At 37.6% G+C, this 288,358-nt stretch overlaps 1 protein-coding gene across 1 annotated transcript; it reads right to left on the bottom strand.

Moving 5' to 3' along the window:
• Nucleotides 1–53,855: 53,855 nt before the first annotated feature.
• LOC111179752 (doublecortin domain-containing protein 1) lies at nt 53,856–278,320 on the bottom strand. Its single transcript, XM_089915854.1, has 27 exons — nt 278,306–278,320; nt 277,162–277,254; nt 268,864–269,034; nt 252,015–252,116; nt 248,698–248,861; nt 245,538–245,663; nt 243,004–243,109; nt 200,265–200,396; nt 199,712–199,869; nt 130,140–130,263; nt 118,755–118,936; nt 112,771–112,870; nt 109,833–109,968; nt 108,111–108,264; nt 104,543–104,701; nt 103,212–103,412; nt 97,565–97,658; nt 89,843–90,013; nt 85,442–85,627; nt 83,834–84,037; nt 82,460–82,652; nt 79,229–79,381; nt 78,406–78,507; nt 68,073–68,209; nt 66,611–66,790; nt 56,510–56,660; nt 53,856–54,004 (listed from the first exon to the last, which is right to left on the bottom strand). Exons 1-27 carry the CDS (start codon nt 278,318–278,320, stop codon nt 53,856–53,858), a joined length of 3,843 nt encoding a protein of 1,280 aa, XP_089771980.1.
• Between the last annotated feature and the right edge of the window lie 10,038 nt (nt 278,321–288,358).

Raw genomic sequence — 288,358 nt, 5'->3', positions numbered from 1 at the left:
CTCAAAACTGAGCTAATTTCAACAGCTTTCTGAAGGGAGATCGGCTTTAACAGGGCTGTGTTTTTGGAAATGAATGGTTGATATAAATCAGAGGTAGTGGAAAGGTAACATTTACCTGATTTGATCTAGCAGCAATCTGGTCCAGATGGCAACGCAGAATTTAAAGATATTGAAATATACGGTTGCAGCTGGAGACTGTATAAAACTCAATATAAATAATTCAGATGTGCTTATGCATTTAACAATGTCGGTTTTAAATATAGATAAGAGCCAAGCCTTTAGGCTAGCATTTGAAAACGGGAAGATGGCTAAATGCAGGTGCTCTTATGTATGTGGCCATATTTCAATGCCTAATTTAGCTCCGATCTGAAAATGCAGGTAGAATTCACCAGATGTACCTGTCTGGCCTAAGGGAATGAAGCCCAAATTAGTATAAGGTTAAATCTGGTATATCAGAAGCGAGAGGTCTGATGAAAAACAAAAGTCTGTAGGATGAACACCTGATTTAATGACTCAGAAATATACAACCTTTCTACCCATGCCAGGATCACAGACCTATCTTTTTAAAAAGGAAAAAAAGAAGGATGGGACTATGTCAGTGTGAGTCAACAAAGGTTTGACAACCTCCTTAAAGCAGATTGGAAAAAATCCCACGATGCCAGAATGTGGAGAAGACTTTCCAGTGTTTGTCATGCCGCTCATCTACCTGTCACAAAGAACCCTGAGCTTAAAGACCTGAATTCTTGCCTGTCACTCAAGAGCTCTATGGCTGTGGGCCAAGTACATAAAGAAGATACTAATCCACGTCTCCACATCAGAAGGACCCCTGTCGGTAAACGTTACTATATACGAGCGCCTCTGTGCTGTGCTGTGTGGAATGGAATAGGCTGGCTTCTGGACACACAAGTCTAACCAGTGGGACTATTTTTTGTTTGGAAAGACGTAATGGGTCCACCCCCAATGGCACCCAACATAACATGGGGTGGCAGACCTGTACTGTGGCTGCTGACTCCTGGCTAGGCCACCAGAATGTTTCTTTTAGAGCCGAGGCCCACCCCTCCCCTTGGGGGTGGCTCTGAGTGTTTGTGGTATCTGGTTGCAGTGCCCCCTGCATGCCTGACCCCAGGGGTATTGAGGAAGAGGGGCGGACCAAGATTGGGAGGGTCATGCAGGGTACGTAGAGGTGGAGCGTGTGGTCAGGCCACTCAAGATGGCTGTTCTCTTGCCCTTGGTACATCCTGTGCCCGACCAGGGCCCTACTCACGGGACTGACCTTCCTGCTTACTTGCCCCAAGCCCCAGCTAATGATTGTTCTTATCAAAGGGGTGGTGGGGGGCTTGCCTCTGCTGGTTTCCCTGGTAACTAAGCCAACTTGAGGTCAATTCCCCTATAACTGGCAACCTCCCCTTCCCCCAGGGAGTGAAGACTGCCACCATGTCCTCCTGCTGTGCACAGCACATGGTGGGGTGTATCTCCAGGACCTTGCTTCAGTAGTGTAAGATCCCCCACCCATTAAACCATTGATGTCTCTGTAAAAATAAACAAACAAACAAACAAATAAAATCCACCTCTCCTAGGAGGCTGTGAGGTCTTAATTGAATCAAGGAGTATGAAACCGTGACCCGGGAATACTTGCAAGTTTCTTTCCCTGCTTTGGTCTTTCCTTTTCTCTCTTCTTCGCTTTCTTTCTTTCAGTATATTACCCCTCTGGGCCAGGGTTAGACTAAGACTTGTTTGAATTTGGGCTCTCCTGAGATTCAGAGACATGGCAATCTTTGCCAATTGTGCCGACCTCAGATGCTCTTTGCTCTCAGATCAATCCTACACACCTACACTTCTTCAAGGGCAATCTTTTGTACGTTGCTTTGGACTCTGAATCTTCATTTCTTTCCCTTAACCGAGGGCCTACTGAGAGGATCCTCAAAATGATGGACTGATACTTGTAAAATCTTAAACTAAAGTTGGAGATAGAAAAAAAGCAATGACTGCAGAAAACATTGTAAATGAAAAATTAACAAGATTTTTATAGGGTATCTGTGGAAGGGGAATGGTGATGATTAGGAAATGAGAACTTAAAGACGACTGTAGGCCTCACACTATCTTATAACCACACTTAAAATCAAAAACCCTGCTTGAATATGAAAAATCTTCTTGGGATATTAAGTGACTTGTGGAAGGTCACAGAGCTAATTATAATTTGGCTTAGAGAATAGGTTCCCTGGCTCTCAATACAGAGTCTGTTCATTCCATCTCCACAGAAAAATTGGGTAAAGAAACTCACTCGAGTCATGGAGAAAGCAAGATTGATCTAGAAGATTTTCATAATTGAAAACATGTCTTTGGAAGGATGCTGGAACCTTGGCATTCTTTCTAAAGTAGATCAATGTCATCATTTTTCCTGGAGTCTATTTTAGAAGGAGGAACGGGAAGAGGAAAACTTTTATGGGAGGCGAGGAAGGTTGGGAGGGTTGGGCAGGAGGCATTTTCATCTTGACACACCTAACATTGTCTCAGCTGCTTAAAATCATTTTACGATGTTTTTGGTATCACATATCGTAAGGCAGTGCCAACAAGTCATAGCTTTACATCATGCATGTCTCACAGTACATTCTGAAGGCTCACGGCCTCTGGTCTGTACTTCTCTTGTGGTCCACTGAGCTGCACTCTGTGGAAACTCTTCGCTTATACCTCAGACTTTCCTACTTGACTGTGAGTGGGAAGGAGAAGAAAGATTTTTGTCTGTCCATCCTTGTATCCCCAGCCCCTAATACAGAATCTGGAACAAGGGAGTCAAACTCTAAATGTCAGTTGAACAATATTATAATAAAGTATTTACATCCGCATAGCAATTTAGTCATTCACTCACTCATCCATTCATTCAAATATGCATCCTCAGACTGTTCTCGTTCTGGAATTGCTACAGGAATTATGATATAATCCCACCCTTAAGGAACTAAGGTAAACTTGTCATTAAGACTGTGAATTAAAAGGCAATTCCAAAAGAGCATTAGGATAATGAGAATACAGGGGGCTTTATGTAGAAGGACCTGGAAACAGCACCCAGTTCAACCTTAGGGACAGAGAAGTCTTCTCTAAAGACGCAATAACTAACTTGAGAGTCAAAAGACTGAAGGAAAGGAGGGAAGGAAGGAAAGAAGGGAGAAAGGAAGAAAGAACATAAAAATGTATGGAGATTAACAGGTGATGACATGGTAGAAAGGAGTTACTGGGGTAAATCTGGGGGGGCAAGAGCACATTCAGGTGCTGCGTGGTCTCCCATTCTCACGAGGACTTTCAATCCCGTTATCTCATTCGATCCCTATTGCCACTCTGGGATAGACAGCGCATTCGGGATGGGGCTGGGTTAACCATTATAGCTACTTTACAGGTAAGGAGAGGGAGACCCAGACTCAGAGAGTTGAAATGACTAGTTCAGGTCACATTTGCCAGGGGCTCCTGGTCCCAACTTCAGGGCTCACTCTCCCATATCACGGTGAAAATCATCTTGGCCTTGCTTGATTCCTGAGTTTCATGCCTAAGTGATCCAGGCCAGGCTTGCCCCTGGGCCAGAAGGGCATGCTGTCCCCATGCTTGAGATAGCATTGACCTTGCTCAGCCCAGTGGCCTCTGGCCTCCGCCTAAGTGCACAGATGCCCAGAGGTTTTAACTTCAAAGACATGCCAGTCCCAGAGGCTCCAGTTCTCCGTGGCTTCTCCTGGAATCCACACTCCCTGTGCCAGGAAGTCCAGCTGCCATAAGAGGAACAGCTTGCTCTGGAGCCCGTCCAAAGGCACCTTTGGGAAAGGCCCTAGGAACCCAGGATGATGGAAGAGCTCATCTAGGCTGAGCTGACCTCTTGGTCTACCACAAACTGACACCATGTTGCACCAAAGTCATAACCCTTCTAGGGTGGGGATGGTCACCAGGGTGAATTTCAGTTCTTCCTCTCTTCCCTTCAGTATCCAATCAGCACCCCCCTTTAAGGAACTGTTTCTTAAATTTCAGTAGAATGTTTACCCTGCTGTTCATGACTGTTGCACGTTCAAAACATGCCAGATTCCAGGAGAACCTTTACAGAGCCCTCACTGTGCGGCAGGCACTGTTTTAATTGCTCTACATGGATTAACTTGCTTAATTTGTACAACAACTTGCAAAGTCAATAATAATATCCTCATTTTACGGATGAGGAAACTAAGCCAGAGAAAGTTTAGGTAACCTTCTCAAGGCTGAATAGCCTGCTACATGGCACTGCCAGGTTATGATTCCCAGCAGCCTGGCTCTGCAGGGCACACTGAACTGATATTACATCAGCTGTGTCACAGACTGAGGGTGGAAAGAAGGGACCATGGGGCTGCACATGGACTTTCCCACCTCCCTGTGCACACTCATACCTTCCCTTTCCCCCAATGCCTTGCTCTCTTTACCTTCTTCTCCATTCTCTCCCTTCTGTTCGTAAAACTAAATTCCACTCATTTACTCAGTAATGAGTAAATGCAATCTCCCTTCGGCTTCTCCTACCTCCCAACGCCCACCAAAATCGGGCTGAATTTATTACTCCTAACTCAGTGTGTTCATGGGTATGCAGTACGATGTTACTATGAGCCTGACCTCCTATACCCCCCCAAAAGGCAGTTCTTTCTTCAAGGATAAGGGCTTATTCATTTTGCAAACCTACTACACAGCACAGAGCCTGACATACACTGGCAACCGCACAAATGTTGAGTTGAGAAAACAGGAAAACGTGCAAAGGCTGCCACTGAAAGAGCGTTTACATTTGTTCCTCAGCCCAAGCAGTGAGAAAAACAACAGATGGAAGCTGCCCCAAGCCATAGTTATCTTAATAGAAGTAAAATCCAAAGGTGGAGCAAGCCGGGCTTCCCTGGTGGCGCAGTGGTTGAGAGTCCGCCTGCCGATGCAGGGGACATGGGTTCGTATCCCGGTCCGGGAAGATCCCACATGCCGCGGAGCGGCTGGGCCCGTGAGCCATGGCCGCGCCGCTGAGCCTGCGTGTCCGGAGCCTGTTGCTCCGCAACGGGAGAGGCCACAACAGTGAGAGGCCCGCGTACTGCAAAAAAACAAAACAAAACAAAGGTGGAGCAAGCCGACAGCAGGTCCTGGGTCTCTTGTCACCTGCAGTCTTCAAGCAGGTCTGGGCAGCGACATTAAGGAGAGTGTTATGAGGGGGTCCCAGGTTCAGCTGGGGACACAGATAAGATTCTGAAGAGAGACTCTGATTTCCACTGCCAAGGCCCCCGTGAGTCTTACCTGGGCTAGCACAACAGCCTGCGTGAAGGTTAAATTTTTGTGTGCATTTGACTGGGCTAAGAGATGCCCAGCTACCTGGTAAAACATTTCTGGGTGTGTCTGTGTGGCTGTTTCTGGAAGAGATCAGCATTTACATTTGTAGACTGAGTATAGAAGATCTCCTTCACCAAGGTGGGTGACACCATCTGGTCCATTGAGGCCCAGAACAGAGCAAAAAAGCAGAGGAAGGGAAATTCTCTCTCTGCTTGCCTGGGACACACATCTTCTGCTCTCAGACATTGGCATTCTTAGCTCTCAGGTTTTTGGACTTGGACTAAATTATACCATTCACTTTCCTGGTTCTAGAGCTTGCAAATGGCACATCTTGAGACTTTTCAACCTCCATGTGAGCCAAATCCTATAATAAATCTCATTTATATATTATGTAGTGTATATTAATATATTCTATATTACTGCATTCTAACTGGTTTCACTTTCACAGCTATCCCCGTGCTAATGCCAGTTACTTCTCCTCCCCTCTCCCTGTCTCTGTCTCTCTGTCTCTGTCTCTGTCTCTCTCTCTCTGTCTCTCTCTCTCTCTGTCTCTCTCTCTCTCTCTCTCTCTCTCTCACACACACACACACACACACACACACACATGGTAATTTCACTTTCCTACATAAAAACCTCCAAAGCTTCCCACTGTGCATAGCAGTTGTTCTTAAATTCTGTTCTGGCATAATTCCGTGGCTTCCTGTGGAGTAGAAGGATGGAGGTAGGGAGACTCAGCCAAAAGGGTGCTGAAAACCCTCTCCTGCTTGACAGCAAAAGTAGCCTCACTTCTTACCTTTGCCCCCAAATTCCCCTGGGGTCCCTATCTCTATGTTTTTGGACAGGCTGGAGGTGGTGGGGATCCTGTCAATCACTTTCTCATTTTCGTGAAATATTCTTCTCTTTAAAGGTTCAACTCATTTATTGTCTCCTTGGTGAAGTCTCCTATTAGCCTTCCACTTCTTTGGCACTTATCACAGGCTTAGCACCTACTACTTAGATATCTATCCCACTAAACCATGACTCCATGTCTTCAATGCCTTTCACACCTGCTGACACACAGTGGGTGCTTAGTAAATGCTTATTAAAATAAAGTGATGGTGATACCCAAAGAAGAGTGATGCTTACCAAACAAAGGTTGTAAGAAAATCTCAGATCAAGTCTTCAGCAGCAAGATAAAATAGTAACATAAAATGAAAATGCATGCCCAGAGCCTACAGTCCAACTCAATGTTTTGCTTTAAATGTTGATGGTCTTGAACTTTCTTGCCTGAGATTCATGACTGACCCTATAGGAGGGGAGAGAAGATGAGCAGGACTTGAGGTATAGTTAGGGATGGGGCAGCTTTCCAGAGCCTACAGAGCTGCCCTATTCATGCATGTCAATTAATCTAAATCATACATCGCCCCCAGCTCTGTATAGATTCAAGGAAGCAAGAAAATAATAGTCTGATGAGTAAAGGCAGAAGGCCAGAGAAATGCTCAAAGATTCCAACCTGAGCCTTTTCTAATTTAATGAGATCAGACATGGTGTCCAAGCGCTGTCATGACTGGGAACAAAGGAGTTTGCACCAGGTGTCACCAGGTGGAAATACCCACAGGGTAGAAGAAGAAAATGATGACAGTTCTGCCAACTTTCCCAGGAGAAAACTGGACCCCTTGAGCTATACTTACTCTTGTGGAATGTGCACTTGTTGTAAGTATATATGTATATTAGATTATGAAAGCTGTGAGATTACCCAGCAAAGATTAATTTCACTTCATCTCAGGAAGAATGTTTCCATTGTGAAATTCTGACAGGCAACAAAGGAATTGTGACAGTGTGTGTGTTTCTAGAGTCCAAGGAAAAAGTTTCAGCTGCATCTTCTGAAAACTGCTCTTTCATATCTGAATTTCTAGCAACCAGTATTTTTATGGTATAGCACCACGGTTTCTAAGAGTCATTCATACCAGGAACTTTAATTTACGAAGGCCAAGTCTGAAGCAACTTGAAAGAGCTCACCTTCTCCTACAGTGTTCCAAAGATGAGAAAAATGAAGGGAGCTTTGATTCATTAAAGGCTGTGGTCACCAGATTCCAAGATAGCCCCGCCTGATCTTCACCTCTTGGTATTCACACCTCTGAGTAGTTTCCTATTATTATTCATTGTAAAGAGTATGCTATGTATCTGTTATATCAGTAAAATTTATAAGAAATGATGTATGTATATGTGTGCATAAATTTCCTGCCCCTCCACCCCCAGAGCACTGGTCATTAAACATTTACCAGGATACTACAGAATAAAGGAGTAAATATGCAGCCTTATGTCAGGCTAATAATTTGAGACTATTCTTCAGGCGATGGGAGCCATCAGGGGGTTTTGAGGAGACGCATGACATGATTCGATTTGCATTTCAGGAATTTCATTCTGGCAGGGCTGTGAAGGATAGATTGGGGATGGGGGAGATGAGAGGAAGAGATCGCTTAGAGAGTCTATTCAAATTCAAAAGCGCTGTGTAACACAGGGAACTCTTCTCAATTCTCTGTAATGGCCTATGTGGGAAAAGAATCTAAAAAAGAGTGGATATATGTATATGTATCACTGTTTCACTTTGCTGTACGGCAGAAACTAACATCTTTTTAAATCAACTATACTCCAATAAGAATTTTAAAAATATATGTATATATATATAACTTTTGAAAATTCTATAGCACAACAGAATTTAAAGAATCTTTCATTCATTAAAAAAATATACTCTGTGTTCAAGCTGATATTTATAATCATGGATTAAATCCTGGCTCCTTAAAAAAGCATAAATAAAATTATTATTGCATAAAAAATATATAGTTGTAAAAAAAAACCCCAATTCAGAAGCAGTTAATAATATCCTTCGGCCAAATGCTAGACATTATGCTAAGCAACTTCTTATGTTGTTTCTTGTGCTCCTTATAGCTGCCCTACTGAGGTAGACCTTAACACAACAGAGGCAGTGGGGCTAGACAAAAAGGTAGAGACTTAAGAAGGAAATAGAATGAGTAGGGCTGCTGACGCTAGCACAGATGTGGACGTACAGGGCTGTCTGGCAACCAGTCCTTCTAGTGAACGGCACCTCTGGTATCCTCTGAAGAATTACCTCTCCCATCCATCGTACATACGAGCCCTTGCTACCAAAGCGTAACCGCGTCACCCGAACCGGGCCCTTGGGCCTCTCTCTCCTTGCATAAAAATTCAAGGATGGGAGAAGGATGAGAAAATCAGTAGAGGACGTTTATTTCAGAAGTAGTGTTTAGTGTAGCTGGCTAAATGGTTAGTTCTGCCTGTACCTAGAGCCCACTGGTTTCTGTCCTATTTCTAAAGCTAAATTCTGGCCTCCAAACAAATTCTTTTTTCACTTAAGTTTTCCAGAATTGGCATCTATTGTTCACAACCAAAAAACTCTCACCGATACAATGACTGATGAGAAGAGAGAATATAGGACTGAGCGATGTTTAAGGAGAATAGTTGTAATTTTGAAATGCCACTGACACAAGTGACCATAATTTGTTCTATGGGTCTTTTTTTCTCTGGAGAACTATCTCCATTTTAGCACATGTGTACGGTGAGTTTCCTGAGCTCACATAAAAGGGAACCTCGGCTCCTTTATTTCTCTCACTTTCCCGACCAGCTTCACTGAGGTGCATATTAATGATGGTGTGGTAGACCCCTGCCCACGAGGCTCCGGAGCATGAAAGACACACCTATGTGTGTGTGATCTGTGCTATCAAAGGCCACGGGAACATCAGTGAGAAGGAAAATTGACACAGCGACAAGAATCCACCCCTCATCAAACAGAAGGTCTTGACAAATCCTCATTAGAGAGGGCTCTGTGCTTTGGCCTGATTGAAATGTTCAGTCTGCAAGGATCCCGAAGCAAAGGTCAAAGTGGCCTCGCAATCGAGTCTTTTAGGTTCCCTTTCTGTGGAGGGGATGAAGGGAGACCTTAACATCAGCCAGGATCAGACCCTGGGCTAGCAGCAGTGCTTAATCAACTGCCCTAGGTCCCAGGCAGGAAAATTCTGCCTGCTGCTGAAGAGGTATTAATGACGGAGACCATAAAAGGCAGTGACCTCATATCTCTCAACTTTTCTGTCCAACTTTTTTTTTTTTTTTTTGCGGTACGCGGGCCTCTCACTGCTGTGGCCTCTCCCGTTGCGGAGCACAGGCTCCGGACGCGCAGGCTCAGCGACCATGGCTCACGGGCCCAGCTGCTCCGCGGCACGTGGGATCTACCCGAACTGGGGCACGAACCCGTGTTCCCTGCATCGGCAGGCGGACTCTCAACTACTGCGCCACCAGGGAAGCCCTGTCCAACCTCTTTTTGGCCACAGAACAAGAAGGCAGGTTGCCAGGCTGGTCACATCTGGCTGTGTCTATAACAAAGATCAAAGTGACAGACCTGTGAGTATGAGAGAGGCCCACTTGTCAGTTTCCATCTCCGCAGCCCACCGCCTGGCACCTGGAGGATGCTCAGAAAAGTGCATGTGGGTAAAAGAATGAGCAGTAGAAGAAGGAATGGACCATCCAGAAGCTGGGAGAAAGGTCTTCTCTTTCTCATCATTGCCTTTTGTCCAGAGGAAGAATTTCCACCTGTTCCACTCCTGCCTCCTCATTCCCAGCCTCCTGAATAAGGTACAACAGGTTCTAGCGAATAAGGTACAGGTGCTTATCGAGGCAGGTCTGGGACTCTGCTGACAATACTTCCCATCATTTATCCTGGGGACCACTTGAAAAATAAGTATAGGTAGAGCTCCAGCCTGGAACTGCTGCTACTTTAGATATCCCAGCTTTGCCTATAACAGTAGCTCCTTCAGGCATCTGTCTCTTCATCTGTTAAAAGAAAGGATGAACCAAGTAATTCTAGGGGTCCTGCTCAACAATAACCTTCCCTGTGTTGGGCTGAACAGATCTGTGTCTCTCACTGTCACCCTGTATGACAGAATGGGTCTTTACTTAATACGCAGATTCCCTAAACAGTGTAGAATGCTCTCCCTTCTTGACACCATCTTTCATGTCATTATTATTATACCCTTTCTCTGACATTATCAATGTCCAGAAAGCAAAAGCTCGATGCCAGGGATAATAGAGCAAAGGTACCTGCCACAAAAAGCCCAAGTCATGGTCCTCTACTAACAGCCAACACAGCCACCACGGCTGGGGGATGCAATCTCCCAGTTAAACCATTTCCTGGAGTAAAAACCCACATTTCTTGACAGAGCCAACCATTCAAAGCTGCCCTCTCTGCCCTTTCAAATTTAATTTGTTTCAAATCTTGTAGGAGCCACAGAATTATTTCAGGATTGGAGTCAAGTGAAAACAGGTGTGTTGCTCTTTTATCCCTTCTCCTCCTCTTCAAAGGGGATTGATTAGGCGCCAGATTAATCAGACTGGCCAATGAGGATGGAGGAACCTCTTTGCTCTCCTGGGCACCAGTCACCAGGATGCTGACCCATATTCCTGGAGGCCCCAGTATAGGACCCCTGGCCCAACTGACCTTCTCATGCCCCATCCAAGGGCCCAGGCAGTGGTAGGACCTGGCTATGGCATCGTCCATCCTGTCAATAGCCTTCTTTGCTTTTGTGCAGGTCGGTCTGGCCTTGAAAGCCAAGGCCTGGTGGTCCTGCCTTCCAAGATAAACCAGAGTTCTGTTCTTGGCTATCTCAGCATTTGCTTTGGCAGTTCAATTTAGGCTGACCTTCCTGATGTGTCAATATTTAGGGGGCTAAGCATGGAAAACATTCACAATGTTTAAAATGGTATAGAAAAGTCTTATTCAAATAGGAAAATTGGAGTTCAGCAAAAAGTCAAACTAATGGTAAAAATGATTCTAGCTGTGCAGTCCTGGGAAGGGGAGCTGTTAGCACTCAGAGACACTACTGATGGAGATTTTTTCTTTTTTTGCTGCAGTTCTTGCTGTGGAGGGCTGCAGGGCTCAGGCTGGGCTGTGTTCTCTTATCTGTCTATACAACCTCCTTGATTTTCATACTTCTTCTCATGGCTTTAAATACCATCCTGATGCTGACACTCCCAAGCTTAAATCTCCATCCCATACGTCTCTCTTTAACCTAAGTCTTGTATATCAGTGATTGACTTGATATCTATTAACATCCAAAATATACAAATCCACTCCATCCTAAGCCTTACTCTTCCCTCAGTCTTCCCTATGGAAGCATCGTCCCATCCTTTGCTCAGGCCACAAACCTTGGCATCATCCCTGCGTCCTCTCTTTCCACATCCCCACATCCAATCTGTCAGCCTATATCATCTGTCCTGCCTTCAAAATGTTTCCCAGTTTCAACCTTTTGTTCTTACCATTTATATCACTACCATCCTGGCACAAGCTACCACAGTTCTCTGTCTAAAAATTGCAGTAGGTTCCTAGCTGGTCACCCTGCTCCCACTTTACCCCTTCCACCCCTACCCTGGTTGCACAGAGAAATGAAAAGGATTCTTTTAAGATATAAATTAGGTTATAACACCATCTGCTCAATGCCCTCCAATGGCTTCCCATCTCACTCACAGTAAAAACCAAAGATTTCACAATGGCCTTAAAGACCCCCCAAAGGCACCCCTTTCCCACCATTTAGCTTCTAACCTCGTCATCTACCTCTCTTCACCTTGCACCCTTTGTTCCAGCCATATTGCTTTCCTAGATGGTCCTCAGACTCTCTGTGTATGCTCCCGCCTCAGCGAATCTGCTCTACCTGTTCCCTCTGTGTGGAATGCTCTTCGGACAGGTGTCTGTGTCTAGTTTTCTCCCTCATTTTCTTTTCTTTCTTTTTTTTTTTTTTTTTCAGTACGCGGGCCTCTCACTGTTGTGGCCTCTCCCGTTGCGGAGCAACAGGCTCCGGACGCGCAGGCTCAGCGGCCACGGCTCACGGGCCCAGCCGCTCCGCGGCATGTGGGATCTTCCCAGACCGGGGCACGAACCCGTGTCCCCTGCATCGGCAGGCGGACTCAACCACTGCGCCACCAGGGAAGCCCTCTCCCTCATTTTCAAGTGTCACCTTAACAGAGGTGAGAATAAGCTCCAGGTGAAATTTCATTTTGTTCACTGCTGTATCCCTAGAACTTAGACTGATGTCTCTTACATGGGATCTGAATACATCACTTCTTAGATAATTAACACTCAGCACCCTTTAAGTCTTCTGGCACTCTCAGCTTTCCTTTGCACGATTATGCCAGTTTTTAGGGTGGAGCATGAGACTCAGGCCTGACCAATGATGTCATTTCATATCACTCCCTCCACCCTCCCCCAAAAAACACACAAATTGGATTGGATCAAGGATGATCATGTGACTCAGTCAGAGCAGATGAAATGCAATGAAATTTCTCTGGCTTGTGGGAAAACAACACTATTGCTCTTTGCCATTAAACTGGAAGCTAACAAAACATAGAAGAGACCAGACCTGCTACAGCCATTTGGTCACTGTGAGGAGAGTCTGTGAAGCCTTTGAGATGTACTGGTGGGAGGCAGCCACCCATCTTGAGGACAATGATTCTAGTGACTGTGACCTACTTGTCCCACATAGAGAGGCTTTCTTCTTTGCCCCTGTCCTCTTGCTGAGCCTTTCCATTTCCACCATCTAGAAGTGCGAAGGTGTTCCTATCTGGAATAGGGACAGCAGACAGGTTGCATGTCATATCCAACTCCAGTTGACATGTGGTGGTAAATGGGAGCTTAATTTGGAGAAAGATACAGAAGCTGTAAACAGCTCAGTGGGAAAATGTGCCCTGATTGACTAGTAATGTCTGTTATGAGCATAAGAGTGGGGAATGGTGTATGTTAGTGTAGAATTTCTCTGAAAATAAAACATGAAAATGACACAAAGCAGGGATATGCTTTCATGGGTAAAGCATGAAAACAGAGCTAATTTCAGGAACAAAATCCTTATTCAATATGTATATGATGAGGGAACACAGAAAATAAAAAGTGTAATTAGACTGAGGGGAAATTCAGGGATGGTGTCTGGCAGGTGAAACAGGAATGGAAGCCAGAAGTACAAACGACTTGCAGACTGGTTTATCTGGAGCAGAGGGGACATGTCAAGGAGAAATGTGAGATAAGGCTGGCCGTGTTCCACCAGGGACAGCATAATTGACGAGGGCCTTGAATGCTAGGCTGAAGTGGGGGGGGATTGGATGCAGGCAGCAGTAGGGAGGCTCTGTAGGGTCTTGGGCAGGTGAGGTTGTAATAAGATTGATGTTTGAGGCAGATTATTCTGTCAGTTGAATCCAGGATGAATTGAAGCCGTGGGAATTGGCGGTGGGGAGGCTGGTTAGCATCCTGCTGCAGTGAGTCAAGGAAACGTGTTCTGGAAAATGTCTTAAGCAGACCTGTCATGAGTATGACCACAGACTCCTTAGCTGTGTCCAAACCTGTGTCGTGGATATATTTAGAGAAGTTTCAGAACCTCCTTAGAGCCATCAAAGGAAACGACCTGAGCGATTGTGGAGGGTCCTTCAATTCGGTTTACTTGGCAGTGGCCAGGGCAAGGAGCGAGGCAAGCCTGGAGCAGCTGTTAAAGATTCTGGTATGGAAGGAATTTGGTGCATTTTTTAATTGTGGCACACAGAGTTGGCTCAATAAGATCTCCTGAAGTTTCCACTGAATCATGTGAAGGGAAGATTTGTTAATTATGCAGTTTAACTCATATAAACGTAGGATGTATACTTAGGTCAGCCACGGTAAGGGCATGGAGTCAAATTCAATGTCGGCACAGTCCAAGCTGGTAAAATAACAAAGCAAAGCATGGTGGAGACTGTGGATTTACTGTGGAGAGAGGGAGGCCATATTCCAGAAAAGCAGCAGTTACTTAGCTTTTACTGACTGTTTCCTTCCCTAAATGTAGGCTAACTGCTTCAAAATTTTAAAGAGAAGTCCTCTGTCTAGAGTTGTATGTAAAATTTCCAAATGTTTAAATGGTCATGTCTAATTTATTTTTCAAAATTAGTTGAATCCGGGCTTCCCTGGTGGCGCAGTGGTTGAGAGTCCACCTGCCGATGCAGGGGACACGGGTTCGTGCCCTGGTCCGGGAAGATCCCACATGCCGCGGAGCGGCTGGGCCTGTGAGCCGTGACCGCTGAGCCTGTGCATCCGGAGCCTGCGCATCCGGAGCCTGTGCTCTGCAACGGGAGAGGCCACAACCCTGAGAGGCCTGCATACTGCAAAAAAAAAAAATTAGTTGAATCCTCCATTCAGATCCCTCAACTCAGAAACTGCACACGTGGGTTTAGTGCCTAATATTGGGTCTAGCCCTTGATTCAAGGGAAGCAGAAGATGAGATCTGAAACAGACAGACTAGGATAAAACCTGGCCTTTCCCTCCGTAATCATGAGCAGGAGATCCAACAGCAAGCAGCTGCCATTTCATTACCTGATGAAACGGAGATAATAAGGATAGCACATTAATTTAGCACTTACTCAATGCCGGGCACTGTTTTAATGGCTGTACTTGTATTGTTTACATTATTTCATTCTCACAATAATCCAGTGGGGTAGTTGCTATTATTTTCTTCATTTTTTCAGGTGAGAAGACTGAGACACAGAAAGTGTAAGTAATATTTCCCTGGACCATGATAATAATAGATGTGAAGCAGTTGTGATGTTTGCAAAGCACATTTATAGATATCAGTTATTTTTCACCCTTTTTCCTAGTTTTATTGAGATATAAGTGACACATTGTGTTAATTTATCTTTGCAAAATGATTTGATATGTGTATATATTAGAAAATTGTTACCACAGTAAGTTTAGTTAACATCCATCACCTCACAGTTACAATTCTTTTTCTTGTAATGAGAACTTTTAAGATCTGCTACACTCTTCACAACTTTCAAATATACAAAATGATGTTCTTAATTATGGTCTCCATGCTGTACATTACATCCCCAGAACTTATTTGTCTTATAACTGGAAGTTTGTACCTTTGGCCACCTTCATCCGTTATTATTGATATGTTTATTAGTAGTATGATGGAGAGAAAAAGTGGCCTTTAAAAATCACAACTACTGGCAGTGGCTTCCGCTCCTAAGGGTGTGGCATGCTTCCCTTCTTGAAAGGGCTCTTTATTTAGGAAGATGCTGGGAAGTCTTAGGGTCTAAATGCTGAAGCTTCTGAGGTTTGACTTGAAAGATGCACCCAGGCAAAGAGTGATGCTGAACCGTTCTGCAAAATAGTGGGAAGGTTTGGAGGGTCCAGAGGAGCCTGAGTGGAGGGAATTAGGGGCCAGGAAGAAGGAAGGAGGAGGACGGAGAGAGGAGGACACAGAAGAAGAGGAGCTCAAGCCCCCTGGCCCGAGATGGGAAGACTGAGGAGACAGCCAGTGAGCTTGCTCTCAGCAGGACAGGTGGGGGACCTGCAATCCCTGGAAAATCAGACCAGGAACACGTTCACCTCTGTGACTGCTGAGACTTGAATCAAACACTTGCACTTGCAAAAGCTGCTTCAGGGAAGCAGAGGGAAATGGGCTGTGTCCCTTTGGGTAGGTAAGGAGCAGGGAGAGTAATAACTAACACTTACAAGTGCTTTCTGTGCATTTAATGCCAACAAGAACCTCTGAGGAGGTGTCCTATTGGCCCATTTTTACAGATGGGAAAACTGAGGCAGAGTGGATAAGTGGATTGCCCAAAGTTACCCAGCTACAAGTGACTCCAGAGTCTATGATCTTAACCTCTATATTATCCTGAAAGAAGAGCCCAACAGCAGGAGAGGAGATGCTTGTGAAATGAGGATTAAAAAGCAAGGAGACAGCAAGAGTAAAAGTGGATAAGAGACATGTAACCCCCCCTGAGAATCTCCAGGGACATTGGGAGGATCAGGAAGTGGGTCACTTCTTACTGGTTTTCCACTGATCTGTGAGGTGGGGGCTTGAACCATTTTAATAAAAACATTAAAACAAAGTGACCCAGCTTGGGCTCATCTTTGGGTGACACCCTCTTTATTTTCAAGACTCAAAATATGCAAGTGACTAAAGTTCATCATTCTAAGTGAGTTCAGATGTAAACCTGTCCTCGACCACTTGCCCTGTGCTGATGGGTCATTAATATATCCAGGTAGCACACTCAAGTAGTGATAACTGCTTCCCCAAGTGTGAGGAGAAGGTACTAACACCAGAGACACCTCCTACACATCAGAGGAGACTTAGTTTAGAGGATGTTCTGAATGCGGAGGGGAAGAGATCATGTTGTTAAGCAGAGGCCTAGCAATTGCTTTCAAAGACACAACTAATACCTAGATCTCAAAGGAGAAAATGGTGGAGCCATCATTAGGGAGGCTTTGATTTTATCTGGTCATGGGGGAAAAGAGAGACAAAACTATTACATTGTTTTGAACTTTGTTAATTTGTGTAAAACATACGACTTACGTTCGAAGATCTGCATGATGGACACTTCTTTTCCTTATTGATTTGCTAAGCATGGGGCATTGCAATTACCTTTAAGAAACGATTTAACTTACAATGGAAAAAAATCTTGGAATGAAAATGCTATCCATCAAAGGTAAAATAGTTGAGGCTTGTCACAGAGGAAAAGGAGACAGGCACGATCAAAATGCAAAGCATTTAATCCTTAAAGAGATCAGGCGATCCCAGGATGTGTCATCTCTAACATTCTTCCCTTTTTTTTGCTAATAATCCACCAAGCAAGTGTCAAAAGCTTATATTTTACTGATGACCCCTTATCAAGGTTACCGGCATAGAAACAGTGTCCTTTTTTCTCTCCTGCTTCTGCTTTTTTTTTTTTTTTTTTCTCAGATATGACAGTGGAAAGTGGAGGGGAAAGAACGCTCACCCATGAATGATGACTTCCTTGTAATATCCCCACGCCGAGCATCAAGAATTACTTTCCAAATCCCTTTTTCTTTTATCAGGAGTGCATTGCTTTTGCACTTAGCATACACTTTGCATCCACATTTTCTTTCTTGGAAATTATACACGTGAAGCAACTACAAGGGGCGACTGTCCTGAGTGACTGGCATATGTAGGGAGTATTTAAAGAGAATCACATCATGTGACCTCAAAAAAGACGAGCTTCTTTTAGGTGGTATTTTGTTAGACTGATTGTGAGGGGCTAAACTCCAGGCAGAAGGGAGGCAAGGTACTCAAAGTGAGAAAAAGGCACTTCTGGAAGCTCAGAATTAACAAAGAAGTCTTTTTGAGTATTAAGAAACAAAAACAATGGATCCAGAGCCATGGAATGGTGCCCAGTGGCCCCAAATGCTCATTTGCTTTTAAGGTTGTTTGGGCTTTAATTAGTGAAGCCTTGCCCAGAGGGATTAAAAATCTTGAACTTTGAGAAAGAACAATTTTGCAGGCCAAATGGGAGGAAGGCTGAGTGGATACAAACGGCAGTGCAGAGCTCTCAGCTTGTTTAGCCAAGGACTAGAACTCTAAACTCTAAGGCGGGGCGGTAGTTTTATTTAAAAGAAAAGTTCAGACCACTTCCTTCTGCTTTAGGCACGAGATCGAATTTACCACGAAGAAACTTATAGGAATGATGTTTCTCTTTGTGTCGTTTTAATCCTTTTGCATTTATCAAGAATCAATAGCACACTTTTCCCCCACGCTCGGTGTCCCGAAGCATATTGAATGTCATATAATTCTTCCAAAGCTCAAGCTATTGGTATTTTATGTGTCTGAACCCTCTGCATAAAATGTCCCTCTCTGCTTCTACCTGGTAATCTCCTGTGTCCCCTCATATCCTTTTCTCTCTGAAATGTCTCTGAATTTTGTGTCACTTACTTAAATCTACCTCTGCGGTTACACTTATCACATTGTGTTGCAATTATTTGATAACAAAAGAATGCATGTAGCATATATGTACATTTTTAATAATAATAACTTAAAAAACACATATGTACTAACCAAACAGCTTAAGAAAGAGAATATTGCTGATAACTTAAAACTTCTTTCATGACTCACCCATCCCTCTGCCAACTTACACTGCAGAGGTAATTACTAAAGAAATTTTATATTTGTCCTAACTTTGCTTTTCTTTCTAATTTTATCACATATGTATACATCCTTAAACAACATATTGTTGAGCATTGCCTGTTCTGAAACTAATATAAGGAGAATTATATATGTTTTTAGGATTCATCAAGTTTGATGAATGAATCTTGCATTCTTAATGGGGTGAAAATTCGTTCTTGGAGTACAGAAAACTCTTACTCTTTTAATGTATAAAGCAAATATATACATAGAGTATATAAATACAGTTTGTCTGTGGTATTAAAATGTTATGGGGCTATTACGAAAAAAAGTCTAAAAACACTTCTTAGGGGTGTGATAATGAAAAACATTGAGAAACAGTCTGTGAGTCATATATTTTCATTGCTGTTAGCATTACATTAGACGATTAGACCACAATTTATCTACCTATTTTAATGTTGATGGATATATATGGGTTGTTTCCATTTTTAAAAATTAAGTGTTGTGCCCACAAATTTGATAACCTAGATGAAATGGCCCGATTCCTTAAAAGACACAATCTGCTAAAACTCACACAAGATGAAATAGACAATCTGAATAGGCCTATATCTATTAAATAAATTGAATCAATTATTAATAATCTTTCAAAACAGAAGACACCAGGCCCAGATGGGTTCACTGATGAATTATACCAAACATTCAAGGAAGAAATTATACCAATTATCTATAATCTCTTCCAGAAGATAGAAGCAGGGGGAATACTTCCTAACTTATTCTATGAGGCCAGCACTACCAGCATTTGGTAATTCTCAACAAAATTAAAAAGTCAGATCCAACAATGTGTAAAAGAATCACGCACCACAGCCAAGTGTGATTTATCCCAGCTATGTAAGACTGGTTGAACATTAGAAAATCAGTTAATGCAATTCATGACATCAACAGACTAAAGAAGAAAAAAATCACATGATCATATCAATAGATAAAGAAAAAGCATTTGACAAAACCCCACATGCATTCATGAAAAATACTTTCAGCAAACTAGAAATAGAGGGGGAACTGCCTCAACTTTTGTAGCCATAAAGAACATCTATAAAAAACCTACCGCTAAAATTTTCTTAATGATGAGAAACTTGAAGATTTCCCACTAAGATCAGAAACAAAGCAAGGATCTCTCTTCTCACCACCGCTTTTCAACTACATACTGGAAGTACTAGCTAATGCAATAAGGTAAAGGATGAGTATTCAAAATGTACAAGAACTCTTAAAACTCAACAATGAGATACTACTACACACCTATTAGAATGGCCAAAATCCAGAACACTGGTAACACCAAAGGCTGGAGAGGATGTGGGAAAGAAAGTCCTCTGCTACGTTGCTTGTGGAAATACCAAACGGTGTGGTCATCTTGAAAGACAGTTTGGCAGTTTATTACAAAACTAAAGGTACTCTTACCATACGCCCCAGCAATCACCAATCACTTGGTATTTATCCAAATAAGTTGAAAACTTATGTCCAAACAAACCAGCCCACAGATGTTTATATCAACCTTATTCATAATTGCCAAAACTTGGAAGCAACCAAGATATGCTTCAGTAGGTGAATAGATAAATAAACTGTGATACATCAGTGGAATATTATTCAAGACTGAAAGGATGTTATGAGAATATTATGCCATGAAAAGACATGGAGAAACTTAAATGCATATTACTAAGTGAAATAAGTCAATCTAAAGAAGTTATATTCTATACGATTCAACCTATATGGCATTTTGGAAAAAGCAAAACTATGGAAACAGTAGAAAGATCAGTGGTTGCTAGGGGAGGGATGGATAATTAGGCAGAGCACAGGGGAATTTTAGGGCAGAGAAAATATTCCATGTAATACTACAGTGGTGGATACAGGACATTGTACATGGGTCCAAACCCAGAGGATGTACACCAAAAGTGAGCCCTACTGTAAGCAATGGACTTTGGGTGATAATGATGTGTTAATGTAAGTTCATGGATTGAAACAAATGTTGCAGGATGTTGATAGCAGGGGAGGTTGTGCGTGTGTCTGTATGTGGGCAAAGAGCATATGGGACCTCTACACCTTCCACTCAGTTTTATTGTGAACCTCAAACTACTCTCAAAAGTAAAGTCTATTAAAGAACAACAACAGTTGTTTAGGAAAATTTAGGAAAAGCCTAGAAAATGAATTGATTTGTTGTATGGTACTTGCATGTCCACGTTTATTAAGCAATGCCAAGTTATTCACCAAAATAATTGTCTCATTGTACACTGCCAGCAGCTGTGTGTGAGTTCCCATCGCTCTACATCCTCATCCTTCTGTCATATGTTGAAAGTTTCCCATTCTTCTGGGTGTCATATGGCAATTTATTGTGGATTTAATTCACCATTAGTTGACTATTAATAAAATGGAGCATCTTTTCATACGTTTATGCAAATGCAAGTTCCTCATCTGTAAAAAGTTTATTTCTTTTGCCTATTTTTAGTTGAGTAGTTTGTCTTAATGGTTGGGAGGGATTCTTTGTGTTCTGAATACTAGTCTTCTGTGGCTAATACCTGCTACAAATGCCATTTCCAGCATGTGTTTGTTTTTTCACTGTACGGTATTTTTTGTTTGTTTGTTTGTTTTTTCAGTACGCAGGCCTCTCACTGTTGTGGCCTCTCCCGTTGCAGAGCACAGGCTCCGGACGTGCAGGCTCAGCGGCCATGGCTCACGGGCACAGCTGCTCCGCGGCATGTGGGATCCTCCTGGACCGGGGCACGAACCCATGTCCCCTGCATCAGCAGGCGGACTCTCAACCACTGCGCCACCAGGGAAGCCCTGTATGGTATGTTTTGATGAACAGAATTTCTTAATTTTAATGTAATTGAATTTGTCAATCTTTTCCTTTATTTTTAATATCTGCTCTTATTTTTAACATTTTTCCTCCACTTTCTTGGTTTTTTTCCTGTTCTAATTCAAAGGTTTTAATTTTCAGCCTTCCTTCTTTTCTTATATAGACATTTATAAGGTATTAAATTTCCCTCTATGTACTATTTTACTTTTCCCTTATTTTTCAGTTATAAGTATTTTTTAATTCCCATTGTAATTTCTTTTGCCATTGTGCATTCCCCCAATGCATAAGATTATTTTAATTATCTGTTTGTTATTTATTTCTAGTGTATTGTGTTATTGTTAGGAATGTGGTCTGTATGATACTCTTTGAAATTTGCTAAGCCCTCCGTTATGGCCTAAAATGTAATCTGGGCCCCATGTGTGCTTGGGAAAAAAATGTGTGTTCTCTAGTTATTGGTGTGGTGTTCCATAATGTCTGCTAGATCAAATTTCTTAATTGTATTGTACAAATCTTCCATATTTTATTCCTTGACCGTGTGAGCTATCAATTACTGAGAGAGATGTGCTAAATGTCTCCTAGTCTGATGGTGATTTGTCCATTTCTCTTTTCTGTTTTGTTGATATTTACTACATACATCTGATAGGTTATTAGGTGCATACAATTTAGAATTATGTTATATTCCCATCTCACTGTTGCTTTTGCCTTAAAGTCTATTCTGTATAATGTTAATATAATGACACCATCTTTCTTTTTGCCAGTATTTGCCTGGAGTATCAGTCAGTGTTTGATTAGGAAGACAGAAACCTTCTTAAATATCTAAACAGAGGGAATTTAGTTCAGGAAATGGGTTATACACATAGTAGAAAATCTGAAAAACCCAACAGAGATGATGAGACAACTTGGAGATTAGCAACAACAAGAAGCTGCTACCACACATGGGGTGGGGAAGCCAAGGGGGGATACAGTGATATCAGAGCCCAGAGCTCATGGCCACTGAGCAGAAGTGGAACCGCGGTGACCAAGACGGTGCTGTAGCAGCAGAGGAGAGCTCCCCCAGTGCTGGAGGCTGTCTTAAGGACAGAGTAGGGAAGAAGCCCCTGGCCACTGACTTTCACTGTCAGTCCAAACTCAGCTTCTCGTCGACCAAACACAGACAGAAACCAGCCAGCCTTGGGAAAGCAGTTACTGGGCATCAGTATCACTTTGATTTGACCAGTGGGAGCACCTTTACACTGGCTTCTGTGTCTTCTTGACATGCTCCGAGTGTTCTTTGAGCACTGCCTTGCTTTATGACACAAAAGATATTCCAGGCTCATCTTGTTCTTTCCCTGCTGCCCTCCAGGGAGATCTTCCTCAGCCTGCTCTGGCTCCGACACATTATGCATGGCGCCCATCCTGAGAAGAGCTCTCCTTACCCGCTTGGACCCGGTATCTCTTGCTTCCCCAGAGCAGGACAGTGAGGCCATGAGACTGAGGGAAACAGCTTGGGACCTTTTCAAACTTCATCCCAACCTTCTAGGTCTGGCGCCTGTGAACTGAGTAGGTGGATTCTGTTTTTGAGTCCGATCTGATCATTTATATCTTTTAACTGGAAAGTTTAGTTCTTTTTTATTGATTTTGATCATTAATACATTTAGATTAAATTCTACCAACTTAGTACTTTCTATTTGTCCCCCCACCCCCCATTTTTTTAAGTTTGTTTCTTATTTGTTTTGTTCCTTTCTTGCCTTTTCTTACATTGAACTGGTGTTTCCTCCTTTCCCTTATTCCATTTTTTTTCCCTTTCTGCTAGTTTGGATGTTAAATATTATATTTCTATCCTTTTAGGGATTACCCTCGAATGTTTAACACATGGTTTTGGCTTAACAAAATTTAAAAATAAAATTCTTCCTTTTCCACTTCTTTTTCCATTTTCCCTCCTCTTCTCTCTCCTTCTCTCCTCTTCACTTCCTGCTTCCTCTCTTTTCCTGCCTTTCCTTTCCCTTCCCTTCTCAAGCAATTTGTTTCTAAATGTATAAGGTGGCCCTAACAAGGTAGGTGTTCCACTGGGGTGGAGGTGGAAGAGCTCAAGGGGATAAAGGCAGCATCTCCATGGGTGTGCAGGGGTGGCGCCATGTGCTGTGACAGCCCATGTGGGGGGAGGGTGTCCCTGTAGGAGGGGTTCCTGAAACAAGTCTTACAGCCTGCTCAGAATGAGTAGGATAACCCCATGGAAAGGAAGTTTGTCGAGGGCTATTGGAGCTTGAGTGGGTGGGTTGGCTATACCCTCCAGAAGGAGACCTAAGCAGGGAAAAGAGGTATCCATGTAGGGGGCAGAGGTGGTGGCGGGTAAAGAGGGTATTCATTTATGTGGGAAGGCAGCCTGCCGGGGTGTCAAAATCCTAGCTGTTAAAGAGGGCTTCCCGCCAGGATGGGGGCTCTGCATAAGGTGTCAGGGACTGAGCCGGGGTGGGGGGGGCATGAGGGGGGGTGGAGGGTGGAAGATCTTGTAGGGGCTGCAGAAAAAGAAAAAGATGAACCTGGAACGTCTTTTTGTGCCATAAAGTAAGGAAGTGTTCAGGAATGCTAGGGACATTTCAAAACAACACAGAAGTCGGCTTCAAGGGTTTCTCATTGATAAAATTGAGGATAATTTGAGCAACAAAATGAATAATAAAAATCATGGATTATCAGCCATTTAATAAAATAAGAAAGCATGGGTCCATAGGACATAAATAAAAAAATGATTACATTGAAAATTTGATGAGGAATGGGTTATTTAATAATTTTATTACACCTTCCATCAGGTACTTATTAACCACCAAGGGAAACAAACACTCACTGTGGAAAAGCTTGGCAGATATCACTTTAATCCAGTGATCAGATTTAGCATCTCCAGAAAAGGACAGCCACAGGACAGAGTGCAGAGAGAGCACAGCATCCTTCTATGCTATTTCTGCCAAAGATGCATTAACTTAAATCGGATCATGAGGAACCATCAGACAATTCCAAATGAGAGATATTCTTTAAAATAACTTGTCTGTAATTTTTAAGTGTCAAGGTCATGAAAGTCAAGGGGGAAAATGATTGAATTAGACCAAAGCGACATAACCACTAAAGGCAACCCATGATTCTGAACAGAATCCTTTCACTATAAAGGATATTAGGACAGTTGGCAAGATCTGAATAGGTTTGAGGATTCGATGTTACTTTACTGATTCTGATGGGTAATTGTGGCTATGTAGGAGCATGTTCTTGTTCGTACGAATCACACACTTAATTCAGGGTTAGTGGGGTATCTGGCCTGCTACTTACTCAGGGGAAAATGTTATTTGTAGTGCCCTTACAACTCTTCTGTAAATTTGAACATAAAATTTTGTTTAAAGATAATTGATATTTTTACCCTTCCTTGAATCATTTAGAGAGAGCTTAAATCGCTAACTCCATTCATCTCCTTTTTGATTTAAATACTACTGTGCAGGCTTCTCATTATATTTTTTTAGTCCAATGGATTAAACATTATCATTACTTTATACATCAAGGTATCTTTAGATTTTCTCAAATGGTTATATTTTCTATGCTACCAATTACTTCTGACACCACAGACCTTCCTTCTGAGATTATTTTCATTCTCTCAGAACAAAGTCCTTCAGGCCCTTTTTTAGTGAGAGACCATCTGTTGGTAGCATACATATCTTTTTGTTTATCTGAAAATATTTGTACACAATCCTCATTCTTGAAATGTAGCTTTGCAGGTTATATAATTTTAGAGGGACAATGATTTTCTTTCAGCATGTTGAAGATATTATTTCTCTGTCTTCCGGTGTCTACTGTTGCTTTAAAGAAGATGTTGTCATTCTGATTGTTGTGTCTTTGTACTTAGGCTGTCTTTTCTTTCTGGATAGCTTTAAGGTTTTCACTTTGTCTTTGTTATTCTACAGTTTCACTACAAAGTCCATTGGCCTTTCTGAATCTGATGATTGGAATCTTTCATAAATTTTACAAAACTGTCTCTCCCCATCTCTGTTAGCAGCTGTGGAACTCCAATAGGTGTTTATCTTTCACAGTTTTCAAATTTTGCATTACTCAAAATTCCAATACTGTTTTTATTTTTAAACATATTAAATAATATCATGTTATAGTCTATGTCAGATATGTCAGATAACTCCAACATCTGTAGTCTTTGTAGGTCAGATTCTACAGTATGTCATTTCTCTTGACTTTCAATCATGGTGGCTTATTCAGTCATATATTTAGGCATTTTTCATCATTGACACACATTCCTTAGAACAATTTATCTATGGTAATTCTTTTGAATTCTTTAAAGTCTAGTCTTCCGAACTGTATCTCCATTGTTTCTGCCAGACCCCTGAGGGTACTGTTATCTAAGACCTTTTAAACTACATTTCACCTTGTGGTTTTTCAGGCCCAAATCTGGTAGAGTGTGGGTTTATGGTTATAGATCCTTAGGAGAGACATTTCTCCCACTTCTACCCAGAGCCAAGATCCAGAAATGTATATACTCCTACAATATCTCTTTATTAATTATTATTTTTATTTTATTTTTCAAGTTCACATCCTGGGGGTATTATCCTACAGGGTTTCTGTTGGATTCGTATAAGAGTCAGAAGTCCTTCAAACACTTCTCCTCCCATTCTCCTCCCATTTTCCCGACCAGGAGGCCTCCCATATATAATAGGATATTACTTTGAGAAGGAAAAGGAGCCCGGTAAACACCAAGCCCAAATTTTTCACTACTCTAGCATGGTAGGATCTGGAAATCAGACCTGATTTGATTTAAAGCAAACAAAATACTGCCCTAGGCACTAATCAAGAAAACTGTGAGTTTCCTCACTTTCAGCATGAGGTGGTTTCCTTTGCTTTGATCTTCTATAGCAAATGCGAATCAAGGAATCTAAAGAGAACAACAACCACCACAGAATAATAAACTGGGGAGACAAGACACCTAGTATAAGAGAGCAGGTGATGACAGAGTATTTCCCCCAAATCCATCAGTGGCTATTATATTCCCTTCTGCAATTTCCCCCAAATTCCAAGTGTGTTGATGATTTATTTACGCAAAGAAGACTTAAACAAAAGTTGTTGCCAAGTAGATTGTAAGTTCTTTGAGAGCAAGAATAATACCTCCTGGTTCTAGAGAGAAAAACAAAAAATATAGGTTACTTGATTGATTGATAAAGTATATCATATAACTTTCCATTGAGGGGAGACAATATAACACAGAGAGAAAGCACACTGACTATGAGTCAGGTCTCCTGGTTTCAAATCCAAACTCAGTTAGTTGCAAGAAATATGATCTTAGGCGAACCCTATCTAAGCTCCATTTTTAATCTATAAAACAGAAAAAATAGCAATGGCTTTGCTATGAGGAGTTCCTAAGCTAATTTGGGTGAAGTGATTACTATAGAAAGGAGTATGGAGGTTCAGAGAATCTTTCAAGGAAGCAGTTGTAGAGAAGTGGGCTCTGACCAGAGCCTTGAAAAATGGTGAATATTTGGAAATATTCAGGAAAAAAACCTAAGAAACTTCTCACATACATGCATTCAGCTTCTTGATTCCAGAGGGGTTAGCAAAGCTCCTAAAGCCACTTTGGATTTCAACTTTTATCCTAATTCATGGAAGAAACACCAAGCAGTACTTATATTCTCAGACTCTGGATACATTGCCTGGGATCAGATCATAGCATCATAGGTCTACCTGGCTAATTGCCTATGTAAAAAATAAATACATAAATAAAGATGAAACCTCAGATTTTTTTAATCTGAAAATCAGGAGAGTACTTACTTTACAGTGTTCTTGAGAGGAGTAAATGAAACAACCAATTCAAAGGGATAATATACAGTAACTATTCAATAAATATTAACTTTAAACTCTTATTAACATTATCATTTCCCCCTAATGTTTCCTTCTCAAGTCCTCACTCTCCGGAGTATTGCTACACTTGCCTGCTCTACCTTCCTCATCCCCCCTTTGCCCTAGGTGGAAGGACACATTCCTTGATTAAAGGGGGCATCCCGCAAAGACTGACTATGAAGGCAAGTCCACAGTAGACGGAGAGACGATGCAGTCTTGTTCAGAGCAACCACCAACAGTGATGACAACAGCCATCAACAGGCTGGGGTCAAAGATCAGCCGTCCCTCTGTCACTCCATTCTTTTTCTGGCTCCCAATGGAGTTCACAGGAACTCAAGCTCAAATCTCAAATCCAATCAAAGCCCATCCATACAAGCCCAAACTAAGACACAAAATGAACTAATTCACAAGGCAAAACAAAGCTCTCAGCCTTCTGAAAAGTAAGTTCACCATCCCTTTGGTGGTTGTGGAAACACGGTGCAGCCAGCAGCCAGGTGGGAGACATTGGGGGAAATTGGTGATTCAAACCTTGGAGGTGGGGACTACAGTTTAGCAGGAAAGCTAGATGGAAACCCTGGACACCCTCAGGAAATACCAGAATGACAGCGGCCATGTATCTCTAGGTAGGCATCTGAGGAAGCTTAAAACACTGTGCCAGTTGTGAGCACAGAGGGTGTTTCTGACAAAGTTCCTTTCTTGTCTCTGCCTCATGGAAAATAGGAATATCAGCTCCCTTGGAAGCCATTAGTGTAGTTGATGCCCTTCCTACACTCCTCAGGGCACATGCATGACATTTGTCCTGGATGCAGCTGGAATCCATCCTTTATGGTGCATTTTATCCCTTGATGCCATTGTCTGCTGGGAGACTGCCCGGATACTGAAAGTGTGTAAGCAATACTTTTCAATTACTGTACATACGTTCTGACACTCTGTGAGGCCTTCACCAATTTGCAGCACAATCTGTCTTGCTAGCATCCACAAAGCAGGCATCTTGGGAGTGTGGACAAAGTAATTTCTCTCTTTTGTTGCCTAGGAATCCTTTTACAGGCTCAATTCTCTAAATGAGCTATGCAGATGAGCACGTGGGAGAAGCTTGAGTGGTCTCTACTAAAAGAGGACGGGAGTGGAAATGGAGAGATGTGGACAGGGCCCCTGTAATGAGTTTTGGCTAGCAGATACTCTGCTCCAGGGAAGGATGTGTCCATATCAGGGAAACCCAGCAATCACATCAGTATGAATGACTCTGCTGGGTGTACTCGGTACCCTGCCCCCCTTTAATGTGGTTGGTTAATTTGTCTTGGGGAATAATCACATTGCGAAAGCAACAATTGCCAAGCATTGTGCTCAATATTTTAAATATATGACTTCATTTAATGCTCGCAGTAACCATATGAGGTTGATATAGTTGTGTCTATTTTGCAGATGAGAAAATTGACACTTAGGCTTAAGGAATTTTGGTAGAAGCTGGAATTCAAACACAGGCTTGGGAGAGTCCAAATCCCATGCTTCCAACCACATTGCTATCAATCTCGGTTTCTCGAAATATAAAATCTGTCCTCTTCTCTCTGCGACAGCTTGGAGTGGTTTTTCAGCAGCTGAGGCTGCACAAAGAGTCTTAGAAGAACAGAGGCAAAGGATTTGGTCACTTTTTATAGTTCTTTGGATAATAACGATACATAATTCTCTTGTTAAAGTTCTATAAACGTATACTGTTTCAAGACAAAGTTATTTCTCCCTGTTCTGGCCTTTCCCCTATATCATCACCAGAGGAGTCTGGTCTAGTCATTTCTCTGCTTGGAAACCTCCCAATGCCTCCTGATTATCCCCAGGCTCATGGCCACGCTTGGGTGTCCAAAGCTGGCCACACCTTGCCTTCCCAGGCTGACTTCCTACTGCTCTAGTCGCCAGCCCTGTGGTTTCAACTCTGCTCTGTGAATCTCTAGAGCCACCAGGATTTTAGACCAGATCAGCTCTGCTTTTAACATTTTGTGGGTCTCCATAGAGTCTCACTTCAAGAAGGATTCAGAAGTTTTACAAAGTTTGAAAAGTACTTCTCTAACCCCACTACACCCCAGATCATTCACCTGGATGAATGAATCTCCGTACTGTACATCTCTGCTCAAGTTCACCCTTCTCTTGAACCGCTCTCCCTCCCAACACTGCCTTTCAATATCTTACAAGTCCTTCAGGGTTTGGTTGGGGTATCACTGTCTCCATGTCTTTGATGTACGTCCATAGCTCCGTGACTACACTACTCCTGTGGAGCTCGCCACATCAAACCTTGTGGCGCGATAGCACAGGGAGACCAGCTCGGTGCTTTGTGTCCACCTAGAGGGGTAGGATAGGGAGGGTGGGAGGGAGACGCAAGAGGGAGGGAATATGGGGATATATGTATAGCTGATTCACTTTGTTATACAGCAGAAACTAACACACCATTGAAAAGCAATTATACTCCAATAAAGATGGTTAAAAAAAAAAAAACCCTTCTGGCGCGGCTATTTGTGCTCTTCTCGTCTCGTCTCTCCCACTCGACTCTGATGGTCTATCTTAAGGTTGGGCAGAGAGAGATCATGTCCATATTTCCATAACATCTGTGCATTACCTCAGCATCTACTATTTATGTTCCGATCATGCCAGGCACTTGATAAATATGTGCTGATTTGAACTTAGCTGATACTGATAATTGGGTATCACTTTCAGCAACGAGTTTGGTAACCTGATTCGTAAACACCATCTTTAGTTCTTGAAAACTTTCATGGTTTAATTATGTCCCCCTCAAAAGAGATATGTGGCAGTTCTAACCCCCAGTACCTCAGAATCTGACCTTATTTGGAGCTAGGGTCTTTACAGAGGTAACCAAGTTAAAATGAGGTCATTAGGATGAGCCTTAATCCAATATGACTGATGTCCCTGTAAGAAGGTGATATTTGGATACACACATAGAAGAAAGATGATGTGAAGACATAGGGAGAAGATGGCCATCTACAAGCCAAGCAGAGAGACCTGGAACAGATCTTTCCTTCATAGCCCTCAGAAGGAACTTGATTTGGGACTTCTGGCATCTAGATCTGTGAGACAAATTTCTGTTGCTTAAGCAGCCCACTGTGTGGTACTTTGTTATGGCAGCCCTAGCAAGCCAATATAGAAGTCAAGTGTTACAGGGACCAACAAAAGCGTCCTTGCCTTTATAAGCCTTTCCAGCTCTCAGCCGTAAGGCAGTATGAGCTATTTTCACTTTCTTCCTTCAAAGGATCTTTATCCACGCATGGAGGTATGTGTGCGTGTGTGTGTGTGTGTGTGTGTGTGTTTACAGATATCCTTCCAGATATTTCTTTCTTCAGCTGGAGGTCTGCTGAGGGCCAGGCACGGTGCTGATGCTGGGATACAGCCCGAACTCATTCATGGCTTTAGTTTTGTCTCTCTCCAAGTTTCCAGATTCCTTAAGCACAAGAATGGTGACTTTCACTTTTCTTGTATCCTCACTAGCGACCCTCTATCTATATGGACATAGTGCGAGTGCCAAAATAGCTGTGATTCTATACTTCCTCTGAATTCCGCTGTGCGATATCTATCCCTTCTGACCCTCATCACTTTCTAAGTCTACTTACAGTTATGTGTACGTGCTTATTTCATCTTTCCTTCTAAACTGTAAACTTTCTGAGGTAGAATCCATGGATGAACAATACCTAGTACTCCGTTATAAATGCATATTAAATGATGAATAGATGGGGGGGAGGGAGCAGTGGCTAGACACCTAATCTTGGAAATAATAGAGAGGAAATCTTAGTCAAGAAGAAAAAAAGGGGGGTGGATCATCATTCTTTGGCTCTTGATTTAAATACATGATGTTAAGTTACGCCTGGGGCTCATTTATAATTATTTACAGCCACAATGTCACAATCTAATGGACAGAACCTAAAGATGTATGAGGGAATCTATGGAATATTCATTTTGGCTGTCACTGACTACAAAGGACTTCTAAGAAAAGCCATTCATATTAATAATAATAACAATAATGATTATAATAATAGGTAATGTTTATTGATCTTTTGCTCTGGGCCAGCCACTATACTAAGAGTTTATACACATCATTTAATTTAATCCTCCCCAAAACCCTGTAAGATAGATGACATCTTTAAAATATAGCTTCATGAGATGTTAAGTAAAATATTGACGGTCTCAAGACAGGAGCTGGTGGAGGTAGAGTTCCAACCCAGTTGGTACAGCGCCAGAGCCTAAGCTCGTGACCTCTGCTACAAAGACTCATTCGTAAAATTTCCTTGCCAGAAACAGCCACAAGCTCTAGTCCTGCTTGCAAGGTTGTCTTTTGTGACAAAAATTATGAAAAAGTTTTGTTATGCAATGTATACTGTTTTGTTTTACAGTGTATTGTTTCATGTATATCCATCTCTATCTAATTAAAGAAAGATGAGCAGAGATTTTAATGGGGACACCTTGGTGAGGGTAGAATACCAAATATTTCATGTAAAATTTGGTTTTTCATATCTACTGGTGGTCAGTGAATGTTAATTTAATTGAATGCACTCGATTTTCTTGAACAGCCAAGAGTTATTTCTGGATGGCAGCCCTTGGATGCCATTTGCTCCTCATAATGATTTAAAGCAAAAGGCCTGAACCATCATCATAATAGAGATTGGAATCGGTTTGAGAACAGGGAAAGAAGGAATAACTCTGAACTGTGTCTTATAGAGTGGCCCTTGAAAACATTTCAAGGCTTTTAGTTTAGAAGTCAATGCATTCTTTTATTCTTGCCTAGAATTTCATTTTATTCAGCAAATATTTTGTGAGTACCAGGCACTGTTATGCACCCCCTGGGGACACAGTGGTGAGCAATACAGTCAGGTTCTCTGTCCTCACTGAGCTTACAGTCTAGAGGGGGAGACGAGTATTAAAAAACAGACGGTTGTAGTCCTGTGTAACAGGGGCAATGATGGCAGAAATAGGGTGCAATGGGAACACGTGGGGGTAACTTACCCAGGCCTAGGAAGCCAAGGAAGACTTCATAAATTCTAGGATCTTCCAGTAAATTTTTTGAAGAACTGAAATTTTTTAGATGAAAATGAAATATTACTTCATAAAACATATGACTATTAAATTAAAGATACCTCTGTTAAGTTTGAAAGATGGCAGAATGTCTTTAAAATGTTATCCAGGCTAGTTATCCAGGTAGGATAAAGGTCACCTCTTGGAGGGTCACATCTATAGAAGGGTCACCACTTGAGGAGGGACTGCACCAGAGCATTCTCTTCCTCCTCCAAAGGGATGTTTCCTGAGTTCAGAAATGCCGAATGCTGGAAGAGGGCCTTATTGTCTTTCTAAATCTGGCCTAAATGACAACAGGTAGCCTGTTAATTGCTTATTTAAATGCCTTTTTTGTCACATTTTCTGCTGGTGTATATAGCTTTTAATCACACATCACAGCAACTGGAGTTACCTGATCGTAGTGCCTCCATACCAACCTTTCCATCCTTGGATGCAATTTCAGAACAGCACTCCATCAGAAAGAGCAGCTGGATTCTATCAGAACATCTCCTATCTAATACAGAAACATAGTTCCTTCACCGCGGAATCTTTCAGTTCACAAACGCTGAGTGTTTCAATGATATTACAACCATATAGCTCAGTGCAATTTAAAACGTATTTGTAAAACAGTAGAGTGGATTCGCCTCCAGTGCATAGATCAAGCTTTCTGTGTGTTGAGATGCCACCTAGTGGACTGTATTACATACAAAAAGTAAAACTAATCCTGTATGAATTGCAGCTAGCATTTTCTTCCTAAAATTTGAGGTCCGAGTGACAAATCTTCTTAGCTAGTGAAAGCTCTAAATTTTAAAATGTAACATCATATATTCAGCATAGGTTCAGCTTGAAAGAGACCAAATTTGGAATTCCCTTTAAACATTCTACCAAGGAAGACTGAAAAGGAGAGTATCAGAAAATATCTGCATCAAAGGGATTGGTTTTGAGTTATCATTAGTGGTAGTGGGAAGAGAGGCTGATGCAAAATAAAAGTAGCCTGTTTTATCTAAGGTGATTAAGATTTGGAGCAGATAGAAAAACCAGGCTTCAGAATTTGAAGTAGATAACAAATTTAAAGATATATAACGATTCACAACTTCTTACAGGATTAGGCATCTTTAATGCATCTCTGTATTCAGTGAGGGCTGATGTTCAAAGAACGTTTATTGACTATCTACTATGTGCTGAGCACAAAGATAGGGACTGAGAATAATGAGCAAAACTGAAGAGGAAGCAAAGAGTTACTACTTCAGAACATTCTGGATTTTGCCACTTAATTTACAGCCTTATGTCACTCTTTCACCCATGTTTTCTTTGGTGCCATCCTAAGGGAATTGATAGGTCTGTTACTAAAGGCCAAAGAGCCTTTATCTGCTAAGATGACATGAGCTCAACGACTTTCCAGAATTCCAGGAGTCTTTGGAGGATTGTAGCATCTACAGCAGGAAGCTTGTTGAAGCAGTTTGATCTTTCCTTTGACTTAAGATCAATCTTACCGTTTGCTACCACGGGCTTTGGGAGAATTCTTCGTACTCACCTGGGGTTGGCTGCAAGTTGCTCACCTTTCATGGAGTGCTCAAACCACTTCCATAAGGACTGGGCATCAAGCAGTTAAAAGGGCTTGGGACAATGGAAAAGACCAATGTCCACCAAACTGAAAATTCAGTGCATACCTTAATTCAGGTCATTCCCCAGGATTACGTGAGTGAAGGGGGAGAAGTTAAGGGGCTGAGCTGAATGTCTGTCTTGCTTTTCTATCACCTTGGTGGAAGCAGTAATTGTTTTCAACTCCCCTTTGGCTCCCCAAACCACTGTACGGAAAACAACATCAAAACTCCCAAGAAATCTAAATCTAAAGAGCAATCTGATGCTTAAAAGAGTCAAAAAGAGTTAATGAAAGTGTAGGCAAGATACTTCCTACTCTCCGACAACCTTCCCCTACTTTTGATATACTTTTAGTCCTAGGATCCAGCAGTACAATCTCTATTAAAGATGTATCATGCAAGCAAAATGTACCAGTAATGAGAGCCCTAGCTCTGCAGGTCAGCAGACAGGTTGTTAAAGGTTGGTGAAATCTTGGTGAGAACAGGTCAGGAAGAATGGAAAAAAAGCTAACGGAGTTTCAGTGATATTAAGAGAAGTACAGTGAAGTGGATAGTGTGTGAGCTCTGGTCTCAGGGACACACAGATTTGAATCTCATTACTACCACTTACTAGTGGTGGGAATTTGGGGTGAGCGACTTAACTTCTCAGAACCTCAGTTTCCTCATCTGTAAAAGGGGATAATAACAGAATCTCTGAAAGAGTTGTATGGATTAAATTAAGTATCGTAAGTAAAGTGCCCATCACAGTGCCTGGTATATGGTGAATGTAAATTTAGCTCAGCTAGTTATTATTATTATGACTTATGATCATTAATACTTAGCGCTATCATGGGCTTTATTTGGATGATGCTTGGCTACTGCATTCAATTCTAGATGACGCATTGTAAGAGGGCTACAGTGAAAAATGAGAGAGAATTCAAAGAGCTTTTGACTAGCTATATCATGAAATTCTGTTGCCCAAAGTCTACATGAGAAAGTTATGCTGCAAAAGCATCACTTTAGACTTTAACTACTGAAAGGCCTCTCATATGGAAGAAGGGTTAGGTTTGTTTCTTGTAGCCCCAGACATAGAATTAATCAGAGTGACTAGAAGTCAGAAGCATATGTACTTCAGGTAGATAAGGAAGAATTCTTAGAATGGGCTGTCTGGGAAGGTGGTAAATTTCCTGTCCATGGAGGTGCTTAAATCGGAATGACTAGTTGTCATAGATACTATGTGGTGGGGGAGGGAGAGAAGGCTGCATTTCAAGCACTGGATAGTAGCTGGCTTAGGAAATTGTCCAGATCTCATTCAATCCTGAGGTTCTCTCATTCTAGGATAATGAAGAAGAAGAAAAAGATGAGAAAGAAGTGATAGAGGCAAGAGATGGAGGAAGGCAGCCATCCCTGGTTCCTTTTCTCCTTTACTCCTGGGTGGTGTGGGATTTAGCGACAGCCGCCGCTAGCCCCTAAAACACTTTGGTCCCAAATAGAAAATGGTATCTGCTCTGGGCTGATGCAACACCACAGTTGCCGGGGTCAGCGAGATGGCAGTGTCTTCATGAAAATTACAAGAAGGAGCCTCTTCCTCTGGGCAGACGTGTGATGAGAGGAATGAAGATGAATTTCAGCCCCACTTGCCTTCTCAGCTGGGCACTCCTGTGCAGTGGACAACCTGCACCACTGTGCACAGCCATCTGAGCTCTAACCTGGTCCTTTCACTCAAGGCAAACTGGCAGTTGCCTTCAAGTCTTCTTCAGCCCTGAGAACCTAGGAATGCGACTCCAGCAACACGATCATTATACCCAAGAGCACACGGCTTACAGTAAGAATTCTGTGGAATGTATTGTAGAAGGTTAGATCAGTAATGATGGGCGTTTATGGGTTTTAGCTGCCAGAGTACATTTTCCTTTCTTATAATTCTAATTTCCCCTGTGTCCGTGATTGAGGTAGGAGTATAATTTCAGGGCCGGATCTTCTACAGATTTTCTTTTTCCCGCCCCCCTTGCCTAGCCAGGGATTGGGCATGTAAACTGAGCTTAGCCAAACAAGTACCATCTCCCCTCTTGAGACTTAGTGACCTGGGAATGACAGGAAGTCATTCACATGCCTGGCTGTCCTGGATGCCGGAGGGTTTCTGTGTCCCCTGCTCTGCTTCCTGCTTTCTGCCTCTTGGGCTTCCTGTCTGTTTCCAAGGCTGGCATCCTTCCATCCTGTAAGCCTCCCGTTAACCTTCCAGTGATATCCTGGTTGCTTATGTTGTCAATAGTAAATTTCTGTAGCTTGCAGCCAAGAACGCTAACTAAAATACCGATACTAAAGTTGAAAATAGCAGGCAACTACTAATAATATGAAAGTCTTGCGAGTCAAAATCTCCACTGCTAAAGATTAAACTCTTTCCATGCTGGAATTATGTATCACCTACTAGTCCAAACTCCATTCCTAGAATAACAATAATTATCGTGTTAACTTTACATTGATTGAGCATTGATTGAGTGTTAGGTTAAGGGTGTTATATACATCGCCTCATTTAATTCTCACCACAACTCTTTTAAAATAAATACCAATATTATACTCATTTTAAAGATAAGGAAACTGTGGCTTTGAATAATTTACTCAATATCGAGTTAAGAAGTGGCAGAGTCAATATTTAAACCCAAGTCCAGGTCATTTCAAGACCTGTGCTTATAATCACTCTAATATTCTTCTGCCTCTTCTTTCCCCTTACTGACATATATAGTGAACACATTCATTATTTCCTCATATAGTGAAAGTCTCAATAAATCAAATAATAGGAAGTTGGAAAAAAAAAACATGTATTTACAAATTATGAACTAGCTTTAGGAAAAGACTTACATTCAGCTCATTTACATTTCAGCTTTTGCTTTCAACATGTTCCGGTCAGGAGTCCACGCTCCCCCATTCTTGGTGCATGGGGGCAGCCCAGCTATCTCAGCTGGGTCTTTCCTGCCTGTAAAATACCCACTGGACTGAGTGCTCTTCAAGCTCCCAGCAAGTTCATTAGTTACCTGAAAATACCTACCTCATCTGTCATCAACACTCAAATGGCCTGCGGGATTTTTCATTTCCACTCCATTATCCAAACCCTTGCTAGCATTTGCCTCCCACATCTGGAATCAATCCTGACCAGAAGCAAAGTGCTGAACGGTTGGGCTCCTCCTGGGGCAGCCTTTCTCCAGAGGAGTGACAAGAATATGTTGCGGATGAATTAGCCATTCGCTTCTAGAGGAAGCTGCTGCGGCAGAGGCAGCTTTCATGCATTTTAATTTGCTCATTTACCCCCTTCGTCTTTACTTGTTTAAGCAAAATATTTAGTTTAACATTTTCAATCATTACAGCCTAAAAACACACGTACTTTAAAACTAGATTTATTTGAGTTGCAAATTGTGGGAATCCTTTAAAAATACCCCAGCTCATTATCCTTTTATCTGTCTCTGTAGAAAAGATTTTAGATAGTCTCAGAAAACATCGCTGACTTTCAAGCCTCCTACCGCTGCCCACACCACTGTCTCTGTCTGTCTGATACTCACTCAAGAGAGAAAAGAGAGTACCAGTTTGCCAATTACAATGAAGTCAATTACAGGATTTTGATTTTATGCTATTTTTTTTTTTCCTTTTCTAAGCAGCTTGGAGGCCAACATCATAGACTTCTAGAATTGCTTTCAGGTGATAATTTTCAGATCCTTGTGAAGAAAAGAATTTAATTAGAATTTTTCTTTTTTCCTTCCTTCCTTCTTTCCTTCCTTCCTTTCTTCCTTCCTTCCTTCCTTCCTTCCTTCCTTCCTTCCTTCCTTTCTCCCTCCCTCCCTCCCTCCCTCCTTTCTTTCTTCCTTCCCTTCGTCCTTCCTCCCTCCCTCTCTCCCTCCCTCCCTTCCTTCCTTACTTGGTGGGGACTGGATAGGAAAAGGCGACCTCAGGATGCTAAACCTCCAGACGTCTTTCTTTGGAAATATCTTCACGGAAAAAAAAAAAAAAACCCCAAAACAAATGGTGATGAAAACTGCTTTCTGACAGCCCCGAGGAAAATATGTGTATGCATATGGAAAAAGTCAATCTCTTGATTAGATAAACTGCATTATTTTAGTAATACATCACATCCTGTCTTTAATTTTAAATAACTGAAATATTTTTCTTTTTTGTAGTTCTAGAGGAAACAGCAATAAGAAACATCCAAGATATCCAATATATATCAAGATACAGCTCTTGGCACCTGCAGGGAGATTATCTATGCTGATGAAGTGAAATATTACTGTGGATAATAGAAAGTTACAGAACACAAGAGAAAAAAAATAATAAGAGGCAATCAGGAAGCTAGAAAAGCAGTTTTCTATGAAAGAAATCCTGATTTAAGATAGTGAGTCTGGGCATTTTTGTTCTGCTTTCTTTAAGGTCAATAACTGAGGCAGGAAGAGGTTTTGAAGCAGAGTTAGCTGTAAGCAATTGTGAAGGGTCTAGGCTGTGCCAGTCATCATGCTAAGTGCCTCGTCGACCGTGATGGCACCCACCATGCAGCCTCACACGTGTGCTGGGCACGGTGAGGAATGCAAACCAGCGACCGTGACCAGGCCCCACTCTGTCCTTTTCTTACCCACTGGGCAATGCAATGGGGAAACCGCTGAGAAAGCAAATCCAACCTCCAGATTGAAGGAACAAAAACAATGTGAACAGTGAGCTCTTTGAAAAGAAAACTGCTTCCCTATGGTAGAAAATAGGGGCAGGGGGCCCATGCAGGGAGCCCAGCAAGCAGGGAAGGTGGGCCCTGAGGAGTGTGATATTACACAGGAACATAATGGGGTTGACTGCATGCTTGTCTAATTACTGGAGCTATTAAAATCGCTATAATTTAGATTCAGGCAAAAAAAAAAAAAAGCCTATATAAATGCACACACATGCTCCTGATTGGATTTTATGAATCTACTCCTCTCGATTCTAAAAGGACACCACCCTGCTGTGTACATGTGGCAGCTAAATCTGCGTGACCTTCTCCTCCGCCACCCCCCGGCCCTGCCCCTGCCCCCCAGACTAGTGTACTCTGTTACTATAACAAGCAGTTAGGTTAGATAAGGCGACGGGTGATGGGATCATCTGTGTTGAAGCTGAATTATAATGCCTCGGTCAACGGATTTAATCTAAACCAAATGCTTTGCGATTCTGAAGGCTCCGGGAACAGAGAAAATGTAAGTTTTATATTTGCCCAAGTTCAAACAGAGAGCAGTCAGAGAGATTCCAGAAGCTCAGAGAGTGGTAGCAAAAAAAATGTTATTTCTCCTGAGTTCAATCAAAGGAACAAGTAGAGTATACATTGTATTCACCTCTTCCTTTCCTTTCTCCTCTGTGCACTTTTTTTTCTCGACACAAAGGAGGGTTATCACTTGATGCCGAACTGAACTTGATCAAAGAAGTACTTAGCACATAATAGGTGCTCAAAAAATTAATACTTCTCGGGCTTCCCTGGCGGCGCAGTGGTTGAGAGTCCGCCTGCCGATGCAGGGGACGCGGGTTCGTGCCCTGGTCCAGGAAGATCCCACATGCCGCGGAGCGGCTAGGCCCGTGAGCCATGGCCGCTGAGCCTGCGCGTCCGGAGCCTGTGCTCCGCAACGGGAGAGGCCACAACAGTGAGAGGCCCGTGTACCGCAAAAAAAAAAAAAAGTCGTAAAATTTTTATAATGATATTTTTATATCTTTCTATCCCTTTATCCAATGTTCATTCCTTCATAGCTTTTATCATTGGTTGTTTTCTTACCTCTTAATTTGCTTACTTTTTCTTTTTTTTCTTGCGGTACGCGGGCCTCTCACTGTTGTGGCCTCTCCCGTTGCGGAACACAGGCTCCGGACGCGCAGGCTCAGCGGCCATGGCTCACGGGCCCAGCCGCTCCGCGGCATGTGGGATCTTCGCGGACCGGGGCACGAACCAGCGTCCCCTGCATTGGCAGGCGGACTCTCAACCACTGCGCCACCAGGGAAGCCCTGCTTCCTTTTTTTTTATTGGCTGTGTGCTTTCACTAGGCCAGTAGGGTCCACGAGAAAGTAGACTCTGTCCTGTTCAGCACTGTAGCCCAGCCCCCAGAGCAGGGCTAGCATATCACAGGAATTCCATAAATATATGTTACGTGAATAAACAATGCCAATTTCCTGAGTTTAGGGTATTCCTTGCTGCTCAGATACTTGAGTAAACCAGAATCCTATAAATATATGTCATCGATACCCCTTTAAAATAAATTTTGCTAACTTTCAACTACAGCATTTGCCCCCCACCTCCCCTACTGAGGATCAGAAGTTCCCTTCTCCCAACTTACATGAGTGTCACGTAATCCTTCCCCTACTGGCCACAGGGCAGCTCTGAGATGTCTTAGGTTGTACCCATAAATGAAAGAAAGCCCATAATTTTGATGCCTTAAATCCTGGGGTGCGGTGGTCCTTCACTTCTGGTGACAGAGCAGTCCCCCTTCTTCGTTTCAGCATTAAAATTCTATAAAATAAAAATTATACTATTTTGGATTATTAGTCTGTGATCTCTTTCTTTCCCCTACAATAATACAATGGTGTTTACTTCTTTTATATCTGTATGAGATGTATGCCTAATTTTGAAGACTATTCCTTTCTTCAGGTCAAAAGGAAAAATGCTTTTCCATGCTTTATCTCATTGGACGCTAAAAACAACTTTTAGAGGGTAGAAGGAAATGTTATTATTCTCATTTCACAGATGAGAAAATAGATATGTCCCATGGTAGTAAGAAGCACAGGTAGAGTTGAAACTCAGGTGCTCATTTGATACTTAACAAAGATTTAATGAGCACCTCCTGTGTTGCAGGCTCTGTGCTGGGCTCTGGCAACAAAGCAGAGAGCAGACAGAGCAGCTCTGCAGGGCATCTTCGGCTCCAGGCCCAGTGTCCTTTTCTAATCTGAGAACTCCAGCCAAGGACAGTAAAGTTAAATCATAATCCAATATATTTTCATATAAAGATTTAACAGTTTTAAGGAGGTTTCTAAACAAAACCTTAAAGGGAGTTAAACAGCATTTTAACATCGCTTCTGACTGACTGCACAGAATACTTTGACTAAATTAAGTGAAGTAGAGTTGAAACATGACTTGGAATAAAATAATCCAAGTATCTAAACGTTTGGAAATGTCACCATCTTATAAAAAAGGTAAGTGCACGACCAGAACAGCATTGGAGAGAGCTGGGTGTTCTCAAGATATTCTGTTTCTCTTTGGCCAGGTAGCAGTGAATTCCGGGCAGGTTCTGGACACCTGCGGCCTCTCTTCTGCTGAGTTTCAGCTCCCAACTGCCAGGGTTGTCAGTGTTCCCTATTATTCTCCTGACAGACAAAAGGGAAACAGCAAGTATTCCCTTCTGTCTGAAAGAGTAGCAAGTAAAAATGGCTTTGTGATTGTAAGAAATGTCGACTTAATTAGCTTTTTTCTTCCAGGTAATAAGTGTTTTCTCCAAGGAATGCCCCAAATTAACAACACTCTATGAAGAAGTTTTTATTTCCTTATCTCTTCCCACTTAAGATCCATAGATGCAAAAAATCACACTCAAAGATGATAAGAAATCTTCATGGTTTATCGTTTTTGTAGATAACGTTACCACAGTGAAAGTTAGAGTCTGCATCCGCTGACATTTTGAAATCTTCCTTTGAGAGGTATGGCTCCTGTGTCCTCCCAAACCTTAAAGATTATGGAAATCAGAAGTATCTTCTCTTATATCAAGAGTTCTTTGTTTGGAAGTTCACTAATGTTTTTCAGGTAGGCCTGTGAACCCCATGAAACGGTATGAGAAAAATATTTTTGTATGTCATTTTGTAAGTTTATGGCTTTTCAGAAGATTTTCAAAGGAGTATATGAAACAAAACAGTATGAGAACTCCTTTACAATAGTCTATTGAGGCTTTGAATGTTGTCAATACATTCATAAGTAATTTCACATAATTTTTGGATGTTTCTTCAGACTCGGCATTTGAGAACAAAATATATAATCATCATAGATAGATTTTAAGAATATGTGATGCCTAGTTTACACCATGACATTTACTCCATTTGCCCAATTTTGAGAAGTGTTTCTTGCCTCTGAAAAGTAGAAAGGACTATCCAGCTATAACTCGATTTAATTTGACTCTGAGGACTGTAGTTCCTGAACAGCTGACTGAAATAAAATTCTATAAAGCAGACCCTCTATTCCCATTGAACTGCTGTAATTTTGGTTTGTGGTTTAGCGCAACAGTGGAAGATGGCTGAACCTTGTCTTCCCGTCACGTTGCTCTGGCAGTGGGACTGCTGGGCATTATCGCTGAGTGATAATGTCCCGAGTAAATAAAAATAAGGGTCTCTGCCCTCTAAGCAATTACTATCTAGCTGGGGAGACAGAACATGTGCTCAATACCTATGCAATTTTTTTCCCAACAGGCCATGCTATAGAATGGAAAAAATAGAGAATGTATGTAGGTTTTCACTAAAATACAAAATCCCTGTGGCTAACGCTGCCCTTGATTGTAATATGTCTTATTACGAATTTATAGATAATCTATCAGTGTTGCTAATTCTTCAAAATCTGCCCATGTAAAACTCCAGTTATTTTGAAGGACAAATTCTAGGACTAAATTTTTAAATAATCTACACAGATTTCTTTCGTATTTTCCTAAGTTCAGAGTCTTCAGCAATCTAAATTGGACTTTCTGTCACAGTCTTATGTTTCCAAGTAGGTGAAGAAAGTTTTCTTTCCTGTATGGGAGAGAGAGAGAGAGAAAGAGAAAGAGAGAGAGGGGAAATAAATATATCATAGACACACATATATACAGTTTCTTATATATATACATACATATATATGAAGTTCAGTAGAAGTTGCTACTTTAAAAATGTTTATCAGAATAGGTGCATTAAAACTTGATAAGGTTTGTGAAATTTATAAAGGCATCTCCTTCAAGGCCTGATGTGAGTTATGAAATCTAATTTTGTTTTCATAGCTCTGTGATAAAATTTTATCAGTGTTATAAAAGGGGTCTTTACTAAGACTGACCGGAAATCTGAACTATCTGTCCAGGCAATAAAAACACATTCCTTAGCTGCAAAGTGTCAGACAAGCAAGGTTTAACTGAAATTGATCGATAAGTCTTCCTTTGACAGTTGAGTGCATTCACTTTACCTCATAGGATAATAGTTTTTTTATTCATGGTTTTTCCATTAATATCAGACTTCAGTGTTGGTAAGAAACAAGAAAGACATAAAAGGGAGAGAGACATGCCGTCACGAGAGAATGTTGTGATCTTTAATGGTAGAGCACTTGTGCTCAGATGAAGTGCTTGTGTGAGTGAGGGTTCAGACTTTCATTACTGACGGTTATGGGTTGAACTGTGTTCCCCACACCAAAAATTCACATGTCAAAGTCCTAACCCCCAGCATCTTAGAATGTGCTCTTATTTGGAAATAGGGTCGTTGCAGATGTAATTAGTTAAGATGAGGTCATACTAGAGTGGGTTGTCCCCTAATCCAAAATGACTAGAAAATTTGGACACAGACAGGTACATGGGGAGAATGTCCCCCATGAAGATGAGGCAGAGATTGGGGTGATGATTCAACAAGACAAGGAATGCTAGATTGTCTACAAACCACCGGAAGCTAGGGCAGAGGCATGGGACAAATTCTTCCCTCACACCCTTTAGAAGGAACCTGTTCTCCTGGCATTTTGATCTTGGAATTCTGCCTCCAGAGCTGTGAGAAAATAAATTTCGGTTGTTTAAGCCACCCAGCCTATGGTACTAGGCCTAACAACTAATACATGGGTGAATACAGCCATTCGGGCAGAGAAGTGAGACCCCTTGGTTGCTTGCTACGTCCTGATGAGCCAGTGAGGCTCCCCTCTGACGCATGTGGCAGTGCTCTCCCGCCCACCACCTTGGGCTGGGCATCCAAATGTAGCTCACTTTGCCTAACTCGGCTGTCATCAGAGAAATTTTCCAAGCAGGCAGTGAGTAGGCCATAAAATTATTCCTTGAAGGCATCCAACGAAGGCATCCCATTCAGTTTTAGAATTGCCGATAACCATACCTGAAATTTCCACAGGCTTTGAGGTTAGACAGATCTGGGTACAAATATCAGCTCTGTCACTTATCAGCTGATGGCTTTGGCAAGATGTTTCGCCTCTCAGAAACTCAACTTCCCCATTTCTTTTTTTTAAAGTTTATTATTTATTTATTTATTTTTGGCTACGTTGGGTCTTCGTTTCTGTGCGAGGGCTTTCTCCAGTTGCGGCAAGCGGGAGCCACTCTTCATCGCGGTGCGTGGGCCTCTCACTATCGTGGCCTCTCTTGTTGCAGAGCACAGGCTCCAGACGCACAGGCTCAGTAGTTGTGGCTCACGGGCCTAGTTGTGCCGCAGCATGTGGGATCTTCCCAGACCAGGGCTCAAACCCGTGTCCCCTGCATCGGCAGGCAGATTCTCAACCACTGCGCCACCAGGGAAGCCCCCCCATTTTTAAAAAGTAAAAGGAGAAGTAGGAAAAACCCATCTATTTCCAAGGGTGGTCAAGAGTATGGAATGAAACAGACAACAACAGTGTAAAAGCCCAACAGGGTGCCTGGCATGTGTACACACTCTGACAGCATTAGTGCCCTTCTCTGTCCATGTTTATAACCGATCTTATTTGATCCTTATACCAATGGACTTGCCCAACAGTGCAGGAGGCAAGACACCACTTAGGCCTTTGACAACAGGTCCAGAGATCTTTCCATAGGAGGAACCACTTCCAGTCCTTGGCCACCCCTAAGCTGTGTGCTGGCCTCCCTCTGTCACTCTGGTGAAATTTGGATTGGAATTCTGAGGCTGAAGATGATCTGCATGCAGGTCCTAGTAAACACCTATAGAAAGGCTCTACCAAGCAGAAGGATAGGCTCCCGGAATTCTGGCTGTCACAACTCTTGTTGCCCAATTGCATCTCGCTACTGAATCAGAATCAGACCTTTAAAGTTGGGTGGGACTTTAGAGATGGAAGAGTCTACTTTCCTTATTTTTAAGAAGAGGAAGCGGCAGCTCAGATGGGTCCTCAGCCAGCTGACATCTAGTTAAATGGTCTTATGAACCACAGGCTAATGTTCCTCCAATTTTATTGTGTCCCCAGTAGTCACAAAGTCAGCCCAGAAATGGAAGAACCAAAATAGATCCAAAGGTATGTAAAGTATTCTCAGAATAAACCTTTGCCTGAAGAGCAATACGGCTTTAGTGAAATCAAGGTCCTTCCTAGCTCTATGATGCTTAGACCAAGTTAAGGTGAAAGCGGACTTCAAAATGGTGCTGGGACTGTAAAAGGGGTGGGGGCATCAGTGAGTGCTCTTTCACACCTGCTCTCTGGCGGGGGTGATGCTTGCTCATCTTAGCCCCCGGCACCTCACGTCTCCTGGAGGGGCTCATGGCAGTTTCAGAGCAGGCAGAGGGGCCGAAGAGCAGTGACTCTTGTTTGGAAATCTCCTGAATTGGCTGACTCCCATTTACATGCTGTTTCTGGCAACAGAGATCAGTCTGGGTCACCTCTCTGCCACTGAGTAAATATGTTGAAAATTATTACTATTTCAGACAAATGTTTAACTATTCTCAGATTATCTATGACACCACAGGCCAAGGTCACTACAGTCTAACCTGGGAGTGAGTTTACTTTGTGATTTATGGAATGAGAATTCTGGGCGCTCTGTGGGACTAATTTAATACGAAACATTCAGATGTCTGTCTTATAATGCCATTCATCTTTCCTTAGCCTGCCTGCACCAGGGGGCATGTGGTTCAGAGAGCAGGCTCTCCCTTCTCAGCCACAAATCATCACACTTGTGCAAGGGGGTGACACGTCTTCTCTTCCAAGCCAGGCTGCCTGCAGCAGTCAGGCAACCAGTTAAGGGTCCATCTGGGCACTGATGGGAGAACAGTGTTTTCCACTCTATCGAGCCTTAGGAGTGTTTTGAAAGTTACAATGGGCAAAGAAGGGATCATAATCAACATTGCTTTGGTTTGCCTTCTGATAAAGGAAACATAATCAGTCTATACTGTCTTGTCAAGTACAAGACTCGTTTTATAAGAAGGTTATGTGATATTCTATGGGTTGATGTGACAATGTGTGTCTTCACTCAGATTGCTGTAGCAAAGTACCATAGGCTTATAAACAACAGAAATTTATTTCTCACAGGTCTGCATCCTGGAAGTCTGAGATCAGAGTGCCACTGTGGTCCAGTTCTGGTAAGAGCCGTCTTCTGTGCTGCAGACTGCTGACTTCTCATTGTATCCTCCCATGGCAGAGAGCAGAGGAAAGAAGGAAGCTCTCTCATGACTCTTATAAGGGCACTAATTCCATTCCTGAGGGCTCCATCCTTAGGATCTCATCTATTTCTAATCACCCCCCAAAGACCCCACCTCCTAATACCATCACATTGGGGCACAGGGTTTCAACATACAAATTTGCTGGGGACACATATTCAGTCCATAACAGTGCATGTGAGGAGAAGAAAGTTCTACAAGAAAATCAAACTCTGATTCAATGCTTATATTAAAAAGCAGGTACCGTTTTTAGCCAACTAGTTACTCCAAAACTTACATTCATTCAACAAATATCCATTAATGCCTACTACACAGTAAGAAATATTCAGGCACTGGAAATACAGGTGTGAAAAAGCCTGGCCTTACTTTCAAGGAGTTTATAGATCAGTGGGAGAAAGAATATGTCAACAGTGGTAAGTTCTACAGTTAAGATAAGCAAAGGGGGCAGTGGGGGGAGCATATGGAAGGCAGTTCCCAACAGAGTTGGTTTGGGGAGGGGTCAGGGACAATCCCCCAGAAAGCTGTAGGAGGAGAATGTGCAAAGGTAAGGAAGTTCGAGAGAACACACGATTTGGGGGAACTTAGAGAACTTTTAGAACAAGTGGAGTGCAGATCTCTGGGAGCAAAGGGGTGAGAAAACCGAGACTGCAGGGTGAGGGGAGCACAGTCTTCCCAAGGGTGTGGGGTACCACGGGGAGGAGCGTGTCCTTCATTTAGATGACAGTCAGGGGCCACTGAAGGTTTTTAAGCAAGAGAGTAACACGATTTGATTTTCATTCTAGAAAGATCATTCTGGCTACTACTTGGATAAAGAATTGGAGAGGAGTGAGGCTGGGGGTGTACCATGACTAGTTAGAAAACCATCAGTATTATCCACGGGAGCAATGACAGTGGCCTGAAGTAAGATAGTGTAAATAAACACCTTTGAAGTACTTAAAAATCCCACAGATAAATCGCGTTTTTTTCATAATTACTGTTGTAAGCTGCTGAAATGAAAAGTGGCTTTTTTTTTTTTTTTTGCGGTACGCGGGCCTCTCACTGCTGTGGCCTCTCCCGCTGCGGAGCACAGGCTCCGGACGCGCAGGCTCCGCGGCCATGGCTCACGGGCCCAGCTGCTCCGCGGCATGTGGGATCTTCCCGGACCGGGGCACGAACCCACGTCCCCTGCATCAGCAGGCGGACTCTCAACCACTGCGCCATCAGCAGGCGGACTCTCAACCACTGCGCCACCAGGGAAGCCCAAAAGTGGCTTTTGTTGTCATTTCCTGAATGAGCCGGAGGATAGGGGTGCAGAGTGCTGCTCACGCTGTCTCGCGCTGTTGCTGCAGTCTGCCCCCACTGCTGTTGAGAACTCCTCCCTAGGAAGCCTCTTAAACACACAGCTTTAGTTCAATACATCGCTGTGGCCCACATCAACTTTTTCATGGGAACTGGACATTATGTAATAGAGAATACTACTCCTTGGGTGTCCTGGAACATAACAAGGATTGAAAGCTCAAACACAGTTGACGATGGTCAAGTCCAAAGAGTAGAACACACGTTTCAACATTGGGAAAGTTGGTAGGCAGGCTGGCCTCGCAGAGTGCCGGGAGAGAGAGAGATGGTAACAAAAATCAAAATCCACAATGGAATTCAGCCTATCAAAATGACTGCATTAAACAAGAGACAAGGGAAAGTCTGATAAAAAGGGTTTGACATTCTGAATTGATTTGGAAAAATTCCCTGGATGCCAGAGTGTCTTCAGTTTTGCCAGGATGTCTCTGCAAGATCCACTTCCTCAAACAGACTTACTTGTATTCGGAAGTGTAACTTAAGAGTCCAACTGGTATCCATCCTGATATTGTAAGCAAAGTCCTGATATTGTAACAGATTGCATCCTCAAGGTCATGCTGCTCATATAGCAAGGACCATCAAGGTTACTCCATTAAAGTGAGTTTGGAGGATACACCCAAGGACAAGCCTCTTACTGACCGAAGAGGACTAGAGATAGGCTAGCTGATTCCATTGCTAATGTCATCCCTCAGTGGTGAAGGGAGAAAATAATCATAACAACAGCAGAATTATGGGTTTATACTGAAAATGCCATGGAGCCCCTAATGCCAGCCAGATCCACAGCTTCCTAAGGAAGGAACAACCCACACCAACGTTGCCTACACAGGCAAGCTGTACTTTGTATCATGTGATCCCTGACATCCTAATGTAAAGGGATGAGTAAAAGGCAGCTATTGGCTGGCTTGCAGCCATTCAGTTGTCCGTCAGAAGACACAAAGAAAGTAATTCAGATGGTAGAGTGGCCCTAGAGAAATACAAAGAAATACAAAGGGAAGGCAGCAAACAGAAGCCATGAAGCAGCAGAAGCCATGAGAAGGCAAGTGAGCATTTTAGCCTAAAGCAGGAGAGCTCATGAAAAAGTAGGAAATTCACAGAAGCAAGAAGCACAGAGAAACAGGGAAGTCACGAGCAGGAAGGGCAGACTACTGGGTAATCATTTGGACAGTCAGGCTGTGCGCCTGGAACAGAGACCACTGTGAAGCCTGTGTGCTGGGCTCTCCTTTGCTTTCCCCCTTCTTTGTTAACCCTAACAAACCTCCACCTCCGGAGGTAAGTCGAGTGTATCTCTGTAACTTGAAGCCTGAGCGAGCTTAATATACGATGTCTAGTCCAGCTTTCATATTAGTTCCCTTTAACCACTTCTCACTACACTTAAAAAAGAAAAACCCAGGGCTTCCCTGGTGGCGCAGTGGTTGAGAGTCCGCCTGCCGATGCAGGGGACAAGGGTTCGTGCCCCGGTCCGGGAAGATCCCACATGCGACGGAGCCTGCGTGTCCAGAGCCTGTGCTCCGCAACGGGAGACACCACAACAGTGAGATGCCGACGTACCGCAAAAAAAAAAAAAAAAAATTAAAAAGAAAACCCAGACGCCTCAGCATGACCTACAAGGCCCTCCAGTCTGGCTGGTGGCCACCTCTCCCACCTTACTTCATGCCTGTTACCCCAACATTCCGGCCTCTGTACTCTCCAAGTAGCCACACATCTACTGCATTCACCTTTGCATGCCCAGTACCCAGAACAGTAAGTGCCTGGAGATGCATACATATGAATTAGTTCTTTGAAAAGCTAATTTTCTTTATAGTTTCTGTCTTCTAAGGAACGTGGCTGTCTCCCAACCTATATGGATTTCATTTATGGGACGAGAGAACTACCTTGAAAATTAATTTTTCTGAGAGCACTTGTTAGTGAACCGAAATAATATCCTGTGGAATTTCACACTGTTAGATGAGCCTGCCAGGGATGCGGGTGGCTCAGGCTTCTGTATTAACTAGACTTAGAGCCTACATGGAACAGAGAGGCTCAGCCTTCCCCCTAGCAAGCAGCTCCTTCACTGGAGAAAGGGTTACTTTACAAAAAAGACCCCTGTCCCTGTTCCAAAACCCTCTCTCTCTCGGTACATACAAAAATGCATAAGAAAACTCCAGGAAGTAGGCTATTTCCTCCCCCTCAAAATTACTCTGCTCCTTGATGTATGTACCATAGCCCTGACCTTATTCCTGTGACCTTTAAAATAGCAAGATGTTATCAGCACTGAAGGCAGCTTAATTAACGCGGGAAGCTTCAGCACCTCAAACTTCCTTGTTTTGCCTCCAGTGTCCTGGTTACAATCTCTGGGTGGTCAGTCCCTACTCAAGAACATTTCCATTCTTTCTCAAGGAAATAGTGAGGAGAAAACATGAGGACATTTAGACTCAAGCCCTCAGATAGGCAGCAAGTGCTTCGCTGCTTTCGTAGCCCTTAACACAAAGGTAAAAGGGACCACAGTGCTCTTAGAACTGGTAGTTAGCGCTTGAGCCACACCCAGGTGACAGGAACAGAACCTCAGCTGAGTTTCCCAGCGTGTGGTCAGCTACCACCCTCCGTGGCTGGGGCCTGTTCCTGCACACTCCCTGACCCACCTCAGGTGTACAGAAGAAGAATCTCTGCCATTAAGCCTGGGACTCGGTATTTTATCAAGCTCCCCGGCGACTCCTGTGCACAGGAAACTTTGAGAATCATATTAAGAAATCATCCCTTGCCGATCCACAGACTGCTCCAGGGAGGACAGCTTTTAAAATGAAAGACAGAATTTAAAGGCCCTTCGAAGACAAAAAGCAAGGAAGACAGAGGAGCTACGACCAAAAGGCAAGGAGAGAGAAGAACAGAAGGAAAAGGAAAAAGGGTGGTGGAAATGAAGACAGAATCAAATCTTGTGCTTTGGGGGGACTAACACTAGCAGTTGTGGGAGGTGCCCTCCTCTCCTCCGTTCCTGTCCAGCACAGTTTGCAGAGCCATTTAAGGAGGGCTGCTGGTGGTGGCATCTAGACATTCACTGCCCCCCCCCCCACCCCGCAACTGTCTTAGCTGGTCTGCCAGAACTGACATTCTTGGGCAACCGCACCTGGAGTTAAAACCCCAAGTTCAAAACTTCTAGAAATGATAAGTCAGGACCTAATGGATCCATTGGTTGACTGAACGCTCTATCTACCCCTAAACCAGCACAGGAATACAGCAGACAATGAATGATAGCACATCCAATTCAGAATCACCACTGTACTTGCCATATAAATATAATTTCCTGTCTCCTTCTTCCTCCCTCCCCCAACCCAGTTGCACCATGGGCATAAGCACTTCCTCTCCCCTCATATATTTCTATTTGCACATACGGCACAGGGCGACAGCCTACTGATAGTAGCTTCATATTACAGACTTGCAGAATTAGGAAACGCTACAGCTGGCAGCAGGCACCCACTGAATGTCTGCCATTACTCGGGTTGGTCCATTTACTTTCATCAGCACTCGCCTGAGTGGTCTTTGTTGATCCTGCTTTGCATTTGCTTATGGCCAAGCAGCCCCAAACCATGCCTTTTACTTAGAATTCTAGCTTATTGTGTTAAGAACAAAAAACTGCTGCTCTTTCTTTCTGCTTAACCTAGCCTTAGGAGGGGTTGAGATCTTTTCAGAGGCAGGAGGTAACTGATTTAATAAAAGCAACTGAGGATCACCACTGGGTCCAAATTCCATTTACCTGAGGACGTTTGCATCTCATTTTGCGACAATCTAGAATAACACAGACCTGTGGGTTTTGATCGCTCCCTTCCAAATGATGTCAGACAAAGAACTGCTGTCTTGGTGAATCACAAGTCTCAACAACGCTCAGCGCACACCTGGGCTATTAATAAAGGTTGGCTCACAAATGCTGCAACAGCCAGTGGCCACAATTTCTAAGCGATTCTCTTGCAAAGGAGAACAAATTTATCTTTACCTTTCTGTTATTATTTGCTCGCTTGTTTGTTGCTTTGTTTTCTTGATCCGCAAAAAAATATTTAGTCATTATGAACAATCAAGAACAAAACGGAAATTCAGGGTTATCACGCCACAAAGCTACATTTGGATTTTGAATCATTTCTAATGTGTCCTGTTTTATAAACCTGACATAAGCACCCAGATAAAGTGCTTCTTATGTATAAATGCTGTCATAATCTCAAAATGCTTGTCAAACTTTCAGACAGTTTGTCAGTTTGCTTAGAAACATGCAACTTCATCCCAACACTTAATCAGGCAACAAAAGCTAGAGGTGAGGCAGAAACATCCAGAAACTCCTTTCTCCTGAGGACAATCACAAATGCTGGTACACTGTTGATTAACATCTGGATCAGCTTAAGGGTGTTTGTGAACCAGCAGGAAATAAATTTCTGGAGAAGGCCATGGACTTGAGGATGGTTGCTTTAGTATTTAATAATAAATGATTTCCAGTTGATAGAAAAATATTGAAATGTGACTTACATATATGAGGCTGATTCAAATTTGATAAACATATCCCCAAAGGAAATTACTGGGTTTATTAAAATCCTTGGAGGGCTGAAAAGAATTGCCAACATTCTTATCCTATAGTCCTTGCTGAAGGTGGAGTAACTGCTCCCCAGTCCACCTTCCAGCCAACCACAGAGGAAGGTCAATAATAAGGAAAGAGCAGGGCTGTTCTTAGTCTTAAGTTAAAAGTGGCTATGAACTGCCAAGATATCCCCAGCAAGCCGTCGTCGACAAAGTAAGTGCCGCTGCCTTGCTGGTAAAATGTGATGTGTTGATGACTGTTATATTACATCTAAAATCCCATTTACTAGTAATAAAAAAGTTCAGTTAAGAGTTTTGCCTTACGTCTCCCGGTGCTTGATACAATGTTGTGTGATATTACCAATTTTCACTTCAGGCGTGTTCACACGCAACAGTGAAGACTTCACAAGAATCTGCACATTTGATCTATGGTGAAATTATGCCATTTTCATAGCAAATCAACTTTTCCTTGGCAGCAGAATGATAGGTACTTTTGCACCTAGAGAAATGCCTTTGTTTTCAAGGAATTTTGAAAAGAAATAACAAGTTCCGTGTCTCTGGGGATTGTAATCCAGTTATTGTAAGAAGAGGCCCAACAGGTAAGAATCTTACTGGCGCACTTTCTGACCGGAGCATGTTCCTTAACACTTCTCGTAAAACAAAAGGAAAAGCAAGGTAGGGACACGTGCAATTTTTCTCTCATACGTATCACAAAGGTGTTGTGGAATGACTTCACATCTCTAACAGTGCACAACACATAGAGAAGATGTCTGCGAAAGGGCAAATTGTTGTGTATGTAATGTGAAATTTTGCCTCAGCGGTCTCTGCTTTTAGTGGTGTGGGAAGCAGCAGGAATTTATTCATGCGGCCTTACTGATTTGCAGACTGGGAGTAAATACTAGGCCTTTTGCAGCGATTACCAAGAGCCCCCTTCAGTAGAAATGATCTACTGCCTTCCTACATCACATTAAAGTGGTGGATGGAAGAGTGAGCCCAGCTGAGCCATTCTGTACACACCTAGCCAGGCTGCAATTTATATTCAGACAGAGGTGTGAATGGCTCTCAGAGACAGAGAGAGAAGAGCATTTCTCTGGAAAATTTTCACCAGAACCAGAAGCCAAACTCTGATTTGTCACCGTTATTAAAAAAAAAAAAAAATTCTCTCTTCATCACAGAAAGAAATTAAAAGGTAAGTTCTTCTTTCCCTGTAAGGTTGATACTTAAGATTGCTAAGGATCTCCCTTGGCCCCTTAAGAAAAATCCTTACATAACTTTTCTTACAAGTAGTGCATATATCCTTTCCCTACGTTTCTGTATTGAGGACACAGTCTACGACTTTTGGTTACTGAGCTTATGTCAGGAATTATCCAGCTTCACTCTTGTGAACAACATCTAGCTGTGCCCCATCAGGAGTCCTGTGCTGTAACCACAAGCCAAACTGAAGGAAAGTGGGAGGAGGAAAGATCAATTCATGTGGTGTTTGGTGGCCACCAGCCATTCCATTTAGTAAATGTAGGATTTTAACATGCAAGTTTGAAAAATATAGTGGCTGAGCCAGAAAACTGTCAGTTTGAGTCAAATTTAGTAATAGATAGTCAAAGAGTCTTTTTTATTGTCAAATTATATATGTATATATAACTCATATATATATAAAATAAATAATATAAAGTTATTTATATATAGAACATATATACTACTTGACCCCACTAAATTTAAGTATATAACTATATATATACACTCAAATTGTCAGTCTATTTATTATCAAATTATATATATTATATAAATATATATATTATATAATTTTAAAAGTATATATAATAATATATACTACTTGACCCCACTAAATTATTTTTCAATAATAGCTAGTATTTTCCTTTTTCTTTTCCTGGAAGAAAATACACCTAAGATAGTTATTTTACTGACATTGCTTTGTCTAGTTTTGTTGTCTTTCTAAGAACAGATTTGAGACATCAAATGCCACCCTGTGTAAAAGGTAGAGGGTATAACTTTTAAAAGAGACTGCATGGAATTATGAAAACGATGACTAATCATCATAGAACATCCTGGCAAGCATATGAGTATGTCCGCACAGGCTACCCCAGCGAAGCACAGCACGAACTATGATGGGTCTGACAGGAATTCACTGTGTAGAGGTACCAGAGATTGAAGCTTTGTGGATGGTGACAACACAGCGTCTGTGGCTTGAGGGCCCTGCTGCCTTCGGATTCGGGCATAATTTGCTCTGACCTCCACCAGTTGCTTTAACTCTGTTAAAAAAAAATTATTTTGAGAGACAAGTCAATGTATTTATAGAAAATAATTAAAAGTTCAGGATGATGAAAATCTTGAAGATCCTTCAGAAATCCTCTACTCCCACGTCGGCCTCTCTCATTACACACTTGACTTGCTTATCACATCAGATATAACATCCTTTGGATTTCTACAGAATGGCAGTTGCTAGAGAGGGCTTCCTTCCAAGCTTTTTATAAAGCCTGAATTGGAAGCTAACCTAGGAGTGGTCTAAAAACTGAACCCACTGAAAAGATGGTAAACACAGCATTGAGAACAGTGTTCAGATTTGATGACAAACAGCATAAAGCACCCTTTTGATTTTGCTGGGGGTTCGTGTGAAAGAAACTATTCTAACAGCATCTGATTTGTTTTGCCAAAACAAATCCATTTTTCAAAGACCCAGTGTGATTCTTTGATGGCTAACTTTCACATGCTAAATGTTTTTACATTATAGCACATAAAATAAGTTTTTATAAGGTGTTTAGTTTTGAAATTCCCAGGCTGCCTTATTTTCTACTACATAGTTAAGCCAGTAGGTCACAGAAAAATTATGAGTAGAATGATTAATTAAATGTCCCTTCACAAGTATATATATGTTATATATATATGTATATATAATATATATAAATGCTAGTAGCATTTCTCTCTTGTTTTAAAGCATTCTGAGTATTTAGATTTCTACTAAATGATTATTTCTCAATTATTTCAGGAAAAATAATAAAATGACAGCTCATACAATAAAAGAACTTTCTAAAGAGCAACTAAATTAGACTCTCTGCTATCAATCAGATTTTCTAGAACATATATCACCCACCGAAAAGAACTGAGACAACTGGGGAAACCACCAACACTTTCACCATTAAGGTAATATGGGGACCCATTTTCAGAGGAGAAGAAACAACTCTTTCACGCCATAGTAATTCATGTGGTTAAAGAATTGAAGACGCAGAAATGAATGTTTGTCTACATAGCCTTGTCAAAGATCCACGGAGCTAACAAGGAGGAAAATGGTAAGGAGAGTAATATTTGCGTTTCTAGTTTTCTTTTTTCCTCTTTGCAGTTCTTCTTGGTAACAAGCTTGCTTCTGGGAAGGCAGCCTACATATCTCTTCGTGTTTTGGATACCCTTTTGGCTAGGTTGCCTGAAGCATACTTAGCTTTATTTATCAGAAAGGCCTAATGAATACAGTGAGGCCAGGAGGGTGGGGTCCAGGTAACAGAAAGTCATCCCAAGAGTACGAAAGATTAAGCATAAATAATGAAGGGACTGGGCAAGTACCTTCTACTGCACCACTTGTTTGCTTACTATTCAATTACTTCAAGTGTGTTCATATACTCAACTAGATCGAAAACTCTTTCAGCGAAGGAGCCCTGGCTTATATTTCTTTTATAGGCTATGTACTTTAGGAACACAGAAAGCTGTCAACTACTACTTATTCATGATAGGAACCCCATCATTGGTGTGTTCTTCTAAGTAATCACATAGTGAGGATCACCAAGAGCTGGAGTGAGGGGTACTGGTGAATGATGGGACAACAGAATACAAAGAATACAAAGATTGGCGCCTCTTCCTTGATGTAAGATGGTGCTGGGGGAATATGTGTGGCATCCTCAGAACAGTGCTAGGTATCCCAGTAAATCCTTGTCTTCCTACTTTTTAGTTTCCGTTCCTATACTTTTATCCCTTCTGGGCTAAGTGTAAAGATATGATTGCAACTTTTAAAAATGTTTTTGGTTTATATACCTTATATACAACATAGTAATAATAATCTTATGGTGACTTTTAAAAGAGATAATCTAGCATTAGTTATTTTAAGGACCCCAGGTAATTCACTTCTGAATCTTTTAATTTCCTTTAAAATGATATCAGTGTTCTTCAGAATATCCTGAAAATTATGTCATTGCTAATGTATACCTACTCCGGAAAAGGGTTTTAAATTCCTCAAAATAAATAGGATAAAGGACAAGAGTTAGTTTAATAACAAACGTATGTTCTTTTCCATTTCTAACATTTATCAAAGAAAATACTCAAAGGATAGACAAGATAATAAAACAAGCATATATTTACTTATTACTAAAGAAAAAAATCTTTAAACTGTATATTTGCTATTAATGAAACATTAAGTTTTAAATAACTTGCAGAGTGGGAAGTCAAGGAAGCCTCACTTTCCTCAGGGTTCATGCTAAAGAATGAATACCTTCAAAGGAGGCCCTTTAGAATTTATACAAATAAAGCCCCTTGGATAAAATTCAAGACTAACAGAACTTGAATTCTTTAGATCAAACAGTGTCAAAAGTGAGGTTCCAACAAATAAATACTGGAATTTAACTTTAGTAACATGGAGTAGAAAAGCGTGGAGGAGGATAATTATTAAAAATCATCATGATGGGATGTAAAATTCAGTAAACAAGCCCTTTGAAGAAACAAGTGAATGCTTTAATTCTTCAAACACTTGATGGAAAAGAAAACGTCACCCATACCTCTTTGGGTTCTAAAGCCATGCCCTGTGGACACACAGATGACCATGTCTCGCTCTATGTCGTCCCACGAGTGAATTGGCTCTCCGTCAGGGGTGTACAGTGTTCTGGCTGGGTGGGCCAGTTTGAGACGAGAGGAGCAGTCACTCAGCAGCTGAAACACAAAGGGACACACATACTGGGATGTGGAATGTCACACCATAATTACATATTAAAGAATCAACTCCTTTAAGAGAACTATTATCATGATATAAATATTCATTTTACTTATAATTGTTAGAAAGAGGTACACTGTATAGCACAGGGAACTCTACTCAATACTCTGTAATGACCTATATGGAAAAGAATCTAAAGAAAGAGTGGATATATGCATATGTATAACTGATTCACTTTGCTGTATAGCAGAAAGTAACACAACTTGTAAATCAACTAAACTCCAATGAAAGTTAAACAAAAAAAAGGAAGAGGTATAGAAGGAGATGAGAAGAAGGGCTTACAAATGTTCCCTAATGTGTTAAATGGTAAGGAACTTCAGTGCTTGTCAGTGGATTTGTCCTTGTAGGTCTCTATTTTTCTATGTAGAAGAGGCCTCTTGCTGTTTAAGAAATGACTAAATATGAAGGACCTTGGCTTGAAGAATCTAGACTTGTCAGAATAGCTCATTTTTTTTTCAATGAGCAAGAAGCTAGAAGGACAAAAGCACTGACCTGGCTCTGGCCTCTGTATGACTCAGACAAGTCAGGCAACTTCCCTATGAAAGAATCTCTTTCACTATAAAATCAAATTTTTGGTCTAACACCTCTTTGACTCTATGATTCTATTATCAAAAGTCTTTTTCTTTTCAATTGGTAAATTAAAAAACTATGTTTAGGGGCCTAATTCAATTTCTCTCAATTTTCCTTGAAATATTCATAAAAACACATGTACAGATACGAAGTGTCAAGAGTACTAAAAAGATTGGCTAACCTGTCACCAGACCCCTAAGGGTGGTTCCATTAGTCTGAATAAGACTTTAAGACAAAACAACGCAAGCAAGCAGGAGGAAAGTAAGAGGTTTCCACACACCTGCCTGTATGGCTTTTACCTATCATGCAGGTCAAACACCTGCTCTCCCAAAATGAAGGAGCCAGGTCCACATGTGTTCCAACTCACCTTCTATACTTTTAAAAAAAAATTTTAACAGCTTTATTGAGGTTTAATTTACATGCCATAAAATTCATTAATTTCAAGTACGAAACAATCAATGATTTGTAGTAAACTGATAAAGTTGTGCAACCATCCCACAATACACTTTTAGAACATTCCCATCACCCCAAGAATCTCTCTCATGGCCACTGCAGTCACTTCTGTGACTTCTGCGACTGCAGTACTTCTTTTTATATATCGAATTAGGGGCTACAACTCACAGCAATGCAGGGTGGCAGTGGGCAGAGCTGGGCAAGTAATGGCATCTTGCATTTGGAAAATGAATCAGTAATATGAAGGAAGACATGAAAGAAGTGGTGAGATAATGCAATTCAGAGAGTGAAGTTTTCACTCACTATTGTGAGCAAGAGATGAATGCACTGAATTGAACAGTAATGGAAATTATCCCAGAATACACTCCCATCTGTAGAGTGGGATAGTTAGAGAAGAGCAGTGGGAGAACGGACTTAAATGCAGTCCTACACCTCTTGCTAAATGACAGCCAGTCAGCAGCCATTTGATTCTGATTCAGGATCTAGGGCTGGATCCTAACAGCTCCCAAGTCAAAATTTAGGAGAACAAAGGAGAACTAATGTCTCCTGTCAAGAGATCTCTCCTTGAACGAGGAGACATAAATAGAAAAATGAACATCAGCAACTATATGAGGCTTATGAAAATATTCTACGACATAAAAATGGTATCTGTACACAAGGTGAAGATTTAACAAAAAGATTTAGAGCACAAATACATTTTAGAGAGTACCTATATTGTGCTCCCCCCAAATTTAGTAAAATATGACTTCCATAAACACACACACACACTCCCACACACACACACTCCCACACACACACAGAAATGAGATGACAACAGCTCAAAGGAAAGGAGCATTGCTGAGATGCAGGCAGAGATAATGATGGTGATAATGACGATGGTAACAATAATAGCAGTTAAAATTTACTAGCACATTTCTGTGGGCTAGAAACTTTTCTAAAAGTTTCTAAGGACAATCTAATTTTTTTCTGTGGAAACAATTATTATCCTCCTTTTGTTGATGAGAAAAATGGAGAACAAAGACATTAATATCATAACCAAGGTCACACAGCTGGTAAGAGAAGAAACAGAGGTTTAAATTGGGATGAATAGACAGCCGAATGAGAGGTAAGGAAATAAAAGACTCAATAGCAGAATTAAACTCTGTCTTAAAAGCAGGAAAAAGCAGACTCAATTTTGTAGAAAATCAAATCAGTATTAGGGAGGGCTAAGTTGAGAAAATCTCATAGGATACAGAGAAAGGATAAGACAAAATTTATGAGAAAAATGTAAAACATTTGGAATGTCAAGACATCAGATATTAAACCTATACATTATTGGTGTTACTGGAGAAGAATCCAGAATAAATTAAACTTAAGCAATTATTCAAAAAACAGAAGAAAACGTTCCTATTTCAAAGACCCATGTCTTCAGATCAAATAGGCTAACCTAGGATAAGGCAAAGTTAATGAAAAAAATGACTAGTATTTAAATATAACTGGGCAAAAAGTATGACTTTCAGACATGGGGGGAAAATTCAGTTATGTTTAGACCTGTTTTCTGCAACAATGAATACCAAAAAAAAAAAAAAATGAAAGAAAATCTCTGAAGTTTTTAGGGGAATAGGTTTCAGTATAAGAACTCAGTATCCAGCTAAATTATTACTTAGGTTACAGGAAACAAAAGATATCCTTATGTGTACAAAAACTCAGAAAACATATCACTCAGATACATTTCGGATTATTAAAAAATGAATGAAATTCCATCACCATGGAAAAGTCATAATATAAAGTGACTAATATTAAGCAGTAAGACCACTAGAACATGACACAGCTGTTATAAAAATGGTCAGAAAATAAATGAATTTAAAATTTTAAGGTAAGTCTCCATAGAGAAAAAATAAAGTAAAAATGTAAGACATCACCAAAAAGGGACATGGGCAAGGAAAAGAGAAACCAAAGCATTCAAACTTTCTAGCTATTCATGGGGGAAAAAGATGCTGTTTCTTCTCTTTTTCCATCGTTAGGAATATTTACTTTTATGATTATAATCAATGCAATAAAACAAAAAATCAGAATAAGAGAAACAGTTCTAAAGGAGTAGGCAAAATCATCACCATGTGAACTTTATATGATTTCATTCTTAGAAAATTTATGTAAGCTGAATGAGAAATTAATGACAAAAAGAACGCTTAGTAAAGTGGCCAAGCACAAAATAAATTATAAAACATCAGTAGTTTTATGTTGTTCACCAAAAAAAAGTATTTAAAAAAATATAGTGGGGGTAAATTCATCCCAACATCAAACCAACTCAGAATGTCAATTATTTTAAAATGTGAGGCCCTTCCTTATAAAAAATTATAAAATTTTACTGAAGGACAAAAAAAATGTATATGTATATAAAACAATGCCAGAGAATTCAATCTGGCTGCAAAGACTGAATATTGTAAAAGGTGTCAATTCTTATGAAAGTAATTAATAGCCTAACATAACTACAGTCAAAACTCCTGTAGGATGATTTTAGGGTGTTGAAATGTAATTCCAAACTTCATCTATAAAAATCAACAGGCAAGGATAATCAAGTAAAGTCTGAAAACAAAGTACAACAATAGGCAACTTCTATCAGATATTAAAATATATTAAAAAGCTATAGTAATTCTAAAAGTATTAGATAGCTTAAAAGCAGAAGCTAATAAGAATTTAGTATATTATAAAGTTTGTATTCCAACTCAATGAGGAGAACAAAAAAGATTATTCAGCAAGTAGGGCTGAGATAATAATTTTAAGCCAATAAATAAAACAGACAAAATAGCTTCACTCAAATTTTACACCAGAAGGAAGTTCACACAGTTTAAAAAGTAAACGGGGAAGACACAATTATAAAAATCTTAAGATGAATCTTTCTATGACATAAGGATAGTAAAATACTATTGGAACATGAAAAGCAAAGAACAGACTTTTAAAATATATTAATTTCTGTACCTTAAAAAATCTCCTAGACACAATGGCAAATTGGATCATTGTTACAATAAATTTGACAAAGTTACACATAGTAGGCTTGTTACTTTAAAAAAAGAAGATTCATATCAGTGTGAAAAATACTTCCAGCAGAAAAATAGCAAAGAATTTGTCAGGAATTCACAGATTACTAATAAATGGTAAAACAAAGCAAAACAAGTCAGAATCACTTTTACAAATAATTAAAGACATATAAATTATAGCACGGGTATAACATTCTCTCCTGTCAACCTGCAAATACATGTTTCTAAGTGATGGCAATTAGCATTGTTGATAACTCATGTAAACAGCAGGTAAGTGGGAACTCTCATTCACCACTTGTGGGAGCATGGACTCCTGAAATGGTCCTAGAAAACAAGCTGGCGACAGCTATCAAAATTCTCAAGCACATTTACATAATTTGACCTAGCAATTCTTCTAGGAATTTATCTGGGGGAAATAATCAGAAAATTAAATAAAGATTTATATATAGATATGTTCATTGGAGCATGCTTTATGATAGCAAAAAATTAAAAACAATCTAAATGGCAAACAATAGAAAACTGGATGAGTAAGTAATAATCCATCCAGTTGATAGAAGATGATGATGCCATTGAAAATAATGTTTTGTTAAAGAATATTAAATTATGTGGGCAAAAAGTCACAACGGTTTGTTAGGCGAATAACACAGGTTGCAAAATTATATATACCATGTGATCTACAATGATCACAATGGCAAACAAATATATAAATAACCATGTAGAAACCATAGGAATATATCTACTAAAATTCTAATAACTGTGGTTATTTGTGGGTGATAGAATTTTCATTTCCTTCTTGGTGCTTTTCCTTTTTCTAATATTAATGCACTGGCTGTATGTTGTTTTATAATTAGAAAACAGAACAAATGTTATTCAAATAATCAAAAAATTCATAGTGATTACAATAGATTCGTATGTTTCGTATGGTTTTGCAGTTTTTCTAAATTTTCCATAACAATAGTCACTATCTTAGTCTGCTTGGGCTGCCAAAACAAATATCATTGACTGAGTGGCTTAAACAAAGGAAATTTATTTCTCACCGCTCTGGAGGCTGGCAAGTCAAGATCAAGCTGTGGTTTGATTTGGTTTCTGGTGAGAGCTCCTCCTGGCTTACAGACAGCTAGCTGCCTTCCTCATATGATGGGAGAAGAGAGAGAGATCACTCTTTTTCTCTTCTTATTAACCCACAAATGTTATCAGGCTAGGGCCCCACCCTTAAGGTCATTTAACCTTAATTGCCTCCTAAAAGCTCTATCCCCAAATACAATCACATTGGGGGTTAGGGCTTTAACATAAGAATTCGGGGGGTGGGAGGTGGAGACACACAATTCAGCCCATAGCAGTTATATATTTTTCTGCTCCAAGGCAGCCAGAGAGTATGATAACTGAGTTTCTATCTGGACTGGGAGCAGTGGGGAGCTGTCCTAGAATTGTGTGGATATGTCTCTGGGAGAAATTCCTGTAGCTTGAAAAGATCCTACATAAGGATAATTCTTATACTTTCCCCTACTTTACCACTAAAATGTCACTCGTCTATAGAGATTGTGTTTCTGTTTATAATCAGAAAAATAAATATAATTTAATAACGGCATATACCAAATACAAAATATGACTTAAATCTGTAGCTATTTCACTCGGTGTTCACAAAGATCTATTTACATGAGACTCAGTTAATGAGTTTACAAAAATCTTTTAAAAGTAAATTTGAAAACAAAAGGCATTTTCTGTACAATTAGGTTCTAAAATATCTAGTTAGCTTATGACCTTTAATGACATTCTTAATTCTCAGTTTTTCAAATATATCCAAATTTACTCAAGTACCTTCTTTAGAGTGGGTAATATAAATTAAATGTTTGTAATTTTTGCAATAACAAAAACTCATAATAAAAGAACAATGTTCTATACATAATTCTTCACCCACAATCTCTTTTGTGAGCTTTCATAGGCCAGGTCCTCTCAGAGTGGCTCACGTGGGCATCACAGAACTATTTCATATTCCCTGAGGACATGAGGTGCTTGCCTCTCCAAATCAAAAAAATCTGTTTCTCATTCTTTCAGCTTCCACTCACGCATTCAGAACTGTGCTTGGCTGTGAGAGAACACATTGCTTTTGAGATTCTGTAGAATCAGAGAGAGGTTGCTGGGATGAGAGGAGACAGATGGCTTTAGGACCATAGAAGGAGGGGCCCCGATAGTCATAAATCAGAGAAAGATGATGGCCCTGAAGAAAGAGCCACTAACCCTAGAGAGGGTGTCACCTTGGTGCACTGATGACAGATGAGCCTACACCAGTTGGAGATGAGAGTTTGCTCCAGCCATGTTCAAAGACTGGGTAGGAAGAATGTGGCTCAATCACCCAGAATAGCCACAGCAGTGAACGAAGTTGAGGGAAAGCCTGCATTAGATGGGATTCAAATACCTTCTGGGGGTTTCATTACAGAAAGTAGAGTGAAGCACCTTGAAATGCGTTCTGTTCCTCATTCTTCTGGTAAAAGTACCAACCATTGAAACTCTGAGCTTCTCTGGAATTGGTGTTGTTAGCCAGATTCCCCTAGTAAAATCTGAACCCTACTCTTCCTGTTGTTTATTTGTTTCACACACACAGTCCATTCTCCTGAACTTTTCTTTACAGCCTGAGAGCCTGAAAGGATACATTTCTAACTGATGACAAAGAATCTCATTCAGATCCCTAAAATCAAAATCAAAACAGAAAAGGGAAAGAAAGAGATTAGAAAGAACATTTTTTAAATAAAGCAAAAGAAGAAATAATATGCAGAAAACTTTCTAGACATTGCCTAAGTAGCTTTCTACACACTGAGGCCACATTAGTCTCCCCAAAACATTGGTTTTACTATGCCATGACCTTATTCAGAGACAAACTAGTGATTCATGCACTTAAGTCTGGGGTAGTGTAATGGACTGAACTGTGTCCTTCCCCAGACTCATAGGCTGAAAAGACACTAGAGCTCTCTCTCCACATGTGCTCAGAGGAAAGGCTCTGAGAGGACACAGTGGTGAGAAGTCAGCCATCTGCCACCCAGAAAAAGAGTCCACATCAGAAGCCAACCCTGCTGGCATCTTGATCTTGGACTTTCCAGCCTCCAGAAGTGTGAGCAATAAATTTCTGTTGTCTGAGCCACCCAGTCTGTGGTATTTTGTTATAGCAGCCCAAGTAGACTATACAGAGAGTATGTGGTGTCCACCCTATATGCATTTTTTTTTTTTGCGGTACACGGCCCTCTCACCGCTGTGGCCTCTCCCGTTGCGGAGCACAGGCTCTGGACGCGCAGGCCCAGTGGCAATGGCTCACGGGCCCAGCCGCTCCACGGCATGTGGGATCTTCCCGGACCGGGGCACGAACCCATGTCCCCTGCATCAGCAGGCGGACTCTCAACCACTGCGCCACCAGGGAAGCCTACCCTATATGCTTTTGAACAGTCTCTCCAGTTGTCTGTATCTCTCCCTAATTCTCAGTCCAGGTACCATCTACTTGTATGTTTATGAATTCTAACACCCATACCTCTGTGTGTGATGCCCCTCATGCTTGTTAATGCTTTTTTCTGCCTAAATGTTGAATCTTACCCATTTCTCAAGTTCCATCAGAGCTCCTGGTTGAGTCCTCTGGGGAGCCTTTCTCCTTCACCCCAGGTGGGCCCAGTGTTCCCTCCTCTGAACTACTGAACTTCCTGTATGTACTACTGACCTGACCTTCATCACATGCTGTTAGTATTTCTCTAAGAGGAAGGTCAGCTCCCTTAGCAAATTTTTCTTACAATCTGTGTTCATCATAACCAAATATGGAACACAAAGAAAAACACATAATAAAGAAATACCACTTTTATTAGGCCACCAGTAATAAGACCATCCAATAAACACTTCCAAAAATAAAATCCTTCCAGTCTTCTCCTTTTAGGTTTGTGCATGTATGTATATAGAATCTAACTCTACATGCTTTATAGTATGCTTCTTTCATTTAGTATATCTTGAACATCTTTATTGTCATTCTTTCTAAAGTTGATTTTAATTGATTTTAATTAATACACTATAATTCATTTAACCAACTCCCTATTGATAAGTGTTTATTTCTAATCTATATATGTTATAAATAGCCCCATGATAATTATTCTTACCAAACAAACTTTGCATAAATTCATGAAAATATCCTTGGGATAAGGTTCTAGAAGTGCATTTTCTTATGATTTGTATAGCCACATGGTCCTCCAAAAAGTTTTACTTCCATCGACATGAGAGTGCCCATTTCTCTATAAACCTAAGTAAAGCTTGATATATTTTCAAATGTTTTGCCAGTTGGAAGTATGCATTTAATGAGAACATAGATCATGTGTCATTTTATTCCTCCTATTGCTATAGGTTAATCTGTCAATTATACTGCACTATAAAGTCTTCAAACCCTTTTCACACACATAAATTAGGATAATACTTTACAGCATCTAGCACAGTGCCCTTTATGTACAAAGTTCATAAAAAATTATCTGATCATGGAATAATATGTATGGCATGGCTTTTATATGCTACATGAGAGTCACATAAATCAAAAAGTCATTCTTTCACCAGGTATATGTAATTTTTGTAAAAGTTATGGTAAGTTTTGGCTATCCTGAGCCTGACAGGCTACCTTTAATCCTCGTCCTATTTATTAATCATTTCATATTCCCTCACTAATGTATCAGTTCTAGTTGCAATGGTTATGTGCAGCTTAAGATTTAACCTCTGCAATGCAAACTCTGTGATTTTCAAAGAAACCAGCAAGGAAGAAACATTTCAGGTTTGTTATAGACACTGTTCCAGGGTGTTCTCTCCTGAAAAAGTTTCACTCATTTTAAAAAATCACTTTCTTTTTTCTTCCCCATGTGTATGAAGTTCCTTTACTTGTATTCCTAGTTTTGAATTTATTGTCTGCATTTTTCTCTCTTCTTTCTCAAATACAGCAAATCGGCTGTCAACTTCTGAGATGCAATTGCTTTCACAGTTCTTATCCAAAGTCCTTGTCAAAGAGAAGTGGTCTCCATCACACTTTGAAATCACCAACCTTCAGGGGCACAACTCCTCTGAGGTGCCCCTGCCACTCTAGGTGCACCCATCAGCCTCCATGAACTCCTCCAGGCCTGCCTGTTGGTCTTGCCTCTCCCTCCATCTCCCACCAACATCTCACCTTTATATGACTTCCTCTTGTCCCAGAAAATATAAAAACGTTTCACAAATAATAAAGCCAAACAACTATTATAAGATATCACTGCAACAAATAAGGCTTTTAAAAATTCTACCAAAATCCATTTATTAGGTACCTAAAGTTTTCATTTAAAGGCTAAGACAAAATGTCAACTTTTAGAATTGTTATCATTGATATTGCAAACAATAAATGAACTGCTACTCATCTTTTCTTTAGTCAATGTTTTAATTCTGGAAAGTGGAAAGTTTGCCATAGTTCCAAGAATCTGTGTGACAAGAATATGATAGATTTCCTCTAGTGAATACTGTTGTTTTCCCCACGGGGAACATATCCAGTGAATAATCACTCTTTTGTGAACTAGGTTTAAAATGGAACAGGAAAACTATTTTAAATTATCTTAAAGTTTAGATTTACTCTAAACTTGGGTGCAATGAGTTTAATTGTCATTGTTCTCTGCTGGCCAAGTGTCATATTCTGATGCACACATTATGTCAGACAGCATTGGACTCCACCCTGTGAGGAAAGTATTACTGCCATTTTAGAGATGAGAAAATGAGATTTAGAGAGGTAAAATAATTTGCCTGACCTAACAATCTATAAATGTCAGAGCTGGAATTTGAAAACAGGTCTATAAAACACTCTCCTTTCACACTAGGTTTACCTCTGAAATAGTTTCGCCCCGGGCATAAGTGCCATCTTCAGGTCTGCCTCCATTTAGGTAAATCCACGCTCGTTTTGCATCGGGTTGCTTATACAAGCTGCTCCTCTTGAATGATATACATTTAGGTGCAGTTGGAGAATTTCCCTTGGATTGCAGTTCTTGGACTTCAGAAAGCTGTGCCTGTTAAGAAAAGCCCAGAGAATGCCATGGTTAGAGAATTGTCTGTTTAGTGTGTATGCGTGTGTGTCTGTGTGTGTGTGTGTGTGTGTGTGTGCATGTGTGTGTAGAATATGCTGAAAGAAATACCTTATAATTGTACATCATACGGAAAAAAGATTTAGGAATTACATTACCCTCTCCTATCACTGACTCTTCTGTAAATTCCCCTTGCTTCAATGCACCACTGTAAGCCATAATAATCATTAGAGTAGTAATAATAAGGCACTTATTTTGGCAAAGCACTTAACTTTCATTTATAATTTGGAGAAATAAATAGAGATATGTTTTTGGATTTTTGCATGGCGTTTCTCCTACTAAGTGATTTCTCTGCATCTAACAAATGAGTTTTTGATTAGAATCACAGCATCATTTCCTTTAACCAAGACATGCTTAAGGGAATGTACATGACTATTGTTTAAATCTTTACTCTCTGTCTTTTAAAATACAGCAGCCACCTTTATATTCTGCCAGATCCCTGCCAGGTAGCTTTTCATCCTACTTCAAGCATGTCCTAGTTCAATGCTTTGCATTCATTCCCTGGTCAGTGATTTATCCTTCTTAGCTTGGCAAGAAGTCATATTTCTAGCAATGTCAATTTTTTTTTTCTAGTAACCTTGACTTGGGCACACGCCTAAGATTTAGATTGAACACATTTCATGATTTGAGAAACCCTATTAAATAAGAACACATCATTTTGATGAAAAACTTCACAAAGCAAAAAGTTTTCCCAGGTCTCTCTATCCCCAATCCTCTCTCAACAGCTGACCTTTCTCTTCTTGTCTTTTTTATGTCTGGCAATCCTGTCTGATTAATCAATTGGATTGAAACTGCTTTTTGAATTCCTCACTTCTGAATGTCTCCATTGAAATTAGTATTTTGCTCCTTCCTCTTTTTACATATTGAGACATACCCTTAGGAGTGATGAGCAATGAAGCCATAAGGCTCAACTTGACTACATTTATTATAATTACCTTTGTACATATCCACTGGGCCTTTTTCTCTTCTTTGCTAAGGTCATAATTTCTGGTCTCCATTCAAACAAAACAGACTTTCATATGAGCTGGCTGTGGCTTAGATAGTTACTCTCCAAATGCCAACTCAATGCTTGGCATATGCTTATGTGGTCATTACTGACCAGATGCCGAGAATATATTAATAGCATAATTTAAAAATTCAATACTGTACTTTTAAAAGCTTATAAAAGAGCCTGAGTCTTTAATGTCTGGAGTCCTAAAGATCATACCTCTGTATGTCTTATAAGGTCCATGAGTTTAATTTCCTCTTGAGTCTGCTTAGTCCAGCCTCCTTCCACTACCACCGGCTGCACAGGGCTTTTGTTGGGAACCATGGTGGCTGGCTGACATGCTGCTACCCGCCGCCCTGGGGAAAGAAGTCTCTGGAAATGTTTCTGATGATAGGCTTTCAGATTTCAAATAAATTGGTTTGGCTTTCTATGCATAAATCATTTCACTTGGGAGCAGAGGGTAAAATACTAAATATATCATAAAAGCAAAGATGCCTAAGGTAATAAGATCTAACAATGTCTCTTCATACCGGAGCTTGAGGCTTTAAATAGCCAGGATATGCATACTCAGTGTACAGATGGAAAAGAAAGATAACACGCTGACTTCCACACTGGCCCCAACCTCTCATCCACGATATGGTTCAGCGGTAATTTAGTCAAATAGAATCCATGACCTATATAGCCCATCATCTCTTCCAGTCATGGAACATATGTTTTGTTCTCTTCACTAATAATAAGCCTTTCCCCCACAATTAGTTTAGCAGCCTGGGGATTAAGTATTTCTAAAATAATATTAACCCAAGAGACAGGAGGCCTTTTTTTTTTTTTCTATCTAATAATACCCTGCGAACACGATTAGTTTCTGACACCTCTGCTGTGTCCTCTGGGCTCTTAAGAAGCTGTGGTAAGAGAAAATATTTATCGGAATGGTGTATTCTAACGAATCACAGGCATACGTTAATAAGTGTGGTGATTTGAATTTATGCATTCTTTCAGCTAGACCACTTTAAATCATTATAAAAGAGGTTTAAAGGTCACACTTATTAAATTGTTTTCTTTTTCTGGGTTGAAGATATACTGAGCACTGAGTCTCAGACTGATCTCGAAACTTCTTAAGTACAAATAATGCTTTCTCTTGGATGTTCCTTCTAGAAACCTATGTTGAACATCAGGTATGAGTCAGGCATTGTGCTGGATGGTGCACATACAAAACATGTTCGAGACTAAGTCCTTGCCTCAAAGGCTTACACTTCGGTAAGGAAGGCAAATGTCAAGGAAATGATTATACCAATAGCTGATTGTAACTGTGTTGCACCATGGAAGTACAGGGTGTGTAAAAGCATGTAAAACAGGTTGCTGACCTAGTCTGAAGTGTCAGAAAAGGCTTTTTTGAGAAAGTAACACTTAGGTGGATAAAATAATAGAAATACTGAAATGACGTTAAGTCCTAATTTTGTTGCCAGGAGACTTATAATGTGCAGGTTTTCATACCGTGACTATGAACAAAACCTTTTGAAAATAATTCAGTATTTGTAGAGGATAACACATTTGTGCTCTTATAGCTCAAGTTTGTGTAAATAGATCCAGCAATAAAAATAGGTGGCAGAAATGACTTTTCAGGGAAATCAGAACTCTATGTATCTAATAAGCATTCATATGCAATTTATGGTTACGGAGAAAACATAATTGAATTAACAGCCAATGAGTTACAGTGACAATGCCATTAGGCAACATGTTTTGGAGAAGAGCACAGTGGCACCAGAAAAATACATAACACAAATTTATGCCAAATATAGTTTTCAGCTGACTCTATTCATAATGTACAGACAACATTAATTTATCCGCATAAATTCTTGTGGATAACATCTCAATAAATATTTTATTTATCATGCATTTTGAACACTAAAATTTTGCTCAACTAAAGACAGTTCTCCAATAGTTTACCATTTACACTGTTAAGAGCCAGGATTTGAATATAAGAAAGAGTAAAAAATACATGCATTATTGTTTTTTGTCAACTTGTTTCTAATGGTCTTAAGAAAATGAAAGCATTTGCACTCTAACTTTTATAAAGGGACATAATATCATCACAAAAGATTTTCATAATAAACTATCCTTTATGTAGGTAAGAATAACAAACAGAAACAAAACAAAAATGTATTGAATAAATTACTTTTTATTTTCTTATCACATTTTCCATATATTCTGTTTTATTTCACATGTGATTGGTGGGGGAGGGGGGAAGATAATATCTAACTGTTAATGGGGAAAGCTAGAGAACGTGGGTACTTTGCTGTTCTTTCAGACTATAAATCTCACCTGGACAGCTCTCCTCATACCTCTCCTTTATTGGGAGGGCCCATCCTGGTTCAGCACCATATGTGCCTGAAAGGATTAGTCCACCTCATTTGGGGTTTCAGTTAGCAGATCCATTTAGCTCTCACACTAAATAAAATGTTCCAGCATTGCCTTTATATGTAACAAAGGTGATACTTTGGCCTGATCTGCCATCCTTCAGTTTTGTTTATCTGTTTTTAAGATCCCAACTGGGAAAATGGACTGCCTTCTCAGGAATCCCTGTTCTAATGTTCAGTGAATATTCATTCTGTACTAAGCATGTAGTAAATATTTGGCATTTGTAACTTAATCATAACAACCCCACAAAGTTATTACTACAATTTCATTAATATTAGCAATGATCATGCTTACAAATGAAATGTAAAATCAGCTTACCATAGTACTCTGTACACAGTATATGCTCAATAAAAATTTGCTGTATTTACCAATCCTTATAATAATACGATATAATTGATTTGGTCACTGTTCATACCTCCCAAACCTCCTCTTTCATCCAATGCTCAAGGAGCTCACAATCCAGAGGCAGACCTGTGGAGCCCCAATCCTGAGTCGGCCACAATCCAAGGGCCGGAAACCTGATTCCTTTCTGACTTGCCCATCATCCAGCCATGTGGATGACAGGGTCTTGGTGCACTGGCTGGGTGTCAGGCCCGAGCCTCTGAGGTGGGAGAGCCGAGTTCAGGACATTAGACCACCAGAGACCTCCTGGCCCCACGTAATATCAGTCGCCGAGAGCTCTCCCAGAGAGCTCCGTCTCAATGCTAAGACCCAGCTCCACTCAGTGACCAGCAAGCTACAGTGCTGGACACCCCATGGCAAACAACTAGCAAGACAGGAACACAACCCCACCCACTGGCAGAGAGGTTACCTAAAATTATAGTAAGTTCACAGACACCCCAAAACACACTGCCGGACGTGGTCCTGCCCACCAGAAAGACAAGGTCCATCCTCATCCACTAGAACACAGGCAACAGTCCCCTCTACCAGGAAGCCTACACACCCACTGAACCAACCTTAGCCATGGGGGCAGACACCAAAAGCAATGGGAACTATGAACCTGCAGCTTGCGAAAAGGAGATCCCAAACACCGTAAGTTAAGCAAAATGAGAAGACAGAGAAATATGCAGCAGATGAAGAAGCAAAGTAAAAATGCATAAGACCAAAAAAATGAAGAAGAAATAGGCAGTCTACCTGAAAAAGAATTCAGAGTAATGATAGAAAAGATGATCCCAAATCTTAGAAATAGAATGGAGAAGATATAAGAAATGTTTAACAAGGACCTAGAAGAACTAAAGAGCAAACAAACAATGATGAACAACACAATAAATGAAATTAAAAATTCTCTAGAAGGAATCAATAGCAGAATAACTGAGGCAGAAGAATGGATAAGTGACCTGGAAGATAAAATAGTGGAAATAACTACCATTGAGCAGAATAAAGAAAAAAGAGTGAAAAGAAAGGACAGTCTCAGAGACTTCTGGGACAACATTAAATGCACCAACATTTGAATTGTAGTGGTCCCAGAAGAAGAAGAGAAAAGGAAAGGGATTGAGAAAATACTTGAAGAGATTATAGTTGAAAACTTCCCTACTATGGGAAAGGAAAGTGTCAGGTCCAGGAAGTGCAGAGAGTCCCATACAGGATAAAGCCAAGGAGAAACACCCAAGACACATATTAATCAAACTATCAAAAATTAAATACAAAGAAAAAATATTAACAACAGCAAGGGAAAAGCAACAAATAACACACAAGGGAATCCCCATAAAGTTAACAGCCGATCTTTTAGCAGAAACTCTGCAAGCCGGAAGGGACTGGCAGGACATATTTAAAGTGATGAAGTAGAAAAACCTGCAACCAAGATTACTCTACCCAGCAAGGATCTCATTCAGATTCAATGGAGAAATTAAAACCTTTACAGACAAGCAAAAGCTAAGAGAGCTCAGCACCACCAAACCAGCAAACAAATGCTAAAGGAACTTCTCTAGGCAGGAAACACAAGAGAAGGAAAAGACCTACAATAACAAACCCAAAACAATTCAGGAAATGGTAATAGGAACATACATATGGATAATTACCTTAAATATAAATGGATTAAATGTTCCAACCAAAAGACATAGATTGGCTGAATGGATACAAAAACAAGACCTATATATATGCTGTCTATAAGAGACCCATTTCAGACCTAGGGACACATACAGACTGAAAGTGGGGATGAAAAAAGGTATTCCATGCAAATGGAAATCAGAAGAAAGCTGGAGCAGCAATTCTCATATCAGACAAAATAGACTTTAAAATAAAGACTATTACAAGAGACAAAGAAGGACACTACATGATGATCAAAGGATCAATACAAGAAGAAGATTTAACAATTGTAAATATTTATGCACCCAACATAGGAGCACCTCAATACATAAAGCAAATGCTAACAGCCATAAAAGGGGAAATTGACAGTAACACAATAGTAATAGGGGACTTTAACACCCCACTTTCACCAACGGACAGATCATCCAAAATGAAAATGAATAAGGAAACACAGGCTTTAAATGACACATTAAACAAGATGGACTTAATTGATATTTATAGGACATTCCATCAAAAACAACAGAATACACTTTCTTCTCAACTGCTCATGGAACATTCTCCAGGATAGATCATATCTTGGTTAACAAATCAAGCCTTGGTAAAGTTAAGAAAATTGAAATCGTATCAAGTATCCTTTCACAACACATTATGAGACTAGATATCAATTACAGGAAAAAAAAACTGTAAAAATTACAAACACATGGAGGCCAAACAATACACTACTAAATAACCATGAAATCGCTGATGATATCAAAGAGGAAGTCAAAAAATATTTAGAAACAAATGACAGTGAAACCACAATGACCCAAAACCATGAGATGCAGCAAAAGCAGTTCTAAGAGGGAAGTTTATAGCAATACAATCCTACCTCAAGAAACAAGAAAAACTCAAATAAACAACCTAACTTTACACCTAAAGCAGTCAGAGAAGAAGAACAAAAAAACCCAAAAGTTAGCAGAAGGAAAAATCATAAATATCAGATCAGAAATAAATGAAAAAGAAATGAAGGAAACAATAGCAAAGATCAATAAAACTAAAAGCTGGCTCTTTGAGAAGATAAACAAAATTGATAAACCATTAGCCAGACTCATCAAGAAAAAAAGGAAAAAGACTCAAATCAACAGAATTAGGAATGAAAAAGGAGAAGTAACAACTGACACTGCAGAAATACAAAGGATCATGAGAGATTACTACAAGCAACTATATGCCAATAAAATGGACAAGCTAGAAGAAATGGAAAAATTCTTAGAAGAGCACAACCTTCCGAGCCTGAACCAGGAGGAAATAGAAAATATAAACAGACCAATCACAAGCACTGAAATTGAAAGTGTGAATAAAAGTCTTCCAACAAACAAAAGCCCAGGACCAGATGGATTCACAGGCAAATTCTATAAACCATTTAGAAAAGAACTAACACCTATCCTTCTCAAACTCTTCCAAAATATAGCAGAGGGAGGAACACTCCCAAACTCATTCGACGAGGCCGCCATCACCCTGATACCAAAACCAGACAAAGATGTCACAAAAAAAGAAAACTACAGGCCAATATCACTGATGAACATAGATGCAAAAATCCTCAACAAAACACTAGCAAACAGAATCCAACAGCACATGAAAAGGATCATACACCATGATCAAGTGGAGTTTACCCCAGGAATGCAAGGCTTCTTCAGTATATTCAAATCAATCAATGTGATACAGCATATTAACAAATTGAATGATAAAAACCATATGATAATGTCAATAGATGCAGAAAAAGCTTTTGACAAAATTCAACACCCATTTATGATAAAAACCCTCCAGAAAGCAGACATAGAGGGAACTTAACCTCAACATAATAAAGGCTATATATGACAAACCCACAGCAAACATCATTCTCAATGGTGAAACACTGAAACCATTTCCACTGGAACAAGATCAGGAACAAGACAAGGTTGCCCACTCTTACCACTATTATTTAACATAGTTTTGTATGTTTTAACAATACCAATCAGAGAAGAAAAAGAAATAAAAGGAATCCAAATTGGAAAAGAAGAAGTAAAAGTGTCAGTGTTTGCAGATGACATGACTATACATAGAGAATCCTAAAGATGCTACCAGAAAACTACTAGAGCTAATCAATGAATTTGATAAAGTAGCAGGTTACAAAATTAATGCACAGAAATCTCTTGCATTCCTATACACTAATGATGAAAACTCTGAAAGAGAAATTAAGGAAACACTCCCATTTAGCATTGCAACAAAAAGAATAGAATACCTAGGAATAAACCTACCTAAGGAGACAAAAGGCCTGTATGCAGAAAACTATAAGTCACTGATGAAAGAAATTAAAGATGATACCAACAGATGGAGAGATATACCATGTTCTTGGATTGGAAGAATCAACATTGTGAAAATGACTATACTATTCAAAGTAGTCTACAGATTCAATACAATCCTTATCAAACTACCAATGGCATTTTTCACAAACTAGAACAAAAAATCTTAAAATTTGTTGGGAGACACAAAAGACACCGAATAGCCAAAGCAATCTTGAGGAAGAAAAATGGAGCTGGAGGAATCAGGCTCCCTGAGTTCAGACTATACTACAAAGCTACAGTAATCAAGACAGTATGGTACTGGCACAAAACCAGAAATATATATATCAATGGAACAGTATAGAAAGCCCAGAGATAAACCCACACACATATGATCACCTTATCTTTGATAAAGGAGGCAAGAATATACAATGGAGAAAAGACAGCCTCTTCAATAAGTGGTGCTGGGAAAACTGGACAGCTAAATGTAAAAGAATGAAATTAGAACACTCCCTAACACCAAACACAAAAATAAACTCAAAATGGATTAAATACCTAAATGTAAGACCAGACACTATAGGTCTCTTAGAGGAAAACATAGGAAGATCACTCTATGACATAAATCACAGCAAGATCCTTTTTGACCCACGTCCTAAAGAAATGGAAATAAAAACAAAAATAAACAAATGGGACCTAATGAAACTTAAAAGCTTTTGCACAGCAAAGGAAACCATAAACAAGACAAAAAGACCGCCCTCAGAATGGGAGAAAATATTTGCAAACGAAGCAACTGACAAAGGATTAATCTCCAAAATATACAAGCAACTCATGCAGCTCAATATCAAAAAACCAAACAACCCAATCCAAACATGGGCAGAAGACCTAAATAGACATTTCTCCAAAGAAGATATACAGATTGCCAACAAACATATGAAATGATGCTCAACATCACCAATCATTAGAAAAATCCAAATCAAATCTACAATGAGGTGTCACCTCACACTGGTCAGAATGGCCATCATCAAAAAATCTACAAACAATAAATGCTGGAGAGGATGTGGAGGAAAGTGCTCTTGCACTGTTGGTGGGAATGTAAATTGATACAGCCACTATGGAGAACAGGATGGAGATTCCTTAAAAAACTAAAAATAGAATTACCATATGACCCAGCAATCCTACTACTGGGCATATACCCTGAGAAAACCATAATTCAAAAAGAGTCATGTGCTACAATGTTCATTGCAGCACTATTTACAATAGCCAGGACATGGAAGCAACCTAAGTGTCCATGGACAGATGAATGGATAAAGAAGATGTGGCACATATATACAATGGAATATTACACAGCCATAAAAAGAAACGAAAATGAGTTATTTGTAGTGAGGTGGATAGACCTAGAGTCTGTCATACAGAGTGAAGTAAGTCAGAAAGAGAAAAACAAATACCGTATGCTAACACGTATATATGGAATCTAAAAAAAAAAGGTTCTGAAGAACTTAGGGGCAGGACAGGAATAAAGACGCAGACGTAGAGAATGGACTTGAGGACACGGGGAGGGGGAAGGGTAAGCTGGGACGAAGTGAGAGAGTGGCATGGACATATACACATTACCAAACGTAAAATAGATAGCTAGTGGGAAGCAGCTGCATAGCACAGGGAGATCAGCTCGGTGCTTTGTGACCACCTAGAGGGGTGGGATAGGGAGGGTGGGAGGGAGACACAAGAGGGAGGGGATATGGGGATACATATATACGTGTAGCTGATTCACTTTGTTATAAAGCAGAAACTAACACACCATTGTAAAGCAATTATACTCCAATAAAGATGTTAAAAAAATGATAAAATGATTGAATTTTAAGAAAAGGAAAAAAAACAGAAGCTCACAATCCAACAGGGATTGCAGTTTACTGAATTTAAACTTGCTATTATTTCTCCTCCTAATCCCAGCAACTAGAAAAGACCATTCTCACAGTAGGTATTTTATAAGTTAGCAATGAATGTACATTTAATAGCAGAAAACATAACAGTTTAGCAGTAGAGACAAGATTTATCTTAGTACTAAATTTTAAGAGAAACTACATTAATGGATTTCCCCATAATGGACACCATCTGACTAAAAAGACTGTTTTCTACAGTGATATTGTGGATGATGCCAACTGAACTTTAAACACCTTTTTAATACTTAATTATAATAAAAGCTAAAGACATGATATAAAATCAGAATTCAGTAAAAGCAGCTCTGCTGGGTGCTATTTTTAATATGTTACTTTCTATTGATTTAATTTGATAAAGAAATAGAGCTTAGAAAGCTCATTGGAGTGGATGGTTGAAATTCCATTTATTCTTATTTAAATAATTCTACAACTATTCAGAGAACAAATTAGAAGGGTATAGAATTTATAATGTAGCATAGGAGAGACAGTCATATGATCAGGTATGTATAATAAAGTGATAAGGGCTATCGGGGGAAGTTAAGGGTATGACAAACCACACTATTCCTGACTTAGAATGTTAGGGAAGACTTTTAGGAGAAATAATGAGTAAGCTGAAAAGTAAATAATGAGAAGCAATCCAAGAGAACAGGAGAGAGAAAAGTTTGAGGCAGAGAGAACTGAACAGAAAGCTGACCCAGTAACCCAAAGAATAGATGACGATAGCTTGAACTTGGATAATGACAGTACGAATCAAGATCCTTAGAATTAATTTGAAAAAACAGATTCAAAGCAACAAGACTTACTGATATTTGCTTAGAGATAGTGAAAGTGGGAGATGCCAAGGATGACTCCCAGCTCCTTGAGATGGAACACCTGGTTGTGGTAATGCCCACAGAAGAAATGAAGGAGGCATTGGTGTGGTGAGATATGAAATGAAATGGTCGTATGGTCACTACATGGTGACGTGTTAACTTCAGTTTTGGACATGCCTATGGGACATTCAAGTGCAAGTGTCAAGTAGTTGGAGTAGTAGAGGTTAGCAATAGTAATAGATGCTTTTCAGTTAGACCCAATAATTCTTTTGGTAAAAACTGAAAAGTAGCCATTTCAACCCAGAGTGCTGTCTAGTGCACTTAGGACTAATTGTCTTATTTATTGAAGTAAGATTCACATGTTTCTGACACCAGACGGTACAGATACTCAGGAGCTGAAATCCTGCTATGGCAGTTACAGAGCCTGAAATGTATTCCTTCCCAGACTAAAGTCCATAACATATTTATTCCCCAAAGAATCATTTGGTGTCTGAAGTGCTGGGAATAATACAAGATCAGGAACTTAAGATTCTGTGACAAAGAGAATGGAAGAAGAGGACAAATATTGTCAATCAATCACTTTGTCTATGAATAACATATCTTATGCCGCATAACAAGATAACCTCCCTTCTGTGATAAAGACACTAATCTTTGAAGAATTTAGTACTTCCTCACTCAGATTATTTAACAAAACTTCTTCCCAAGCAATACCTAAGAAATAACAGAAAGTTTTGTTTAATGACTAATTCCAAAGTCCATAAAATGTCAGTTCAGGAATTGTTTCAAAACCAATAGGGTGGTTATATGATCCACACATCCTCCAAATTTTAAAAATGTATATATAAATCATGTGATATTCATTTTAATATAAAATTTACAAATACAAAATCAGTACTGAAAAGATATATTAATAGGTTTTAGACTTGCTCAAGTGACTTTTGTAACACAATATATAATATTCAGTTAAACATCTGGTATCTAAAGGTCAAAAAAAACTACCAGCAAATTAAGGTTAAGAATTAAAGGTTTAGAATTAAACATGGTGATACTTGATTTAATTCATACTGACCTTTTAACTGTCTCAGTTTGTGTTTCATAGTGTCTAGATCAGCCAAAATTTTGTCCTTTTTTAGCCAGTTCTGTTTTTTTATTTTTTCTGCTTTCTTCAAAGCTAGAATTAAAAAACTACATGATATTTTATCTTGCATTCTTCTTATCAACAGTAATTTATCATGCAAGCCAATAATTTATAAAGAACTTTCTGCTCCAAGAAACAAATTCAATTAGAAACAAGTAATTAAAAGGTAAGGGTCGTTAAAAGAAACTTCATTTGAAAGATGACAGGGCTTAAGGCATTTCTTTATGGAATGGAGGGGGAAAAAAGAAGAACAGTGCTGTTTTATTATATAGATTTACCATATGTAATAGCCATATTTCATTTTCTATTTCCACAAACTACTTGGAGGTGATGAAAGTCTTCCTTGGAACCATTCATTTTTCTAAACATCCACCTACTGCCTAAAGGGTGCAATTCTTAAAAATGAAAATGTGCAGACAGGTCGTCTTCAGTGTGAATTAAACTCATTTGTTATTTTCTAATGTATATCATTATTCTCAGTCTTATAGACCAAGGATCTCTTTATCAATGAAATTAGACACTTTCCATGCAGAATACTCCATTCCAGTAAGAAAAAAACAGGCAATTGTGCAAATATAGGAGTATAGCTATCCTTGTGCACATGTTAATTGATGAACCTCCCGTTCTTTGCATAAATGTGATGTTATTATGTTGACATTATACACATTTAACTGATTTTCTTATGGTGACAAAAAATTTATTTCTCTTTCTCTTTATGCACTTGCTTGAAAGAAAGCAAAAACAAAACACTTACCATTCGGACTTAGAAATGGTTCACCGCAAGATACCCAGATGGCAATAGGATTTCTGAGGATGAGGGTGAGCAAAGACTTATCTATATCATCCAAACTATCAGATGTCACAGACTTTGGAAATAATTTGGTTTTCACTTTCATTCTTGTTGTTCCTGGGAAACAAATGACACATATACTATTGTTCAATGAATAATGAATAAATTTGCTTGCTGAATTCACTTGTTTATTCAAAATATTTTATTCTTCATTAATGACTTGATTTAAACAGGTTAATGCCCAAACCAGATGCAAATACATAAATTTGATCAGAAACTTCATATGCAACTAAATAATTTAAACAAATCTTATCGTAAATACATATTTTAATTCCTTTCTTACACTTTATCTAGTTATGAAAAAAATATGAGGTAGCTTACCAAAATATCTACTCTGAAAAGGGATAAAATAAAGAGAAAAAAAAGCAAGGAAGGGGAGAAAGGAGTATAGGAATAGACCAAAGCCAGAGATAAGGTGCTTCAGAGAACTCATCAATTAAATGATTAATAGTATCTATCTCATTCTGCTGTTGGGATGATTATAAAAAGGAAAGTGTTTAGAATAATATTTGGTCTAGTTAATTGTGCAAGCATCCAAAAAATGTTAGATAATATATTTATCATCATTATGATACTAGACATGAATACCACACTGTTTTTATTTGCTGGAGATAAAGCACTATTTGGGCGCTGAGAATCCTTGTGGCTAAAGCAAAGAGGAAAACACCATTTCAAGATACACATGGCTGACAGAGAGAGATAAATTCCTCAAGATACAACTTTCCTGGTCCTGAGATCTTAGAGAAGTTTATTTCAGGGTCTTCATAAAGGGGTTATTTGTGATACAGCAAACAGTATCCTAATATATAATTAATACATATTGAGAACTTACTATGTGCTGGGCATTTTACTAAGAGCTCTATATACATTACCGCATATAATTCTCAAAATGATACTCTGAGGTAGGTCCACTCCTCTTTTGTACAGTAACTGAGATTTAGTCACACAGCCAGGCGGGGGCAGAGCCAGAATTAGAATCAAGGCCATCTGCTTCCAGAGCCAGTGCCTTTAACCACCGCCTTTATAGTAAGCGTGACACTGAGTTTTAGATTGATGCCTGTTTCTTTTAATTTCCTCAATGCAAACCGATGTCATAACTCCAAGTCATGATTCAGTAAAGGGGACAGCCAGCTAATGCCCCTGCCTAATTCAAGGATAACCTTTAGAATATGAGGGGAAGGGATGGCCATACCCTCTTGGTAGACCTGCATGAATAACATTACCTCCAAGCAGGTTTTAAATAAGAATTTGAAAGAAGAATGTTTGAAATTTTAAATCTTCCAGAACCTGGAGATCAGATATTCCACATGCCAAATAAAGGCAGAACTATATGCTTTAGTGATCAGCTAGGCATTAAATATTCACATAATTATTTTTTAAAACTCATTAGAAAACCAAAAAATAATATCATTATAAAATAATAGAAAAAAATATTGGTCTCTGCCCCCAGTTCCTGACACAGAGCTCCTAAATTCTTTGGAATTTCCTGGGTGCTAGCAGTGCCTTTTGTTCTAATGAGATGAATCTTGGTGGGCTCCTGGATGGGGGCTGGTCACCAGAAAGTCCAAGCCATGATTAGAAACTTGGAATTTTCAACCCTACTCCCCATTCTCCAGAGAGGGACTAGAAATGGAGTTGATGATCAATCATGCCTACATGATGAAGTCTCCATAAAAATCCCAAAAGTACACGGTTCAGAAAGCTGGTTTGGTGAACACATGGAGATGCTGGGAGAGTGGAGTGTCAGAGAAAACATGGAATCTTCATGCCCTTTCCCACGTATCTTACCCTATGCTTCTCTTTCATCTGGATTTTCATCTGTATCCTTTACCATATCCTTTTATAATAAATGGGTAAACAGTAAGTAAACAGTTTTCTTGAGTTCTGTGAGCTGCTCTAGCAAATTAATTGAACCTGAGGAGGGAGCCAATTTATAGCCACTCAGTCAGAAGCACAGGTCTGAACCTCTGAAATGGGGTGAGTGGGAAGCAGTGTTGTGAGACTGGGCCCTTAACCTGTAGGATCTGACCTTATCTCCAGGTAGGTAGTGTCAGAATTGAGTTAAATTGTAGGACATCCAGCTAGATGGTGTGGGAGTTGGTGTGGGAAAAAACCCCACAGGTCTGGTGTCAGAAGCATTGTGAATGGGATACTAGTATGAGAATGAAGGAGAGACACACAGGAAGGAGTGGGTTTTTCCTCCTTAATCCTACACACAATAATGATAACTAATATTATTAAATTGCTAAGTATCAACCAGGCATTAATCTAAGTGATATATATTCATATGCATATATATTCTTATGAATACACATTCATATTTATGAAGACTGAACTAGTATATATTCATGTGACTGTTAGTGTCCTCATTTTACAAATGAGGGAACTGAGGTACAGAGAGTACCCACGATCATTCATCTAACAAGTGACAGGTAGGAGCTGAACCCTGGTATTTTCAGCTCCAAAATCCACATTCTTAACCTCTAAACCATGCCTCTCAACACAACAATGGAAACCTGAGACAACCGCCGAATCACTGCTAGCAAGACTCTTTTTCATTTACTAAATTGTTGTTGGGGGCACAGGCCCTGCCCTCAAGTTGTACCTAGTCTAATGAAACGTACAAAGATGTAGACAGGTAATTATAACACAATGTGCTAGGAGCTGTGATAGGGGTGCATTTGCTGTAGCTTCTGGGAGTTCATAGGAGCAGTGGAGATGGGGGAGGGGAGTTGGAGGACAGGAGGTGTAGAGAGGACAACTTCTCTTCTAATAGTAGGAAGAGATTTGCATTGATCTAGTCCCACTTTCTTAAGCGGTCTCCAGTTGGTTTTGGTTCTGATTTTAAGAACAGAACCTGCTCATGTTGCATAAAGTAGCTAAACTGTCAAACATGTTTTATAAATTCTAGGCAATTTATTTATTGTTTTGGGGCTGAAATCAAATTTACATTAAAAATTTTTTTCTTATTATTCTGCAAGGTAAAAACATTATGAGAATTTCATATGAGTAGCTTCCTGTGATTTTTTTAACTCTCGAAGGGGTGACTGAATGAAAGAATTACATTTAACTTTCATATGATCAAACATAAGTAGAATCAGCTAAATCCTGTAGAATGTAACCAACCTTCCATACTTTTAACAGGTGTCTCTTTTGTTCCAACAGGGGCTGCCTCTTCCTTTTGTCCCTCAGAGTCTCTCTGGATAAAAGATTTATCAAGAGCCCATAAAACCAAATCCCACAAGGAAAGGATTGTGGTTCCATCTTTGGTATATACTTTGGAGGCTGCTCTGGCAAGACCAAGTTGTTCCGTGCATTCTGCAAGCAGCTAAAAAACACAGACTATAAGGAACTGAGAAGAAATAGTGGTAGAACTGAGAATAACCATGATGAGCGTGTTAATTTAGAACTCTGAGAAAATCCTTTAATTTGAGAAAATAGAAAGCAATAGCTACCAACTCGATCTTTGATTAGAGATGATTTTTGATATTGGATTGTCCTACATAATCTCACAAATTAGTCCAATCCACCTGTGAAAATTCTTAGCTCCAAAAATTTAACACAGCAGCTGTTGTATGTTAATACATTTTATCATCAGAGTATTTATTTCCTAAGAAGTGTAAACCTAGAAATCCACTTTCAGTTGTGTGCTTAAGAATGAATAAAATTATTCTAACACTTCAGATGAACTGCTTTAAAATAAATGAGTACTTGACTTTCAAACCAAGAACTGACACATTATTACTTCCATTTGGCAGATGGGAAATCAGGCTGAAAGGTTAATATTTTTGCCCAAGACCACAAAAGCCAGGGTCCCAGGGTGAATTCTGGAGTTGCTACTTTTGTCCTTTGCTTAGTCCATTGAACAACAATATCTTCATAAAAAATCTGTTCGTACTCAGAGGGGTGAGTGAATGATTATGTGTGTGTGTATTTGCAAGGAAGTCTCCAGGGTAACTCCATATCATATTTAACATTGCTTGTAAAATACGTTGTTAAAGGTATGGGCCAGAATGTACAGACACAAGACAACCATCATGCAATGGAAGGACAAGGCTGGGTTTGGGTCCTGGGGACTCTCCTCCCTTCCCATGGCTGTGGGGAGCAGCCTCTAAGACAGAAATCCCATGTTCCCTCCTAGCACAACTCCTGCCTCTCCAATTTGAAAATGAAATGAAATCCCCTATCAACAAATTAGTGCTCCGATTCTCCAGATGATAAAGGAGGTGGCATCTCTTAGGATACTAAGCTGACATACAACTTGAAGCTGGAAGGGGAAGGAAGGCAAAAAAGGCTTTCTGTTTCTCATTTTTCTAAGTCTATATCCGAAGAAATACCATCAAAAATAACATCTTTAAGAAAACAGAGATCTTGATCTCAGCAGCTTAAATTGGTAAAACTGGCCAGGGATATTTGTCACTCAATCTCACTGCTTTTTTTCTTGTCAGAGAAATCACCATTATCATTACCTCTGATGATTCGAGAAGCATTTAAGTGATAGCCACTCACCATGGCGAATGTTCCAGCCACAATTAACTTCCCATTTCGATATCCATCTCCATTTTTGTATGCAATTATTTTCACTGCCTTCTGGTGAGTAACTGCCATGCCACTATGAGATACAACTTGCGTGCAGGTCTTCACCCGTAAAGATAACAGACGTTCTTCATAATAACTTAAAGTGTTTTCAGCCTCATAAGAAGATAAATCAGCCTGATTTTTTTTTAAAAGAACAACAACATAGATCAACTCAAACTTTTTTTCTTTTAGTTTTATTATTTTGTTATACTTCAGCCTCTGGATTTGTGCGTGTGCATGGGTGTGGTATCTAAATTTTGAAATGTTCACTTCATATGCTAAAAGTATTAGGTGCTGTAGTGGGAAGGACATTGGGTCCGAGCTCCTCAGTTCTCTTCCCAGCCCCGTCACTGAGTCTCTAGGTGACTTTGGGCCTCTGGCTTGTGTTTCTGGCCTCCTCCTGCTTTCTACTTTGCCTTGCCGTGGACAGGAGATGGGGAAGAAGGATGCCAGGGCCAGAGAGAGCCTGGGGTTGAAGTAACGGACGCTAGTAGTAAAGGTATTCTCTTATTCTTTAACTTTAGGATGATGCCATCCTATGGTGGTGGATACTGATGAATGAGGAGGGGAATGAGTGAAGCCTTAACCACATGATAAGGAGGGTGGTGAACGCCACACTTCACCTTTTCCTTTTCATGGCTACTCAGGAAGCTGCCCTGAGGGAGAAGTTGTGTCCAAGATGCTGTAACACTGGGGATGCTTTCCGATCAGCTCACCCCCACCTCCTTAACACAACCCTACTGTCACCAAAGCAAAGCCAAATGCCTGCAGGCTTTCCCAGAGGACTGACTCCCCTTTTCCTTCAGTGATTGTTTCAGTTGATGTTTATTGCAACTGTTACGACCCTGCTCTTCTGCAATGTGTATCAGGTTTAGGGGAGAGAGGACAGTGACCTGGGAATAAGACCGGCAAGCCCTGAAGAGCACACCAGGTGGAAGGTTCCCACCCCTAAGGAATTGCTCCTTTTTATACAGTTGTGTAAGTTCCTCTTAGCTCTTCTCACTTCTAAACTTGAAGGAAAGGATTTTTTAAATGGTGCCATTTTAAATTAAGATCACAGGAAAGCAGCAGAGATTATTTTCTCCATGAGCTATTAAAAAAAAATAGTATTAGACATGAATGCATGAATTCAGGCACCCAACATGAAGAGTCATTAACAACAACAGATCAAATTAGCCCTGAAAATACTAGGAAAAAAGGAGTTTACCCTGTGGATATAGGCAAAAAGCTACTCCACTAAGTAAAGATTTGCAGTTACTTCCTCATCTAAAAGCAACACAGGGAGTAGTGCAAGGTGTCAGGAGATGATTAAAGAAGAGCCCAATTAACTTCAAAGAGTATATCGAACTATCAACAGATAATGTATTTTAAGTTACAGTGGGGAAAAGGAAATCAATGCAGGTGGAATGGTAAAAGTGCCTCAATGAAAGATGAATTGGATGAGTGGAGATGAACTTGAGTGCAAGGCAAGTAATGAATGTATCAAAGTTTCCAAACTGATGCCACACACGTGTTAGCAGAGCTCAGATCATTACATACTCTGGCCACATCGATGACCTTGAAAGGTCCTTGTGAGAAGGGCTTCTGGGTCTCGGAGCCTGAGGCACAGAGGAATGGCAGCCCTGGAAGCAACTGTTTCAGTCTCTTCTCTGATCTCGTGGATCGCCCACATGCCAAACAGAGCATTGTTTTTTTCTTTCCACTGGGTGAGAGATAATAGTATCCCTGAAAATGGAGGTAAAGATGCTTTTATTTGGTTGCATCTAAATTATGATAGCACTTTTGTAGAATATTTTGCCATACAAATAAAGCACTTTTATGATCCCCAAATGCTAAATTTGAAATCTCAACATGAATGCATTATTTTGCTCTCTAATTATTATTATATAATATAATTATATTATATTATAACTATTATAGAGCAAAATATTTCCAAACGTCGTTGACTGAAAAAGCCTAGAGGCAATGACAACTCAACATCAATGAGTATAACTTGTATCGAGAACCAGAGTTTCTTGGAGGAATGGCCAATTCCAGATTTGGGGCAAGAAATATACAAGAGAAGCAAGGATCTCTTGCGTGCCCAGGAAAAAAGAAGCCATCCAAAAGTAAAGGCATTATGTCAAAAAAGACACAGGCGCCAACACGAAGGACATTCCACTGGCCCAAAGTGGGACAATTTGGGAGTAAAATAAAATTATAACCAAAACACTTCAAATATGTTTGAATAGGTAAAGTCCCGTGAGTTCATAATCATGTTAAAAATATAAGTAAAAAAAAAAAAAGCAACAAAAAAGCCAACAAACAAATAAAAACAAAACCACTACTTACTGGAGTCCATTAGAAGTAAACTGGAGCCAATTTACAACTCTGAAATTGGCCATTAGAAATTGTGGCAGATTATTTGCAAAGATGGCCGTAGTAAAACTATCCCATTCTTGTTTGCATGCCCTTTTGAAATGTCATTTTGCTGCTCCTCCAATCAAGAAATAAGAGTTTCTTGCTCCTTTCCTCCTTTCCTTGAAACTGGGCAAGGCCATGTGACTTGCTGTGGCCAATGTAGCATTAGCAAATGTGATGCAAGCAGATGCATAAGAAGTGCTTGCACATTTCAGCTTGTTCTTTTTTGGCTGCATTTGGAAGCCAGAGACCATAATGTGAGCTCACTTGAGCTAGCCTACTTAAGAAGCCTTGAGGAGAACTAAGGCCCCCACCAGACATGTGATTTGACCATTCAGACACCATAGCACCACCAAACTACTGGTGTGCCACCAGATAACTACAGCCACATTAGTGACCCTGGGCAAGACCAGCAGAACTGCCCAGTTCAGCCTAGCCCAAATTGTTGACTCAGAGCATAAAAATGGTTGTTGGCTTAAGCCACTAAATTTTCAGGTGATTTGCTATACTACAATAGATAATTTAGATAGAACAATTTAAGCATTTATCCTACCATCCTTTACAAACCATATTTCTGGGCAGTCAAATACCTAGTTGAAGAGGTAAAGTTCTTCCTTACACTAAAAGTTCAGCTAATATATGTCAGGGAATGTAATAGAACTTTTAAAAATTGACCCTTTTGAAACTTCTAATGAAATTATTGATTTAGGCAAAGATCACAAAAAAGGCAACACTAAATGAAAGGTCATTGGGAATTGTTTTTTGATGTGAGATTAGGTTGTAATCACCTGAGCCCATGGAAAATCCACACTGTATCCCTGCATAAGTGATAAATATGAAATACACAGTAAAACCTATGAAGATTCTTGCCCAAAAAATGCTGAACATAAATATAATTAAACTCCAGTGCTAAATTTCTTTTATAGGCATTATGGGAGCCAGAGAAACAGGTTAAAGGATGCCATAGGAAGCAAACAGAAAAATCCAAACAAGAGGCATTCTATAGGATGGATTCTGTGACCAGTGTCACATAGGGACCTTGTTTGAATCCTGACTCAAACCAACCAACCATAAGAATTTTTTAGGAAACCTGGGAAATTTTATTATGAACAGGGTAGTAGATGGCCAAAAATTACTGTTAATTTTATTAGGTGATAATGGCATAATGGTAATGTAAGAAAATGGTCAAATTTTTACAGGTGCATGCTTAAATTTGAGGTGAAATGGTATCATGTCTAGGATTTGTAAATATTGCAAAACCTTGATAATAGTTGAATTTGGATGATAGGTATATGAGAATTCACTGAACTAGTCTCTCTACTCTTGAATATGCATGAACATTTTAAAGCACTTTTATATAGACTCTCTGATTTGCTTTGTTCCTCACAAGGCTAAAAGTTAAGTACAGCCAGAGTTAATGTCATCATTCTCAATTTACAGATGAGAAAACAAAAGCTAAGAGAGGGAAGTTTTTAATCCAAGGATATCCAAGTAGTATGTGGCAGAGCTGAAATACAAAGCTGTGACTCCTGATTCCAAGTTTTTGTTTTTTTTGCCTTTGTCATATTTCTTCAACTATTCCATTTAAATACTTAAAGCTACCTCAATTCAAAGCCAACATTTAGATGATACTTTTGAAGATGTAATTCTTAAGTTCCACTATGGATTTCTCTATATGCATATCTGATTTCCATTTTCCTAAAAATTACTGGGAGACAGAAAATTAAAACATCTCCTCTCAGATGGAATTGAATGAATACTACATACAGAATAATTTGTACAGAAAAACACGGACTTCATGATGAATCGTGTGCCAATGGTATTTCTTATTATACACCAAAGAACCCTATTGAGGGCTTCCCTGGTGGCGCAGTGGTTGAGAGTCCGCCTGCCAATGCAGGGGACACGGGTTCGTGTCCCGGTCTGGGAAGATCCCACATGCCGCGGAGCGGCTAGGCCTGTGCGCCATGGCCACTGAGCCTGCGCGTCTGGAGCCTGTGCTCCGCAATGCGAGAGGCCACAGCAGTGAGAGGCCTGCGTACCACCAAAAAAAAAAAAAAAAAGAAGCCCATGAAAGTATCTAGAAAATGTATTTTCATTCATTAAGACATCAATCCCTATGACTGTGGTGCTACTATTTTGATGGTTCCCAAATTGTTTTATTTTGGCAATGGTACACGTATACAATGCAAACGGAATTTTTGGTTAATTCATTCACCCTTAACACAACATTTAAACTGCTGCTGGTAAGGAAAATGCAATACACTGGGGTAGCTCCCTAGGTTAGGCTATGTCTACAGAATGCAAACAGAGTTTAAAAGTTCAGCAAGTCAGCTGCTGGCTCTATACACAGAATACCAAGCAATTGGTTTGACTGATTATTTTCCTCTATAAAATTTCCTTGATTTATTGAAATGACTAACTTGCTCTGTTCATTTGACCTTATAGAAATATGGTCTATAACATGGAGTTTGTTTGATCAACAATGACACTTACTGTATATATAATAGCTTGTGTGACTGTGAATAAATTATTCAGTTTCTTCATCAATCTTAATTTAATGAATTATTGATATTGTTTATATTTATTATTTATGTTATATTATTTATTATAAGATAATCTATGTAAAAATAATTAATACTGCATCAGTATCTAACATACAGTAGCTTTCTAGCATATAATGGTTACTTCGTATTAGTCTTCTTTTCTAAGCTTGCCAAGCAAATGTGGCCTAGAGAAGAAGTTCTTACCCTATGTCCAAATTGGATTTCAAGGGGAGTCTACAAACTCCCTAAAATTTTATACAAAAAGTGCTGTGTACACATGTGCATTTTGGGGGGAAAGAATATCCATAATTTTCATGAGACTCTCAACGAGGTCTGCATCTCTGAAAAGGTTAAGAATTAATTACTGATTTAGAGCCTTTGTGTAGAGAGTTGGTTTTCCCAGGTCCAAGAGAGATAAGCATTTTTTTAAATTTGTGAAGCCTAGAATTGATATATTATTGTACTCTTCAGACCCATGATCCACTGACCCACAAATATCTCGGGTATCTGTAAAGTATGGTGCAAATAATTCCTTACTAATAAAAATTAAAGGACCAAACTTGAGAAAGTATTTCTTTTAAAATTAGAGTATATCATACTTAGCCCTATGCTTGGTATAATGTAATATAAAGCAACTTACAATCATTGGCATTTTAATATGCTTTCTGGAGTGGAGTGACATCGAGTGTGGCCAGCACACCTGTGGGAGTGAAGTATGTGCGATTATCCTGCTTCATGCCTGTTCTGGTGAGCTGATGATGAACCAGAGATGGTGATGGTGATAGGGAGCCATCAAAACAATATAAGAAGAGGGTAATATCAATATTCCTTCATTCTTTCCTAACCAGAATCACAGAGTCTAAATGATTTCACTCACAAGTCAGTGTTTAATTTGTGTGAACTTAAGGTTTTCTGGAAAAAAGTTTTTTGCTTTATTAGACTTATCCATTCCCCCACCCCTCTTTTTTGTCCTCAGAAGGAAGGAACCACTTACTGGTTGATCAATGTGTCTTTCTTTAATCACAGAGGATGTACAAATACCAGCATAATTTGCTGCTGTGACTTCCTTATCCAGTGTAGTGCTATGAAAGGCCATAAAAGCTTTCATATTTGTCATGTAATTCCACTTTTGATTAGAAGTCCCATTGTTATGTGGTTTGTATTTCTGAAAAAAATGAGACAAAATATGGAGTCAAATAGGAGAGGTTATGATTTGTTTATAGCAGTCCTAGTTCTCATTGCATACAGTCAGAAAGTACAGATAATTACTCAAAACTCTATTATGTAGTGATAACTATTATTGATATTTGATGATTATACATATATATATGAATTCTTGGACTTACAAAAATGTAATCACAAAATGCACACAATTTGGTAATGGCATTAGTTTTGCTTGTTTTTTTTTTTTTAAGGATATATACTATTTGATCTTAGGGTATTTTATTTTACCAATATCCAATAGTTAAACATGTAGATTGTTTCTCAGATTTTCCTTAGTATAAGCAAAAGAGCAATCAACAATCATAAAATAAATGTTTGTGTAAATCCATAACTTCTTGAGAACAAACTCAAGTAGAATTGCTAATAAAGGAACAGGATCGCCCTCCCATCAGGAAACTTGCACAAGCCTCTTAGATAGCCTCATCCACCAGAGGGCAGACAGGAGGAGCAAGAAGAACTACAATCCTGCAGCCTGTGGAATGAAAACCACATTCACAGAAAGATAGATAAGATGAAAAGACAGAGGGCTATGTAACAAATGATGGAACAAGATAAAACCCCAGAAAAACAACTAAATGAAGTGGAGATAGGCAACCTTCCAAAGAAAGAACTCAGAATAATGATAGTGAAGATGATTCAGGACCTCAGAAAAACAATGGAGCAAAGATCAAGAAAATGCAAGAAATGTTTAACAAAGACCTAGAAGAATTAAAGAACAAACAAACAGAGATGAACAATACAATAACTGAAATGAAAACTATACTAGAAGGGATCAAAAGCAGAATAACTGAGGCAGAAGAACGGATAAGTGATCTGGAAGACAGAATGGTGGAATTCACTGCTGCAGAACAGGATAAAGAAAAAAGAATGAAAAGAAATGAAGACAGCCTAAGGGACCTCTGGGACAACATTAAGCACAACAACATTCGCATTATAGGGTCCCAGAAGGAGAAGAGAGAGAGAAAGGACCCGAGAAAATATTTGAAGAGATTATAGTTGAAAACTTCCCTAACATGGGAAAGGAAATAGCCACCCAAGTCCAGAAAGCACAGAGAGTCCCATACAGGATAAACCCAAAGAGAAACACACCAAGACACATAGTAATCAAACTGGCAAAAATTAAAGACAAAGAAAAATTATTGAAAGCAGCAAGGGAAAAATGACAAATAACATACAAGGGAACTCCCATAAGGTTAACAGCTGATTTCTCAGCAGAAACTTTACAAGCCAGTAGGGAGTGGCATGATATACTTAAAGTGATGAAAGGGAAGAACCTACAAGCAAGATTACTCTACCTGGCAATTATCTCATTCAGATTCGATGGAGAAATCAAAAGCTTTACAGACAAGCAAAAGCTAAGAGAATTCAGCACCACCAAACCAGCCCTACAACAAATGCTAAAGGAACTTCTCTAAGTGGGAAACACAAGAGAAGAAAAAGACCTACAAAAACAAACCCAAAACAATTAAGAAAATGGTATAGGAACATACATATCAATAGTTACCTTAAATGTGAATGTATTAAATGCTCCAACCAAAAGACACAGGCTTGCTGTATGGATACAAAAACAAGACCCATCTATATGCTGTCTACAAGAGACCCACTTCAGACCTAGGGACACATACAGACTGAAAGTGAGGGGATGGAAAAAGATATTCCATGCAAGTGGAAATCAAAAGAAAGCTGGAGTAGCAATACTCAAATCAGATAAAATAGACTTTAAAATAAAGAATGTTACAAGAGACAAGGAAGGACACTACATAATGATCAAGGGATCAATCCAAGAAGATATAACAATTATAAATACATATGCACCCAACATAGGAGCACCTCAATACATAAGGCAACTGCTAACAGCTATAAAAGAGGAAATAGACAGTAACACAATAATAGTGGGGGACTTTAACACCTCACTTACACCACTGGACAGATCATCCAAAATGAAAATACATAAGGAAACAGAAGCTTTAAATGACACAATAGACCAGATAGATTTAACTGATATTTATAGAACATTCCATCCAAAAACAGCAGATTACACTTTCTTCTCAAGTGCGCACGGAACATTCTCCAGAAAGATCACATCTTGGGCCACAAATCAAGCCTCAGTAGATTTAAGAAAATTGAAATCATATCAAGCATCTTTTCTGACCACAACGCTATAAGATTAGAAATGAATTAGAAGGAAAAAACGTAAAAAACACAAACACATGGAGGCTAAACAATACGTTACTAAATAACCAAGAGATCACTGAAGGAATCAAAGAGGAAATCAAAAAATACCTAGAGAAAAATGACAATGAAAACATGATGATCCAAAACCTATGGGATGCAGCAAAAGCAGTTCTAAGAGGGAAGTTTATAGCTATACAGGCCTACCTCAAAAAACAAGAAAAATCTCAAATAAACAATCTAACCTTACACCTAAAGGAACTAGGGAAAGAAGAAAAAACAAAACCCAAAGTTAGCACAAGGAAAGAAATCATAAAGATCAGAGCAGAAATAAATGAAATAGAAACAAAGAAAACAATAGCAATGATCAATAACACTAAAAGCTGGTTCTTTGAGAAGATAAACAAAATTGAGGAACCATTAGCCAGACTCATCAAGAAAAAGAGGGAGAGGACTCAAATCAATAAAATTAGAAGTGAAAAAGAAGTTACAACAGACACCGCAGAAATACAAAGCATCCTAAGAGACTACTACAAGCAACTCTTTGCCAATAAATGGACAACCTGGAAGAAATGGACAAATTCTTAGAAAGATATAAGCTTCCAAGACTGAATCAGGAAGAAATAGAAAATATGAACAGACCAATCACAAGTAATGAAATTGAAACTGTGATTAAAAATCTTCCAACAAACAAAAGCCTAGGACCAGATGGCTTCACAGATGAATTCTATCAAACATTTAGAGAAGAGATAACACCCATCCTTCTCAAATGCTTCCAAAAAATTGTGGATGAAGGAACACTCCCAAACTCACTCTATTAGGCCACCATCACCCTGATACCAAAACCAGACAAAGATGTCACAAAAAAAGAAAATTACAGACCAATATCACTGATGAACATAGATGCAAAAACCTCAACAAAATACTAGCAAACAGAATCCAGCAACACATTAAAAGGATCATACACCATGATCAAGTGGGATTTACCCCAGGGATGCAAGTATTCTTCAATATATGCAAATCAATCAATGTGATAAACCATATTAACGAATTGAAGAATAAAAACCATATGATCATCTCAATGCAGAAAAAGCTTTTGACAAAATTCAACACCCATTTATGAAAAAAACTCTCCAGAAAGTGGGCATAGAGGGAATCTACCTCAACATAATAAAGGCCATACATGACAAACCCACAGCAAACATCATTCTCAATGGTGAAAAACTGAAAGCATTTCCTCTAAGATCAGGAACAAGACAAGGATGTCCACTCATACCACTATTATTCAACACAATTTTGGAAGTCCTAGCCACGGCAATCAGATAAAAAAAAGAAATAAAAGGAATACAGGACTTCCCTAGTGGCGCAGTGATTAAGAACCTGCCTGCCAATGCAGGGGACCCGGGTTCGAGCCCTGGTCCGGGAAGATCCTACATGCCACAGAGCAACTAAGTCTGTGTGCCACAACTACTGAAGCCTGTGCACCATAACTACTGAAGCCCGCACGCCTAGAGCCCGTGCTCCGCAACAAGAGAATGAGCATGCCCGCACACTGCAATGAAGGGTACCCCCCGCTTGCCGCAACTAGAGAAAACCCGCGTGCAGCAACCAAGACCCAACACAGCCAAAACTAACTAAATAAATAAATTTATAAAAGGAATATAAATTGGAAAAGAAGAAGTAAAACTGTCACTCTTTGCAGATGACATGATACTATACATAGAGAATCCTAAAGATGCCACCAGAAAACTACTAGAGCTAATCAATGATCTTGGTAAAGTTGCAGGATACAAAATTAATGCACAGGAATCTCTTGCATTCCTATACACTAATGATGAAAAATCTGAAAGAGAGATTAAGCAAACACTCCCATTTACCACTGCAACAAAAAGAATAAAATACCTAGGAATAAACCTACCTAGGGAGACAAAAGGCCTGTATGCAGAAAACTATAAGACACTGATGAAAGAAATTAAAGATGATACCAACAGATGGAGAAATATACCATGCTCTTGGATTGGAAGAATCAATATTGTGAAAATGACTATACTACCCAAAGCAACCTACAGATTCAATGCAATCCCTATCAAATTACCAATGGCATTTTGTACAGAACTAGAACAAAAACCTTAAAATTTGTATGGAGACACAAAAGACACCGAATAGCCAAAGCAGTTTTGAGGGGAAAAAAACGGAGCTGAAGGAATCAGACTCCCTGACTTCAGACTATACTACAAAGCTACAGTAATCAAGACAATATGGTACTGGCACAAAAACAGAAATATAGATCAATGGAACAAGATGAAAAGCACAGAGATAAACCCACACACCTATGGTCAACTAATCTATGACAAAGGAGGCAAGGATATACAATGGAGAAAAGACAGTCTCTTCAATAAGTGTTGCTGGGAAAACTGGACAGCTACATGTAAAAGAATGAAATTAGAACAGTCCTTAACACCAAACACAAAAATAAACTCAAAATGGATTAAAGACCTAAATGTAAGACCGGACACTATAAAACTCTTAGAGGAAAACCTAGGAAGAACACTCTTTGAGACAAATCACAGCAAGATCTTTTTTGATCCACCTCCTAGAGTAATGGAAATAGAAACAAAAATAAACAAATGGGACCTAATGAAACTTAAAAGCTTTTGCACAGCAAACGAAACCAAAAACAAGATGAAAAGACAACCCTCAGATTGGGAGTAAAAAACAACCCAGTCCAAAAATGGGCAGAAGACCTAAATAGACATTTCTCCAAAGAAGACACACAGGTGGCCAAGAAGGACATGAAAAGCTGCTCAACATCCCTAATTATTAGAGAAATGCAAATCAAAACTACAATGAGGCATCACCTCACACCAGTTAGAATGGGCATCATGAGAAAATCTACAAACAACAAATGCTGGAGAGGGTGTGAAGAAAAGGGAACCCTCTTGCACTGTTGGTGGGAATGTAAATTGATACAGCCACTATGGAGAAGAGTATGGAGGTTCCTTAAAAGACTAAAAATAGAATTACCGTATGATCCAGCAATCCCACTACTGGGCATATACCCAGAGAAAACCATAATTCAAAAAGACACATGCACCCCAATGTTCATTGCAGCACTATTTACAATAGCCAGGTCATGGAAGCAACCTAAATGCCCATCGACAGATGAATGGATAAAGCTGATGTGGTACATATATACAATGGAATATTACTCAGCCATAAAAAGGAACAAAATTTGGTCATTTGTTGAGACGTGGATGGATCTAGCGACTGTCATACAGAGTGAAGTAAGTCAGAAAGAGAAAAACAAATATTGTATATTAATGCATATATGTGGAACCTAGAAAAATGGTACAGATGAACCGGTTTGCAGGGCAGAAATTGAGACACAGATGTAGAGAACAAATGTATGGACACCAAGGGGGGAAAGCTGTGGGGTGGTGGTGGTGGTGGTGTGATGAATTGGGCAATTGGGGTTGACATGTATACACTGATGTGGATAAAATTGATGACTAATAAGGACCTGCTGTATAAAAAAATAAAGTAAAATAAAAAAACGGAACAGGATCATTAAAAAAATTATGATGTATAATATAAAGCTTTATCATATCAAATGCTTTCTAGAAAGGTTATTCTAGTTTACCCTTCCACCAATATTATACGAAATTGCCTCTTTTCCTCACATTCTTGCCAAAGCATCATCAATTTAATGAATGAAAAATAGTACCTTGTTGATATTTTAATTTACATTTCACTGGTTATCAAGGTTTTTTTCAAAAATGTGAGTACACTCCATTTTATGTATTAGAAACAGCATCTTTATTGTAATTATAAAACTTGGTTTGAGCATAAGTTAAAAAAATGAGTAGTTTCAATTTCAAGGAATTTAAACCACTAGATTAGTTCCAACTAAACACATCATGACACCTCAAGGAACTTTATAATGAATAACACCTACTTTACCAGGGAGAGATTGATAGTGAAGAGGAAAATAAATGATCTCAGGAATTGATTTAATAAGTCAAACCACAGAGCATCCCTCAGAGGTATGGAAAACAAAGATTATATTTCAAGGAACAGGGAGGCGGTTTAGTAACATTAACTTAACATGTCTCATTTTTATTATTTTACATGAACTTTAATATATTCTCACAAACTGATTGCTTCAAGAAATAAAAACGAAACACCAAGCAAAGAAAAAACTCTTGAAAGGTAATACAAATAACTTTGGGATCAAACTCATTTCTTATAAAATGGGAACCTTAGGGGAAAAGATCCATATCTATAATTTTATGTAACAGATTAAGGTACAAAATTTGCGTCTGCATAAGGTTTTATCTTACTGTGGTCCATGCCAAAGAGGCACCTGACAGGGAAAAATTTGATGTTATATATACTGTGTCTCCTAGAATAAAATTTTAGTCCATATTTATCATCAGGATAGAAGGCTTAATTAAGCTTTAGTATTTGTCCAGGTTGCTATATCCCAATTTTGGATTCAGGACCTGCAAAGCAAGTTGCCTCATTGTTATTAAAATATGGAATAAGACAAATGTTATTTGGAGACAGTATATTCCGTTCAACACAAAGATGACAAATACTGTGGAGGATACAGAAAGTAAATGCAGAGCAGGGACACTCCTAAATTTTTTCTCCTCCTAACAAGGAAAAATATATACCCGTCTAGGAGTGCCTTTGGTAAGTGAGGATAACAGACAAAAGTGGGAAAGAAAAAAACAACCCCATAGGTCTTTACCCAAAATTCAAATGAAGCCAGCCTTCTCTGGAGTCTCCAAAAATTGTTTGGCTGCTATAAGCATTTGCAAAAGTATGTTGAAAGTATATTTCAAATGAGTCTCAGTAGAATTAGCATTGAAGAGCTCACACCCTCCAGAAAGACGCCTGCACGGTCTTTCCCACCCATTGCCAGGTGAGAGGGGACTTGCTTATGTCTCCAAATCACTGAACTTAAAATGCACGCATCTAACAGCCATTCACCTGACTGCACCCACCACTGAGACGCTATGAATGCTATTGGGATAATTTCTCACACTTGCCATTGGATTTGATTTAAGTAACTAGCATAGCTCCTGACATGCAGCAAGCCCACAATCACCATCTGTTGGATTAAACTAAATTCAGAGCTACAGGAACATGTTCAATTTGAAATCTAGGCAGACTATTGTAAATATTTTAACAATGGCATTCAAGATAGGTTTCTATGACAGCCATTTTCTTTCTCCACAACAAGGAAGCATGGAGCTTTCCTTAAATTTAACTAAATAAAGGGCTATAATTACTCTTTAGCCTCTACATATCTTACCTGAGCAATAACCGGATAGCCACAGACTTCATCTCCAGCCTTGGTCATAGACACTGCCAGCACCAGGTCTGGGTTACTCACCAGGTGAAAGGTCCTTGGGAAAACAGGATTAGGCCCATTACAAAGCAGCATGACCAGCTTAGAGCTCCCTCTGTGCCCCTTATCTGTGTGTTGCCTCTTGTCTCCATACATACTCTGCGCTAATGGATGTGAAATCCTTTGGGCATTTCTCCCCCACCATGAGCACGATGTTGAGGTTCCTCAGTGCAGAGTGCTGGAAGAACACTGAAGGAGAAAAGGGGCGCTCCTGTTCTTTCTGGCTGCTGCCTGGGGTCAGTGTTTGGGAGTGAGGGTGTCCAGGGATGCTCTGTCCCAGCCATGTGCCCAGAATGCACGTGGTCCTTTAATACCCTCACATCCCAGGCCTGGCCTGGTGATCAACCACTAATGGCCCTCCCAACATGGACACCACGTGCTCCAGACCTTCTGCTGTACCAGCAACCCCATACCTTTGCATCTCCACATGCCCAGCAGTAGCTGCACACCCACGTAAGTTCCAGAGGGTTACTTCCTGCTTGCCCAGCAACCACACAACAGATCTGGCCATGCAAACCAACACATTTCCCTGCCATCCAGTGGACAGCACCCATACTTCTTCCAATGAGCTCTGAACTCCAGCCTTAGGGAAGGGACCCAATCCCAAGTTTGTCCTCAACCCCCTCAGCCCTAGAATACCGTATAGAGGTTTTTATTTAAAAAATCTGATAGTTACTCGTTTAGCATAGCTTAATAATTCTTTATGTTAAACATCCCTTGTTTAAATGACTGCCTGTTTTCTGTCTCCAGATTGTACCCAGACACTCTCCTCACCTGTTTCGCTGTTGTGAGAGGCAATGTGGCAGAGTGATTAGGGGCATGGATTCTGGAGCCACAATGCCTGAGTTTAAATCTTGAGTATATCTCAAGACCTGCTTAACAACTCTCAGCCTCAGTTTCCTCATCTGTAAAATGGGATAACGGTGCATATACTGCACAGGACTTTCGTCCTGAGAATATAGTGAGCTAATGCATAAAAAATGCGTTGAATATTGTCTGGCTCATGGCACTTAGTATAAGCTACTATTATCGATTGTTGTGATTTTTTTTATAGCTTTCCCTCAAATTCTTCTTTTCTAAATGAGTATTCCCTAAAAGTCCAAGATATATATTGAATATTTTTAAGTTATCTTATATTGGAACTAAAATAAAGCCTCCTTGACTGAAAAGAAAGAAAGAAAAGTACAGAGCTAAAACCCTCAAGTTCTTTCCCGTACATCACTTAAAAGCAAGAATAGACCAAACATTCAAGGATATTGTCTGCATAGAAAAAGCCAGTTCTTTATGTCTGTCAACATAGTTACATTACAGAGCAGCAGTGGCAATCCTGCTGTGGAAAATATAACTAGTCCTGAATATAAAATTTAATGATGTGGGAGTGGAGGAAAGGGAAGAAAGCGGGGGTGGGGGAGATCTGTGATAAGAGTAACGTATTTTTCCTTTCAAGACAAAAAATTCTAGATATCTAATTTAAATCTCTGAACATAAAACAAAATATCCTCATTGTAAAGCATTTACAAAATATTAGAAAATATAGTAAAAATGAAAACAGAATTTGAAACATCATTTATATTCCTAAGACAATCACTATTAATCTTACAATGTGTTTCTTCCTTCTAGTGTTAGTTAACGAAGTGTCAGTTTAAATCCAAAGTGGGTATTCAATTTTATCAAATACCTTTTTAGCATTTATCAAGTCTGTGCATAGCACGAGAGCTGATATTCAATATTGTTCATCTCCGTAGCCTCAGCATGTGGCATAGTTTGCATCTTGCATTTTTACTGGCACTCAGTAGTAGTCAGATGAATGAATGATTGTATATTTCCTGCAACAACTTACTGAGATGCCTAGATTAGTTGCCTAGCTTTCTCTGTTTTTGCTGCCTAGAATAGATGTAGCAACTTCTCCCATGCTTCAGTGCCATGCTCAGCCATGACAGTGTTGACTTTTCTTTTCCTTTTTGGACTGTCAATTGTCACTTGCCCATCACAGGAGTGCTTACATTCTGCAGGAAGCCTGAGCTTTTAGACTTCTGCATAAAGCCCACTACGTGCCAAACGGCAGTGTGAGAACTGACTCTGTGTCCCAGAAATATCCCAGCACGACAGCACAGCCTCTTCTACTAACCCACAGTGCGAGTGCATACAAATCACTTCATCTTCTTGAGCCTCAGTTTACCTAGCTTTAGAATCAGGTGACTAAGACTAGAAAAATTTCAAAATCTCTTTCAGCTCTGAATTCCATGACACTGTATTTTCCCTTTTAAAATTTTGAAACTTGTTGAAGGGGATTTTTTTCCCTGAGCATTTTTTTCATATTTCCCTTTTGAGACCAAATGATTAATTCAGATTGTGCCACGGTTGAAAATAGGAGAAAGATACCAGTTTATCTCAAAAGTTGACCTGGACCATTTTTCTGTGTGACTAGAAACCAAGTAAGTGTGTCTTTGGTAAGCTCCTACTGCCCGCCAGTGCCCCCTTGCTCTTTTACTACTTTCTTATACTACTCTCCTAGACCATGTGCTCTCCCAGCTAGGCCTTGTTCTCATAGTCAAACTTCCCCTTACGAGGTTTTGCTTATAATTGCTTAAGATATCAGATTTTCTAGTTATTCTCTATTTTAAATAGAAGGCCAAAATGAAAAAGTAATTCAAGACCCAAAGGACTGAATGAAAGGACTAATGGTAGAAAATTCTAGGCACAGTGATAGCACTTGGCACCTCCCGTCATGCTGGCAGTGAGCTATTGGGCTTCTGCTCTATTGACACAAATTCTGATTGGGAAGTTGCCTCAATAAATGCTAATTTACTGCCTGGGAAAAATATGGAAGATCAAAAGACTATGGTTCACATAAATGGAATTTTCTACAGGTTTCTGCTACGTAGTGTAACCCAAGTTTCTCCAGGCCTCACCAGCTTATCAGAACAAATGGGTTTCAAAACCCAGTTACACGAAGAAGAAAAATGTCAAGGGAAAATGTAGAAGAAAGCTCAGAATTACTGTCGCTATACAGACATTTCTGCCATGGGACATAAGTTCCTCTGAATAATGCCCACATCTAATCATCAAGACTTCTGCAAAACCTCTCCTGCCCAAGTGTCTGTGGGAGTCCCTAAACGGTGACCCATGTGTTCAGGAGCGAACCCTGTCCCACTGCCCCTCCCCCTCACGGCTCCACCTCTTCTCTCTGGACCCTACAGTTTCCAGCCAGCGATCAGTCAATACCACCATCTCCCTCCAACTGTCCCTCTCTTCTACGGCTTGACATGGGAAGGCCTCAATACGACAACATTGCAGAGCGTTCTGGAAAGTGGAAGGAAATTGGAAGAGACCATCCTCTTTGGTGTTACATGTGGTTAGATTTTCCAAAGCAGTAAGGGAGTGCCTAGAGTTTTAGGCGAGCTTCCCTTTGTTTTTACTTAAACAGCCTTCCTGTCCTCCTGATTTCCCCACAGCACTTAGGGTGAAAACCAAAAGCAGTACAGACACTGAGCAGGACTCAGAACTTGCTCTCTCTTCTGATGACCAAGTGTTCCTGAGTTAAACTTATAAAGTGTGGCTGTCTAGTGCCTTGGGTCACTCCTCTCATTCCCCATGCGTGTCCACCCTAGAGCCCTTCAGCCATACTCGAATTCCAACTTAGGCTCAAGCGGGACCTCTACTATAATACAGAAAGCCAAGGCAGTAAGATGTAGCTCTAAATTCCAGAAATGTAGAGATGGGGTAGCACTAGCTTCGTGGGCAGGAATTTTTATGTTTTGTTCTTTGCTAAAGCACCGGTACCTAAAACACTGCCCTTGATAATCTTCTGCAGCTAAAGGAATGAATTCTGGTTCCACAAAGCAAACCATTCGCAGGGCCAAAAGCCTGCTTCTGAGCTCCCCTGTCGCAAAGTCAGCTTAGCTAGGATAAATGGGGCAAAAGAACACATTCACCAGGTCTGTCTACAGGTTGGTTTTTCAGCTGTCTCTGAAACAAGGCTGCATGTGTTCCTTGCTGGCAGCTCTGAATCTCAGACAGTGAGCAGAGGAAGGCTAGCTCCTTTCCTGTCCATGCTGGGCCCTCTGCTGCCGCCTGCTGAAGATTATACAGTCTCTCTCAAAGCAGCGATCCCCTAAGCCTTTTGCATCATACACCTTCACAGCTCTTTCCCAGAAAAAGAAAAAAAAAAGTATTACACAGATACACAAACACATTTTCTGTAGTATTTCAAGAGACTGAAGAGGGCCCTGGAGCCCCACCATATAACACTAATGGTAGACTTTGAGGCAAACCATCTAAAAACCAAGGAGCTGTCATCTCTCTTGTTAAAGAAATTTCAAGCATGCACAAAACCAGAGAGAAATGTATAAGAAACCGCCACAGACACAACAGTTATCAACATTCTGCCATGCCTGTTTCATCCCCTCGCCTGTCCCCATTAAAAAAATTTTTGCTTTGCTAGAATATTTTAAAACAAAGCTGAGATCTCTCTTAATTTTATCTGTAAATACTACAATATACATCCAAGTGATTAGGACTTTTTTTAAACATAGCCATTAAACCATTATGACACCCAACAAAATTAACAAGGCTTCCTTCATATCATCTGGTACCTAGACTATTTTAAATTTCTTCTGATTGTCTCAGAATTAACCTTTTTGACAGTGGTGGGCTTCAAGCTAGATCCAAACAAGGGCCAGCCATTGCACCAGGTTGATTTATCTCATTAGGGTAAGAATTCAATTCGATTTCACTGTGTGAGTGGAAGCCACATCAGTTGGTTATATGATGGAAGTAGGGGAGAGAGGGAAGGCATGCATGTGGGGTGGCGCAGAAGACTGTGTTAATGAAAAGTACTGCAAATTTTTAAAAATGGGACTTTTTAGAATTCTTACTTGATTTTATGATGTTTTCAAATCACACAAATAAGTTAGATGAGAGTCTAGCTCTCTCTTGACCTCAATGGCCCATTAAAACTATGAACCTGGGGCTTCCTTGGTGGCGCAGTGGCTGAGAATCTGCCTGCTAATGCAGGGAACACGGGTTCGAGCCCTGGTCTGGGAGGATCCCACATGCTGCGGAGCAACTAGGCCCGTGAGCCACTACTGAGCCTGTGCGTCTGGAGCTTGTGCTCCGCAACAAGAGAGGCCGCGATAGTGAGAGGCCCGTGCACCGCGATGAAGAGTGGCCCCCGCTTGCCACAACTAGAGAAAGCCCTTGCACAGAAATGAAGACCCAACACAGAAAAAATAAATTAATTAATAAAATCCTACCCCCAACATCTTCTTTAAAAAAAAAACAAAAAAACCCAACTCTGAACCTAGTAGGCTAGATTTCACGTTTCTTACCTGAAGCTGTAGTGGATGAGTTGTGTGTAGACTACTGAGCACTTACATTTGACTTCACAATCTTTCTCTTCCTTGAGTAGATTAAAAATATTATTGGCCACATTAAATAGAAAATCCAAAGTCCTCAAATATACCCCTGCCTGGTCTGTGGGGACCATGCTGGATCTCTTAGGCTCCTATTCACCCTTTGATATACTGAGGCCCAAATACAATGGGTTTACCTGCTGTCTTCCTTGTACCTCCAGTGTTGATGACTACCATCTGCTTTTTTCTCCACCAAAACAACCTCCATGCCTGAACGCAGGCTGGGGCCTTGCACCCCCAAGACTAGCCGAGGAGAAGCATAGCTTATAATTTGCCCATCTCTGTATTCGAACTGCTGGTGGCACACCTTCTGCAGTTTACTCTGTTTTGGAGAATGGCTGAGATAAAGAAAATCCCATTAGGGGCAGAAAAATGTCCTGTGCACTGATGTGCTGGAGATAGCAAGTTCTGTTGGCAAGAGACCCGCCATGAACCAAATTCACTTATAATGCGGAAGCATTATCATCAGGACAGCAGCAATGTTATTTGCTTTGCACTGTCAAGCTGATGTAAAAAGTAGAATTCTGAGTTTATTTTATATTAGAAATAAATATTTATCCAAGAGAACATGAGAAATTCATCAGCAAAGAAAAAATCCACTTGAGATAATTTAAAGGGAAAAAGAGGTAGGAGTAGGAACAGGGCAATGAATCAGAACAGAGGGAAATAAAGGAGTTCTGTTCAAATCATGATCATTTCTATCCTCCATCTACAGAATCCCTGGCAAACAGAATCCCATTCTCCAAGTTTTTGAATCTTCCCTAACAACTCATAAAATATCATAAACCAAAATAATGATACATTAATAAGTTAATTCAAAGGAATCTCATACTTAAATATCTCTTAAGGCATTATGCAGACTTATTAAACCTTATTAAGAATCACAATGCATTGGCAATTAATTTGTAAACGTCTATTAAGTCTCTACTATGTGCATGGACTGATGCTAAGTGTTGAAGTGCTAAAACTGTTTAATTCATGTAAACTGCTATAACATTAAGTAAATGTATAAAGATTATGGAATAATACCAAGTACTATAGATTCCTGTCATTTCATTGGACATTGACCAGAGAAAAAATAAAGTTAAAAAGGAAGAAATTGCATTTTACTAATTTCTTAAAGACATCAAGGCATTTTACATGCTTATTCATAAGTTCATTTACACATTCATTCAACTAATATACAGGCTCTGTCCTAAGTTCTAAGGAGGCAAAGATGGATGAGCTTATCTTTTAATAGAAAAGACACCAGTGAATGAGAAATTACATTACACAGCTAAAGCGAGAAGGTACTTGCCACCAGTACTTGTAAATACTTCAGTCAAAAACACAAGAAACACAAAAATGTGTGTGTTGATGTAAAGAGCAACTAACAGTAATGTAAATCTTCCGTAATATTTTTGCCCTAAAGTGAGTGAATCTAAGACCAGGTAGAAATCTCTAACAGGAATCCCTTGCAACTTTTTACGTGTATTTCTTCTCTGGTTCCACATTTTCAAAGAGCTCTTCTTCCATTTTCTTTGGAAGACTGTCATCTTCATCAAAGTTATGAGAAGTTTCCTGCCAGGCATACCTGAGAAGTGTGTGACAAGCCTTCATTCGGAGATGGGCTCTTGCATGTGAATCTCTATCAAGGTTCAGAAGGAAACAGAAGTCTAAGAAATCTGATTTATACTCACAGAATTTTCTCTGAGGTGTAGTCTGATAATATCCTGAATGATGCTGGTGGATCTGGAAGTCATATTTCCATAATGGTGCCTAACACTGCAAATTCACCTCCTACTAATACACAATTTAGATTTTTTAATACAAAGCTGCAAATGAATCCTCAATCACATAATAAACAGCATTCATCTTTGTTATATTTACTCAGGAAAAAAATGGGGTCATGTATTATATTTCAAAAATAAGATTAAGACTACTCAGTAGTTTTGGAAATTCATAACAAACGTGTAATGAGACTCTTGCCTACTCCATAAATGTGTCATAATTCTGTCTGGAACAGACAGCCTAGATTACTAGGTTTCATAAAATTTACTCATTAGACAATGTTAAGGAATCTTAATAACTTTTCCTCTCAATAGAAAAATCTAGAGAGACTCAAATAGCACCAGCACAAACGTGCCAGGTTTTGATAGAGAATAATACACGAAAACACTTAGAGTAAATAGTCATAGTTTGAATAACTGAGTCAGCCTTGTGGCCTCTTATTAAGATGAAATCGTGAATGGAAACATAACCACCATGCAGATCTGAATATAGCAAATCCCCAGGCACTGTTTAGGGTACACTTGCTTCCGTGGGATCATGACACAATATGAGGACTGCTCTGCTGAAGGCAGGATAAATATACAGGCAAAGCAGCAAGCATACTTCAGCACTCTAAATGTGCATATGTTTAAATAAAGTTCTCTGGGGGAGGCTGTGGTCACCAAGGTGCTTGCGGTAATTTGATGTAACTGCAAGCAATATCGAATTACCCAAATCTCCAGGGACAATTCCTGCGTTAGCAGAGCAGACCATACACTTTTCAAATGTAACAAAAGTATTACATGTGGATATGAAATTGGTGGGTAACAACAGCCTTATTCAGAGCTGCAGCACAAGCAGCTTCTGAAGACAAAAAGCTCATTAACAGTTAAAGAAACAACAGTGCCATCTTGTGTTGAAAATAAAAAGCACAGCTTTCCTACCAACTCAATTTCTTTGAGGGAAACAGACCAAAAAAAAAGTCATTCTTAGACATAACAAGATTCTTCCTCCAAATCCAGATGGGATTTTCTAACTTGGGATATCTATATACTCCTCGGCTCCCAAGAAAATGAAGGACAGTCAAGTTAATTTTAGAACAGCCATTTAAAAATACATCTTGCTTTATTGATTCATGTCCATTCATTCATTCATATAACTAGTCATTATTTAATCATTCATTCCTTTAACTAATATTTCTTAAACATCTACTATATTGTAGGCACAGAGTTCTAAGTATTGGGGATAATAGTGGTGAACAAAACAGTTAAGTTCTCAGGATTCACGGAGCTTACATTCTAGTGGGAAGAAGAGAGATAGTAGGTAAGTAAATGAATAAACAAACAATGGATATCACAAGTGGAATAAAACAGGAAATTGTGATGGAAACTGGGTGAGGTGGGGTAGGGTCTACTTTACCCATGGAGTTATAGAAGGATAGAGGTATTCTGAATTATTATTTCAACATTAAAATGGGCCGCTTTGTGAAATAGTGATCTCCCTGTTCCTAGGAGTATTCAAGAAGAGGCTGGATCAAACGAGCTTGCCTAGAATGTGCAGGAGATTCCTGCATTATGTTTTTTTTTTAATTGAGGTATAATTGACATATAACACTATATTAGCTTTGGGTATATAGCATAATGATTTGATATTTGTATATATTGCAAAATGATCCCCACAATATGTCTGGTTAACATCTATCCCCGCAGATAGTTCCAAAAATTGTTTTCTTGTAATGAAGACTTTTAAGATCTGCTCTCTTAGCAACTTTCAAATATGCAGTGCAGTATTATTAAGTCACCATGCTCCTGCATTATGTTTTGAGTGGACTCAAAGACTTTTAGCTCAAAGATTTCAGGCCTTGATGAAATCTATGAATCAGAACAACAAGAATCTTTGCTCTCAAAGATGCTCTTTCTTTTTTTTTTTACTTTCTATTTATTTTTTTCCAAGTGCAGTATAATAACTCAGAGGCTAGATACATTCTTTAGAAGAAGAACAAAAGGGAATGTTAGAAAAGTTTGTGGCCAATTCTCTAACAATTGAGGAAGATACAATATAGGTCAAATCACTCTCTCTGAAAAAGGCTTTCTGGTGCCTTTGTTAGTGTCAGGATGTAGGACCAGATGAACTACCCATCAAAATGAGGAAGTTTGATTCCTAACATAAAAGTTAATATTCTTGTAATTAAGGATAGAAACAGTTGTTTAAAACAGCTTGTATACCAATGATTAATGAAAATTAATTTGTATACAAATTAATTTTCAGTTATTGCAATGGTAATTGACTTGCTATTTTTGGTTTTATAATTTGGAAACGAATTCAATGATTCCTTCATTTATTCTGTAAATGATGACAAAAGTCAGTTATCCTGGTCTTCACACAACACGTGTGATAGAGTTTTTGCCCTCAAGGAATTCCCAAATTGGTGGTGGTTGGTGGAGTAGAGGGGAGGGAACTGATAAGTACATTGCTAGTACAGTCATTGTCATGATTGATTTCAATGATAAAGAATCCTTCCACAGACCCAGGACGGGGGCACGTCAGCTGGAGAGAAATGAATATGTGGTGAGAGGCCTGCAGCAGTGCATCAGTGGAGTAGCCCACAGTCCAGAGACAGCTTGTAGCTGCCGAGCTGGAGCTTGGAGTTCATGTGGCACAAAGAAAAAGTGTGGAGTGGAGGTGGGCATGGGGGTACAAATGAGGGTTAATGACAGGCCTGGACCAGGGTCAGGAGGGCTTGGGATTCCAGACTAAACATTGTCTTCTGTCTGCAATAGGTAGCCATTGAAGAACTGTATAAAGAGGATTGTGTTTTAGAAAGATTGTCCATAGATGAAACTTCAAGGTGAATTGGCAGGAGGAGATTATGGAGATAGAAACCAATCAGAAAGCTATTTCAGCAATCCAGGATGATAACTTATACTAACATGTATTCAACTTGAACCTACATTAAGGAAGAAGCATAATTGTTCCTGAAGTCCATGTTTATGGAAACAAAAACATGATGAATTCCTCAAATAAATGTCTCCAGTTCTAAGATTCCAGTCTTTTAAAAATAGCAACATCATATCAAAATTACTGAAAGTAGATCATTGTGCTTGTTGAACACTGAAGCTCCAGCTCTACCCTTTTGCCAGGAAACTAATTAAATACTAGCTCTTCAACTTCCATTAGTTTCATAAACTTGCTGTGGGTTCCCTGCATGGGCTCTGTGGTGTTACTGAGCTAATGAGCTGAGTTCAAATAGGAACCCGGTAACTTTTCTGGCCACACTGATTACTTACAGAATTTCACTAGAAGCATTTCCCGATGTTAAAGCATTTTTTTGCACTTGCTTTTCCTCTGGTTCTATAATTTGCTTCTCTTCTCCAAAAATTGGTTTCCGCACAGCAAGCTTGGCTCCCAACACAATGTCACTTTGGACTTCTAAAACAAGAGCTGAGGAGAAATGCACAAATTGCATGGACATATTAGTTATGACCTCAGAGCACTAGGATTTTGAAAACACGTGTTAAAATAAAAATGCAGAAAATTTCCAGCTATTTGGTCTAAGAGAATACATTCTAAGTATAATTGATAGTTGCTCTTTAAACTAATAAATTGGATTTCACTTAATTTAATTTTTGTAAATTCTTTCCTCTCAAGGCGTTCTCAGTCAAAAGTGCTAAAAAAATAGGTCTTTCCAAAAATAAGTTAGTTATAAATTCTAACTATTCAAATGGGTCCCATTATTTAGACATACGCCTCTAGGTCATTCTCTGGGATCCAAACTCCTCAATGAAAGTTCCCAATGCCTTAAAAGACACATGCAAAGCTTAATGTACAGTATTCAAGATATGCAATAAGATAATGTTTCAAATTATATTAATGATTTTTTTCTTCTATATATAGGACCTTTGTCCTGGTCCTGGGGTAGCCTTAAGGGAAGGTGGTAGACCATGAGGAATGAGAATTGTTACAAAAGGAAAGCAAAAGTACAAATACAGTTTTGACATTCAGGCACAAGACAATGGCCATGTAAGTCAGATGACACTGTCATGATTTAGGGTCTTTTCCAAAAGCCTTTAGCTTATCTCAGTGTTGATCTGGAGGAAACCTACCATTTCTGGGCCTGAGAGGATCTGTGGCAGAACACAAAGGAAGGCAGAAAACCAGCACAGGGTGTCCTGATTCTGCCTACAGGCTTTGCTGCAGGAATCTTAGCTAGACAAGGAAACACTGAGGACATTGTTCAGGACATGGTGATGGGTTACCTCTTGAGCTGTCCTCACCACTCCAATCTGTGGCATAGCCACATGAACCTGGATCTGGTTTCCGGGACGTGCAGCCATGACCCAGGATTTACTAAGAGCCATGCAGGGGAGCTTTCCAGAAGTGGCTGCCAAGCAGGGGTCAAGAGGTTCTGTAGCAAGGATTTGTAGAGATGGTTACCCAACCACAGCCAGGCTGCAGAGGGCCAGAGGGAGCAGAGGGGAGGCTGAGGCAGGCAGGAAGTACCACCCACCCAAAGCATTATCTGGGCCAAAAGAATGGAACACTGTCACCCAGCCATGGACTTCAGCCAGCAGGGCCCAGAAAGCAAGAGGATCTGCACCCCGAGTTCTTTCCTTCCATCCTAGAGAAGAACTAAAGTGAGAGTCTGGAAACTGAGAAACCTGAAAGCCTTCCTGAAAGGGACTATTTAAATTAATGGATGGGACAAGTTTAAACCTGACTGTACATTTAAAGTTTTCCTTGATGGGGGTAGCTGGGGCTCACAAAGAAGGCCCAATTTGTTAAAGACAAAATAAAGAAAGTATGTTTTCTCTGCACATCCAAAGTACAGTGTGAATTAAGATATGCAACTCTGTTAAATATAAAAATTAGTCTAAAGCTAAACAGCAAGATGCAGGGGTGAAATATGACCTGTTTAAACAAAGTTGGATTTTTTTTTAAAAAGCAATATCATCAAGGTTTTTTTTTTTTTTTGGCTGTACATATATAAAGTAAATAATTCCAATGCTTACCCTCTATCTTACGTGTACTGCAGAAAGTTTGAATTTTAGAAATATCTGATGCTAAGTTCCTCAGGAAGATTCGCTTCTTCTGCTGAGCAATGGACAGATCAGGATTGATCCAATGTTCTCCACATGAAACATACACCTACCAAAGAAATGAGTCTCTAATCCCAGATACAATTGCTCACAGCAGCATTATTATAGCCCAAACTGGAAACAATCAAAACACCCTACAATAGGTGAATGATTAAACAAACTATGGCACCATACTCAGTGATAAAAAGGAATAATACTCAGTGATAAAAGGCACAAACTATTGATAAAAGCAACAAGTTTGATGGATCTACAGGGTTTTGTACTGAAAAAAAGACTTCTCCATACTATCTTTGCAACTTCCTATGAATCTTTAATTATTTCAAAATAAAAAGTTGTAGAAAAAATAATTTTTTAAAGAAAGGAAAGAAGGAAGGAAAGAAGGAAGGGAGGGATGGGGGGAAGTTAAGTGGGAATAAATCAGGGGTTTAAATGTGAAATAGCTAGTGGGAAGCAGCTGCATCGCATGGGGAGATCAGCTTGGTGCTTTGTGACCAGCTAGAGGGGTGGGATAGGGAGGGTGGGAGGGAGATGCAAGAGGGAGGGGATACGGGGATATATGTACACATATAGCTGATTCACGTTTTTATATAGCAGAAACTAACACAACATTGTAAAGCAATTATACTCCAATAAAGATGTTAAAAAAATTTAAAAATTAAAAGTTAAACACTGAAAAAAAAAATTGGGGGTTCGTAAACTATGGTTGAGGATCAAATCTCGCCGATTGCCAGTTCTTGTAAATAAAGTTTTATTGGAATACAGCTATGCCCACTCATTTGCATGTTATCTGTGAATGTTTTCGTGCTACAATGGCAGAGCTGATGTTTCAATAGATACATTATGGTCTGTAAATATTAACTATCTGACACTTTACAGAAAACTCTGACAACCACTGGTATAAATGAACTTGCAGTATATGCACCAGAATGTTAATGTGGATATTTCTAGATGCTGAAATTATGGATGATACTTTTTCTTCTTGATTTTGCTTATAGGTACTTCCTAAATGTCCTTAAATAAATACATATTTCTTTGACGTGAGGAAAAAGTAGAGTAATATATTGAGAAAGACTCGGTAAAAAGAAAAAGAAACTCAACGTTGCCTTTTTTTGGGGCCACTGACTGATCATTACATACATACTTTGTATGTGGACCCAGGGAAAACTTTCTCAAAAATATCTTCTTTCTGATCAAGAGGGTTCTTTTTCTCTCATGGACATACTTAGTCATGTAACTGTTCATGTTTCAATCCTCATGTTGGTGGCTCAGAACAGTTGACAGATTCATTTCTAGCAAATATGTTGATCCGTATAACAATCACTCCTGGGTCCATCTCATCCTCCTTTCACACATACTCGCTTAGCCCTGGTGACCTCATTGACTTATCTTTAAGTTAAATTTACCTTTTTGTGTCATATGTTTTAATGCATCTACCTTAAATTCTTTCTAAAATAACACAGTGAATAAGCACAGCAGGAAAAACAAAAATATTAAAATCAAACAAACAGAAAACTTGGCAATGACAGAATTAGAATTCAAAACACCGTCTAGGGCTTCCCTGGTGGTGCAGTGGTTAAGAATCCACCTGCCAATGCAGGGGACACAGGTTCAAGCCCTGGTCCGGGAAGAGTCCACATGCCACGGAGCAACTAAGCCCGTGGGTCACAACTACTGAGCCTGTGCTCTAGAGCCCACAAGTCACAACTACTGAGCCCGTGAGCCACAACTACTGAAGCCCGCGCACCTGAAGCCCATGTTTCGCAACAAGAGAAGCCACTGCAATAAGAAGCCCGCGCACCGCAATGAAGAGTAGCCCCCACTCGCCACAACTAGAGAAAGCCCAAGTGCAGCAACAAAGACCCAATGCAGCCAAAAATAAAAATAAATAAATTTTAAAAAAACAACAACACTGTCTACCAGACTCCAAGAACAGAGGGTCTCCACTCTGCCATGCTGCCTCTGCTATTAGTCACTGGTACTTGGGTTTAAGACTCTTTCAAGGGGTCTTTACATTCAGAGTCTGAGTCAAGTTCTGATAATTTGGTACAAGCTTGGTTCTCTGTTCAAAGAATTTGAGGCATCAATCAAGGCAGGTTTTCTTCTCAAGCTGATACCATAAATTCCATAAGTCGGGGGAAAGGCTGGGCAGCTAAAGTCCTTCCACTTCTCAGCCTTCTCCAGCCTCCCAAATAGAGTGTGTGAAAAACTAGATATGATTATTTTTTTCTGAAAAGGTAAAATAATCATTCAGTAAGAAATCATTAAATAACTACATTTTGAAGGCCTCGAAAAGAATACAGAATCTACCCCCTTAAAAGAGTAGGGAAAAAAAAAAAAAGTTAAGGGGCTTCCCTGGTGGTGCAGTAGTTGAGAGTCTGCCTGCCAATGCAGGGAACACGGGTTCGTGCCCCGGTCCGGGAGGATCCTACATGCCACGGAGCGGCTGGGCCCGTGAGCCATGGCCGCTGAGCCTGTGCGTCCGAAGCCTGTGCTCTAAAACGGGAGAGGCCACAACGGTGAGAGGCCCGTGTACCGCGAAAAAAAAAGAGTAGGGCAGAAACCGCAAGTGGTTAATAATGTGGTCCTCTCCAGTTTCTGCCCTCATTTATAAAAGGGGTTTTGATGAGCACTAAATGAGTTCTATTACATACAGCCCTGAAAATCATGCCTGACACATAGTAAGCGCTCAACAATCAGCTATTCTTATTACTTTCTGATGGTTGCTGAATTAGGATAATTCTGAGCAAAAATAACAGGAAATAAATGGTGCTTGAAGTCTTATATTTAAAAACACTTTCCTTTTAATAGTATCACTATATTAATATTTCCAGTTTCACGCTCATGTCTTTACCAGTTCATCTCTTTGAAGGTCTTTTAGGGCAAAGATTTCCTTCCCCTTTTCACTGAACAATCTCCGAGCTGCAGAAGGTAAATTTAAAATTTCAGTGCACCTGTAATAAGAGACACAAAAATTGACCTTGCACATGCAAAGTTTCCAGCAGAGAAGAGAGGAAATAAAAGAAATCACGGGCCTGGATCATTAACAACAACTAGCTCAGCAGGACTGTGGGATAGTCAAGAGCTTGGCTCTGGAAACCAGCAGCCCCCTTTTGAGTCTCATTCTCCCTCTCCAAGTTGTAAGACTGGGCAAATTATTTAAGCTCTCTAAGCCTAAATTTCTTACCTTTCAAGGTTGCTGTGAAGATTAAGGGTTGATTATGAAACATGCTTAGCACAGTACCAAGCATGATCAACAAATCAAAAAAACAAAAAAACCCACATCACTATTTATTTTTCACTCCTCAGTATGCCCCTACTTTCCTATTTGTGTGCCTTTTCTCTTGTTCTCCCTTCTACATTAAACACCTTCCTCAGCTTTTGCTGTTGAAGTTCTACTCTCTCCAAAGTTACATCCATCACCCAGCAGTTCCTCACCTCTCTCCACCAGAAGTGATCCCTATATATAGCTCTTTAACTCCCTTTCAGATAGGAAATTTTTGCCAGGTTAAACATTAAACAGTGATTTTTTTCCCCTCAAACAAGCTCTGGGCCAGCCCTGTGGATATTGAGATGAACGATACAGTTTCCTTGTTTCCTGAAGGGCTCCTTCTCTAGTAGCGGGGAGAGACCAGCCAGCAACTGAAGTGTGATATGAACTAGTGGGTGCTGTCACAGGCACCTGGCCAGGGAGGTGAGGACACAGGGGAAAAACAATGAATTCTTCCAGGGAAGCCTCAGGTAAGGAAGTAACATTCGGGGTGGGCCTTGATGAATAAACCAGAGTTCACCAAGTAGGGTCAGGACTTAGAGAAGTTTTATATGGCTGGAGCTGAGTTTGTGGACAAGAGGTAGAGCCAGGTGAAGCTGGTAAAAAAGATGGAAGCCAAGTGAAAGCACTTAGGGTGCCAGACTAATGAACATGGCCTTTATCCCGTTAAGTATCAGGAAGTCATTGAAGGAATTATAGTAGAGGTATGGTGTTGGCAGATCTGCTTTTTAGAAAGTTAACTGTCAGAAAAGTGCAAGATGGGCTGGAGGTGGAGAGGCTGGAATCTATCTAGTCAGTTTAGGGTAGAGGTAAAGAGGTGGAATTCTGGGGAAGAGGAAGTAGAGCTAAACAGAGTGATGGGTCGTGTCCTAAAGAATGCTGTTTTATATTAGAATGTACTGTCTATAGTAAATGAGTTAGAAGTGACTTTATGCTCATCAAGAAGACTCAGCTGTATGAAAAATATTTCTCAATTTTATTACCTTAGATGGCCAAAAGCAATCGAGCAGGTAATTAGGCCCTCCATTTTTCTGAGAGGTCTTAGAAGGAAATAAGCCAGTGGGAATTAAGTCTCTCCCTCTCCTGTCACAACTCTGGAAGCTGATGGGCTGGTGAGAACTGGACTGGGTTTCTCATCCATAGGAATTGTCGGGTGGAGGTATTGCGGGGCGGGTGGGAGGGAGAACTGTAAGAGAATTGAGCCCCAACCAGAAGATTGGCTTAATTCTCTCTGGATGCTGCCCAAAGACCCAACCCAATTCCTGCTACTCACCCCAAATCCAAGCATGACCTAAGGAGAGTCACAATCATGATAACCTGATTCCACTCACATTTTCCTCGGAGAATTTTGGACTATGGGAGTAACCAGTTTTAGGACAAGTGGGAGAGTAAAGTGAAGGGGAAGCTGGTGGATTTTTCTTTCTTCTTTTTTTGGAAACCCTATTTTATTTTATTATTTATTTATTTTTTTATACTTCTTTTCTTTTCTGAAATGCAAATCCAACAGTAGACGCTAAAATTCAGATCTAAATTCACTACTGTGCTTTAGAAGAGTTATCTTTGCACTGGCTACACTGGCAAAGCGTAAGCAGCCACTGAAGAACACATCTTTAGTTTAATGTAGCTACCACCAGGCATATATTCCTTAACTTCATCTACAGAATCACCCTGTCTTCAGTAACTCTTAAAACTTCAAATTTTATATATAGGAAGTAGTTTACTAAGTTGTTACCTGTTACTAGCCCAGACCCTTAATATTGCACAGTATTTTCAGGGTACAAATAGTAGACTCGTATCAGGAACTTTCCAACAAGTTCTGTGGAAACCCTATTTTAATAGTGCTGAATTCAACTGGCCCATGTATGTGGGTTGGAGAGAACGGGATAAGCTGTTTCCTCTGTATTGAATTCCTCTAACTAGTTCATGTGCCAGCCAACATCAATGGAGAGAGAAGAAAAGAACTGGCTCTTAAGTGCCTAATAAGGAATGTGTACTCTGCAGTCAAATTGCCTGGGTTCAAACTCTAGCCCTCTCATGTATTGGCTGTGTAACCTTGGGGAAGTTACTTAACTTCTCTGAGCCTCATTTTCCCCATCAGCAAAAGGGAGATGTAACTGTACTTATCTCATAGGGATATCTTACAGATTAAATGTGTGAATACCTGTAAAGCACCTGACACATAAAAGTCAGCAACACATTATTAAATTGGATCACGCACTGCAAACACTTCATGTCTACTCTCGCGTTTAATTCTCACACCCTTTCTGAGAAGCCCATTTTACAGATAAGGAAACTGAGCTGGAGATTAAGTTCCTTGCCCAAGGTCACAAAGTTAGTGAGTACAAAAGCTGAAATTCAAACCTAAAACTCTCTGGGTCTTTTACTACATCATATGGCCTCCTGAGAGGGCATCATCATAGAATAACAGGGAAGAAACTGAGGCTGAGATACTGAGTGACCAGTTCAGGATTTCTCTGTTACTGAGTTGGCCAAAAAAGTTCATTCGGGTCTTTCCTTAAGATGTTACAGAAAAATCCAAACAAACTTTTTGGCCAACCCAATACATGGGGGCAAGGGTCCTAGACATGAAATCCTTTGACCCTCACACCAAGAGTTAGGACTGATAACCACGTGGCTTGGATTTACAGAGTATCCAGAAAAGCAGAGTCTTATCTCTGACTTTGTTCTCTCAGGACTGGTTTTTCCAATGCTCCATGTTTCCTGCAAATTTAAATATCAACAAAAACGGTCTATATCTATTATTTTTAAATGGGTCTTGTTATGCTGTTAGGTCTCCCTTCAGCTTTGCAGATGGAAGAATCAACAACAACAAAAGATCCTCGAAACCGTCTAAAGTGAATTATTAAATTACTAAAGGATAGCATAATTTTCCTTAAATTCTATAAAACTACACTCTCATATTCAGCAAGACATATTTTGTGAAAAAGTTTATACCAGGTATTCTACTTTTGAACAGCTATCAAATTCTATGGGAATAAATCTTGTTTGGGTAGGAAAATATTGATGAAAAGAAAAATTATAATGTAATTATAAATTATAAATAATTTTTATTATAATAATGTATAATAAAAATATAGTATAGATTAGTGACATTTAAAAATTGATTTAAAGTAGGTAAATATCCTGCCCTCAGTTCAAACAAATTCAAACCAAAGTGCTGTAAAATTGTGAAATATATATTTTTTAATGGGGATAATTTACATTTACAGAGTTTGTAGTTCAGAAGCTAGGGGAAACCACCAGACCTAGAAATTTTGGGGAAAAACATATTAATTAGCATTGGTATCATGTACTTATAGCTTACATATTTCACAGATTAAAAACTCGAGAATCACTATATTAACAATTATTTTCTTATATAGGTACATATATATTTTGTGTTATAATCATTCAGGCACTTGAATGGAATATATCTTTGCATTTAGGGTAGTATTTACCTCTCCAAAAGTTGGTGAAATCCAGTCTGGTTTGTTTCTGTTTCAGAATATTTAGTGACATAATTTTTCACATTCCCTTTCCTTTCAGTGTCAACATTTCTGAAAAAAATGATCCAAGATTTGACTGATATGGCAGTATACATTGTCAATTATCATTCAGCTTGTTTAAGTATGTGAATAAATAGTGAGGTTTTCATTATTTACTCTAAAAAAAATGCCTTTCTTAAAAAAATAGGATTTCAAATACTACCACAATTAAATATTAAACTTCACAAACATTTATACTATGAAAAATTTATACAAGAAAATAAATTTTCAATATCTGAATCCTTTTCCAATAATGTTGAACACTCTGAGATGTGAATTTATCAACTTTGAAGAAAATGCAGAGATTACATTCATTTTGCCTTTGATGTTTTATTCATATACTGTTCATATTTATATGTTTATTAATATATTACTCAGATACTGTTTCAGTTATCAATCCAAAACTAAAAATGTTTTTAATAAAAAATTAATGACGATCACAGTAAAAGAATTGCAATATACATCATTCAAATTTTCAAGTAAGAAAGAATTGTGTATTTTTAGAATCTTTATATTTTATTAAATGAAAGATATAGTGTTCAAATGTAATGTTAACCAAAACACTCCCTATTTAAATCTTCTGTTACCAGTACTTACAGAAAGATTGGGGGGAAGGTGTGGGGAATGCTACTGATGATCCTGTAGAAAATTTTCTGAATCAGCCAAGAAAAATTAAACTATATTCAGTAGAGTTTTGATGTCAAATGTATGCCAGTGTATTTTAATTATTTGGGAATAATTAATTCATGTAGAGAACAAAATGAATATTTGATTAACCAGGACACACTGTTCCATGAACTTAGCAGAGAGTTTCACATACTCTCTACTAGAATAGCTGTCCAGATTAACAAATCTCTCAAATTACGTTTGGATTACCTGATTGAATCATGCATTTTAAAACATAAATTGATCAGATTAAATCTCTATATAATTTTGAGACACATAAAGATAGGAAGGGATAGAAATTACCTGTTAATTTTGCACGTTAAAGAAAAAGTCATATACTACTTTAAGGGCATTACCCTCACATTTTATGTCTAGTAGAATGAGCTAATTATGAAATGTATGCGTCAAAGATTTCAATTTCAGGGTTGACTTTACTTTGAAGATTAAAATTTTACTTTATCATCTTTATAGGCAGTTCAGTGGACAGCCGATCTGAATGTTACTCATTGTTCAGTGATGTATGAAGTATATTTAATCAATGTGAAGAAAGTAATATTAAACTATTATCAGCAGCCTCAAATATTCCAAACATCTCAAAAGAAAGGTCAAGAGGTAATATCACAGCTAATAATATGAGAAACAATGTGTTTAATTCATTCTTTACATCAGAGTTTTGCCCTGATCTATGATTCCTTTTGTCATAAAATGTAATGAAAATACAGCAGGTGACTTTCTCCAATGTTGCAGAAATACTGGGTGTTTGGGAAGATTTTATTCCAACCTCATAACGTAAGCTAAAGGGCAGATCGATGCTTTTCTAGGATGGTAAACTTTTAAAATGTTATTCCAAGGCAAGGATGTAGATTATGTAAAGTTATATTTTGAGAACTATATTTGTTCATTAAATATTCCAAAGATCTAAATGTAAATAATTGTGTGTAATAACTTAAATAATGTAAATAATAACAAAGTAAATAATAACTTAAATAAGAAATTACAAAATTAGATTTAAGAAGCAATTTATGAGTTCATTTATTTCAAAATACATTAATAAACCCAAACAGTAATGCTAATTCAAAATAGATATTGATCATAAAACTTTTTTTTATCAGAACTACTTATTTCTAACTCATGCTCTCTCATGGCCAGCCTAAATCACCAGTGTTCAAATTAAGTTCCTAACTTAGAAACTAAATGAATTTTAGTATCTATTTTTACCTCCAAATATCAATATGGGAGCCCTTTTTAAAGAATAAACACAAAATTTCCCCAGAAAAACATCTGTAATCAAGAAGACAAAAATCTGTAGAAATTAGAAAGTATGCTTGATGCGAAATATGAAAAAGTTGTTCTTACTGCATTTTCCGCCTAGGTGAGATGTCTGGACTGATTATAATAAGGGCTCTGGTTTTGTTCTTGTCTCCATTCCGCAAAACTCTGAGTCTCACAGGGACATATTGCTCCAGTGTCTTAGAGATGGGTTTCTTCATGGGAGGACCGTTTGGAAGAAGCAGCCCTTCTATTGGCCAATCAAACTCCTTCAGAAAGAAATGACAAGGAAATTGATAATAAGTGAATAGGAAGAGTCATTCCTATATATAAAAAAATAAGCACACTTGCTTATACCTTTAATATTTTATTCATTCATCAAACATGTATTGGGCACCTAAAGATGTTCCAGACAATTCTAATTAATGTTTTACTTTAATGAAGAGGAAAGATAGCAATTTTTAAAATGTATGTACAACCTGTGCTGTGTTACAACATGGAAGATTTATTCCCTTTCAGAGAAACATCATTCTGGAAATACAGAACTGAATTAATTTGGAATGTTTTTTGCTCCTGTATAAAATATCTCTAATCTATGTGAAGAAAGGAAGAATGTATGAAAAGTGGTTTTACAACCCGAAATAATATTGTCTTAAACTAAATCTATTTGGGGAACACTTCAAATAACAGAGTGAGATGAGTGAATGATAAAGCTTAAACAAATTTCAAATATTTTAGTTGTAGAATTTGGTTACTTTGTAGCCATCATTCACACATTTATTTATTAATTTATGCATTATCCAAATACTTAATAATTGTTTCCTATATTCCAGGCACAGTGCTAGACACTGGAAATAAAACTATAAACAAGGCTGGATACTAATCGTCGAGGAATTTCTAAGGGATGCTCAGAAACTTACCTAGAAATAAACTGGCAATTGCAATAACGTGAGTATAATAACAACAGGGTACAAGGTGTGATGGGACCACTGAGTAGAACCTAACTCAGAAATGCCATGTAAGAGATCGGAAGTCTTAGTAGGAGTTAGTGCAGTAAAGGAGGGGTAAAAGGATGGGACAGTGTATGTATCAGATTTGAGAATTAATAGAACATGATGTTCAGGGAGTAAAAAGAGGCAAGGATGGCTCCCAGGTCTGGCTTGGGCAACTGGGTAAATGGTATTGCCATTCACAGAAACAGACATTTGTGGAAGGAGATTAAACGAAGGAAGGGATGGTCAGAGATGATGTTAGGCAAGGTCCAAGGTCTTTCTTTCCTTCTTTCTTTCTCTTCCTTCCCTCCTTCCTTCCTTCCTTTTTTCTTTCTTTTCTTTCTTTCTTTCTTTCTTTCTTTCTTTCTTTCTTTCTTTCTTTCTTTCTTTTCTTTCTCTTTCTTTCTTTCATCTCTCTCTCTGTCTCTCTGTGTCTCTCTCTGTGTGTCTCTCTCTCTCTCTCTCTGTGTCTCTCTCTCTCCCTCTCTCTCTCTCTCTGTGTCTCTCTCTCTCTCTCTGTCTGTCTCTCTCTCTCTCTGTGTCTCTCTCTCTCTCTCTGTGTGTCTCTCTCTCTCTCTCTGTGTCTCTCTCTCTCTCTGTGTCTCTCTCTCTCTGTGTGTGTGTGTCTCTCTCTCTCTGTGTGTGTGTGTCTCTCTCTGTGTCTCTCTCTGTCTCTGTCTCTCTCTGTCTCTGTCTCTCTCTCTCTGTGTCTCTCTCTCTCTCTGTCTCTCTCTGTCTCTGTCTCTCTGTCTCTGTCTCTCTCTCTCTCTTTCTTTTGTCCTGGCAGCAATTACTTTCCCATTAACCTGCAGTAACCATCTTATAAAATATGACACCTCCATTTAAGTGTGGGTCTGTTTCTGTGTGTTCTATTTTCTTCAATTTGTCAATTTCTCTCTCCCTGTCCAGTACCATACTGCGTTGATTATATCTGGTAAATCTTGATATTTGGCAGGACAAGTACCCTTACCTTATTATTCTTCTTTGGAAATTGGCTCTTGTTCACCCTTTACCATGTCATATACATTTAAAAAACAGCTCAATTAGTTTTTTTTAAAGTCTGTTTAGGACTGTAATACTCTGTAGCAGGTTAAGTAATTTCCTATCAATCCCATTTTGTTAAGATTTTTTTTCTTAAAGGTATGTTGAGTTATGTAAAGTTCCTTTTCTTACATTTATTGAGATGTGCTCATATTATTATTTATCCTTTCATTGGTTATATATTAGTTACATTAATTTTTAAAAATTTTAAGCTAATCTTGCATTCCTGGATCAATCCAAATTGGTCACAGTGTATTACCTTTTTTACAGATTGCTGTATTTAATTTGCTAATATTTTCCTTAGGATTTTTGCTTCTATGTTCATAAATGATATTAACATGTAATTTTCTTAAACTATCCTCATCAAGGTTTGGTATTAAGTTTATCCTAGCCTCTGAAATGAGGTGGGAAGTGTTACTTCTTTTGTAATATTTTGTTTCTTATATGTTTGGTAGAATTTGCCAATAAAATTATTTGGTAATGGTGTTCTCTTTGTGGGGAGATTTTTAACTACTGATTCTATTTTTTTCTATGATTATTGGACTATACAGGCTTTCCATTTCTTCTTGATTCTATTCTGTTAAATTACTTTTGTCCAGGAATTTGGCCATTTTACTTATTTAAGTTATAGTATTTATTAACATAAATTTACTTATAATATCCTTTAATTATTTTCTTAATTTCTCAGCATCTATACTTATATCTTTTTTTGTTCCTAATATTATTTACCTTTGCTTTTTTAAAATTAATCAGTTTGGCCAAGTATATACATTTTATTAATATTTTAAAAGAACCAATTGTTTTGTTTGTTTGTTTTGTTTTGTTTTGTGGTACGCAGGCCTCTCATTGTTGTGGCCTCTCCCGTTGCGGAGCACAGGCTCCGGATGCGCAGGCTCAGCGGCCATGGCTCACGGGCCCAGCCGCTCTGCGGCATGTGGGATCTTCCTGGACCAGGGCATGAACCAGCGTCCCCTGCATCGGCAGGAGGACTCTCAACCACTGCGCCACCAGGGAAGCCCTAAAAGAACCAGTTTTTTGACTGTTGGTTCTGTTTTATACTTATCACATGTTATATTGATTTCTCTAATTTACTATTGATAATTCCTTCTAATTCTTTGAGTGCATTCTGCTGTTATTTTCCTAACTTCTCGAGTTGGATACTTAATTATTAAATTTTAGTCCCTCTTCTCTTTTAATATAAGCATTTAAAGTTGTAAATTTCCTTCAAGTATGCTTTAGCTGCATCTCACATATTTTTCTTTGGTTCTAAATATTTCCTTTTAAAATTTTCATTAGGATTTCTTCATTATCCCATGAGTTAGTCAAAATATCTTTTCAAATTTCTCAATATAGGGCCTTTTCTGATTATTTATTTTGTTACTTATTTCTAACTTAATCCATCAGCAGAACCTGCTTCCACTTTCAAAATATATCAAGGGCCCAATTACACTTCCTCACCTCCACTCCCGCCACCCTGGACAAAGACACTAGTTTCTCTCACCTAGAGATTGCAAAAGCCTTATAACTGCTTATTCCTGCTTCTACCTTGGCCCCTTTTTGCTCTATTAACCTAATGATTCTATTAATACTCAGTCAGAGCATATCACTTCTCTGCTCCTAACCTGTCAATGGCTTCCCATCTTGGAGTAAGAGCCAAAGGTCTTACAATGGCCCAAGGCCCTGCATGATCTGTAGCCCTCTCTTCTCTCTGGCCTTATGTCCTGCTGCTCTCCTCTCTCTCACACTGCTGCTGCCACATTTACTTCATTATCCATCAAACACAGCATCTCAGTTCTATGCATTTCCTGGAACGCTCTTTCCCTAGAGATCTTATTGATCTTCAGGTCTCTACTCAAGTATCACCTCAGTGAAGCCACATCCCTTGTCAACTGAAAATTTCCAAACCCTGCCCTGCCCACTATCCTTGCTTCTACTTTCTCCTTAGTTCTTATCAATGACTAACATTTATGAGAACATGTGATGAATGGCCAAGGGCTCTAGAGCCAGACTTCCTGCATTTGAATCTTTAACCCACCACTCCAGTTGTGTAACCTTGGGCAAACCTTTGACCAAAGAGAGATAGAAGCTGATGGATAAATTCTTCCCTCTTTCTTCTCCAGGAGAAACTCTCCTAAGAACACTGTTTAAAAGGCTCCTTGGAGGACAGCTTGATAGCACATTCTTATATTGGCTTTTCTTCTTTCTCTGCTTGTCCCTTACTCTCGCTCCCTGGGACTGTACTCCCTAACTAAGTAGTAGCACATAAGCCATTTGCCTCAGGCTCCTCTTTCTGAGGACCCTAAGCAAAGATGCCATAGTCCACATGAACTAAAAATAGAGGACATTTCCTAAAGGGGATATAGGTACCAATACCCCCCAAAAGGGGGAGCCATATTGAGCAGGCAAAAAGTTCAGGCAATCACTGCAGAGGTGGTCCTAGTGTCCTGTCAGTGTCTGTCTGACATGACCAAGATACAGATACACAGGGGTTGGGGAGATGTGCTGGCACGTTAGACCAGTACAGACCAAGACACATGGCCTTTAGTTTATGGAAGGGGAGAACTTTTTTTAAAGCTAGTACAGTAAGTAATAATTTACTAATTTATACTCCCTTGAAAAGCTATTAGAATCTTGCAATTATACTCAACAATCATATAGTTCAAGGAAATGCGTTTTAAATAAATATAAAAAATATCTGAAAGTTGTGAAGATTAAATCTTCTGAAATGGCATCTAATGCTCTAATTTGTTTGCAAGATGAGTCAGTAAATAACATTAATTTCATTTAATTAGGAGAAAAGCAACATAAATAAATGTTTAAAACTCTCATGAGTGTTTTTCAGTCTAATGGTTTTTCCTTTATAATTTTTGTATAATATTTTGCTTAGTAAATGTGTTCATAATAGTGGCATACCATGAGTCTAACTTATTGTACTTCTAAATAAGCAAAATTTGAATTAATGAAGCTTTACTGTATTCTTGACCTTCCCTGAGAACCTTTTACCTGTATGGAATTTAAACTGCAGACGGTAGTATTTATTTAGATATGTATCTATTATTATGAATGGAGAAACATGGGGTCACTTTCCCTTACTATTGTTACTGAGAAGAAATACCAAAGGTTATGACAAACATTGTATATTTTCATTTGAAACTTTCCTATAAGGGTATAAGGGTTTTACTTAATATGAGAGGTGGTGGAGGAGTGGAGTTGTATAATTCTTCAAGAAGTAAGTTCAAGACGCACCTGTAATTCTTCCACAACAAAAATATTAAGCAATTCAGAGCAAATCAACATTTGTACTAGTTTTAGACAAACTATCATGTAGCAAGGGTTGAATTGGCGGAGGAGAAAGAGAAGAACAGTCTTCTCATTAAAAAATGACTGTCGCAGGCTTCCCTGATGGTGCAGTGGTTAAGAATCTGCCCGCCAATGCCGGGGACACGGGTTCGAGACCTGGTCTGGGAAGATCCCACATGCCGTGGAGTAACTAGGCCCGTGCACCACAACTACTGAGCCTGTGCTCTAGAGCCTGCAAGCCACAGCTACTGAAGCCCGCACACCTAGAGCCCGTGCTCCGCAACGGAGCCACAGCAATGAGAAGCCCTCGCACCACAATGAAGAGTAGTCCCTGCTCGCTGCAACTAGAGAAAGCCCAAGCGCAGCAACAAAGACCCAACTCAGCCAAAAATAAATAAATAAATTTATTTTTAAAAAAAAAAATGACTGTCACATTGACATCTTGGTGTAAAATAGCTAATATTTCCCCTTTTTCTTTCTTTCGGAACCACGGAAGGGAAATTCTCCGTTGAGCTTAGTCTGTGAGAAGTCAGTCTGAGTTCATAGAGTCAAGATGCAGTACTAAGATTGTTTTTCAATATCCTAAACATGCCATAACTCTGATGAATTTATCTGAAATGTGCTCTCTTAGCCCCTAGTTATTTTTAGATCCTTTCACTTACTAAACTTGTCTCATAACAGGTGGTAACCACTGCAGACAGTGGCTTTAACACCACCGCAGCACTCCTGACTTCAGATGGCTTCCTTTGCGTTCCAGTTAGAGGAATGAAGGCCAAGAGTCTTCTCCATGACATCACAGAAACTCAATCCAAAGAGATGAAAAATTATCATGGGTTTCAAAACTTTCCAAATGTATGAGCTATCACTGACAGTTCTTTCAAGCTACCTCAAATCTTGTTCTAACGTTTAAGGCACTTTTACATTGTCTTTCATAGAAATAGAGAAATATGGTGTCAGGATAATGAAGGACCACAAAAACATGGATTAAACTGCCTGGAGTGCTGTTTCCTTTCCTTCCATTTTCTCCATTGGAATCCTAATGTTCCCATTCATTTCATTTTGGTTTTCTACGTGTTCACACTATGCCATGGCACAGCTGCATGGTCAGCAGACCTTTGATGAGCTGTGGTGCTCCCTCACATTGATAATTCTGCTTTTTCTTTTTCATCTCTCTCTCACAACCAGAGGCAGCTTGTGCTTCTTTTGGGAGTCCAGCTCTTAACCAGTGACCTAAATTTCTTAGTCAAATTGGCCCTCCCTTATCTATTTATTATTAATAAATTAATAGATTCTTCAATTTTTTCTTTCGGGCCTTTCTACATCTCCTTTTCCTCCCTTTATACTGACAGCTAGCTATCATCATCTCTTAACAGATTAATAAAATATGTACTTTTAACATGCTTTGTTTAACATGGGCCCCTCCAAATAGATATATTTTACTTCAGTAATTTAGAGAGATTAAAATCACTATCCAGTGGCTCATTCTAAAATGTTAAGTCTCTTTAGATTTACTTTTTGCAATGATTTCATCCTCGAATATGAAAATCCATTGCATTTTACCATTAAATGTTAAGAAGTACAACTTCTCAATTTATGACTTTTCCCATAAGGGTGAGAACCTGAGTTTCTAGAAATTATTCCAGTGAAGTTAGTCACAGAATTAACCAAAATAATTCATTCATCTTGTGGTTTTAGGAGGTTTTAACATATTTTAAAAATACTGATGTACCAAGATACATGAAATCTTATTTGCTCATAAAGCATAACATCAATTGCCTTTTAGAATGAATAATATTTAACAAGGAGAAAAAGGTGAAATCAGCTACCACCACTGAGAGAGGTAAATAGTTTGGTATTAATGTACTCTGAGTCACCACTCAAAAAATTCTCATTATACATATTTCCTGAAATCTTCCCTTGGTCATCATTCTCTTTTGAAAAGTTCTAGTCAAGGAATTAGCAGAAGATTTTGAATCTCACTCAGGATAGTGTTTCTTAGATTCAATAGTTTGACTTAATTTTCAAGCCCATTCAGACAATCAGCCTAGCTAACTTTCCTCATGCTAACTCTCTGGCTGAATAAACTGGCTCAGCAAACAGCCTTGAAATGGGACACCAAACTTTTTCTGTGACTTCTTCTTTCCCTCCCTTCTTTGTCCTTTATTCACAGAGTCTGCCTTTGTCCTTTTCTGGTTCCTTCCTTTTTGACACACAGCCTATACTTCTTAAACTGTAAGCTCCATGAAGGTAGGGACCATGTCTGTCTCCATTTTTGCTTTGTCTGCATTGCCTAAATATATAATAAATAGTGGTTAGATAAGTAATAAAGTTGGTAGATTAAATCTGGAATAAAATTAACATATATGCTTATAGTGATCAAAGGGTTCTGAATCCCACAATATGAATATCACATTTCCTAATTACAGACTATTTATATGTAAAGTCTTTCCAATAAAAAGTCAATTGTGCTTAATTACACATAGATAAAATCATCTTTTTGCTTAAAAAGTCAATTATGTGGAAGTGGGGCTGGAAGAAAATACGGTTCCTTCACATAAGATGAATCCAGACTTGAAGTCAAGTAGAGTGCATTGAATTGGAATGAGAACTATCTCTGTTCTCTGCTTGGTAAGTGTTTTCTTCTCTTCCTCAAACATTTCAAGAAATAAGAGGATCCTTAGGCTGAGTCATTTTGAAATACATGGTCCATTTTCCTCACTTTAGTTTATTTAGTGCCTTAGTCCTTTCTGTTTAGTTTACAGGTCAAAGCCAGGGTTTTGTTGGAGTACAGTGACTTCTTAACCATTTCACTAAAAGCTACTGTTCTGTTTGAATGGCTAGAGAACTGTGGGGAAATCCATTTTCATTCCTAAGATCATTTAGTTGGCAAATTCTAAACTATTAGCAAAAATGTTATTGTTTTAAAAGGTAAATGTTAAAAGGAATATGGTTAAGTTAGGTTTCCTAATATAATTACCATTCATCATTTAAGTCAATTAATTAGTTAACTGAATTACTTTACCTGTATACTGAGGTTGAAAAAAATGTAAGCACAATATCTGTGAAGTCTACAATAATTATACATTGTTCTCTTTCCGTGTATAAGAAAGTACACTTCCTTATGAGGCATCCCTGTCCACCTCCAGGCGGGTGGGAAAGTTAATATTCCAATTGGAAGTGTCCCCATTTCTGCCAATTTGGAAAAGCCTTTTTGTCTAGTTTTTAGCTCTGTACTTTTGGATACATATTGAATCAAATTAAATGTTCAAACTTCTTACCAGAATTGTTATTTCTTTTCAAGGATATACCCTTCCTTTCCCCTGCCTCAATGTGGTTTCTGGGCATAGATGAAAGTTCAATAAACCATATACCACTGGGAAAAAGGGTTCATGGTCTATATGTGGTACTTGTCCTTGACCCTCAAAGATCTCTAAGGATGTGCTCTTCTCCTCTTTGGATCCTGGGCAACCTGCTGATACCTGTTCACCTCCAGCTGAGAAGTAAGTTATCCTTTCTTCTCTCTAGGTTTTAGCCTTCCTAAACCTCTGAAGAAAAGCCTACAATTAGCACAACTCACAGTTTTTTTTCTTGGCCTATGCTGGGCCTATTTGTCTCTGTGCCACCCCTCCACCCCTGGCTCTATGTTGGCTCTCACTATGCTGCAAACCCTGAGTCTTAGGCATATAATTCATCTAGCCACTGGCTCAGGCTACCCAAACCACAGCCTCTGGTATTTCGAAGATCTCACTTCTCTCTCTAAATAAAAAAGCCTCAGATTTCTAGACTGTTGCTTCACTACAGTCTAAATATTAGGGCATATTTGAGGCTCTAAACAATGAATTCTTGGTTTCAGCTGGAATGACTCCATCTGTCCTTCCCCTAAAGTGATGAGACTCATTGATTCAATCACTGAGGACACAAAGAGAATTGTGATTTAAGGGGAAAGAAAAAACTTGATTGAGACCAGAAAATTTGACAAAACAACTAAAAAACTCAGGATAAAAAAAATATATATATATATATTTTTTTCCAGACGTGCAGACTCAGCGGCCATGGCTCACGGGCCCAGCCACTCCGCGGCATGTGAGATCTTCCCAGACCGGGGCATGAACCTGTGTCCCCTGCATCAGCAGGCAGACTCTCAACCACTGCACCACCAGGGAAGCCCAGGATAAAATATTTTTTAAAAATCTTTTGGAACAGATCACTGACCTAGCAATAAAGCAAGACATACTAGAGACCCAGAGAGGTAAACAGAGTGCTGAAGCTGGATCTTTATCTTGAGGGAATTTTCCAAACCCAGCAAACTTCTGTTTCCATGGTCTTGAGGGGAAGGGTGCAGGAGACAAACTTCAGGGCCCAGCCAAGGTGGGAATTCTAACAGGAGACCCTCTCCTCTCATAAAACAAGAACCACAAAAGGATAAATCTCATTGAAAAGGCAAGCCAGAGACAATAACTCTCAGTGGTTGCAAGTAAAATAGACCAACTCAAACATTTTCTCTGTGTGGAAGAAAAAATAATCTTCATTGAGAATTCATACCATGGGCTGACCTCACTTGCAGTTTAAAGCATATTAGATAAAGATGAAGAGAAAATTAATAATCTGAAAGAAATGTCTCAAAATATGATCCAAAAATACATCATAAAGAGGCAAGGAAATGGAAAATATAAAAGAGAGGTTAAGAGACATGAAGGTCAAAATGAGAAGGTCTAGCATACACCTAATCAGAGTTTTCTATAAAGAACAGAGGGGATAAGAGAGATAATACTTGAAGAGATAATGGGTGATAATTTTTCAGAAATGATGCAAGGTATTAATCCACAGATTCAAGAACCTCGAGCAGGAAAAATAAAAAAACTGAAGAGACCCAAAGAAAAGAGAAGATTTTAAAAGCAGTCAGGGAGAAAAGACAGATTACCTTCAAAAGAAGAATATTCAGAATTATAGCTGACTCCTCAAAAACAGTAAAGTCAGTAAAGTCAGTGATGTTATCTTCAGTTTGCTAAGTGAAAATACCCTATGTGAATGAGGGCAAAATAAAAGACTAAGTTCACTTAGTAAAAGTAAAATTAAAAATAAATTTTTAAGTAATCTAAGATAAGTAAAAACTGTTTGCTACCAAAAACTAAAAGAAGGGTATACTAGGCAAAAGGAAAGTAACCCCAGCTGGAAGGAATGAGATATAACAAGGACTTAAAAGAAGAAAGAGTAAAAATTAGGAGTAAATCTAAATTAATATTAACCACATACAACAATGTTAATATCTTGTGGAAATTTTTTTAAGATAAGAATAAAATAGATGACAATAATAGTGTAAAAGTTACAAATCAGATAACTGATGTTAAAGCATTCTAATGTTCTCAATTATTTAAGATAAGAGTAAGTATATTTGTTAACTTTAGATTTTGATCATTTACATATGCAAGCTAAAATGTTCAAAGTAATAACAAAAAAAATGGAAATAGAGGATATAATTTCTAATCTAGCAAATGGTAAAAATACAAGAAAAAAATTAACCTAAAAGAATATAAGAATGGTGAAAAATGAAACAGAGAAAAAAGCAGATAATAATCCAAATATATATGTCATTACAATAGATAGAAAAGACTAAATCCCTTGGTTTAGAAATGAAGATTGTCTGACCATTTTTAAAAATTAACTATATGCTGATTACTGGAGAGTCCCCCTAAAACAGAAGAGTATACAAATATAAAACGTAAAAGGATAGAAAGAAGATATATAAGGCAAATAACAACAACAAAAAAAGCTGATATATTTCTATTCGTATTGGATAACTGAAAATTTTACTAGAGCTAGAGAGAGTCTACATAATGATAAAAGTTTCAATTCATCAGGGTGATATAATATTTCTGAACATGTGTGTGTCTAGAACTAAATTTCAAAATATATAAAGCAAAATATGACAGGCTAGAAGAAGAAATAAATTCCATATCCATTCCATATTGGATGACTTAAATGCATCTTTCTAATTAATTGATAGAACAACAGCATCAATTGATCACTTGCACCTAACAACTGCAAATCAAAAACTTCATGGAAATTTTCACACACATTGACCACATACTGGGACTTAAAATAAGGCTCAACAACGATGTCTTATACTAAGCAGTACAACCTCATTAAGTTGGCCACTGGGAAGGACTGGCCACATGTAGGTAAGCTTATTCCAGAGAGGATTTTCAACTCTGGAATGTTTCCACTGGCCTGGCTTACCAGTCCCTTCATGTTTTATGGCCCACCTAAAACAAAATAAAAGACAAAAAGGAATTTAGCAAGGTTAAATATCACTTTAAAATATTCATTGAGTACTTCATATTAGGTAGGCAAAAACTCAGTTTGAATTAAAAACCCAAATCTGATAATTTACTGTGTACAAGAGACATAAATAAAAGTAATTTTTAATGAAAGAATACATTTTTAAAAATTGGGATAATAGACAGTGGAATTTGAGGCAGAAGGCAAAGTAGAATAACAGTCAATTTATAATAACGATGACATAAATAACAATACTAACAGAAAAAAAATCAAGCAAAACTTTTTAGACATTTAAAGAGAAACCAAGATATATATAATCCCTGTGGGAGACGTCATTACATCACCAACAGATTATGAACTACTAGGTAAATTTTTAAAAATTTTTATTGGAGTATAGTTGATTTACAATGTTGTGTTAGTTTCAGGTGTACAGCAAAGTGAATCGGTTATACATATACATATACCCACTCTTTTTTAGATTCTTTTCCCATATAGACCATTTCAGAGTATTGAATAGAGTTCCCTGTGCTATACTGTAGGTCCTTATTAGTTATTTTTTTTACATATAGTAGTGTGTATATGTCAATGTCCCAGTCTCCCAATTAATCCCCCCTTCCCCGCTTACCCCCTTGTACAGCTTATATGAAGAATCTAAAAAGCTGGTACAAATGAACTTATTTACAAAACAGAAATAGAGTCACAGATGTAGGTAACTTTTTTTAAGTAACAAGTAAGGACATAAAATACTTGACTGCTAAAACTAGTAAATGGAAGTATGACCATTTACTTATAGACATTTTAGTCTGTTAACAGAAAATGTGTCTTTCTCAATAATTCTTGAAACATTGTAATATTTCCACACACTAACAAATTAAACTTCAATACAGTTTTAAAATAAAAATTGAACAAGTTACACTTTGAGACAAATGACACAAAATTAGATATAAATGAAAGTTTAAATTTCACAATTTCAACCACAAGACAATTTTAAAAATACATTCTCTCTCCCAAAATACTATTATACCAGACAAGGGGAAAAAAATGACATGATCAGTACCTATTTAGCAAGCAATGAAAATAATAATCATGAAAACTTAAAGAATACATTTAGAATTATATTGAAAGATAAATTTATAATGTTAAATGCTTATTTATTAAGAGCTAAACAGAGAAGGGAAACTAATAAAGCATTCAACTCAATAATTTATTTTAAATATATCTCATGGAACACAGATGAAAGTAGTAAAGATTCAAATATAAATAAAGAATTAGAAAATATTTAGACTATCAGTAGAACATTTAAAGAAATGTTTTTGAAATGAAAAGTAAAATAGCAAATCTCATGCAAATAAATTTAGACTAAAAAATATACAAGCCAAATAGAAAAATCAAACAAAATATTTTGCATAGAGAAGATTAAAAGAGTATATTATGCATGTATATGTTAATAAATGCACAACTTTTGAAGAAATAATTTTTGAAAACCCTTAAAGATTTGAAATAGAAAGTATGCTCTTGCTCATATAAGTTCACAGGACATGGAACAGATCATTTTCGTACTATATAAAACATTCTAAACCATAAAGATATAGAAACTAGCTAATTCATTCCATGAATGGGAGATAAGCTTCATAATAAAGCCAGTCACTGGTGATTTAAGAAGTAAATCAACAATCTTACTTAAAATCAAAGATGTGAAATTCCTAAATCAATATTAGCCAATAAAATTTAACATTATGGAAAGAGAATAATCACTATAGCTAAGTAATAGTCATCCTAGAAATGAAATGATGGACATTTATTAATATAATAAATCACTGATTAATGAATAAGAATAGAGAAGCAGCCCATCACCCATAATTTTCTAGCACACGTGATGGTATTCTGAGCTTAAAAGTTTTCTGAGCTTGCCCAGCCTCATCAGAACCATTTGCAATATCCAACCCTCTGTACAAGGGCCCAGGTGTCCCAAAAGCTTGCTGGAAGTTCTTGGGGCCTGGATATTGTGGGGTGGTGGCAGGAGAGACTTGCTCTTTACCAACCTAGAACCTGACCTCCTGCTACCGTAGAGCTGTTCGGGCTCCGATCTAAGGCCAACACTTCTGCTTGTTGGCTAGATCCTTATCCTCTCTCATCTAGGACTTTGTTCCCACCCTGAACTATTAATTTTCCTGCCTTTCTGGTCATTCCATCTGCATAATGTCTGAAAGCTTGATATCTTAAAAAAAAAAAAAAAAAAGAACTTTCTCTATACCCCACTGTCCACCTCCAGCTGTTGCTTTATTTCTTTGTGTTCCCTTACAGCAAATTCCGTAAAAGACTCATCTCCTCTTCTTCTCCTCCCTTTTTTCTCTTAAACCAATTCCAACTAGATTTTTTAGAGATCTCAGAAACTCCAGTGAAAATGCCCCATCAGGGTTTTAACATCACTAAAGCCAAAGGTCATTTCTCAAGACATAACTGAACTAACATCAGGGTCTAACATGATCATTCCCTCCTTTTAAAAACACTTTCTTGATTTGACCTGACTTCATCTGACTTCCATGAAACTACTTTCTCCTGCTTCCCTCCCATTAGTAGCCAAAATTGTTAGTCTCCTCTTGTGTGCCATAGGGTGGGAACTATAGCCTATGAAAAATCCAGGGCCTGCCACATCAACAGAGTTTTTAGATGTCCACTGGTCTGATGCGTGTAGGGTGATTACCATAAGGTAAAGGACAGGCTATTGATGAAAAGATTCATCCTTCTGAATGAGATGCCTATGTAACTTCACCCCATCAGGGTGTCTTTAAAAGGAGCTGGTCAAGTTCAACATAACACTGTTAATAAACATTCACATACAGCAAAGGCCATTGGACTGCAGAGTTCCAGCACAGTGTGAGCTTTTATGTAAAAGCAATAGACCTCTTAATATGATGTTTTATAAATGAAAAACTGACAGACTCTTATCTATAATGGCACTAGCAGGCCCAGCTATAATGACTGCACACGTGCAAACATAAATTAGAACTTTACAGCATCATTAAGGACTTTGGAATCTTAATTCCTGAAAGTCAGCACTAGGTGGAGACAATGATTCATGCAATGCTTTCAGGCAGCCTTTTTCTTGCCCCTCTGAGAACTTATTTTTATTTAATATTTCCCATTCGTTTCTTCAGTATGAAAGAAGGTGTTCTTAGATAATCGTCATTTATAATAGAAACACTATATAAAACAAAACATCTCATGTTTTGAAAAGACTTACTTGAACACACACATATATACACACATGCTACAAGGTAGCGAAATAAGTTTCAAAGGCAAGTTTGTTTATTTAAAACAGTATCTTTATTAACCCTGCCTTTCCATTAAAGGTAAAATTCTATTTATGATATTTCATGAGTATCTACCTTCATGGACAGAAGTATGACCAAAGTTAAAATATCTTCCTGGATTTACATAAACCTAAAAGATAAAAATCTTAGGGGATCATTCCTCAGCATTTCAGTTGACAGATATCTCTTCCCTCAAAAACTAAGTCCAGAATTGATCATATCAATTTAGTCTGATTAATGGAGTCATTAATCAGAATGCTCTATTCAATTAATCTTATAAAGGAATGGGAAACAAAAACACTTTAGATAATGTTTTCAGAGTCTAGTGCCTTTGATAGAACTTCAGCATTGTGACAGGCTCTGAGACATCATGCAAGACTGTATGCACTGTGACAGAAAAGTATTATTTTGCACTCTTGGAAATCAATAGTAATATAAAAAGAAACCTAAATGTGTCCCAGTTGAAGAGAAATAGTCTTTTTTCATATTCCATCAGGACACAATTACATTGTTTCCAACAATGTAATGAACATAGCAATAAAATATGATACAATATATAATTTGGATCTGATACAGTAAATTATAAATACTATGGTAAATTCCAACTTAAATCAGCAGTCTCTAATAAACATGCATGTAAAAATGACCAGATGCACATCCTACAACTGTCAAAGAAACTCTAACTCTTTGCTTTACACCAGGACCTGTTTATTTATTTAACGGGTCATTTTTCAGTTTTTAAGTTTATCTAAGCTGCAAGATTAGACCACTTAGAATTCATCTATAATTAATTTAAAATTGCATGGCTCCTCAGAAGTAGTGAAAACACATTATTCATACAAAACAGTTATATGTTGCATACATGGATCTTGATAGAAATCAGTTTATAAGACTAACATTGGGTACCCCATCTCTGAAAAGAGAAAAGGATAGGAGAAAGAAACGGGCAGATTGCAAAAATGGTAAGAATAGTAGAATAACTACCTATTTTGATGGGATTTAATAATAGCCCGATAAATTTCCATAGATTTGAACTATTTTGAAGTTTCTAAGAGTCTAGTCCTCTAGAGAGAGAAGAAATTATTTGAAATCAGGAACTACATATACAAGCTCATCTTAAACATTGTATAAGGGTTAAAAGATTAGATACATCCATTATCAGTCTCTAGGCTTTTACTAGGATCATTGTATCAATATTTTAGGCTACATTAATCTTTCAATTTAGACAGAATATTAAAGCTAAATTTAATAGTTTAAGAAAATAATTATTTTAAGATTTAAATTTTAAATAACTTTAATAGAAAAAAGGCACTGAAGACTGCAGTGTTTTTAATTTACAAGCCAAAATTTACAAAGATCAAGTAATTTCTGCATATTAAACATTATTCTACTTTTTTCCTAGAATATCTTGTAGAAACTAATAAATACACAGGGAATTTGTTCTTCTGTTTTATATATTCCCATTTGCTCCATCTCTTCACATTATTTTGATAACTAGGAAAGTACTTAAAACAGAGAATGAATTTTAATGGCAGCTAAAGGCTAAGAGGGGAACTCAGTGATCATGTTTCCATCTTGCATAACTGGGAACTTTTAAGAATGAGAAATAGTTCCAACAATTATGCTGAAAAGAATACTTATTTCATAACAATTTCCATAATTGTATATTATATTCTATCAATTGAAAATCATCAATTAAGACTTAACACAGTTCAATTTTTTAAAACATCAATTATGAAATACAGCGGAAACCTATAGTACATTAATGGTAATTGCCAGGAGTATGTATGTATTTAGTCTAGAAAAATAAAGGGATATACAGATGGATCTAAAGTCACACCTGACATCTCTTGCCAGTTTCTTTTTTTTCAAAAAAAGTCTTTGAGGGCTTCCCTGGTGGCGCAGTGGTTGAGGTTCCGCCTGCCGATGCAGGGGACACGGGTTCGTGCCCCGGTCCGGGAAGGTCCCGCATGCCATGGAGCGGCTGGGCCCGTGAGCCATGGCCGCTGAGCCTGTGCGTCCGGAGCCTGAAAAAGTCTTTGACCTGCTCTATTTTGTTTGGTTTTTCTAGTTGGTTGAGCTTTCTGGTTATTTAGATTCTGGATACAGAGACGTAATCTATATTCAGCACTAAAAACCTATCATTATCTCCCATAGTCAGGGAGTTTTATACTTGTGTAAAAGCAAAGCTCTCTTTGCAAGTACAGTAAAATCTCGGTTTGTAAACAAAAAAACCATTTTCCCTTCAAATACTTGCTTATGGTGGGATCCGATGTGGTCTCTGAGTTCTTGAATCTGTTTAATTAATCACCTATCTGGGCCTGATAGCTTAGCTTTGGTATCTGAGGTCTTTGGGGTATCCACTACCTGAAATTTCTGTATCAATTTTTATGCAAATAAAACAAATTAATAGCTGTCTATTGAGTGCCTGCTCTCTCTCCCCTGCACTATGCTAGGCACTACAGACAATGCAAAAGAAGTTAGAGAGGGCTTTTGCCTTCAAGAAAATTATAGCATTTTAGGAGGAAGCAAAAATTACATACCTGGAAAGTTTTTGACAACAATACAAGACAGTATGTAATGGGGAAAAAAATGGCACTTTCAATAAGACTTATAATAGGTAGACCTAATGGAAAGAAAATAATATGAGCTTCATATTACAGAAAGAAACTGTTGGGGTGGGAGAAGAATCCTTGAAAAGGATGTATGAATTCTGTATACATGGAGAATAAAGAGTTTGGGATAATGAGAGGGAAGAAGAAACATGCCATTTCAAGATATGGAAAAAGGATACAATCTTTTGGTGTTACATAATAGCTCCAATGTATATGATTTTTAAAGACACAGAGTTCTAGCTAGAAGAGAGTTGATTTATGTCTATAGCTTTTCACTTCCCAGTCTGTTATATCTAGCCAACTCCTTTGCTTAAAGCAAAGTGCTTCACCATTTAAGGCTCTTGATTGCCTCTATTTATTCATATCAGGAGGGAGCAGTTATCCTCCAGATCAATTCTCCCTTCTTTCAGTAATAATAGATTTTTTTTATATGGGCACATGGCTATACCCAGCTAAAGACAAGATTTCCTTGCGTTTAGGTTTAGCCATGCATCAAAGTTCCAGCCAAATGAGCTGTGAGTGGATATGGTGTGCTTCACTCATAGACTTCACCTTTCAAACAACTGGACATGTGTGCCCCTGGTCGCTTTTCTCCATCCCACTGGCTGAGATGGCAAGAGCTGAAACAGCCACTTTAGACCCTTAGGTGGAAACCCCATGATAAGAATAAGAGTCGCCTACCAGCTCCTAGCACCTCCTATCTATAAACCATCATGCAGAGAGAAATGAGCTTCTGTATAAGCCTAAAAGTTTTGGAGTATCTGTCAGTATCTGTCAGAGCAGCTTAGCCTACATGCTTTCTAGTATAATCTTGGTCATTTCCATGGCTCCAGTCTTTTACTTTTTCCTGTGCTTCCTCTGAACCTTTTACTGATATTTACCTCTGAGGAACTTTTCATGGGTTGCTGCCACCATTGATGGCTCATCTCTTTCCTAATTCTCATTGCTGCTTTCATCAATTTCTGTCCTGTCTTTTCCTTTCTTTGATGTTCACCCACTGGTCTGTCCAATGGTCACTTTCTCTGACTCCTTTAAGAAATGCTCTTAGAGACAGTGACTGATAGCTCTTCAGAAATATTGGCATTAAAAAGATAGACCCTACTTGCCTGATCTAAGGTGGTGCTGTGTGGGTTCCCAGGGAATCATGGGATGTACTTTAGTTATCAATGTATCACTATTCAGGAATGGTCCAAAGACATTGGCACTCATGAGAAAGTGAGTGGTAACTTTTTATAAGTATTTCCTCTTCAGGAATATTTTCCCAAACAGATTTTAAGGTCTTTGGAGTGCCAACTGTGAGTCACATTTTAGTTCTGCATCAAACAAAGATCCCAGAAAACAGATGAGAAGAAAGACGAACAAGCAACTGAGAGGGAAAGAACAAAGTAGAGGCTCCAAAAGAAAAGGACAAGAGCAGTCATCTAAAGAAAAGAAGTGATGAGGTATAAGAGCACTGGAAAAATAATAAATATTAATAGGAAGTCCACAAAGTTCATCAAGTAACAGTAAGGATCTTTTGCCTAAAGTTAGTCTTTGGAAGGTCCATCCAACACATTTTCAACATTTATGCTGCTGGGTGCCAGGGATCCAAGGAACTGAGACAGTTTCTACCCATGAGGAGTCCCAGTTTGGTGAGAAAATGGACCAGTGAAACAAATACCAGTGACACAGGTGATGGGGGATCATGGGGATTATACAAGGTACTGCAGAGAACTGAACAGAGAGTCACTGATTCTTCTTGGGGGGGCAAGGGGGGTCAACATGGAAGAGATGGGAAGTTGATTTCCCAAAACTCAGGCAAGAGTCTGGTCCTTAGGACATGCTCTGTCCACTTAATAAAGGAATGAATGAATGAGCTAATCTGGACTATATTTAAAATCTACTTAGTGAATCTGGGTTCTCAATTCCCCATCAATTGATACCAAAATTCTTGAATTCTTAACTCTGAAGTGAGAGAAGATAAGTAACACGCAAGACTCCTCTTACATGTAAGTAAAGTAAGAGATCGTTTGCATAATATGATTTGGTAGATAATAGAATGGCCCTCTACTCAAAATTATGTCTCAAAACTAGGTCCTGAAATTCCATCATTACCAATTAATTTCTTTATGACCAAATAAATATTTCGTTGTTTGGCCAAGACCATTGCAAGATTTGCAAAACAAAGTGTCAGTACATTATGATCTGTGGTAGGCTGTAAAATGGCCCTTCAAAAGATACCCATGTTGGGCTTCCCTGGTGGCGCAGTGGTTGAGAGTCCGCCTGCCGATGCAGGGGACACGGGGTCGTGCCCCGGTCCGGGAAGATCCCACATGCCGCGGAGCGGCTGGGCCCGTGAGCCATGGCCACTGAGCCTGCGCGTCCGGAGCCTGTGCTCTGCAATGGGAGAGGCCACAATAGTGCGAGGCCCGCGTACCACAAAAAAAAAAAAAAAAAAGATATCCATGTCTTCATCCCTGGAACATATGAATGTTACTCTATAAGGCAAAAACAGTCTTTGCAGATGTGATTAAGTTAAGGATCTTGACACGAGATTATCCTGAATTACCTGAGTAGGTGTAAGCATGTGTCATTATAAAAGAGAGGCAGGGGGAAATCTGACCCTACAGAAGAGAAGACGACGTGACCAGGGAAGCAGAGACTGGAGTGATGAGGCTACAAACCAAGTAATGACAGCAGCCACCAGATGATTCTTTTCTTGGATCTGAAAAGAATTTGTGGGCTACTTTATTTAACCTATCATTTCTCAGTGAGGGAAATGAGGTCCAGTAAGACTTACTCAGCTGGTTATAGGAAGGGCTTGTAGTAAACTTAGATCCCTACGTCTCAGTGAATCACACAGTCCCTATAGGAAAGCATACCTTTAGACATAATGAGCCTTGACTGTTCAGAAAGTAACCTAGTCTGTGCAGTAATTCTAACAATTCAGTTCAAGTATTACTGTCATAAAGGAGGTACACAGTAAGTGCTTGTTGAGTGAACTGTTAAAATCAGGATGTAAGATGGCCCTCCTTCTGTTCTTTCACAGAAAAAGTGAGTTTTCTCTGAGAGACAAGAAGCAACAGTGACTTCCCATAGTCTCTGAACCTTTCGAAAAATGGTTTTCTATATTTTTCTTCTAATGCAGTGCATTATATAGAAGAAACTTTTAATAAAGACACATGTGAACAATTCTACATTTGTCACAGTATGATACTGCGAGCAGCATAAAATTCAGTGTATGAGAAATGGTGTCTACTTCTACTAGACTGTAAATTTCATGGGGATTTTGTCTGTTTTGTTAACGGTGCATCCCCAGTGCCTAGATCAGCATCTAGCACAGAGTTTTCACTGAATAAATAGTTGTAGAATGTAGTACCAACCGTAGACCTGGGCAACAAGTGGTCCTACCCTGGACCACAGTTTTGTCCCTCCCCTGTTTCACTCAGTGGGCGAGGAGTGCATGGCACCAAGGGGAGGTGTCCAGCTGGAGTTCACGTGCCTCTTCTCCACTTCCAGACAATTTTCTGAGACCTCAGGATTCCCTGGCCAAACAGCCCCAAACTTGCTTCCAGGGACTGGAGCAGCCTCCATCCAAGCTCTATCCTGATTGTAAACCTCCTGCTGGCATGCAGTTCCTAGTATTGAAAGGTGGCCAAGGGACTGCACTGCTTGGGGTGGAACAGATATTGGACGTGGGAGCTGGTGTGGCTACCTATACATTTTGGATGCCATTAAGTGTTAGATATAGCTGGGGCTGTGAAGAGACGATGAGTAGGCTGTGGGCAGGGAGTCTCTATTTTATCATGGGATAAAAGGATTGCTTTTATCCCAAACCTGAAAATTTAAGAGGAGGCTTGATTGAATAAATGGATGGATGGATGGATGGATGGATGGATGGATGGATGGATGGATGGGTAGATGCATCAATAATTGCATGGATGGGTAAGCGAATGAAAATAATGCCTCAACATGAACAAATGAACTATACCAGGGACAGAGAAATGAATGGGGGCACGTGAACTTTCCCAGAGACTCAAGTCTGTCAAATTGGACAAGGATCTCTTTTAGTGCCTTTAAGGATTCATCTCAACAGTAACAATATTGTTCAGAAAAACAGTGACTGTTCATGTCTCATGATCTTAAAGTGACCAAAAAGGTTCTCCAATTTTAGTCGAATGATGACATAAATTGTAACTTTTTAAGATAAAGTTTTCAACCAGATAAAATTTTTAAATGTGTTACTTGACACATTTTGATATTAAAATAGATTCAAGCTTCAATTATAAAAAGAAAGTTCTAAAGTCACAAAAATAAAGCACTTTCTCTTGCCAAGACTCCACCTGGCAGCAGATCTGGCACCTAGATGTGCTCACCAGGCATTTGTCAGCAGAGCAATGTCATTGAGAGCAAGCAGTCTGATGCCAGACCCCTGGGATTAAATCTTGGCTTCACCTCTGACTAGCTGGGTGACCTCGGACCTGTCACTCTTGGGATAACAAGATACCTACTTCAGAGAGCTGTTATAAAGATTAAACACATTATTATCTATAAAGGAACAGAACAGTGTCCGGCCCATAGTCAGCACTCTGGAAAGGCTGGCTTCCAGAGTTAAATGCTATGTTACTGTTAAATGACATAAATGGTATGTGACCCATAGTGTTAGCTATGCTCACTATATGACAAATTATATTTAATCTCTAAAACAGGCATGGTCTCTAAGTGTTGGTCAACTTAAATTTTAAAGGCTATTCTCTAAGCTAACTACAAAGCAACTCTGGTAATAACAGTAGATTTCAACCATCTCAAAATATTTTTTGTGTGTTGCCATAATCGACTTTGGTTAACGTAACATTAATTCAATGGGAGTTTTTAAATCAGCAGGTGGAAAGGCTATGTTTTAACTTTGTCTTCCCTGGCTAATGAAGATGTGTTCAACGTTTCAATCACTTAAATCTATGCTAAAGTTATAGAATAATAAGAAAGAACCTAATATCCACCTGTGCTAGAAAGCTGTAGGTAAACTGTACACTGAGAACACCAAAGCAGCACCAAGGAGAGCTACCCAGAAGCAAAGATAAATGGATTGTATAACCTGTAAAAATATTAATAATAATAATGATGATGCCTTCTACCCATCTTTTGGAGTGAAAATGACACCACTTACACCTCTTTTTATTTAAGAAAATTTTAAGGTTTTATTATTTTCCTTAGAATAGCTAAATATAAATTCTTAACCTCAAATATGCACATAAATTACATGCGTGAAAAGTCATGCATGTTAATGGTGCACTAAAGGCAGTCCAAAGAATTTCTGTTTGGGGGAATCTCACAAATAGTTTCTATTTCCCCCATTATTAGTATTGCTGTTGTTTTTCTTAAAGCATCTTTTTTTAAGAATACACTTCATGACTTCTTCAATGTTGACACTGAACAAAAACCTTCAAATTTTAACATTACAACTTTAACAGGATCTGGGAAGATATTATCAGAAGTGTCAGCGGCATGATGAAATTAACACACAATACCCACCAAACTTCATAATATTACCTCCTTTTTCACACAAATCAGACTGATTTGATAGATAAGCATTTGTTTGAAAATTAATAGCAACATTCTTTTGTTTCATTTTATGTAGCTTTAAAGACCTAAGGAGACTTAGGAATTAATTGCAGGCTTCTAATAAACACAATGATGTAATGACGTATTTAACACTACCGGTTTTTGTTTGATTCCAAATAAATTGCAGATTTTTTTCTGGGTGTGATACTAAAACAATTACCATTTTGTAAAAAAGGATAATTAATCTGCAATTTTTTCACATTAGATCATATATCTCTAAAGAGTGCCCACGGATTTGATAGTCTTCAGCTGCTGTGTATTTATTTTTCATTTTTTCTACTGATTTTTTCTACTGCCCCATCAGTGCTGACATTTAAATGAGTGAGTATTCAACACAAATGTGATCATTTGTACAGCATCCAACGCGGCCCCATACTGAGATGATTGCTTCTGGGAGCCATCCACGGGTTCTCAAATAGGGGGGAAAAGCCAGGCAAAATTTTATCAATTTACATTTTTCTGTGATTAATTTTTATGCAAATAAGGGCCCGACCGTGCTCCCATCTCACCTGAATCATCCGGATCATCAAAGACAAATTGAGCATCACTTATTTAAAAAATAGGCTTTAAACTACTCTACAGCTGTGTTGAAAGATGCTAAGAGCAGGGCATGAACTTCTCTAATATAATAGGAATAGATAAGAAATGTCTTTTATGTGCATTTTGTACACAATGCCATAAACATGAACTTAACAAAATAAAAAATTGCCTTTGCTTTGAATATTCTCTGGTCTTTGTAATATTCAGCAATGGGAATGACAGCATATGAAACAATATTTTCCCAATTTCTGAATGCATAATCAGAAGTATTTCCCATTAAGCAAAATATACTGACCATTACATCTCTTTGCCAACTTTCTATTGCTTCTGGATGAAAGTGTCTAATAAATAGATTAAATATGAAGGGGAAACAAAATGTCACAGAATTAAAAGACAAATCTTAGTTTGTGATGGGGGTTCATATCATCAGTATTATGTTGCATAAAATTGACATAGCACTTTCAGGTCTATACGATCTATTTCTAAATTCACCAAACTTCCACTAAAATAATAGAATTATTTAGTTTGCATTTGGGTCCCATTAAAAATTATAAAAATCATATTGGATTTTTTCAAATAATAATATTCTCCAGATTTATGAACTACAAATAAAGACGTTTTCCATGCTACCTGGAATCAAGTTAACAGTGTGATTCATAAATACAGTCACAGCTTACAAATGCCACCTCAGCAGTAACTAAGTTCAATTTGCTATTTTGTAGCAAAAGCTATACTTTCTCACATGGTATCTTTTAAAAGTGTGCTTAGAGTTTTTTATATATGACTCAGTAATCAAAATCTTCCCAGATGTCTCTTTTTCTCTCACTCACAAAAATAATCTCCAGAGCAGAAATAAATTGTTGACAATTCTCCGAGAATGGAAACAGACCACAGGGGGTCAAAATCTGGTTATCTGAATGGGCGATATAATCGAAGGTTCAGCTAAGCTAAGGGAATTTCAACATAAACAATGCTCTTATTTCCAAGAACGAATTCTCCTTTATATACAATAGTGGAGGAATGCCAGTCCTTCCCTTACTGCTGTGAGAAAAGTGCCACAAAGGAACAAGATTAGAATCTTAAAGGCTGTCCTGGGGAGCTAAATTACTGTGCAGCGTACAGGTGAGGAGGTAAAAGGAGCAAAAATAAATGGAGTTTATTCCATGGTTTTTAGGGTTTATTTCACGAAGACAGAAATAAAGATATCTAAATCCATAGTTACAGTCACTCTGTGTGTGTGGCCACGTGTGTATGGAACTGTGTCATTGGCCTCTTCTCTCCCTCACCAACAAAAATATGCCACCAAATTCCACACAAAAAAAGGATTCCTGTTTACCTCTCACTGTCCTAGTTCAAAAATAACCTGGAAAAGACAGGTGTTTCTCTCACAAAAAATCACTAATTTTAGCCTGGTGAGCAACTGATGAGAAATAGGAGAATAACCAGATTCGTACAGCTCCTCATACACACACACACATTCGTCTGGTCTGACCTTTGGTTTAAACTGACCAGCACAGAACATCCTCTGCTGTGGTTCCATCAGAAGTGGAAGAAATTCACATAGTCCGTAACCTGGACATTTCGTATTCTCAAACAAAGGTGGGTGAGGAGCAGCTCTCAAGCCCAGGGATTTACAAACTCTACCCCGGACTTTAGGCAGCAGCTGCTTGGTTGAAAGCAGGTCAGCTGGCGACCACACAGCTGTTTTTCTAAAGTCCAGGATGGCTGCCAGTGTAATGCGAAAACCAGCCTGTGTCTCACGGAAGTAAATTGGCACCTCCCAAATGACAGGGGGAGCCGCTTCCACATGGGTCGATTGAGTACATTTGGGGACAATGGGACAAGGGACTGGAGAAGGAGAAAATCTTTAGGGATGACCACTCACAAACTTAGGGAAGAAATAAAGTTGGTCCTAAAAGGAGCAGAGCGGGAATCCAGAGCTCCTGGTGAAGGTCGAAGGGTCTCACAGCCCACACATTTAACCTTGGCTACAGTCTTTTTTTATAGAAATCAGATGACCCCTCCTTCCAACTGAACAATCATTCCTTGGTAATCATTCCAAGGAAGGGGATACTGACCCCCTAATTTAAATGAAAACACAATTTTTTCTGGATTCTGCTTCCCAAACCTCAAAACTTCAGCACAGGAAACAAAATCACAATACATCTTGGCAATAATTGTGGATCTTATAGATATTAGGGTAAAGAACTCTAAAAGGAGAGTCAGAAATTAGTAGTGAAAATTTCAGCATGATGTATTATATGTGAACACTTCCAGCAGAATGCATTCACCTCAGTTTCTGAATTTTAAAATTAAAATACCTGTAAATTCTCCCCAGAATGATTATCTTCTTTATTATAGAAATAAAATAATCATATTAGAATGTTAGAGTATTTGGGTTTCTTTTTTTTCCACTTACGGCATGCCTGTTTCTGCCAGTTTTTTAATTAAAATATAATTTACATAATGGGTAAATCTTAAATGTATAGCCCAATGACTTTTTACACATGTAGACACCTGTGCAGAAGCACAACCCCAAACAAGAGATAGAATATTTCCCTCACTTCACTTTACTCTCATTAAAATTATATTAGGTAAGCTGAGGTGGGGAAGGTGAAGCTCAAATATTAAGAAACTTGCCAGAGGTCAGGTAAGTGACAAGGCTAAGTTTCAAACACATGATCATCTGACTCCGAAGACATATCCTCCTCATTAAGCCATAGTGCCTCTATCAAATGAGAATGTGGAAAACAACATGTATAGAAATAAATTCCCAAATTAAATAATTTATGTAAAATTAATAAATAGATCACTTAATGAAATAATTTACTAAAATTGATATTCCAATATACTCAACATTCAAAGGGATGCCATATTTTTCTTTAGAGAGACAAATTATTATTAGGGTCAGCCACATATGGCAGAAAACTCAAATAATAGTGGACTAATATATATATATATATATATATATATATACACACACATATATATAAAGTTTATTTTAGATAGAAATTTATTTTTCTCTTATGCATAAATCCAGAAATTAGAAGTCCAACTGGTATGACAGTTATTTAGTCATTAGAAACCCAGACTTTGTCTTCTTTTCTCTCCACTATTCTTATGTCTTTTCCTTGTAGTTGCCTCATGATCACAAAATGGTTGCTGCAGCTCCAGCCATCGTGGCCATTTTCCAAGCAGCAAGAAGGGAACGGTAGGAGTAAAAGGGTACCTGTCTAATACTTTAGCCAAAACCTTTTAAATAGTTTTTCCAAGGATTTTACCTAATGACTTCCACTTTTCATATCAGGGGCCACCTATATCTGCAGTGGAGATTAGTGAATTTAGTATTTGGTCTAGACCCATTCCCACCCTTGATAATTAAAGAAGAGGGAAGAGGAAACTTCGGCAGACAATCAGTAGTTTCTTTTCCAGGAAGAGAAAAAAATTGACCCATTTAAGCATTTAGAGTAACGCAAATCTAAGAAACTCCAAATATCTGTAAGAATATAAACAGCTCTGCTCAAAACCAGAACTCATTGTACTGAAAAATACTACCAAAAAGAATGGTATCCTTTATGAGGTGACTACTGAAAATAACTCCTACTGTATTAAAAAAATGCATATAATATATACATACATATTTCTCTAAACAATATATATAATTGTGAAGAGAAAATTATAAATGAAAATGGGTCACTCAAATAAATATTTCTTGAGTGTCTACAATGCCGGGAACTCTTCTGGGCACTTGGGATATAGCCATGAACTGGACAGACAAGTTTACTGCTATCATGGAGCTTATAACCAACAAACGAATAAAGAAGGTGTGAAAATGGTAAGTGTTATGCAGAGAATTAAAATATGTTAACATGATGGAGTGACTCTGTAACTAATTTATGTGGGGTTATCAGGGAAGGTAGGAGGCTACATTAAAGCTAAGATTTGAATGACAAGAAAGAAAGAGCCATATGAAACTCATGGGAAGAGTAATTGGGGCCAGAGGAACAACTGGTGCGATTGCACTAGATGGAACAAAGCCTAGTATGTTCCATAAACAGAAGGAGAGCTAGAAGGCTGGAGCAGAATGGGGTGGAGACAGCAGTCATAGAGGTGGGCAGGAGCCAGAACTTGTAGGGTTTGGGGAACCAAGGTAAAAAGTTGAGATTTTATTCTAAACATGATAGAGACTGTTAAGGATGAGAGTAACATTATCTAATATTCAGTTAAAAATAAAAGACTGGATGCTGATGGAGAATGGATGGTAGGGGAGCAGAAATGGAAACAGAAACAGCAGGCAGGAGTCAATTGCTATAGAACAGATGATGGTGACCGGGACTAGAGTTTAGTGGAAATCAAAATAAATGGACAGATTCTAGATCTAGGCATGGAAATCAAGGAACAGATTCATCAGTTGAACTTGAGGATGGATTAGGTACTGGGATGGGGCTGGTGATGGAAAAAGAAGTGAGGCAATGCCCAGGTGTTCAGCCTGAGGACATGGATAAATGGAGAGGACTAAAACAGGAGCATGTCTGAGAAAGGAAAATAACCTTTCTAATTGGGATATGTTCAGTTTGAGATTCCACTGCCAAATGGAAATGTCTGGTATGAAATTGGATCTATGAGCCTGCAGAGGTTGTTGGGACTAGAGCTATGGATTTGGGAATCACTGGAGTCCTGATGGCATTTCAAGCCTTGGGAGCAGATGAAATCATCCATGGGGTACAGAGGTAAAAGAGAAGAGGTCAGAGGACAAAGCCCTGGGGTACTCGATATCGAGAGTTAGGACAAAAAACCAAAAAAGCAGGCAGCAAAAGAGACTGAAAAGGAGTGTCCAGTGTGGTAGGAGAGAGACCAAGACAAGAAAGTGTTTCACAAGTAGGAAGTATGAGGTTAAACGTGTCAAATGCTTTGAAAGATCATATAAGGACAAAGAAATGACCATGGCAAGACCTATGTCACGTGTTGCAGAAAAAGCAGTTATTTTTCAATATTTACTTTAATGTGAGTGAAACACTGTTCCAGAATCAAGAGCACTCATAGTCCAAAAAACCCCAAGACAACCCAAATTAACACAGACCTCTCTCTCTCTACTCCCAAGTTCAGTCTGAGAACCCTATCACTGACCTTGGCAATTTTGAAAATTAAAAATGAACCTGAGCGGGGGTGGAAATGAACCTGAGAATCTTATGTCCTCTTTATCCTCACTCTCTAATACACAGAAATGCACCAACCTCACATCACATCAAAATTGTCAAAATAAGTACATTTAAAGCTCGTTTAAGTGGGTTTGTGCTCTCTTCTGTGCTTTACACATCAGAAACAAGGATGTTTGTGCTTTTGGGGTCTAAGACAGCACTACCAGGCAAAATATATTATTTCTGCTCAAATCTATTCCAGAATGTATTCATAGAGTATTGGATAAAACATCTTATTTAAACAATATATAATATTACACACGCAAGATATTTCTCATGCTCTTATCTAGGAAGCCATTTTTTAAGCAAGCGTTGTGAGACGCCAAAAATAAAACCAATTCATGATTGCTCTTATGCAATGATGGGCTGGAAACCTCTCAGGCTACTAAAAGTTGATTTGAATGGGGGGAAGAGGAGGTCAGAGGAAGACTTGGGTCTTTGTTTGGCGAGCTGGGGAGTGAACAGTTGTGTTTGTGCATGTGTGCATGCATTCCTGAGCCCAAGAAATTTGAAATGCAAAACTGAAGAATGATGTATCTCTACTCCAGCCAGCCCCAAAGTCTGCTAAGAAAAAAACCGCTGACGTGGAGGAGATGTTTTCTCAAGATATGTTGTAAAAATACAAGGCACCATAAAGGTTGCTTCAGAATCTTAGGGACAAAGGGCATGCTAGAGCTGGGGTGTCAACTACAGCAGAACCTATGTATGCAGTCGAATATGTATATGCAGTGTAAGATGCCTTAGGTACTTTAATAGAGAAAAAAATAAAATCAGTCTTATTCCTGTGAGATCTCATTTAAATGTATGCTCTCCAAGGAGCATAACCTAGTGTTATCACTGTGCAGACTAAAGGGGGCACAGCACTTTTTGGCATCTTGAGGTATTTGTAGTGTTGAGATGCACTGGAAGCCATGTGGTCACGGATGCACCTGTAGTACAGGTAACATCCTTCTTTGCAAGGTGTATGTCCTTAACAAGGAAGCTATAACCAAAGAATATGAGAGACAACAGGACTATCCATAACTATACGTGAAACACTGTGGAGATGCTCAGGAATAACCAGAGAGAGGTAAGGAAGAAGAGCCAGAAGGGCTAAGATGCTCCAGTTAGCAGGTGGGGCTGTTAGCCAGGAAACATAGCCATTTACAGTGTGACCTTATTTGTACCTCAGGCTAATGAGGTCTGAGGACATTTGGACTCCACCAATAATAAAGCACATGTGTTTTTATAATACAATTCTATGTTTATTTTCTTCTTATTCACTGTATTAAGCTATTTACACAGTGGAATTGTACTTAAAGAGTTATTTAGTAAAGACATGCCACAAATAGTTTCTCTAATGCTAATCACGCAAGTGCAGTGAAGCAAACTTATGTTCGAGAAAGTAACATGGGTGAGAACTTCCCATTCCTGTGATACTTTCCAGGCCAGTAGACTTGAAATTATGCCATTCCAAAATAATTCTGGGGTGGGAAGCTTCCTAGGATAATACAGCCCCATTTAAGTGAGAGTTATGAAGAGAAGCTGATGTGAGAAAGCTGTGATATTGCTGGCATAAAAATAGGTGCTGCCAGGGCGTGTGCAGTTGACAGATGGGCTTGCGGAGGGAGGGCAAAGGGACATCCCTGGAAACCATGAGGAGGCCAGCCTGAAGCAGCAGGTGCTCGGCTATAATGGGCGCCCAGGACCTCCAGGGCAGACAGGAGGGAGCAGCTTTAAGGAGGAGGGTGGCATGACACCTGGGAGTAAGTGTGGCTGCAGAAAGGAACCAACCCAGAGACAAAGTGAGCCCATGCAAGGCCACTGGGCTTGGTGGACACTCTCAATAAGCAAAATGTCAAATTCTAGACGTCTAATTCTAAAGATTGAACAGTATCACTGGTGAAAACCAGCAAGGCTCTTAAGTAATGTGAAGGAAAATTCAGTGGCTGCTGGGTCAGATGCCTGGACTAGGAAGCTTTAGATGAGATACTCATTCAGGGCCTGCCACATCACTAGGATCTGCTGTCACTCAAACCCAACTAAACCAGTTGTACAAACCTGCACACCCGAGCTCTTCTTCCTTTCTCCTCACTTCCCTTGTCTTCTCTGACTTGAAATATATATATACTCTGGAGGTATCTAGTATGCATGACACCAAAAGAGGTTTCTTTAGGAAAGATTTTACCAATAAATATACAAGTAAATTTTTTTCTAAATAAAGTGGGTGGTAAATTGTACTACATAGCATTAGATAAAGAGAACAACAGGTTCTTAAAACCTTTTTGGGAAAAACTAAACTTACTGAAAATGGAAATTAAGGATAAAACAAGATGGAAAACCATATACTTCATCTACATACTTGTTATTCATTCAACCAGCATTACCTGGCACCTACTACTGTTTCTTTGTTGGGAAAACAAAGATGAAAGGGATCTGCTCCCTGCCTCAAGTTTTCTAAGAAAGAAATATTACGCAAATAAAGATTTAAATGCTCTCTCTTAAGGTTGCCATGTGAAAGACAAATCAAATTATGATTATTTCTATAGGATATCATTTGAATATATGTTAACTATAAAATAAGGAACATCAAGTCATTTAAAAAGAAATGCTCTATTTTTCTTTTACTCAAAATTTATCCATATGTTAAACTTATAATCCTAAATGTTACTTTCAGGAGAACAAGGCCCTGAAATGGTACCAGTCTGGCTAAAGGTTAAACCCTTATGATGAACAAATAATGACTGAAGACAAACCAAGACAGGCTCCTCACAGTGTAATCTCTCTGCAGCTGAGTGGAAGATCTGACCTCCAAAGAATCCTTTAAACCCAGATGCATTGAGGCAGCCCTACCAAAGATGGATACCAACCTGACTTTTCAGACTCAAGCTATTCAAGACAGGACTCCAAAGCAGGCTGCAGCATGCTCTGAGAAAGAAACTGCTCCTAAATATTACCCAGTAGTAACTGATGCCCCTACAGCCTGGCTCTTGCTCCCATCACCATGGTGATTTGCTGAGTCACACCTTCAGCAGGCCTTATAGGGTACACTGTTAGATGCATGGGGAGGCCATGATAGTACTGAGAGACATAAAGCTGAAGAAAAGACTGAAAACTTTAACCACAAAGAAGCCTGCAAAACCAAAAAGCCCAAAAGTTAGACATCTGGTTCGAGGTATTTTGTAAGACAGTGTGTAATATATCAGGGAAAGTTACTAGTTCCTGATTGTCAATATTAAATATTAGTCTTGATATAAAGAATCTAAAATAAAATTAGATAAAATTTGTTTTTATGTATTATATTCTAAGAAAATAAGTACTGAATTTCACCCACAGTATAATGCAAAAATCATGGTGAACTCAAACCAGTTTGCGTATTTGGTAACAAATTCTAAATCAACTAAGTTAATTTTGATTTTCAGTCACAGAGTTGGTTTAACTTTTCTGAATACTAACCAAGCTTTATTTATTTAAAAATTGAAATGGAATTCCATGTAAAGAAATTATATAAAATTACTTTCCCCAAATATACTGAATTCTACCAAATATTTGAAGAAGAAATAAAACCATGAATGCAATAAAATCTTTTCCAGGAAATAGAAAAGAGTATTTCCCAGCTCATTTTATGAGGCCAGCATTATCCCAATACCAAACTCAGACAAAGATCTATCCAAAATAGAAACTACAGACCATTGTTTCCCATGGACAGAGATGCAGAGAATCCTCAACAGATTATGATCAAATCAGATCCAGCAAATTAAAAAAAAAAAAAAAAAAAGGATGAAACAGCACATAAGCAAGTGAGATTCATTATAGGAATTCAAGACCTGTTCATTATTTGAAAATGTCAACGTAATTTGCCATATTAACTAAATAAGGAAAATCATATTTCTTAATGGTACTGGGGTGGTGAGAACAGGATTCTATGCATTTGTAAAAACCCATAAAACTGTACACCAGAAAGAGTGACTTTTACTGTTTGCAAATTAAAAAACAAAATCTACAAAACAAAACCAACCGGGGTTTGGGGGGAATCAGGGTGGAATACAGACTGTAGTAAATCAACCTAACTGTATTACAGATGTATAACACAAACTCACTGAAGGGGTGGAGAAGAAAGAAATTGACCTAAAAGACTGTGAAAAACAAGTGTTTGTCTATATCTTGGAAGGCTAATGACAAAAAGAAATGCACACAAACATTGCACTCCATTTATTAAATTTGTTTCACATAGTAGTAAAGTTTAGCAATTCTGACATTCTTACATATATGTTAAAGTTGAAAGAATGAGAAAATTATATTATACATGATAGGAACCAGGTTTCTCACTGTCAAAGAAAGAAGTTTCAAATAACCTTACAAATAACCAAGATGGGAATGTTAGAATGAACCCTGTAGTGCTGGATCAGAGTCAAGCAGACCCATGTGAACTCATGTTTATTTTACTCATGTTTATCTATAGATAGATAGAAGACGTAGGAATAATATAAATTCACATGTTTACAAAGATAGTATATATACCTATATGTCCTGGATCTGTCTGCTAAGAGGGCTTAGGAGAAAAACAACCCAATAGTGATACACACACTTAGCACCCAGACCTTGGTTTCTAAATAGCTTTCTCCAATGAAAATGGCTGATACTATGGTTGAGGCAGGGGACACACAAGATGATTCCGGAGCACCTCGTACTGTCAGAAAGTAAGAAAAAGTATAAAAGAAGGGGAAAAAAGTATAGTATATGTCAAAAGGATACAGGAGGCAAACCGAAAGAGCTTACAATGCCTAAAATGAACAATTTGAGCAAAAATAAATAAATAAAAGTGTTGGACTGTATTATACAAAGAATATAATAAATATCCATGGGCCCATATGAATATAATTAAGAGGCTGAATAAATAAGTAAATGGGGGAGAATGGGTTAACCTTCTTACAAAAGAATTCCAATTAATAATTGTAGAAAAAATGAGGGTAATAAAAAATCCCCATTAGGACAACGATAGTAATAATTGCAACAGGCAAGATCCACTGATAAATACTAAATTAGTGAGCAAAACTTAGGAGAAACCTGATATTTGCATAGCCTCTAGATACTGCCCCTCAACTAGTTGTTAATTATTGTGGTGTCTTAACTGTGTCTACCAATTTTTTAATACTCTTCCCTCCCAGAGGTAGAGCTTAATTCTCTTTCCCTTGAGTGGGGGCTGAACAATTTGCTTCTGACAAATAGAGTAGGAGAAGGGAAAAAGAGTAACTTTGCAGTGGAGAAATATGGCAGACACTATCTTAACTAAGTTATCAAGGTTAACATCACCAGTAATACGTAATAGTGATATCATGCACACCCTGATATAAAGCAATGAAAAGGGCAAATCATTTCTGTGATATTTTTCCTCAAAATGTGTAACTTCAGTCTAATCAAAAGAAAATCTCAGACAAGCCCTAATTGAGAAACATGCTACAAGATACTTGACCACTATTCAGAAAGGTCAAGGTTATGAAAGACAAGGAAACATTGAGAAATTTAAGAGGCTAAGGAGATACAACTGCTACAGGCAATATGGTATCCTGTATTGGATTCAATAATAGAAAAAAGAACATTAATGGAAAAACTAGGGAAACCTGAATAAAGTCTAGTTTAGTTAATACTATTGTACCAGTGCTGACTTCTTAGTTTTGATAAATGTACCATGGTGAGCACCAGGGGAGGCTGAGTGAAAGGGATATACAAACTCTGTACTATCTTTATAATTCTTTTGTAAATCTAAAATTATTTCAAAAAAAAGTTTTAAAACCTATTAATTTAATTTCATCAGACGTGCTGCTTAAACATCAGCATGCTTTTGTTTTCTGAGAATTTCCAAGAAGTTGAACAGGTTCTTGGCTGTTATGAGAGTGGCAACATGTGAGTATAACACTAGCCTGAGAACCTGAAGCCTTTGGTCCAAATTCCAGCCCCACCAACAAGCATGATCCCCAGGCAACTGGGGACCTCCAGCACCCAATCCTTAATCCTTAAGGTAAAGAGTTTCCTAATCCTTAAAGTAAGGATTTTTAGACAATATGACTCCTTACAGACCTCTTCTATCATAAAAAAAAAAAAAAAGAAAAGAGAAAGGTGGAGGGGAGAGAACTTATAGTTCTAAGAAAATATAAAAGTTAAAGTATATTTTTTCAATGTAAAATATATACCAAAAATACAAATGTCAATAAATTAAATAATTATTGGAGATGTTAGGAGCATAGCAAAGACCATCTGACAGTGTTGGTGAGCTAGATGAAATTGCAAAGAGCACTGATATGGGAGGGAAATGAACCTACCTCTATTGGTCACCAACCAGAAAGAAAAGATACATCAAAGCCAGTAGCTCCAAATAAGAGGTACTGTCAGTCCTGGCTGTGAAGGGGTGGTCAGGCCCATCATCAACTGCAAGTGCAACACCAAGGACACTGTTGCATGAAGAAGCATGTTAGGGCACCTAATCAGCTGGTTGAGAGTAATGACTACTCCTTCAGACACACAGTGAATTGCTTAATTCTAACTTTTAAGTTAAATCATAAATCCATTCACTCAAGCATCACAGCGCTCTATATTAAATGAATACCAAAAATATCCAGGAAAGAGTTTAGTATAATTGTCTTCAATACTGTTTGCAGCCTTTATTATAATATTTAGTCTCTTTTTCTCATTTAAGCAATTATCAGGGCTGCTATGGCTCCACAATAAGGTCTTAGAAGAGGAAGATTCTTTGCCTTCTGGCTCCTGAAAGCAAGCTTATTAAGAATGACATAGGAAGAATAGCAAGCACTCATTTTCTAAATTTCAGGGCCCTTTTCTGTAAAGGTCAAAGGGTACTATAAAATGTGTCAGGGAGCCACACATACAGATATTCAAATTTCATGTAGAAATCCTTTTGGATTGCAAGTCTCTAAGTGGGTCTCTGTGAGAGGCAAGTATTCAGAATGTTACTCTTTTCCCAAGAGAGAGCAGCTTTTGATTGTGGAACATGTTACATTAATGAAGCTTTGTTGGCAGCTGGTGAGTGAAGCTTCTGGGTAGCATAATGCATTTTCCCTAATACTGTGTTAAAAAGAGCCAAGCCTGAGCCATGTTCCAATTACTTGGGAAAGAAACCAAAAGAGTACAAGCGAATACTAGTTTTTTGGTACTTGTTTATTTTGATACAGTTTCAAACTTACAGAAAAGTTACAAAAAGAAAACAAAAAGCTGCCATATATCCTTTTCGTAGAGATATATAATATATGTAATTTGTGAGGAGATAATTTGAGACTACATATATCCTGGTCTTCATCAAACTTTCATCCGTTAGTATTAAATCCATTGATGATTCTTGCTCAAATCAATTATTATATGACTGTTGTAAAATGGTAATTTTTGTAAGTAACTCACTCCTTCAACATTTATTAGTTGGCATTCTACTCTGAGGAAGAGCCTATCTTCATCTTTTATTTTTTTATTCATTTATTTATGTCAGTGGTGACTCATGAGTTATTTCAGTCAATGGTTTGTAATTCATTGTCATTATTTACTTTGATGGTAAAATTGTCAAGTGAAGGCCCTTGAAAGAGCATTTAAGGCACATTAGGTAAGTTTTCCAAAGTTTGCTTTAGAAGCAAATGGTCACTTTGCCTTCAAAACATTTTGAGGCAAAAAAATTGTGTCCTCTTGTTTGAACAGAAACACTAACAAATCTTTTCCTTGCTTAGGAACTCCTGTCTAGACACATTACTCTTTCACAGCACAAAATCTCTGTTTTGCTCCCTATCCAGGGCTGCAGTTAATTACATGAAGAGACAGATGCTGAGCAGCCTAAGGCTTTCTCTGCCACCGCGGCGAGGCTGAGCTCCACTCAACAAGCAGGTAGTGAGTGAAGACAAATGCTGTTTGACAAGGCAGCATATCCCAGCACCCAGGGATAGAAAACAGACAGGCCACTCTGTGTTCCCAAGCAAAGACAGAGAAATATCAAGCAGATTGTTTCTGACAGAAATCATATCACAGCCGCACTTCTAGACAAAGTCCGTGTGAATGAAATGATACACTTTCTGTTTCCCATCCTCCCCTTTAACAAAAAGCAAGTATGTCAAAAGTACATTGGAGGTGACAGCTCAATGCAAGGTGGTTAGCAAGATTTTATAAGCTTGGTTTCCCTTTGGAGATATTAAAGAATCAGCAACAGTTCATCGATTTGGATACTGTAGGTATTCCTCTTGATTCTAATGAATTTCCAGGTTCCTAAATACTACAGCTTAAGTACTCTATGTTCACTGAATGTTGTGTCAAAATAGAAAATTAAAGTCATGAGCAGCCTTTATTTCACAAGGAGAAATAGAATAAATTAGACTTCCCCAAAATTTATTAAGCAAAGATTAGCAGGAAAAATACTTTCCCAAATGTAAGTTCATGCTAGAATATAGGCAGAAGTTACTTTTAGAAGCCACCTAATGACTTATTCTTAGTCATTAATGGATACAGAAATGGCATACAAATAAAAATTTCTCTTCAAATAGTATCATTTGGAAGGGAATGATATTTTATTCAATACAGAAATATTCAATAGTTATGCCAATGCTTTACTCATTAGTTGTTAATGAATGTGAATTTGAATGATTCTTGTCAAAGCATAACTAAATTATTTTAATATACTTGTTTTTAACATTTTTATTTTTCATTTGGTTCATTGAGGGTACTTAAATGTTATGTCACAGAGACAATAAATCAAACAAATATGTGAGTTTTAACCAACTGCTGTTTTCAGAAGTCAAAAAAGAACCCAAATACAACCTGCTGTGAGCCCAACTGTTGGATGGAAGACCAACAACAATGATTATTCCCAAAGGAGAAGAGGGAGGGGCACCAAACAGATATTCAGGGGACCAGAAAGAACCAGAATAAGCTTTATGCAGAGAAGATCAACAGTTCACTTTAGGGGAAGTAGAAGAAACTGGCTCTCAAATTATGTCACAATTTCTATTGCTTTAAATAATCTTTCAATTATTCCTTTAATTTTCTTATGCACTGTGTCCACTTTGTGTGTGTGTGTGTGTGTGTGTGAGAGAGAGAGAGAGAGACGCATGTAGAGGAGACCTCTAATGTGAAATGGGGTTGGCAGGACAGCCTTGCAGGAGGAAATGATACCATGGCTGACATCTAAGCCAAGACCTTAAGGATAAGTAAGAGTTAGTGGGGCAAAGAGAAAAAATTCTAGTGTAAGGAAATGTCATAGGCAAAGCCTGGATGAACAAGCATAATGTGTCAGACAATGAGAGAAGTGAAGTGTAGAGTGAAAAAAGGTATATCTGGAAAGACAAGGAGGATGGATCATGGGACTTTTACAGCCTAGGCTAAGCAGTGTGATACCAGTCAAGGATGTTAAACAGAGGAAGGACAGGATAAGATTTGTATTTTAGAAAGAATAACAGTGTGTAAAATGTGTTAAAACTGAAAGGAAGGTAACCAATTTGAAGGCAAGAGAAATTTTCAAGAAGTTGAGAGGTTTACAGTGTCTTAGAAATTAACTCTGTTGGGAATGAGGAGATAGTATGGATGATGGGTAGGTTTCTGCTTGGACAACTCGTGGCTGGTGATGTTATTCATTGAGAGAAGGAGTTTCTGGGGGAATGATGATAAGTTTTGGAATTGCTGAGATGGAATTCCTGGTAAAATTCAAAAATAGGTATCCAACTACCTATCATAGAAGAAATTTTTGTCCTAAATTATTTATGAAGAGATATATGAGAACCACTCTTGTAAATGTTGAGGGAAACAACGCAGTTTCTGTGTGTGTGTGTATGTGCCCAAATGGAACCAAAGTTTGCTTCAATGATTATATTGTCAAATAGTATACAAATCCCTCTCAATTGTCGGACCATTTATGTTCAATATACAGAATGTTAAATTTCTTTCCAATATGAGAAGCTAATCTAGAATGCTTAAACCAAAGGACTAACTTGTTGTCCTTCACATTTCACTGGAATGCAGTATTTAAGGCCTGGCCAGGGGATGATATGCTATAATAGTTAAGAATACAGTTAAGGTCGGTCTTCCCAGGTCCAAATCTCATGTTATGTCTAAATAGCAAAGTAATCATGGGCAAATTTTTCTCTGTGCCTCAGTGCAGTTTCCTATCTATAAAATGGAAGACAATACCTACCTCATTGAGATTTAAAACAGACAACATGTCTAAGCATTAGAAGAACACTTTAGTAGGAACTGAACATATGTTTGCCACTATTTTATAACAACTGTCAGCATATCTGGATGGATGGATGGATGGATATTCGGTTCCCCCTGAACCCATCATGCAGAAATTAAGAATATTAAAACATATATAGTGAACTTACATATCTCCTGGTGCCATATAGCTTGTTTTATATTCTCTTCAAAATAATTAAAAATTCAAAATGTTGACTTGTTGACTTGCTATATCTATTACATATACACTTATATGTGTATATATATACAGTAAGTCCCCCACATACGAACCTTCATGTTGCGAACTCTCAAAGATGCGAACGTGCATTCGCATGTCCAATCACATAATTCAGTTCACGTGTCTGGCGTACATTGTCACGTGCGTGCACTCTCTACAAGTGGTGGTGCTTTTGTGCACTTTACTGTACAGTACTGATAGAGGACAGTACTACAGTATCTTTATTTCAAGCCCAGGATGTCTAGAAGCAAGTGTAAAAGCAGCAGTGATGTAGCTGGTACGGTACTACCCAGACATCACTGGATTGTTTTTTTCAAGAGGGTAGATAGAACTGAATCCAGCAAGGAACCAGAACCTGTGCCATCAACATCAGGTATGAGTGAAATTCCAGCTTGCCCTCCGTCTCCTATTGCTGACAATCCTTCAGCTCTACCATCTCTCCCTCCTCTCCCTCCTGCAGTCAGTAACTCTTCTTGCCTGTTCACTCGATGCCAGCCCCTGGATGCCAGCTGTTGTACTGCACTACTGTACTTTTCAAGGTACTGTGCTGGAAGATTAAAAATGTTTTCTTTATTTTTTGTGCTTTTTGTTTATATATTACTTGTGTGAAAAGTACTATAAATCTATTACAGTACAGTACTCTATAGCTGATTGTGTTAGTTGGGTACCTAGGCTAACTTTGTCGGACTTATGAACAAAACTGGACTTAGAAACACGCTCTTAAAATGGAACTCATTCATATGTAGGGGACTTACTGTATAAAAATCTTTATTTAGTCAATCAAACAACAAACTAAAAACACGGTGTTGATCCTCTACAATGACAAATTCTTTGTTAGAGATAGTCTCCTTTCTTATCTCCATCAAGTGGTCCATCAGACCTGCACCCATCCTTGTTTCTTGTTGTTAGTCCACCCCCAGCAATGGTGACTCACCACCTGGATTGCATGGTCAGCCACAACACAACCCCGTTAGAGCCCAGACCTTCTGTGTTGCTTGCTAGCCCACTCCGCTTTCCCAGTTCTTTTCCTGGGTCCTGGGGCACAGCTGCAATAAAACACAGAGCTCTACCAGCCTGTCACACCACATATTCACACAGTCCAACTTCAAGGGAGCTCTTGCTGCTCTAAGCAATCTTTTTAGTCACTCAGTTCATTTCAGTTCAGCCCAATTTAACAAAAATATACTATACTATACTACACTATACTGTACTATGGTATAAAGATATACTATATGCAGAACACTTTGTTAGGCAATAAAGGGTAAAAGAACAAGACTAACCCCATTCTCAGAGAACTTATAATCTATCAGGGGAGCAAAATGCATGTGGCAAATGCCTCAAAGGCAGGATGGGGAAAATGGTATAGGATTTCAGACTTTTTCTTCTCTCCTTCAGATCATCCCCTCAGTCTTTACCCTCAGCCAATGACCACAGCTTATAGCTCACTGAGATCATGGCTACTTGATATAAACCCCTACAGAAACATGTTTCACCATCTCCGTGCATCTCCATCTTCTCATACTCATTAACTCTTCCCTCCATTCTCTGCATTTTTTACTTTGATCTATCTCCTGTTACTGATAAGGGACCTTCCTCCCATATTTGCGTCCTCCTTGGCCAATATCTTTAACTTTTTCTTCTCTGCCGTCCAATATGCACATAGCTCCTCCTCCTAAAAGAAAGACTGCTCAGTCTTTATTTTCACTTGACCCGTGCCACTGCCAAACCTTTCCGTGTTCCAGTTCAGCCCTACATCTACAAACCTTTTTCCACCCACGCTCAAAACTCTCTCAGGCATCACCAATGTCTTCGTTCTGGATCAGGTCAACAGCTTTTCCCCTAGTCTCCTTCTCTTTGATGTTTCTATAGCCATAGATATAGAGTATCATTCAATTCTTCTCAAAACTCTCTATGCAGCTTGCTTGATGCTATTACACAAGGGCGGGATCTCTTTTTAATTCTCCAACCAGTACCTGCTGGTTTATTTGCTTGCTTACTTGTTTGATACTTCCCTTTCCTCCTAAGTGTGAATTGCCTCCAAGGGTTAGTTCTAAGCCCAGTCTTCCCTTTCTATAGATTCCCATATAGGACACATATATTCTTGTGGCTCATCTCTGGGCTGGTAACTCCCAAATTCCTACGCCCAGGCCTTTTCTCTCACAAGCACCAGCCCTTGTGCCCACAACAATCTATTGAACAGAGCAGAGGCTCTGGGATCAAACTACCTCAATTCAGCTTCCTGCTCTGTCACTTTCTAGCAGTGTGTGTAACTGGAAATGTTTAATCTCTCCATTCCTCTGTTTCCTCATCTTTAAACTGAAAGGAATTATAACGCTACCTCATAAGGTGGTAATAAGAATTTAATGAGATTATTCATAAAACACAGTACTTTGGCTGGGTCATAGTATGGGCTCCATAAGTATTAGTTCTAACAATACTATCAATAATAAAGTAATAAAACTCCAAGTTTAAAATTTCATGATTATAAATAAAAACTAAATAATAAAATTAAAAAAAATAAACCCTTCATGATAGAGCAAACAACAACCCTTCTAAGATTGTTGTCTCCTAAAATTCTTCTAATAATTTAAATTCAAAAACTTAGCTTTGGGCTTCCCTGGTGGCACAGTGGTTGAGAGTCCGCCTGCCGATGCAGGGGACACGGGTTCGTGCCCCGGTCCAGGAGGATCCCACGTGCCGCTGAGCCTGTGCGTCCGGAGCCTGTGCTCCGCCACGGGAGAGGCCACAACAGTGAGAGGCCCACGTAACGCAAAAACAAAACAAAACAAAAACTTAGCTTTAACTTTGATCAACACTATTCTCCCCTATTTACATCTAGAAACCACATTCTATTTTCTTATAAGTGATTCTCCTCTCTGCTCTGTAGTGCTCATTGTTACTCCTACCATCCCACCAAGACCTTCACCTCCCCATCCATCTTGAAGATCACAACACAGACAGACTCCATAGGAGGGTAGAATGGTGCTAGGATAGACACCTTGCTTTATAACCAACTTGTTAGGTAAGTCTCTTAACTTTTCTAGGCCTTAGCTTCCTCATGAGTAACTCAAGGAGGCTGGATTCTATTTTCTTTAAACGAGTTCTAAAATTCAATAATCCTTGAAATTATGAAGACTGTTGTCACTCTGTTTTAAAATATACGTACCATGTAGACAGGAAGAATAAAACAGAAGTCTACATTATTAAAGAGCTCAGATGTGAGACAAGGAAAAGAGTTTCTAAGAAACTGGAGAAAAGGTAATGTTTCATCTCAGTGACACTGAGGGATTAAGCAGGACCTCTGATAGTGACATTTATAGCCCATTTACAAGGAACTTGATTCTAAAGCAAAGCAGGCTTGAAAACAATATTGTCTTGAAATGGGACCATTAAAGATTGCTGAGTAAGGATTCCTAATATTCACCTGAAAGCAAAATAACCTCAGTCTCAACAGGCTGAAGGGTGGTAAAACAATCTCCCTCTCTCTCTCTCTCTCTCTCTCTCTCTCTCTCTCTCTCTCTCTCTCTCTCTCTCGTCACTCACCCTGGGGGAAGTCAGCTGAAATATAATAAGGAGCCCCATGGAGAGGCCCAGGTGGCCAGAAAATGAGGTCTACTGCCAACAGCCACACGAGTAAACTTGGAAGCAGATCCTCCAGTTCCACTCAGACTTTAGATGACTGAACCCCTAGCTGACAGCTTGGCTACAAGCTCATGAAAGACCCTGAGACAGAACCAAACAGCTAAGCTGCTCCTGGATTCCTAGTCCGCAGAAACTATGTTAGATCATAAATGTTGTTTCAAGCCACTGATACGGTTTGAGGGTTTGAGTCCTCCCCAAAGCTGCTATGTTGAAATTCCGATCCCCAGTGATCACATCAGGTATTAGCAGGTGGGGCCTTTGGGAAGTGATTAGGTCATGAAGGCAGAACCCTCATGAATGGGATTAGTGCTCTTATAAAAGAGACCCCACAGAGCTCCCTAGCCTCTTCCACCATGTGAGAATACAATGAGAAGTATGCGACCCAGAAGAGGGCCCTCACTCCATCCTACTGGCACCCTGATCTTAGCTTCCAGCCTCCAGAATTGTGAGAAATAAATTTCCGTTGTTTATAAGCCACCCAGTCTGCGGTATTTTGTTGCAGCACCACGAGAATGGACTAAGACAGTCAGTAAGTTTAGGGTAATTTTTTCCTCAGCAGTAATGTACCACTTTATTCAAAACCAGCTTAAAAGCCTGCCGCTAAATTTATTGATTTGATATGATGCTAGTCATTCTTATTCCATAACGTTTAAAAATCACTGCCTTCACTATAATCCTTGATGACCAAGTCATCAGATGCAGGCACAACAATAAGGAATTGAATCGGTGGTATTTGGTTTTATACAAGCACTGCTTTTAAGAATGCTTGACATATTAATATTTATCTTCTACTCACCAATATTCCAATATTCTACATTCAAACTATGCTCTAGGTGACCCTTAACTGAGATTTAAATTTCACTCATTATCCCAAAGTTTAAAAAGCATCTTACATCTTCCCTTTCTTGATTCTGTATTAGCTATATTTAAGATTCCAAAATTTACTCTTTTTTTCCATAATGTAGTTAAATCCCCTTCTTACTGTTAAATAGACTTCAGCCATATTAACAATTGTTTCTCAGTAATGATGGGTTATCACCGAAACGCTTCATTTTTCCTCTTCTACTCATCAGCTCTCTTCTCTTTCCTCCACCTGCTTATGTTGTTACTTGCTTAATTTTCCTTTTCTCTTGTTGATCTTCTCTCCCTCTGATGTTTTCCTGATAGCAAAAACCCATCTGATTGCACGTAAGAGCCATATTTTTCTTGCCATATGTATGGGTTTTGCCTCTCAAATGACTTATGTACACTTGAACCCTAATTATGAGATAACTGCAGAACCTTTGGGGAAAGGATTGTTATTCCAAGGATATGAGTGAAGCAGTTTGGATAGAAGGATGCAGACATCCTTAGTCATATGCTTTGTGATGTCAGCATTCTGGAGAAATGGTTATCTGTAATAAGTTTTAATCAATGCGGCAGTCAAAGTTAGAGTACAAATGGGTTTCCAGGTGAGTGAAGCCAACTGGATGTCAGCCAGTCTGTAAAGGGCGCTTGGAGACTTTAGTGGTAGAAGTCAAGAAGCAAGCCCAAACAGTTCTGAGAACATTAACTGATCAAGACCGTCTAAGTTATTAAATGTCTACTATGCAAGCTAAAGTCAAAATGATATACTCATTTAAAAAGCCCCCTCTGTTATTAAGCATCTTTTACCATGGCAAATTACATCTAGATATTGATATTTTTGAAGGAAAAACAAATTGAAGTACAGTGGAAAGAGGTGTTGGATTTTAATCCCATCTCTTCACTGTTTTAGCTGAAAGACCTTGTGTTGATCACCTAGTTTCCACGGGCCTCAGCTTCTTTGGTCGTAAAATGGGAATAATAATGCCTCCCTTAAAGAGTGCTAATAATGATTAAAGGAGACAATGCATGTGTGGCACACGCAAAGTGCTCAATAAATGGTGGCTCCTTTAAATTCCTCAGATCAGTGGTGAAAAGGAGAGTAGCAGGAGTCAGAAAAAAGTGTTAACTTTCCTTCAGATGACATGAGAGGAATGTATTTTTCTTCCAATAATTCTCAGATTTTAAGGTTGCCATTAAGTGTTTGGGCTGAGTCACTGTGTTTACCATCTTTTTCATTATATAGTGTTTAATGCAGTAACAGCTATAAAATCATATATGCAGAGGAGACTGCATATAAATAAATAACTATAGTACAGAAGGTATAAAACTATAGTACAGAAGTATAAAATGTTACATGGAAACTGAAAATGGATTAATTGACTATGTGACTTGGTTGGGTTGGGGTGGGTGGCATCAAAGAAGGTTCAAAGAAGGGCATTTGAATTGGGTCATTAACGAAGAGTAGAGGAATTCATTCAGTGGACAGGGACAGTGGGAGGGACAGCATGTGTAAAGGCCCCTAGGCTCCAAACACCAAGGCTTATGTCAGTGGTGCCCAGACTTGCCAGCAATTGAAATCATTGGGGAATTTCAAATAAAGCGATGCCTGTGTCCCACCCCCAGATATTCAGATTTCACCGTCTGAGGGAGCCTGTGTTTTGAGACGTTTAAAGGACTCCCAAATGATTCTAATATGCATACAATTTAGGAGCTACTAGCAAGTTAGTTTTCTGTGAGTTGTTCTATCTACCTGAGTATAGGAGAAATAGTGGGAGATGAACACGAATTGCCATACCATAGAATTTGGACTTCATACCCTAGTCCAGAAATTGTTTGATTGTATAGTTCTATAATTTAAAATTTTTATATACACCCCAAAATGTGTATATGCATTTATTCATTAACATATACATGTACTACTGTAATAACACGGTATGTACCATATATACACAAAAAGTACAAAAAATGATTAGCAAAAAATAGGAGAGTATTTTAAGTAGTTATTTTATTTATTGATGGTTAAAAAAACCTTTCTTCTCTTATGAAATTGTTATTAAAATATTATTTTGTATAAGCAATAAATAGTATATGCTTCATTTTTTGTGATTTTAAAAGCAAAATGTTAGAAACAATCTAGATGAAAGCAACTTAAACTGTGATACACTCACATAACGAAAAAGTACGCATGAAAAACTGAAGGAGCACATTTTTTGTACTGATGCAGAAAAATCTCAAACATTATTAAGTGGAAAAAATAAAGCAAGGTACAAACAGTAGTTGGAATATTATCACTTGTGCAAAGTGAATGAGGTATATATTTATATTTCTTTGTGCTTATGCATTTTAAAAAAAAAAAGAACACCTCTGGAAAGATCCACGAGTAATGAATAAGAGTAATTTCTTGGTGGGTATGGGAGTGGCCTGATAGGTAAGGTAGGGGGCAGTGGTAGACAGAAAACTTGTTACTATACACCTGTTCGAAACTTTTATTTTTGAACCATGTGAATGTATTATCTATCGAAAATAACTAATTTTTAAAAATTCAGTGGTGAGGATATATACATAAAAGCATAAAAAGTGTTTTCCAATAGTCTCCTTTCCTATTAAATAACTGTTTGGGAGCCAAAATAGCTTCCTGCTACTAATTTGATGTGCAGTAAGTAATTAGTACATATTGAATATATGAGTGAGGGAATAAAATGGATCAATTCTTCATGATATTATTAAAGGCCTTGCACCAGTTGGATCTACTGTATCTGCTCAATTTATCTCGCACTAGTCTCAGAGACAATCACTTGCATCTTCTTACAGTCCCTATATACTTATTCTTACCCTCGCTAATGAGGTTTCCCCCACCACGGAACCCCCTTTAGTTGTCAATCCAAATTCCACCTTTCATTTAGAGCACAGTCTCATATCCACCTTCTGAGGGGCTTAAAACAACAGAAATGTATTGTTTCACAGTTCGAGAGGCTAGAAGTCTGAAATCAAAGTGTCGGCTGGATGATGTTCCTTCTGAAACATATAGGGAAGAATCCTTTCTTGTCATTTCCTAGCTTCTGGTGGTTTGCTGACAGTATCTGGCGTTCCTTGACATGCAGCTACAGCACTTGAGTCTCTGCCTCCATCCCTGTGTGTCTGTGTCTCTGCCTTGTCTCTTATAAGGACACCAGTCACACTGGGCTCTAAGGGCCTACCCTAATTAAGTATGACCTCATCTAAACTTGATTACATTTGCAATTACATTTGAACTCACACTCACAATCGTAGAGAATAAAGCTATGTAAAACTAAATATTGTAAAAAGTACTATAACAATATTCAAAAATAAAAATAATTATATGGTGGGAATTGAAATTATATGCCATATTTTAAATTTTTGTGTTATGTGTCCTTTTTTCCATTTATTCTTTTTTCCCTGCATTATTAGAAAAATGACATGTTCATTATAAAATAGTAGGAAAACATGTAAAAAATCACCAAGAATCTGCACAGCCCTAGCATCCCCAGACAACCACTTTTAACAGCAAGTTCTCATTCTGTCTTTTTAAATGATAACTTCTAGATTATTTTTACATATTTAGATGATGTGTATACGCATTTTGTATTTTATTATTATCAATTAAAATTATAACATAAGCGAGTCCCCATGCTATTAAAAACACTTCGGAAAAAAATGTTGTCAAATAATTCATAAATGAAATGTAATCTACTTAGCAATGCCCCCATAGTTAGATACCTTGTTTCCAAAACTTTATTAGCATTAATAATGCTACATAATGAATAATCTCCATTTCCATTAACTTCCATTTGTCATGAACTCCTAGTATAACACTTAATTTTTAAAGCTGTAACTTAGTATGTAACTCAGAGGCATTTTACCATATGTAAAGTCTTCATAATTCTGAGTATAAACTACGTTATCTATAGTAACTAGAGCACTTGAGAATTAACATGATCAGCATCTTAAAGAGAAAAGTAACATTTAAGACTATCTAGAACACATCTAGGGCATTGCTTCCATGGGCACTCCTGTTATAATCTCTCCCCAAAGAGAGACATGTTAAAGCTCCCATCTCATCTATTGAGAGAAAGCCAGCAGATTAAGTGCTAACTCAAAATTTAAAAAGCCATGATCATTGTAAAATAAGTAACATTTTTCCATAAGAAAAACAAACCTATAGTTTATGTATTTCAAGAATAAAATTTTACACATTTGAAATTCCTAAAACATATATTACTATTAATATAAAAATACTATTATGAAATAAAAGCTATACACACACACACACACACACACACTGAAGACCACAAAGCACTTGAGCATGGATAACTAAAATTCAATGAGTTAAGCAACTCCTTCTCTTTAGAGGCAAAAGTATAAAGTTGAATATAGTACTTTTTTTAGTGGAAAAAGAATAAAGCATTAAAATATTTAATGAGACTTTTTCTAAGACATTTATGACTGCTGTCATTTTGCCAGGTAATATATTTTATATCGCTTGATTGAGTTGTTTGAGACCACTGAAACAACTAGTGAAAATGTTATCCTTTCAATTTTAAGGTCACAAAAACTAAAACTTACTTTAATGAACTTCTCATCCCAACCTCCAATATCTATGAAGTAAATACAGCAGGTAAACATACAAGTCATACATGAGAATACCGAGGCCTAGTGTGTATTAATTATGCACCAAATTTGATACACAGTGCAACATGGCATGTTAGAAAGAACTTGGGCTATAAAATGAGACAGTAAAAGTAAATAACTTTAGAAGAAAAAAAAAAACAGGAAAAAATAAAATAAAATAAAATAAATTTTTTTTAAATGACTTTAGGAAGAGGCCTTTAGAATTGAAATTGCTTGTTGAATATGAACAGCAGAGAGATGTACAATGCACAAAGTGTCAGGTGTTCTTTTCATAATTTTAGGACAAAGAAAGGAAGGAGAACATTTGAAACCTGCAATAAACATTCTTAATTCAAATATCATTTAAGCTCATTAATCGTTGAAAATTCATATCTGTATTTATCTTTAAAGAGAAGCATAAAAAGCTCTGTTATCCCTTTAGACATAAAAGAGATAAAAGAATGAAACTTGAAGAAAGGCCATAAATGTAGGAATTACAACATTACTGCCTTAGTAACAATTCTTCACTAATAGAATACATGACACAGTACCTTTATTTAATGAAGACTAAACATAGCAGAAACTACATAATGGCTGTACCACTGTAGATCAATTTGAGTCTAACGTAACAGAAATGATCACTGATCCCAAGACGTTATGGAATAGTAAACTTAAGATATTTGCTGCTTTTCAAGTTTATCTATGATTATTTAATTTTCTTTTGTGTGTGCTCAAGTATAGCTGTTATGTGACTACACATGAGAGAACTGAAATTAATTTGTCTGTATGAGATCAGTGACTGTACAAATTCTTATGAGAACTAACATGCCATGACAATAGTAATTTTGATAAAATTACAGCAAGTACTACAATTCTCTGCCATCTGGCTGTCTCGTCATAACTACTTTGATGTGCTTTTTATTACTTAGTTATTTACTTCAACCACTTTATCAGTATAGTTTTAAAGCATGTAAGTTAACGTGATGGAAGATTTTAAATGTTAAAGGAAGACTATCTTCATATATAAATGTTGAATTTTTCATCAAATTATGAGGCTTTTTGATGGGAAAAATATCACTTAAGAAAAAGTCATTTTGAGGAACTTTCTTAATTCACTTGATATTCATTTATTATTATGCTTCATCTTGGAAGCACAGCAATGCTATCTATGAAGCTGCCCTTGAATTTTTTCTACTGCACTGTAGTAGTATATATTTCACTATTGTTTTGATTCTTATATTTTGAGTTCAGTACCTTAATTTGATGACATATTTTGTATATTTTCCATCACTGTGTAGTTACCTTTATGTGAATAATAACTAAACCAACATCATTTGTACCCTTTATGAAATGTGGAGGGCAAATCAAATCTTTATCCACCATGAATCCTTTTATTTTAAAGACTAAAAGAAATGAACTGAAAATTCAAATATTCAAATTAGTCCATGAAAACTACACCTCATTTAAGATTAATTTTATTTAAGGCCTGGAAACTTCTTTTCCTTATGGTCAAATGATATCTCTTCATAGTCATGTTGCCTAAATAATCTGCCTCCAACTCATAAAAATTCTAGTCTCCACCACGTGTTAAGGGCACAAAGGTTGGATTATGGTACACACTCCTTCCAATAGAACACTTTTTTCTAATTTGGCAGATAGAAGACATATTTAATGGTAACTCATTGTTATCATGAAGGAAATGAGTTGCTGGTTTTAGTCCAGTTTCCAATGGGTCAATATCTATTTCATGGGCTCCCACAGAAATAACACTTGTTTATGACTTGGAAAGAAAGCAGAGAATTGCGTAGTGTTTCTTCTGACCAATAATATGATTGGGGTTGAACAATACTAGCAAAAAAAGCAGTGACATCACAGTCAGAACACTTGACTGTCTACATTGATGAGCCCTATACCGTAATACATACTAAAGGAAATTTCAAAACCTCTCTTGACTCAGTTGGCATAAAAAATTTCTTATAGATGGTAGAAAATAGCTTAGCTGTAATTCACTCGGAACTAATTTCAGTCATCGCTAAAGCATGCTGGGTTGAAAATTAGTGTCAAATGACAGAATGGCATGACTTCTTAAAAGCATTTGAACTCAAATTTTATGTGCCCACAATGCACCTGATTTAAAGTTTCCAGGATTCAGGACTGAACCATAGGTACACACTGCCAACAGTATTCTCATCTAAATCTTAAAGAAAATTGCACCCATGATTACACCCAAGATTTGGAATGGCATATCTGGGAAATACCATTGTTTACTCCCTTACAATCCAAAGCAGGGAATTAGTGTAAAGGCCAATAAAAAATGATATACATTCTTTAAAACAGAATATTCATTATCTCAGATTTTGGACACTGTAAAATGACATATAATAAAGCTCTCTTTTCCAACACAGACAAAAATTGTTAAAATAACTTTTAGTTCCTAAAAGTTTCTCAAAATGAAACAAAAACAAACTTTTTAAAAATATAAATGCATAAAACTATTAGATTGTTTTAATAACAGAGATACTTTCATATCATCCAAATGCTTTTCTTATTGGTCCAATTTTACATTTGTCCTATAGCTCTAAAAAGTTTCAAAGTCATTAGAAACAGAATAAGTGTCTTCTTCTCACTACACACTCCCTATCAAATATACTAGAGTGGCTGATGCCCTGCCCACCATCTTTACTGTGGTCCTATCTCTGAGTGTACTAATCATTTAGTAGCCTTTAAACAATTCCTGTTTCCATTATTTACTCACAGCGTGATAAATCAGAGATAGCTAAATTCAGGAAGAACATAGTAAAGACCTGGGTTTGTAAATGAAAGAGCAAATTTGGAATGCAGAAACTGCAAAGTCACACTGTGATAAAACTATTTGATGTGTTCTTCTTAATGAAATGAACATACAAGGTTTTGTTTTCCCCATAAAGTTGAATTTCTTATTTTGAGCTTGGGTTTTCTACTAAATGGAATTTTTGCACATGGTTCTGGAAGTGATTAATGAAATCCCTGTATCACTAGGGAGTCCTGACCGTCTGAATCTAAAACTGTAACAAACTAAAGGGCTTGGATGGGGACTAATTAATATTAAAGAGTATATCTTGTTCATGGCACTGTGTAATAAGTCAACATGCTTTCAGTTTACCCCCTGTTTGAACTGATTGCTAAGTCAGGCCTGCCTCTAGTCATACACGTTATGAAGAATAAAACGGATGTTAAAGCTTTTGCATCTAATGATGCTGAAAGTGAAAGGAAAGAATTGCTTCTCTAAACTTCCCTCAGTGGGAAGGAATTTGAATTCTTTTCTTGTTCCATTTCCTATTCTCCAGCAGAAATAAAATTTATCAAATCTCTCTATCTGCCAACTCAAAGGTCAACACAAATGATATCTTTCTTTTTAATCCAAGTGACCTAAGGCAAGAATTCAAAAACATTCTCATTACACATTTTACAATCCTGAAATATAAGTCCTTCTCAAATCATAAGCAAGATAGGGTAGGGGAGTGGAAAAAATGTATAGTCTATTTCCTAATTACCATTACAAAAAATTTAAGTTGAAAAAGGAGACTTTTGTGATTAAAATGATTTTTCACTTATCAGAAAATGTATCTTTCAGAGTCAGAAGACAGTAGTGGTGATGCAAGTAATACTGGTTACAATAGCAATGTGCAGATGTCTGTATTTCACTTGTGGAGGAAACAAAAATAATTTTATGAGCCCTTTACTGTACATTAAAAATATGGCTTTGTTTTAGTACACAGATTCATTGCCTTAGATATTCTCTTTTGTTTCAATTCTTCTTTACAATAATAAAACATATTTTGAGCTCTGCTTTTTTCTTGAACTTGGGGCTGACATTTATGCTAACTCTCAATGAGATTTTGGCATATATATATCTTAAAGAATACATTATTGATACTGATGCTATACATTTTTTACTCTAGAAAGTCCAAAGAAAAATTGTTCATCTTTACACACCCATAAGAGGAATTTTATTCACATGGTTTCTATTACAAATACACAGTGACAAAAGGAAGCTTCCTTCCATATAAGATGATAATTTTCATAATACACACAGTCAAACTGATAAAAGCAAGATCAAAATTCTTCAATTTTTACTTCAATTTGAAATAAAATAATGTGAAATACAGTTATTGTGGTATCAACTTGAAAAAAGAAACATTTTACATACTTGGACCAATAAGTCATGTATACAAATCACTTTTTTTTGTGGCAATTTTGAACTGCTTATCTTTCATAGGATTTCTTATGGCTATTTACATTTTCACTCAGTGAAAATCAATTACCTTCTTTCAATAAGCCTCATTTGCTACCTTTGAGTATAATAGAAACACCATTAGGATGATGACACTACCCAAAAGAAGGGCACCACACAGTTGGTAGACATAAATTAAGGGCCCTTTCACATATGTATTAGAAATACTGCTGTGACTGAAATATGCATAAAGTCTGTATCTATTAGAGCTATTAGTGTGTTGGGGTGATGATTTTGAAGGGGGAGGGAAGGATTGGTAGATTATGATCCACTACTTTGACAAAATTATGTATTTCCTTTTTTTGCCTGGTATGTGCCATTGATGCAATAAGCCTGGGCCCCCAGCTGAGCTGCATTTGGAAATGCCACTGAGCATGGTATACGCGCTTCACTTCCCCTTGCCGAAGCAAGACACTGTCAGGAATAGAGTGCATATGTGCCGCCAAGCCCACTCCTCCTCCATCACGCTGACCTCCACGGCTCTGCGGATGTCTGCCTGGGTGAAGCTACCACTCATGCGGAAAACAGCTCCTGCAGACCAATTCATAGGATTTAGGGACACTTAACTTCCATCAAGCCCACATCATCTTATTGGTATTTGAGGACTAACTCATTACTGAATATTAATGGCCATAACATAGAGAGTTGTATATTTCCCAGGGGAAGGGAAAAAAAAAAAAAATCTAGAAATTCCCGCCCCCCTCCCCCAGACTAGAAAACAGAGGAAACCACAAATAAAGCCAGTTATTTTTATCTGAGTTCTTATAAGCTTAAGTAAAACAAAATTATAACATATTGACCCTTGGGGTGTGAGTGAAGGTTATGTACCTTTTAAAAAGGTGTTAGGATTACAAATTACAACTTTTGATGAATTATTTTCAGAATCATTTATGTTTAATGCAATCTTAAAAATACAGGAGACACATGGGTAGTTCTTTTGAATTTTGAATCATGAACACATAAGGATTATGTGAAAGGTTTAGAAGTATAGCAGAATGGTAGGAACTAACAGGTTGTCATTTTTGAACCTCAGAAGAATTGACAAATACTGGAAATATTTTCTTTTAATAGGATAAATAATTAAAACTTCACTCTCATTAATGATTTCTCAAATCCACATTATTATGCTTTAAAAAACATCTCCTAACTTGATAATGTTAAAATACCTAAAATCAAAGAGCTGTGTATATAATTTACCAAGCTTTAGTTCAGACTAATTCTAGATATTAATATACTTTTATTAAAATGTTTATTGTAATGACTCCAATTTTTAAAAAGCTTTTATAATGCTAACATAATCTTACAAGAAAATAATTTAAAAAGCAAAATGCTGGGAATTGTCGTGCAGAAGCGACTTTTTGTCGAAAAGAAAAATTTTAGAGCAAAACCCTCCATGTCTAATGTAATATTACTATCCCCAGATGTCATAATTAAATCCAGATATCATATTTGATTACTATAAAGAAAGCAAGAAATGTTATGAAATTAATTTCACTAATCATTGCATTATTATATATAATTTAAAAGAAAGTTTCTCTTACATAAATATTGAACACAGATCTCTGCTGGAATAATAAACTGAATCTAGAAAGACAATGAAATTCACACTGTAGAGCCTATAACTCTAAAACAGCTGTTACATTTTTCTTTTATGTCATCATGGACAAAGTAAACTATGGGATCTTAGGCTACAACTGTACTGAGACTTTCAATGCTTTTGAAATTCTGTAAATGATATTTTGCTAAGTAAGGCACATTTAGTTAAATCAACTGACACAATGATACCACTGCACATAAGCTCAGTTCTGCAGAGAATCTACTTATAATGGAGTAGACTTCCCTTACTCAACTTCCTTTGTGCCAGAAATCTGGCATGTGGGATTGAATCCATACGAAATTTGACTTGCTGAGTCCATCACTATATTTTATATGTCCATCAAATAAACAAGAGGCCCACAAAGTTCATATAGAGCAGGAACCAGAATGAACTCCCAAGAAATATTGCTTCAGATTAACGTCTCAGAAACTACACATTTCAAAAGGATATAGGTCATAACAAGTGAACAATTGGTTTCTATTAACATTTATACATGTGATATGGTATATTTTGATTTTAATTTACCAGCTCATGTCTCGTATACCATATTCCCTAACGTTTTTCTAATGAATTCCCTTTTAAAAGGCAGAGTGCTATGGGAGAAATATATTTTATAATAAAGAAAAGAAACAAGTTAGCACTTCAGACTGCTATAATATAATTATGCCTGAAGGAGGAGTAAAAAATTCTGTAGGGAAATATATAATGAGACAGTATACACAAAAATAAAAACTGAAGGTGTATTTGGGGCAAACCATACAAACAACAGGAACACAAACAACAAATGAATTGGACAGATTTGTTTATAATTCCTTTACTGTAATTAGAGGTAATTTTTTTTGTTTGCATGGAAGGAAGAGTTGGTTTGAAGTTGCCAGGACAGTATTCTTTTTCTTATTTTAGTTAGTTTAGCACAGCTGAGTTTAAAGAGCTTATGGGAGGATAAAATTAACCCCAAACTGCTTGCAAGTAACTTAGGACAATTATCTTCCTCTTTTCAGATCCAATGTAATCAATTCTCACAATTTAGTGGGTCTTCTATTTTAAAAGGTAGCAGTCCCTGCCCCTCCCCTAATCCTCGTGAAAGAAGACACACCTGGCAGAGGTGGGAGGCCATGACTGTTTATCAAAAGGGACAGACAACCCTTCCAGCAATTCCATCCCAGCTGTTTAGGGAGGGGCTGCTTCCTCTGTCTCCAGGGCAGAAGTGGTAAATGAGCTAATTGCAGCGGCAGTGATTTATGTACAAGATTGTATGTTGTCTGATAATTGCAGGCACAAAAATTGCCCAGCTACAAAGCTGGCCCAAAGAGGTCCCTTTCAAATGTAGAGTGGTAAAACTTAAACCTTTGTGAAAAGGAAATTCTAGATAATTTCTTAGAAAAAAAATTTGTTTCCATGTTCATTCCATATTCAAGTTCTGAGGAATTCTATCTCCCAGTTGGGAATGGCCTTTTATCATTTGAAGGTTTCAAAGATCTGTAGCCTAACTGATACGTTAAATGAAGGTAGAAAGTTACCTTGTCATTGTGAAATATATTCTGAAAGGAGTTTTCGTTAATGACTACTTAATTAATTCTGTACTACAAAAAAAGTCTCCTTGTTCAGCTTTCATATACACATTTTATATACAGTTGACCCTTGAACAACAATGGGTTTGAACTGTGCAGTCCACTTACACATGGATTTTTTTCGATAAATAGACACCAAGTACTACACAATCCACAGTTGGTTGAATTTGAGGATGTGGAACCCCGGATAGGGATGGCCAACTGAAAAGTTACCTGAGGATTTTCAACTGTGCTGGGGTTGGCACTCCAGACCCCCGCATTGTTCAAGAGTCAACTGTACACATTAACTGACTCAAAACAACATGAATTGTTAAGTGAAGAGAGTGATATAAAAAAGTGCATTTCTGAAGGATGTTTTAAGCGTCTGAAAAAGTATCCAAAAAACTACAAAATCGCAAGGTTAGAACTTTTTTGTAGCTCTCTAGTTTCTCCCTTTGCTTTGTTTCAGAACTCTAAGAAATCTCAGAATTTATAACCAATCAGCTTTATTTTTTAACTCTTTATTTTAAGCTAATTTTAGATTTATAGAGGAGCTGTGAAAATAGTACAGAGAGTTCCTGCATATCCTTATCCTTCACCCAGTTACCCTTTATGTTAACATCTTACATAACCATTGTATGATGATCAAAACTAAGAAATTAACATTGGTGCAATACTGTTAGCTAAACTACAGGCTCCATTTGGATTTCATCAGGTTTTCCACTAGTGTCCCTTTTCTGTTCTAGGAACCAATGCAGAGCACCACATTGCATTTAGTTATCATATCTCCTAGTCTCCTCTGATCTACGATAGTTGATTAGTCTTTCTTTTAAGACCTTGAAACATTTGAAAAATACTAATCAGTGAAATATCCCTCAGTTTGGGTTTGCCTGATGTTTGTTTTCATGATTTGACTGAGGTAAAGGATTTAGGGGGAGAATACCGTGGAGGTTTGTCTGTCTCCTCCGATCATTTCAGAAGGTACACGACATTCATATGTCTTATTACTGGTGATGTTAATTTTGATCATTTGGTTAAGACGCTGTCTGCCAAGTTTCTCCACTGTAAATTACCATATTATCCCTTGTAAGTAATAACTGTTTAAATATTTATGCTCCTAAAACTTATTTGGAAATATATTATTTTACCTTAAACTTTCACCCACTAACTTTAGCCTCTGTTGATGGACCTTGCCTGCCGCAGTTATTGCTATGCAGTTCTAAAGTCCATTTTCCATTTCCTTCATTCCTTTCACATTTATTACTGGAATTCTCTTGTAAGGAAGAGTTGTTCCCCTCCCCCATTCAATTATTTATTGGGGTATGTATTTGTGGAAGTATAAACTCATGAATATTTATTTTATTCTTTGGCTTATATTTATTTATTTTTTGCTCCAACTTTTCCAGCTTTGACCACTGAGAGCTTTTTCAGATCGGCTCCTGTGCCCTTTCAGCATGCCTCCATTTTATTTTTAAGGCAATTCCTTACTTTCTGACTCTATTTTAAGTAATCATTTTGAAGTTGCTCTACTCTACAAAAACTGAATATTTCATTTGGCAGACTGCATACTCCTTTGAGACTGATCTTTTATCTCCTTGCGCCTAGCAGAGTAGCTGGCAAGTGACAGACGTTTGTTGAATGTGCTTCAACTGAATGCTTGTTTACTCCTGTATTTATTCTGAACTTAAGAAAGGTAAAAGCTATTTACCATATTCTGTGCATGTCCTTATACGTTCACTATTAAATCACTGCTCTCTTTTCTCATTCCATATAATCCTAGTTCCTCTGACCATTACTTACAGAGATTATTATCAATAGTATCATCATTATCATCCTGAAAAAGCCATCGCCAAACCTTGATCCACCTATGTCTCAGTAAGAGATTCTATAAAAAGCAAATTATGGGAGTGTCTTCCCTACCTGTCCCCTGACCTAAACCATTCAAAAATATTAATACACAAATACAATGTACATGCTTTATGAATTGTTAGTAAAACAAGGACTATAAAATAAAATCGATATATATGATTTTAAAGAGCATGGTGTAGAATAGTTTAGTAAAGAAATAACGGTAATAGGACTGGGGCCCTTGTACTCCTTAACCCTTAGTTTTTATAACTACCTTAAAATAATGGCTCCAAGGGTTTACTTTTTCTTTTGTTTGTTTCATTTTAGCAGAGCTCGCTGTTCAGATAGCAATTTACTGAGTGTCTATTATGTTCAGGGCAGTAATCTAACCATAAGTGTGAGGTACTACTATTATGATCATTATACAGATTTGAAAAACCGAGAGACAGAGGTAAGTTACTTGTCCAAGGTCATGAAAGGAGTAATTGTTGAGCAAGTATTTAGACTGAAGCACCTGCCCACAGCATCTACCTTCTCAAGCATTACACTGCACACTCCCTTTATAGGAGCTCAATACATAAAATGGAGCTACTCTTGATAAAGTAGAGGGGTAGGAATGATTGCTTAGCCTCCCCTCCAGGCTCACATCCAGTGCCCCTGAATCCAGAGGCTCCAAAGGAACAAAGTTTGATAACCTAAGTTCTAAGCCAGTTCCTATTAGTCCTCAGGTTTTAACGCTCTGAGTTCAGAGCTGGATTCTACTCAGAGTGGAACCAGTGTTAAGGCAAACGGGTAGACTACCTGATAGGTGTATAACTGCCCACATGTGTGAATATGCTGAAAGGGAATAGAAGCCAGTTTGGTTTCTAAAATTTGGCGTTTCCAAGAGCCTCAAGTCTCTTATCCCTATGTTGACCCAGAACTTACCTTGCCAGATGTGCTCATTATCAACTTAACATTTATTTGTTTGTTTTCCCTCAGTGAACTACCACATCTTCATAATGAATGGAATGGGCTTGCATCTGAATATTTCTTCCCCTTGTCTTTAATTCTAATTTTAACTTCCTAGATGCTAATCCTTTCCCACCATTCATCATGGTTTCAAAGATGATTCAAGCAAGCATTAGTCTTTTATTCAGTGTTTTTTAGAACAACAGAGAGCAGAAGTAGAAATTTGATCTAGTTAATGAATGTAAATGCACACAGAATTAAGCATTTGGATATCTGGTGTGTATTTGTTAATTTTTTCCATTTATTTTTAGCACCATACTTATTTTCTTGATTAATTACTATATATTTAAAATCAACTGAAAAATATGTATATATATATATATATATATATATATATATATATATATGATTCCTTAGTGTAATTTCAACTTTTTGTGCATGCTTCCATGTTTGGTAGTGCCTGCCAGATCCTTCAAAAATAGAACAAGGCTCAAGGAGAGTTTGGGATTATAATTTGCTTGGGATGTGAATGTTATGAAGATGAAGCCCTGATTCTCTGGGTCAAGTGACAAGTAAAATACACTGCAGGTCAATTCTGAATTTCATTACAGATTTTTGGAAGAGGAAAGTATCCCAAAATTTTTTTGTTTGACCTGTTTCACTTCCTGGCCTCTCGGGCAGGCTCATCACCTTTTGTGTCAATGTGTCTCTGTGGTTAATAGTGCTCTAGGCGTGGAGCACGGTTGAAGACCCAAATAGTAAATTTGACTCAAATCCTATGCCCTAACCTCAGGGCAGCTCTCCTGGGGAATACTTCTATTGTTGCAAGTGCTTTCCTTTGGATATATCTAAAAAAAGGTCTCTCTTTAGACAGAAAAAATGAAAGAATGAAAATAAGGAAAGAAAGAAGGTAGGAAGGAAAAGCAAGGTTAGAAGCTAAAAGTGAAAAAAAGTAAGACTTACAAAAGAAATATTTTTCATATGCCATAATGTCAATTTTTTCTTAACTTCAAATTTCATAATTTGAAAATATTACTGTCAAATGTTGACATCCTCAACATTACAGTAAGTGCTTACTGTGGATATTTAGTTATGTGGTCATTAATACAAATATAAAATGTTAAATAAAAAGTTGTGTCCAGAATTGTTATTTTAATTTATTCATCACTCATTAAACCCCTACTCTATGACAAGCAATGTGCACTATAAGGTTGTAGGCTACAGTGCTTAGTCTATAGAACTTTACACATTAGAAGATTTTTTTTTTTAATTTTTGATTTGAAATGAAAAATAAAGGAAAAGGTATCAAAATTTTGTTTTAATGGGATCTGAAAAAGAATGATTTAAACAGAGCTTTAAAATATAACAGGAGGTATGATGTTTTAAAAGGTGATATGCTAAGTTAGTCTGTTTCAGATCCTGACTCTCCCTCTTACTAGTTCTTTGATCTTGTTCCAACCTCTGTCTCTCAGTCACCTGATCTTTAAAGTGGGGATAATCTTGATACCTAAATTCATATGGTACTAAATGTGAAATAGAGTCCTGGCCTGAGACATGGTAAGCACTTAATAAATCTTAGTATTGCTTTTAAAGAGACAGGGAGAAATGAGTCAGGAATTCTAGAAGAATAGCCTTTGAAAATTAAATAAGGTCCCTATAAAACTACACAAAATACGGAAATTATAAGAAATGATACAATAGTCACAAAGATAATGGGTATTATGCCATAGATTATTTATAGACACTGACTATTTGCTCTTTTAAAAGAAATAACCAACAAATTAGTATTAATAATAAGCACTTAAAACAGTGACTGGTTCGTGGTATTTGTTTTATAAATATTTGCTAAATTAATGAAACAAGATGATTTAGTCCCATGATTCCTGGGGGAAAAAGAACAAAGTGAGGTACTTACTTGTGTTTACTGAGGTGGCAAAAAGGAATACAATTAGTTGCATTTCAAACAAGGTTATGATCATGAAAACCCAACCCCAAAGCATGAAGACTAATAACAAACTAATAAAGAGAAAAATGTAACATTATCAGGTATCAAATAAAGATAAACCAAGCCATACCAATAACAAATTTCAGAAATACATTGAAAATAATGTTGGCTACTTGAAGAACGAGATACGGTTATGCAAAAAAATAGTCAAAACTAAATTTGATTTTAAAATTAAAATAAAGGACTGTAAAAATAGACACAATAGAGCCTTATGTTTTGAGAAAAAACTGCAACTGAAAATTTGATAAATATTACATATTTCCCTAAAATGAAAGTCATTTACCTCACCCGGTCATCCACCTGGCTAGGCCAAATTGTGTACATTTCTGTGTTTGTGCAATGGTTCTCAGACTTTGGCTTGTATTATCTGGAGGATACACACAGATTACTGCCCTACTCCCACCCCATATCTGGGGTGGGACCTAAGAACTCATTTCTAGCAGGTTCCCAAGAGACGATGATGCTGCTGGTCTGGGAATCACTACTATAGTGGAAAGAATAGATTTAGCTTCTGAAGCCTAAGGTTCAGATCACAGCTCTGCCAGTTACTGTGTGATCCTAGAACAGCAAGAAAATTCTCTGGGCATCATTTTTCTCATAGGAAAAAAAGTGGTAGAAATAATTGTGACCTCAAAGAATTTTTATGAGATTAATTAGGAAAACATACGGCAAGTGCCTAGTACTGAACTGGCACACAGAAGGAACTCATAAATTTGCTGAATTTATATGTGCTGCTAATTTCAAACCTGATTTTAACTGATAACAATAAAAAGGTCCATATATTTTCTACTGAAAGACAAAAAGGAGTTTGTACCAATAAATTGCAATTATCTGTGAAATCATCAGTCATTAAGGGGTTAGCCCTTTAAGGCCTAGAACTGAAAGGTCTCGGTCCTAAAATACAAGGTAATCTCATAGTTGGCTTTATCAGTTAGTCATACTTCAGGAGAAAAATGAATAAACAAAACATGGGACAAATGAGAAAGCATACTAATCCCTGTTTTATCCCAGAGGTCAGACACTATACCAGGAAACAGCTGTGAGCTAAAAAAGATAGCTCAATAGCATCAAGAAATTGCAGCTCCTCTGGGGTTAATAGGGTGAAACACCAAGGCATTGTATGTATTCATGTGAATAGCAGAAAAGATCTCAATTATGCTTTGCTCAAGGTATTTATAGTATGTCAAAGATCCTAAATGAAGCTATGCATTCTGATGCATGTCATAAATGCCAAATAAGCATAGCTAATCAAGAAAATTTGTAAGTATTTCATTTCAAAATACAGTTAAGGGCTGAGAAATAACTAAGACTTCTCATTCAGAAACATTATCATATAGCAATATTGCATTTAAAGTGCTTGGGAAACTTATGCTTATATTGTTAGTTTTAGTCATTAATTCATTCAACAGTATTTCTTGAGTTTGTCCTTTCTGTGTAGAGCAATGTTCCAGGCTCTGAGTATACAGGGGTGAAAAGATGGGACAGTCCTTGTCCTCAAGCAGCTTATATGTTTAAGTACTGAGTATGAAACCAAGCAGAACCCTGGGGGCCCTCCCAAGTACAATACAAAGGTCCCTCCATGTCTCCTTTCTCTTGTTTGTAGAAAAGCTGAAGTCTCTCAGCTCTCACCTGAGTCACAAAAGAACAGGTTCAAGCAGTTAATGATTAGGTCACTAGAGCCACAGAGTCTTTCAGTATTTGATGCACATTCCTGAGTTGTTTTACAGATACTGTAACTGCCACCAGAGGGCAAAAGCTAACTGCATGATGACCAGACAGTAGCCATGACATAAGCTGCTCCATCTTGAGTAGTAGTAAATCTATGGCTAGCACAATTCCAAGAACTGGCCTCAAGAGAATAGCATTAACGCTATTGCTTATAATAATCGATGTCTTTTTGGGCATGAAAATAACTGTGCCTTGTTCTGTCCGTATATATAAGTGGGCAAATAAAATCGTCAACAAAGAGATGCTACAGAGCCATGTTGACATCTTCCACTCTAAGAATACAGTGCCCTATGTCAGCATAAAGAAGTTATAGAAGACAGACCTTCACCCACGATCCCATAAAAATGGAATGATGTCTGACAGTAGGGATTTGTAAGCAGCTGTTTGCAGGAAGCAGTTCTCTGTAGGAGGCCTTTTATTTTGTCACTTTAGCAAAGCTATATTTTAACTAACCCCTGGCCCAGGCACACCTTTCAAATCTTTTGACCACACAATGCCTCACTTAACATGTTGATTCTTTTCTTAGATTAAAGAAGTAGAAATTAAGACTAAGTAATTAATGGCCAAAAGGCACATGAAAAGACATGCTCAACATTGTTAATTACTAGAGAAATGCAAACCAAAACTACAATGAAGTATCACCTCACACCATTCAGAATGGTCATTATTAAAAAGTCTACAAATAATAAATGCTGGAGAGGGTGTGGAGAAAAAGGAACCCTCCTATACTGTTGGTGGGAATGTAAATTGGTAGAGCCACTATGGAGAACAGTATGGAGGTTTCTTAAAAAATTAAAAATAGAGTTACCATATGATACAGCAACCCCACTCTCAGGCATATATCCGGACAAAACTATAATTCGAAAAGATACATGTACCCCAATGCAGCACTATTTACAATAGCCATGACATGAAAGCAACCTAAATGTCCACTGACAGATGAATGGATAAAGAAGACATACATGGAATATTACGCAGCCACAAAAAATGGAATAATGCCATTTGCGGCAACATACATAGACCTAAAGATTATCATATTAAGTGAAGTAAGTCAGAAGAAGACAAATATCATATGATACCACGATGTGGAATCTAAAAAAAAAAAGATACAAATTAACTTATTTACAAAACAGAAATAGACTCACAGACATAGAAAACAAACTTATGGTTACCAAAGGGGATGGGGGGGAGGGGAAGGAGAAATTAGGAGTTTTGGATTAACATATACACATTACTATATATAAAACAGGTAAACAACAAGGACCTACTTTATAGCACAGGGAACAATATTCAATATCTTGTAATAACCTATAATGGAAAAGAATCTGAAAGAGAATATATACATATATATGTATAACTAAATCACTTTGCTGTACACTTAAAACGAACTCGACATTGTAAATTAACTATACTTTGATTTTAAAAAAAAGAACATAAAAAAGAATAAGTAATTAACAGATAACTACATCTTTTCCCCAGCTTCCCCTTCAGTAATCTCGAGAGCAGACTGTGTGAACAAGACAGCATCTAAAGAAAGATCACAAGGAGTCAACAAGCTTGGGTGTAATAGGAGATGGCAAAGAATCTGACCCCCTACCTCAAGGATCAATTGAGACTACTTTCCCCTTTTCCCTTTAAAAACTTTCATGGCCCAGCAGAATCTTCAGAGCTGGTTCTGGGGCATGAGTCTGTCTCCTTCCCAGGTTGCCAGCCTCCTGAATAAAGCAACCTTTCCTTTTCCAACTAACACTTGTCTCTCCAGTATTGGCTTTCAAGCAACGAGCAGCTGAACCTGAGTTCAGTAACACATAGATCTATAAAACTATTTTTTGAATGGGAAAGACACTGCTGTGGACATTCCTGCTTGTGCCATGCAGCATCCTTCACCGCCCTCTGGCAACCCACCTCTGCTTTCCTTCTTGGAACCAGCTCTCCCTTAGTCTCAGGTGGATGTGGTTCCAGTGAAGCTGACTCCACAACCAATGCCAGGGTTGGAACATGTGACCTGGGTCTAAGCCAATCAGCACATCTTAGTGATCCAGTTTGGAACAGAACCTGACATTACAGAGGTTTTGTTTATAATTTGAAAACTTTTGCTGGTACTTTGGGGAGGTTCTGTGGCCCTGAAACCTGAGATCACTGAAGGGCAGAAGCTGCTGACAGAAGTTTCTTCCTCATAAATCTGGAAGGCAGAACTGAGAAAAATGGAGTCTAATCGTGTCAGTTGAGCACCTAAGCTAACATTTCCCCTGGGCTTTTTTCGGATTTCATGCTTAAATCAGTTTTCACTGGGAATTTTATCATCTGTAGCTGAGAGTCCAAATCAATGTAAACAGGCATTAGTTATATTGTTGAGTTCTCAAACTCTTGATGGTCAGTAAAATGGAAAGCCCCATTACATTTATTATCATTACATGACATGCAAATTTTGCATTTTTTCCTCCCTTCAATCATAACCCAAACCCTACTCTAAGTACTGCGTGCCATATTAAGAATTGTGGCTGTTCGAACTAAACTGTTAAGACTGTTAGGTATGTACTTTTTAAAAAATTTTGAACACTCCATAAATGCTCCCTTCTGTTTTTTCCTTTCTATGCTAGTGTTGACCATGATAGGAATCCTACAGTTAGAAGATAAATGAAAGAATTATCTAAACTAGTTCTTTACCTGGAAGCAGCAGTGTAGTTGGCAGAATTCTAAAAATAGTCCCCAAAGATGTCCTTCCCTAATCCCTGGAACCTGTGAATATGAGATATCACTCCCTTGATTATGCTACATAATGCAGCACAGCTGACTTTGAGGTAGAGAGATTAGCCGGGTGAGCATCATCTACTCACAGGAGCCTCTTTAAAAGCAGACTTTTCTCCAGCTGGTGACAAAAGGAAAAGTCAGGTTCAAAGCACGAAGGGAATTTCACACACCATTGCTAACTTTGCATATGGAATGGATGCACAAGGAATTTGGCACTATCTAGGAGCTGAGAGTGGCCCCTTGGATGATAGCCAGCAAGGAGAGCGGAACCCAGTCTTGCAACCACAAATAATTGAATTTGACCAACAACCTGGGATGGTTTGAGAGCAGATTCTTCCCCAGTGCCTTCAGATAAGGGTCATTGGCCTTATGAAGCCCTAAGCAGAGAACCCAGAAAGTCCACTTGGACTTCTGACAGAGAGAACTGCAAGATGATAAATGGATGATGTCTTAAGATGTTTAGTTTGTGGTATTTTGTTCCCCAGCAATAGGTAACTAACACAGGCAGTTATTACTACAGTAGCATGTGATGCTCATGTTTTAAGACAATGATTACCCGATAATTTGGACTTTTATTACATAGTGAGAGAGATGTTAGATAGATATATAAAACAGGTAAAAGAATCGCAAATTTAGGAATTTAGTTTTCACTCTTCCTAGTCAGAGAAGTCTCTGCTTGTCTGACCCACTTCTTACGAATGATATAAGGCAAGGTCTTCCCATCTCCCACAACTTTATTGAATGACCCTATTTTATTACTCTTACGGAGAAATGGACTTCCAACGTTAAGTCTCTAAATAGCTTAGCTCAGAATTCTCTATTAGAAATATGCTAAACACCTCCATCTGCTGTTAGAACCAAGAACTCATTTTGTAGCGACTTTGTAGCTTGCTTTTTTTTTTTTTTTTTGCCATAGCTTGCTTTTGAAAAATGTTAATATGAACCACCATAAAATTAGAGAAACACTTGGTGGTTAGTTCTAATGGTACATTTCTTTCAGAGGCTTCAGATAACTACTCTTATTTAAGAAGCAAACAAACAAAAAAATCTTTCTTCTTACAAGTACTGAGCTAGCCTAGATCAGGAGCACAGTGAAGTAATTTTCTTTCTGAAGAGATCTCTAGCTACATGTAGTCTCTGTTCTTCCTAGCCTTGGATATTTCCACTTGGGAAAGGTTTGTTTTCTTTTTTAAACATTTCATTTTGAAGTAATTATAGATTCACAGGAAGTTGCAAAGAAATGTACAGAGAAGTACTGTAAACTCTTCCTCTAGTTTCTCTCAATAATAATATCTTTTACAACTATGTTACAGCAACAAACCAAGCAATTGACATTGCTACAATCCACAGCTACTATTCAGATGTCACCAGTTATGCATATCTGTGTGCACGTGTGTGTATGTGTGTAGCTATAGGTAATTTTATCACATTTGTAGCCTTGTGTAACCAACATCACAATCAAGATGGCCAACTGTACAATTACTACAAGACTCCCTTTATATCCACACCTATGCCCTCCCTCATCCTTAACTGCTGGCAACTGCAAATGTGTTCCGTATCTCTATAATTATGTTATTTCATGAATGTTACATAAATGGAATCACAAATTGTGTATCCTTTTGAGATTGGCTCTTTTCACTGTACATAATTTTCTTGAGGTTCATCCAAATTGCTGTTTGCATCAATAATTCATTTCCTTTTATTGTTGAATAGCATTCCATGTTTAACCATTCACAAGAAAAGATCTTTTTTATGTTTCAGTATGAAGCACTCACTACCTGATGGTCTCAGTCATATTCAGGGAATAAGTGCAACTTGGAAGCCACATATGATGTGCTTCAAATAAACACTTCTCCCAAATTATCTCTGAGCACTGGAAAATTTTTCAACTGTCAAGTTTTCACAGTGGCAAGGGCATGAGTTCAATTATGCAGAGCCAGATTCATTTAAAAGGAAAAAACTAAAAACTTTCCAAACTAAGATTCCTATTAACCTTAAAGAATCCACCGGCCTCACTAAGAAAGAAAAATGTTGATATCTGTGAAAATAAGGGTACAAGAAGAAAAAAATAATTTCTGGTTACTCCAGGAGAACTTATACCCGCTGGAAAATTATGAACTACCTCATGATGAAAGCTTTCTGATAGACATTTGAGCTCACTTAAATAGGAATTAGAACCATCCTAGGTTTCTAATAAAACGGGCCACATATAAAAAGACCCACTCTCAAGTCAACAGAGCTGGATGGAAATTTTCTCAAGAAAAAGCCTTGCATGGTCACACATCGTTGTTAGGGGAGCCATCATTTCATAAATAAAAAGGAATCGTACTGTTTCCCCTCATGAAGTCCCTTGCCTCTACTTTCAAACGAAACAAACACCAACTATCCTCCTAGGAAGGACTCCTTTACATAATTTTTCCAAACACTAGGACCTACGCTTTCTTCAACTCATGACATCTGCGAGGTGACACTTCTCACGTACTGCTGTGGGAAAATTCTATTTGAGGTTCTTTTTTTATTTTATTTATTTTATTATTATTTTTTAACATCTTTATTGGAGCATAATTGCTTTACATTGTTGTGTTAGTGTCTGCTGTATAACAAGGTGAATCAGCTATATGTACACTCATCCCCTCCCTCTTGCATTTCCCTCCCACTCTCCCTATCCCACCCCTCTAGGTGGTCACAAAGCACTGAGCTGATCTCCCTGTGCTATGCGGCTGCTTCCCACTAGGTATCTATTTTACATTTGGTAGTGTATATATGTCCATGCTACTCTCTCACTTCGTCCCAGCTTACCCTTCCCTCTCACTGTGTCCTCAGGTCCATTCTCTATGTCTGCGTCTTTATTCCTATCCTGCCCCTAGGTTCTTCAGAACCATTTTCTTTTTTTTTTTTAGATTCCATATATATGTGTTAGCATACGGCATTTGTTTTTCTCTTTCTGACTTACTTCACTCTGTATGACAGATTCTAGGTCCATCCACCTCACCACAAATAACTCAATTTTGTTTCTTTTTATGGCTGAGTAATATTCCATTGTATATACGTGCCACATCTTCTTTATCCATTCATCTGTCGATGAACACTTAGGTTGCTTCCATGTCCTGGCTATTGTAAATAGTGCTGCAATGAACAATGTGGTACATGACTCTTTTTGAATTATGGTTTTCTCAGGGTATATGCCCAGTAGTGGGATTGCTGGCTCGTATGGTAGTTCTATTTTTAGTTTTTTAAGGAACCTCCATACTGTTCTCCATAGTGGCTGTATCAATTTACATTCCCACCAACAGTACAAGAGGGTTCCCTTTTCACCACACCCTCTACAGCATTTATTGTTTATAGATTTTTTGATGATGGCCATTCTAACCGGTGTGAGGTGCTATTTGAGATTCTTATTATGAACAACTACATTACGCTCCAAGTTTCTATCTGTTGTTTACTGCCGTTTTGTTTATAAGAGCAAAAAACCTAGAAACATCTTAAAGTCCTATAATGTGGCACTGGTTACACAAATTTAGATCTCACTAAAGAATGATAATATAGGCATATATTTAATTGTGGAAAGATGTTTACAGAACCTATTAAAGTCTGTTATTGTATTGTCATTGTCAAACACAAAAAATTAGCATATCATCATTTTTGTAAATGTAACTATGACAATAACAACAAAATATAAACAAAAGAGACATTAAAAAATGTATTTTTCAGTTTCCTAATTATGTGTTTTTCAGTTTCCTTTTATTTTCTATTTGTTTTTTTCCAAAAGTTTAATGATAAACATGAGTAATAAAATACAGTAACAGTCATAAAGTTTTAATCTTTTCACCTTGTCTCTCCAACCACAGTTCAATTTTCTTGAGAGCAGGCTATCATACTTACTTATTTCCTCTTACTTGGTGATATAGGAAATTTGATATACCCAATTCCTTTTGTCCACAAAGGCTAAAAACACATTTTTATAGCATGACTATAGTTTGTCACCACTAATTTATTCCATTGTGAATATACATATTTAAAATATGCATATTCCTTCAGGTTTGAGGGATACTTTTTAAAAGACTTATTCAAATACTATATAGTATAATTCTCTACATCCAATGAGAATTCAAAAACTACTTTTTGAACAACATTAAAAATATAGCAGTGCACAGCTTCTCCCCAGTAAGATTTCAGAATTTTTAAAGGCAGGAATTGCTTTGCATCCTTGTGATATTTTACACTCAATACTAATATCAATACAAATAATAGCACATTATTATCAACATAAAAGCTACCATTTACTGAGTATTTACTGTGAGCCAGGAATTGGGTTAAACTTTTTTTTTTTTTGGCCACTCTACACGGCTAGTGGGATTTTAGTTTCCAGACCAGGGATTGAACCTAGGCCATGGCAGTGAAAGCGTCAAGTCCTAACCACTGGATCGCCAGGGAATTCCCTGGGCTACACTTTAACATTTATGATATGGTTTAAATTTCACAATAATTATTATCCCCCTTTCATATATGAGGAAACTGAGTATCAGTGATACTAAATAGCTTACCCCAAACCACACAGTGAGTACTTTGAAGAGCTGGGACTGGAAGCCAGGCAATCTGAGTCCAGATTCTGAGATGTCAATTAGGAAGCTATCTCATCTCTCTTAATAAGCACTCAAAAGCATTTATCAAATGAATCAATGAATATAAAAATGAGAAAGTAACTTATTATTTATCTATATAATTGACCCTCAAGTATTCTCAAGTAATATAACAGGAGAGAATACAATGAACAAAGTTTCGCAATGGAAGTTACAGATTTAAATCTTGATAGTAAAATCACAAAATCAAAAATCTGTGTTCTGAGCATATGAATATTACAGTATTACTTTGTCTGCTCAGTTGATCCTCTCGCCTCTAATTCACAGAATGGCCCAATTAGAGACATTGTCAAAAAAGAATGGACCATGACAAACAGATGATAACAAATCAATCAAAAGACCTGTCAGTTAGTTGCATTCAGATGGATAAAATTATGGGCAATTCAAATGATTATATGTACTACAACGTAATGATTCTTAAATAACAATTTAATATAAAATTACTTATTTTTCATAAATATTTGCAGAGATTATTCATTATCAAAGGATGATACTTGGTATTTATGTTTTAAAAAACAAAAAGAGTTGTAAGATAGCATATGTCATAGTTTAGCTAACTCTGTAGTCTAATTTTGAAACATGAAAACTAAGGATGGCTTGTGTTTGCAGAAAGAAAATAAAATGCTGTTAGAAAGTAGAAATTCAGGCCCCTTATGTGATCAGCTAATTTGTAAACTTTATAAAATAGAAAATAAAAATAGTAACAACAAACCTCATGATCAATAAAATTTCCACAACCATAGTCAGATTTTCACTAGTGACTTGGCAGGGAAATGCTTCATGATATGTCATGAAAATCATGGGCTGTTTGTATATATTTTTATATTCTTAATGTCCAACAAATTTGGGGGCAGAAAAAAAGGTGCTTAAATGAATGTTCAAAGGTTGAATAAATACATTCTGGACAAGAAGCAAAGGTGTTTGTTACAGTGCAAGTGGTAAACTTGAAATATTGGAAACTGCCTAATTGTTCAATAACAGTGGAATGATTGAATAAACTTTGGTAATATTTTAGCCATAAAAACCAAATGGAAAATTTATAACTGAAAAAAGTACAATAACAGACATTAAGAACTTAATGTATGGATTTAGCAACAGATTAGAAAAAGTTGACGAGAGAATTAATAAAACGAGAGACAGGTCAAAAGAAAATATCTACACTAAAGCACAAGGAGACAAAAAGTAAAAAATACAAAATGAAGCATAAGAGACACAGGATTTACAGTTTTTAAAAAAGTTCTAATATACATGTCATTAGTATTCCTTCAGAGAAGAGAGATAAAAAATGCAGCTGAAACAATATTTGAAGAAATAACACAGTAAGCCACTGATTCGAGTCCTAAAATTCCCAAGTATTATAACACCAAAAAACTACTAAGGAAAATCATAGCAAAAACCAAATATACAAAGAGAAAACCTTAAAGTCAGCCAGAGGAAAACAACGTATTGCCTTCAAAGGAGCAATGAGATTGATATATGACTTCTCAATTGGAAAAAAAAAATAGAAGCCAAAGACAATAGAACAATATCTTCAATGTGTTGTGGAAAAAAAGCTGACAACCTAGAATTTCACACCCAGTAAAAATATGAATATGAAAATTTGGAAGTGACAGATAGATATTTTAAGACAAATAAAAATGGAAAGAATTTATGACCAGCAGACCCACACCTCAGGAGATATTAAAGGATGTTCTTTAAAGAAAAGGAAAATGATTCCTGATGGAATTCCAGAGATACAGAAAGAAATAAAGGTGAAAAGGAAGGGTAAAATGTGGCTAAGTCTAAATAAATATTGATTAAGAAAATAATAATTATGATTTTTTATAGAGTTTGAAACACATATAGAATTAAAACATACACCAGGATCCAGTCAGAAAGTATATAAATGGAGTTTAGAAAGAGTTCTAAGGTGTTTGTATTGTCTGAGAAGTGGTAAAAACACTAATTTATATTAGATGTTGATAAGTCAAGAAAACATGTATAATCTCTAGAACAACCAGTAAAAGAATAGTAAAGAAAGTATAACTACCAAGATAATTGGGAGGAAGGGAATGAAATAAGGAAAGTACTCAATAAATCCAAAAAAACGCAAAAATAAAAGAGAAAACAGAATATAGAATAGATGGAACACATAGAAATCAAATAGTAATATGTTAGATTTAAATCCCAAAATATCAGTAGTTATGTTATAGGTAAATGGACTAAATACTTCAATTAAAAGACATAGATTGTTATACTGCAATAAAAAAACCTATATGCTTTCAATATAAAGATAAAATTTGAAAATTAAAGGAAATAATAATATATCAAGCAAACACTGACCAAAAAACTGTGGTCATTATATTTAATTTGAGACAAAACCAAAATAAACTTTAAGTTAAGAAAAAGGAGGAATTACTAGGGATAAAGAGGAACATTCCATAATAACATAAGGTTTAATTCATCAAAAAGATGTAACAATTCTAAAATTGCATGCACCTAATAAATAGCCTCAAATTATAGAAAATGAAAATTCATAAAACTAATAGAAAGAGAAATAGACAAATCCACAATTATAGGAGGAGACTTTAACCATATTTCTCTAAAATATCAGTAAGTACATCCAAGAATTGAAAAGGCATTTATCAAACTTGACCTAATAGATAGAACACTGTGCCCCCAAATTGAAGAATACATATTCTTTGTAAATACATATGGATCACTTATAAAAACTGTCCAAATATTGGGTAGGCCATAAAGCAAATCTCAACAAATGTCAGAGCTGAAATCATACCAAAAATGTTCTTCAACCACAGTGAAATTAATCTAGACGTCAATAATACACATACCAACCAGAAATGTTTCATATATTTGGACATTAAGAAATATACTTCCAAAATTCATGGATCAAAAATTATAACAAAATGGAAAAGATAACAAAAATATAACATTAAGATTGGTGGAATGAAGCTAAAGCCATGCTTAGAGGTAAATTTATATCCTTAAAAGTATATATCAGAAAAGAAGAAAGGCTGAAAACCATCAGTGAAAATAGGCCTTGCAGAGGGTAGGATTTTAGGTAAGAAAAAAGAGATAAGGGCATTTTGGTCAAGCAAACCAGCATGAGCCAAGTACAGTCACCCTGGGCCTGGATAAGTACAAGGGAGGCTCTGAGACAAGAAAACAGTGTGGTGCATCTGACAATTGATGCTCTGTAGGAGACTTAACTTAGTAGGGAACTGGTAAAGGCTGAAGAATTGTGAGTCTGTGAGTGAGATGTTCGGTCATACTTCAAAAGCATATCACCAGGGAGGAGTGTTCAGGCTGAACTACTTTCTCCCTATAATATACTCATCACCCTCCCTTTATTGTAGTGATTTGTTTAATATCTCTCCTCTCTGTTAGACTCTGTAGGGGAAGTTCTGCGAGGTGAGAAAGTGTGCCTGTATTTTCAGTATTGTATGCCCTGTGCCTAGGATAGTTCTTAGAATATAGAAAATGCTCAATAAGTATCTGTACATTAATAAAGGATGAAAGTAAAGAGTGATGTAGAAATCAGTTAGAAAAACCATTGTAATAGGCTCAGTTGTGGACTGACACATGTGTAGGTCCTAGGGCTATGGTCATCCAGCAGACAGTGAGGGTCTTAAAATGTAAATATGAATGCTCAGACTAGCTCCCTCTCTATTTTCTTATTTCCATTAATCACACTACTTCATTCATGCATCCATTCAGTCATCCATTCAACAACCTTTTATTGATTATCTACTATGTACAAGATATGTTCTGGCTCTGGAGGTACAGATGTGAATAAAAAACAGTTCCTGCTGAAATGGAGTTTACATTCTAATGGGACAACACAGACAGTAAATAAATATGTATAGGGCAGGCAGTAAAAATGCCTTGAAGAAAAATAAAGCAGGGAAAGAGAGTGACAGAGTGTAACCATGCTTGGCAAGTCTGAAAGAAGCCAGGCTGGCTGGAGCAGAGGAAGGGAGGGGAGAATGGTGTTCAGGGAGATGCCATGGGCCTTGTAAAGTAGGACCATGTAGCATATAGTAAAGACTTTGCTCTCACTCTAAAGGAAATACAAAGCCATTGGCGTATTTGGAGCTGAGGACTCCCATGATATGACTTATTAATATGAAGGTGTCCCTCTGCCATTACGTGGAGAATGGATTGTAGGGGGACAAGGGTAGAAGGAAACAGACAAGTTAGGAAGCTAACCTGTGGGTTACTTTGACTGCTTGAACTCTGTTCTCATCCAATTCCATGTACTATAAGCTAATAATACCTCCACCACCCGTCTCCTCCTTGACCATCCACATTACTCAAATTTAGAACTTTGTTACCTACTAGTTTCACTATGATAATACTAGACAGACATTCTAGCTTGAGGGCTATGAGTTTGAAGAATGTAGGAGCAGAGTTTCCTATTCATACCTTGAATAGCTTTATAGACAATATTGAATAAAACAGGAAGATAAGTAGAACATTTTTTTAAATGGAAATTAAGCAGCATAATTGAAGGTTTGGGTACCTCATGGCAGTGAGAACAAAAATTCATCATAAAATGCTTATTTGAAAGCCTTTGATAATTTCTGAATTAATACACATGTATGGATATAAATCTAATCCTTTGGAATGCTTGATTTTGACTTTGCTTCAAAAAAAGCAGGTGCAATTAGATTATTTGTTCACTTTAATTCACAGAGAACATGTGGGAATTAATTTTTAAATATACCAAAATGCAAACAGGTAACAATATCAGCCAAAATCAGGCTATTAACTTTTCTAATTAAAAAAAAAGTATTATAAGCATACCTCTGCATCTCTGGAACACACAATAATTTCATGTTCTTAAATGCAACACCATACTCTTGTATATAGTATAAAAGAGCTAAAGGCTAATGCTTAAAGCCGAGCATTTCAACAGTGAGGAACAGTAATATAACCTAATATGAGATTTTATTCCTGGGAAGCTTAATTGGATTTAGTGACTATCAAAGGCAATTACTATATTTACATTTGCCTTTATTGGTAAGAGTTCTAGAAATAAGAATTTGAGTGTGGCAATTTAAACAGTCCCCTTTGCTTAAAAAGACAGAGTTTGCTATTATCAAAACCGATTCGTGCATTCACTGTCTCTACAAAAATTGTGTTGATATGTGATAAACAACATTAGAAGAATGTTCTAATCAAATAAGGTGGTTACAGATTACCATCAACTATATGCAAAACTACACAAATGATTTAATAGAGTAATAAATCGTATGCTATTGACTACTCAAGAAAATCAGAATATGACTTTCAATTTTTAATATTTTTTACAAATTATAATTATATAGACATGATCATTATTTGTCTGCTTAAAGAATTTCTCATTACTATTAATTTACCTTTCTCTGAAAAGCAGAAGACTAGTTCTGTTAGCTAGCGCATCTCAAACCTGTCACTAAGAGGGAAAAACCCTGAATGTGGTAAAAATCATGTCACTTCTTTCAAGCTTTATTTCTTCTATTCTATCAAGGGGAAAAAAAGCCTTAAAAAAATTGACCAATGCAGTATAGTTTGGATTTATATTCTATTGGAAGGGTAAATATAATAAAGTGAGTACCAAATGCTCAGGGTTTATTCCATGCCGATTGCAGCCAGACTTAATTATAGTAGAAGGATGGATTTTATAGCAGTTGTAAAAACGTAAATAGGCTTTAAAACTGATTCAGGAATTACATTTTATAGATGAAACTTGGATTTTAATTTAAACAATTCTCTTAGGGTATAATAAACATTATTCAGAATGTTCTGCTTTCGTTATGATTGAGATAGTAGTGATACTTTAGGAAACCCTGGGAAAGAAACACCTGTTTCTTACCAAATTACTTTTCCTAAGGATTATAATAATTTTACGCACTAGATTAACTTTAAAATGTAAATATTACAATATTTTAAAGTTTAAATTATTAGAAACATCTTAAAAGTAGCAGTGGAATATGTGCACCAAATAGGGCATATTCTTACCTATTTTAGTCTAAGTATTCCTATAAAGCATCTATATTAAAAATGCTTTTCATAACATATGTTGATTTTTGTCCTATTGCAAACATAATATTCAATTATTAAAATTTTTTAAATAAACAATAAATAAAAAATTTAAACTCAATAACAACTGTTAATGTTTTGATATGTTTCCTTCAGGTGACCTGCCCATCTGGTTAGTTATCTATCTTTCTTTATCTTTTTCTATATAAAGCTACAAAAACACCAAACATATCTTATTACTTGCTTTTTTATTAGTATCAAAACTCATGAGACATTAAAGTACATTTTTAATGAAAAAAATCAAAGAACTTTTAAATATATGTTCTCTTTGGAAAGAGTAAAGTACATGCCAAGTTGAGTCATGAAGAGAAATGTCAATATGATCCGTGGCAGCTGCTCACTTCCCTGGGAAGGAAGGGGCTGGTTAGGAGTACAGTAGCTAGCAAACCCCTCAGCGCTGGACAAAGTCACTAGTGGGAAAAGAACAAAGGCCTTTCCAATGCAACTAACACAGATGTGCCCAAAGGCAAACTGTCAGAAACAGTTAAGGTGACAGCTACTCACAGTTCATTATTTCCTTCTCACAGGTCACTGGGTGACAAGCTGGGTCATTGTGCTTTGTTGGCTGTCCCAGTCCTTCCCCACCCCCTATTCAATTTAAATAAGGGTAAAGCGCTCCATCGGATAAACTAATGTAAACAAACACATTCCAGACACTTAAAGATGCCAGAATATGGCATTTATTTTATTTCAGACCAAACTTAGATTTAAATGTACACACAACTCACTTTATCCAAGTAAGAAGAGAACCACATTTCTTCATCTCACTGATAGAGGAAGCAAAAACATTTTACGCAAACAAAAAATATAACCTATCATGTACTAAGGATCCTACATGAAAGACCTAACACAGTAAAAGATTTTCCTTTCTCTTCAATGGAAAAAAGAATTTCTCCACATTAAAAAAAAAGATAAACAATTAGATGCTTTCTACAAGTGTTTTAAATATATTAAATGAAATGATTCTGTAGATGACCTTTGTGACGATTGCTGTAGGTTTTAAGGATATAATTCAAAGTAATACACCAATCAAAATGGCAATAGTTTAGTCAAATCTTTTATGATGTAATACACATAAAATTTTAGTAATGACTTAATTTGGCTACTCAATATGATGACATTCTGTTATGAAATTAATACAATAAAAACTACTAGGAATGAGGACTAAAACAGTGGTTAAAACATTGTCTATAGATGCAAGTGGATATGGGTTCAAATCCCATCTCCTCTACTAACTAGCTATATGACTGGACACATCTTGAAACCACTCTGAGCCTCAGTGGCTACACCTTTATGGATTATAAGACCATCTCCACCATCAGGTTATCATGACAATAAGTAAATCGATCTATCACATCATTACAAGAATAAGTAAGTACTTAGAATAGCAGTTGGCATATGGTAAGTATTCAACAAATGACAGCTATTACCTGTCACCAAATTTAGTATATACAAAGCTGAACTGAACCACCATTCAAGGTGTGAAATACCTTGGTTAATCATGACAACTTATATTCATATTATTAGAAAGAGGATTTTAAAAACCTCAAATCCAGTCAAGTGCAAGCCTCTAAATCAGTAAATCTAGACTACTGAATTCACTAAGAAATCAGGGGTTCACAGTCTCCCTTAATATTTGCAACCTCTTATTTAGTCATCACTGAAAGCTGCATATATTGATTTATATTTTATCATTCCCTTTCTAAACTGTTCCACCTTATTTAAAGGTTCCTTTCTAAGATAGCCAGTCAAAATAATAGGCCCAATTTGAAAGGCTAAAGATCTGGAATAATCATTAAGAAAAGAACATGAATGGTCAAGGCAGAACAATATAGAGGCGAAGAATAACACTTAAGCTGCAGATAGGCCTGCCTTAAATTACTAGCTGGAAGGCCTTAGCCAGTAACTTAATCTCTCTGTGCCTAAATTTGCTTATCAGTAATGCAGAGATTAATACCTCTGTTTTACATACTGTAACGGGAGCAGGACACTATGGGGCCTTCCTGTGACAGACCCCTCCCCCCACATCCTCTTGCTTCAGTTCTTCTCTGAAGTACCTAGATAATAGTATCTGATGCACATTTCCTGAGTTGTCTTTTGTTTTGCAGATGCTAAAACCCCCACCAAATGGAAGAAATTAACTTCCTGATGACCATGAGCATGTAGCTCCCAGACCTACTGAAGCCTGAGGATTGATAATACGACACAGTCCTGTTACCTCACCATCAACCAATCAGAGAATTGTGCACAAGCGGATCACATACCCTGCAACTCCCCTCCCTCACCTGGCCTTTAAAAATGTTTTCCTGAAACCTATTGGGTGTTTTGAGCACTAGCTGCCCTGGACTCCTTGCTTGGTGCCCTGCAATAAATACTGCATTTTCCTTCACCACAACCCAGTGTCAGTAGACTGGCTTTACTGTATGCAGGCAAGTGGACCCAGTTTCTCACAGGTTACTGGAAAATAATGCACATAAAGCACTTAAGCAAAGTCAGTATATGTTATTAATAATCAAATGTTATCTTTCCTTTTCACTTGTTACCTGCCAGTAGCTACCTATCTCTGTGTCTTTCCACAAATTTGTCTACTTCTGATTCTCTCCTTCCTTGGCTACTTCTAAAGAAGTACATACATTTATATCTTCATATATTTTTATTCAATTATATATTCTTTTTTTCAGACTATGTGCTCATTAATGTTTTCCCTGGTATTCTAAAATTCTATATCTTTTTCCAATTTTCACAACTCATATCATTTCACATTATTTCTTTATTTCTTGCAGTGATTTTATTCTTCATTTCATAAAATTATCATTAATAAAAGCAAGACAATGTGAAGCCTTCTTTAAAAGCTGTGATAATATTATGCACTGATTCTCTTATATATGGAAAGCATACAAACCTAACAAGACGACCTAAGGTTCAAAGTAGTCAATATGTCAAGTTCAGTACCATGTTCTAATTTTGTCCAACAACTCCTTCCAAAATGGGAGGAAAGTAATTGCTCTAAGTACTAACTCTTTACTCAAAATAACTTTGTTAAGGAACAGAAAGAGAAGGAGAGAAACTGAAATTACACCTGTTGTGGTAAATTGTGTGGGTGGAGAGAATGCAGATAAATCCCTGTGGCTTTAAGAGAAAAAAAGGCGGCTGGAAAAGTTGCTGTAGCCTGAGACACAAACCCTGAGGAAACCGCACTAAGAAAAGGGCCCTGGGAAATTTCTTATTAAATAAAATCCAAACTATATTTACCAGTCAATTTCCATTGACTAAAAATCACAAGTCAACACAACGCCCATTCAAAACTCTTTTCTACCCCTACTAGTTTTCAGAACATTTTCACAACTCTACCTATTGAGTGTCTACCACATTCCTGAAATTTAAAGACATTTAATTCTAACAACTCAAACAGTATTGTGGTATGTTAACTGATATTAACAGCTTTGTTTTGGGATTTTTTTGCCTCACATTTCCTAATACTATATTCTTTTCTCCAAAGTTCCATCATCAGATTACATTGCTTCAGGGAAGATAACAACAGAATACATTAGAAATATCTCTAAACTACCCAAAGCCCTCAACCCTCAAAAAAAAGATAAACAAATAAAAATAAAAATGAAAAAAATTCCAGTCTGGGGAAGTCATAGGGAACTAGATGGATTATCACTGGGGTTCCGGCACAGTGACCCACCAGCGCCAGCATGCAACAAACACAAAAGCCCCATATAGATTTCAGAAATTTGAGAGCAGGAGGAAACTGTGCCTCCTAGAACAGAACCCTGGAGAATGACAAGCCCCCAGCATTCTCTCAAGAAGGATAGAGTACAAATGGGTGCTGAGTGAGCCGAGAGAGATAGGTCAACAACGACCTCATAAAACCGTATTTGAGTTCCTCAGCTACCCCAGTGTTTTACATGAAAACTTCAAAGACTGCTCCCAAGTGACTTATATTCTAGTGACCTGGCCTGGCTGCATAGCTGTGGCCTTGTGATTGTGTTGTGGAGCATCAGAGAGTTGAGAACCTTATGTACGACTGAAAAACAAGTATCAGGGGTGGAAGACCTGGAACTCTGGTTTTCATACAGTTCCAGGACACCCCCATACTATAATACAGTAAGATGCTAAATTTGTTGTTTTGTTTCTGCCCTATCTTACTCAAAACAACAAAATCAAAAGATTTAAGGGATAAATAATATAGAGAGAAAATAAACTGAAGAGTCACTTTTGTTATTAGGAAAAATATATTCCCCTCCTATCAAAATCTGAAGGAGAAATATGTAACTTAAGAATATAAGATAGCTTTTAGTTGAAATAAAAAGTTATATTGCACACTTTAAACTTACACAATGTTATATGTCAACTATATCTCAATAAAGAAAAAAAAAACTTAACAAAAAAGAAATTTAGAGCCTTTTTTCTCTTTTTTCATGCAATTGACATTTTTATGTGCCATTAGAATATTTAAACTTAGGAATTATCTTGAACTTTACTGAGTATGATAAGAACTGTATTACTCCTTTAAGAGTATTTCAATCAATAGTTAATTTCAAACAATTGTATATTAAAATTACAGTTTATAAAGTCACTTTGTGATTTACAACACCAAGCCCAACAAAATAATAAGAAGAATAAACTTTAGTTTTCCAGTTAAATAAAGAGGATCAGAGAAATAATTTTCATTTTCCAACCAAGGATGATCTTCCGTTGGTTAGCAAAATCACTGATGTTAGTTTTATTCCAGTAATGTAACTATGTCAATTTGTTAAATTATCACTACTTAAGACCATCTACTGTGCATGTATCCCCAGGTCTAAACATAATATTCTCCTCGTGGAACATAGAAAGGATTGTCTATGAGTGTGCCCTTCTTTAAGACCTTTTGGTATTCTCCAATTAGATATATGCTCAGTACTACCTTACCCTAATTATGTTATTCCAGAATATTTTAGTGAGATCCCAAGATAGCAACCCTTCCTAAGTATACTTATAAACAATACTGTACATCAATCTTCAATGAAATACACATAAATGTCACCTCTCTTCATCAAATGTGACCCGAAAACTACTGTGCTTGAAAGCCAAAGGGCTTTTGAGATATTTCAATAATCTTCAAGAAATCAATCTTATGTGAAACTGAAGGAAAACATCGAATGTCATTGAGCAATAAAGCTCCATTCTGTCAGTGCCCTACCTCTGAGCAGAAGCCTTAGGATGTTTCTCTTCCAGTTTCTTCACCAGAGCCACTGTCAGCTCCCCTGTCTCCCCAAGAGAACCTTCTGGCATTAAGTGGGTCTCTGAAGGCTCTGGCAGCTGCTTCAGACCAGGGATACTGGCACTTTTTTGCAGAACCTAATAAATGAAATATAGGAATAATGTAGCTAACTTTCACTGAGTGGAAATATCTAAACTATATATGCCAAAAATTTAACATTGCACTTTTCATGGTTCCTTCAGCCTTCTTCATCCAGCACATAAACCATTGGTATGTGGCCAGAACAAAAGAAGGCAGTCCTAAGAAAAGCTAGTGTGTCACCATCTATTTAATAAAATAATGTTTATATAAATATGCATACAAATGTTTATATAAATGTGAAAATAGATGTTTATATAACATGTATTAAATATCAATAACCCTAATTTGTGAATTCGTTTTTGCCTCCTGAAAACAACCCAAACATTTTTTCTCTTTTCAAAATACATCATAGAGATCTATTTCTGTCTTGCCTCTGGCTCACTACACTGACCTCTTCTGCCAAGCTGCTGCCATGTTCCTGATGAGCTGTGGTCCAGGCAACATGGTGAAGGTGATACTCTGTCTGGGTCACGTCATGTGCGTTTAGCTCCTCTAGGTAGGTCAGGACAAACTGAGGATAAGCCTGTAGGAAAGGAAAAAAAAAATTGAAAGTAGTACCAGCCTTATAAGCAACAGCAAAAAATCTATACAACTGGAATGATGGGAAGATAAATTAGATTAATAGGAAAAAGGTCTGGCTAATGAGCTTTATACTTTATTGTCAATTTCAGATCAAAATCAAGCCAAATCACTTTCATATGAAGATTTCTAATTTGTTGTTTGATCTGCTCAAGTTTAACTAGGTTGCTAAATATTCAAGCCATCTTATATACTGATAACAATGTCTAACATTTATTATTTCCACATAAAAGGTATTATTGTAAACACATTATGTACGTGTAACGTGCAGTTGCTCTATTTTTTGGGAATATTCAATTCTGCCACAGAAGACAAGAAAACAAATAGGATGAATGAGATTCATTAGCTGCATTAAGCATAGATAAGCAAGTTAGTAACCTGAGAAGTGTCAGACAGAAAGTGATTAGAGCATATGTCTATGAACATAGATAGAAAGGGGTAGAAAGACGAAATAGTTATGACTTACCAAATAACAAGCAAAACAACAAATATTTATGATACACTACATATAAATTAAGCACATGAGACACAATAATCATGAGATCTTTAACTGGCCACCCATTGCTGACTCTCATTTTGGATCCTCTGCTGGATAAAATCCACAGCTGCCCATAGGCTACCTGGGGAGCACAGCTTTGGCCAAGTGTACTTGCAACCAGCTCTGTCCTGGAGCAAGTGTGCATCATTGCTTCACACACATTTCATCTGTTAGACCCTCTTGCTCAAATTCCAACTCTGGTCCTTGTAATGACATCAGCAGCAGGGAAGGGTGATGCAACACAGAAAGAGGACAAGTCGATACTGCAGAGATTCAGGTAATGTAGCCTTTCAACCCATTGTGCTTTAAGCATGTTAATCTAACCCATCTCTCTTCCCATACATTTTATTTTGTGTTTTAAATTGATTTTAAAAATTGTGATTTGAATATTTTAATTTGGTCTGTGCACCTTTCTGTTCTATGAACTCAAGGATAGCCTATCTAGGAGCATACTTGGAGTTTACTATTGCATCAAAGTAATTTCCCACATAACAACATATTTACATTTTAATCCTTACAACAGCCCTTTGAAACAGGTATGACTACTGTTCCCATTTTAAAGACGAGGAAACAAACACAGGGAGGTTAAAGCAACTTGCCCCTCCAGCTTGTTTACTAGTTAATCCTAGATATGCTGCCTCAAGTATTATATAAACTTCTTTTTTAAAGTGTGGAACTAAAGTTTTAACAAAAAATATGGGGAGGTGTCCAGTGGATAATTAAAGAGTACTAAGGTCCTTATATTATTCTAGAAAAAGAGATATTAAATAACTTTAAACTTTGTTAGAAAATGTATAACTAAAGATGAATGTTCTAAAATTAGGTTGTGGTAATGGATACAAAACCCTGTGAATACACTGAAAAATACTGAATGGCACACTTCAAATAGGTGAATTGTATGGTATGTTAATTACATTTCAATAAAGCAATTTTTTAATGTAAGAGATTCAATAAAAAGATAGAAATACACAGTACACCTTATGAAGAAGTAGAGGAAAAAAAGAGGGAGGGGATTCAGAAAAAGTCAGGAAGAAAGGTAAAAAATACAAATTAAAAGCACAGTAAATAGAATTTTTTGTTGAATTAATCAATAAATGACTAACAGAATTTTAATATGCATTTTCTTTGGCTTAACAAACATACACATACATACATTGTTCATTGCAGCATGGTTCTTACTTGTCTAAGTGTGTATCATCAGGGAAACTTTAAGAGATAAAGTAGATATGGATGTCAATATGGAGAGATGGCCACAATATGTTATTGAATGGAAAAGATAGGTCACAAAGTTTTACATATATATAATTATACACATATACATATACATACATAATTAGATTTAATATATATGATTACATATAATATATATAATTAATCAGAAACAATTAATGATAATCTTTGAGGAATAGGTTAAAGAGGTACTTTTGCTTATTCAGTTCTGAATTATTGGAGGGTTTTTTCATAACTAACATACACTACTTTTATTATTTAAGCAGAAACCCTACTATATGTAGAAATATATGCATAATTTCTGAGAATATACTCAAAAACCTGCTATTAGTGAATAACTCTGAGAAATAGGATTAAAGTTTGAGAGAAAGAGACTTTACTTCTAATTAGTATATTTTTTCAAATATTAATTTCTATATGTGCATTTATTCTTTTATTAAAAAATACTTTTTTAAAAGGCCCAATTTAAAATAGTGTCTTCACTGTATATACTAGTCAGATAATCTTGGAAAAAGATTTTTGAATCACTAAGCTAACCCAAAAACATTACAAAAATAAGGTTTATCTAAAAAAATTAGGATTCTTATTTTACCTTGAAGCCTGTGTCACATCTATTTCATTATATTATTTTCTCTTGTGTCAGTTCTTATTGTCTTAGAAATAGCCAAGACAATTCAGCAGAAGTGAATATGATGGGCAAAGGGAAATAGATTATTTTACATTGGTCCTACAGTAAAGTATCAAAGCCAAAATTCAGCAACAAAGATCACAGTATTTTCAATATGAGAGGGAACATGAGTAGTAGGATATAATATTGAATATATTCCAACCCCTTATATTGTGACAGTATTTTCAGGTTTCACATCCTCTAATAGAGGTAAAGACATTTTACATAAGTTTATTTTTGAGGTGTATTGCCCTCTTACTGGAAAGAATGTGTACCTAGAACATGGGGAAATTTAATATATATCCAATGAGATGGATAAAGAAGGGCTCAAAAGGTAGAGCCATGATGTGTCTAACATTCTGACAGACATAGCAAAAGTAGAGGCCAAGAAAGAAAAAAAAAACCACTCACGGGCTTTGCTTCCTAGAGTTGACAGTCTAGCAAAGGTGGCAGACATACACAAGTAACACGATGCATTTGGAGACATTTTTGAGTTGTTCTAGCATTTTCCCTTTGGAATCATTCTAAACCCTAGGTGATGGCTATTCAAACATTTTGATACCATGGTTCTTTATTATTCTCTACTCCAAGACCAAGTTATCTTGCTCTCTAACTAGGCACCTACTAGCTCAATCATCAGACCACCAGTATAAACAACTCCCTCCTCCAAAATCTGGAATTCTAATCTTGTCTTCTAGGAAGTCAACAGCCTAATCTTTTGACTTTTCCTCCCTTCTAGTGCATCTGCACATCACCCTAACTTGACCTTTAATGTATTAACCCTCATTATTTTCCAAGTCCATCAGCCCTTTGGGCTTCACTGCATTCTTCTCATTCTAATCCACTTTTTACCACCTCAAGATAATTTGTAATAAAATACACCTTTGATTACATCATTCCCACTTCAAAAACTTTAAATAGTACCCCCAGTACATATTGATTAACATCCTACAGTCCTACGCTTGTTTCAAATTCTAGCTGTGCTATTTATCAGCTTTAGGAATGTAAGTTCCACTTCCTTGAGGGAGAAGTGTCCTATTGAAGACTGCATAAGAACTGGCTCAGAATTTCACACTGACCAAAATTCAGCCTCAGGATACAATGGCAAGTCTCTAGCTGCTAAAAAGGATCCCATTCATTTATGAGATTTTTTTCAAGCTAATAGGGTTGGGGAATCATATTTATCACTCCCAAGATATTCCCTCCACGTACATAAGAAAGGCCACAAATTTGACCTAACTTGGGGCTCCACAGGAATATTTATGTCCTCATTGGAAATATAGCGGTAGGTCAGCAGACTGTCACCTGGAATGCTTTATTTATTTATTTTTAAATTTTTATTGGAGTATAGTTGATTTATAATGTTGTGTTAGTTTCTGCTGTACAGCAAAGTGAATCAGTTATACATATACATGTACATATATCCACTCTTAGTTAGATTCTTTTTCCTTATGGGTCATTACAGAGTATTGAGTAGAGTTCCCTGTGCTATACCGTAGGCCCTTATTAGTTATCTCTTTTATATAGAGTAGTGTGTATAGGTCAATCCCAATCTCCCAATTTATCCATCCCCTCCCTCCCCTGGTAACCATAAGTTTGTTTTCTACATCTGTGACTCTACTTCTGTTTTGTACGTAAGTTCATTTGTACCTTTTTTAGATTCCACATATAAGCAGCATCATATGGTATTTGCCTTTCTCTGTCTGACTTACTTCACTTAGTATGGTACTCTCTAGGTCCATCCATGTTGCTGCATTATTTTCATTCTTTTATATGGCTGAGTAATATTCCATTGTATATATGTACCACATCTTCTTTACACCTGGAATGTTTTAAACGCTATCTCCTCTTGGTCAGCACATGATCAGGCATAGTTTTTTAAAGTGTTTCCTTTTTTTTTCCTCATTATAAATGCTTTTTATGGAAAACAGAAAATATAGAAAAACTCGAAGAAAATAATTATCCATTCTCCTACCACCTGTCCTATGTATAAACTTCCAGTTTTGTTTTACACACACACACACTCATATTTGATACAATATAAATAAATAAATAATAGTTTTCTTACCTGATTTTTCTCAAATCACAACATTACCATTTTCCTCTATCATAAATTATTCTCCATTATTTGTAATGCCAATATATTATCCATAATAAAGACATACCATAATATATTTATACAGTCTCATTGTTGGTTACTTAACCTGTTTATATAAACAATGCTCTAATGAACATCCTGAAAGATACACTACAGTATACACCACTGATTGATTCCTTGGGTTAAGTTGCTGTAAGTGGAATTTCTGAGTCAAAAGAAATAAGTACTTTTTAAAGATTTTGATAAATATTGCCAAACTGACCCTTAGAAATATTGTACCAGTCTCCTAGATTGCCCTCACTGTTTCTTGCCTCCTGGTATTCATACCCTGTGTAGTCCCCTCCCACATTATACAAGGATAGGCCTATGTGACCAAAGAAGATGGCAGAAGTGGTATTAGGTTACTTCTGACATTAGGTTATGAGAAAAAGTACAGCTTCCATTTCGTTCTCTTGCTCTCTTGGATCACTAGCTAATGTTGTAAACAGCACTATAGAGAAGCCATGTGCCAAGGAACTGAAGCCTCTGGACAACATAAGTGTGCTGAGAAGCAGATTTTCCAGCCTAGTCAAACCTCAGATAACTGTAGCCTCCATTGACACCTTGACTGCAGTCTCATGAGAGACTCTTGAGTTAGAACTACCCAACTAAACCACTCCCAGATTCTACCACAGAAACTGTGAGATAATAAATGTTTGTTGTTTTAAGTTACTATGTTTGGAGGTAATTTGTTACACAGCAGTAGATAACTAATACCAATAAAATACAAAAAGCCCCAAAAAACAGATACAAAGAAAGGAATGAGTATGTTTGTTTTCTCACATCTTCATCAACATTGGATATTCCTAGTTTTGTATTTCCCCATAATTAATAGAGAGAAAATACTATCCATTGCTTACATTTATTTAATTCCTAGTGAAGCTGAACTTTTTGATTTGGTTTGGCTCTTTTAATTTTTCTTCTGTCATGTATTTCCTTTTCATGTCTTTTGCTCATTTTTCTATTGACGTGTTTATCCTTTTCTATTGCTATATCAGGCTTATTATATATTAAAAGTATTATCCCATTCTCTGACTTTTATATTGCAAAGATTTTTCCCTGTTTGTCATATTTTTCTATTCACTTTTGCTAATGCTATTTTAGATTTAGAAGGTTTTAAATTTTTTATATACTCAAAGCCATTAGTCTTTTCCTTTATGGATTCTATCCTTGTTTGCATGCACATAAAGATGTCTACTCACCACTACTCTGGGTTAGATGCTTTAATTCATGGTTTCTTCTAGATATTTTTATGGTTCCATGTTTAAATTTAAATCTTTAATTTAGCTGAAACTGGTGAATTGTATAAAAAAAGTAATCTGTCTTTTGCAAATGAACTGAGAAATGGTTAACTTTAAAAATAAAACAAAAGAAAAATAGTATCCAAGTAAATGCAATATAACAAAATGCAATATTGTATTTAAATTTGTTCATTATTATTATCATTAATAGTTACAAATGGTCGCTTAGCCAGAATTGATATGCCAGTGTCTATCGATAGGCCAGAATCTGTGCCTAATACTTAAAATACTAGTATTATAGCTATATTTTGCAGACAAATAATGTGAAGCTTGGAAAGGTTAAATGACTTGCCTAAGGCCACACAGCAAATAAGTGGTGGAGCCATGATTAGTTATTAATATCCTAACACAGTAATTCTGTCTTTTTTAATGAATGGAATGAGCTCCATTATGATCCAGCAGCAAATAATTATCAAATTATACTCCATTTTAGCCTTAACTAGATGGATATAGTTTTGGATGACTAAATTTAGATCTAATCAAAATTTCTAAACCTCTAAAAGAGTGAAATGCCTCATTAATAAATAGTTTTGCTCTTTGAATCTAGAAGAACTGTAACTTAAAAAAATCAGCAATCGTGTTTGTGAACAGAACATTAAAAATTTTAGAATCAAATGTCTCTTAAAAACAATTTGTGTTTGAAACACAAAAGTATGCATTATTTGCTAGCTCACAATAGAAGTGTTGTGAAAAATTAGAAAATTATAAGTTGCAAGAAAAGGAGAGGTAAAAAGGACAGCAGAGTAGAAATGGATGTTTAGGTACCTGAATTTTGAGAGACAAAAGAATACACTTAAACCTTGGTCCTGCTCTTCTATGTCTGTTGGTGGGAAGGGCAATACTTATATAAGACATAATTATGTTCTTGGGCAACAGGAGTCAGCTCTATTTAGGTATGTCTCAGAACCAAGTCCTCATGTGCAGGTACAGGCCAAGGAGCTGCAGAGATATTTTGATACAGTCTCAAAATTCCTTTTTTTTTTTTTTTTTTTTACCAAGATGTACAAGCTCCCTCTCCAACAACCTAGAGCCTCACTCTGAGTGGGTAATGTAGTGGGGTCAGAAATGAGATAAGGAGAAAGCTGGGATGAATCTCAGAATGAAGTTAAAGGTAATTATTAAAATGCTTTGACATTTGATGACTATGTCAAAATGTCTGCTTAGGAACAGAGCTGAAAGTGTATAGTCCTGATCGAGTTAGTGAATGGGGTTGGGATTTTAAGTACTCAGGGAAATGCTGTTATGATAATTTTTAAACTTAAATTGTATAAAATGCTCGAAACTGTTAAAATGATGAGGGTTGCCATGGAATAACAGCTCAACTTCTAGAACACTACAGAAATAAAGGTACCATGTTTATTAGTCAGGGTCTAATAAGGAGATAGAAACCATGTAGTATTTTGAACAGGAAAGTTTAATATAAATGATTAGTAACAGAGGATTATAGTGACAGGAAACTGGTTAGTAAGAATTAAACAAAACGCTAAAGAATACATGAATAGCAGATACAGGGAGCCCACTACTCCCAGACCTGAGACAGAATGCCCAACGAAGAGGCCTCACCCAACGTTGAGATCCAGAGCACATTGAGGGCACAGCTGTGGCTCACTGGATGTTGAAGAAGTCCCCAAGGGAGTGCACCAGTAGGAGTCACTGTTAATGTGCCTTTGGAGCACGCGGGGAAGCTATCCACAGGGAGGTGCCTAGTTGACAACACTTCACTAAAAAGCCACTCACAAGGAATATGCTCAAGGAAACCATTCACAAGAAGGTGCCCACTGGCAATACTCTGCTGTGAAGCTGCCCAAGGCAGGAGCCAGGCAATGAACGGTGGATCTGGCACTGTGAGGGAATAAATTGATAACTACCATGCTATGTGTTACAGGTTGAATGATGTCCCCTTACAAAAAGTACCTTGAAGTCCTAACCCTTGGTACTGTAAATGTGACCTTATTTGGAAATAAGGTCTCTGTAGATGTAATCAAATTAATATTAGGTCATTAGGATGAGCTCTAATCCAATATGATTGGTGTCCTTATTAGAACGGAGAAATTTGAACCCAGACACACACAGAGGACAATGCCATGTGAAGACTCAGACACGGAGGGAGGTGGCCATGTGAAGATGGAGGCAGAGACTGGAGTTATGCTGCCACGAATCAAGGAGTGTCTGGGTACCAGAAGATGGAAGAGGCAAGGAAGGATATTCCCATAGAGGATCTGGATGGAACACAGCACTGGGGAACACCTTGATTTCAGACTTCTGGCCTCCAGAACTGAGAGAGAAAAAATTCCTGCTGTTTTAAGCCAGCCGGTTTACGGTGCTTTTTATAGCAGCCCTGCAAAATTAATACACCACGTATTTTCAGTTTCATTCATCTGAGTAACTTAGCATTTCTGAAATCATCATGGTGGGATTCTGAGGCAAACACTAACAGATACCATGTGATTAGTCTAATTTTTGCCCCTCTTAAATTTTTTTTTATATCAGTTACTTTTAATTCAATGCAATTTAGGCACAAAGGTATACATATTAAAACAGCCTTACAGAGAGTGCCTCCACCTTGGTCAAACACAATCAATGTTGAAATAACTTGTGCACTCAGGTATCATAAATAAAGTATTTAAATAAATTTATTTAAATAAATTTATTTATTTTTAAATAAAACATTACTATTGTACATTATTAACTTTTTCTTTTAAAGATAATTTATTTATTTTTTAACATCTTTATTGGAGTATAATTGCTTTACAATGGTGTGTTAGTTTCTGCTTTATAACAAAGTGAATCAGCTATACATATACATATATCCCCATATCTCTTCCCTCTTGCATCTCCCTCCCTCCCACACTCCCTATCCCAGCCCTCTGGGTGGTCACAAAGCACCGAGCTAATCTCCCGGTGCTATGTGGCTGCTTCCCACTAGCTATCTATTTTACATTTGGTAGTATATATATGTCCATGCCACTCTCTCACTTTGTCACAGCTTACCCTTCCCCCTCCCCATATCCTCAAGTCCGTGCTCTAGTAGGTCTGTGACTTTATTCCCGACCTGCCCCTAGGTACTTCATGATTTTTTTTTTTTTTTTTAGATTCCATATATATGTCTTAGCATACAGAATTTGTTTTTCTCGTTCTGACTTACTTCACTCTGTATGACAGACTCTAGGTCCATCCACCTCACTACAAATAACTCAATTTCATTTCTTTTTATGGCTGAGTAATATTCCATTGTATATATGTGCCAAATCTTCTTTATCCATTCATCTGTCAATGGACACCTAGGTTGCTTCCATGTCCTGGTTATTGTAAAAAGAGCTGCAATGAACATTGTGGTACATGACTCTTTGAATTATGGTTTACTCAGGGTATATGCCCAGTAGTGGGATTGCTGGGTCATATGGTAGTTCTATTTTTAGTTTTTTAAGGAACCTCCATACTGTTCTCCATAGTGGCTGTATCAATTTACATTCCCACCAACAGTACAAGAGGGTTCCCTTTTCTCCACACCCTCTCCAGCATTTATTGCTTGTAGATATTTTTCATGATGGCCATTCTGACTGGTGTGAGATGGTATCTCATGGTGGTTTTGATTTGCATTTCTCTAATGATTAATGATGTTGAGCATTCTTTCATGTGTTTGTTAGCAATATGTATATCTTCTTTGGAGAAATGGCTATTTAGGTCTTCTGCCCATTTTTGGATTGGGTTGTTTGGTTTTTTATAATATTGAGCTATATGAGCTGCTTGTAAATCTTGGAGATGAATCCTTTGTCAGTTGCTTTATTTGCAAGTATTTTCTCCCATTCTGAGGGTTGTCTTTTCATCTTATTTATGGTTTCCTTTGCTGTGCAAAAGCTTTGAAGTTTCATCAGGTCCCATTTGTTTATTTTTGTTTTTATTTCCATTTCTCTAGGAGGTGGGTCAAAAAGGATCTTGCTGTGATTTATGTCATAGAGTGTTCTGCCTATGTTTTCCTCTAAGAGTTTGATAGTGTCTGGCTTTACATTTAGGTCTTTAATCCATTTTGAGTTTATTTTTGTGTATGGTGTTAGGAAGTGTTCTAATTTCATTCTTTTACATGTAGCTGTCCAGCTTTCCCAGCACATTGAAGAGGCTGTATTTTCTCCATTGTATATACTTGCCTCCTTTACCAAAAACAAAGTGACCATATGTGCATGGGTTTATCTCTGGGCTTTCTATCCTGTTCCATTGATCTATATTTCTGTTTTTGTGCCACTACCATACTGTCTTGATTACTGTAGCTTTGTAGTAGAGTCTGAAGTCAGGGAGCCTGATTCCTCCAGCTCCGTATTTCTTTCTCAAGATTGCTTTGGCTATTTGGAGTCTTTTGTGTTTCCATACAAATTGTGAATTTTTTTGTTCTAATTCTGTGAAAAATGCCAGTGGTAGTTTGATAGGGATTGCATTGAATCTGTAGATTGCTTTGGGTAGTAGAGTCATTTTCACAAGGTTGATTCTTCCAATCCAAGAACATGGTATATCTCTCCATCTATTTGTAACATCTTTAATTTCTTTCATCAGTGTCTTATAGTTTTCTGCATACAGGTCTTTTGTCTCCTTAGGTAGGTTTATGCTTAGGTATTTTATTCTTTTTCTTGCAATGGTAAATGGGAGTGTTTCCTTAATTTCACTTTCAGATTTTTCATCATTAGTGTAGAGGAATGCAAGAGATTTCTGTGCATTAATTTTGTATCCTGCTACTTTACCAAATTCATTGATTAGCTCTAGTAGTTTTCTGGTAGCATCTTTAGGATTCTCTATGTATAGTATCATATCATCTGCAAACAGTGACAGCTTTACTTCTTCTTTTCTGATGTGGATTCCTTTTATTTCTTTTTCTTCTCTAATTGCTGTGGCTAAAACATCCAAAACTATGTTGAATAATAGTGGTGAGAGTGGGCAACCTTGTCTTGTTCCTGGTCTTAGTGGAAATGGTTTCAGTTTTTCACCATTGAGGACAATGTTGGCTGTGGGTTTGTCATATATAGTCTTTATTATTTTGAGGTAAGTTCCCTCTATGCCTACTTTCTGGAGGGTTTTTATCACAAATCGGTGTTGAATTTTGTCTAAAGCTTTTTCTGCATCTATTGAGATGATCACATGGTTTTTATTCTTCAACATGTTAATATGGTATATCACATTGATTGATTTGCATATATTGAAGAATCCTTGCATTCCTGGGATAAACCCCACTTGATCATGGTGTATGAACCTTTTCATGTGCTGTTGGATTCTGTTTGCTAGTATTTTGTTGAGGATTTTTGCATCTATGTTCATCAGTGATATTGGCCTGTAGTTTTCTTTCCTTGTGACATTTTTGTCTGGTTTTGGTATCAGGGTGATGGTGGCCTCGTAGAATGAGTTTGTGAGTGTTCCTCTCTCTGCTATATTTTGGAACAGTTTGAGAAGGATAGGTGTTAGCTCTTCTGTAAATGTTTGATAGAATTCATCTGTGAAGCCATCTGGTCCTGGGCTCTTTGTTGGAGGATTTCTAATCACGGTTTCAATTTCAGTGCTTGTGATTGGTCTGTTTATATTTTCTCTTTCTTCCTGGTTCAGTCTCAGAAGGTTGTGCTCTTCTAAGAACTTGTCTGTTTATTCCAGGTTGTCCATTTTATTGGCATATAGTTGCTTGTAGTAATCTCTCTTGATCCTTTGTATTTCTGCAGTGTCAGTTGTTATTTCTCTTTTTTCACTTCTAATTCTATTGATTTGTGTCTTCTCCCTTTTTTTCTTGATGAGTCTGGCTAATGGTTTATCAATTTTGTTTATCTTCCCAAAGAACTAGCATTTAGTATTATTGATCTTTGCTATTGTTTCCCTCATTTCTTTTTCACTTATTTCTGATCTGATCTTTATGATTTCTTACCCTCTGCTAACTTCAGAGTTTTTTAGTTCTTTCTGTAATTGCTTCTGGTGTAAGGTTAGGTTGTTTATTTGAGATGTTTCTTGTTTCTTAAGGTAGGATTGTGTTGCTATAATCTTCCCTCTTAGAACTGTTGTTGCTGCATCCAATAGGTTTTGGGTCATCTTGTTTTCATTGTCATTTGTTTCTATGTATTTTTTAACTTCCTCTTTGATTTCTTCAGTGATCTCTTGGTTATTCAGTAGTGTATTGTTTAGCCTCCATGTGTTTGTTTTTTTGTTTTGTCTTTTCAGTACACGGGCCTCTCACTGTTGTGGCCTCTCCTGTTGAGGAGCACAGGCTCCGGATGGGCAGGCTCAGCAGCCATGGCTCACAGGCCTAGCCGCTCCGCGGCATGTGGGATCTTCCCGGACTGGGGCACGAACCCGTGTCCCCTGCATTGGCAGATGGACTCTCAACCACTGCACCACCAGGGAAGCCCATGTATTTTTTACAGTTCTTTTCCTGTGATTGATATCTAGTCTCATAGCATTGTGGTCAGAAAAGATACTTGATATGATTTCAATTTTCTTAAATTTACCAAGGCTTCATTTGTGACTCAAGATATGATCTATCCTGGAGAATGTTCCATGAGCACTTGAGAAGAAAGTGTATTCTGTTGTTTTTGGATGGAATGTCCTATAAATATCAATTAAGTCCATCTTGTTTAGTGTATCATTTAGAGGTTGTGTTTCCTTATTTATTTTCAATTTGGATGATCTGTCCATTGGTGAAAGTGGGGTATTAAAGTCCCCCAGTATGATTGTGTTACTGTCAATTTCCCCTTTTATGGCTGTTAGCAATTGCCTTATGTATTGAGGTGCTCCTATGTTGGGTGCATAAATATTTACCACTGTTATATCTTCTTCTTGGATTGATCCCTTGATCATTATGTAGTATCCTTCTTCGTCTCTTGTAACAGTCTTTGTTTTAAAGTCTGTTTTCTCTGATATGAGTATTGCTACTCCAGCTTTCTTTTGATTTCTATTTGCATGGAATATCTTTCTCCACCCCCTCACTTTCAGTCTGTATGTGTCCCTAGGTCTGAAGTGGGTCTCTTGTAGAGAGCATATATATGGGTCTTCTTTTTGTATCGATTCAGCCAGTCAGTGTCTTTTGGTTGGAGCATTTAATCCATTTACTTGTAAGGTAATTATCGATATGTATGTTCCTATTCCCATTTTCTTAATTGTTTTGGGTTTATTATTATAGGTCTTTTCCTTCTCTTGTGTTTCTTGCCTAGAGAAGTTCCTTTAGCATTTGTTGTAAAGCTGGTTTGGTGGTGCTGAACTCTCTCAGCTTTTGCTTGTCTCTAAAGGTTTTAATTTCTCCATCAAATCTGAATGAGATCCTTGCTGGGTAGAGTAATTTTGGTTGTAGGTTTTTCTCCTTCATCACTTTAAATATGTCCTGCCAGTCCCTTCTGGCTTGCAGAGTTTCTGCTGAAAGATCAGCTGTTAACCTTATGGGGATTCCCTTATGTGTTATCTGTTGTTTTTCCCTTGCTGCTTTTAATATGTTTTCTTTGTATTTAATTTTTGACAGTTTAATTAATATGTGTTTTGGCATGTTCCTCCTTGGATTTATCCTGTATGGGACTCTCTGTGCTTCCTGGACTTAACTATTTTCTTTACCATATTAGGAAAATTTTCAACTATAATCTCTTCAAATATTTTCTCAGTCCCTTTCTTTTACTCTTCTTCTTCTGGGACCCCGGTAATTCGAATGTTGGTTCGTTTGATGTTGTCCCAGAGGTCTCGGAGACTGTCCTCAATTCTTTTCATTCTTTTTTCTTAATTCTGCTCTACAGTAGTTATTTCCACTATTTTATCTTCCAGGTCACTTATCTGTTCTTGTGTCTCAGTTATTCTGCTATTGATTCCTTCTAGAGAATATTTATTTTCATTTATTGTGTTGTTCATCATTGTTTGTTTGCTCTTTAGTTCTTCTAGGTCCTTGTTAAACGTTTCTTATATTTTCTCCATTCTATTTCTGAGATTTTGGATCACCTTTACTATCATTATTCTGAATTCTTTTTCAGGTAGACTGCCTATTTCCGCTTCATTTGTTAGGTCTGGTGGGCTTTTATCTTGCTCCTTCATCTGCTGTGTGTTTCTCTGTCTTCTTATTTTGCTTACATTACTGTGTTTGGGGTCTCCTTTTTGCCAGCTGCAGGTTCGTAGTTCCCATTGTTTTTGGTGTCTGCCCACAGTGGCTTAGGTTGGTTCAGTGGGTTGTGTAGGCTTCCTGGTGGAGGGGACTAGTGCCTGTGTTCTGGTGGATGAGGCTGGATCTTGTCATTCTGGTGGGCAGGTCCACGTCTGGTGGTGTGTTTTGGGGTATCCGTGGACTTATTATGATTTTAGGCAGCCTCTATGCTAATGGGTGGGGTTGTGTTCCTGTCTTGCTATTTGTTTGGCATAGGGTGTCCAGCACTGTAGCTTGCTGGTCGTTGAGTGGAGTTGGGTCTTGGCATTGAGATGGAGATCTCTTGGAGACGTTGTGCCAGCCTGAGGTGCACTGGGCGTTCTCCTGGGAATGTTGTCCCTGGATCCCGGGACCCTGGCAGTGGTGGGCTACACAGGATCCTGGGAGGGGAGGTGTGGATAGTCACCTGTGCTTGCACACTGGCTTCTTGGTGGTGGCAGCAGCAGCCTTAATGTCTCATGCCCGTCTCTGAGGTCCGCGCTGATAGCCGTGGCTCACGCCCGTCTCTGGAGCTCCTTTAAGCAGCGCTCTTAATCCCCTCTCCTCCCGCACCAGGAAACAAAGAGGGAAGAAAAAGTCTCTTGTCTCTTCGGCAGGTCCAAACTTTTCCCTGGACTCCCTCCCGGCCAGCCGTGGCGCACTAACCCACTGCACGCTGTGTTCACACTGCCAACCCCAGTCCTCTCCCTGCGCTCTGACCGAAGCCAAAGCCTCAGCTCCCAGCCCCGCGCGCCCCGGCGGGTGAGCTGACAAGCCCCTCGGGCTGGTGAGTGCCAGTCGGCACCGATCCTCTCTGCGGAAATCTCTGCGCTTTGCCCTCCACACCCCTGTTGCTGTGCTCTCCTCCGCGGCTTGGAAACTTCCCCCTCCGCCACCTGCAGTCTCTGCCCGTGAAGGGGCTTCCTAGTGTGTGGAATCCTTTCCTCCTTCATGGCTCCCTCCCACTGGTGCAGGTCCCGTCCCTATTCTTTTGTCTCTGTTTATTCTTTTTTCTTTTGCCCTACCCAGGTACGTGGGGGGTTTCTTGCCTTTTGGGAGGTCTGAGGTCTTCTGTCAGCATTCAGTAGGTGTTCTGTAGGGGTTGTTCCACATGTAGATGTATTTCTGATGTATGTGGGGGGAAGAAGGTGATCTCCACGTCTTACTCTTCCGCCATCTTGAAGCTCCTCCCCTGCCTCTCTTAAACCTTGATGATTAATATTCCATTTGGACTTGGAATCACAGTACAGTAAGGAAATCTTGAGATCTCAAGGACAATCTCATTTTATTAAAGCAAACTTTTTAAATTGAAGTATAGTTGACTTACAATATTACATTAGCTTCAGGTGTATAACACAGTAATTACAAATACAATACACATAACAGAAGAATACAAAAATCATAAGTGTACATTCAACCCATTTTCACATAGTGAATACCTGTTTAACTAACCACCCAGGTTGAGAAAGGGAACAACACACCTAAGTGTTCCTCATGGCCCCTTTCACTCCCTAACCTCCTTAAGCTATATCCACTCTCCTAACTTTTAACACGATATTTTTGTTGCTTTCCTGGTATTAAAATTTAAACAACTGCAGTCATGCATTGTGTATTCTCCTGGTTTCTTTTGTTCAGCATTATATTTGCAAGACTCATATATATTGTTATATGTAATTTGTCCATAGGCATTGCTATCCTCCAGGGTCAGAAAACTGTGGCCGGTGAGCCAAATATGACCAACCATTTGTTTCTGTAAATAAAGGTTTATTGAAACACAGTCACACACTTTCTACAGCTGCTTTCATGCTACAAAGGCAGAGTTAAGAAGTTGGGACAGAGATCATATCACTCACAAAGCTCCAAATATTTAATACCTGGCCCTTTACCGAAGTTTTCCATCTCTGTTATATAGTATTTCATTGAATATATATACCACATTTTATTTATCCATTCTGCTGATAAGCATTTCAGTAATTTCCACACTGAGGCACTACAATTAGTGCTGTTAACACTTTGGTAGATATATTTTTCCTTAAGATATGTTAACTATTTCTGTCTAGCATTAAACTAATAGGGGAATTGCTGGGCTGCATAAACATGCTCAACTTTAGTAGATATTGCCAGTTTTCCAAAGTGCCATCTCTTCATTTTAATAAATAAGAAAGCTGATGTGGATATCGAAAAGATATCTGCACTCCCATGTTTATTGCAACATCACTCACAATAGCCAAGATATGAAAGCAACCTAGGTGTCCATCAATGGATGAAGGAATAAAGAAAAAAACACAGGCAGTACATTATTTGACATCAGTCTTAGCAATATTTTTTGGATATGTCTCTTCAGGCAAGGGAGACTAAGAGGTACAAATGTCCAGTTACAAAATAAATGAGTCACAGGTATGAAATGTACAGTGTGAAGAATACAGTCAATAATAATATAATATTTTTGTATGGTGACAGATGGTAAGTAGACTTATCGTGGTGATCATTTTGTAATGTATAGAAACATCAAATCACTATGTTGTGCATCAGGAACTAACATAGGGTTGTAGTTAATTATACTTCTAAACAAACAAACAAACAAATTCATAGAAAAACAGATGAGATTTGCAGAAGTGGGGAGTAGGGAGAGGGGGAAGTGGTCAAAAGGTACAAACTTTCAGTTATAAGATAAATAAGTACTAGGGATTTAATGCACAATATGATAAATATAATTAACACTACTGTTTGTTATATATGAAACTTGTTAAGAGTGGGGATCCCCAAACTTCTCATCAGAAGGAAAATTTTATTTTGTGTCTACATGAGATGATGGATGTTCACTAAACTCACTGTGGTCATCATTTCATGATGTATGTAAGTCAAATCAGTATGCTGTACACCTTAAACTTATACAGTGCTGTATGTCAACTATATCTCAATAAAACTGGAAAGAAAATAAATAAAATAAGATACTATTTATGGCCTACCAGAAAAAAATGTGATACACACACACACATACACACTCAACGGAATATTATTAAGCCATGAGAAAGGGAAATTTTGCCATTTATGACAAAATGGATGAACCTTGAGGGCATTATGCTGAGTGAGATTAAGTCAGACAGAGAAAGACAAATACTGTATGATATCATATGTGGAATCTGAAAAAGCTGAACTTGAAGAAACAGAGAGAAGAATGGTGGTTACCAGGGGCTGGGGGGGTGGAGGAATTTGGGAGATGTTGTTTAAGGGCACAAACTTGCAACTAGTAGATAAATAAGTTCTGGAGATCTAATACACAACAGAGTGATTATGTGACATGATAGAGGTGTTAGCTAATGCTATGGGGTAATCGTATTACAATATATATGTAACAAAGCAGCAGGTTGTACACCTTAAAGTTACACAATGTTACGTGTCAATTATAGCTCAATTTTTTAAAATAATAAATCCATTTTAAAAATAGAAGAAAGGAAACTGATGCCCGAAACTGCTAGGTTGTATCATAGCGATGAATTAGAGAAAACTACATTTGGCTTTGGAAAACTTGTTTTAAAGTCAAGCAAAACCTCAGAGGAAAGTGTTAAGTTAAACTGAGTTAAATTCTACATTTCTGGGAACAGAGTGAAATCATTTGTTCAGAAAAAAGCATTTCTTGATCTCAACAATAGGCAGTGCATTTTATAAGAATCTGAAAAAAGAAAAAATTAGGAATAAAGCTGTGCTCATGGTCCTTACCTTAGAATAAATGCAACCATCAGTTCCAAACACCCACTTCTGAGAATCATCTCCTTTATGTCTGTAATGAAAATGTAATTTAGAGATTGACGACTCTTCCCTACACTGAAATGTTTTGTAGGTTTCAAGTAGAAGTATCATTTTCCACACAGCCTGGCAGGAGGACTGCACACACTCTGAGGATTCTGCCATTATTCTACTACCATCACTGCTACCTCAGCAGCTAAAGCCTCTCCTAAGACAACTAATTTCTTTGGTACCCAAAGTGCTGTGGGGTCTGTGAGTGTGCACACACGTGCACATGTGTATGTGTATAACCAATGACAACAGTGATTAAGAGTTTTAGAGAATAAATAGGATCAATAAGAATATTCTAGAAATTTCCATCCCCAAAAATGATCCTCTGTGAGACAGGAAGAAGGGGGCTTAATTAAATATAAGGTTTGAGAGGATGGGATGGGAAAAGATACCATGGAAAATTAGGAACCTCAGGCACCTGTTTCTGAAACAGCCAGGAAGTTTTGTTAAGGAATATCAGATTTTCTGAGCTAAGTCTGAGTAAGAAAGAAAAACTAAAATGTGATGAAGCTAATCATGCCTAAATTAACTAATCATGTATTCATTAATATTTAGAAACCTTACAAAGAGAGGACAAATGAATTAAATTAAGTGTAATGGGATGTTAAACAAGACTTTTCCTACTGCCTCTGAGACTTGACAGAAGCATAAGTGGTTGAGAATAAAAGGTGTCAGTTAATGCTCTATTCTAAAGCAAGGGGCTGTATGATCTGGGCAGAACACACAAAGGCAGCAGTCCAAAAGTGGTTCAGTGCACATTAGCCTTTCACCTACACCCAGGTTATATAAGAAAATGTGAAAAGCTCTCGGGCACGTTGGGATGGGTGCTTAATAATAATGGTCTCCAGGCCCCTCTCCTGTGGGATTTTGATTCTGAAGGTCTGGACCCCCAGAATCTACATTAGCAGGTATTGCAGGTGATTCCAATCATAAGAATTCTGGGGGATTTGGATGTTTGTGGTCTATGTAAGACATCTGCAATTCATAATATAGTGATGCTAATGGTCAAAATCTGTAAAGTTCTGAATTTTGTCTTTTAATTGGATTCTAGTGTTAGCTTGAGGATAAAATGATTAGACAAACATAAATTATGTCGGTTTCAGTTTTGATTTTCTGAACTTGCAGCACACTTTCTCAAAGATTAATACAACAGGAGAGATGTCTACCAGACTGGCAACAGTGTGAGGGCCGAGATCACATGTATCCTTAGAGCTGAGCACAATACCAAGTATATGATAGGAGATAAAGATATCCTTGAATAATAGAAATGTGATCTGCAAAAAGAAACGAGTCGATATGCTATTCACCTGAAACTAACACAATATTGTAAATCAGCCATACTTCAATTAAGAGAAATGTGAGTAAGATGTCAAAATGTTATCATGCTAAAAATAATAAGGCCATCATGAAAAATGTTTTGAATTTAATATATGACAATTTAGGGGATTTAAACGATCTTCTTAGAGATAGCTAAAGAACATAAATTATACCTTGGTTAAGAAAATCAATAATACTGAAAGAAATACATATATCCTAGCATTTCTTAAATTTTAGCACAGCTTAAATTCTGTTCAAGCATGTATTTTCCTAAGAAATTTTACTAACAACATGTAGTTTTATATTATCTATAAGCCCTTTGAGCTTACTAGTAATTTTCCCAATCAGGAGTCTATATATATATCCATAAATGTCACCTTTTAATTTTACTGAAGCTATAAAAAACAAATCTCAATTGTGGTGTAGGATGAGAAATATATCATTCTAGTGTATAATAACTTCTTCAAAAAATAAAATTCCTACAAACAAAAGTGCATCTGTTTATTTTTCAAGACATTTTATATATAAAGAAATCAAATTTAGATTTAATATGCAACATTGCTCATACGGGACTGAATTAGAGAACGATGTCATAGCATTTCCTCTTCCTGGTCAGCAAGTGCCAAACTGAAAAGATTTTGTATAAAGAAACAAAAACAAAAGTTTTTTAAAAATCTATAACAATATCAATAAGGAGAGGAGGGAAAAAGAAGCAGTATTCTATCCAAGAATCAGAGTCATAAAGATCACGGCATGTGCTGAACTAAGGATGAGAGGCCTAAGTTCTGGTCCTGGATCTCACATTAACTAGATATGTGACCTTTCATAGGCCACTTAGTCTGTAGTGGCCGTGGAATTTCTTATAATAGTAATGATATTGTCATTATCATATCATCATCATAATCACAACCACCACCACCAATACCAAAACTACTACTATAGTATTAAAGAGGGGTTTGGAGTAGATGCTCTTTGGAGTCCTTCCTTCTCTGAAAGCATATGACTTCCAAAACTATTTGGTCACTCTCACTTTACAGGTGAGGAAACTGCCTGGGAAGTGCGCTCACATAATCCCACTGAGCATGTACATTATAGTATTCCTATTAGAAATCTATAAAACATGTGTGTGTGTACACATATTTTTTTCCTTTGAAATATTCCACTTATCAGATGGTATGAGCAAGAAGGCAGCCCATCCCCAAAGTTCAGTTTGGGGGAAATTTCATACGCTAATGCTTATCGTTTCCCAGTTAACTGTAAGGAAGACCATCGTCATGCTTCACAATTACACATCTGTTTTCCCAGGCAGCTTCGTATGGCTCTGGTGTCTTCCAATGCTATCTGGACCAAAAGTAGGATCTATAGAGAAAGTTGAAAGGGATTTCCCCTCCATGATTATTAACAGGGTAAGAGTAGAGAAAAGAAATTTGATTAATCAATCCACACATTGTGAAATTACGCATGGACAATTTTCTATTTGATGTTGACATTTCTAATTGTGTTAGCTATATGTCTGAATATTACTTAAAAGTCCAATGCATGGTAAACAGTTCTTTCTGCATTATGTACTTGCTAGAGTCTGTCACTCTAATCCAACTCTTAGCCTCCTAGACTTTAAAAATTGAAAAAGGAGATGATTTTCAATCTCTGATTACCTAGTGATGTGCTATCAGTTTACTTGTCTGTCTTTCCATCTTGGCATCTAGCATTACACAGCTACTCTTGTTGGCTGTATTTAATGGTGTCCTTAAAGCAGTGTTTGTTTAGCCTAGTCTAGATTAATTTTGGCCAGTTATCATTTAATTTCCAGTAAGACCTAAATGGGAAGAAAAGTAAATTCAAAAACCCATAACTGAAAGATTAACATTGAAATAAGGAAGACAACAAAGATTACCAGACAGGTAATAGAGATAAATGAAGCAGGCTAGAGCTAACGTGAGAGCTGCTATTAGGAATGGTGGAGAATAGAGCAAACTGGAGGGTATGTGTTCCATCCAAAGGGGGAATCTGTTCCTGTATTTTTGGTGTCATAAAAGAACGAAAGTTCAGTGTTGCACATTCTGATTTTTTCAAGAAAGGCCAGTAGTATGTAATTTTTGTGTGTGAAATCTCCCTATTTTTATAAGCTCATAACTAATTAAAAATATTATAATAATGTGCAGATCAAACAAAGTCTATGGGTCCCTAGTTTTTACTCTCTATAATCAAAACTCTGTGTGGAGATGGATGTGTGTGTGTGTGTGTGTGTGTGTGTGTATTGCTTCAATTACCAATAGTTTATGAATTTAACACTAAAGGCTAGATCCTACAATCCACATTCTTTAAAAATGAAGCAAAATCAAGATTAAATGATGGCCTAAAAAAATGTTTGATTCAATTGGTTTTTCTAGTTGATGTCTCAAATATCTTTTAGAAAGAAGCATCTTTGATTTTGAGGTTTATGATTTTTATAATTTTTATGATTTTGAGATCAACTGATAATGACATTGATTTGTCTTTCATTCACTCATGGTCAGATACACATCACAGAAAAAATATTAAAAAGACAAATATGTGCAAGCACTTGCTATATTGAATAAGGATAAGATGAGTGACACCAAATGAGACATAACCGAACTAATGAGGCATGATATGTTTACAATATTCTTTGTGAGTTGTCAGGTTGCTACTTTAAGTGCTAGTTCTATTATTTTTAGCATATAAAAGGCAATGTCTTAATTCATAGCTTTTGTTAAAATCACAGTATACTACTTGGGAGAACAGGAAAAAAATTTTGTCTCTAAAAGTTGCTGTCACACGAGGCTATTTATTGTTATATAATAAAATATGGTTGTATTAAAAAAAAAATAAACCACACAGGCACTTCAGATGCTCTGGAAAAGATAAACATATTCAAAAGTATATACCCAGAGGTGAGTGAGCTCTAAAAATCCTGGCCCTTAGATTTTGTTTCTCAGATAAAGGCAAGTTGCATCAATTTTCCTGCCCATCTTAGCTTCCTCCTTCTCTTCCTTGCTCTCTTCTTTCTTTCATTTCTAAATTAAACCAAATCTTTTCTTGTAAATAGAGATTTTTCAAGTTAAACTTACTACAGTTTTTTGTTTGTTTGTTTTTTAAATCATCTTTTTCCTTTCCCAAGCTCTCTTCTCTACAGGCAACAAGGACATTGAGTTTGTGGCTTCAGTCCCACCCAATTCCATGACAATCCTGGCCAGAGTAGGAAGTAACCTCAGGGACCTATCACCAGAACAGCACTAGCTTCAGTATCCAGTGAGCCCAGGGAGAACCCTGGGCATGAAGAACATGTTCATCAAGCTACCTATAACCTTTCCAAACACCTGCCATTTTTACCTAGACTACTGATCACACTGAGTAGTCTTCCCTCACCATTTCCCTCTAAAATAACCACTTAGTTATTCCTTACCCATCATTTTGATTTTTGTTTGTTTTTTCCTCAGGATTTTTTATTTTTTTGTACTTTCTAAAAACAACTTTATTGAGAAGTAACTGACAATATTATAAAATATTATACAATTGACAGGCACATATTTAAAGTGTAAAATTTGCTAAGTTTTGAAACATGTCTACACATGTTAAGGCACCACAACAATCAAGATAATGAACGTACATCCATATCCATCACCCCCCAAAAATCGCCCCCAAAGTTTCCGTGTGACCCTTTGTAATCACGTCCTCCTGTCCCTCCTTCCTATCTCTAGGCAAACACGGATCTTCTTCCTAGATTAGTTTGCACTTTCTAAAGTTTTATATAAATGGAATCAAACAATATATATGCTTTACAGGTTTTGTTCCTTTCCCTTAATATAATTATTTTGAGATTCACCCACATTGTTGTGTGAACCAAGAGTTAGCTCCTTTTTATTGCTAAGTAATATTTTCTATATGATACACCATACTTTATCTATTCACCTATGGATGGACAGTTTGGTTGTTTCCAGTTTTTACTTTTGGCTTTAGAAATAAAGCTGCTATAAACACCCATGTACAAGTCTTCATAAGGACACATGCTTTCATATCCCTTGAATAAATTTCTCAGAGTGGCTGGGCAATAAGGTACAGACATGTATATACCTGTATATGTGTGCGTGTGTGTGTGTGTATGTGTGTGTATGTATGTATATATATACATACACACACACACCTGTATATATATATGTATATTATATATATATATACACACCTATACATGTATATTTTAGGAAAGTATCGTTTTCCAAAGTTACTGAACCATTTATATTTCTACCAACAATGTTGAAACCATGTACCAATTATGAGAGTTACAGTTATTCCACATCTTCACCAGCACTCAGTATGGTCAGCATTTTAAACACTGGACCTTCTGTTACATATGTAGTGGTACTGCATTTTAGGTATATTTTGCATTCCCCTAATGATTAGCATCTTTTCATATGCCAACCATATATTTTCCTTGTTACAGTATTTGCCCAAATCATTTATCTGCCCATGTTTTCTTGAGTTGTGTGTATTTTTCAAATATATATTATTTGAAAATATTTCTCCTTGTGTATAGTTTGTCTTGTCATTCTCTTAACAATGTCTTTCAAAGAGCAGAGTCTTAATTTTAGTGAAGTCCAATTTATCAATTTATATTTTTGTGGATCATGCTTTTGATGTTATATCTAAGAAAGTTTGACTAATACAAGATCAAAAATATTTTCTCTTATGTTTTTGTCTAAAATATTCAGTTTTAGTTTTTACATTTTAAACCTATAATCCATTTTGAGTTAATTACTGTTTATCGTATGACATATGGATCAAAGGGTTTTTTTGCATATGTATATCCAATTATTCCATCACTGTCAAAAAATAAATCCTTTCTCCACTGAATTTCTCTTACAATTTCATCAAAAATCAATTGACCATATATGTGTGGATCTATTTCTGGATGATCGATTCTGTTCTATTGATCTAATTGTCTACTTTGGTGCCAATAGCACACCATTTTTCACAGCTATCATTTTATAATAAGTCGAGGTCAGGTCATTTTTTTCTTCTTTTTGAAAATTGTTTTGCCTATTTTAGGTCTTTTGCATTTCTATATGGATTTTAAAATCAGCTTGATAGCTTTTATAAATGAGCATGTTGGGCTTTTTATTGAGATTGCATTAAATCTATAGATCAATTTGAGGAGAATGGACATCATAACTATGTAGTCTTTCAATCTATGAACACAGTATATCCCTGCATCTATTTAGGTCTTCTTTAATTTTACTCAGCAATGTTTTGAAGTTTTCAATAACCAAGTCTTGTACATATTTTATCTGATTCATATTTAAGTATTTCATACTTTTGATGTTATTGTAATTGGTATTTTAAATTTTCAATTTCTAAAATTGTTGCTAGTACATAGGAATACAAGTAATATATATATTGATTTCAAGCTCTCAAACTCGCTAAACTCATTTATTAATTCTAGAAATTTTTTGTTGGTTACATAGGATATTCTACATAGATAATCACACCATTTGAAAATAAAGATAGTTTTACTTCTTCAATTCGTATCAGACGTCCTTTTTTTCTTTTCCTTTTCTTGTTATACTGGCTAAAGGCTTCCACGCAATGCTGAATAGGTGAGAATGGACAAATTTGTCTTGTTCCTGACTTTATGAGGAACCATTTGCTCTTTCATCATTAAGTATGATGTTAGATGTAGGTTTTTCATAGATGAGCTTTGTCATACTCATAAAGTTCCCTTCTATTCAGCTTTCCAAAAGTTTTCATTAGGAGGGGATGCTGACTCTTGTTAAAAGATTTTTCTATATCAATTTGATGTTCATGATTTTTTCCTTTTCAGTCTGCCAATATGGTGATTTACATTGATTTTCAAATGTTAAATCAACTTTACTTTCCTGGGGTAAGCCCAACTTGATCATGATATATTATCTTTTTTATATATCATTGTATTCAATTTGTTAAAATGTTAAGTTTTTTGTATTTATGTTCACGAGGGATATTGGTCTATGATTTTCTTTTCCTGTAATGTCTTTTTGCCTGTTTTTTGTTATCAGAGTAATGCTGCCTCACAGGATGAGCTGGGAAGTATTCCATCTTCTTCTATTTTCTGTGTGAGAATATGGAGAACTGGCATTATTTTTTCCTAAAATGTTTGGTAGAATTCCCCAGTGAAGCTAGCGAAACCATCTGGACCTGAGGTTTTCTTTGTGGGAAGGTTTTCAACTAAAATTTTAATTTCTTTAAGAGATATACGACTATTAAGTTACCTATTTCTTCTTGAGTAGACATTGGTAGTTTGTGCCCTTTAAGGAATTGGTCCTTATCACCTCAGTTGGCAAATTTATTGGCACATCTTTGTTCAGAATATTCCCTATTATTCCTTTAATAACTGTGTGATATCAACTCTCTCATTCCTGATACTGGTAATTTGTGTCCTTTCACTTTATTCCCTGAACAGTCTGGCTAGAGGTTTATCAGTTTCTTTGATCTTTAAAACAAAAACAAACACCCAGCTTTTGGTTTTCTTGATTTTTCTCTTTTTTCCTGTCTTCTATTTCATTGCTATCCACTTGAACTTTTACTATTTTCTGTCTTCTGGTTATTTTGAGTTTGATTTGCTCTTCGTACTCTCATTTCCTAAAATGGAAGCTGAGGTCACTGATTTGATATCATTCTTCTTTTCTTACATATGCATTTATATAAATTTCCTTCTAAGAACTTCAGTAGCATCCCACAGTTTTTAATATGTGTGTTTTCATTTTCATTCAGTTCAAAATACTTGCTAATTTCCATTTTGATATCTTCTTTGCTCCATGGGTTATTTAGAAATGTGTTACTTTTGTCCAAATATTTGGGGGTTTTCCAGAAAGCTATCTGCTATTTTTTTTATTTAAGTATAGTTGATTTACACTGTTGTGTTAACTTCTGCTGTACAGCAAAGTGATTCAGTTATACATATATACATTCTTTTTTATGTTCTTTTCCATTATGGTTTATCACAAGGATATTAAATACAGTTCCCTGTGCTATACAGTAGGACCTTGTTGTGAAAGCTATCTGCTATGGATTTCTAATATAACTCCATTATGGCCAGAGAACGTTTATAATACTTAAATTCTGTTAAGGTATTAAGACTTGTTTTATAGCTAGAATATAGTCCATTCTGTTTAATATACTGTTACTTTAAATGAATATGTCTTTTTGTTATTGAGTGCATTCTTCTATAAGTATTAACTCGGTCAAGTTGATTGATAGTGTTGTTCTAGTCTTCCGTATCCTTACAGATTTCTCCTCACTTGTTCTATTAATTATTGAAATAGGATATTGTTATTGCTGACTACAGTTGTAGATTTTTCTCTTTTTCACAGCAGTTCTATCGGCTTTCACTTCATGTATTTTGAAGCTGTGCTATGAGGTGAATAAACATACAGGATTGCTAAGTCTTCTTGATGAACTAATCCCTTAATCATTATGAAGTGACCCTCTTTATCCCTGGGATATTCTTTGCACTGAAGTCTACTTTGTCTGATATTAATTTAGTCATTCTGGCTTTCTTTGGATTAGTTTTATCATTGCATACATTTTTCATGCATTTACTTTTAACCTATTGTGTCTTTATATTTAAAGTGGGTTATTGGGACTTCCCTGGTAGCACAGTGGTTAAGAATTCACCTCCCAATGCAGGGGACACAGGTTCGACCCCTGGTCAGGGTACTAGATCCCACGTGCATGGCACAACTAAGAGTTCACATGCCACAACTAAGGAGCCCACCGGCCGCAACTAAGACTTGGCACAATGCAAAATAAATAAATAAAATTTTTAAAAATGGATTTAAAAAAAGTGGGTTATTTGTAGGTCAGCATATAGATGGATCTTGCTTTTTTATCTAATCTGACAGTGCCTGACTTTTAAATGGGGTGTTTAGATTATTTACATCTAATGCAATTATTAACACATGGGTTTAAATCTACAGTCTTGTTATTTATTCTCTCTTTGTCCTGTTTTTTGTTTCCCTTTCCATCTTTACCTGTCTTCTTTCACATTAACTGAGTATTTTTTAATTATTTCATTTTATCAACTTTTTTGGCTTAGACATATAACTCTTTGTTATATTATTTTAGCTTCAGGATCCCTCATAAACATCTTTAATTTACCAGTCTACTTTCAATTGATATCATACCACTTGACAAATATAGTATAAGAACTTTTCTTCAGGCTTCCCTGGTGGTGCAGTGGTTGGGAACCCGCCTGCCAATGCAGGGGACATGGGTTCGAGCCCTGGTCCGGGAAGATTCCCACATGCCGTGGAGCAACTAAGCCCATGCACCACAACTACTGAGCCTGCACTCTAGAGCCCACGTGCCACAACTACTGAGCCTGCATGCCACAACTACTGAAGCCCACACGCCTAGAGCCTGTGCTCCACAACAAGAGAAGCCACTGCAATGAGAAGCCCATGCACCGCAACAAAGAGTAGCCCCTGCTTGCTGCAACTAGAGAAAGCCTGCACACAGCAACAAAGACCCAACGCAGTCAAAAATAAATAAATTAATTAATTAAAAAAAAAAGACCCTTTCTTCCATTTCTCTTATTGGCATTTGTACGGCTGCCTTCATATATTTTATATCTACATGTTTTTATCTCCATAATAAAATTATTATTTTTTTGCTTTAAACAATAAATTATATTTTAAAGAAACTTAATAAGAAATGAGGTCTTTATATTGCCTATGTAGTTATTATTCCCAGTGCTCTTCATTTTCATCTGATACCATTTTTCCTCTGCTTGAAGGACTTCCTTAAACATTTTTTGTTCTGTAGGTCTGCTGGTGACAAATTCTTTCAGTTTGTGAATAATATCTGAAGTCTTTATTTTGCCTTAATATTTAAAAGATATTTTCATTGGGAGACGATTTCTATACTGACAGGTTGGGTTTTTTTTTCTTTTAGTTTTTAAAGATGTTCTTCCACTTTCTTCTCACTCTTATTGTTGCCAACAAGAAATCTGCTGTCAATCTTATCTTTATTCCTCTTGTAAATAATAAATGTCTTCCTCTCTGTGTACTTATAAGATTTTTCTCCTTATCACTAACTTTAAGCAGTTTTATTATGATTTTCCTTGGTTTCTTTTCTCTGTGTTTCTTGTGCTTAGAAGTTGTTGAACTTCTTGGATGTGTGGGTTATAGTTTTCACAAAATTTGGAAATTTTTCAGACATCATTTCTTCCAATATTTTTCTGTTCTCTGCTTCTTCCCTTCAGAGGCTCTAATTATTCAGAGATTAGGCCATATGAAGCTTTTCACATCGCACTGATGCTGTGTTCATTTTTTTTTTCAATATATTATTTTTTCTTCTCTGGCTTTCAATTGTGAATAGTTTCTACTGCTATCTCTTCAAGTTCACTAATATTTTCTCCCACAGTGTCTAATCTGCTATTAGTCACATTCAGTATATTTTTCATGTCATACATTGCAGTTTTCATATCTAGAAATTTGATTTGAGTCTTTTTCTATCTTCTTTGTCTCTATTTAACATGTTCATTCTTTCCTCTAGCTTCTTGAATATATGGAATACAATCATAACAACTGTTTAATGACATGAGTATTAATTCTATAATCTGCATCATTTCTGGGTCAGCTACAATTGACAGATTTTCTCTTTATTGTAACTCTGGACTAAGTGAGCTGAAGTATCTCTGTCTCCATGTCCCATGGTTTGCCCTTGTCATTATTGCAAGTTGACGCTTTGTGTGTTTCCAGTTTACAGCATTGACTCTGCCCCAGAAATCTTTCTTATTACCTACTCCAAATATAGCACCACATCAACTGGGACTTGCTTTGAGTTTGTTTGCCCCTTCTTGGGAACTGTGTGTTTAGGACTCTACTAGCACTGGCCAGCTTGTGAGATAGCAAGCTACTGTCTCCCTCATCCTTCTGCCTGGGTTTCTCAATTAATGTACCCTACTCATTCACTGAGGTATCTACTACCACACTTGGCACTCACTGGCAGTTGTTTGACTGGATTTTGGCCTACAGACTGTGTAGTTTTGTGGCCAAGAGTGACTTATAGATTATGGTTACTTAATTTTTGCATTCCGCCCCAATTGCTTACAGCTATGACCTCGAGTAAGTGATTAACACCTCTATATTTCAATTTCCTCACCCATAATGATAGTAACGACACCTACCTTATCAGGTCGTTGTTAAGAGTACATGTAACAATGTGGTATAGAGAAATTAAAATAGTGTCTGGCTCGATTTGCTGTTGTCACTGTTAGAGTAAGAATTCTAGACTCTAGAGATCTGACTCTGTAGATCACATTCCCAGCCATTATGTAATGTTCTAATGCCTTTTGGACAGTCTGCTTTGCATGTTAGAGAAAATTTCCCTTCTGTATTTGTGGCTGAGCCAGTTTCTCTGGTGCCTAAATGCCCTTGTTCTGCTTTCAGCCCTAAGCACATCGTAAATGTCTGTCCAGCCAGAAGTAGTTGGCTAATAGCTTTCTATGTCTTGAAGTACAACAGGACTTGTTTTTGTCAACACTAGGTAAAATCAATAGACAAATGAAAAAGAAAAAAGAAAGCATTTAGGAAAGGTAAATCACCTTTCTTCCTTACTGCTAATTTTTTCTTCTAAATCTATTTTTAATTTTATCTTACCAAGTCAGAGAAAAACAAACAGGAATGGCACTTTTGGTAATTTACAAGCCAGCAATTTTTTGTCTCCTTGATTTTTCTTTCACTGTTCAATATTTCACATTCAGAAGATGGAGAAAAGTTTAGGAATACATATAGAACATTAAATTTTTAAATTAATAACCAAAATGGATATAAAGAAAGGAGTTTCAATAATTATAGAGTAAAGCAGCAGCTTGTCTAAAACACAGATACATACTGAACACCAACTTTTCACTTCTAAAAATATAAGAAACACTATCATACTAAGTGGCATATACTTTCAAGCTTATTTTAGAAAAATTAATATTGATATTTTGAAAACAAATTTAAAACCTAATGAAATTTCCATCTAAGCCAGGAAGCATCATGATCTGACTGCTTGGGAATCTTGAAATTAACATTTCTTGTTGTGAGGTAAATGGCTCATAAACATTACCTTTTCTGTAGGATTAATTTGTATCCTTCTAGTGATGCTCCCTCAGTGGCCTTGACTCTGACTGGATGACCAGTAGCTAGGCAGCCCTGAGTTATCGCTCGGCTCAGGATCATTCCAGTCTTCCAATGAATAGAGAAGGGGGAGAAAGGTCTAAATAAGTTAAAAGAACCAGAAAATTCAACAATGTGTCACAAATAGTGAGGTCATTATGCCTGGATAAACCCAGATATTAACAGTTGCCAAAAGTGAAACACTACCCACAACTTAGCAGTCAGTGAGCCCTGCTCAGAATCAGTGATGTTCTGTCGGACGAGGGTGGCATTTTACAGTTCAGTGCAAAATAAAACAGACCTTGATATCTTCATTTGTCCTTTTCTTCTGTGCGTATTTCACAGTGCAGCAATTTGGGATCCATCACGTGTCACTTGTTATACTTATAACTACAGAGCTTACTTGAAATATGTATGCACAGAAAAAAAAGAGTGCAGTGAACTGAAAAGATTGAAACAAATCTTTAACCTTTGTACCAATTAAAAGTTTTACTCTGGGTCTAAATACCATGGGTTAAACATTTTAAGGTGGTTTATGAACTGCTTTTGTTTTAAATGTTAGGATTCTCAGATAAGGAAATTGATTGAGAACACTGTTTGAAAGGCCATTTAACAATTTTCTTACTTAGTGAATCAACACAGCATTTTAAATAAGTGACAACCACTTAGGAATTTATTTACACATATTGAGGATTTATGTCATGGAAACTTCTCTGTTAAGAACAGGTAAAATGATTTATTTTGAAAAAAGGATAGAACTTTAAACCTTAAAAGATTTTCAAAATTGTTTTAGCATGTGACTTTTATTTCTCACATTTTTGTTGTGTGGAAAAGAACTACACAATGACTTAGGAAAAATATTTTTCTAAATTTTTGTTCTAATAAGCCCTGAATGGAATCCTCTTTTGAACATGCCTGTCTATACAGAAAGGGAACTCCTTGGGGTAAGAAAAAAGAATCACCGCTTACTAAGCACTTTCTGTATACCAGATTGTACACTTGAACTTCACACGTATTTTCTCATTTAATCACCCCAGCAACTGTGCAAGACAGGTGTGACTAACTTCATTTTACATATAAGAAAACTGTGGTTCAGTGCAGCTAAGTAACTTTCCCAAGGTCACACAAAGGATTCTAATTCTGGTCTATCTAACTCCAAAACTCATACTCTTTGCATCAAGCATTTCAATTAGTTTAGGAAAATTTTTAGACAAGTACAGGTTTTCTGATATCATGAAATTCTATGAACAGATACCATCGAATTACAGAATATGAGATCTGGGAAAATAACCTTCCATATCTACTGGTCCAACTCTTTTACCAGAAGACTAAGGCCCAGATATGGTATGTGACTTACTTGAGGTCACATAAATGTTCAGTGGCAGTCCTAAAACTAAAACACTCCCATCAGTGCTCATAAATTGGTCAGATGTAGAGCAGTGTTTTATATTACAGTGAAATGTCATAAGTTTTGAAGTCAGACAGACCAAGAATCTTTCCTCTACCAGCTACTAGCTTCAGTTTTTTCAGCTGTATAATGAAAACCTGCATAGTTTTTATAAGATTAAATGAGATAATAAATGTGTATAAGATGCTTAGCATATGTTTAACAAAATGGCAGATATTATTACTAAATCAGAAATAAAATGCAGCTTAGGGCTAGTAGTTAATAGAGTCTCCAGGTTGGAAGCAGATTTAAGAAATATCTAATCTCATTCTGCCTTTGTCTATGAAGTGAATAATATTTCTTAGTACCTTTGTGTCTTAGTTACTCTATATTTTTGTTTTTAACTCCCAGAAAAGCAAAAATAAAAGTTAAGGGCAATCCAAAATTTCACATGAGAAAATAGTTTCAATCTCTCCTACCCCCTAAACTAAGTAGCAGCAAACTTGCCTGGGTGGCTCTGCACCCATGGAAGTGCTAAAAAGAAGCAAAAATAGTCTCCAGGGAGGGGGCAAAGGGAGGCACAAGAAGGGTAGATATAAGCTGTACCATCTCTTTCCAGACATAAATATTTGGTGGCAATTACAAAACGTCTTTCAATAGCAAGAGGGAAGAGGAGAACAATTATATGTTCTCAGTTTAAATCTGATTCAAGAGTATAAGAATAAAGTTAAAAAAATAGTGCCAATACACAGGAATAAAATATGTTAGGCATTGTTCACATTTTATACTCAGGGATTTCTTTTCAAACTATCCTTACTAAGACCATATGCCATCACTATACGGTGCTAATCCACCAAGCTCTGCGAACCTCAACAATGAAGACTAAGGAGCGGAAGCAAATGAGATTCAGACAAATCTCATGAAAATGGTGAGTCTGTAGAGTATACCTAAGCTCTGCGCTAGGTTTAAATACATTCTGCAGTATTAACTAACCAGCACGTCTAAAACTGAGTTGAATGCTCACGTCGGGGGTCCTCCACACTAGACAAACCAGAGCACAGATTCATGACAGTCAACAACCGATATGCTTTCACTTGCATGCTTGTGTGCATGAGGGCATCAGGAACTGGAGCAGCACAGTGAGCCAGTGAGCCCAGGAAGTTACTTAGGGAGAGCAGACATTCTTGGATACCTTTGTGATCAGCCACACACTGGCTGCAGGCCACAGGGTGGATGGTGCTATCTGAGTCCCACTGCTCTCTTCACCACTTGAGAAATTCCGCTTTCTGATGGTAACAGAGGCATGAAGGACAATATACCATGAGAAGAAGCATGTTTTTAACTTACAGTCTGAAAGTTAACCTTCCTCAACATACTTACCCAAAATAATCTAGAACATTATGTTTCTGATTGAGAAGGTCTCTTTTGAAACAGTAGTGTTCAATCCTATTAAACTCAATTCAATTAATATTTGTCAAGCACCAGCTCTGATATGGACTGTGTGGTATGGGATATTATAAAACATTTTTCCTGCCCTAAATAAACTTACAACTGTAGAGGCGATAACACACACAATTTCATGTTAAGCTCCATATGTTTGATTAAATAGTGCTATAGTATGCAGAGAATGGTAGGCTCATTTCTGCAGGAGCAACAAAAAGTGAAGCATCTTGAAAGAGGTAACATCCAGACCAGGCCTTGAAGGATGAAAACAGTTTGACAGGAATAATGAAGAATAAAAAGGTATTCCAAGCAAAGGAAAATAGTATAATCAATGCACCTTAGGATTTATTGGTAGTCTCAAAAGGTAAATTTGGCCAAACTTAGAAGGAGTCAAGTGTAAGGCTATGGAGTTAGGTGTCAGGAGGGCTTTCAAGCAGGAGGGACTGGATTACAGAAGATTTAGAAAGGTTGACCTGGCAAGTGTAAACATAATGGATTGCAGAATGGAGAGATCAAATGCAGGGAGAACAGTTGAGAGTTTGTACAACCTCATAAGAATAAAGGGACAGGAGCTGAGATTTCAGTGACAGTTGTGGGAATGAATGGGAGGGGGCCGACTGGGGAGACACTGTATCTCTATACCATGTGTTTAATCAGATGACAAATGCCAAACGTATTGTGCACCTTCTAGCGTTTCTCACTTAGACCTGATTATCAAATTAACAGTCATTCATGTCATCTGTCAGAATTCTACTCCTTCATATTTAATAAACTTTATCTCCTAACTTATATGATCACTTTCCCTGAATAATCATGCTGACTTTTAAAGTGCTAATCCTTATTTGTATAGGATTATGGGAATATGCCAACTTATGCTTTAAACTTAGTAAATGATGTTGCTTCAATAACAGTTAAAATCCTTTTCTAATATTGAAAAGTCTATTCTAAATCTTTGCTAATCCTAGATATTTGTTGAGTAGCAAATGATTTTTTAAAAAAACAAAAGTTAAATAATAATTTAAAAGGTAATGTTTTACAAGTGTGAACAGGCAATAACAAAAGGGTATGACCAATATATTTGATAATTATTCCATAATTATCTATAATTATTCTACAATGGAAGATAGTTACTTCTCTAGAGAAGAAAATGTCATATGACTCCTATATGTGAAAATAAAATTTTAAAAATACAGCAACCCCACCACATAAGCAGATTTGATTTACAGCTCTTTGATTGTGTATTCCCCAGTTAGCCAGTAGTGGCTGATTCTGGAGGGGAATCCCCCGCAGTTTCTGAACAATGGTAAACTATATTCTACTAATCCATCCACCACAGGACACAGCATTTAAAGTAGCACTCTTAGTCAACCTCCTAACTCCAAGTTGCCATCACACTCAAAACTCTCCTCTGAAACTGGGAAGAAGATTGTTTTGACTGGAATGTCAGACAGAAGAATCGTACTGCCAACTGCTTCTTTGTACAGCACCTGCTGCCAGTGCCTAAATTCTTGTTATCTCCACAACATGGTTTAATCTTTTAACAGTTGGCTTATTGGTGAAGAGCGAAGGGGTCCTTTGTGTCTGTCTTGGGTTGGCACCCAGTATTAACACCATGCTGTTCTCTGAGAGATATTTTGCTGGACGGTTCCCAAGTGATTCCACATAGACCAGACAGAGCCAGGCCCACTAACTCAGCTTCATTTCACGTTACTAAAAAAGAAAAATCCTGCCAAGTCTGGGGTTCTAATACACTTAAAACTGACAATGGCCATCAAATTCTCTTGATGATGTCACTTTCTTTTTTCTTTTTAATTTAATCTGATAGCTTTGTTTTAGATCAAATGTTTAGGAAGGTGGGGGAGATAAAAATTGTAATTCAGAAAAGAAAAGTGCTCGGACAACCTGCAACATAATATGCCATGTGTGTCTCTGAGTGTGTGTGTGTGCACATGTGTGTGTACATGTGTGCATTCACGGGCATGTGTATAAAAGCATTTATGTTGAGACAGGTCTCCAAATATATACCATAATGTATGTCATTAGAAAACCTTTTTAAGTCCTGTTGAGAATCAAAACAAGAAGCTTTCTTTTATTCTTTTGAATACCTATATACATAGCTTCCTTTAAATGACCATTATGATTTTGCTTGTCTGAAAAAACTGTGCTGGTACAGACGATGCCAGTGATAAAAATAATGCATACATGTACTGGGCCAGTTAAAGCTTCTTGTTTAATTTTCTTTCTCCAAATCACCAATGAAAGTGGAGTAGACTTCAATATTCCTGTGCAATTTCAAAGTAATAAGGTCTTTTCCTACAGATCTACTGAGGAGCAAAATAGAAGACAATGAAATTTTTCTTGAAAGAAGGAGCTCATAGACCACAACCTTCATTCTAAACAAATTGCTTACTACACAGAAACTTTCTAAGGGTTTTCCTTTTGACAGTAATTTTAGGGCCAAGTTAAATAATTTACTATACAAATTAAAATCATACCTACAAGAAATGTTCTAAAATCTGTTTCCTCATGTCCCTGATATTCACTCTTATTGTTTCCATTCTCTAAATCTATAGCTGATCAATCCACCCACCTCTAAGACCAAGAACTGGAAAAGTTGGGAAAGCAGAAAATATTAGCGAGTACCTAATTATGCAACCAAACAAGGGAAAATATCTAGGATCTAGGTGTGCAGTCCTCAAATAGATTCCAACTCTTGGTCTAAAAATAAGGAAGGGACTTGCAGTTTTATTTAAAGTTCTGTGTCTTATTCTTATGGCAATCAGTTCAGAATTTAAATTAAAATTTTTTATTTTCTCCAGTACAAATTATCTGTAGGAAATATTATTTCTTGAGGACTTGCTCTCCAAAGAAAGAGGACAGTAAAGAATTATTTGCCTTTTCCTAGCCTCCTTTGTGACATAAGAATAATATATTCTGCTAGCATCCATGACTGCTTAATTTACAAGTAACCTTGTAACAAACGTGCCATAATTCTAAAATCATAACTTGGTGTTTTTCTTACTGTTTCCATACTAAAAGTTGTCACTAATGTGCTGCTTATGTCTGATCATACTAAAAGGATAGGATCAAAATCAGTTTCCTTTTCATTTTGACAGAATATATGACCTGCCAGACACCAGAGTATATTTTTCTGCTATATTTTCCCATAACCAGGCATTCCTCAAGCTATTCTTCTCATGAATCTTTTTTCATTTATATTAACTACCATGAAGTTTGTCTCTCATCCACTTCATGGAAACATATAATTTTATTTCCCGTAAACCAGAGCAATGTAAAAATGTTGCCAATTTAAGTAACAATAGAATGAAAGATGTATTCACCAAAATTCTCCACTTGTAGTAGATTCCAAATCTTTTTTTAGAAATGGATAAAAGAGCAACAGGTTGTAATTGTCAGGGTTATATCTGTCTTCCACATTACTAATAAGGATTATATGTTCAAATTTTTCTCTGTAGGAAAGGTTTTACTTGTCAATACGAGATTTAAAAGAACAGTCAGGGGTTGGGCACTGATATCTCTATCTCAAGCCAATTTTAAAACGTATGCATCAAGAATATCACCTTTTGCTCCCTCCTCTCTATCCCTGTTGTAATCCTCTTAGTGCCTTCTATACTGCCATGAGCATCAAGATTCTACAATAAAATGCCCTGTAGACATCCATCACCCCTGCCTGAATCTCTCTTTAAAAGTGCTCCTTTTCAGGTTATTAAATTGCTATTTGCAATGTACTGATCACCTCTCTGTATATAATCAGAGGCATTTTTCTGAAAGGATTTCAAAGGTTTCATAGCTAAGGGAGGGCCATTTTTCTTTGAAAGAGTCTCTTTACTATCCAGTTTATCAAATCTTTGCTTTCTTATACCACTATTCTGAGTAGACTGAAATTTTATTCAAAAAAGATTTCTTCTAAAAATACAATAGTGTATAAACTTTTAAGATGAGGTGTTTTCTCACTTTCACTGAATCATTAGAACAAATTAATAGTGATAAAATAACTGTGGACTGTTATTCTCTCATTTTTCAACATTAGAAAATATAGTTTTCTTTTAAAGTTCTACTTTGGCTTAAAATCAAAGAGAGAATCCTTTCTTGTTCTTTTCCTCTGACAACTCTCCACTATACATTTTCCACCTCCCCAGGTTTGACCTGCTTTCTATTGAATGAGTTAATTAACTAGTGAATTCAATTCCATTTAGCTAACTCTGAGTATCTAGATACTGCAGCAGAGACAAGAATGATCAGAATGCCCTTTGCCCTCTAGGTATTTCTAATCTGCAGGGCAGGGGTGGGAGGATAAGATAAGAACCTCCTGAGACATGTTCCTAGCACAGGATCAAATAAGACCTTGTCTCTGCTTGAATATTTCCAGTGGTTCCTTGTTTTCTACAGAACATCCAGGTGAATTAAGACCCTTTATGATATTGAGCTGCATGAACTGCTTGTATATTTTGGAAATTAACCCTTTGTCCGTTGATTTGTTTGCAAATATTTTCTCCCATTCTGAGGGTTATCTGTTTGTCTTGTTTAAGGTTTCCTTTGCTGTGCAAAAGCTTTTAAGTTTCATTAGGCCCCATTTGTTTATTTTTGTTTTTATTTCCATTTCTCTAGGAGTTGGGTCAAAAAGGAGCTTGCTGTGATTTATGTCAGAGTGTTCTTCCTATGTTTTCCTCTAAGAATTTTATAGTGTCTGGGCTTACATTTAGATCTTTAATCCATTTTGAGTTTATTTTTGTGTATGGTGTTAGGAAGTGTTCTAATTTCATTCTTTTACATGTAGCTGTCCAGCTTTCCCAGCACCACTTATTGAAGAGGCTGTATTTTCTCCATTGTATACTCTTAACTCCTTTATCAAAGATAAGGTGACCATATGTGTGTGGTTTTATCTCTGGGCTTTCTATCCTGTTCCATTGATCTACGTTTCTGTTTTTGTGCCACTATCATACTGTCTTGATTACTGTAGCTTTGTAGTATAGTCTGAAGTCAGGGAGCCTGATTCCTCCAGCTCCGTTTTTCTTTCTCAAGATTGCTTTGGCAATTCGGGGTCTTTTGTGTTTCCATACAAATTGTGAACTTTTTTGTTCTAGTTCTGTGAAAAATGCCATTGGTAGTTTGATAGGGATTGCACTGAATCTGTAGATTGCTTTGGGTAGTATAATCATTTTCACAATGTTGATTCTTCCAGTCCAGGAACATGGTATATCTCTCCATCTGTTTGTATCATCTTTAATTTCTTTCCTCAGTGCCTTATAGTTTTCTGCATACAGGTCTTTTGTCTCCTTAGGTAGGTTTATGCCTAGGTATTTTATTCTTTTTGCTGCAATGGTAAATGGGAGTGTTTCCTTAATTTCTCTTTCAGATTTTTCATCATTAGTGTATAAGAATGCAAGAGATTTCTGTGCATTAATTTTGTATCCTGCTGCTTTACCAAATTCATTGATTAGCTCTAGTAGTTTTCTGATAGCATCTTTAGGATTCTCTATGTATAGTATCATATCATCTGCAAACAGTGACAGCTTTACTTCTCCTTTTCCGATGTGGATTCCTTTTATTTCTTTTCCTTCTCTGATTGCTGCTACTAAAACTTCCAAAACTATGTTGAATAATAGTGGTGAGAGTGGGCAACCTTCTCTTGTTCCTGATCTTAGAGGAAATGGTTTCAGTTTTTCACCATTGAGAACGATGTTGGCTGTGGGTTTGTCATATATGGCCCTTATTATGTTGAGTTAAGTTCCCTCTATGCCTACTTTCTGGAGGGTTTTTAATCATAAATGGGTGTTGAATTTTGTCTAAAGCTTTTTCTGCATCTATTGAGATGATCATATGGTTTTTATATTTCAATCATAAATGGGTGTTGAATTTTGTCTAAAGCTTTTTCTGCATCTATTGAGATGATCATATGGTTTTTATCTTTCAGTTTGTTAATATGGTGTATCACATTGATTGATTTGGGTATATTGAAGAATTCTTGCATTCCTGGGATAAACCCCATTTGATCATGGTGTATGATCCTTTTAATGTGCTGTTGGATTCTGTTTGCTAGTATTTTGTTGAGAATTTTTGCATTTATGTTCATCAGTGATATTGGCCTGTAGCTTTCTTAATATCAAAAAAATAAACAACCCAATCCAAAAATGGGCAGAAGACCTAAACAGATATTTCTCCAGAGAAGATATACAGATTGCCAAAAAAACACATGAAAGGATGCTCAGCATCACTAATCATTAGAAAAATGCAAAACAAAACTACAATGAGGTATCACCTCACACCGGTCAGAATGGGCATCATCAAAAAATGTACAAACAATAAATGCTGGATAGGGTGTGGAGAAAAGGGAACCCTCTTGCACTGTTGGGGGGAATGTAAATTGATAGAGCCACTATGGAGAACAGTATGGGGGTTCCTTAAAAACTAAAAACAGAACTACCATATGACCCAGCAATCCCACTACTGGGCATATACCCTGAGAAAACCATAATTCAAAAAGAGTCATGTACCACAATGTTCACTGCAGTTCTATTTACAATAGCCAGGACATGGAAGCAACCTAAGTGTCCATCAACAGATGAATGGATAACGAAGATGTGGCACATATATACAATGGAATATTATTCAGCCGTAGGAAGAAACGAAATTGAGTTATTTGTAGTGAGGTGGATGGACCTAGAGTCTGTCATACAAAGTGAAGTAAGTCAGAAAGAGGAAAACAAATACCGTATGCTAACACATATATATGGAATCTAAAAAAAAAAAAAAAGGTTCTGAAGAACCTAGGGACAGGACAGGAATAAAGATGCAGACGTAGAGAATGGACTTGAGGACATGGGGAGAAGGAAGGGTAAGCTGGGACATAGTGAGAGAGTGGCATTGACATATATACACTACCAAATGTAAAAGAGATAGCTAGTGGGAAGCAGCAACATGGCACAGGGAGATCAGCTCAGTGATTTGTGACCTCCTAGAGGGGTGGGATAGGGAGGGTGGAAGGGAGATGCAAGAGGGAAGGGATATGGGGATATAGGTATACGTATAGCTGATTCACTGTTATACAGCAGAAACTAACACAACATTGTAAAGCAATTATACTCCAATAAAGATGTTAAAAAAAAAAGTACACACACACACACACACAAAAGACCCTTTATGATATGATACCAACATTCTCAGTGAAATCTACCTTTCTCTCCATTCTACTCTAATGTGACCTAAAATATGCCCAAACTTGGAACACTGTTTGACTTCAAATCATGCAAAAAATGTTGCAAGAGGAACAGCACCAAATTCAAAGCCATTACAAATGGTACGGAATGGATGCAATGGGGGTATCAAAGCCAGAAACATCATATCTGGTTTGAGCATGGTGTTGGGGTAAAGAAAGACTTCATGAAGCAGGCACAAATCAGGTAAAGCTAGAATGATGGGCAGGATTTCAATAAACATTTATTAAATGCCTACTATATGCCAGACACCATGCTAGGATATGGCACAAGGGTGACAGAGAAGGTGGGGGGTGGTGACAAAGAAAGAGAGGTTGAATTTCAGGCAGAGGGACCCACATGGGTATAATAACAGAAATCATGAAGTGCTCAGAAAACAACAAATGAACAATCTAGCTTGGCTAACACCCAAAGAACATATTAGAGCATAGTGAGCCTTGAAAGAGATCACAGCTAACTTTTAAAAATCATTCATCAACATGTACTGTGCACTTGCCCTACATTCAAGACTTTGTTCCAGCACTCGTGAATACAAAGATGAGTAAGACATAAAATCTGTGTACAAAGAATTATCAATTTAGTGGAGGAGAAAGACACAAATGCAAATGCCGATACCAAAACACAAACTCTAAGAACAATTCTCAAACGACAATAAGGAGTTCCGAGAACACAAAATAACTCGAGGCTAAATCTCTCTGGAGCATCTGAGAGGGCTTCGTGGAAGAAGAGGAAGTTGAAGAAAGCCTTAAAAAGCAAGGAATGGTAATGGCGGGGGCTGTATCCTAGCAAAGAACAACACATGCCATGGCACAAGTAAAGCAAAGTGTAAAGCATGTAGGGGACCCAATTTATTAGCTCTGACTGTAGCGTAGGCTACAACAAAGATCAAGAAGCGGAGAGGATTGGAAAGACAAGTTGAGAGTGGGGGAAGATTGGAGAAGAATCATGGAGATCAATGAAGGCCAGATGAGGATATGGAACTTTAATAGGCAACAGCCAGGCATACAAGTTTTTGAGCAGGAAGATAATGTTACAGCAAAAAACTAAAAAGGAATGCCAACAGGATTGGAACTATGGCAAATAAAGCTTAATGTCAGATGAATATAAAAGGCATTATTCTTAGTGCACCATTCAACTTATATTTATTTTCTAAATTTGCTCAAAAGCAGGATTAGAAATCATTGTTTGTTTTATTCTATTTTTATAATTATACTATTTAGATTCACATGCACCTTGAAACAACTAATATTTTCAGTGTAAATTTTGACATAAAAGACTGAATGGGCAACATGGAGAAATTTAAAAAGAGCATGTTGGGACAATGTGTCTTTTGCATTGTCCCTTACAAAGAAAGGGCCCAGACTAGTTAACAGAAAGCCCTCCTTTCTTTGGGCATCTCTACCTCTGTGGGTGCCTTTTGGCTTTTGGTTTCATGAATTCACAAACTAAAAGTTATGCAGCTGAAATGAACAACAACCCTACATAACTTACCAGCTGAGAAAAACAAAAGAATTATTCCTTTTTTTGGAGACAGGTTTAAAATGCTTTACACAGCTCAGTGCAAGAAGAAAATTCCTTACTGGCAGGATAAGTTTCTAAATATAAATTAATAAAGAGACCTTCTAGATTGAGTTGTTATGAGTTGGCTTTTCTGAAGAACTCATGTTACTTAGAGACATTGACCCACAGAGCAAATAGGTCAGACCCTAAAGTATAAAGATATAACAGCCATCTTAAAGAATTTCTTAAACAAATGCAACTTATTAATATAGTTGATATAAAGAAAATATGCTAAACGATAGTACTTAAATGACGTGATTCAGGTAGAATTTTTTCAAGTAGAAATACTACATATTGGTTCAGGTTTTTTTTTTCCCCTATTCTTTTTCAAACTCTTTTCCCACTTTGGTTATTACAGAATATTGAGCAGAGTTCCCTGTGCTATACAGTAGGTTCTTGTTGGTTATCTATTTTAAATATTGCAGTGTGTACATGTCAATCCCAAACTCCCAGTCTATCCCTCCCCCTAACCCTTCTCAATACTGGTCCAGTTTTAAAGTGCTTAATTAATTAACAGGAAGTAACGTGTAATACTTGCCCCCAACATTTGTAAAATAATTTACAGTGTTCAAAAACTTTCACAAATATCTACTCAGTCACCATGTATTGACTGAGTGTCCAATACATAAAATACCCTTATTCAGAACAACAAATAATTCTGACCTTGTTCTGTAGGAAATGGTTCTCCAAGTCCACCTTTTCAAATTGATCAGGTATCTGTTGGCTGGTGCCATTGAAATTAATTGGAAATCCCTCACAAACTTCCCAACTAAGAAAATAAAGTATTTAATTGTTCTTGTTAGAATTAAAATTAGTTTAATTTTAGTACTCTTTAGCATAATAATTTATGCATCTTATACTCCTCTAGTGAGAGAAAAACTAGTGTATAGTCCATAGTCTTTTTAAATGGAAATTTGTAAAGTATCTTTGTATTTATCATTGGGAAAGGGAAGGCTTTAAATTTTTTCCTTACAATTATTTTTAATACTGGGGGGGGGATTCTATGCCTAATTGATTATTAATAGAACAAAGACACAAAAAATAATTTTTAATCTTACAGAATCACTCACGGTGGAGACCATCATCATTATTAAAATTATAGTCTAAATACACTGGTCTATAAATAATAAAGGATGCTTTTATAACAGTTGTGTTAAGAACATTAGTTTGGTATTTTTAAGAGTCTTTTAAGAGGCAGCACATTCTAGAGGGTACATGGACAAACCACAGACTGGAAGGGTTGGTCTCATTCTTAGCTCAGCCAAATCACTTATTTGAAAAGTGAGCCAATTCTTATCCTAAAGAAAATCACCTAGATCAACACTGATATGTTAAGATATACCATATAGCATGCTATTCAACAGAAAACAGTTCTGGGAATGGTGATAGTATTTTTTTTTCAGTAGACTGAGAAATATAAATAAGAGTATGATGACTAAGATTTCCAATAATCCGCTTGAGAGTATACAAGGAAAATTCAAATGGAATCCAAAAATTAAGTAAATTATCTTCAAATGAGTTTGTGCTCAATAAGGGATGTTTCACATTGTTATACTTAGGGAATTAGATCTAATTTAAATCCATTCATTAAAACAGTATTCATTGCAATTAAGGAAGTAAAATTAAGAAGCAGTACATAAATTAAAAATTAAACTCCTAACTAAAGACTGAAGCGAAAGGCAAGTCTAACAGCTTAGAGAAAGATTATTGCATGTGAAATAAATCTTCTCATAAGTGAAAATGCTTATAAAAAAGAGTGCTGAGTTATTTTCTATCTATAAAGAGAAAAAGACAAAACATTATAATCTTGTCTGGAAAGTGCAGGCAATCATTGGGGGATGGAGAAGACCAAAGAGTCTGTCTTTCTAGACGTATTTAGCAATAGGTTGACACTAGCTAGACTGAGTGACCTCGTCAGACTGCTTTTCATTCTCTGGATCTGCCCTCCATTTCAGCCTTTTTACCTGTATATTAAGGAAAGTTGTAATTTGTTAAATTACAAAATATTAAAGCTAGATAGGACCTTATAGATACATCACCTAATCTAACATGGTATCAGTATCATGCTGCAATGTCCAATATGGTAGCCACGAGCCACATATTCCAACTTAAATTAAAATTAATTTAATTAAACAAAATTTAAAATTCAATTCCTCAGTCACACTAGTCACATTTCAAGTGCTCAATGTCATAAAGTTTGTTTCCATCATCAGAGAAAGTTCTATTAGACAGTGCTGGATAGGGGTTAAGCCCTCAGTTCTTAAGAAAGACAATCTGGGTTAGAATCCTAGCTCTATCATGTACAAGTTGTGTGACTGGGCAAATGACTTTGCCCTTCCTTGGCAGAGTTTCTGTCTCCTTAAAATGGAGTAATAATAAGCTAATAAGCAATGATGGGATTAAAATAATTGTTTTGAGGATGAAATAGGTTCTTACCCAATTCATTTAGAGCTGTGCCTGGCCTATGGTCAACACTCAATAACTGCTGGGTTTTATTATTAACCCACAGGAAACTGACACCCATGTGCTCACAGACAATCATTAGCAGATATGGGGTTAGTGCCCAGATCTTCTTTTTTAAAAAATATATATATTTATTTATTTTGGCTGCACAGGGTCTTAGTTGCAGTATGAGGGATCTTTAGTTGCGGCACGCGGGATCTAGTTCCCTGACCAGGGATCGAACCTGGCCCCCATGCATTGGGAGCACAGAGTCTTAACCACTGGACCACCAGGGAAGTCCCAGTGTCCAGATCTTCTAACTCCTGCTCTTCTTCTTACTATGCCACCAAGCCTCCAGCATATTGCTTTTGTTTTCAATTTATCATCATCAAATGAGATGCTTAAACATGAACACTCATATGAGAAAACATATTATTTAATATTTTAATTATTCCATTCAAAACTATTAATTTAGAAACATCCACTAAAAACAATTTTTACATTTCAAATAAAATCATTACCTTTGCAAAGCAGAAAGTATACTATGCTCATTGCCCCATATGTTTTTTAAAACTCAAGGAAAATTAATGATAAGTCTTTTAAGCACTAGCTCATTATATCATGAAATAAGTCAATAAACTAAATAATTGCTTATTTAAGATGATTTAAAGAACATCTTTTAGTGTTTAAATCTCACTCTGGGAAAACTGAGTTAGGTGATTCAGATTGCTTTAAACGAACAGTTGTTAATTTACCTGTCACATCCCAGTAGCAGAACAGCATTAGGATCCAAGAAGGTTTTATATGCGACTGTAATGCCACCTCTGGCAAATGCAGTCACCTGGTCAAAGGTCAAACCCAAAACAGGGTTTAGTGGAGATCTGAAAAATGGAAAAAACATCAAATCTATCTGCAAAATTATACAAACACTGAAATTTGAGTACATATAAACAATAAAACATACCATATCCATGTCTAGTAAAATCCAGAAATAAGTGAATTTCCTATTACACAGCACTATTGTTGGTATCCTATACTTATACCTGACATGCACATTTTAGTTTATTTGTTTGATTTATAATATGCGAAGGATAGTTGCAACACATGTAATTTTTAAAAATAATTTCAATAATAAAAGCTAAGTATTTAGTTGAGAAAAACAACCAACTGTCATTCCTATAATGTTCATTTTTCATGTATAACTACAATGCAATACACCCATGATGATCTTTGGAGCTTATAATCAAATTAATCCTTCATATTTGGCTACAAACAACTATTTTTTTGTGAGCTCACTAAATACTATGCTGATTTGATTTGTCATATTACATACTGTTAGGTACATTGTTTTAAGTTAATTTAATTATATGAGAATTAAAATCAAATGGAAAACAGATCTTAAATAAAAAGAATGGCCACTATGTCAATTATGAGCCATTTTGTTTTTGAAATTGGTGACAAACACTTGCTCTTCAACTTTAGAATCATAGGACTCAATCACATCACCTGTGTAGTATTGCCAAAAATATTTAAACTGAATCTAATCATGAGAAAACACTCACACAAGTCTAGAATGTGGGACATTCTACAAGAAAAGTGCCTGAACTCTTCAAAAAGAAAACCAATGTCATGAAGAATAAAACAAAAGATGGTGGAATAGTCTACATTACAGAGAACTAAAGAAAATAACTAAATGCAACAGATGAAGCTTATTTGGATACTGGATTACAAAAAAAGCTCTAAAGCAGATTTTGGGTAGTATGAACATAGATTACATATTAGACAATATTATATTATTGTTGACTGTGTTAGATATTATACTGTGGTGATAGAGAGAACATCCTGTTCTTCAGTTATGTGACCTGTAGCATTTAGGAGTAAAACTTTATGATTGTGTGGAATTAATTCCAAACAGTTCAAAAGAGAGAGAAAGGAGACATAAGAGAGGTAAAACAAATATGGCAAAATCCTTAAATTGCTGAACCTAGGTGAAGGATATATAAATATTCATTGTATCAAGTTTTCTGTAGATTGGATATTTTTCAAAATAAAAATTGGGAGAAAAACAAAGGACTCAAAATAGAAGCAGATATTGGCAAAATCATCTTTTGCAAACGAGTAACCTTACCCCCCATATCAACATATATTAGACACGTTAGAATTACTCCCTGAAAATGAATATCATTTACTTAGTACATATTGCACATTTTCTCAATATATTTTAACTAGATGGAAATAACTTTTTTGACATTAATTTAGAAGTTTCAATAGTGGCAAAATGCTATAATGGTTCCCTAATGCCTCATATTGGATTCAAAACCAGAAAAAAAAATACATTATGCTATTAAAATAGCTATGATATACAAACAAATATACACACTTATAAATTCCGCCAACTACAATCCTCAGTTGATTTTAGAATATTCCAGATACTTAGTAATTTTTGTTACTTCACAAATATGATCCAATTAACCAAGAACAAGTGTTTGATCATATTAAAATACTGTATTATAGCAAACATCATTAAAAACATCATAATTAGTCAGTCATTGCTTTCACTTTAACAATGATATTTAAGAAGAAATTATTAGATACATTTTATTAAAGCCTTTCCTCGTAACTGGAAGAGCTTGCTAAATTATACAAGAATTCTTGCCGCTTTAAAATTCATCGCTATTTTTATCATTGTAAAAATAATTCTCACAATGTAATTAAATTATATTTTGAAATCTGCCTACAGAAGAAGCACCATTCCTTACAGATATTTTTTTAGTTTTATAAATTACACAGCATAAGATACTAGTAAGCATTTTAATTTTACTCTAATGGGACAGGTGAAAGATTTTGTAATATGCTACCCACAACAAATCCTACCAATGTCTCCCAAAACCTTCATGGATTTCTGAGTAGATTAGTTCTCTTTGAAATTTTGACTATTAGAATATACAGTAAATCTAATCAGCCCCTAGTTCTGTCTATGCTATTTTTGTTAAAATTAGTGTATAATCAATTATATTCTACAAGCAATATTTCCCCTATTCTGTTCTACAGATAAAGAGCTAAAAACGAAACAAAACAAAAAGATTAAAAGTAGACAGAAAAGTGTGTTTAAGTTTCCTGACAAGCAGCTTCAGAGTTCATCTGGATGTGTCCTGTCAAAATATGCATAAATTTCCAAGATATTCCACACAACAGCCAGGCTCATCAGTGCCTGTAGACTGAAGCCTTTTTCTTTTCTTGGGAACACAGATAATTTTATGCAGGAATTTACCAATCTACAAAAATTTACACAATGCTCAGTAATAACCAGCAATTATTGTGGGATAATGTAAGGTGCTTTTGAGGAACATAACTTTGATAGGATAGGGTTTACAAGCTTTACCAATTTATCTTTGGCTGTCCTGTCATTGGAGCTTAAAAGGTTAAGACTTTATTTGTGAAAACATAGAGAGATAGTGGGGAATCATGTTGTCTACAGCTTCATAAATCTTGCTTAAGATCCTTTTCAATTACCATCCATTTCTCCTTTAAAAAGGGACAAAAAAATAGAGGAGTGGAAGCAGGTCAGGGCAGTGTGCGACAATGACAGTGTGATGGGCTTGGGCCCCTGTGGCGTTTCCATCTGCTATCATTAAGGTGACTACTCAGACATGAACAAATCCCACTTGCTGTGCTGACAGGCAGACTTCAAGAACTATGACAAGGCATTAAGACAGAAAGTCAGGGGGGTGGGGGACAGAGAGAGAGAGATGTCATATCCCACAAACAATACTGCCTCACAAAAAAAAAAATGCCCCTGGAATTTTATTGGAATTCAAAATAATTTTTTTTTATAAAGGGTGCTACTTGGCTTCTCAACTCTCCTTTTAAATTAGCTTGTCCCAGAAAGATTGAGAATAAACACCTTGCTCCTACCTGTATGCTTTACCATACGAGACCCAAATTTTTTGCTCATTCTTCAGCGAAAGTGGATTCTTAATTTCTTGACCGTGCTCGTCGAAAAGCCGGATTGAAGAAAAATTGAGGCCTGGTGGGTTGATGGAAGAACCTTGAAGTCTTCGATGAATCTTGAAAAGTAACTGGTGGTGGGGAGGGGTGTGGAAATGAAGAAGAAAAAGAAATAACGTAAAATGTGAACACCTGTGATAAACTGTCTCTACTCTGTAACAGATGAAGTCCAAACAAATGATAATTAAATTCATACAGAATGTTAAAAGAAGTGTGAAATGATGGCAATGTTTAGCTCGGTGTAAAGTAACAAAATGAGCATGGGCTTTTAACCAGCAGGGGGTGCCACAGGCTCATGATTGAGCTCTGACCCCTTGGCACGGGGACGGAAAGCAGATGTGACAGTCTTACAGAAAGAGCATTTAGCTTCTACACACGGTACCGGTCCTCTTTGATAAGGGTTATGCTTTTCTTGTCTGAGCTACACATTCTGTTGGGTCCTTCCAGAGTATGTTCAAGTTTTACAATCAGCAATCTCCCATCACCGAGACTAACCTCGGGTAACCAATGGTGGAACAATCCACCACTGACAGGACTGCAAAAATAAACATGACTTTCCGGCTTATGCCAGCCAATTCACTTAGAAGAACTCTTCCTGGATGTATTAATTAAGAGCTCTGCAGAAGCTTGCGAGCGGCTTCAATAGTGGATGTTTTCAAGTTTTAAATAAGATGTAATCGAAGTGTGAAGTATGAAATGCTATCATTTAATATGTTAAATAATAGCATTGTCTGTGTTTGCTTCTATCTTATACTTAGAATCTCTAAATTATCAAGATATTTCTAACTGAAGGCATATTTCAAATAAAAGTAAATCCGCCTGAACCGTGTTGCACATGGACTTTTAAAAGATATTTTTCATCATTATCTGTCACCTTTGAGTGTTTAGGCCTCTGCTCTTTCCCGCTCTGTGCCCCAACTATCCATCACTCTGTTTTTCCCCCAGCCTTCTGTCACAGGCTTCCTTTTCTTCTCTGCCTTGTCAGTTCTTGTGTCTCTCAATTTCTTGTTACTCTGTAATCTCGGCAGGGATGCGGATACAGTTGTAGCCTTTTCTTGCCTAGCTGCTGTTCAGGGTGCCTTTTTTGCTCCTTCTATTAATTCCCATTGAAGGTATATTGAGACGTGCTAAATGCCGAGGCCCAGAGAAAAGGAAAGGCGTAAGCCTGTCATATATCTCCAGTTTCCTCACCTATTGGCTGTAAACTCTTCACAGAGTAAAATATTTTCTATGACCAGAAACTATATCTATAGAAGGCCTAAGGCTTAGGCTTTGCCCTAATTAGGTATAAATAATCTTATCTCCAACTTCATCAGCTTTATGTTGTTTCCATCAGCTCTGCACTGACCAGATATTTTAGCCTTGAGCATCAGAAGGGCTGAAAATGATGATACATCTTTCCTTTCATTAAAGTTAATACTTTTCATCCAGCATAGCCAAGTCCTTTGAGTTAAAAATAATGATTACTATTCTCTTTAGGAATATAATAGGCAACGTGTTAGAATAGTAAAAATCTGTGTTTTGTTTTTTCACTGGAACCACAAAAAGTTTTGAAATCCATGGACTGTATTTATAAAGCCCTACATTTATTTATGTGTGGTCTCAGCCCTTGAGCTTATTTTTTGTGGCTTTGCTATTATTTCAGAAAACAAGTAATGTTGATCACTTTTTAAATCACAGTGATTTTGCTTTATAGGCATCTCCTTTTTTGTAAAGGGAGAAGATATAAAAAATTTAAGGCCTGATCCAGGAGAGAAATAAGCACACAAAGAACAGGAGTGTGTGGTAGAAGGGATGTGAACACCTGACCCCTTAACCAAATTCACTTTCACAGGAGTTGCATTGCAATCTCTATTTTCTCAACTTGGCAACACACTGCATTTTAGGTGTTCAAAGATGAGCATTCGACAGCCTACAGGAGGTAAGGCCTCAATGTCTTTCATCTCTAGGTCATTGGTGAGGGCTGGGCTATAGTGACCAAAAATAGTGATAATCTTCACCCATCTATCTTTAAAGTTGTCATCACCAGGGCTTTATAGGATAAGAATTTGTTCAGGGACCTGAGAAGAGTGTGAAACATCTTAGGCTAGTGATTGAGACAAGTGTGCACCAAGGGAACAGTCGTCTTTGGGTGTCACAAGGGCTCTCCCAAAGAGCTTTATAATGCCCCTAGTTAAAGGTTTTCCCCCGATTTTCTTGCATATAGATGCAAACCACAGATCAATTTCAGTGTGCCATTAGCCAACAAAAGCTTTCTACAGAATAATATCTTCCTGTGTAATCTAACATAAATTCCATCTTCAATTTTTTATATGAACCAAAAAGGACAATATTCTAATGTGGAAAAGAGGAATTTACAGGTAGAGCATTCTAGGAAGCCTTTTGTATCATGGTGATTTGTATAGTCAGGGATGTGATGGTAAAAGAAAACCAGCCAAGGCTCTTTATCATTCTCTCTCTAATCAATCAAGGTAGCACTTCCCATCTCTTCTGAGCTCAGCTAGTGATCGGATGATCAGCTTTCGTGACTGACTGTGAAGTCCAGGTAATGGATACCACCAGGGAGAGGTAAGTCTGAGGGTACTGAACTGAAGGGGGGAAAAATGGAGCAAGTTTCTGAACAAAGGTCAAGCAACAGAGCCCAAAACATTGGTGTGCGCTCAGGCGAATAACCCCAATTTGTAAACAACAGGGTATTCAGTGTCCTTTCATGCAAGACAAAGACCCAAAATAAAGACCCTGAACATATTGGTTCTGCTTGAGAAACATCCCAATTGTCTGGAAAATAGGAAAAGGTAAGAATGCCTAAGATAAACCATCTGGACTTGCTCACAACGAGCAAAGGAGAAGACCAAGGCTGTGTGTTAGTTGCTCAGGGTCTAGCGCTTGGAAATACCCTAGACGCAGAACACACCCTCCACTGGATATCATGTCACTTCTTTTCAATGTGTAAACAAGAGGGCAATTCCAGAGTCCAGTGTAGACAGATTTTCAAATAAAAGCATAATGAAGATTAAGATGCTATTAAGTAAGAGGTCAGGAGTTAATACTATACTAAAGCTGAGAACCTCTGGAATCCAGGAGTCAAGCTTGAAACTATAAATCTTTACAGATCAGCAAACGATTCATCTTTTCTGAACAACTTTAAAAATGTAATTGTCTAAATTAACTACAAGTAACTTGGAAGGTGCTCACAGTCATAAACGAATAGTCAGTAAACTCACTCTTTCCATCACATAGCCAGTTTGAATTGGGCTATTGGGCCCCAGATCTTTTTCACTGATACAAACAGAGATCTCTCCAGTGTCTTTACCATTTTCAAATATCTGAAAGATAAGCACATTCAAAATTAAAAATAAATACACGCGCACATATACATACATATAAACACATATACAAACACAAGCAGTCCTGATTTTGCACAGTACAATGCCGACTGAAACTCACGCATATGGTTAACTGTGTAAAGCAAAGACGGCCGGTATGAGCACATGCAAGTAATTGGCAATGAAAAGCAACAGGACTAGAATAGTATAAAGGAAGTCCCTTGATTCTCCTTTTGGTTTCAGTGTCCTTAACCTGACTGTCATTCCCTACAATCTTAAAATAGAAGGAAACACAGACACTAAAGGAGGAATCACTGGCTACACCGAATGCTTACATGGGGCAAGCGTCAGGGAAAGGTCAGCTAGCAACCAATTAACTAGCTCATTTCATTCTTTTTGAAGAACAGAAAGCCACCAATTATGTAAGGAATGTTTAATTTATATTTAAAATATATCAGTGTTCAGCTCATCTTTTGACTCACTGAAAGGAAATTCAACCTGACAAATGTATTGCATAAAGGTACAATGAAAGCCATCCGTTTTAAGTGCATATAAGCAACAAGTTGCTGAGAACAGAGATAAAATTCAGAACATTGCATTATGCAATGCTCATCTGGAAAAAGAAAATGCTAGCTAACGTTCTGGTCAAAGGTATCCAAATAAACCAGTCCCAAAGGAAGCCTCCACTAGAGTGAACACCATCCTCTGACCATGCTGAGGGCCCACATGGGGTGCGTCATTCACCAGGCAAGAAAGAAGGCAGGCCGATAGAGGCTTGATGAGTAACGTAAATCCTTGCTTTTTACTGTATTTTTTTCTCAAAGGTTCTTTTCTTCCCTTTCTGATAGACCTATCACATCAGAGTAACCATTTTATTTATTCCTAGTGCTATCTCCAGAGAAGATAATTTGGGAGAATATTTTATTTAAATATAAGAAAGAAAACCATCTGTTTTACTTTTGAGACAGTTTGAGAGTTACTTAATTAGTCCTAACCTGGTTTAGGAAATAATGTGCTTCAATAGCACTTCCTCAGGCTTTAGGCAAAAAAAAAAAAAAAAAAAAAGGTTTAAAAAAAGAGTAACAATGTTTAAGAATGGTGGGGTTTTCTCCACTCTGTGCTTTTCATGGTACTGACAGCCTAGTGGAGATGGTACAGCTGTCAGCCTTGGGGCATTGATGCTCCACACTCTACAGTATCTTTTGCTAAAGGGGATTTTTTAAACCTCTTTTCTGAGAAAAGATACAATTCTGAGCAAGAAATCTCTCTACTTTAGCCAGGAACTTTGTAAACCCAACTGTTGCCTACAAACCTATGGGAAATAATGTGGGAGGAGAAGCTTACTGTCCCAATCCCAACAATTTCTTCAGGGCCCTCTTAAACAACAGAGCCATTTAGCAATTAGGTTCACGATTCTAGGCGGAACACATTCTGCAAGGTTAGTGTTGACAAAGGCTCAGTTTGGATAACTTATTGATGTTCCTTTGTCAAGACTTGCTAGATGTGGAACTGGAGTGCAGCAAATTATATTCTAGAAAATAGCTGTGTGAGTGCTGTCAAACTGAGAAAGCAAATAGGGCCTGGACAACACCTAAGACCTTCATTAGCTTACTGCTTTCTTCACTACTGTTAATAAGCCTTCCCTTCTATGTCCAGAAAAGAGTGTTCTCAAGAAAAAAAAAAAAGGCTCTGGCCTCTAAAAGCCCTATGAGGGCATAAGGAAAAAAGAGGTGCTTTATTGTTTAAGTAAAAGTTTAGGTGTTTAAGTGAAAGAAATCTGCCCTCCACTAGTCATTCATATAATGTTTTTTTTTTTCTGTATTTCTACAAAAGTAAAAATTCCCCAAGCCGAAATTCTATGACATTCTGCTTTTCTTAAGGCTGAGCTCTTATTTTTAAGGTCTGTATCACTATGACCATTTTTTTTAATCTAAGTATTCTATTTTTTTTTCCTTTGCATGAGAAGTATTTTTATTTCTATTGTCCAATGTCTAAACAAAGATAGCTCTCTAAACAGAGTTTATATAGGAAAATAAAAAATAGTCTACCTTTATTTTCCTGCTCTCTAATCCTTGGCTTAAGAAAAACCAACTGCTTCCTAGTGGCTATCTGCATGCTGTCACCTCCTTATAGTTCTAAAACTAAATTCTCACCGTTGAAGTAGGGTGATACAAAAAGCCAGCTAAACGCTAGTCTTGAGTCCCTAGCTGAGGAGTAATGCAATAGACTCTAAAAAAAAAAGGGGGGGGGATCCAGATCCTTTCAAAAACATTGTAGCTAAAGACTATTGAAAAAAATACCTATAAATAGAAATTTACTTCTATGCCCTTAGTTACACAAAGTACAGAGTTTCTAGGAGGAGTTTCCCATGAACTTCAGTCTTTTTACTTTCCTTCATGTCAACAATGACTTTTCTTCAGCAGAATTAAATTAGGTTAACACCAATGTTTCACTGTAATGTCGTTAATCAATTCTTCATTCAACAAATATTTATTGAGTGCCTACTATGTGCCATCCACTGCTCAAGCGCTTAAGATATACCAGTGAACTAAGATTCCTGACAGAACAAGTAAGTAAATCATATAGCAAGGTCAGGATACATCCAGGTCTGTGACGTCTGAAGTTTATACAACTTGGTGGGCCTTCTTTAACAAAAAAAAATGAAAAATTACAAATGGAAAACTAGATACAAAATATTTATTTAAAATGAGAAAATACAACAATTTACATATATTAAAAAGCTCACACATAGTAAAAAATGTTACGAAATCCAGAAAAAGTCACAAAATATTTTCATTAATTTACTATCCAATGCACATTTTTTGGCTCAATTGTCTTCAATCACCTCTTCATTTGGTAATCTTGTAACATTTTCTATAAGGAGAATAGGAATATAATTCCATCTTCCCTCTTGCATGGTTAATCAAAAAATTTCTATTATTGATTAGAAAAATTTCTCTCAACTACACAACTTGGTTGGTCATTTCATAAAAATTTTTAGGACTGATGTCAACTTTGGGAAAAGCTTGATAGTGTACTTTAAAATATGAGCTGTAAAATGTGGAAGGATTTTCTACAAGTTACTTGACTTTGTTAATTTCACACTATGTTTTTCCTCCACCACCCATATACTTTTGGTGACAGGCACTCTAGTCCACAGTCAAAAAGCAATACACTCTATGGCCAGCAGGTAGTAGCCATCTTCCTAGAAGCTCTTCCCATACCAGGGTGGCTTAGCCCTAACTGAACTACGATACAGGGAAATGACTGCAAACCAGTAATTACATCCCACTATGCTCAAACTAAATGTATCCTCAACTCAACTTCCCCTTAGCCAGACCTCAAAAATGCCTGCAACCACTTCAGCTCCAGCTGGTGCAAGGGAAAACTTGACAGAGAGGAAGTTGGAGTGGAAACAGACAATGGGCTCAGTCAATTGTAGTTAAAATACATTATATTTGCAAATTTTACAGAAACATGTGGCCATGTGAACACGTTGCTAGGGCCTCTCCCGGGTTTTGGAAGGGGCCTAAGCAGGAAAGGGGCCTTGAAACTTAGGTACATGGGTATCATGGTAAATGCACCTTGGAGGAAGTTAGAAGGTGGTAAGTGCCATGTAAAGAGGAAAAAATATAGCAGAGAAGGGATATAGGGCCTAGGATCAATGAGTGGGATGGGTGGTGGTCGCCATATGAAGCAGGTGATCAGAAAAGGCTTTCAGGAGAGGAAAGATTTGAGTAAAGACTTGGAGGTGAGAGAGTTATCCAAGCAGATAGCTGGCAGAAGAGCACTGGAGGCAGAGGGAGAGGCTAGAGCAAAGAAACTAAGGCAGGAACGTGCCCAGTATGTTCCAGGAACTACAAGCAGGCTGGTGTGATGGGAGCAAAGTGAGAGAGAAGAAGGGTAAGTAACGTGAAATCAGAGGGTTAAGGGGTGGGCAGCAAAATGGGGGATCCTTGGAGGGATTGGAACTGAGCAGTAACAGGATCTGACTTAAAAGGAGCATCGGGGCTGCTGGGTGGAGAGTAGACTCCAGGGAGCAAAAGTTATCCGAAGGGTGAATGACTGTGGCTCAGAACAGAGTATTAACAATGGACTTGGTTATAAATGGTCAATTTCTTTCGTTCATTCCAGAGTAATTTGTTCATTAGTGGGGTTGGGAAATAAAATTTGTAGCTAGGCTAATATTTCTGGACCGTGATGTCTGCATCTATGGATGTAAATAAATCAACCTAAGTATAACTTCATATGTAGTTTCTGTGAAGGCACAAAAATGTTTACAAACTATCAAAAGAACTGTATTTACTGTGAAGATTTTATAGAGGCAGTGACCAAAACGTAAACCACGCGGGGGGAAGATGACTTGAATAGGATGTGGTTCTTTGACCAGTTTGCCTGGCATCATTTATGACACCTATTTAAGGACTTGTATAAGGCCTAGTTCAGTGCCATTATCGGCCTTTAATGCTATAAGTCTGGTTAAGAGCTAGCTGTCGGGGAGCAGCAGGTTCCCAAACTCTCTATAACGGCTGGACAGACCACCCAGGAAGCTCTTCTGTGCGTGAGTGGAAGGCCAAACACCTAAGCTTCAAAATGCCTCAGGAGGCAATGCTGTCAAGAGGCAATAATAGGAAAATGACACCGCAGTGTGTTGCCAAAAGTTGGGAGGCTGTACAGTAACAGGATTTACTACTAGAGGTCTGGTGAAGGAAAGGAATATAAAATAGCCTCACAAAGCTATTTGGCATACTTCAGGTGAAATAATTAAATAAGTTGGGAAAAGGTTAACTTACATGTTGTCTTGGATTAGGGTCCCCAGGAAACAGACTCTGAGACCAAAATTTATCTGCAGGAAGTTTCCTGCAGAGCGTTCTCAGGTACAACACAGGTGAGGGGAGTGAGGAAACAGGAGTGGGCAGAGGGAGAAGGTAAACTGTGATGTAGTTGCAACAGAGGCCTCTGGTGGGAGCTCTAGACCTGGGATGGCCCCTCAGAGTTGTCCAGAATTGAGGCCAGGGAGTATGGCTTTGCACTGCCCACCAATCAAATATTGGATGCAGATTGCCCTCAGGATGGGGGCCTAATCTTTGGAGAAGCAGCAACTTCACACCAAGGGCAACTGTCCGAGAAGAATGTAGGTGTGGCAGCTGGAGGTGGGGGGTGGTTATCTCAGTCCTGAAGAGGGAATCCAGGTAGTGTGGCATGGCATCCACTACACACGTGCACAGTGATTCATAGTGTAGAGTGCGCACACCTTTAAATCACTCAATACTCAAAGCAACTGGATTTTACAGGTGAGTCTCAGAGAGGTTAAGTGACTTGCCTAGTGCAAATCTACTCATAAGGGGCAGCGAGATCTTTAGAAATCAAGTCCTCTGATTTTTTTCCAGCTTTACTGAGATATAACTATCATATAACATGTAGGTTTGTGCACAACGTGTTGATTTGATACACTTACATATTTCTAAATGATTACCAGGGTTAGCTAACACCTCCATCACATCACATAATTACCATTTCTTTTTGTGGTAAGAACATTTAAGATCTACCCTCTTTAAAACTTTCAAGTAAATAATACATATTAGTAACTAAATCACAGTCTTCAGCATTGTATCCCCGGAACTTATTCATCCTCTGACTGAAAGTTCATACCTTTGGACCAATATCTCCCCATTCCCACCTCCAGCCCCACCTCAACCCCTAGTACCTACCATCCTAGTCTCTGTTTCTACAAGGTCGGCTTTCTTAGACTCCACATATAAGTGATATCATACAGTATTCGTCCTTCTCTGTCTGACTTATTTCACTTAGCATAATGCCCTACGATGTTTTAAATTACGAACATCAAAATTTACTCATACCTAAGATTAGAGATCCTACAATATGAAACTTAATATGAAAATTTTTAAAGGTATAGAAAAGTAATTTATAGAAGTTTTTTACCTAAGTCAAAGAACATGAAAATTAAAATGGAATATTTTCTTATGTGAGAAGCTAATTAGCCATGAAAAAAATCTATCCAATCAGAACTCAAAGTAACCTTTAGAGATAGAAAATTCACTCTAAGTGAACTAACATTGTATGTACATTAAATCAAATAAATGTGCTATTACTTTTTTTATTGTTACAGACTTGTGAGATAGTTTATAGAATGTCCACATTTTCTATATCTTCTCAAATGTATAATATACTATAAATCAAATTGTAAACATGTCTAATTTTAATATTCAGATAAGAAGATAATCACAAAGCAAATATTAAAATTATGAGATTCAGGCAATGAAAAGTTAACAATGAATTAGTATGTTTATACTGCATATAGGAAAATGTGTTTTAATGCCTAACAGAGATATCTTTAAACTGTACTTAACAGGTAAGGAGACAGTACATTTGTCCCAAGAAATAAAAATGCACTTATGTGAAGACACGTTATTTCACTGTTAAACTTCACCAGTCTAAGTGGGACCTGAATCAAAAACCAAATAACATTGTTTTAAAGCCCAGAAAAGGTATATTTAAGAAAATAATTTATTTTAAAAGAGACATTTTAGATGTCCTCTGTAAACTGTAGCACAGCCCACCATTTAGAAGATATAAAGTGGGTGACTGCCAATGGCGTAGGATTTTAGGAGTGGGCTAAAAGACTCTGACCCCAAAATACCACTCACATCAACTTGCCAATACTAGCTGAAATTCCAGTTGGAGGGATACTCTTTTGTCACAATTGAAATACCACAGCTCTATGAGAGAAAATAATATTTGACCTTATTGGTTATTGATCTTTGAGGCTAGGATTTTCAATCTTGGCTTTCTGGAATTCCTCAGAGGGCCTGGGGTAGGGCTGGTGGATAGGGGAGTGAGAGTGGGGAGCTGTGGTCCAAAGTGGGAGATCAAACCTGATGAGTGAGTCTGTGGGGAAAACCACCAACCTGGCTTCAAAAGGGGTACATCTTACTTTCATTTACTTTACATAGGGCATTCCAAGAAAAACTTTGATCCAAGAAAAAAAAAAGGTTTGATACTGTCTTAGCTTGAAAGAAAGTATGGTATGCCTTTTTCTTGAAGTAAGGATGGTACCTGACAGCCTGAACTGGGGGGTTGGAGTTGGGTATGGAGGAAAGGCCACGGGGGGCCAAGGATGGAGAGGTCTGCAAGATGCCCTCATCAGCTTCACAGTTACCCTGGGAGTGGGCCTGTGTTCTTTTTCTTTAAGCATTTAAAGTCACATTTCACTGCTTTGTCATAATTTTTTTAAAGGGCTTCTCCCCAACCCCATTTCTGACAAAGTAAAATTTCTAAAACAAGGTGCATGATGCTGCAAAAAATAATCTCTTTGTATCCAATTACAATTCTCGCTAAATTCATTACATGAAAATGTTTAAAATTATATAGAAGATAGTGGCAAGGTAAATGTGTTTGCCTGATGTTCTAAGCCAAGTAATTTCTTTTTCTTTTTTTAATTTTTAATTAATTTTTTTTTTTTTTTTGGCTGTGTTGAGTCTTCGTTGCTGTGCGCGGGCTCTTCCCTAGTTGCGGCAAGCGGGGGTTACTCTTTGTTGCGGTGCGCGGGCTTCTCATTGCGGTGGCTTCTCTTGTTGCGGAGCACGGGCTCTAGGCACGTGGGCTTCAGTAGGTGTGGCACACAGGCTCAGTAGTTGTGGCTCGCGGGCCCTATGAGTGCAGGCTCAGTAGTTGTGGCACACGGGCTTAGTTGCTCTGTGTATGTGGGATCTTCCTGGACCAGGGCTCGAACTCCTGTCCCCTGCATTGGCAGGCGGATTCTTTTTTCTTTTTTTTTTTTTGTAGTACACGGGCCTCTCACCGCTGCAGCCTCTCCCGTTGCGGAGCACACGCTCCGGACGCGCAGGCCCAGCGGCCACGGCCCATGCGCCCAGCCGTTCTGCGGCATGCAGGATCCTCCCGGACCGGGTCACGAACCCGTGTCCCCTGCATCGGCAGGTGGACTCTCAACCACTGCGCCACCAGGGAAGCCCGGCAGGCGGATTCTTAACCACTGAGCCACCAGGGAAGTCCCCAAGTAATTTCAATAAGTCCGTTATAGGGCTTCCCTGGTGGCGCAGTGGTTGAGAGTCTGCCTGCCGATGCAGGAGACACGGGTTCGTGCCCCAGTCTGGGAAGATCCCACATGCCGCGGAGCAGCTGGGCCCGTGAGCCATGGCCGCTGAGCCTGCGCGTCTGGAGCCTGTGCTCTGCAACGGGAGAGGCCGCAACAGTGAGAGGCCCGCGTACCGCGAAAAAGAAAAAAAAATAAGCCCTTTATAAATGAGAATATTTTAAGGAGAAGTGGAACAAAGATTTTTCACTTTGTCTAAATTAATTTTGTGCCTAAAATTATATTTAATTGGGATTAAAATATCAATATCAGGTATGTGGGTCCTGTCAGTAGCTGAGCATTATATACCAGATTTTGGTAAATAAAGGTTTTTCAAAGTTCCTGGGCTCAATATATTTCTTCTCAAGGAAAGTAAGGGCTTTTTTGATGAGAAAAGCATAGCCACATCCCCCCAATTCTATTTTACTAGGGAAAAGAATACTATACGATTAAATATGAGCCAAATCATCAGACTTCCCCAATTCTCAGCCTCAGAGATCATATTCTCATCTTTCAATAGAGTATATGTCTTTAATGCTATTCGGTTTCTTTTTTATATATCAAATATGCCTGGGAAGGTAGTTTTTTCCCCTAATATGAATAGATACTCTGAGTAACTAAAACCTATGCAAAAGTTTATTGCCTAGAGCAATACATTTTCATTTTTTTAAAAATCCATTTTTTATCATAAAACATTATCAACGCTGTAGGTAGAATCTGAAGTAGGAATAGATGCATCACTTCATTTGCACTTACTAGAAAATCTGCATTCATTTCTATGTTCAAATGATGAGTTAATGCTTGATAATATTCATGGTGAGTCGAGCTAACATAGATGTCAGTGGGTAATCCAGGGGACAGGAGCATATGCAAGAAGAGAATCTCAGTGACTTGAGCATCTCAAACACTCTGTGAAAAAGCTAATTGAGAGGTAAAGACAAATTAACTGCTATGGAGAAGGACAGTCTCCCTGAGAGAGAGAGTGTGCCTGCAGCAGTAAGGTTCAGTGATTGCATTTAGTCTGCATAACTGCTAGGACAGTAATCCAGCTCTGGCCTGTGGACTTTCCCTGCTGACTGCCCACCTGGCAATTCCCTGGGCACCTTCAAGACTGTCAGGACTGCACAGGGAAAGCCTGTCTCATTACAACGGCTCTGCATGGGAGATCATGCCCCGCCCAACCGATTGCTCTTCCCTGATTTTGATACAGACACAGTTTTTCAGTTTTTCTCTTCATTGGGTCTAGGAGGGGAATATTGTATCTTCCTGCACATAGAGATTTACACCTGGCTGCAGATGCCTGTCAGGAAATAGGGTGGGGTGAATACACTGGCATTCCCCCACCCCCCAACAGGCCACCAAAAAAATGAAAAAAGAAAGAAAAGAAAAGAAGGCAAGATGGAAAAGAGCACCGGAAAGAAGGGTAGGTGAGATATTTCAGTGCCTACTGTTAACAGCTATCCCATGAGATGTTAGCAGACATTCATGGGATCTAAAGTTTACTTGCCTTTAAAATGGACAGTCCAACATTTGCCTTGGTGAAATCTACATATGAAAACTAATTATCTCCATCACATTTTGTCCAACATTTAATATATATTCTTGAAGTCACAACAATAACATTGAATATTCCAGTTTTACTACTCTAGAAACAATTCCTTTGAAAATGAAGTTTTTAAGTTAGTATGTTTTACTACTTGTACTTAGAGCATATCCTAAATTTGTTGTCCCACTGTTTACTCAAATAATGTAGGTGAAATAACAGAGAAGCTCAGAGATTGTAAATACATATATGGGAAAAGTGGTTAAACAGAAAGACAAGGACCAAGGAATGTACAATGGAAATAAGAACATAATATGCATGCAGAACAGTGATGACACCATACCCCCCCCAAAAAAGTCTTGCCACTTGACCTCAGTTGTCTCCTTTAATTCATTTAATTGTTCCATAGACTCCTAAATATTTAAATAAACTTCCTATTAAGTTTTATATATGGTTAGAAAACTTTACATATGGATATATATGGTTAGATAACTTTAAAACTTTTTTAAAATGGTCACAAAATAGAATACAAATCTCAAATGGTTTCATGGTGTCGTTGTGCCTTTGGTAGAGCAAGTTCAAGTCTCCAAAGCATAGGAAAGGCCAGGAAGGTATTACAGATAAAAATTAGCATCTTTTCTGTTATCAACAAAATTCGCCCATTTTCTAAATACAAACAAGCCTGTAAACTAAAATGAAATTGTAGTAAAAAGCTGAAAAGACCTACACATTAGTTTTATTGTCTTCAAAAGGAGGTGTCATATTGTTCAAATTAAATAATCAGCCTTGGGCCAAGAAGGTGTTGCAGGCTTCTCTGCCTCTTCCCACTGTACCAAGCACAATGCCTTGTAGACGTATGTGTTTAATAATGTATGGGTTTATTGGACTATTCACTTAAATTTTTCTTTTATTCTGTAACTGGAAGAATAAAAATTGTTAGATACATACTACCTAGAGGATGAACTAGATGCTGGACAAAGACCTTCTTTAAAAGTAAATCTCTGAATTATCCCTTTTTAAAAACTTAAATTTCTATATGCTAGGAGAGAACACTATAACCAAGCAATATAAAAACAGAAATGCTAAAAAAATCTCCAAATCACGGCCCTCTGAATCTTGTTTTTATCCAGGTTACTAAATTCCATCATATTTCCCTTGCTCACAGCCAGAGTGGATTCATGTAAAGTTAGTGGAGATTAAGCCTCAGGACCCTTAACTTGCTCTAGCTCCTGAGAATGCTAAAAGTTGAGAGTGCTGGAAGCTGTAAAGCATCAACAGGTGGGATGGGGAAGCCAGGTAGTAATCAGAGTATTTCTATGTAAGAATGTCTGATAAGTTGCCTTAAAACATCACAGAAGAAAGAATCTGAATCTCCAAGTCTCCATTAATTTGTTGTGATTTATTTTCTCATTCTAAATAAATAGTCACTTTCAGGCCTAATTTTAAAGAGGTTCCTCTCTCCCCAATTTTACAAGATCTAGGTCCCAGAGAAACTGGATCTGCCTCTACTGGCAGCAAATGGAAGATAACCCACAAAGCATCACTGACCAATTGTGCGTGAAAAGCACTACTAATTCCAGTAAAAGGACTTCCCTGTACCCATCTTCTGCTCATTCCCCCGTGCTTTCTCCCACCTACTCACACATCCCACACTCCTGCCCATCAATTGCCTGTCAGATCACCCACCTTCCTACTAGTTTTTCCACCCACCATCCCCTACAGATTTGCTAATACCCTTTCCTATCAATCCTTTCTTTCCTGCTCTCCCAGGGAAACGCTCACATTTCTGACAGCATCTCCATGGGGATGAAGAGGAAGAGGAGTTGCAGCGAATGGACAGAACTGGGAAGGCAGAAGTCACTGAGCCATGGCTGTAGCAGATGTTCTCATAAGGCTGAGGGTGATGGCAGTGACAGGGGATATGGGGTAAGAGAAGGTTTGGAATAGTAAGAAATTGCTCCAAAAGCTTGTTACCTGAAGGGCTTCGTAAATTATGCCGCACATGCCGTAAATGTGGCCACTAAGGGTAAAAACAATAAGAAATCTCATCAACTTAAAAGGTGCTATGATGTGATGGAAAGAGAATGTACCAGAATACAAAAAAGTGTACGCTGGGGTTGTGACTACATATGAGTGCATATGGAAATGATATGCAAGGGTGAGAATGGTTATATAAGGAATAATGTGATTACGGGTGATATAACTTTTTCCTAAAATTCTTCTAATGTTGGTATGTTGTGTTTTCCATTTTTTTTTTTTTTAACAAGGAACTTTCCCATGGCAGGATGGACACTGAAACTATTCTCGGCCTTTTGTCTTATGTGTCTATTTAAACTGGGTACTGTATTATGCAAAACTGGAACTGAGGCAGTACGGAACACAGAGCGTGTCCTTTTAAGAGGTGATCTTCGGGCTTCCCTGGTGGCGCAGTGGTTGAGAGTCCGCCTGCCGATGCAGGGGACACGGGTTCGTGCCCCGGTCCGGGAAGATCCTACATGCCGCAGAGCGGCTGGGCCCGTGAGCCATGGCCGCTGAGCCTGTGTGTCCGGAGCCTGTGCTCCGCAATGGGAGAGGCCACAACAGCGATTGGCCTGTGTACCGCAATAAAAAAAAAAAAAAAAAAGAGGTGATCTTCTAATATTAAGACCCAACCAAAAGCTGCTATTTTAAAATTATCAATGAGAGACTTCCCTGGCGGTCCAGTGGTAAAGAATCCGCCTTCCAATGCAAGGGACACGGGTACGATCCCTGGTTAGGGAACTAAGATCCCACATGCCTCAGGGCAACTAAGCCTGCGTGCCACAACCACTGAGTTCGCGTGCCTCAACAAGGCAGCCCGTGCGCCACAGCTACAGAGCCTGCGCACCCTGGAGCCCGTGGGCCACAACTAGAGAGAGAAAACCCACATGCCACAACTAGACAGAAGCCCACGCACCGTAACAAAGAACCCGCGCACCGCAAAGAAAGATCCTGCATGCCTCAACGAAGATCCCGTGTGCAGCAACTAAGACCCGATGCAGCCAAATAAATAAATAAAGGGAAAAGAATTTTTAAAAAATAGATAAAATTATCAATGAAAGATGTGATGAGGATGATAAGCTCAGTGAAAAAGTGAAGGCAACCACACATAATATGAAAAAGCACCCCGGGGGATTTTTGGATCACACCCTGCCTACAGCCCCTAGTTGAACACCTAGAAGCTCTAGAAGATGATGATGACTACAATATATTATGTTTGGTTCTTGAAGCTGAGTCCTGGGCTCACATATGTATTCAACAGTGATACAAATCATCAAATAGAGAGAAGTAGAAAGATAATCATTCCAATTCACTGTTTTATCAAAATGAATAGAAAAGGGGAAAACTAGGTTTTATTGGAGCCATGCCTTTCAGTTATAAATGGAAAACGGATTGATTGATTGATATATCATCTAACACTCTGCATAGCACATGCTACAAGGTGGGATAAAGTTATTCATAACTACAAAAGTCACGGCCCTTGCCCACAGTGACTCAGAGGTAACTGGGCTAGAGACAGTGCTCCAGAAAAGGGCAGTTCATTCACACTCCATGGAAACAGAGTTTGGCCAGGCTACTGATATGAACTGATTCTGGAATTAACAGAGGATGGTATGCTGCTGTGACCTAGGCTCAATATCTCTCCAGTTGGAATTAGCAAGTTCTCCTCACCTAGAGAGTATGGAAAAACTCCTCAATTCTAAGAGATCTGCAATTCTAAATACTCAGGGTATACTTTGCTAATCCAGTTTTGTCTCTACTACCTAGCTATTTCAGATGTAAGAACTCGTTTAGAAAACTACAAATCTCTATTTCTTCTCCAGCAGTCCAAACATCTACTCCCAAAAATATGGGGGTTGGAGGGAAAGGAGAAAATGCATTACCATGAATAATACACAATAATTTATTTACAATGTTCCATTTAATTTTATATGAAAAACATGTCAGTCACTTTGGGCATCCAAGACCGACTTGCCTTTCTAGACTAATTACTGGAAAGTCCTATGTGCCCTGTGTTGTACACGACCCTGCCTTTGCCCACTCAGTGGCTATAGGTAGTTGAATTAATGTCAGGGACCTAGGTAAGGCTGGACTGACCCAAACAGATTCTCTCTTTAAATGATTTGAACTAGGAGACACAAAGACTCTGGTCAGATGATGATGGCCATTTAAACCTAACAGTTGGGGAGAGCTAGGGGCCATAATTTTCCTCCATGTACGTACAAAGGAGTAAAAAGAGAAAGCCAGCTTGCAGAAAGAAATGAGAAATGAAAAAGCTTAGAAACACGAAGAGCAGAGAGACTATGGGGCTTCAGGAGAAAGAGATATGGAAAAGAAGTGACTTTCTTGTGAGAATCGGCTGTACTTCCTGGTTTTCATTTCTGTGAGATTCCTTTATGTTTTCAACAAACCCTCTTTTTATTTGAAATGGTTTGAGAGGGTTTGTGTTGCAGGTCACCAGAGAGTTTTGATGTAAACATGGGATTTATATCATAGAGCAGATGGGGAAAGAGGAAGCTCAAAAGAGGGGAGAAATAAAATGAAAGTTCCCTTGACCCCAGGCCTGGCCAAGTGCGGGCAGGGAAAGGCAAATGTGGGGCTCTGAAATGAAAAGTATGGTTTGCAGGAATCTTTGGTTTTGCTTTTGTTTTGCTTTTTTTCCTTTTTATTTTTTTATTGAATTATAGTTGACATACAACATTAGTTTCAGGTGTACAACATGGTGATTTGATCACCATGATAAGTCTAGTGACCATCTGTCATCATACAAAGTGACTACAAGGTAATTGACTATATTCCCTGTGTTATACATTACATCCCTGTAGCTTATTTATTTTATAACTGGAAGTTTGTACCTCTTAATCCCTTTCACCTATGCCGCCCAACCCCCACCAACTCCCTCCCCTTTGGTAACCACCAGTTTGTTCTCTGTATTTATGAGTCTGTTTCTGTTTTGTTTGTTTGTTTTGTTTTATAGATTCCACATATAAGTGGAATATAGTATTTGTCTTTTACTATTTGTCATATAGTATTTGTCTTTCTCTGTCTGACTTATTTCATTTAGCAAAATACCCTGTAGGTCCATCCACATTGTTGCAAATGGCAAGACTGCATTCTTTTTATGGCTAACATTCCATTGTGTATATATATATCCATTTGCCTATCAATGGATACCTAGGCTGCTTCCATATCTTGGCTAAATAATGCTGCAATGAACACAGGGGTGCATATATCTTTTCAAATAACTGTTTTCGTTTTCTTCAGATAAATGCCCAGAAGTGGAAGTGCTGAATTGTATGGTAGTTCTATTTTTAATTTTTTGAGGAACCTCCATACTGTTTTCCATAATTGCTGCACCAATTTACATTCCCAGCAACAGTGTTCGAGGGTTCCCTTTTCTCCACATCCTCACCAACACTTGTTTTTTGTTATATTTTTGATAATAGCCATTATGACAAGTGTGAGGTGATATCTCATTGTAGTTTTGATTTGCATTTCCCTGATGGCTAGCGATGCTAAGCATTTTTCATGTATCTGTTGACTATCTTCCTTGGAAAAATACCTATTCAGGTCCTCTGCCCATTTTTTAATTGAATTGTTTGGGATTTTTTTGATGTGTGATTTCTTTATATATTTTGGATATTAACTCCTTCTTAGACATATCATTTGCAAGCATCTTCTCCGATTCAGTATGTTTTTTCATTTTGTTGATGGTTTCCTTCAATGTGCAAAAGCTTTTTTGTTTGGGATAGCCCCATTTGTTTATTTTTGCTTTTGTTGCTCTTGCCTGAAGATCTCCAAAAAAATATACTGCTAAGAGTAATGCCAAGGCAGCATACAAGAAGCATACTTCTTCTAGGAGTTTTATGGTTTCAGGTCTTACATTTAGGTGCAAAATGGCAGACTGGATCTGTAACCAAGTCAGAAATCTGAAAAAGAACAATGCTACTGGACTACAGGAACACTTGACCTTGATGTCTTGAACATCACTTCCTAAGCCTTTAGCTGAATAGCATAGACTATGAGAAATATATTATCGTGTTTACCTTGGAATTACACTTCCCCAAAGGTCAATTTTTACATGGTAACATTCTCATTCAAAATGTAAACAAGGAATGCCATTGAAGAAATAAGTTATAGACAGAAAATATAATGTTTATAATGTTATTTGCAGAATAAGACTGAATATTAAGGGGAACTGTAGAGATAAAGGCTGATCAAAATACAATTACTTCGAATGTTATCACATTCAAATATGAACATAATCAAAAGGAAATGAAGAATTGTAGTTATGGTTCTTTAGATGGAAAAGAGCCATACTTTGAGTAATTCAATTTTACTAATTATAGTCTCTTGAAACATGAGATATGAGATTATAGAACAATCTTAATTTGACAGACTTAAACAAAAGTATTTAAACTCCCTAAGCTTTCAGTGCCTAAACCACTTTAGTTGAGTATGAATTTTTTTTTTCTCTTCCAATGATGCAATAGCAAAGGGTAGTTTAGGACATTTAGCCATCTTGTCCTAACAAATAACCAATTCACCTTTTTTTCCCAGTATATTCTTACGTATTGATTTTACCAAGTGAACCCAGACATCTGTCACACTTATCCAATACAGATTCTTTTCCTTGGAAATGTAGTTATAACATCAATCAGTCACCTGGCCTTTCACCCCTAATTCCTATTGCCACTGTCTGTCAATTATTAAAGCTTGTCCGTTTCTCCAAATAAGTTATTTTTAAAAACTGAAATACACAGTGACTCCTGTGAAAAATATATGTTTCTTAGAAAAGCATGTAAATTGTTCATGATTAATTTCTTCATTAAAATTACTTTTCTGGGTTGAAAACTAAAGTTTATAAACCCATATTTCAAAGATTTCTAGATATTTTCTTTTAGAACATATTCCCTGAATGGTAGTATTAGCACTTGTAATCCAAACTCCAGTTTAAGGAAGACAACATAAAAAGAAATCCAAGCTGAGTGGCATTATTACAAGGGTCTTCAAATGGAGCAGAGTGGTTTGTCTCTGGCTGAACCCATTGAGAGTCACAGAATGACACCCACCTTGAGCTGCAGGCCTCCTGGGATAAGAGTGTTTGCTGGAAGGCTTTTAATGTGTTCGTAGACATAAGAGGAGAATTGCTCCTGCTCAGCCTGTAATTGGGGGCCAAGTTTAGAGAGATGACCTCTGTTGCTTTTGATAGCTGTCTGCAATTCATCAATCAGCCTGTTCACCTGGAGGGGTTAAATTACAAGAGTTCTTAGCAAGAAGTAATTGTTGATGTCACACCTATTAGATTTTTGAGTACTTAGTTTGATGTGGGGAAGATGACTTCAATATAAGAATTTGAGTATAGATCTATGTTCAAGGAAAGCGAATAGGCGATATATACATTCCTTCATCAACAAATTTTATTTATGGGAAAATTTCTAACTTTGTACTTCAGTAATATGGAATAGGTACCCATTTACAATTGCTGAATAAAAATTGTCTCTAGGTACAAAAAGAACCATATACATTGACAAGTTTGCCAAGGACTTTTTTTTTTTTTTTTTTTTTTTTTTTTTGCTGTACGCGGGCCTCTCACTGTTGTGGCCTCTCCCGTTGCGGAGCACAGGCTCCGGACGCGCAGGCCCAGTGGCCATGGCCCACGGGCCCAGCTGCTCCGCGGCATGTGGGATCCTCCCGGACCGGGGCACGAACCCGTGTCCCCTGCATCGGCAGGCGGACTCTCAACCACCGCGCCACCAGGGAAGCCCTGCCAAGGACTTTTAAACTGCTTAACAGAATAAGACCTCTCTAAGACTTTAGTAATCCAATATATGCGCCAATGACAATATTTATTTCTATTACATGTACCTTCCTTTTAAGAATATTTTATTTTACCATCTGTATGTTACCTTTAAAATTTGTAATATGTATATTAAATTCATTAACATTTTGTGGCCTTTTAAATGAATCAGTCTGTTCTCTTCCTTCTAAATACTTTAAAATATAATTTTCCAAATTTCATAAATACAATTTTTCAAAATATCCATACCTCAAAGACAATGCTCTATTCTAGACAATATTTTGAATATATACAAATTTCTGAATAATGCATAGAATTTTTCCAGAAACAGCAAAGGCTTAGAAACATGTACCTTTTATATTTAAATTTATGGATTTCTAATCAGAATATTTAAGAGACATATGAACTTGACTTACAGGTTATTAGTAAGACATACTGAAGACTCAAAAATAGTAAGTTAATATTTTAACCCTTATAGTTTACAAATTAAAAATCATTACAATTCTTTGACCCTTCACTGTGTTATATAAACTTATATTCTCTCTAATAGATTGGATTCTTACATAAACACTGGTCGATACATGGTAGTGACTAAAAGAGATGAAAAGCAGGAATTCTCTTTATCCATGATCTTTAAAGTGATCAAATTAGACCCATCTAGAATTATGAATGACTGTGAACAGGGCATGGATTTTTGAAATCTTGGGTTAAAATGCTGGCTCTTTCATTTACTGACTGAGAGGCTTTGAACAGGTAATAAAAAACCTCATTCATAAATGAAGAATAATACTGACCTTACCATGTTAAGAATTAAATTAGATTAAAGAATGGACAGCACAATGGCTAACCTATAATGTCGCATGTACATGGTATATTATTACAGTGTTTTCATTTTTAAATAGAGTAGTTTTCTGCAAATCAAGTTTTAATTGTTTTTCTTGGCCTGTCTTTCCTATTCTTACCACTATTTCACATGAAGAAGATAAAAAATTTGAAACTAATTGCTACATAGATTCTCAACCTCACTTCAGTGTCCACAGATAAAATGCAAACTCCTTCTCCAAGAGTTTCCCATGTAATGACAGCTCATTGTCTTTCTATCTCTCTCAGCTGAAAATATGGTATTTGCCCCTACCAACTCTGATGTTAAATCTATGATTTCTATCCCTTCCACAGAGGATTTCAGAGAAGTCAATGAAAGTAAGTTTGTACTATTATACATATGACTTGAATATTTACTTTTCTACTTTACCTAGTTAATTTGAAATATATATATAATATTACGTATATATATATATATATATATTACTTCAACTATATTTAGCTTTTCCCAAGAACTTTAGAAGCATTATATGCATATAAAGCTAATTTAAATGATTCCTATTTTTCTTTGGTGTCCCATATCTTTCTTATTTGTCCCTATGTGATCAATCATATACTTTCTTTTAAACAATGCTTTTTTTCTAAACAAAGAACTGGCAAACTTCTTCTCTATAAAAGCCAGATAATATTTTCAGTTTTGTGAGTTATAATGTCTCCATCAAAACCATTCGACCCTGCAGTTGTACTTTGTAAGCAGCTGCAGACAATATGTAAACAAATGGACAAGGCTGTGTTCCAATAAAACTTTATTTAGAAAAACAAGCAATGGGCTAGATTTGGCCCCAGGGCTTCAGTTTATCAACTGTTCTTCTAAACACATATATTTCCTCTCCTTCCTTTCTTTTCTTATAAGTAATACTCTGGCCAAGCCTTCATCTCCTCTTCCCCTCCTGCTACTGGTATTACCAATACACCTACTGAGTGGCCTCCCTGTCCCTAGTCTCTCCCCCTGTAATCCATCCTGTCATCTCCACCTAATTAATCTATCTCCAATAGTATAATGAACCTTCAAGTAGCTCCCCACCCACTGCATTCCTCATCTTGCTATTCAAGATTCAAGACCTTTTCTTACTTTCTAGAACAAATTTCTATGCTTTCCACAGTACAGTTAACCCTATAAGAAAGTCATAAAGCTTAAAATATGGCAATGATGGATGATTCAATATTAGTCAATGTTTTTCATCCTTATCTTTACATACTACCTTTTAGCAGTATTATCCTCAAAGATGATGGATAATAGTATATTCTACATACCAAAGCTAGAGACCAAAGCAGACCAAGTAACTTGCTCTTATAGGTATGTGACAAAATTAAAATCTAATATCCAAAGGCCTTAAATAGAAAGAGTCTACTTCTGGAAAGCACCGATCCTCTCTGAACCTATACCCAGCATCATTTGATTCAAGAAGATATAATTTTATGTAGTCTTTAAAATATACTAAGTATCATGCAATGTATTTTGTTAGTCAACAATACTGCTCTAATTTTATGTACTGTACCTAGTGCTACAGCAAGCCACCAAAAAAGAAAAAGGACGAATTTCAGGCTTTGATTTGGGAGCATCTTTATACGACTTGTTTTACTGTCACAATCCATAGCCTTTCACTGATAGGGAATTTCATGTGACATCAGAAATCAACCATACAATTGATGATGTCATTTGCATTCTAAAGGGCTATTGGTTAAAACCTTAAAAGTTTCATTTCCCATAAATTCTTCGTTGCTTCAAAAAATTTCTCTATCATTTTTGCCATTTTCCTTGGCATGATTATCTGTTAATGTATGTGAAGCATAATTATAGCAATCATGGCCTGTATTTTTAATAACTTAAAACTATCAAATAAGATGCCCTAGTAAAGATTAACTTATATCTTAAACATAGGAGAAAATATATCAAGAATCCTGCCACTGACATTTTGATAAAGTTTCCAACCAATTTTCCTCAAACTTTGTTACTTTAAAAATTCATAAGGAGATAACCAACAAGGTCCTACTGTATAGCACAGGGAACTCTACTCAATATGTTGTAATAACCTTTAGGGGAAAAGAATATGAAAAAGAATATATATATATATGTATATGACTGAATCACTTTGTTGTACACCTGAAATTAACACAACATTGTAAATCAACTATACTTCAATTTAAAAAAAATGCTTTTTAAAATTGGAAAAAAAAATTCATAAGGTCTTTTATTCTCAAAGTGCTCCATTTTATGTGTTACCCTGAAAGATAATGCTATGCATGAAATAACTCATATACCAAAATCGGATAGGTAAAACAATACTCCTGAATTATATTACATGATACGATTTTTTTTTTCAAATCACAGATGTTGCTAAAAGGGGGGAAAATGTTCTTTAAAATTCTTCATCATGAATCTTTTTTTCCTGCAAATCCTTTTTTTTTTCCTCTCTACAAAGGCAATGTGAATGGGGGCAAAAGAAGACAAAACTTGACCTTTTGTGATCCCAGCATTAATGGGTCTGTTCATAATTCAATCTATGTGTGTGTGGGAGCATCCATGTGGAAACATAGAGGCCTGAGAGACATAAAGCCTTTCCCTTTAAACATTATCTGACCCTATCAGTCCCATTCACAAAAGAAGGCTTACGTATGCATATGTTGAAAAAATGCACCATCTCATTGTGCAGCAGAAAGCCTACACATTCTACTCTTCATTCTCTGTAGAAATGCAGCACGGAAGTGACACTTGTACAGAATTGGGGAGAGTGACAAATGAGCAGAAGGTAGCAAAAAAAAAAAAGAAAAAAAAGAGTATTCTGGTGAGGAAAAAAACCAAACTTCTGAAAGAATGCAAATGCACACCTGTCTATAAACATATACATAGGCTTTTTTGCATAAGATGTAGGGCATTTTGGTCATTCATGCAACCCTTGAATTTAGTTGAATTCTCAAGATGATTTAGAGTAAACAAAATATCGTTCTGTTTATAATCATTCTAAAATGTATACCTATCAAAGTTGTACACTCTGAACCATACATTGTGAATACTGTACTTTATCTATTATGAATGACTCTTTGAGGAGCTCCTGGTTTTTCTAGTGATGAGTTCAGCTGTTGGCCTGAATGCTATGTGGCCTGGAGTCCATATATGTTAGTGAGGAGACTCCAGAGCACTTTATACTGCACTGTCACTTGAAGTCAGCACAAAGGGTGGCAGCCTCCATGCTAGGAACATCACCTTGGCATGCAGCATATGGGATAGTCTCGAAGCCGGGTCAGTGCTTAAACTTAAGACCAAGACACTTTCTAATTTACAGCATAGTTAAGAAGAACCAGAAAGGGGACAGGGAGATAAAAAACACAGGGAGTGTTTTAAACTCCCTAAAGTCTCTTACTTGGTTCAGGCCCAAGGGTACAATGTTTTTCAGGTTAAGAAGTGAACATAATCAGACTTGACAAACGAAGGCTAGAAAAGACATAGGAATCTGTGAGCAAAATTAAGTATCTTTTAATCTCAAAATTAAGGATGAGCTGCAGTATAGCCACAGGAAAACTGAAGTACCATCTCGTATTCCAATCGCTTCCACTACTCCCAACTTTCTAATAGATTTCCAGACCCCTTCTGAGATGGAAGTTATTTTGGAAGGAGATCTATATTGTTTCCAGCCAGGGGTCACTTATGTGCTGCCTTTAGGCCTATTTGAGTCCAACATCCCCATCAACTCATGGGGGAAGGGGTGATTGAAAATAGAGACATTTTAAAACATTTTTATGACTCATCTGGCAAAAGGGGTATGATGATGGCAATAAGGATGATGTCAAGTATACTTTTGGAGGAAGCAATAAGAATGCACTTCACAGACCTCTGGCTACAGGAGCATAACTGACCAAGGGTCCAAGCTATTATGCTCTTACACCCATCACCAGGTTGGCACCAATGTCCAAGGATACTAAAGCAGGTCCAACCCAGGGAGTCACAAGACTCCTCTGATGGACAACTTTGACTCAAGGATACGTCAGCAGCTTTGCCAAACCCTCCTTAGACTGCACAACAGTCTAGGATACTTCCACCCAGTCTTCCCTTCCTCTCTCCTTCACTCATGTTCAAGCCTGCATTCCAGTCTGACAGGTCTCCCAGCTTTACCTAGAGCTCTCCCCATTTTCTCTCATGGCATTTCTTCTATTAAAATCCATACACATTAAAAAAATATTCTATCCTGGTGTCAACTTTTCAGAGAATCTGGAATAACACACTTTTAAACTGACAAAAAAATTACACACAGATTCCTAGTAGACCATTTCTAAAAAGCTTGATAGGGCTTCCCCGGTGGCGCAGTGGTTGAGAGTCCACCTGCCAATGCAGGGGACACGGGTTCGTGCCCCAGTCCGGGAAGATCCCACATGCCGCGGAGCGGCTGGGCCCGTGAGCCATGGCCGCTGAGCCTGTGCGTCCGGAGCCTGTGCTCCGCAACGGGAGAGGCCACAACAGTGAGAGGCCCGCGTACCGCAAAAAAAAAATAAATAAATAAATAAAAAGCTTGATACAGTTCAACATATACCATCACATCAAAGTAGTCTCGTGATGCATACGTTATTATTATTCCCAGTTTTCATGTGGAAAAATTACATGAAATAAAATAAGATTTTAAGATAAAAACACAGACAGCAGATACCTAAATCTAAATCTTAGATTTCACGATGTTTACTTAAGGTTTTGAAATACGTCTAGAAATATAGCATTTTGTAAAAAAAACTGTGGGCAAAATTAAATGTTGGAGTAATCTCCCCATCCCCACATTTTTCATTTCTTTTTACCATCATGATTTCACATCTCTGTATATGAATTAGGCACAAAACTTGATGTCACTGACTTACACATCAAAATTAATAAATCACTTTCAAATTAATGATATAAAAATTATTCTCATAGTGTATGGAATATATTTAGAGGTTCTTACACACACGCATTCACACCCACACACACAATCAATATTCCCTTCACTGTGTGATTTTTGAAGCAAACAAAAGGCATTTGGAGTCATAGCTGATCAAGCAAATATGTGACCAAATAAGGCCCTTTGCAGGAGAAAAAGTGATGTATATAGGTACTAAAGAAACATTAAGATGATAATAAAGAAGTACCAAATAAGCATTAATACTGTTGGATTTTCCAGAAAAAATAATTTTCATTTCCAGCTTTGGTAAGAAGGAGGAATTAAAAATGATATTTTTAGCATAATGATCATTTTCCTGGGCCACTTCAAGTTTCCAGTTCCATTGAAATTATAGTTTTGCATAAAATATCAACAAGCAAAATAATTACAATATTTAAAATGCAGAAAACAGTTCATCTATTCATTCTTTTAGATTATTTCTATTTGTTTTCTAATAATAATTTGTTATTATAGATACAATTTTAATTATACTAATTCAACTAGAGATTTTTATTTGCATTTCCTAAAGTTGACGATATCAAGATATATGATAGATTCATTTTAAACTTACTGTGAAAATGTAATAAACTGTGATAAACAACATTTTTCAATTGGATAGAAGACAATATTTTTAAAATCTAGAACCAATAACCTAGTTTTTAACTTGTTAATATTAAGTGGAATGAGTCAGAACTATAATTTAAAAGTATACAATTGTTATTTGTTATATCTTAGAAAAATTCAAGTTGAATTTTTCTTATGAAATATTTCCTACTGAGATTACCAATTAATGTTTATAATATAATCTTTAATACTGCACATATATAAGCCCCAAATATTAAGGTAGTCTCTAACTTAAAGAATTGAATTCACTCAGGAAAATTTGATGCATTATACTTGTTCATCTATTGTAAAATACATAGTTAGCAAAGGAGATGCAATTACCATGATAAGAAAATATTAAAACCCTAAAGCTTGGATAGATTTCCTTGCCAAAATGTCAAAAGAGAATTACATGAAAGTTTAATTTTTAAATATTCATGCTATCTTATTCTTTGAAGTTGCTTATAGATTTTATTTACTGACAGTAGTACATGGAAATTAGCAAATTCACGATCTTTCCTCAGAAAGATTAAATGCTTTTGCATTCCAGGAAACTACATGAAAATCATTTTTCCCTTTTGTCTAACACCAATTTTGTATTATTATTTCATTTATGGAATATGCTGTCAACTTCACAGCATGAGCTTTGGAGAGAAGAAGCTTTGCGTTAATAGTTCTTTACAATATTGCCTACAGAATCTTATGATTAGTTCACTTAGGCTTGACATTTATAAACTACAGTTTTTCCTTGATAAGAGATAACATTGCTAGCATTTCTAAAATTCAGAAAGATAATTCTATTCCTAGAAAGTCAGAAAATAAAAATAAGATTTTATTATTTGTTCAAAGTTCAATAAAATTTTAATGTTTTTCCTATGTTAGCATAGTCCATAATTTCTAGATTCCAGTTGCATGTAATAATTTCCTAATTTAGGAAATTTATGAGGAAGTATTCATAAGTAGTTTTCAGAAAATTATAATATGATTTATTCTTTCAAGCATATAACTATTTTTCAAGCTGCCTATATCAATACAATGATTTCCAGTTTTGACCAGTTTTTTTCATTATGTTTTATCAGATAACCAGAGTTGGTTCACTACCAAATCAAAGTAAAATCTGCCTTAATTTTAAAATTAGTATCTATTGTAGTTTTACAATACAATTTAAAAAGTAAGTTCCTTACTTCTTCTTGTGCCTTATGGTGTTCCTTTGCTGTCATTGAAAGAATGACTTTTTCGGTAATTTTCCCTTTCTGTTCATCCACAGCCAGGTTCAACTAGAGAAATAAATAAATAAGTAAATGACATGAAAATAGGCACCTATTGACATCTAATAGCAATGTTTATTCAAACAACTAATTTAGCATAATCATGGAAGGTGATTTCAAATTAATTTGGCCCACACGTATGTGAAAATGAATTCCATTTAGATTAAATAAGTCGAAATGTTTTTATATTTAAAACATTTAACACTATTTTTCACTTCCACTTTTATTGTTTTTAAGCTTATTAAAATATGATTTGGGAAGGGGTCCTAAATTGCAGACATTTGACACTGATGAGTGCCTTCTAAAAGCATTTTGTCAAAATTAACATAGCAAAAATTTTTTAAATTAGGCTGATATTCCTATTCAAATCTTTCATTGCCAGTAGGGAATAAATTGGCTGCTGTTATGTCAGGATAAGAATTCAAGGAAATAAACCAAAAGCAAATGTCAATTCAATGTCGAATGGTTCAAAATGATTCACAATATTTCACAACAAAGAGTAAGTTTTACCTTAAATACCTGAATGGTTACTTCCAACCTGCTCCATGAACAGAGCCAGATAGAGGTCTTCTACTACTGCTGTAAACCCATGTTATAAAAAGGCGAATGTGGCTCATTCTACATTTCTCTATAAACAATCCCCACCAAAACAAAATGCTATTTTCAAAAAAAGGAAAAAGCTAAACTCTCACAGTAATATTCACTCAGCAGATTGGTATTAGTAGGAAGAAAGAAAATAACAGCCTGATACAGAACCTTCTGAATTGGAATATTTAACAATTCTTAAGAAATGGACGTGCCATGTAGTATCTCCTTATTGAAGATTAAGAATGAATAAGGACTATGTTTTTTGTTTTGTTTCTTTGGTTAATGCTGTTGTTATTTTAAATAGGCTTTCTCAATTGTATGCCTGGCAAATCATGTTTGAGTTAACATGAATCTCTAATCTATATCCTGCCTGAAGACCCACTCCTATACTTGGGATAGAATGGGAGTGGGGGTCAACAATATAACCTCCTCAATCTACCTATTCTTATATACTATAAGAATAGTATCAAACCTGTGAAGTCTTCATCTACTCATATGTGACACAGCTCAGTTTATCAGAGATCCTGTTTTGGGAGAGGAGAAAAGTCTAAGGAATCCTTAGGTGATCCTAATGATCAACTTAGATAAGGAGTTGACAAACATTTCTATAAGAACCAGATAGTAAATATTTAGGCTTGGGGAAAAGGGGGACAGACAAGTCTCTTTTGCAATTACTCAACTCTGCCCCCGTAGCATGAAATAGAAAATACATAAACAAATGAGCGTGGCTATGTTCCAACAGAACTTCAAAAACAAAAAAGAGGCAGACTGAATTTGGACAGCAGGAAATGTTTGCAAATGTTTGCCTGTCCTAGACTGAGAACCACTGAAAACAAGTTTTTAAAAAAAAAAAAAAAAAAACCAACATGTGATATACATGATGACTACAGTTATAATGCTATATGGTATATTTGAAAGTTTGTTAAGACAGCAGATCCTAAGAGTTCACAAAAAAAAAACCACATTTTTTTAAACCATATGAAATGGTGGATGTTAACTAAGCTTACTGTGGTAATCATTTCACAATATATAAAAGTCAAGTCAAAAAAAAAAAAGTCAAGTCATTATGCTATTCACCTTAAACTTACACAGGGCCATATGTTAATTATATCTCAATAAAAACTGGGAAAAATCATCATGTGAAGCTATTCTTAGAATCAATCTCCCCAAGAAATATTTTTTCCTGTGCTAAAGTAATACAGAAAACGTAATATTATAAAAAGTCAAATATCAAACTCAACTTCCACACAAGGAAGCCTATGTGTAAACTGTGGCACAACGTACTTGTGTCAAGTCTCTATGATTATTTCTTTATCAGGGGAGTCTCATTTATCAGGGAGGATATGTGAAGGAGAGTGGCTGGGGAATATTCACCAAGGTCATCTTTTCTTCACAAAGTTAATTTCCAAATGCAAAAACATTCAGAGCAGATCTTTTTTGAAAGGAAGCAAAACAAAACAAAAACAGAGCTATAAAACTCTTTGGTGCCACTGCAGTAGGACCGATTCAATGTGGTCTCCCAGGACCATGACATGTAGAACTGCTTCCAAGTAACTCTTTAAAAGGTAGGAATTCTTTACCTATAAAACCACTACAGTTGGAAAAATCACCTCATTCTAACACTCAACTTCTAGCACTGTCCTAATCTACATAAGCTGAGGGAAAAACATATCAACACTGAAAAGCATCATATGCATAGTACCAAATAGAGAACTCAGTAAGATATTGAGAAATAAATTGTCAACAAAACATAAGGATACATACATGGGACCTTTTCTGAAAACAGCCTAGACATTCAAAAAGAGAGATATCTTAATACAATCATTTAGAGGAAATTATTGAAAGTAAAAAGTCAAATTAAGAGAACGCATTTTCACTTTGAGGTATTAATAATATGCAGTGCAAACAGCATCTCTCCCTCAAATTCCAGACAGAACAACAACAGTAAGATTCTTCTCTCCTGTCACTTTGGAGGAGAGCATCCTGTTTCTTCATTAAGACAAAACTAGATGCTTTTGATCTGCTGTTCTTACTTAAAATATATGAAATAATTTTTTGTCGATGGGCTTGAAATTTCTGAGGCTAATTTTCATGTATAAAGAGGCAGACACTTCAAATTAAAAATCAAAACAAACAGGAAGGATGAATCTTGAGGGCATTATCCTAAGTGAAAAAAGTCAGATGGAGAAAGATAAATAGCATATGATCTCACTTACATATGGAATCTTAAAAAAGAAAACAAAGCTCATAGATACAGAGAACACTGGTGGTTGCCAGAGGTGGAATGGGGGTTGAAAGGTGGGCAAAATGGATGAAGGAAGTCAAAAGGTACAAACTTTCAGTTATAAAATAAGTAAGTCATGGGGATGTAATGTACAACATAGTGACTATAGTTAATAATAGTGTATTGCGTATATGAAACTTGCTGAGAGAGTAGATCTTAAAAGTTCTCATCACAAGGAAAAAAATCTGTAACCATGTATAGTGAGGAATGTTAACTAGACATTGCAGTGATATTTCTCAATATACCTCAATAAAAAAACAGAAAGATGGCTAAAATTTGTATGTAACTATGAAAAGCCAAATCTCTACCAAACAGGGGAGTGGAAAATCAAGTTGCTTTTTTCTAACTACATCATGCCCTTTTAAAATGTGAGAAAACAACCCCAAATATTTGTGATACACATCAAAACTTACCAAGCTAAACAGGAAGGTTTAATTCACCATTTTCGCCAGAGCTTGCTGCTAAGATTTTTAAAATATGTAAGTAACAAACACTGGCTATCCTAAAGTAGGTTAAAGTTGGCTCATTCAATATTAATGGTAACCAGAAAAAAACAGACAAGAGACTACTCAAAGACAGTAGCAGATATGGAAGAAGCAAGGAACACAATGGCTCTGTCAAAGAAAAATGAACAAAGTGATTCAAGACAATGATCTGGTTAGAGAAACAAGATTAAAAAGGAGTAAATTCACCTCAAACAATTTGTTTAGGAATTAAAAAAAGAAATCCACAAAAGTATACCTGAAACAACAGATTCCAATGAAATGATTTCTAGTGGTTTTTACCTTTTAGACTATATTTTACATAAAACTATTAATGCTAATGTAGCAGACATTATACTTTCTCTAAAGCCCTAAAGGGTCGTAGATTAGTAATGTATATATAGTTTTATACAAAACATATGGCCCATTGTGACTACAATAGAAAGTACTCTTAATTTTGAGGAATTCTTCAAACATTTGCTGGCTCAGGAAAGCTCTACTATGGACATCCTAGAGAGGAAAACAGGCTCAAAACCTCCTGCTGGAGAAATACAGACAGAACAGCAGTAATCTCATTTTATGGTATCATTAACATTATATGGCTTTTCTGTCCTGTTTTTTTAACTCCCCCCCAAAATATTTTAAGGTATATTTATGAAAATCATAAAGACTAATTGTGTAAAACTTTTAACATGATATTAAGATAAAATAAAATCTATTTTATAGGAGAAAATAACTCTAAAGTAAACGCTAGAGTCTAGTTATTAATATTTTTAGAAAAGCTACAGTAATCAAACACTGGTATGTTCTATCTAATTCATATTGACATTCCAGATAGGTACCAGCCAAAGAGGGAAGAGTCTATTAGTCTAGCCAAACTGTCAGTGCTCTGAACTGTAGTTCTGCAAGCAGTTTTCTCTGTATTCTCCAGAAAAGCAGCTAAAGATTTAAATGTGAAGCATATGATATGTGTTGTGTGTAATGTTCTTAATAAAGCAACATAACCCAAGAAGAAAACTCAATCTATCTTTCTATCAAAAATCTTTTTGACCAGTAAATATTGATCTATTAATAAATTATTTGATCCATATTTTACATGCAGATCAATACAGGCAATACAGTTTAGCATAAACAACAGGACAATCAGCCTTCATATATATTGACAAGTTTCCCAATGGTCTGTTAATATACAAAAGACTGGGACAAATTACTTATTTATATATACAAAACATGGTTATAAAGACCAGCTGCAGGTATTTTTTTGGAAAGTGCATTTTAATAAGGTCCTATTCAGTTAGAGAACAAATGGGGAAGAAGTAGTTTGCACTACAGAGTTTAGCGCGAAAGCTTTCTCTTTTTCTAACCACGAAATCAATCATTTGTCCAGACTGTGGGAGTCAGAGTTAGTTACTGAAAAGAGCTCCGTACATAAACAAGTCAATAACTCATTGTGTGTTATTGTCGAGCTGAAGAAGTCGGCTTTCAAAAAGCTGCCCCTGCTTCTCTCGGAATGAATGTCACTGTATTCAGAGACTGGGAGAGAGTCCTTTGTTTCCAGCCATTGCTGGCTGCCATTTATGTATGGGAACAGGAGGTGGCTGCTAGGAGTGCGGGGGAAGCCACTACTTGGTATCACGGATGTCCAGAAAAAAACTCTGAATTTTGTCAACCTAAATAATTTGTGCGTGGAAATGCATTAATGGAATTGTTAAAGAGTGGCCACACACACAAAAATTGGTAAAGGAATTAAACAATAATGAGTCTGTATCATGTTAAATTGGATCAGGCTGATATTTTTGGTTCCCTATCTGTCAACAAAGATGAAACCAAAATATACGCAATGGTTTGAAAAGTTCAAATGTACAAAATCAAATTGATAAACAGGTCAACATGTCAAATCAATGCTATCCATTCCTGCCATAAATATTAAAGGTGGGAGAGGGGGAAGATGGCGGAAGAGTAAGACGCGGAGGTCACCTTCCTCCACACAGATACATCAGAAATACATCTACACGTGGAACAACTCCTACAGAACACCTACTGAACGCTGGCGGAAGAACTCAGACCTCCCAAAAGGCAAGAAACTCCTCACGTACCTGGGTAGGGCAAAAGAAAAAAGAATAAACAGAGACAAAAGAATAGGGACGGGACCTGCACCAGTGGGAGGGAGCCGTGAAGGACGAAAGGTTTCCACACACTAGGAAGCCCCTTCGCAGGCGTAGACTGCGGGTGGCGGAGGGGGAAGTTTCGGAGCCGCGGAGGAGAGCACAGCAACAGGGGTGCAGAGGGCAAAACGCAGAGATGCCCGCACAGAGGATCAGTGCTGACCAGCACTCACCAGCCCGAGAGGCTTGTCTGCTCACACGACGGGGCGGGCGGGGCTGGGAGCTGAGGCTTGGGCTTCGGGTCGGAGCGCAGGGACTGGACTAGCAGCGTGAACACAACCTCAAGGGGTTAGTGCACCACGGCTAGCCGGGAGGGACTCCGGGAAAAAGTCTGGACCTGCCAAAGAGCCAAGAGACTTTTTCTTCCCTCCGTTCCTGGTGCACGAGGAGAGGGGATTAAGAGCGCTGCTTAAAGGAGCTCCAGAGACGGGCGCGAGCCGTGGCTAAAAGTGCGGACCCCAGAGACGGGCATGAGATGCTAAGGCTGCTGCTGCCACCACCAAGAAGCCTGTGTGTGAGCACAGGTCACTCTACCCACCTCCCTCTGGGGAGCCTGTGCAGCCTGCCACTGCCAGTGTCCCGGGATCCAGGAACAACTTCCCCGGGAGAACGCATGGTGCGCCTCAGGCTGGGGCAACGTCACGCTGGCCTCTGTTGCCGCAGGCTCGCCCCACACTCCGTGCCCCTCCCTCCCCACAGCCTGAGTGAACCAGAGCCCCCGAATCAGCGGCTCCTTTAACCCTGTCCTGTCTGAGCGAAGAACAGACGCCCTCCAGCAACCTACATGCAGAGGCGGGGCCAAATCCAAAGCTGAACCCCGGGAGCTGTGCGAACAAAGAAGAGAAAGGGAAATCTCTCCCAGCAGCCTCAGGAGCAGCGGATTAAATCTCCACAATCAACTTGATGTACCCTGCATCTGTGGAATACCTGAATAGACAACGAATCATCCCAAATTGAGAAGGTGGACTTTGAGAGCAAGACTTATTATTTTTTCCCCTTTTCCTCTTTTCATGAGTGTGTATGTGTATGCTTCTGTGTGAGATTTTGTCTGTATAGCTTTGCTTTCACCATTTGTCCTAGGGTTCTATCCGTCTGTTTTTTGTGTTGTATTTTTACTTTAAAAAATTTTTTTTTAATAATTATTTTTTTACTTTAATAACTTTATTTTATTTTAACTTTATTTTATTTTCTTTTATCCTCTTTCTTTCTTTCTTTCTTTCTTTCTACTTTTTCTCACTTTTATTCTGAGCCATGTGGATGAAAGGCTCTTGGTGCTGCAGCCAGGAGTCACTGCTGTGCCTCTGAGGTGGGAGAGCCAACTTCAGGACACTGGTCCACAAGGGACCTCCCAGCTCCACGTACTATCAAACGGCGAAAACCTCCCAGAGATCTCCATCTCAACACCAACACCCAGCTTCACTCAACGACCAGCAAGCTACAGTGCTGGACACCCTACGCCAAACAAATAGCAAGACAGGAACACAACCCCACCCATTAGCAGAGAGGCTGCCTAAAATCATAATAAGTCCACAGATACCCCAAAACACACCACCAGACATGGACCTGCCCACAAGAAAGACAAGATCCAGCCTCATCCACCAAAACACAGGCACTAGTCCCCTCCACCAGGAAGCCTACACAACCCACTGAACCAACTTTAGCCACTGGGGACAGACACCAAAAACAACGGGAACTATGAACTTGCAGTCTGCAAAAAGGAGACACCAAACACAGTAAGGTAAGCAAAATGAGAAGACAGAAAAACATACAGCAGATGAAGGAACAAGGTAAAAACCCACCAGACCAAACAAATGAAGAGGAAATAGGCAGTCTACCTGCAAAAGAATTCAGAATAATGATAGTAAAGATGATCCAAAATCTTGGGAAAAGAATAGAGGAAATGCAAGAAACATTTAACAAGGACCTAGAAGAACTAAAGATGAAACAAGCAATGATGAACAATACAATAAATGAAATTAAAAATACTCTAGAAAGGATCAATAGCAGAATAACTGAGGCAGAAGAACGGATAAGTGACCTGGAAGATAAAATAGTGGAAATAACTACTGCAGAGCAGAATAAGGAAAAAAGAATGAAAAGAACTGAGGACAGTCTCAGAGACCTCTTGGACAACATTAAACGCACCAACATTCGAATTATACGGGTTCCAGAAGAAGAAGAGAAAAAGAAAGGGACTGAGAAAATATTTGAAGAGATTATAGTTGAAAACTTCCCTAATATGGGAAAGGAAATAGTTAATCAAGTCCAGGAAGCACAGAGAGTCCCATACAGGATAAATCCAAGGAGGAACATGGCAAGACACATAGTAATTAAACTGTCAAAAATTAAATACAAAGAAAACATATTAAAAGCAGCAAGGGAAAAACAACAAATAACACATAAGGGAATCCCCATAAGGTTAACAGCTGATCTTTCAGCAGAAACTCTGCAAGCCAGAAGGGAGTGGCAGGACATATTTAAAGTGATGAAGGAGAAAAACCTACCACCAAGATTACTCTACCCAGCAAGGATCTCATTCAGATTTGATGGAGAAATTAAAACCTTTAGAGACAAGCAAAAGCTGAGAGAGTTCAGCACCACCAAACCAGCTTTACAACAAATGCTAAAGGATCTTCTCTAGGCAAGAAACACAAGAGAAGGAAAAGACCTATAATAACAAACCCAAAACAATTAAGAAAATGGGAATAGGAACATACATATTGATAATTACCTTAAATGTAAATGGATTAAATGCTCCCAACAAAAGACACAGACTGGCTGAATGGATACAAAAACAAGACCCATATATATGCTGTGTACAAGAGACCCACTTCAGACCTAGAGACACATACAGAAAGTGAGGGGATGGAAAAAGATATTCCATGCAAATGGAAACCAAAAGAAAGCTGGAGTAGCAATTCTCATATCAGACAAAATAGAATTTAAAATAAGGACTATTAGAAGACACAAAGAAGGACACTACATAATGATCAAGGGATTGATCCAAGAAGAAGATATAACAATGGTAAATATTTATGCACCCAACATAGGAGCACCTCAATACATAAGGCAAATACTAACAGCCATAAAAGGGGAAATCGACAGTAACACATTCATAGTAGGGGACTTTAACACCTCACTTTCACCAATGGACAGATCATCCAAAATGAAAATAAATAAGGAAACACAAGCTTTAAATGATACATTAAACAAGATGGACTTAATTGATATAGGACATTCCATCCAAAAACAACAGAATACACATTCTTCTCAAGTGCTCACGGAACATTCTCCAGGATAGATCATATCTTGGGTCACAAATCAAGTCTTGGTAAATTTAAGAAAATTGAAATCATATCAAGTATCTTTTCCGGCCACAGCGCTATGATACTAGATATCAATTACAGGAAAAGATCTGTAAAAAATACAAACACATGGAGGCTAAACAATACACTACTTAATAACAAAGTGATCACTGAAGAAATCAAAGAGGAAATCAAAAAATACCTAGAAACAAATGACAATGGAGACATGGGGACCCAAAACCTATGGGATGCAGCAAAAGCAGTTATAAGAGGGAAGTTTATAGCAATACAGTCCTACCTTAAGAAACAGGAAACATCTCGAATAAACAACCTAATCCTGCACCTAAAGCAATTAGAAAAATAAGAACAATAAAACCCCAAAGTGAGCAGAAGGAAAGAAATCATAAAGATAAGATCAGAAATAAATGAAAAATAAATGAAGGAAATGATAGCAAAGATCAGTAAAACTAAAAGCTGGTTCTTTGAGAAGATAAACAAAATTGATAAACCATTAGCCAGACTCATCAAGAAAAAACGGGAGAAGACTCAAATCAATAGAATTAGAAATGAAAAAGAAGTAACAACTGACACTGCAGAAATACAAAAGATCATGAGAGATTACTACAAGCAACTCTATGCCAATAAAACGGACAACCTGGAAGAAATGGACAAATTCTTAGAAATGCACAACCTGCCAAGACTGAATCCGGAAGAAATAGAAAATATGAACAGACCAATCACAAGAACTGAAATTGAAACTGTGATTAAAAATCTTCCAACAAACAAAAGCCCGGGACCAGATGGCTTCACAGGCAAATTCTATCAAACATTTAGAGAAGAGTTAACACCCATCCTTCTTAAACTCTTCCAAAATATAGCAGAGGGAGGAACACTCCCAAACTTATTCTCCGAGGCTACCATCACCCTGATACCAAAACCAGACAAGGATGTCATAAAGAAAGAAAACTACAGGCCAATATCACTGATGAACATAGATGCAAAAATCCTCAACAAAATACTAGCAAACAGAATCCAACAGCACATTAAAAGGATCATACACCATGATCAAGTGGGGTTTATTCCAGGAATGCAGGATTCTTCAATATATGCAAATCAATCAACATGATACACCATATTAACAAATTGAAGAAGAAAAACCAAATGGTCATCTCAAGAGATGCAGAGAAAGCTTTCGACAAAATTCAACACCGATTTATGATAAAAAGCCTCCAGAAAGTAGCCATAGAGGGAACTTTCCTCAACATAATAAAGGCCATGTATGACAAACTCACAGCCAACATCATCCTCAGGTGAAAAACTGAAAGCATTTCCACTAAGATCAGGAACAAGACAAGGTTGCCCACTCTCACCACTCTTATTCAACATAGTTTTGGAAGTTTTAGCCACAGCAATCAGAGAAGAAAAGGAAATAAAAGGAATCCAAATCAGAAAAGAAGTAAAGCTGTCACTGTTTGCAGATGACATGATACTATACATAGAGTATCCTAAAGATGCTATCAGAAAACTACTAGAGCTAATCAATGAATTTGGTAAAGTAGCAGGATACAAAATTAATGCACAGAAATCTCTGGCATTCCTATACACTAATGATGAAAAATCTGAAAATGAAATCAAGAAAACACTCCCATTTATCACTGCAACAAAAAGAATAAAATATCTAGGAATAAACCTACCTAAGGAGACAAAAGACCTGTATGCAGAAAATTATAAGACACTGATGAAAGAAATTAAGGATGATACAAATAGATGGAGAGATATACCATGTTCTTGGATTGGAAGAATCAACATTGTGAAAATGATTATACTACCCAAAGCAATCTACAGATTCAATGCAATTCCTATGAAACTACCACTGGCATTTTTCACAGAACTAGAACAAAAAATTTCACAATTTGTATGGAAACACAAAAGACCCTGAATAGCCAAAGTAATCTTGAGAACGAAAAACAGAGCTGGAGGAATCAGACTCCCTGACTTCAGACTATACTATAAAGCTACAGTAATCAAGAGAGTATGGTACTGGCACAAAAACAGAAATATAGATCAATGGAACAGGATAGAAAGCCCAGAGATACACCCACGCACATATGGTCACCATATCTTTTTTTTTTAAAACAGTGAAACATTATTTTTGCCATTAGATTAGCAAAGATTTTTTTTTAAATTTTATTTATTTATTTTTGCTGCGTTGGGTCTTCATTTCTGTGTGAGGGCTTTCTCTAGTTGTGACAAGCGGGGGCCACTCTTCATCACGGTGCACAGGCCTCT

This window comes from Delphinapterus leucas, chromosome 7 (genome assembly GCF_059928025.1).
Source record: "Delphinapterus leucas isolate spDelLeu-1000000601 "Yukka" chromosome 7, BTC_Dleu_Yukka2, whole genome shotgun sequence".
In the NCBI taxonomy this organism is placed as follows: domain Eukaryota; kingdom Metazoa; phylum Chordata; class Mammalia; order Artiodactyla; family Monodontidae; genus Delphinapterus; species Delphinapterus leucas.
This window is presented reverse-complemented; position numbering and strand designations above follow the sequence as displayed.

Coding starts and splice junctions, on each gene's coding strand:
- LOC111179752 (XM_089915854.1), bottom strand. Junction 109,969..112,770: donor ACCTTCAAAGAGATGAACTG/GTAAAGACATGA, acceptor TTTCTTTGGTAG/GTGTATGTTTCATGTGGAGA. Junction 84,038..85,441: donor AGGTCATCGATGTGGCCAGA/GTATGTAATGAT, acceptor AAAAAAAATCAG/GCTGATTTATCTTCTTATGA.